The sequence below is a fragment of the Diabrotica virgifera genome, chromosome 1 (assembly GCF_917563875.1).
Source record: "Diabrotica virgifera virgifera chromosome 1, PGI_DIABVI_V3a".
NCBI classification, from domain to species: Eukaryota; Metazoa; Arthropoda; class Insecta; order Coleoptera; family Chrysomelidae; genus Diabrotica; species Diabrotica virgifera.
Window position 1 is genome coordinate 277,665,633 of NC_065443.1, and position 237,963 is coordinate 277,903,595.

The 237,963-nt window shown below is 32.6% G+C and overlaps 2 protein-coding genes across 5 annotated transcripts; one reads left to right on the forward strand and one right to left on the reverse strand.

Annotated features, from left to right (window-relative positions):
- Window positions 1-30,520: 30,520 nt before the first annotated feature.
- On the reverse strand, window positions 30,521-162,489 carry LOC114327605 (ATP-dependent Clp protease ATP-binding subunit clpX-like, mitochondrial). Of its 3 annotated transcripts, none has more exons than XM_028276277.2 (10): window positions 162,035-162,489; window positions 87,296-87,524; window positions 75,042-75,216; window positions 62,783-62,903; window positions 57,032-57,172; window positions 51,400-51,636; window positions 49,901-50,085; window positions 47,397-47,564; window positions 47,118-47,339; window positions 30,521-33,854 (listed from the first exon to the last, which is right to left on the reverse strand). In XM_028276277.2, exons 1-10 carry the CDS (start codon window positions 162,108-162,110, stop codon window positions 33,690-33,692), a joined length of 1,719 nt encoding a protein of 572 aa, XP_028132078.1. In that variant the 5' UTR covers window positions 162,111-162,489; the 3' UTR covers window positions 30,521-33,689. The 3 variants fall into 3 exon arrangements, with proteins under 3 accessions (XP_028132078.1, XP_050497980.1, XP_028132077.1); XM_050642023.1 differs by having other exon boundaries at window positions 57,032-57,187; XM_028276276.2 differs by having other exon boundaries at window positions 57,032-57,211.
- Window positions 162,490-171,418: 8,929 nt separating this feature from the next.
- Window positions 171,419-199,357, forward strand: LOC114327604 (probable isocitrate dehydrogenase [NAD] subunit alpha, mitochondrial). Of its 2 annotated transcripts, none has more exons than XM_028276275.2 (6): window positions 171,419-171,582; window positions 171,900-172,067; window positions 187,637-187,815; window positions 188,750-188,965; window positions 193,064-193,313; window positions 198,773-199,357. In XM_028276275.2, the coding sequence occupies exons 1-6, from the start codon at window positions 171,559-171,561 to the stop codon at window positions 198,998-199,000; spliced, it is 1,065 nt and encodes a 354-aa protein (XP_028132076.1). In that variant the 5' UTR covers window positions 171,419-171,558; the 3' UTR covers window positions 199,001-199,357. The 2 variants fall into 2 exon arrangements, with proteins under 2 accessions (XP_028132076.1, XP_028132075.1); XM_028276274.2 differs by having other exon boundaries at window positions 171,503-171,815.
- The last annotated feature ends 38,606 nt before the right edge of the window (window positions 199,358-237,963 follow it).

Sequence of the window (237,963 nt, forward strand, 5' to 3'; positions counted from 1 at the left end):
TGAATAACCATTTTCAGTTTCGTTGCATAACGAAACTACAGCCGCATCATTATTCCAGTTCAATCAAAGAGTGCAGCAAGCACCTCTACCGGTTTCGAAACTTATTAGTCTATCATCAGGAGGCACATATGCTGCTCTCTCTGACCCAACTAGGCCAAACCCCGGCGTACAGTCACGGATTGCAACGAACTAAATGGCAGGGATGCCCTAGCGGCAACTGCTAGCAAAAGACTAAGTTTTCAATCTACTAGCACATAAAACAACATCAAAAAATGTTACTCTAGATCCTACCAGATTGAAAACAATGGGAACCATTCTCGTTGGAACTTTACCGCGCTGAGCAGATGGGACGTGAATTGTAAATTGTAAAATTCCCTCATCTTCCTTAGTCTCAGCATCCGTTATGGCTTGCAAATTGTAGAAGCCTCGGAGGTGTTACCAGAGAAGGTTCCCATTGTTTTCAATAATTGGATGTAGAGTAACATTTTTTGATGTTGTTTTATGTGCTTTTAGATTGAAAACTTAGTCTTTAGGCTCTTTAAATTTCAGGAAATGAGTACAATTATAATGATAATTTCGAAATATTACATATCAAAATAAAATCCTTAAGCTTACCATTACTGTACGAGGTTTTTTCAATTAAAACCGATCTTAGGCACTAAAATGAAGGCATTTATTATGTTATATATCCCATTGTTTCATTAATCGATGTATATAATCTGCTTAAAAACATATTATGGCTGTTGCTCTCAGAATTGTACTTCTGCGCTTAACTAAAAACAATTACCTTTTAGCGCCTCTTTCAGAGGCCCAAAGATGTGAAAATCGCAAGGTGACAAATCGGGGATGATCTAATATCCTCCATTTCTTTCGTTGTAGATTTTCTTTCACTATTTTGGCAACATGACTAACATGACGCTGAACATTGTCATACAGAATGACACCACGTGACAGCTTATATGGACGTTTTCGTCTGATTGCTTGATTGCAAGATAGTAAAGATAATAATGACACCTAAATTCGTCGCTAGCAATTATTAACGAAAGAAAATCGTTTTGCCTCTATTCTGTGAGATACGCAACGCAAATGGAAAGATAAACCCATGCGCAAACGTTTTTGGTCCTCTGATAAAAGGCGAGTTTGTGTACGATACCACGATACTATCGACAGATCCTATACTCACACTAACAGTTTCTGAAATTGCTCTGATATTGAAATTGGACGATTTCTGTAAGAGGAAATTGAAATTAGACGTTGGGTGAGACAGGGATGTATAATGTATATGTCACCAATTCTTCTTAATGCCCACTCGGAAGAGATCCTAAAAATCCTTGAGGGTGAAGCAGCTGGAATAAAGGTAAATGGAGTTCCCATTAATGCTGATGGGACATCATAACATTGCGGATGACATGCATTAGCATGTCATTAACATTAGATGCGGATGACACTGTCATCTTAGCCGAAAATATTGAAGATCTTCAGAGACTCTTGACCAGAATAGCGATATATGGACAATAATACGGTCTAACAATGAATGTCAAGAAGAGAAAATTTATGAGAATATCTAAAACTCAAACAAATAACGAGAGTCTTCTCATAACCGGAACCAATGTCGACTCCACAAATGAGTACTTCCAGGAAATTAAGAACGGAATAGAAAAGAATAGAGCAAATTTTAACAAAATGAGAAAAGTGCACTAAATATTTGGAGTCAGAGTGGTACGTTTTCTCGACTTTGTTTTTAGTGCAGTCACTGAAGGTGGATATGAGCTATTACCTCCGATTTCGTTAAACCTCCATCGATCTGCATGAAAATTGGTGAGTGGTTAGAGGATATCTCAAGGAACAAAGGTGACATGGTGCCAACCTGCGCTTTTACCCTGGGGTGGATACCACCCCTCCTCGGGGGTGAAAATTATTTTATTAGAAATAACCCCACAATTCGATAGAGGGACAAATTATAAGCTAAATTTGTTATATAAAGTTATTAAAATAAATCAAAACTTTTTGAGTTATTAAAGATCAAAAATTTTAATTTTTCCTGAGAAAAATGCATGTTTTTAACCAATTTTTCATAAATAACTCAAAAACTATAAGTTTTTACAAAAAAGTTATTATTATCAAAATTGAGGTCAATAAAAAATCAAATAAACTCCTTACTAGAAAAACCTTTCAATGTTAACTAAAAGTGAGTTATAGGTAATTGAATGTATATTTCTTTCGTCGAGTATCCAAATCTAAGTATTCAAGCTTAAATACCGGGAAAATGAAGCATTTTATAACATAAACTTATTAAACATTTGTCAAAGTTCTTAGAAATATCTATCAAATAAGCTCTCGAACAAGTTGACAGCATTAAAATTTATGCACTAAAAATTTTTCAAAATTTATCTTTTAAAAACTTTTCCAAAAAATGTAATTGTTTTTTTGTAAATAACTCCGTTAATTTTTAATATATCAGGTTCACCTAAAATCTAATTAAAAGTTGATTCCAAGAGCTATTAAAAAACGTCGAATTTAGTATTTTAAACCTCTTACTTTTTTAAAAATAAAAGGTTAAATGGCCCCGGTTACATGGTTCTCGCAGCAAAATTGAAATTTTAAACGTTTCTATCTCGGTTATTTTTTACTCTACGGAAATAGTAAAATGGATAAAGTATTTGGAGCAGAAAAACTAAAATTTAGTTATATTATGTCATTTTTTACGTATCTTGAGTATTTTTGGAGTTATTATCAAAAGAAAATGAAAAGTACGATAATTTTAAAAACTCTGATTTTTTTAAATTATATCTTTTTTTCAAAAATATGCATTCTAAACCGGTCAAAATTGTTGAAATCATTAACTATGTTAACCTAAAGAAATTCTTGTGAGGATTATTACTATTACAAATTTTAATTTTTGTGGAAGTGGCGTATGTTTTATTTTTCACTTTTTCTTAAAAAAAATCGAAAGGGTTCTCTTATTTTCATCATAACTTGCTTAATTTTGGTGCTCTTAACTTATACTGGAGCTCATTTGATAGGTATTCTGAAGTACTTTGACAATTGTTTAACAAGTATATTCTATAAAATGCATCGTTTTCCCGTTATGTAAGCTTGAATACTTAGATTTGAGCACTCGTCGAAAAAAATATACATTCAATTACCCATAACTCACTTTGAAATAACATTAGATTAGTTCTTTAAGTGCGGAGTGTATTAAATTTTTTATTATCTTTAATTTTGGTAATAATAACTTTTTTACAAAAGCTTATAGTTTTTGAGTAATACGTGAAAAACTGCTTTAAAACATGCATTTTTTTAAGAAAAAATAAAATCTTTGATATTTAATAACTCAAAAAGTATTGATTTATGTTAATAACTTTATATAACAAATTTTGCTTAGAAGTTGCCCCTCTATCGATTTCTGGTATGATTTTTAATAAAAAAATTTCGCCCCCGAGAAGGGCTGGCATCTACCGCCAGGGTAAAAGCGCAAGTTGGCATCATGTCACCTTTGTTTCTTGAAGTATCTTCTAACTACTCATCAATTTTCATGAAAATCGATGAAGGTTTAACGAAATCGGAGGTGAAAACCTTCAGTGACTCCACTATTTATGGAATGGAAACTTACACCTTGAATGTGGCATCAATAAAAAAACTGGAATCATTCGAGTTATGTGTGTATAGAAGAATTCTGAAAATATCATGGAGAGGTCACGTCGCAAAGAGGTTTTACGGAAATCTTAAATAGAATCAAAACAAAAAAAATGGAATATTCTCGGACATATTACACGTAGAAAGAGATTCAACTTGCTCCAACTGATCATGTTGAGGAAGATTTAAGGAAAAAAGAAGCCTAGGAAGAAGTAGAATATCATGGCTGCGGAACCTGAGAGAATGGTGTGGATGTACATCAAGTGAACTTTTCAGAGCAGCCGTCTCAAAAGTCCGAATAGCTATGATGATTGCCGACCTCCTTTGCGGGGATAGCACTTGAAGAAGAAGAATATGTTATTCTTCTATGTTGAATTAGATGTCAACTTTTCGTTGTAAGTTGTTCCTAAGATCTTTATCCAAGAGTGTATAATATGAATTTTTTTAAACGTTATCAGAAAGCTACAAGGTTTTGTACATATCACACTAGTACATATTTATCTAAATAAACAACTCTTACGCACACTGATCATACAACCCAAATCTAAATTTTTGGTGTTGATGAGTATAAATGTTTTGTATAGCAGTACAAATCTAAAACCACATGCAAAATATAAATATCTATACTTCTAAAAAAACTTGTTGAAAGAACCATATATTCCGCTAAAAATGATTCCATCTAGAACTCGACGTGTACATGTTGTCACATTTGAACATTTTCCGGATTTAAATAAAGATACCACCGCTTTTTTAATGTAAATCGAACAGTTAGGTCTTGTTCAAGCTTGGCAATATCTACAAATGTTTCTTTAGACGTTGCTTCATCAAAGTAGAACTTATAAGCATAATATTATTTTTATTTTTCGACGACTATTACATAGTATAGATTTTGTTTATAATGGGATAATTATCCAAGCCAGACACTTATTGAAGATCTACAAAATCTACAGATCTATTGAAGATTGTCATCTACAAAAACAACACTAGCAACTATACATAGATATTGTAAAATTAACCAAATGAAATTGTCTAAATGATAGTAACAAATTGGACCTATTATATTGATCTCTATTGTTACATTCTGACAGATAATAACTGAACAATTCGCTTTGAATAAAATGAATAATAATGAATAAATCTAACCGCCAGAAATTTTAACATGTTAATTTCTCCAAAAAGACCAAATGCATGGTTATAACAGCAAATCTACTAATAGTCCAGAGTCCAGGGCGCATCTGTTTTGAGATGGACTTTGAGAGGTGACTCATATTTTTTTGCAGAAATTGCTTGGAATTAACTCATTTAATAATAATTGAGTCATCCTCCCACTCAAAAAGGTCCGGACCATTGTTTAAATAATCAAAATGTCAAAAAATTAAGGAAAAATTCGATTTTTTTCTTCGTTTTTTGATTATAACTTTAAAAGTGTTCGCTTCTGAGAAAAGTTGCATTGACAAAATAGTTGTGCAATTAAATTTACTACAATATAGGATTGGTTAAAAATTTTAAAAATTGTCACCCTTGTTGCAAAATAGCAATAATTGCGAAAAAAACATAAAAAACAAGTATTCGCATTTTACGTTTTTCAGCCATTTATCCTACACTTAGGACCTTCATATTTTATTCAGAAAAACTTTATGATACAATAAAACAATACTGTAAATTTCATTTAGATCGGTTCAAAAGATTTTGCAAAATAAATTTTGCAATCCAGCTGTCGCAAAAGAAATACATTTTTTCAAAATGTTGCAGAACTGAAAATTAAGCAGGTAGCAAGTTGAATTTTTTTACATATAGAAGAATACTGTACCATTCATTTGCAATTTGCAAAATTAAAATCGGTTAACTACCACGGCGTCAGGAATTTTTTTAAATAAACATTAATTTTTGGTGCTACGCGCAGGACTGCGGTGTTCGATTCACACAAGTTGAATTCCACCAAAATTTACTCCAATCTTTATTTAATATATTATTTTCTTACTCTATATTTTGTTGTATTTTAATATTTTAATTCCACAAAAATCAAAGTAATTTGATTATTGCTTGTGAAATATTGTTTAAACAATTTCATATGTTTAAAAATAATAAATTTTCATTTTTTAAGTTAAAATATATGAACAAAAAAGTTTTTGCTAAAAAAGTGTTATTTCAAAGGACAGAGTATGTTTTTTTTATTTTGCAATAAACAAATTTATTTATTTATATCGAAATGTACTAAAAATTAAAATTTATCAATAATTATCAAAGGTCATTGGAATGCCCAATCAGAGCAAACGTATCCGCTGTCCTGCGCGTAGCACCAAAAATTAATGTTTATTTAAAAAAATTCCTACCGCCGTGGTAGTTAACCCATTTTAATTTTGCAACTTGCAAATGAAAGGTACAGTATTCTTATATACGTAAGAAAAATTCAACTTGCTGTCCGCTTTATTTTCAGTTAGGGGCGTCATTTGGGCGTCCAGGGGGGCATTTGCCCCCCTCTTTTGAAATGAAGAAATGAACTGAAGAAATGAACTGAAATGAATTTGAAGAAATGACTGAAATTTACAAAAAATACATCAATATTCATCATAACATCATATATAATGTATTGTATATATAGTGCTTGCCCCCCCCCCTCCCAAACAAAATTTCAAATGACGCTCCTGTTTTCAGTCCTGCAACATTTTGAAAAAATGAATTTTATTTGCGAAAGCTGGATTGCAAAATTTATTGACAAAATCTATTAAACCGATCTTAATGAAATTTACAATATTGAATTATAACATAAAGTTTTTCAGAATAAAATATGAAGGTCCTAAGTGTAGCATAAATGGTTGAAAAACGTAAAATGCAAATATGTACTTGTTTTCTTGTGGTTTTTTCGGGAGGATAAATTAAATATTATTATATGAGTTATTTTCAAGCAATTTCTGCAAAAAATATGAGTCACCTCTCAACATCCAAATGTACTAATATTTTTACAGGTGCGCCCTGGTCTATACATGTTAATTAGAGCTGGAGGGTCAGATAATAGAGCAAGTCATGGAATTTAAATATCTAGGCATCGCGCTATCCAGCTATGGAAAGCTCGAAGCAAAAGTGGAAGATCAAATGAACGGTTTCCCAATAGAAAGACGTTAAGTGGAACAAAAAAATACCAAAAGACCACGAAGACGATGGAACGACAACTTACTAGAGGCACATTGAAAAAAAAACACAGTTATGTATACTCAAAAAGAAGAAGCAGGATAAAATTGTGTTATAGCAGGTATATTAATAGACGGTTAAAGTGTAAAGATGGCTTTTTGTATGCTTCTTCACAAGAATATCAGTCTACTCAGATGTAACTTTCAAAATATTCTTAGATATGTATTAAATGGAAACTCATCTGTACACATAGGGCTAAAAGTACAACAAATCTTGTTAACAAGATCTTCAAAAGGTGGTTACACGTAGGCCAGAATGATCGGAGTTAAAAAATAAATAAAGTAGGTTAGAAGATAACAGCTTTTATACCACACGGCTCTGTTAATCTGGCGTTGGTCTTGGATAATTATTATATTATAGTGAACACAGATTAAAAATGAGTCTACATCATCTTTTCTGTATTTCGATCATATTGCAAATTAGTATTTCTACTAAAGGGAGAACTAATTTAAATTTTATTGTCTTGCTGCTTGTTGGTAATTGGTTGAACCGTGACCATATTTACATTGTAGTTATTTTGACAACTGACAGCTTAATGGTTCCCTTAATCAGGAGCTTAATTCTTTTGGAACCAACAAAATGGCAAATCATTTTCCAAAGTCATTATATTTAGATCTAATTTTTAATACAATGTCTCAATTGCAAATTCTAGAAAATTTTAATTTTGTTACAGGCTTTAAAACCATATTATTAATTGTTATTACTTAATATCCCACATAACAATGATGTTCGCATCATGTTCAAAGCATCTAAACCATCATTCGACAGAGTGTATTCTTATTAGTACATGCGTAGTACAAAGCATAGCATGTATTACCATAAAAACATTCTAAATTTCATGTTCTTTGCATATACTTTAAAGAATATTCTTGTACAGAATATACTGAGCACATTCGTGTACGTAGTATCTCAGAATATTCGTAAAAGTAGGTACATTCTTTAATATACCTTCATCGAATATATTTTAAAAGTACGTGATTAACACATACTTGTACGTATATACTTTTAAAATATCTTAAAAAAATATGTATGTATTCGCAAACTCAATCGACTATAGGTGGCAGTGCAGTTGCATGAAAATGACCGATGTAATTGGGATAACGTATTTTGATATAATTAATACTTTTCTATTATTGTAATTAATTAATATAAATAAATCATTCATGAAATGAACACACCGGACAAGCATTCAGTCGACGTTGATACATAGGTTAATGGATGCTTTGTTTAAATTTTCATCCCAATTCCTCTAGTTCCAAATAAGCGGCAGCACCCTCGCTTGAGTTCGCGAATAGGAAGAATAATGTTAGCCTTATAGATTATCAACTTATTATTTTTATAATAATTAACAAAATTTATGTACGTACATAGGTATCCCAGACGAATTAATTTCTCAAAATTGGTTTAATTGTAGGTATGGTAAAAAAGTTTAAAAATCAATTTGTATTAAAGAAAAAAAAAATTCGTTTTCATTTTGATTTTACCATGAGTATTTTTACATCGTTGGAATTTAAAGTTTGGAAAGAATACACACCATAACCAGATCGTAAAAGATCGGAATAATGCAAACGGAATAACGGAAATGACCCTTCTCATTCTACCTGCGTAGGAATTAACAAAGGTTTTATGAAAATGAAAACACAAACATTAAACAGGCACAGTGCACAGGCATTATTTGTATTTGTATCCAATCTATGTTTGATGCTGTTAGGAGGAAGACGAACTATACCCTATTCCACGAATATACGACTGTGTTGGATTATCTCGACAACGAATATTTTATTGTGCAAAATATGACGAACGCAAGTAAATTGCAAATTATACTGTTGTTTATTCGAATAATTATTAGAGCCATTTAATTCCGTACTTCTTATGTAGCATAGTAAAATATTCGTCGTATATTCGTGGAATCAACCATACAAAGTATACTAGGAACTAGGACTAGGAACATACATAATATCTTTATTTTGTTTGTGGTGCTTGAAAATATTAAATTCATTTTGGTAGCTCAATATTACTTAAATAGTAGGTAAGTACAAAGTATATAAATTTTATTTATAGTTTAGTTTCACTAAATATTATATAATATTTATATTTAGGTATTATATTTATAAATTCAGCATGTTAATTTTGATATGCACATAATACCTAAATATAATTTAAATAAGTATATATTATATACTCGCCTATATAATATTTATATAAATAAATAAAATTTGTATGTACCTACTTACTTTTTAAGTAATATTGTAAAATGTACTAATTACATTCTCGTATGCAATTTGAATATGTAAATATGATAGTTGGTAGAACCTAGGATGAGATTAGGTGATGCTGAAAACATACTTCTGAACAATATAGCATTTGCTTGGAATAATCTTAAAAGTATATTCTTCCTACATACTAAAAAGATGTGCAGTAGTATATTCTAAGTATATAAATAGAAGGTTTATAGCACTTCCTTTGAATATTCTAAAAAGTATATTCTTGGTAGTTACTGAAAAGAAGTGCGGTAGTACATTCTAAGTATATAAATAGAACGTTTAAGTACTGTAATGTAGTTTATACTCAGCATCTTTTCTGCACATTCTTAATGGTAATTACGCATATTCTAGCATATACTTTTTCTGAAAAGTATGTTCTATGAATCTATTAAGAACATGAAATTGTTATGTGGGATGTATGTCATATTATTATTGCCATTTTATTATTGTCAATTAATATGTATCCCAGGGAACCAAACGACGTTTTTGTAACGTAGATAACACGTCATAAAAATGACCAATTGACGTGTTTCTGTGACGTAGTACTGACGTTGAAAATCACGTGTATTTGTCTCATCGATTTGACGTCATAATTGTAACGATTTTAAAACGTAATCGTATCTACGTGTTTTTCACGTCGAGATTGTGACGATTTTTAAACGTCAAAAAGATGACGACCTTTATACGTCGGTAAAATCACGTCTTTAATAATTTCAAAAAGTGACCTCTTTCAGATGTTTCAAAAATAGTATAAAAAATAGGTAACATGAAACCTATAATAGGCCTACGTCCCATGTGTCGAAGATATACTGCAACTTGTTTAAGATCGCTTGTGCGCTAGAAGCAACATTGATTCTGCATGATTGCACCAGCCCTCACATTATAGAATTTTCACTACAGTAGAACGTCAATAATCCGGATTAATTGGGACCGGACCCCATCCGGATTATAAAATTATCCGGATTATCGAAATTACATCAAAAAAGGCCAGTATACACATTAAAGTACAACAAACGTTTTCAACTTTTATGTTTTCTCTTGTACAGTAAAGGGTCTAGAGGTGAAATTAATCAAAACATTTTTTTTATGTTTAAACACTGTATTGTAATTAATTTATAATAGCACCATGTGTACAGTAAAAACATCAGACATTATTTGGGCTTTTAAAAAAATGTGTAAAATATTTTTGAACTGCGGTAGAGGTTCGTTTTTTGCAGCGAAGTTCTTAATTTATTTAAAATAATCAGATATTTTAGATAGATGCAAATCCGGATTATTGACGGTCCGGATTTTTGACGTCCGGATTATCGACGTTCTACTGTAGTTATATATACCTACTTACTGTGTCAAAACTGAAACAACATATATATGAAACTAATAAATAATTTATTAACAAATTATCCAGCATACTTAATATCTTAATTTAACGCTGTCTTAATATCTTTATTTAACGACTAATTTAAAACAAATAAACATAACCTCAAATAGTTGTCAAGAAGAATTACTGCATTAAACTAACTCACTGAGCAAAAACGCATAAAAATCTCTAAATCAACACGTTTCTTCAACTAAATATCTAAATGAAAAGTCTTATTTTATCACACAAGTCACAAACCGCGTAAACAATAAACGAGAAATTTCTTATGAACATTTAGCGTTATACCTAAACCAAATTGTTTGGAGTCAATGCCAACAAGCAAGCTTCTCCCAATTTTGTGACGTCTGACTTAGGCTGTCTGAAATTAAAACGTTTTTTAAACGTAATTTTAACGTCATTAATCTTACGTATTTAAAATCACCTACAAAAGACGTCTATATGACGTAATGTTCAAACACGTGTTATATTCAAATAAAAACTGACGTTTCCTCAACGTTATATGACGTCACTTGGTTGCCTGGGATGTCATCAAAACTATGACTTTTTTTCATTAACCGCATCAACCCCTGAGGGTTATTAGCGGGAGCAACTATGACATTGCATCAGATATTTAGCTGTATTCACTATATGTAGTCGAAAAATATCAAAATAATTTCACACAGCGATATTAATATAATTATATTGAACCCTATAATATATTTTTTTGTTAGTTTAATGTTGAAACAAGCATCAGTGTTGTGAACATTTGTACATATAACAGATATTACATATCTCTAATGATATTCTTGTTGCATGAAAATTTAGATATAGAGTATTTTTGCACTGAGAACCACTAAAAAATATCTATATATGAAAAATATATAGAACAACAAAAATACTCTTTCAAAAAGGTTGTATTTACCTTTATCCTTATTTATTGTATCTAATGTTGTTTCAATACCACTTATGAGTGCCATATTTATTTCCCCACGTCCCACTTTTTCTCAAATTATATCTGTAGGGATCTTAACTTTACATATCTTTCACTTAACCACTTTATTGTTTTCTATAAGTTATTTTAAATAATTATACAATAGTGTCAGTAGTCCTATATGTATGTGAATATTGTACTTAGTTAAGTCATTAAAGTGTTACTTTTTGACAAAACTTTATAGAAACTGAATTTTTAAGATCATTTTTATGTTTAGACCTTGTGACTGCTCAATAATTTGTGGAAACTAATATCTTTTGGTGACAGTTATACTAGATCCTGCACCTTAATCAAGGCAAATATGAACAAACTAGCCATAATAGAAACAACAATGGAAAGAGCAATGTAAGGTTTACGACTGACTATCAGATAAAAAAAGGAACGACTGGCTAAGATCAAAAACGAAGTCGAGGATATCACGACAAAAAATGCCACACTCAAATGGTGCTTTGTAGGCAATACTGCTAGATTTTTTCTCCGAGTAGAAGGGGATTGTAACGGTTCACACGTTACGAAATTATTTTTGAACATTTTAATTATTCTTATAATTATTTTCTTTTGATTTCTTAATTAAATTTCTCTAATTTTCTCGTCGTATTTTTTTCCTATCACTTATCATGAAGTAAAGAGAATGTTATACTCCAACAGAAGTAGAAAAGAGAACAGAGCTAATAAGCTAATGAAACAAAAAATGTGCCAAAAGAAAAATAATTATAAGAATAATTAAAAGGTTCAAAAATAATTTCGTAATGTGTGAACCGTTACACAACGTTAAAACGTACAATACAACACTGGAGACCTTACGGAAGTAAACGATCAAGAGAAAGGTTACAGATGAGACGGGTAGGTGATATAAAGTTGATAGCCGGAATAAGTTCGAAGTATGTTGCTCAGGATAGAGATCATTGATTACTGATTCATTGCTTAAAAGGATTGGCTTGCTGACTGATGAAAATCCGCCTTAATGACTTACACTATTTAACTATTAACACTAAAGAATGTACCAAGACTCGCCATTTTAATATTTGATTTTACAAAATTACTTTTTAATTAACACGTATTAGTAATACGAACATAAAATAAGTTTTGGGAAGATAATAGGAAGATATTTGTCTTCGTAGTTTCTTTTCTATCTCCTCACGAATTATTGTGTATTATCGGTTCTTCGTACTATTTATCGAACGTTCAAGGCCGTATAGTGATGTAACTCAAATACTTTTGCGACATGGTTTTATGGATCCTGATGAAAATCCATATATCAACTTTCCGGTTAACTGGATCTCAAGATTCAAGATGGATTGCAGAATCTAACTTAAATCAACAGTTTGATTATATTAGATCCCATGGCACAAAACTTCATAACGCACTTCATTCAAAAGAGACAAAGATATGGTTCTTTTGATTCTCTTGTTATCGATAGAATTTCAATTTTGATGAATTATGATTGATAGGCATTGTAACGAATCAAGAAATCAGCCGCCATTTAGCAAACTAAATCCAAATAGCTCCATCGCACTTGACAATCTCTGTAGTGGCTGCGATGACTGCGTAACTTTGTCAATTCTGCTAAAAATAGAATAATTGAATCTTGACTACCCAATACGTCACCTGACAAGAGATTGAACGGCAGATGCCTGCGCAGAAATGTATTGCTTTGGCAATTCGCAGTGTGCAAGTACTTGGAGGGGATACGAGAAACGATCGTGCGCGAATAGCGGAGAACTCTTGCAACTTTCTTAAATAATTCATATTGAATTGAAATTGTCAAATTGACGTATATTTCATACCTACTGTCATTGAAGAAGAAAAATTATATGTTACTACACAATATTGAGATGATATGCAATTAGTATGTAAAAGTAAATTTAATTAATTGTATTTTGCTTGCAGTACTGCATTTTAATAATTAATTTTATTTACTACATACAATTGTTTACCTTTTAATAACATAACCTCATTCTCACTTTTTCTTCTTATAATTTTTTTGGGCTATGGCCTTGACAATTATCCAGCAACCAGGACTAATATAATTGACCAACATAATTAAATGTGCTAAAAATGTTGCTGAGCTATGAAACCAGGTGTCGCTTTTCCGAACTTGCACGGTTCCAATACAGTACAATTTAAAGTCTATATAGAACTATAGAACTGGAAAAAGCTGTAGCTGCAAAAGAAACGTCAGGAAAAGGATACCGTTTTCTCAAAATTTAACTCACCAAAACGGATCTTTGATCTGCTCATTGCTAGATTTGATTTTTAGTTTTGCCGTATTATTTTCATTTTTTTAAATCGTGCATTTTCGCTGAAGAGGGATATTTACTGAAACGTTTTTGAAATAAAATAATGTTAAAAAACATTGCATTTATTGAATATTAAGAAATATTATGACTTATTCGATTGGAATTATACAGTACAGGTCTAAAGTCTTTCACCAACTATTTTTTCTGAAAATTGGTAAGTTAATAAATTTTAGGGTCTAAACTAAAAGGTCTGTTCAGAGTTTTTATAATGTTTTAATAACGAAACTTGCCATATACTCGTAATCCTATTTAAACAAATTTTACAAAATGGCGCTTTTCCGCCATTTTTAATTAAGTACTAACGTCACTAAAACATCTTCTTCTTCTTTTTTTGTTTTTGGTTTCGCTGCAAGGCGATTACCAGCACGATTTATAAGCGATCTTGACGTAGTCTGGCTCTAAGCCATACCAAAATCGCTGACTATGTTCTTGTAAGGAAGCTTTTGATGAGGTGTGATGATTATAATTAAATGAGATTAATTGGGTCAGGTTAAGTATGATTAAAAATTAAAACATAAATTAAATGACAAATAGCAACATAATATAACACGGATACATATAAACAGTTGAGCCTTGCAATTTGTAAGCTTATTTTGTTAATTGCTAGAAAACGCATTGCAGTTTATAAGCTTATTTGGTTAATTGCAAGAAAACGCATAATTACATTGACTGATTCTTCCGTTAAGGAACTTAGAATATTGTATATAGAGAGCGGTGTTTTGAAGTTCATGGAAATAAATTTTGTGTATATATCAAAATTAGGAATCACATTAATCGGGCATTCAAAAAAGATGTGGTTTAGATCCTCGAGACGACCACATTCACAAAAAGGATTATCTTTTATATTCATTTTATACAGATGTTGTTTTGTTAAACAATGGCCTGTGCGCATTCTAATGATGGTGGTAGTGTGTCTTCTATTTCTATATGGAAAATTTGAATACCAAGGTTTTGTAGGAAAGAAGTCTTGAATTGTTTTGTATTGCGAAGTCTTCTTATGGACTAAAGATTTCCATTTTTCTTGGTACTCTTTTGTAATTTTTCCTCTGATGACTGATAGGGCATCCTGGGAATTCAGTTGTACTTCCATGGGTACATTCAGGTCTCTTCCTATTTTTGCCAGTATGTCAGCCTGGGTGTTACCAAATATATTAGAGTGTCCAGGTATCCAGGAAAGGAGAATTTTGGTACCATTCTCATTGGCTGAAGATATAAGTTTCTTTGTTTTTAGGGCCCTTATATCTGCTGAAGCAGATATGTTACATGTTTTAATATTGGTTATTGCATTGAGCGAATCAGAAAATATTATAGCTTTCTTTAGATGTTTTGTAGTTGCGACTTCCACCGCTTGATGTATTGCTATACTCTCTGCTTTGCTTATGCTTAGAGCTCCAGGAAGTCTTGAGGAGAAATTATATTCAATACTCGGGATGCATATCCCAAAACCTACCCTTTCTTTGTTTTTTGAGGCATCAGTATATATAAAGGTATGGTCTTTCCCATATTGTTCAGTAGTCATAAGGAATTTTTCTTTAATCATCGGGTCATATTTTTTGATATTACAATTTAGAATTGGAAGTGGATTCATTAGTGTATCATAGTCTAATTCATAGCATGGAAAATTTGGGCTTTTGTATATTTTTTTAAAATATGGAAAAAAATATTCTAATGCCGAAACCAAGTATGGTACATTATTCCTTGTATAAAAATTAGGTTTGTTTATAAGTCTTTTACGTATTTCAATTAGGAGTAATATTATGGGATGATTCTCAATAATGATGATTTTACTTAAAAATTTAGAGGCTAACAATAATCTTCTATGTTCTAGGTCCATTTGGGCAGACTCTGCCAAGATTGCCAAATTTGGTGTAGACTTCATGCACCCCAAACATATCTTAAGTCCCTCAAAAAATACTGCATTGAGTTTGTTGTTGCATTTTTGTGATATTGGGTTGAATAGGAAGGAACCATAATCGAGGTGAGATCTGATCAAGGCATTAAAAACCATTAGGAGTGTTCGTGGGTCAGCTCCCCACCAGACTCTACATATTGCACGTAGGATGTTAATATTTTTCTTTGCCTTGAGTATAATATTGTCAACATGTAAGTCCCATGATAGATGCTTATGAAAAATTATGCCTAGAAATTTCACTTCATTTTTTAGAGGAATGGCTGTGTTGTTGATTTTGATTTCTGTTAGATTATCTCTTCGCCTACCCTTTGTGAACCATACAGCTTCACATTTGTCTTTGGATAAGGACAAGTCATGTTCTGCAAGCCAGTGTAATGTGTTTTCCAATTCTTTGTTTATTTTACTTACCATGCTTTGGATATCATATCCCTTAATATACAAAACCAAGTCGTCTGCATATCCACATATTTTAACTTCATTATTGCTAATACAAAACAATTCTGCTATATAAATATTAAACAAAATGGTACTTAAGGGAGAACCTTGAGGTAGCCCCTTAGTTGCCATGAAAGGTCCCAAAAAGTCACCATCATTAGATCTTGAATATAAAAGTCTGTTCTGTAAAATTTTGAACACAATATTATTTATTGCAGATGGAATATTTCGAAGTTTTAGTTTGCTATAAAGTTTGTATATATTGACATTATCATATGCTGCTTTGATATCAAGAAAGATGGCCAAAACCGATTGGGAGGATTCAAAGGCTTCCACAATTGTGGAATGAAGGATGGTCAAGTTGTCAGCAGTGCCTCTTCCTTTTCTAAAACCTGTCTGATGGTTGGTGAATGAACAGTTATGTTCTAAGGACCAATCTAGGCGATTCTTGATTAATATTTCTAATGTTTTAAGCACACATGAGGATAAAACTATTGGTCTGAAACTACTGGTCAAGAGTGGATTTTTGTGTGGCTTTAAGATATTTATAACATTATGGTTTTTCCAATCTTCAGGCAGGTTGTCACCATTTAGACAATTATTGTAGATATTCAACAGAAAATGTTTAGCTTGTAGTGGTAGATGTTTTATCATAAGGTAAGGAATGTCGTCCATACCTGGTGCCGAATTTTTTTTATTATTTACAGCATTGTTAAGTTCCCAGATTGTAAAAGGGGAAACTTGCTCGTTTATATCGTCAAGCTCAAAATTTGGATCAATAAAAACTGCAGACATGTTCTGTAGAATTTCTGTTTTAATGTTATCTGCTGGGTTATGAAATGTCTGGCCGTAATTTTTGTTATTTGAGAATTTTTTAACTTTATTCCAGACATAGGTAGTGTTAGATTCCTTATTTAATGATTCACAGAAGTTTATGAATTTATTTCTTTTTTTAATTCTGAGGTTTCGTTTAGTTTGGGCGATTATACGTTTAGCGTGTATATAGTTCTCTAAGGAAACAGATTGTTTAAAGTTTTGAATTGCCTGTTTGCGGCTTTTAATCCAAAGTGAACATTCTTCATCCCACCACGGATTTGAAGGTTTACCCTGTGTTCTACAGTTTTTATAGGGAATTGAGTTATCTGCTACTTGATTAACTACCTCCAAAAACTCATTGTAATTAGAGTTTACCGGTAAATCAAGCATTCCTGTTATCATCCCAGTGTGGAATGTATACCAGTCTGCTCTTTTAATATTTCTCATTTTGTATGTTTGTGTATAGATGCTATCATTTTTGTTAAACTCACAGTTGTTTATTATGACAAAGGTGGGGAAATGGTTGCTATTTCCACAATCTTGTATGACACCCCAAGTAGAACATAGAGCCATATTATTACTTGCTATGGCTAGATCTACAGCGCTAAGATTATTATTAGGAGGTTGAAACAATGTTGCTGACCCATCATTTAGGATAATTAATTCTTTATCAAAAATAAAATCATAAATATTTTTTCCTCCCTTATTGGTAGGACATTTATCCCATAGGGGATGGTGAGAGTTCAGATCACCTAGTATAATTAAGTTTTCTGTAGGTATGTTTTCTATTGTTGAGCTCAAGAAAGGAAGAGTTATGGCATTATTTGTATTGGAGTAAATGTTTATTATGTATAAGTTACCAATTTTTGTTGTTATGTATTGGATTTGGTCTGAGTTGTACTTCTGAATTGTAGAAAAAATAATAGATTTCTTGATACAAGTAGCTACTCCACCATATCCGTCATCTCTGTCCTGTCTGACAACATTATAATACTTCAAAGAAAAATTAAAATCTTGTTTAAGCCAAGTTTCATTAATAGCAATTATGTCAGGGTCTTCTTTGAAAATTAAGTTCGTTATGTTTTCCCTGTTTGATTTAATACTTCTAATATTCCACTGAATAATTTTTAACTTCTTTTTTGAATTCATGATTATGTGATTTGATATATGTTTAATTAATTAAAATCAGAATCAGATTTATCCTCTTGGTCCATATAGGACTCTACGTTTAATCGGGAAAATAAATGGTTTTTAAGTAAATTTAAGTTTTCTGATGATGTATTACTAATAAAATTTAGGCATGAGTTTAAAAAGTCATTTGAAGAAAAGGTATCAATATTTTGAAAGTTTTGCGATGCACTGGATTGCCAGGCTTGATTGGAGTTTTGTGATAAATTAGCTGAGGTTCTTGATTTGAAAGGTTCTGAACGAGAAAATGAGCTAGTGGGGGAAGAGGTTGGCTTTTCTGGTCTTAATTGCTGTGTATAAGTACTCTTTTCATTTGGTTGCTTATCTTGACGTTTTTGCACGACTCTCCGTTTGTTGTCGGAGTTCAGAACCACCTGTTGAAAGGAACGTTTTACTGTAGATGATCTAAAATTGTTTGTTCTTCGTTGCGATGGTTCTATGGTGTTAGAATTATTTGTACTGGTACTTGGAGTATTTTCTAATGGCCTGCTGTTATTTTTAAAATTTGGAAAATCTCTCGGGTTATAAATAAATTTATTATTTGAGATGTACGATTTTGGAATGGCTTCACTTGCCTCAAAAAATGTCAAATTTTCATACGCCATCAGTTCTTTAATATTCTTTTGCCTTGTATATTCTGGGCAGCTCTTGTCAATAGATTTGTGAGAGTCCTTGCAGTAAAAACATTTTGTCATGCATACGTCTTCATGTTTGTTTTCCCCGCAATTAAAACATCTTTCTTTCCCTTTACAGTTTGTTTTTGTGTGGCCAAATCTAAGACAGTTATAGCATTGTGTCACTGGGGCAATATATGTGTCCACTAGTCTTGGTATGCCATAAAAAAACACAGTTTTGGGCATAAGAACGCCTCGAAATGTAAATAGTGTCGTACCTGTGGGTTCATAAGAAGTTACTCCATCTTTAATTACTCTTCTATTTAATCTTTTTATATGTAAAATTTCAATGTCATTTCCTGTATCGCAACACCGAAGAAGTTCTTTTTCATCAATATCTATATCAATCTGTCTGACGATACCTTTGCAGGTTACGAAGTTAAAAGGTATATATATCTTGTATCCCTGATTTAGAAGTTGAGTGTTCTTAAGTAGCATGTTAGCCGAGTGAAAATTGGCAAATTCAACTGAAACTCTATTGAGCCCTTTACTATCTATTTTTTTAACGTCATTAAGTTTGAGGTTGAATATATCTCGAGCTATTTTAATTGTATTGAATGTGCCAATTTTTATATTCGGTATATTTGTAGATTCAAGATATACTACAAAAGGTCCATGATCTTTTTCGGAGTATGTATTAACCTTTTTTTCTTCCTGAGAATTATTGTCGGAAGTCTGATTTTGATTTTTTTCGGAATTATTAGTCATTGCAATTTTAGCCGGAGAAGAAGTATCAGGATAAGGGGGGACTGAGCCCCCCTTCTCCTCACTCATTGTAAGAAAAAACCAGTCAATGAAGTATTAATAACTAGAAAGCAAAAAGAAATAAAAAGAGCAAGCAAAATAGCATAAAAGAAAGCCGCTTGAAAAAAAAATATAAGCAAAAATGCTCAACTTACCTATATGCAAACACTTAAGCAACAACACCGGCGGTTGTTAGCTAGGTTAAGACCCTAAACTAGTGGCAAACTTTAACTGCTGCAAAACAGAAACTGTTCACACCTCGAAAGCGTAATGTCTAGTTTAGAAATATTAAATTTTTGGAAAATATTTCTTAAATTTAAAATACGCGGACATAAACTTTCCAAAATTCCAAACTCTCGTGCACTAAAACATCGTGGAAACTATGAATAGGTGCGTTAGTGTAGTTACCCAAAAATTCATTAATTTAGGTTTTATGGTTCAGAAAATTGAGAGACTTTAGACGGGTTCTTTATTTTTAATGTTAAAATGGCGTATTTGTATGATAGTTCAGGCAATGACTGTTGATATGTTTGTCAAAGTCTATCGATGTTGAAGCTTTGCAACGTAAATACAAAATAAAAAGCATTAATATCATTCAGTGATCAAAATAACTTATTTGAGCTATATGATATCAGTGCACTTTATTTTGAACTTACTTTAAATTTTTATGAGGTGCTGCAATCTATTTGTGCTATACCTAGTCTAACACTTTCTTTTATTAAGAGATCTTACTTTCTTCAAAAATAGCTGATAAGTAGAGTAGTCTGACCACAGTAATGAAATAAATTAGGTACATAATAAGAACTTTTTTGTATCTCACTTACCTACTATAATTTCGGCTTGCAGCTCTCTTGGTCGATTGGTGGAAATAAGCGATGAAGTTTTAGATATATAAATGATTATTATCTATCGAATTGTTTAAGAATAACTAGGTGTAAAAGGTAACTTTTAGTATTCTTGTTCTCATGATCATTTTTCAGTGCGTCATTAATTATGACGTCATATACTGTATTGGGTGTGTCGAGACTTATTTCATGTAATTATTGACGAATCTGACAGATGCCACAATCGTACTTAGCCATAGGTGAAAAGAATTAAACTAATTAGTAATTTAGTAGATTTTATTTTTACACAATATGTTAACATGTAGGTATTTTTTATAAAGGGGAATAAAATTAAAAAGTAAACAATATTGTTAATTAAATTTATAAATATGGAAACATTAAAAAATGACACAAAACTGTCCATAAACTGTGTTTTTATCTTCTTCTCTAGGTGCTGTCTCCGCTTCAAAAGTCCGCAATCATCAGAGAGATCTTTATTTCTGAAACAGCGGCTCTAAATAATTTATTGTTATTACATCCAAACCAGTTCCTAAGGTTCTTCAGCCATGAGTTACGTCTCCTTACTATGGATCTTTTTCTTGCATAATGACCTGGAGTATTAGATATACATCTCTCATCACATGTCCCATATATCTCAGTTTTCTTCTTATTTGTTAGGCTCGTTCCTTATGCGTAAGTCTCATTACCTCCACGTTGGCTATTCTATCTACTCATGAGGTATTTAGCACTCTTCGATACAAATCGAATGTCTATAGTCTCCTCACGCCAATGACTAACTTTTAACGAACTAAATTCTAAACCAAAACACAAAATAATGCACAAAGACGTTGTGAAACACAACTGAAGTCGAATTCGAAATTTCAAAATGACAGGTACCCAAAATACTGACCTGAATAATAACCGTCACTTGACTCTTTGACACTTCTAAAAAATGGCCAAAATGGACGAAGTTTTTGTCAAATGTTCGTAATACGTGTATTTGATTGGCTAGAAAAAACGCGCATTCTAAATATCAATGAATCGAAGGTAGGTTAGGAATAGACATCTTATGTATATAACCATTGTAATGCTGCATTATTTTTGTGTTTAATCACGGAGCTACCGCTTTTTCCGTCTCATCTAACTTAATGCATTAGAGAGAAATCGAAAAACTGTGACGCACTGAAAAATGATCATGAGAACAAGAATATTAATAGTATTAACATAATACATATATATTTTTTTAAATAATTGATAGATAATAACTTTTATTGAATCTGTTTTGTATTTGCTTCTAAACTAAAGTCTTTATATAAAAATAATTGAAATGAAGTTTTTTAGAATGGTTTTATAGAATTCCTAATATATTGTTTAAAATTGTAAATATTTTACACTTTATTCCTAGTCTATAATCATATTTATATTTATTTTAATTATTGTATTACAGCTTTTGTTTAAAAAAGTGATATTACATAATTTAAGGGTACTTAAAACAATATCTATTTAAATAATATATCACAGGGGATGATTTTTAGTGAGTTGTCAAAACTTTTTTATAGAAACCTGTAGTAGAAGTTTCTATAGTAGAAGGGCTAAAACAGAGAGATGGGCTGGCTCCGACTCTGTTTAAATATGTATGGAATTTATTATGTTATAAGGAAAATGTCCGTAAACCCACAAAATTTATTGTTTAATAAATCTAAGCAGATTGTAATGTACGCAGATGATGTAAACTGGATAGGAAGAACCGCAAGAGACATCACGTAACGTTATAGCTTGAAGAAAATGCGAAAGAAATAGGGCTGGCCGGCAACGTAGATAAAACTAAAGTTCCAATACAAGCGAGGAAACAACGAAACTTGCATAATCTCACAATAGACGACACTAATATTGAAACAGTAAAACAGCTCACACACCTGGGTGTACAGATAACTGATGAGGGTAGCGAGGAGGAAGAAATACGGAAACGGATAATGCTTGCTAACATAGGCATACTTCTCTCTGTCGCAGGTGTTTAGATCCAAAGACATCCGTAGGGAAGTAAAGTTTAAAATACATATACAGGGTGAGTCACCTCTAACGGGACGGAAGATTACAGCGAAATGGTAAAAGATTTGAAAAAATTTTTAAATCAGTAGTTTGTAAGTTGATAAAATCTACATTTTAAAATTATTTTGAAATATACAGGGTGTCCCAATAAATGGCGGCGTATCAAAGTTATATTTTTTCTTATGGAACACCCTGTATTTTATTGCATTTTTAAATTGTCCCCAAAAAATAAGGTTTCATAAGACTTCCCTATACCTATGTACAGAGTGTTCTGAGTTATGGTGCCTTTTCTTAAAATGTAAAGTTTTAAAAGAAGGCTTATTCTAAAGGTATTTAAGAAATTATGAAAAAAATACTTTTACAGCTAAATAGTTGGATATTGGTTGAATGGATTCCATGATTAATTATTACACAATTATTTACAGGGTGTTCAAATTTATAGTTTCATTATTGGATTATTCAATGTGTCATATGATGCTTATTTTAAATGGAACACCATGTATATTAATACACCATTATACTAAACGGAGTCACCTCTTTCGAATGGTATATGGATATCCTATACCTAGGTCTAATAGTTTTTGCGTAATTTACAATTATTTAAATTCTTAATCTGTAAATCGAGTTTAAAAAAAAGATGTATCTCGTTGTATGACATCGTCATTTTATGACAGTACGGTCTGGTAATTATCAAAAATATAAACATCCGTGTATGATATTCAAATTTAATTGTTCCTAAAAATGAACAATCACGTTATCTACGAAAGAGTAGACATGGTACTTTGCATTGGGGAGTGTTTGCAAAATTGTGTCTTACCTTCTTAAGTTAACGCTCAAAAGTATCCTGATAGAAGACATCCAAAAAAGGACGTTTTTGAGAGATTTCAATAGATTCCGTGCTACTGGTAATGTTGCATACGGAAAGTTAAATAAAAATAAACTAGTTATTTGTGATGACGTCAAGGAGCTTGATGTCCTGCTTTCTGTTACGGAAAACCCAAATACTAGTAAAGAAAAAATTTCGGGTAAATTGTAAATCAGTCAAACGACTGTTAGAATCCTTAAGAGAAACCACTATTATCCGTATAAAACTCAACTACACCAATATTAGACCAAACAGAATTATGATAAATATTTAACTTATCGTTTATGGACTTAAGACTTTATAGAAGATCCTGATTTTTTTTAATGTATTGTATACAGACCAATATACCTACTTTTCATAATAATGGTCTAGTAAATAGACATAATTTTAATTTCATTATGATACAGTAAACAAACATTTATTTCGTACTGTTTAAAAATCGAGAGGGACTATAAATATTATTTTTAAAATCAATTTACCGTTTAAGAAAATTGTAAATTACGCAAAAACTATGACTCCTAGTTATAGAACATCCCTATACCATTCGAAAGAGGAACCTGTGTTTAGTATAATAATTTATTAATATACATGGTGTTCTATTTAAAATAAGTATCATATGACACATTAAATAATCCAATAATGAAACTGTAAATTTTGAACATCCTGTAAATAAATGTGTAATAATCAATCATGGAATACATTAATTATAAAATAATTACCAGACCGTACTGTCATAACGTGACAATGTCATACAATGTCCTTAATTAACTACATCTTTTGTTTTAAAATCGATTTACAGATTAAGAATTTAATTAATTGTAAATTACGCAAAAACTGTGAGACCTAGGTATAGGACATCCATATACCATTCGAAAGAGGTGTCTCCGTTTAGTATAATGGTGTATTAATATACATGGTGTTCCATTTAAAATAAGCATCATATGACACATTGAATAATCCAATAATTAAACTATAAATTTGAACACCCTGTAAATAATTGTGTAATAATTAATCATGGAATACATTCAACCAATATCCAACTATTTAGATGTAAAAGTATTTTTTTCATAATTTCTTAAATAACTTGAAAATAAGCCTTCTTTTAAAACTTTACATTTTAAGAAAAGTCACCATAACTCAGAACACTCTGTACATAGGTATAGGGAAGTATTATGAAACTATACCTTCTTTTTTGCGAACAATTAAAAAATGCAATAAAATACAGGGTATTCCATAAGAAAAAATATAACTTTGATACGCCGCCATTTACTGGGACACCCTGTATATTTCAAAATAATTTTAAAATGTAGATTTTATTTTAACTTACAAACTACTAATTTAAAATTTTTTTCAAATCTTTTACCATTTCGCTGTAATCTTCCGTCCCGTTAGTGGTGACTCACCCTGTATAAAACCATCATACGACCAATAGAAGCATATGGCGTAAAAACATGAATCATGACAGAAAAAAACATAGACCTTAAAGAAGGATATTGGGACCCATTTGCGAAAATGGTGTATGGAGAATATGGTTCAACTACGAGTTATAACAATATTACAAAGAACCCTCTATAGCAAATTACGTAAAAATACAAAGATTGCGCTGGCAGGTCACCTTATAAAAATGGATAATGACGGAATTATGGTGGGACGTCGGCCAGTAGGAAGACCAAGGAAGAGGTGTGAGGTGCATAGACGAAGTGAGAGCTGGTGCTAAAGAGATATGGAGGGTGGATAACTGGAGGAGAGCAGCCAGGGATATAAATACTTGGAGATGGATGCTGGGGGAGGCCAGGGTCCGAATTGGGCTGTAGCGCCGTAGGGTAGGAGAGAGAGAGAGAGAGAGAGAGAGAAAGCGTAGTAGAAGTATGGCTGTTTCAAGATCAATAATTTATCATTAACTGGAATTCATTGCAAAATAGTGGATCGTGGAGCTAAAAATGCTGCTTGCAATAGCAATTTTAGCTGGAAAATACAAGGAAACATAAAAATTGTTAGTTTCCTAAAATAAATAACAGTTGGAATACTTTTTATAAAGGATTTAACCCTCCGTTAGTCGCTATCGGTGCCACACACCGACGACAAAATTATTCATTCGGGATTTACAAAATAACTGGTTTTTTCTATCGCCACTTTCTGTACCTCTTCCTATCAACTAACCTCGTGTTAGTATACATTCTTACCTACTTGGGTACAGTTGTGCGAGTTTTATAGCTATTTTCGGTGCAAGACTCCGTAGCGACTAACGGTGTGGTTATTACTTTATTGGCATAACTTGCAGTTCAGGTAAAGATTTAGCATCTTATTATTGCATTTTATTGGTCAGTTTTGGTCAAATCTTATTTACAGATGTCCTTTGAAGCCGAACAAAAACGTTTGTTGGAATTATGGGAAATGGTTCCTAGCGAATATTTTTATATTACAAATAACAATATGTATATTGTTATACTAGGGTTTTTCATTTTATATCTGTTCTTTTTCAATAAAACATTTTCAAAAATATTTTTCAGTCATTCCTATACACAATATAAAATATTTGTATGAATTTTATAGCAATAACTATTTTTTTAGATTGTCGGTCTCTGACACCGTAGCGACTCTTGATGCTCCGTTTATCCTAGCGACTAACGGAGGGTTAAGAGACATATACTCAACCTTTATTTCAACATATACTCTGTGTACCTTCTAAAAAATGTCTATTTTCGGCAAGGTCACACTTCCTTTTTTTGGTTGAAATTCTCCTGTCGATGTTAAATATTATAGTCTCTATTTTGTTTTTCCTTAGAACTCTGTTGATTTTGTCCGTTGTGCCCTTTAATGTGGTACTATAGAGCTAGTGATAAAAATAGACAAAAAAAAATTTAATTAGTTTCTCAGTAAATAAATATAACATATCGTAAAGGGGACCAGAAGTGTAAAGAATGTGGTACTGATTATCTTATATTTATGGAATATATAACTGTGGGTGCCGGGACCCTTGATAACCGGACGAGTCGTAGAGTACCTAAAGAAAATAGTTAACATAATTATTTTTATGAAATTGAATGACATGTATTGTGGTTCTCGTTGAGATCCAAAATATAGGGCTTTTCAATGATTGTCATTTGTTCCGAGCTTCTGTCATGTTGTATAATCTGTGTATACTAGTAATATAGACGGATTATACGACATATGATAGAAGCTCGAAACAAATGAGAAGCGTTGAAAAGCCCTATTGACAAACGATACAAATGGCATGTGATTCTATATCAATAAACTACTTGTCATGTGATCTTTTGGTGAACCCGTGTGCTTTCTGCTATATTCTAATAAATTGATATGACACTAACTAAAAATCATCCTTTTTATTAATTGTAGCAATATTTTATTATTATATTTGCAAGGCACTTGAACCAAAAATGTATTGATAAGTTTGTTGTATATTTAGTCGCCAAACGCTAGCGTGGACAAATGTCGTTAGTTTTTTCATAAGATTCGTTGGCCTTTTTGGCAATAACCACAGTAAAATATGCCAACGTTTGGCTGTTGTTATACATTATGTTGTCACATTAGTGATGACGTCGCGTTTTTTGGCGATCTTGATTCTAAACCTATCATATCTAAATATGGTATTTCTACGAGATCTAAAGTTCATTTTTACTCTCTTTGTGAATAGGTATATCTGGGATATTATATAGACAATAAACATCTTTTTTGCTCTGTAATAAACTCGTTTGGAAAGGTGTACACCACATCTCAATTTGTTTTATATTATCATAAGGAGTAATAACAATCCTGATAAGTTTAAAATGAACTACTGTAGAAATAGCATATGTCTGTGTTTATTTAAAATAATGATAGGGAGCGTATTCTTAAAAACAACTATTTCTCCTTCATTCTAGTTCTTTTCTTAAAAGTTGATTGATATAATGAAGTTTGAAATGGTGTATGATTAATTTTAACCGACATATAAATGTCCAATATTTATTTATTACTTCAGACCATGACATTATTTGTATGTTTGTAGATCTCGGAATGTGTTTAGATATATTTTGGTGTTTTCTATGTATCATTGTTTACAAATATGTTATTAAAAGTTCAAGAATTACTTCTTGAGTATTATTTTTGACATACATCTCAACATATTGTTAAATCAATTAAATAATATTGAAAAATGGTAAACATAAAGTGAGATGTTGGATCTTGCACAAGACAGAGACAGATGTAAAATGGCTGAGGGAGACCTATGTCCAGCAGTGGACGTGTACAAGTTGATGATGATTACTAAAAATATACAAATCACCAGTATCTTTCTTTACATATGTTATAGGAGGAAATAAAAGGCAACTAATCATTTAAAACTTTTAGACTATTAAAATAAATAAAATAAAATAGTAATTGATGAACTAAGCTTACTAGTGGAAACACGGTGTAAATATTATTGTTGGTGAATAACAGATAAAAATTATATACAGGGTGATTGATTAGTAGGGTAAAGCTCAATAGCTCCTCTATAGTAATAGATAGCAATAAAAGTTAATAACAAAAATTTTAGCCACCTTTGAGCTTCACATTACAAAATTAGTTAGAATGTTACAGGGTGTTCGATAACACAGTGGCAGACCTAACTTATGTTTTTTGAAATGGAACACCCTATATTTTGTTTTATATTCGAAATCCTGTTAACTTCTCCATCACAAAAATATAAAGGTTTGTAATGTTATATAGGGTATTTACAAAGTTATAACCAATTTTGAATGAAAATCGTAACAAGTGCCCTGTATAAATAAAAATAAGCACAACAGCAATGGTTTATTAATGCCATATTTTTTTATTTATTGTCAAAATTTTTAAGAATTATTGATATTGCTAATTTTCTTTATATCAAATACAGGGTGAGTCAAAACGCAAGTACATTATTTTCTCAGTAATGTTAAATGGAACACCCTGTATTTTATATCATTATTGAAAAGTAACATTAACGTACTTTAATCTTTATATAACATTCCCTATGCCCAAATTTATTAGTTTTCGAGATATTTTCAGTTTTTAGAACAAATTATTTTAGGTGTTTAAATTTATCTAAATTTCAAGTAAGCCATGACTGAATTGACAATTGAAGATTACCGATTATCAATCCGGTAATCAATGTAACACTGTAGCAAATAAAGAAATAAAAATAATTTATTAGTAATACATTTTACAAACAAAAACACAACCACTACATGCAACATTTTTGAAACAATTAAAAATTATCTTTTTATGTAAATGCAACAAATAAACAAAGAAAATTAGTAATAAATTTTACAAAAAAACACACAAACACAAAATACAATATTTTGTGAAGACAATCAAACACTACTTTTGTATGTAAATGTAACAAATAAAGAACGAAACATAATTTATCAGTAATACGTTTTGCAAAAAAACATGTTTGAAAAAATTAGAAGCTACTTTTAAAATATTTTTAATATTTAATTACATAAGGTGTTCAAAATTATCTCCTAACACATTTATGTACGCCTAAAAACGATCATTGAATGAGCTACTTACTCTACGGAGCATTTGTAAATTAACACATCGAAATACACTTTGTATTCTATTTTTCATCTCATCCCTTGTTGTTGAAGGTATTTTACAAACTTCATTATTAACGTAATCCCAAAAAAATCAGTCCAGTTTATTAAATTCTGGTGATTTGGGTGGCCACGCTACTGGTCCATTGAAAAATGAAAATATCTCGAAAACTAACAAATTTAGACAGGGAATGTTATCTAAAAATTAAAGTACGGTAATGGTACTTTTCAATAGTGATATAAAATACAGAGTGTTCCATTTAAAATTACTGAGAAAATAATGTACTTGCGTTTTGACTCACCCTGTATTTGATATAAAGAAAATTAGCAATATCGACCATTCTTGAAAATTTTGACAATACGTTAAAAAATATGGCATTAATAAACCATTGTTGTTTTGCTTATTTTTATTTATACAGGGAGTTGAACTTGAACGATTTTCATATAAAATTGGTTATAACTTTGTAAATACCCTGTATAACATAACAAACCTTTATATTTTTGTGATGGAGAAGTTAACAGGATTTCGAATTTAAAATAAAATATAGGGTGTTCCATTTAAAAAAACATAAGTTTGGTCTGCCACTGTGTTATCGAACACCTTGTAACATTCTAACTAATTTTGTAATGTGAAGCTCAAAGGTGGCTAAAATTTTTGTTATTAACTTTTATTGCTATCAATTACTATAGCGGAGCTATTGAGCTTTACCCTACTAATCAATACCCGTATTATGTTTAAATTGACGTTTCAATTCCCACTTCGGAAGAAGACACTCAATGACATAGCTACAGCACCAAGTCATGTTCTCGGATGATATGCAGATGTATTTTATGCTGATTTGGTTGTACCTTACTTAAGACCTGTCTTGTAGCTTTATATCCCAATATGATGTTAACTATTACCTATTGGGACATGTCATATCGCGTATGGGAAATAATCCAACCAGTCGGTCCTGTGTTGACTAGAAGCTAAGTTAAACTCACAGTTTCAGTCAGGCACGGTTATTTTATTTTACAGCTTTTAATTATTATTTTAAGTATTAGGCTAAAGAGTACCTTGAACAGTGAATTCTCATGCCTCAATCATCGTTTGACTTCAAATCCTCTCTTCTTACGCCCTTACGGTGCCTATCCGTTTCAGATGTTGGCTATCCTTTAATTTTACTTGCAGCATTCGGAATAGTCCGGTTCCAGACGTATTGAACCTCTTTCTCAGGTTTTGTAGCCAATATATTCTTCTTCTTCCTGTTGCTCTCTTTCCAAATACCTTGCCCGGTAGAATGAGTTGCAACAAGCCATATCACTGTTAATTTCTCATAACATGACAAATATATTTTAATTTGCGCTCTTTCGTTGTATTAATAATCTCGCACTCCTTGCCCATTGCGCTCTTTGTGTTTAATCTCGCATTACACTTCAAATCCATTCAAGCATAATGATTTTCATCCGATTTTCATTTTTTGTTGTTTGTACGTTTTCTGATATTACCAGTTTTTGCAACGTATGGATCATTTGCTTTATTTTTATGTTAATATCCTAGGCGTGTTTAAAACCTATGAAAATTGCATAAGTTGTTCCTTTTTGTACAAAAAAAAACCGTTTGTACTTCTTTAAAGTATAACTTTCCAAGTATAAAAAATACAAGATCATAAAGCATGTTGTATTTGAGAGTCTTGTAGTAATTTGACAGCGTAATATATTCTAAAAATAAAAATCAAAAGTCCCACAAAGTTTCAATTTTTTATTAACATTTTTTATCAATAAATATACAAGGTTTGTCTATTTACATCGAACCGGCATATTATTTATTTTACATCAAATCGTCAAAACAGGAACTAGTCTATAAAATCACAAATTTCAATGATAGTCTGTACTGCAAAGTGAATCAATGGATTTTCCATAATCAATAACTCTGTATAAACTTGTATAACCAATATAGCCCTGCTAAATTATCAACAGTATTGAGGACAACAAGACCCCTGACATATTTATTAAAGAGCTAATGTCTATCGCAGTTTGTTTAGAATGTAGAAAGAATAAATATGGAAAATAAATGAATAATATACTTTTTAATTTAGACGTAATGAAACATTATCATAGGTCGTGTTAATTTTTGGTAAAATGTGGTAACTGGAAATAACTTTAAAACTTCTATAACAAATGACACTGGGCATCAATAAACAACTTAAACCAAAATCATCAAGTCAGACTTGAAAAAATAAACTCTGCACAACACATAAATGCTAAGGCCATGAAATTAGTTCATACCGTGTCCGAAAGATGACCTGAGAGATGTGTAGAAAGGATGAAAAGTGTCAAGTATCAAGTGTCAATATTAAGTATGTTCGCGGTAACAATCAGGAACTAGTCCACGACAAAATCGCATGCGCACTTTAATTCCATAAATGTATTTAATGTATTACCCTTGATTGATAAATATACCAGTATATTAATAGTTAATAATTAATTAATAGTAAATATACCTTGTATATGCTCCACTTGTCGTGGACTCCCTGACAGTCTCCTCGAACATACATAATGTTAGATTATTGTTGTAGAGATGTTGAAAAGTAACTATTCGTTACAAAGTACTCGTTACTTACGAATACCGAAAGTAACGATTACTATACAGAGAGGCAAATCGTTACTTTGATTACTCTGATAACTTCGTACCAATCGTATCAGAGCGAGTAACGACTATTGTATCTACTTTGAATAATTCGTACCAATCGTATCAGAGCGAGTAACGACTATTGTATCTACAACCAGTAGAGGGACAGGTATTTTACGAGTGTTAGCGAATATCGTTATTGGTATGAAGCGTTTTAAGGGTGTGAGGGTGAGGAGAAGGTAGAAGATGAAACAGAGGGAGGTATAATGGTATACGTAAATTATGTAATGTATGTCATTAACAAAGATCTAAGATTTTATCTAGATCTAAGCGATTTGCCGATGGAGATTAGATAGTAGATAATTCACAAATTCACAGAATGAAAAGAAATAAATTCACAGAAAGAATACTCGAAAGTAACTATAATCAACATCACTATATTGTTGACTGCAACCCAGATACCCAGAATACTCCCATTGATATTATATCATCTCGCCAAAACTAAATATTTTCGAATTTGGTTGGATAATAGTTTTGGACAACATTTTGAGTGTTCAATTCAGTTTTTAATAAATTAAAAGCGCAGAGTAGCTGTAAAACGGCTATCACTATAATGTATGTACTGCAAAGAAATAGTCCTCCTAAACAATGACATGTGAACATCACCTGATTTCGAATTACAAACGCGAATAAACAGTGGTACTACTCACCTCTCACTTTCTGTACCATTATTACAATCCTACAAAAAATGAATAGGTCATAGGAAAAATCAGGCGGTATTCGTGCATTTCGCATGCTTTTTTTGATTAAATACATTATATAAGAATCAAGGACTTGGTTTCACCGTTGGTTAAGGTACTAGTGCACTTTAGAAGACCAAAAATAAGCAATTTTTCAAGATTTTCTTTCTCAGAACCTTTATTAAAAATGAACATAAAACTTTTTACATACATATTAATATCTAACTCTTAAAGAATACAAAAAATATATCTTTTTTCATTTATGCACGTCCACTAATATTGTAGAGGGAGCCAAAGTTGAGGCCTCGAAAAAAGTAGTTCCGATGGCGGACAGTTAATCTCAGGATTGGGATCTCTGAAACAAAAAAATCGTACGGCATTTGAAAAAGAAGGGTTTCTTACGTGACAAGTTACCCCAGTTAGTGATTTTTGTGAAAAAATCATCCGTTTTTCTTCAGTTTTTCATTGTTAAAAATACTTATTTTTTATTGTTTGGTCAAATTGTGGTAAATTGTCATGTAAGAAACCTTCCTTTTTCAAATGCAGTACGATTATTTTGTTTCAGATATCCCAATCCTGAGATTAACTGTCCGCCATCATTTTTCGAGACCTCGACTTTTGCGCCCTATACAATATTAGGGTACGTGCATAAATAAAAAAAGATATATTTTTTGTACTCTCTAAGAGTTAGATATTAATATGTAAAAAATTTATGTTCATTTTTAATAAAGGATCTGAGAAAAAAATTCTTGAAAAAAATTACTATTTTTGGTCTTCTAAAGTGTACTAGTACCTTAAATTACCGTTACTTTAATGTTGGTTAAATAAAAAAAAACTTTACTAGCGACTTGGTTGTAAAAATAAAAGAGTTTCATAGTAATAAAAAATGATACTTATGTTCTCATATAAAGGGATCAAGGACAAGAAAAAAGCATTATAAGACGACACAGTGTGATTGAGGAAAGTATCAAACCGATATATTGATACCAAAGTGGTACCAAGGGTACCAAACGAGGTCGGAAACCTTCCAAACCTTGAATATTGCCGCCCAATATCAGTTAAGAAGTCTTCGATTTTGGAAAAAAATAATTCAAAAATTAAAAGACTAATTTAAAAATTTTTAATCAAAAGTTAATTTTCGATAAAAAATTTTTCAACCGATTTTGAATCGGTTTTAAATAGAATCTAAATTGACTAAACTATGCAAATTAAAAATTTGCATATTTAGGCATTTAAACATTTTAGACCCACTTTGCTTTTAAAAATATATTCTATTGTTTATTGAATAACAATTCTTCTAATCTTAAAAACAAACATTACTAGCTAATCTACGAAAGATACAGGAGGAAACTATAGTTGCCGATGTCGTCAAAAATTATTTTCCTCGGCTGTTAATCTATAATTTTTTCATAATTCAACTAAAGATACGGTCAAAACCATTGAATATACAAATAAAACAAGATACTATAAATACCGAACTTTCGTAGACCATTTCTAGTGCGACAATTACCCAATCAGTTAATTACAGCAAAGTCAATCTCATTGTTTTACTCTGATAGACGTATTGAACTCGCCTTCTTCGGTTTGTACTTGATTTTTAATGTAGGACGGTTTGCCCTTTCCCTTCACGTAGTCTTCTGTGATGTGGACTTCTGAGATGTTAGAACCAGGTATTTCGAACATCGGCTCCAAAAGAAGAGATTCCTAAAAGAAAGAAATTGTTTCATATTATTCATATCCACTGATCTAAAATTATTGTCATCATAGTGGGCTTTGAAGGATAAATAATGTATACTGCCGTGCTTAGCTTAAAAGTGGTATCTCCAATTTTGTGCCAAATGTAGTTATGATGTTATACATATAAACCTTTACTTCCACATCATTTTTCTTAACTTAAAAGTTGTAAAAGATTATAAAAATAAAAATATATTGTTAAAAAAATTGTGGTATGTACAACAAAACAGCGCAGTAATAGTCTTAAACGTGGTATCTACTATTTCTTAGCTAGTAAGTGGTATGTTCTCAAAATTCTGTACATACCACTTTTAAGACAAGTAATTCACCGGCTTATGAATGCGCGCCTAAAAATGCAATGTTTGTTTTCATTTGATTTAAATCAAAGCAACAAATGTGTTAGTGTTTCATTCTACCTAGTAAATTTGCTTATTATAATTTTGTTTTTACCTAGAAGTGGGCACAGTTTAGGTAAGTGTAGTTCTGGGGAAAAAGTACAAGTTTGCAAACAATTTTTTATATCGACATTGGGATACAGTAAAAATAATGATCGAATACTACAAGACTGCTTTTCTAGAAACTCAGAAAAAAATATCTGTCACAGTATTAGTAAACAAGGTAAGCATACCAAGACTCCCAAAATTGATAGAAATGTGATAAGAGCTCATGTTGAAAAGTTTAATCCTGCTGTATCTCATTATCGCCGCGAACACGCCCCAAATAAACGATACCTACCGAGTGATTTAACTATCCAGCTTTTGTATTCAGATTTCAAAGTAAAACACTCCAATTTTCTTTGTTCTTACGAAATATATCGAACGGTAGTAAGTAAAGAAATGAATATTTAATTTGCAAAACTCGGCCATAAAGAGTGTGAAGCCTGTGAAACGTTTTTGCTACATAATCCGGAACATGCAAAAGAAAATCCTTGTGTAGACTACGAAGTTTGTTTATTGTGGCAAAACCATATCTTCAAGGCAAATAAAGCTCGCTCAGCCTACCAGCTAGACAAAGAGTATTTAAATGACAAAACTGTGTACCTATTTTTCGGGAGATCTTCAAAAGGCTATCATGCTCCCCAGATTGGATATGTTTAAAAAGGCGATATTTTGTCCAAGAATCATAGTATTCAATCAGAGTTTTGTTCCGATTGGCACAAAACAGAAAAAAGTTATACTAATTGCACTACTTTGGCATGAACGCCTCGCAGGAAGGCAAAAAGGAGACTTGGTGACCATGTATTACAATTTCTATTTAGAAATGAGAGATTATGAACATGTTGTGTTATGGGTAGCCAACTGTTCGTCACAAAATAAAAATTGGAGGTTATTTACTTTCTTAACTTACATTGTTAACTCACCAGAGGTATCTATTAACGAGATTGTTATTAAATACTTTGAACCTGGGCATACGTTTATGTCTGCGGACAATTTTCATCATCAAGTAGAAGCTTCTATGAAAAAAAATCCAAAGATATATGATTTTAAAGATTTTGTTGATGTTGTCCAAAAAGCTAATTCCAGCAAAGTAAAAGTTATTACACCTGAAAATTTTTATGAGTGGGATGAACATTCTTCAATTTATAAATTAAATAAACAACAACCGCGCATTTATCTAAAGGATATTCTGTAAATTCGAGCAATAAGAGGAAAAAACTCAACTTGAAGAACTTGAGCTAATTTTTTTTGAAAAATGAGAACTTGAAAAATGGAGGGCTTTTTACCAAAAAGAATAAACCAATAAGAGGTATCACTGAAGAAAGAAAGGCCAATATTATTTTGGGCTTACATTTTGGGAACATTTGCAAGTTAACAACAAAGCCACTGATTTGCTAAGCAACGTAGAAGATTAAAAAATATCCGTTGTGGTTATTTGCAAAATAATTATTCAATTTTATTTTCAAATTTATTTCTTTAGTATACTAACGTTACCTACATGTTTTTTTCTTTAATGAACATGAATAAACAATTTATATGTACTCGTTTACATTTTTTTCTCCTCCTGCTTTATATCTATAAATATAACAATTATGATATTTCTTAACTTAAAAGTGGTATCTTCACTGGCAGTACGTTACCACTGTTAATAATATAAATAATTCTTGACTTGAAAGTGGTATCTACCATTTTTTAAATAAAAACCAAAGATAACTACTTTTTTTTATTCAGTAAGTTTAAATCTACCTATTACTAAATAAAATGCATCATAGTATCACACAATATAAATTTACATGGGGTCGGAATGTGCTTACAACTTTAAACCCCTTTTTCTCAGTTTCATAATTTTGGCAGATACATATCACTTTTAAGCAAAGCACGGCAGTATATCAATAATAGGAAACTTGCACATTTTTTTATTACATAATATTGTTGAGTTTTGTTTAAAAATGAGATTTCCAAAATTTCACGCTTCAAAAACTCATAATAACTTAGAAGTACAAGTTTAAAGTCTTCTGTATTTTAAAATAGTTCAAACGACCCGTGACGTCACATAGTTTAACTTTACGGTCATATTTATATTTATGGTTATATTTAGGCTTAGACAAGGAAAAAAGAGAGGACGGGTAACACTCATTTAACACACACGTTCCAAAAGTGAAGCCAGTTTTTGGTTTGTTTGTCACCAAAAACATGGCGGTCACGTCAAAAATAACAATGGGTTGCCAAATTCTTCATTTTAAATACATTTCATGTTTTTATTTTAAATACTCAATGCATAACAATACTCCAAAGATACGTCGATGATCAAAATCTCTGGTGTCGGTTTGGCTTCACTTTTGGTCATAGGATTACTCGTCCTCTCTCTTTCCTTGTCTAAGTATTTAGGTATATTCTTTTCTTCTTCTTTAGTTTATTGGCCTCCACCTACTTGGGTATTTGGCCAGCTCATCGTCGCGGAATAAGGGAAAAATATTTATATTCTAATGACATCTATCGTATGTCATTGTAATAATGTGTACCAGTTTGTTGAGATTGGAGTTTGTGAAGCAAACATTGTGAAGGACTCTTGTAAGTACTGGTGAACAGGGATCTCGTGAAATGGGCGGGGCTTGTACTGCGCAGACAAAGAAAGCCTTCGATCAGAAAAAGATGAAATTTACCCGAATATTACCGCTTTGTTCGTACCGCAATGTTGTCAATATGTGAATGACCACAGTAATATTGGGCATTTTTAGTATGATATCTAAGAAATGAGTTTTAAATAATTGACACTCTGCATGACGTGTAGATTCATAATCAGGTAAGAAATTTTTAAAATATTGTATAGAATAAAAGGAAAGCACTTTAATTTTAAAAGATCCTAATTGGAAAACTGTATTACTGATAAATATTTAACGTTTCAAATATTTAACGTTTCAAATTAAATATTTAAATAACGCAATAATTATATGATTTTTACTATCATTTTAATATTTTAAATTCATTTTAATATAACAGTAAAAAATTCGGCAAAATTATTTTATTTCATTTAAAAGGTATGTATAACATTATCTATTGTAAAATATTAGGTACTGAAAATTCTGAAACAATAATAGCATTAATGAGTAACGTTGTTTGTGTTGAGTGAATGTATGTTTCATCCATATACACTACAGGGCGACCTTCTTCCCTGTACCAAAGAATACATATCTCCCAAGAACCGACACAAACGGATTATCTATGAACTAAATTTTTATGCGCATGTGCCAGATCGGCCATTTCTCAATTTGTATGAATGGCAAATAATTTTGGTGACATTTGTCTTATACAGGATCGGCGTTTGTTGTCACAGTTGTTTGTTTGGCTTGGCTTGGCTTGGTGTTAGTATTTTGTTTTTATATCAGTTTGTAGCTCATAATATTTTGTATAGACTTATTTTCTAGGTTTTAAGTTTAGTTTTTACTTTATCTGTTTTATTTAATAAAAAAATCAGGAGGATACTGTAATGCTACATGAATCATTTTTGTGGGGTTGTAAGTTTTATATATTAACAAAGAATTCATATCTAAAGATTCACACTGTGTCCGGTAATTTTGACAACTGTCACAGTTACTATTTACTATGCCCATTAAGTGATTTTTAAGATATCCACAAACATAAGTAAAAGCATTTTCTGTGGGAATATTTTCTCTCCTGTAGCTGGTGTCTGAAATGGGTTTTGGTTGATTTTGTCTATCAAATATTGTTATTTAACATCCAGTAAAACTTGATTTAAGTCATTCATGCAATTCATACTTCCTGAATGTAAATATGTTTACCAGTACAAAGCCCTTGAAAATTTAATGGTGTTGGGTTACACAATCACCAACCTGTTGCCTGATACTGCCAAAAAGTTTTCTAAACAGTATTTATTTATGCATCTAGTTTTTAAATAAATAAAGACCAGTTTTGCCAACATGTCCCACAACTATTAATTGTTAATAGCCTACAACTATTAATTGTTATTTTCCAACATTTATGCAATTTAATTCTTTTTGAGATATCTTGATTATGTGCAAACCTAAATTAAATTTAATAAACTATGTTTCATTAAATTGTTTCTGTAGTTTGTATAAAACAATAACTAGGTCAAATATATAAAACAATTTATGACTGACTACTTGAAATTCAGGATTTTCAGGAGTAACATTATATTATAATTTAGCTAATTCAAAAAGTTTGATCCAATATCACTTGAAATTGTTTCAACATTCAAGTTAATGCTTGATAATTGACAATACACTCTTCATAATAGGTTTACATTCTCTTGATTATACTTGCGTTCCAACAAAAAAAAGCTAAAGACTGCTTTCATATGGAATATAAGCTTCTGACCATAATGATCAAAACGTTTCCATATATTCATAAAATACGTTAAGACCGCGTCCCACCATCAAATAATTTGATCAAACTGGTTTGAGCAAACTGAAAGTGACAGTTAGTGACGTCACATCCTGAGTGTTCATTGTGGATAATAATGAAAAATTTTAATTTTAAATAAAGTACAAACAAGTTAGACAACTCAATACAAAAAATTTGATCAAACTAGACTGATAGTGAGAGCACAGATTTTTAGAATTTCAAAAAAACTGCAATTGTGACGTCACTTTGACGTACTTCCTCAAGTGCGTCAAGTTTGCTCAAACTGTTTGATCAAATTATTTGATGGTGAGACGCGGCCTTTAGACTTTAGGGACATTTCATCGATACATAAAATGCAGGCTTGTCTTGTTCTAACATTGTCCGTGATGATATTTTCCAAATCGTACGTTCGCTATCTTTGTCATACAACGCACTCTGTCGAACAGAATGTAGTGACAAGAAGTGACAAACAACGCTATGAAATATTTGACACGGCTTCAGGAATATTTGCTTTGAATGGGGTTTGTATGTTGATTGTCTAGTCACAGATTGAGTTGTTTATTAAATAATATTGATTGTGTATTTGATACATAATTGATTTAAGGCGTGAAATTAATAAAAAGTTATTTATTGTTTATTATTTATGGAAGATCCAAGCAGAGAACGAATATAATGAATTAGGAAATACCTCGACAAACAAGTAATTGGTCCTAGGTTTTCACCCAAAGTAATCGAAAGTAGAACTGGAAGCGATATTGGAACTCTTCGTGTAACTTTGCGTCGATTGATCTACGATTTTACTAATTTTGTCATCTTGTTTTACATTTATATCATATTTTGAGTGACTTTAAAGCAGTACCCACGGTTGTAACTCTAAAACCGAAGTCCGATGTCAAATTTCTCATCTTTAATACCATCCATGGGTTATAAGCTTTCATTCGACACCTCATTTGTCATTCTATCTGTATAGTAACTGAGAAGTTGTATTCGCGGTCGGACGGATATCACTTGTGCTATTGCGGTGACTTTAAAAGAGTACTTCCGGTCGCATTTCTAAAACCGGAAGTCCTAGGTCAAATTTCCCACCTTTAGTACCATCCATGGATTATGAGCTTTCATTCGACACCTCATTTGTGATTCTACCTGGTATAGTGACGGAGGAGTTACATTTCCGGTCGGACGGACAGATAGTCTAGGTCAAATGTCTCACCTTGAGTACCATCCATGGATTATAAGCTTTCATTTGACACGTCATTTGTCATTCTACCTGGTATAGTGACTGAAGGAGTTATATTCGCGGTCGGACGGACAGACAGCCTATTAGGTCACACCAAGTCGTTCAAATTATCACCAACTTGTTCACACTTTTTCAAAATTGGTGAAAACAACAAATTATATTTTGTATCGTTGTATAAGCCAAAAAGAATAATTAGTGAATGTCACGCCACTATAATATATTTTATTATTGGTCTTTCAATGCTAAAATCAGGATAAAAAAGGTATTTTATCCATGGTTTTAATCAATATTATTCTCACCATTACTTTGTGTTGTATTTGCAACCTTTTGTAAATCAAAAATAATTCCACCTTATTAAGAATGTCAACAAAAGCCGGCCCTGCATGCAACCTTTTTCTCAGTGCAACTAAAATTTTATTGATACACGCCAGAAATGTGCGAGACTTTTCTCAGTGTACTCGCGTGTACACTTGCCAACTCGATGCTAAAATTAAGTACATGCTAACAACAAAAGAATCGCCGTCCGTGTCGGTTCTTGTGAGAGATATGTATTCTTTGCCTGTACTTATTAACAGCTCTTAAGTAGTGTATAGGTACGAAGCTTATGGATGTCATATCTTTCCATTAGAAGTCTTCGATTTGTTTTTGATTTCCTCCAACGGAAACCAGTGTCTCTTATAATTAATCTTTTAAAATTTCTTAAAAACTACCTTGATCGCCTCAACCATCTCTGAATTTTGACAGAATATTTTTTAACTGAGGTACTTATTCATCGCTCGTATGCAAATATGAATAATACGCTTTAACACCTCTTTGTCAATGTCTTCAAAAGTTTGCTTCGTTTTTCTGTTACAATGTTTTCTTGGAGAGGAAAACGAGGAGCATTGTCCTGCAATTACATATATTCCATTAGTGCCAGCATAAAGAAGCTGCTATGGATACCATATAAAATATGGTATAGGTATTTGTTTACTACTTTCTATAAGACATAACTTGGTCAATTTTAGTTTAACTGAGACTCTACAGATTACTGTACTTTTGGAAACACCTGTCGCGTCTACCACACGCTCTTTTATGCTATGATTAGGTATTGTGACACCTTCTTCAGCTTCCTTTTTCATGAAGGCTAACATATTAGCATTTATTTCTCGACTTTGACTATTAACAGGTCGTCCGGATAATTTAATTTTAATCTCCATGCTACAATTAAGGCCACAAGAGCCAGAGTGGCCTAACTGATTTTAACATTAATTTACATAATCAAAGAAAATGATCAGAAGCTATCAATGTCCGATTGTTTTAGTAATTGTATGTTGACCAAGAATCATTACTGGTCAACATACAATTACTAAAACAATCGGACATTTTGATAGCTTTTGATCATTTTCTTTGATTATGTAAAGTAATGTTAAAAGCAACTAGGCCACTCTGGCTCTCATGGCCTCAATTAAATAACACTAATTTAGGTATATCTACTTTTTATATTACAATTATTATTATTTACTTACCTTTACAGTTTTTAATTTTAGAGTTCCAAAAAGAACTTTTGCATAAAATGATAGAGATAGAGATGATAGAGAGAGGAAACTCATATGGGAAAAATACATCAAAAATCTCTTTGCAGACGAGAGGCCTGAGATAGAAGTCGTTCAGGAACAAGTGATAGATATTAACAACCTATCTGGTCCCGAGAGCACAATTGAAGAAATTCCTAGAGCAATAAATACCTCGAAAGACGGGAAAGCAGTTGGACCTGATAAAATTCCTGTTGAGTTACTCAGATTGTTAGATGAAGAGGGAATTACGATACTCCAAAGATTTTTCAACCAAATCTATAAAAAAGGAAAATTCCCTGTCCAATGGCTTGTATCTACCTTTATCCCTTTGCCAAAAAAGAACAACGCAACAAAGTGTCAAGAGCACCGACTGATAAGTCTGATGAGCCATTCTTTAAAAATATTCCTCAAAGTTCTTCACTACAGAATCTCCACAAAATGCGATAAGGTTATTGGTTGCTCACAATTTGGATTTCGAAAAGGCCTGGGTACCAGGGAAGCACTAGTTGCAACCCAAGTGCTAGCTCAGAACTGCTACGATCAAAGGAAAGATGTAATGATGTGCTTTATAGATTATGAAAAAGCCTTCGATCGAGTACAACATCATAAACTCGTACATATACTGAAACAACTCGACATAGATCAAAAAGACATTCGTTGCATAGAGGCTCTTTACTGCAATCAACCAGCTGTCGTCAAGGTGGACAATGAAACAACGCAAGCTCAAAAAATTCTCAGAGGTGTAAGACAGGGATGCATTCTCTCCCCACTACTGTTCAATCTATATTCAGAAAGTATCTTCCAGGAAGCTCTTGAGGAATGCGAAAGCGGCATCAAAGTGAATGGTACCTGGGTCAATAATATACGATATCCGGATGATTCGGTCTTAATAGCAGACAATATAGAAGACCTCCAAAACCTTCTTAATAAAATTGGAGAGCATAGTGAGAACATGGGACTTAGCATCAACATAAAAAAGACAAAGTTCCTTATAATCAGCCGTCAATTATGTCAACATCAAAATGCAAGACTAGCATATAACAACCAAGATGTAGAGCGCGTAAGAAAGTTTAAGTACCTGGGAACCTGGCTATGTGAAGACTGGATGTCGGATATGGAAATTAAATGTCGGATAGAAAGAGCCAGAAGTGCATTCATGAAATTCAGAAACGTCTTTACGAACTCTGACTTTGACCTAAACCTAAGATTAAGATTCACAAAATGCTATATATGGTCGGTGCTCCTATATGGCATGGAAGGATGGACTTTAAAAATAAACACAATGAATAAGCTAGAGGCATTTGAGATGTGGATCTATCGACGAATCCTTAAAGTTCCCTGGACCGCAAGAATAACAAATGAAGAAATCCTGAGAAGAATTGGTACAGAACGACAACTGATGTGCACAATTAAACAGAGAAAAACGGCATACCTGGGACACATAATTAGAAATGAAAGATATCAGTTTCTGCAAACCTTAATTGAAGGAAAGATCGAAGGAAGAAGGGGAGTGGGCAGGAAGAAAATGTCATGGCTCCGTAATGTCAAACAATGGACAGGACTAAAAAACATAGGAGACCTAATACATACTGCAAGGGATAGAGAAAAATGGTCAAACGTGATCGCGAACATCCATTAGTGGATTGCATAAGAAGAAGAAGCATAAAATGAATAAAATTAAAATAATTAAAACAAAATATACAAATGTAAAACGTAGAATAACAACAATAAAAAAAAAACGAAAAAAAAAATCAAATTTAAATACAGCGAGTAAAAGAAACAATGCAACGCTGGAAAAATTCTGAGGAGATCGTTCTGTAACGTCTACTCACGAATGGTTTTGCTCCAGCCCCATTTTCAAATTTGTGTCGGCGCAGTGACAACTTTGTTTCACGGGATATCTGTTGGCCTGTACTTTGTAGTTAGTAGTTTTCTTTGTTTTCTTTTTTCTCTTGATCAACATTAATGTTGCATCAATTTTTGTTTTATAGATGTTTGTTTTCTCTATCTCTCTCTCTCTCTCTCTCTCTCTTTCATAGTTTTTTTATGTCCTTTTCACTTCATTTGTTAGTTTGTTATGCTCCTTTTTGTATCTTTCAATAAATAGTTAGCACCCCTTTGTAAAAGCTCTTTTTGAACCTTGGTGTTTAAAATCCCTCTCCCACCCCCTTTATTACAGGTACAGGTAGATAACCTCACATATTGTATTTAGAACCAGCACCTATAGTAGTACAGTCTCTCTCTCTTTGTTAGGACGATCTTTATGACGTCCTATTGTCATGTTGGAATAGCTCTTATCTCAACAAAAACGACGACCGCAGAGGAAATCGGAACGTCAAATCTTTTTAGGTAAAATGTAATTGTCAATAGCTGTATTCGCGCTGCACGCCCCGAATGTATCCTGAACTTACCCAGAGGGAGATCTCCTGCGCATTAGGTGTTCATAGAGAAAAATTCGACCTTATTGAATGTCCAATTTTGTAATGCGCAGGCATTCTCCCTCTGGGTAAGTTCGAAGCTATTATAATCAACTGTAGCTAATCCCATATACACTTGAGTCCACAAGTCTTGACCCGTGCGTCATCATTTAAAACATACGAAATAAGTCGGAAATTTACTAAACGCAACAGCAAGTGACAGAAAGTGGGTATTACTCCAATCACGGGTTATAGTATAAAAATTGACGTTATCAAATAAATAGAATGTCAAATTTAAGTTTTGCTTTAAAATTTTGGTGCATAATTACAGCTACATTTGAAGTAGCTTAATAAATTATTTTATTATCATTGATTAATAAATAAATAAACGATTTATAAAAAAAATCAATAACATATTTTCTTTTTGTTATTTTATTCACTTTGGCGAAACATTAAACATAAGCATTCCTTAACTATGTCAATGAGGCTAGCTTTGCACGTTGTCAAAATTAATCGTAAAATAACATAAACTTACCATAAAATTTCAAACTCCAATATAAAATTAGTTGTAAAAACAACTGTTTGTATACTATAAAAAACTTCAAAATGCAAAAATTCGATAAATTAACAGCAAAAAATTCAACAAACTGACAGTCACAAAAGTAAACAAACCAAAACGTCAGAAATTGTACTTAAAATAAGTGAAAACATCCCCAATCGTCTTTTTTTGTACCTATCTCTTTTCAATGTACTGAGTCTAGATCGTTCATAAAAATAACATGTTTTTGCTTAATAACAGGCGGTAGCTGGTTTGTCATTAGTTTCATGCGTGGAAGAGAATGATGCTAGATAAAAAGTATGTGTTTTATCTCGCCAGGTATTAATGACGCACGGGTAAAGACTCATGGACTCAAGTGTAAACACAATATTTAACATAGTAGGAATAAGTTCGAATGATAAAATTAGTTTGAAAAGTAATAGTTATTAGTGAATTTCGCACTAATGATAAACACAGATGCGTAAATATGTAAAGATTGTAAGAGATATGTATGAGAGCGTGGGAGAGACTGATAAATTTCATGTGAAAGCAGGATTTCACCAAGGCTCGGTGCTTAGTTCTTATTTATTCTCATTAGTTTTGGATCAGATAACAGCGAAACTACAGGGTAACATTCCCTGGTGCGTAATGCATGCTGATGACGTGGTGTTGGTGGGAAATAGTGAAGGCGACTTGGATCAAAAACTGGAGCAGTGGAGCTCTTGAGGTAAAAGGTTAAAAAAAAATCCGTAGGACAAAGACATAGTATTTGGAATGTTCGTTCAATTACAATATCTTTGGATGGTGAAATGATTGTGAAAGTGGGTTTTAAATACCCAGGATCGGTATTACAGAGTAATGGGGAAATAGATGGAGACGCATGCAATAAAATTAGGGTTGGATGGATGCAATGGAAGGAAGCGAGTGGTGTTGTGTTGTGTGATTTAAAAATTCCAATGAAGTTGAAGGGAAGATCCTATAAAATAGTCGTAAGACCGGCTATGATGTACGGAACTGAACGCTGGGCAGTTAAAAACAAAGAGGAACAGCAATGCATGTGGCGAGGAAGAGAATGCTTAGATCCCAGCAAACAGACTTGAGCCCAATTACGTGATAATTACGTTAAATTTACGGCAAATTTCAACGAATACGTAACTCGGTGATTTATGACGGGAAAAAAACGTATTTCAGTGCCAAATCATTCACCTATATATTAGTGCTTTCTTTATACATGTTTGACATTAGAATAATATAAAATCATAATGACGAATATAGTACATGTTTTTTATAATATTTGTGAATTTTGGTTACATCGCAAAGGTACGTTTATTTCACGTAATAATCACGAAACAGAAATAACTTCCTTTGGTTAAATTTTGAGAAATATTTTGGAAACAAAATTTTACAACGGTGTTAGTTAAATACGTATCGCTTGAATTTTACTCATTGTATTTTATGGACGTCGAAAAATTAGATATATTTCACGCAAAAGTAATGTAAATAATACCAATATTTAAACAAAAAGTTTATGATTTCGCTTTTAAGATCATTTAGCATAACTATTTCAATCCAACCTTGATTTGAAGCTATTTTTTTCTTTAAAAATATCACAGGAGCTAAAATGATATTGAGTCTTATTTTCAAATCGCGCGCGGTGATGAAGTACTACCAAGCCTTTCTCCTCCTTTAAATACCATCACGTGACTAACATAGTTGGTTCGAAAACTAAATTAATCGATTTATCGAATAATAGATACGTTTCGATAGGATTATTTTTTTTATATTATTCTGGTATTGAAATATATTTTTAGTAAGACCAATTAGTTAATAGTAGAAGAAATTTAAAAACAAAAAGACAATTCGTAATACTAATTTAAAGTAAGTAGAATAGTTTAACTGTAATTTAAAAATAATCGATTTTTATAATCGATGATCATTACCTCTAATATCAGCTTCTCTGGCTCTGGCTTCTCACATTTCTCACAACAAAACAAAAAGTGAAACGTGAAGAGCTTTCCCTCGTTTTATTTTAGGCGGGTTTATTTATAGTAATGTCTTTCGTATTAACGTTTACCTCACTGCTCGAGGGTTGAAGTGCCATGATGCAATTAGAAAAAACAAGAAAGTGTCCAAGTGTCCTCCTCGAAATTAAAAGTGACCTGTGTTGTGTTTTGTGTTGGTAAATTTTTTAATGTGTCTTTAGGTCGGTACCATTTTTGGTTCATTATCTTGTATAATAATTATACAGGACAAATGTTTTAAAGTCTCTAAATTCTACTAAATAAATACATTGTTAATACTTTATATGCTTGTTTTATTTATATCATATTATGAGGATAATAATTACGTGATTCATAAGTTAATTAAGGTCGAATTATTTACGTGAACCGAGGACGTATCTTTCACGTGAATACTAATATATACATTTCCTAAAAGATACGTTAATCAACACGTATTTGCAACGTGAATTTCCCGAAAGATTTTATTGCTATTTAAGGTAAATAATACGTCTATTGAAGACGAGTTATTCACGTAATTTAAAGACGTATTTTCAATGTGACATTCCAACCAAATTTTCACGTGAAAAATGCAATTAGGGAAGCCGACCCCGCATAGGGATAATGGCAAAGAGGATGATGATGATGATGATGTTCTATAAACTTACCATTATTGCCCTCAATCCCCTAGCTCCCGTTTTTCTTTCCATAGCCAAATGGGCGATGGCGTTCAAAGCTTCTGGTGTAAATATCAAATCGCAATTGTCCATCCCTAGCAATCGTTTGTACTGTAGAAGCAGAGCATTCTTTGGCTCAGTCAATATCCTTACCAATAGAGTCTGGTCTAAGGAGTGGAAAGGAACTAAGACAGGAAATCTTCCTACAAATTCCTAAAAAAAGATACAATATAGTAAGTCTAAAAAAATGGTTAATGGCTAATAACTTACAGGTATCATTCCAAAGTCCATGAGATCTCTTGCTTGTACTTGTCTTAAGGCTACATCTTTTTCGTTATTTTCTTCTGCAGCTGACTGCGAAGATTGATGCATTGTCGCTTCTTGAGCTACAGCTCTCCTACCTTTACTGGAAGAAATTGGTGCTCCAAATCCTAAGTACTAAAAAAAAGAGTTACATATTTCAATTTATTTTTCATATTTTAAAATTCATATGTGGTTTAAGCATATTGAAACAATTAGTGTGTTTTAAGAGCGTAGGCGCAAATATTTTACGGCTATCCCTACTTTTTCTTTCTTTACACGGCAAATTACGTGTAGTAATCTTCTCACTGGTATGGAAGCTGCAGGAGATGTAAACATTAGTTGACAATGATATTGTCATCATCAACATAAAGTTCAGTTTTTGAATGTTCTTGGATAACCGTTACTTGTATAATCGCTTAAATTATTAATTCATTAAATTAATTGAATTCTTTTTTCACTAACAATGTATTAAGTGATTAAAATAATTTATATACTATGCAATAAACACTAATAACCGGGAAAAGAGAAAAAGTGATAAAGTGATTTTAATAATATACTATTACTATGGAACGCTTAGATAAATTTTGAACATCTTTAACAACAAAATACTTGGATCAAAGAATATACCCTGGTGTATTCTGTGCTTGGATCTTCCATAAATAATAAACAATAAATAACTTTTTTTTATTAATTTCGCGTCTTAAATCAATCATTTATCAAATATAATATCATATCCAAGATTGGATCGAATGGAACAGAACAACTTAGAACGGGATCCTACAACATTCACAAGAAATAATACGAGGAAAATATCAATACCATATATAAAAGGACTATCCGAGAAACTCAAAACAATAGGAAATAAATTCAACATTTCAACAACATTCAAAACAACCAACACATTGAGATCTATTCTATCTAAAACTAAACCTAACAATGAACAAGAAAGAACAAAGAATTGCATTTATAAAATACCTTGTGAATGCGAACAATTTTATTTAGGTGAAACATCAAGACCACTAAACGTTAGAATAAGTGAACATCAGTCTTATATTAAAAATAGAGAATTTGATAGATCTCAAATATGTCAACACGCATGGGATAATGAACATAGAGTTCAGTAGAGAGATTCAAGTATAGTCCTGAAAGAATCAGATAGTAAAAAGAGAAAAATCAAAGAAGCGGCTCTAATTATGCTAAATGATACCAATTGTGTCGCAAATTTCTCGGTAGAATGCAGTAGGATGTGGTTACCCATACTGAAAGAGGAAGTCAAGAGAAAGAAAATACCACGATTAGTAAGTCAATAACATATCGAGTTAGTACAAATTTTATATTTTAGAATTACTTATTGTAGATCTATGTATTATTAATATTATTTATAATTTAAACATATTAAAGTCAGAATTTGGTATTAGTTTTTTTTTGAAAGTAAATTAAATGTAAGACCAAATACTTACGATGTCGGGATAGTATCACGAGGTTTTTTCCTGGTTTTCCCTCGTGATTTACTATGGAATCTCTAACGCGAGAATTTTACTGTCATCGTTGCATGTGCTTGTCTTTTTAAAGACAGATCACATGCTATGATTTTTTGTGACGGATATTCTTGAGTTGGGATTGATTTCATGTAATCAAATGAACTATCTTTTAGTAAAGTCGTCCCAGGAACGCAACTCATAAATATTGGCGATATCATTTTAAAGTCTTCCACTTTAAAATGTATAATATACGTCTGAATTGCCAATATAAATGAGTCAGATTAAATAAATTATTAGAAGAATTTTTTTACTTAGCAACAACATTTTTGTTTATTTTAATAGTATTTTGTATTTTGACAACGAAACCCGATTTGGTCTTCGAAACGTTAATAAAATTATTTTTTCAATTTAATTGTGGCTTATTTCCCACTAAATAGTTAATCATGCATATCTTTAATATAAACAACTCAAAATATTCCTGAAGCCTTGTAAAATATTTAGTAGCCTTGTTTGTCACTGTCGTGTCACCACGTTCTATTCGACTGAGAGCGTTGTATGAAAAAAGCTAGCGAATGTTCGATTTGGAAAATATCACCACGTCCATTTTTTCGAATCCTGAAAAAACTAATAATTATTTTTGAAAAATTTAAACGTAGAATGAAACATTACGTCATTACCGAGGGTAGAAAGTCCCGTAGAATAAACAAAATGTTTCTTTTGAATGAGATATTTGAAATTAAAAATCACACTCAATTTTCTCTTCTTTTTCACCCCTGTAACTTATTAAAATAAACATTACAGAAGTTTTCAGGGACTTTCTACCCTCGGTAATGATGTAATCTTTCATTGTGCGTTTAAATTTTTCAAAAATACTTATTAGTTTTCTCAGGATTCGAAAAAAATGGATGCGTTTAAAAGGAATTACAACGAAATTTTGCGCCTACGCTCTTAATAATTCTGTGAAAATTTTGAGGCATATAATTTACTTACATTCTCATTATTTCTCCTTTGGATTACTCTTTCCAAACCGTTGTAGGCACCACTGGCTACAAATAGTATATTGGTTGTGTCAACTTGAATAGTTTCTCCTCTTAATTTCCTGGGTGAATTACGTTCGGGAACATTAACTATGGTACCTTCGAGCATTTTCAGCATACCTTGTTGAACTCCTTCACCTAAAACCAATTTTAATAACTTAATACAATCCAATCATGCCCAACTTATGGAATTTAAGATGATGGGATCAGAGATGGGGGGATACTTGATTTAAATTGATGTAAAATGGAAAAAATTCACAAACATAATAAATAAAACAAGTATTTTAAAACAAGTGAGACAGAGTAGTGTGCTTTCACCGTTGTTATTAAATGTGAACACCAAATTTATTTTTCAGTTTATTCGTGGAGGACTTAACAAATAAATATGTATAGTTGCAATGGATTTTTCTTCTTCATCAACCATTTTCCATCCACTTCTGAATATAAATCTTTCACAATGAAGGGTACAGGGAAAAAGGGGGAATGTCAGAAATTTTTATTTTTTGTTTTAATAATTCATTAGATAGGTTATATTCTGCACTTTACTATACGTAAATAACACTTGTTAAAAATGGGTTGTGTCATGAGATAACACTAATAATAAAATACCTATATAGGCGAAGAAGGGGGGAATGTCACGGGGTTACCGGTTAATTAGGGGGATTGTCAGTTGTGAAATACGCAGAAATAAGTGAAAACACATTGTTCTCGTGTGTTCCCACAGAGTAAATTTTCCAAACATATGATTTTGAAAAAAAAAATACCCTCAAAACATATCCATAATATTAGTCTTATAACTTTGAAAATGCTCTGCTGAAAAATTCAACAAAATTGACATTCCTCCTTTTTTCCCTGTACCCTTTAATTGCTTCCATCTTTCTTTCTATCTTGCTCCAATCTAATACACTGTCTACCACTGCTATTATGTCATCTACCCATCTCTTTTGAGGTCTTAGTTTAGTTTACCAAACTCTGCCCAGGTTAATCACATGTATGGTTATCTCTGCCCAACCGAAGCAAAACTATAACTGGAGAATAATACTATCATTTTTCTAAAGTAACTGGTAGCAAGCATTCATAACAAATGTCTTGGCAATGGGAAAATCGAAAGAACTGCACTGCAAAGTGCTAGAACATCCATACTATTTTCCAGATTTGGCTCCCCCTGACGTCCCTCTATTCTGAAATCTTTAAGACCTATCTATCTGGTCAGAGTTTATCTTCCAATTAGGAAGTCATTGCAATGTAGATGATCACTTTGCAGTATTATTTCCAGAGGAACACTAGGGAGACGTGATAAGACTAAAATACCGTTGGATGAAAAATAATATTGGAGATTAAGTTGAAAAATAAAACTGAAAACGTAAATTGTTGTTTCAGGGTAATCAGACCACCCTTGTAATAATAGTAGTACTTTCAGTTCAGTAAGTAATAAATGCAAGTTGATCTTACCTCCTACATCCCTCAGTTGGTGAATGCCAGGTACTGCTCCGATCTTATCAACTTCGTCTAGGAACACAATGCCGACTTGTGCCCTTTCGACGCTGTATCCGGCATCTTGCAGCAACTTCCCGATGACGCTTTCGATGTCTTCGCCTACGTATCCGGCTTGTGTTAAGGTAGTACAATCACATATGGCAAAAGGCACATCTAGGCACTGAGCTATGGTTTGAGCAAGAAGTGTTTTACCTAGAGAAACCATATATTTATATTAGTGTACTGTTTTTTTTTTCTGAACAAATTATTGCACAAAATTATTGCAGGAGAATAGACCACAGTATATCTCACAAAAGAATATGAGAACATGAGGCTTCAAACAGAAAAAGAGCTGTTAACCACAATAAAAGCCGCCAAAATCGAATACCTCGGTCATATCATGAGAAACAGCGAGAGGTATGGACTGCTGCAACTAATCATTCAATGAAAAGTAGAAGGAAAACATGGACCAGGAAGGCGAAGGATTTCCTGGCTGAAAAATCTACGTACGTGGTTCAACACCCACAAATATTTTCAGAGCAGCAGTGTGCCAAGTACAGATTGCCATGATAATCGCCAACATCCGAAACGGATAGCAATTACCAGAAGAAGATATCTCACAAGATCCTGTGACAATAGCTCTGTTCCAACCAACAGTCAATCTAGACGGAGAGGCGGCGCCGAAAAATCACTCTGAATTTACTAAAGTTGATTACCGTGATTGTGTAGAGAAACATATTGCGGTCGGTCAACCGAAACGTAGAACAGGTGGTACTGACAGCTTGTCAAAGTTGCTTACCTGCGGAGGTAATTAAATCCATTAACTAAGGCTGAAAATCAGTACACACATTCTAAATTGAATATAAATAACAATTATTATAGTCGGTCAGCTGTATGACGGGACAGAGCCGGTCGGTCGGCCCCAATGAATGTACAGGGTTATTCACTATATTTTGACCCCCCCTCTAAACTGCTTTATTTACAGAATTAGAAAAAAATGTAAAATACAAAAGTTATTCGATTTTTTAATTATGATTTTTTAACATATATATCGTACTAGTGACGTCATCCATCTGGGCATGATGACGTAATCGACTATTTTTTTAAATGAGAATAGGGGTCGTGTGCTAACTCATTTGAAAGGTTATTTAATTCTCTATGCAGTAATATAACCATTAAGATCATTATTTATACAGGGTGTCCAAATTTTTTTTTGAATTAATTAAACAATTAATTTAATTTAAAAAAAGTTTTTTTTGACACCCTGTATAAACAATCATGGTAATGTTTAGATTACTGAATAGGGAATTGAATAACCTTTCAAATGAGATAGCACACGACCCCTATTCTAATTTAAAAAAATAGTCGATTACGTCATCATGTCCAGATGGATGACGTCACTAGTACGATATATATGTCAAAAAATCATAATTTAAAAATTGAATAAGTTTTGTATTTTACATTTTTTTCTAATTCTGTAAATAAAGCAGTTTAGAGGGTGGTCAAAATATAGTGAATAACCCTGTACATTCATTGGGGCCGACCGACCGGCTCTGTCCCGTCATACAGCTGACCAACTATAATAACTTTTATTTGTATTCAATTTAGAATGTGTGTACTGATTTTCAGCCTTAGTAAATGGATTTAATTACCTTCGTAGGAAAGCAACTCTAAGATACCCTCTCAGTAACCCCTGTTCTACGTTTCGCTTGACCGACCGCAGTATGTTTCTCTACACTCTCACAGTAATCAACTGTGAAATAACTAGCTTTAGTAAATTCAGAGAAATTTTTCAGCGCTGCCTCTTGGACTAATCTAGTCAGAAATCGTCAGCAAACCGTTGGCCAGTGCGAGAGCATAATAGGCCTTAATACGGTCATCAGTGCTATTCCCTCTACTCGCGCTGGTCGAGTAATCGCTGACAGTTTCTGACTGGTTTGACCGCTATCTGGAACAAACCTAATAATGACGAAGGAAGCTGAAATTACATAGGAAAATTAAGCAGAAAAGAAAGCCGAAAATAACAAAGCACCAGGAACAGGGAACATAAAAATGGAACTGCTGAAATATTGAGGCTCAAGGATCGTATCCTTACGAGTGTTGTTCAATAAAATTGAAGCAGGGAAGGAGATTCTAGATAAGTGGAATCTATCATGCATGCCCTCCATTTTCAAAAAAGGAGACAAACGGTCAATGATAAGCCGAGGTGGTACTTGTATGAAAGATATAGAAATGAAAATATCACGGGGAAAGCAAGTCACGAAAGCACCCCATGAAGTGATATGGAACAACACTAACCAATGAAAACAAAAAAAAAGTAGCTGAATATTACCCTATTGGCACCGTGCAAGTTCGGAAAAACGACACCTGGTTTTATAGCTCAGCAACATTTTTCGCAATTTTATTATATTGGCCCATTATACTAGTCCTGGTTGCTGGATAATTGTCAAGGCCATAGCCCAAAAGAATATAAGAAGAAAAAGTGAGAATGAGGTTACGTTATTAAAAGGTAAACAATTGTATGTAGTAAATAAAATTAATTATTAAAATGCAGTACTGCAAGCAAAATACAATTAATTAAATTTACCTTTATATAATAGTTGCAGATCACATCAATATTGTGAAGCAACATATAATTTTTCTTCTTCAATGACAGTAGGTATGAAATATACGTCAATTTGACAATTTCAATTGACAATATGAATTATTTAAGAAAGTTGCAAGATTTCTCCGCTATTCGCGCACGATCGTTTCTCGTATCCCCTCCAGGTACTTGCACACAACGACTATGGAACGAAAGTATGGCCAATGACAAGAACAATATGAAATAAAATACGAACAGTTTAATTGGACTTAATGAGATGTCTACAATCCGCCAGAGGATGGACTAAACCCAGAGGAAATATGGAACAGAATGGAAGTGGAATAATCAATTATACAGGGTGAGTCACCACTAACGGGACGGAAGATTACAGCGAAATGGTAAAAGATTTGAAAAAAATTTTAAATTAGTAGTTTGTAAATTGATAAAATCTACATTTTAAAATTATTTTGAAATATACAAGGTGTCCCAATAAATGGCGGCGTATCAAAGTTATATTTTTTCTTATGGAACACCCTATATTTTATGGCATTTTTTAATTGTCCGCAAAAAATAAGGTATAGTTTTATAAGGCTTCCCTATACCTATGTACAGAGTGTTCTGAGTTATGTTGACTTTTCTTAAAATGTAAAGTTTTAAAAGAAGGCTTATTCTCAAGTTATTTAAGAAATTATAAAAAAATTACTTTTACATTTAAATATTTGGATATTGGTTGAATGTATTTCATGATTAATTATTACACATTTATTTACAGGGTGTTCAAAATTTACAGTTTCATTATTGGATTATTCAATGTGCCATATGATTCTTATTTTAAATGGAACACCATGTATATTAATAAATAATTATACTAAACAATTTTACCTCTTTCGAATGGTATATGGACGTCCTATACCTAGGTCATATAGTTTTTGCGTAATATACAATTATTTAAATTATTAATCTGTAAATCGATTTTAAAACAAAAGATGTAGTTAATTAATGGCATTGTATAACATTGTCACCTTATGAAGTACGGTCTGGTTTTTATTTTATAATTAATGCATTCCATGATTGACTATTACACATTTATTTACAAGGTGTTCAAAATTTACCGTTTCATTATTGGATTATTTAATGTGTCATATGATGCTTATTTGAAATAAAACACCATGTATATTAATAAACTATTGTACTAAGCACAGGTTCCTCTTTTGAATGGTATAGGGATGTTCTATAACTAGGAGTCATAGTTTTTGCGTTTTTTCTTAAACGGTAAATTGATTTTAAAAATAATATTTATAGTCACTCTCGATTTTTAAACTGTACGAAATAAATGTTTGTTTACTGTATCATAATGAAATGAAAATTATGTCTATTTACTAGACCATTATTATGAAAAGTAGGTATATTGGTCTGTATACAATACATTAAAAAAATCAGGATCTTCTATAAAGTCTAAAGTCCATAAACGATAAGTTAAATATTTATCATAATCCTGTTTGGTCTAATACTGGTGTAGTTGAGTTTTATAATATGGATAATAGTGGTTTCTCTTAAGTATTCTAACAGTCGTTTGACTGATTTACAATTCACCCGAAATTTTTTCTCTACTAGTATTTGGGTTTTCCGTAACAGAAAGCAGGACATAAAGCGCATAAAGCGTCATCACAAATAACTGGTATATTTTTATTTAACTTTCCGTATGCAACATTAGCAGTAGCACGGAATCTATTGAAATCTCTCAAAAACGTCCTTTTTTGGGTGTCTTCTATCAGGATACTTTTGAGCGTAAACTTAAGAAGGTAAGATACAATTTTGCAAACACTCCCCAATGCAAAGTACCATGTCTACTCTTTCGTGGATACCGTGATTATTCATTTTTAGGAACAATTAAATTTGAATATCATACACGGATGTTTATATTTTTGATAATTACCAGTCCGTACTGTCATAAAATGACAATGTCATACAATGAGATACATCTTTTGTTTTAAACTCGATTTACAGATTAAGATTTTAAATAATTGTAAATTACGCAATAACTATTAGAGCTAGGTATAGGACATCCAAATACCATTCTAAAGAGGTGACTCCGTTTAGTATAATGGTGTATTAATATACATGGTGTTCTATTTAAAATAAGCATCATATGACACATTGAATAATCCAATAATGAAACTGTAAATGTTGAACACCCTGTAAATAATTGTGTAATAATTAATCATGGAATACATTCAACCAATATCCCACTATTTAGATGTAAAAGTATTTTTTTCATAATTTCTTAAATAACTTGACAATAAGCCTTCTTTTAAAACTTTACATTTTAAGAAAAGTCACCATAACTAAGAACACTCTGTACATAGGTATAGGGAAGCCTTATGAAACTATACCTTATTTTTTGCGGACAATAAAAAATGCAATAAAATACAGGGTGTTCCATAAGAAAAAATATAACTTTGATACGCCGCCATTTATTGGGACACCCTGTATATTTCGAAATAATTTTAAAATGTAGATTTTATCAACTTACTAACTACTAATTTAAAATTTTTTTCAAATCTTTTACCATTTCGCTGTAATATTCCGTCCCGTTAGAGGTGACTCACCCTGTATATAGGTTGGAAAACAAAGCCCTGCAATGGTAGGGCATGTACAAAGAAAGCCAGAGCACAGGTGGCCGAAAAGAATATTGGACTGGGATCCGTGGTGCAGAAGACGAAAAGGAAGACCTGCTATGAGATTGAAAACTTGCATAAGTAATGCTATGATAGATAGAGATATCAAAGAAGGTGGCTGGGAGAATAAAGTGCTGTGAAGGACGAAAACGGCCAACTCATATGGGAAAAAACCAAAGAAAAAGAAAAATTGTGACTAAGTTGCCGATTGTCGACTTCTCGAAAAAATTTCGAAGGAAGACTTAATGGGAGATTCCCATGGTTTATATAATTTAAAACAGAAAAATCTGAGAAGAGACACTGAAAAGCAATACAAAATGAGGTATAAGTAATAACATCGACTTACCTGATCCTGTTGGTCCCAACAAGAGTATATTGCTTTTCTCTAACTTCAGTTCATGTGTCGTCCTTTCCAGAATATCCGAGCCCTGTCCCGTTTTAGTTCCTGCCGGTGGAGTTGATTCAAAGGTTCCTCCCAAGTTCAGACCTAGTGAAGCATTACCTAAACCTGTTATGTGGGGTTGATCTGCAATATTTTACTTTTTGACAAATAGACGACCAAACAAAAAGGACTGTTTTTTAATATTTAAGGTGAATTTTTGGGGTAAGCAGTCAAATAATATTAGGTAAAACGTCCCAATTTGCTCTCTTCAAATTATACAAAAATCATTATTTAACATATTAAATAAATATTTATGAAAAACTGTTGAATGTTGAGAAATAACATAATTTAGAGGTCATTTTAATTATGTTGTTCTGAAGCTATTTCCTTGTGGCATTTTTATAATTAACTATTTTGATTGGGAAATAACCCACAATTAAATTGAAAAACTAATTTTATTAACGTTTCGACGCCCAAATCGGATGTCGTTGTCAAAATACAAAGTATTACTAAATTAAACAAAAATGTTGTTGCTTAGTAAAAAATTCTTCTAATAATTTATTTAATCCGACTCATTTATATCGGCAATTCAGACATATATTATACATTTTAAAGTAGAAGACTTTAAAATGATAGTGCCTGTTACAACTCTGTAACATATCGTTAAATTCACGGCTGTCTTATTCACTTCAGATTTTGACAATTCTCACTTGACATATAATTAAAAAATAATTTTTGATGCATAGCAAATTAGTCAATTAAATTTAGTTATTTTAGTATTTCAAAGTATTTGTGATACGAAATAAAATAATTTTAGTTATCCAAGTTAATCATCCATTCATTTCAACGCCGAATAAAACCTTGTTTTCGACTCGACAAAATTCATCAGAGTCTTTGGAATCAACCTAGAAAGAATTAGGTTCTCGTCTTATGTGAGGAACAAGATATTCATCAATTCAAAGAATAATTTTGGTGGAGCGTTCCTGCATAGTGCCAATATTTACGAGTTGCGTTCCTGGGACGACTTTACTGAAAGATAGTTTATTCGATTACATGAAATCAACCCAACTCAAGAATATCCGCCACAAAAAAATCATAGCATGTGATCTGTCTTTAAAAAAACCAAATGCAACGGTGACAGGAAAATTTTCGTGTTAGAACGGGATCCTATAACATTCACAAGAAATAATACGAGGAAAATATCAATACCATATATAAAAGGATTATCCGAGAAACTTAAAACAATAGGAAATAAATTCAACATTTCAACAACATTCAAAACAACAAACATATTGAGATCTATTCTATCTAAAAGTAAACCTAACAATGAACAAGAAAGAACAAAGAATTGCATTTATAAAATACCTTGTGAATGCGAACAATTTTATTTAGGTGAAACATCAAGACCATTAAACGTTAGAATAAGTGAACATCAGTCTTATATTAAAAATAGAGAATTTGATAGATCTCGAATATGTCAACACGCATGGGATAATGAACATAGAGTTCAGTGGAGAGATTCAAGTATAGTCCTGAAAAAAAAACACAGTAAAAACAGAAAAATCAAAGAAGCGGCTCTAATTATGCTAAATGAAACAAATTGTGTCGCAAATTCCTCGGTAGAATGGAATTATTTATATATCTATGTATTAATAATATTATTTTTATAATTTAAAATAACATAGGTATATATATATTAAAGTCGGAATTTTTATTAGTTTTGAGAGTAAACTAAATGTAAGACCAAATACTTACGATGTCGGGATAGTATCACGAGGTTTTTTCCTGGTTTTCCCTCGTGATTTACTATGGAATCTCTAACACGAGGATTTTACTTTCACCGTTGCATTTGATTGTCTTTTTAAAGACAGATCACATGCTATGATTTTTTGTGACGGATATTCTTGAGTTGGGGTTGATTTCATGTAATCGAATGAACTATCTTTCAGTAAAGTCGTCCCAGGAACGCAACTCATAAATATTGGCAATATCATTTTAAAGTCTTCTACTTTAAAATGTATAATATATGTCTGAATTGCCAGACATATTGTCTGAATAACGAGTCAGATTAAATAAATTACTAGAAGAATTTTTTACTAAGCAACAATATTTTTGTTTAATTTAGTAATATTTTGTATTTTGACAACGACATCCGATTTGAGCGTCGAAACGTTAAGAAAATTAGTTTTTCAATTTAATTGTGGCTTATTTCCCAATCAAAATAGTTAATTTTAATTATAAAATAGTAAAACGTTGCTATCGTTCTCCCTCATACTTTCTATATTTGCTGGTGACTCACTGCATTTCTTGTTTAATGACATATATATGTGTTAAGTTATCTGTGTAGAATTGGATATACTGCTATGGTGTGAGCACCTCCGATTAAAATCAATTCAAGTATATTTAAAATGGCAGGTTTCCCACATTTCCATAAATTAACTCCATAGGACCGAATAAGTTTAAGAATCGTTTTGTACAGAAGTAATTACGATCTATCAATATTTGACTATAGTTGTGTTCAGTGACCAGAATAAAATTCTACAAACTAACTTTTTCTTTTTGAAGTTATACTTCTTTAGGCGCGTTGGGAGTAAATTTTATGTGCGCGAATTCATCAAAATCTTGGTCCTGGGCGCAGCTCAAACGTTATACGGGCTCTGATTGGGTAATTACAATGACCTGTTAACAATTGTTCAATATGTCGGTTATGGGTAAACAAATGTTGTGTATATTAGTTTTTATTGTTATGAGGACGGAGAAAAAAGCAAGTTTATAATTGTAGTGACTTTTTAAATAGTTTTTAAAAGCAACAGGTACGTATATAATCGTAAATGTTTCAGAATTGTAATAAAAAATTACATAGGTACTTACTTATTTGGAAAATGTATGTAACCTATCTAGTAGGTAATGCTTTGATTTACATAATTTGATTACCAACAAAATTTCTACCAATCTTCATCTAATTATATTGTTTTCTTACTCCATGTTTTGTTGTATTTTAATATTTTAAATCCACAAAAATCAAACTAATTTGATTAATTTCAGAACTGTCAAACAGTAAAACGTTCAGTTGGCCTATCTTCGCACATGACAGGTACGTGTAAGTGGTTAAATGAGTAGAGGCTTCGCATTCAAGTCATAGCCCAAAAGCACGCTAATAAACGAGGGTTCGAATCCCAATGCAAGTTTTTATTTTTTTTTGCATTTTAGGATTGTAAGTATATTTATTATATAATTTTTTTTTAGAAAATGCGTATTTAGTTAAAATTTTTGCCAACAATTACACAGGTTTACAAAAAAAAATAAACTGTGGACTATTTGACGAAACCATATGACAAGGGGGTTTTTGGGGTCGCTGATCACGAATCCGGGATCCACTGATCTCTATCACATCAGGTAAAGGTCAGTTCAAGGTCAAATCAAGATAAATCGATAATCGCTCTGAAAAAGTATATTAGGGGGTTTTTAGGGTCGCTGATCACGAATCCGGGGTCCGCTACCTTCCCTCACGTCTAGCTCAAGGTCATTTCAAGGTCAAATCAAAATAAATCGACACAATCGCTTTGGAAAAATATATTAGGGGGTTTTCTGGTCGCTGATCACAAAACTGGGGTCCATTGAGCTCTACCGCGTCAGTAAAGGTCATTTCAAGGTCAAATCAGTTTTGTGATCAGCGACCCCAAAAAACCCCTAATATACATTTTTAGAGCGATTGTGTCCATTCACCTTGATTCGACCTTGAAATGACCTTGAGCTAGACGTGAGAGGTCAGCGGACCGCGGATTCGTGATCAGCGACCCCAAAAACCCCCTAATATACTTTTTCAGAGCGACTGCAGATTTATCTTGATTTGACCTTGAAATGACCTTAACCTGATGTGATAGAGATCAACGGACCCCGGATTCGTGATCAGCGACCCCAAAAACCCCCTTGTCATATGGTTTCGTCAAATAGTCCACAATTTATTTTTTTTTGTAAACCTGTGTTATTGTTCAGAAATCATTTCTTTGTGGCATTTTTCAATGTGTTTGTGTGTGTTTTATTCTTTTATTTTTTTAATTTTTGGTATTGTTTTAATAAAAATTTTTGGAAAGTAGTAAGTATTAAAATTAGTTTAATATTTAAATAAAATATAAATAAACTGTTTAAAGCACATATTAATTTCGTTGGAATCATATAATAGAAGTATAACTTCTTACGTGCGTACACAGTACACACACATTCTTTTTTTATCATTTTATTAGGTGCAAATTTACAATCTACTCTAATTACAACACAAAGTATTTAGCAAATAGTAGCAAACAGTAAGTGCACAGTAGAATCGTACCATGCTTTGGGCACCGTCCATCGATGGTTCTCCAATACACCAAATCAGTTAGGTCTTCTGGACATGTCCATTTCGTCTTCTTCCCACAAGTGGCGGCTGGTAGTTGTTGAATAGTTTGATTTTCATGGGCGAAATTTCTTTCTTGGGCTTTGTTTGCGTGTAGTTTAATAACATCTTCAATGAATGGTATCCCAAGGTCATTATGGATAGTTATATTGGAAACATACCAAGGTGCATTTGCTATCATACGCAGCGTCTTTGATTGGAAGGTTTGCAGTATTTTAGTGTTGCTCGGTTTGCTGCAGCCCCATAACTCTATATCGGCTTTAGCATAATTTTGTATATTAATACTTTGTTTTCTAATGATAACTGGGATCTTTTACTTAGCAGCCAGTACATTTGTCTGACTTTTAAGTTTAGTTGTGCCTTCTCTTGTTTTTGACAAACTAACTTCAAAAGAGAAAAAAAAGATATAGTGATATTATTAGGTACTTTACTTCAGTTTTTTGTTATTACGTACTTTCAAAACCTAATACAGAATACTTAAATAAATAAAATCTTTAAAAATTAGTTTAAGAGTTTTATCAAATTAGTTCGCAATGACCACTTTCCCCAATAATTTAACCTTATTTATGATCTATTTAGTTACTAAAGATCTGATATATTATACACAGAGTTAGAAGTTGAAGAAATGAACATTCAGAAGATACGTTACACAAGGATTCATAGCATAGCCATCCCATCCTTTGAGGTTTGATCACTTTTGCAATGCTCTAAATATCAGAAAAGAGAAAGTTTACAGTTGTTTATATATCTAGTATGTCTCAGGTGTTATTGTGAACTAAGAAGTAAAATTTTAGATCGGTTCAATTTACCAAATATTTCTTTCTTTACTTTTTTTTTTTAAGTTTTAATCGTCTTTCTAGCTAAACAAATATTTCAAAGAAATTATTTTCAATCTACACTCTTCAAAATAATGAGCACTTTTAGGAAGGTGGCGATAAATTTTGATGTCGAATGATTGATGCATTTCAACAGTGATATAAATGGCAATATCCATTGGTTTTTGATAATAAATACTGCCTGCTTCATCTTAAGCTAGGATAGATACATTTTGCTTTTTTTAACTGAAAGACAAAATTCAGCCAAAAAAAAACTGGATCCTCTCAATCGATGTATTGTGTGACATCCCTCATCTAGCCTAACGAGATAACATAGCGGTGTTGCCGATACAAAATATCTTTTCCACTATTCCATTTGAAAGCAGAGCATTCAATATCAGGTTAAATCTTCGCTTATCTATGTTCATTTCTTCGCGTTCTCAAAGTGTATAATAAAATAACTTACAAATACAAATATAATAATATTTTTAACATATTTGAACAAACCTCTATGAGTAACGCTGTGGGGTCCTTGTTCCATTACAGCCATGTCTTGTCTAATATTTGATTGTGTAGGACTATTATTGTATATTCTTTTATAGTGGTTGTACACTGCTACGGATAATATCTGAAATATTAAAAAAGTCTATAATCGTTTATTCATAACACAATTAAATCAAAACAGGAATAAAAAATAACTACTGTTTTGAAGATATATTAGGCGTCAGTGAAAAAACACATTTGAAATAATAGGTTGTTTACATGATATACAAGTTTCCTTTAAGGGATTGTTTTGGAAACTTGATCAACTAATACAATGCTCCGAAGAGTTTTAAACGCATTAGCACAAAGTGAATTATATCTGGATAACAATCCAGTCTAGAAATAAAAAAAAATGTGTGTGTACTTTGTACGCATGTAAGAAGTTATACTTCTATTATAATATTATAATCTAACTTCATATTATGATTTCAACGAAATCAATATACCTATCTACTTTAAACAGTTTTTTTGTACTGTATTTAAATATTAAACTAATTTTAGAAGGAACAAAAAGAATACAAAAAAAAAAGGATATGACTTTGTCAGGATTCGAACAGGGGACCTCTCGATCCCTAGGCGAATGCCCTACCGATCAGCTACCACCGCTTTTGTATTCAGTCGATCATTTCTCGGATATAATTACAATCACGGTGACAGATACAATAATTGAAAATAAAAATTTTCAATAATACATACTTATAATAAGGAGGAAGACAAATCCACAGACATAAAAATTATAATAAATATATTTACTAAAAACACTAATAATATATTCTTTTCACGCACACCTTATTTGCGCTACATAACTTAAAATATGTAGCGACTAATACCATACTGTCGGTGTGCGCATGCGCCAGGGAATGTAAAAATTCACCCTCGTTTCTAAAGAAGTATAACTTCAAAAATTATCGATTTCACAGGAAAATTGATTACAAAGTCAAAAGGAGATATAGTTAATGAAAAATACGTATCGAAGTACTGTCAGATCGGTCCTATTTTTTTTATAAACAAAGGCCAAAGTACAAAGATGTGGTTGTTTCTTTGATTTTTTGATAAACTATGGTTTTATGAAGAGACGGTTGACATCAATTTTTACAAATTAATATTCATCAATACTTTTCATAATTATAATAAAAAAACATTTTTGCACTATTTGCGGTGCATTTACTATTTGAGGGTGTTAAAGCCAAAGTGGTGTAAGTCATATTTTTGAAATGATGTAAGTCTTGCTTTATAATCTTTATTATAGACCTCTTGTCATCAGGAAAAGTGGTTTAAATTTTTACAGTAATACAGTAAACACCACTTTTGCTTTTAGGAGGTCTATTTATATATGAAAATTATAAAGCAAGACTTACATCATTTCAAAAGTATGGCTTACACCACTTTGGCTTTAACACCCTCAGTCATACACAGACATTTTGAACGTAGAATACATGAGAAGATTAAAAAAATCGAAGACTTTTAACATAGACCAAAATGACTGACTTTTTTCAAAAGCATAGCATCTTAAATATATAAGCGCTTTATGTAAATGCAACTTAATCTATGTACTTATGTAATTTTTATTTTTCTTATATTAGTGCAAAAGTTTATGTATTCGCCGTGTGCAAGTACTTGGGAGGGGATACGAGAAACGATCATGCGCGAATAGCGGAGAAATCTTGCAACTTTTTTAAATAATGCATTGTCAATTGAAATTATCAAGTTGACGTATATTTCATATCTACCGTCAATGAAGAAGAAAAATTATATGTTGCTCCACAATATTGATATGATATGCAATTATTATATAAAAGTAAATTTAATTAATTGTATTTTGCTTGCAGTAGTGCATTTTAATAATTAATTTTATTTACTACATACAAGTGTTTACCTTTTAATAACATAACCTTAATATTACTTTTCTTCTTAAAATTTTTTTGGGCTATGGCCTTGACAATTATTGTTCAGCAACCAGGACTAATATAATTGGCCAACATAATTAAAAGTGCTAAAAATATTGCTGAGCTATGAAACCAGGTGTCACTTTTCCGAACTTGCACGGTCGCAATAAAGGACACACATCTTATGGAAAATAAAATGTCCCTCAAATTCAATAAAATTTACATGAATAGATTCGTCTCCAAATTACGACCATTTCATATTACTGCGCCAACTCTGAATTTTGCTTAATAACGGCGTAAATTGATATAAATAAATCTGAAATCAAATAGGTTAGTACGTGACAGAGAAAAACTATTTTATAATTCATTACTCCATTTATATCTTCTGAAGGTTCTTCTTCTTATAGATAATAAATGACAACGGCTTAAGCTCTAGTCGGCTTAGCTCACGCTGGGTTTAAGATGTTTTGAATAGCATCTAGATAATAGTATTTAGGAATGACATCTTTATGTACTTCAAAAATGTGATTTCGATAAACTTTAATTACAATTTGCGCCGTTATTAATCAAAATTCAGAGTTGGCGCACTGATATGAAATGGTCGTAATTTGGAGAAGAATCTATTTATGTAAATTTTATTAAATTTGAGCGATATTATATTTTCCACAAGATGTGTGCGGTGTCCTTTGTTTTTTTTTTTTCTTTTTATACATTTTAAAATTAAGTTTGACCTTATGAGATTTATTTTTTGTTATCTTTTTATGGTAGGTCTAAATGTATGCATGTATGTACAATTATACATAAATAAGAAATAAATTTTCGCATTATCCATGTTTTTCAATTATCCGTAACACGTCCGGACTCATGGAGCACGGATAATCGGGGTAATGTAATGATAAATACGATGTTTAAACAATTACTTGCATCATTAGTATGCGAAAATTTATATAAATACATTGTTTACGACAAATTTATCGCAGAGATAAGAATTTATTAAAATAGTTAAATATGTATTTATGTTACCCAAAAATTGAAATAATATATATAAATTGTCAATTTTTTGATTTATCAGGAAAATAAAAATTATCCAGTTGTTAAAAAATTCCGTCGATTTACAACGCTTTAAAAGAAATAATGAAAGGTTCTACGGTTTTTAAAACCGGAGATATCGTACATTCTTTAAAGCGCTTAAATTTAAACTTCCAAAATAGTGGTATAACTAGACCCAAACCCAGACATCCAAAGTGAAAGTTATCTTCCAACACCAAATTATTCTATATGGTCCACATAATGTTCAGAAAAAAGTCACACCATTTTGAGCGTCGGGTTTTGGGGGGCAGAGGGGGAAGAAATCGGTAAATTCGTAGTTTTTTACGTGTTTCGCAAAATATTTCTAAAACTATGCGGTTAAGCATGAACAACCGTCTATATAAAAATGTTCTACATTAAATTCGAAATAAAAAAGACCCTATACATAATCCTTCTATAAGGCCAAGAATATAATATTCTTAATTGCATGTCAAAAAATGCGCAATAACTATCTCTTAAAACCTACCAAATTTCATTTGCATATCTCAACCGGTTTTAGGGCAATAAATAACTCGTCAGTTTGTAAGAAAAAATTCAACATCCTGTATCTCGGAAACGAAGCATTTGCGAACATATGTTTATAAAGCAAACGGTCATTATTTTTTCATGCAGAATTACCCCTTCAAGTTTGTCGCACTTATTTAGAAACACCCTGTACTGATGAAGATCATGGATAGTTGTTAAAGTACCTAACTTTTGTATTATCCAACATAAGCGAATGAATCAAAAAACAGAATGTTAATAAAACCTAATAGTGCAGCCGATATGTGAAACAATTGTGCATTTAATGGTAGAAGCATATAATTTGGACCTCATATACTACACATATAAAGGTTCAAATTTAGATACGAGGCCATCTCAGTTTTTGTTCCTTTTACAAAAATGACGAGCATTCAAAATGGCGACTAAACATATGTGACTAATAGCACCATAACTTTTGAACGAAACGTCAGATTTCAATCAAATTTGGTATAAAGGTTCTTTTTTTGATGATTAATATCGAGGTCTTGAACCGGAAGAATCGGTTTACCAGAATTTGTGTTTTTATTGTTTTTTTATGTAATAATATGTTGTTTTTTTTTTCAATTCTTTCACCCTGTATATATAAATTTTTCAAAAAGGTAATACCGCCATTGAAAAGAGTGTAAATATATTTTTAGGAAATATTTTGAACTTTTCAGTTGTGTTAATTACCATTTAATAAATGCATAACGTATGTTCACATGTACCTATCTGCGGCAGATTCATTTTGAATGCCCGCCATTTTTGTAAAAGACTAAATCTGAGATGGCCTCATATCTAAATTTGAATCTTTGTATGTGTAGTATGTGTGGTCCAAATTATATGCTTCTACCATTAAATGCACAATAATTCTTATATTATTATTTGCACGAATCTGCCGCACATAGGTGCCTACATGTGAAGATACGTTATGCATGTATTAAATGGTAATTAATATAACTAAAGAGTTCAAAATATTTCCTAAAAAATATTTTTACGCTCTTTTCAACGCCGGTATTACCTTTTTGAAAAATTAATATATACAGGGTGAAAGAAATGAAAAAGAAACAACATATTTTCACATAAAAAAAAAACAGTAAAAACACAAATTCTGGTAAAACGATTCTTCCGGTTCAAGACCTTGATATTATTCATCAAAAAAGAACATATACCAAATTTGGTTGAAATCTGACATCTCGTTCAAAAGTTATCGTGCTATTAGTCACATATGTGTAGTTTCCATTTTGAATGCCCGCCATTTTTGTAAAAGAAACAAAAACTGAGATGGCCTCGTATCTAAATTTGAACCTCTATATATGTAGTATATGTGGTCCAAATTATATGCTTCTAATATTTGCACGAATCTGCCGCATATAGGTACATGTGAAGATACGTTTTGCACATAATAAATGACCCGTGTTGAGCTGCCCCCCCCCCCCCCCCACTTGCAAAAATTAAAAACAAATAGCGCTGATTTATGAGCTTTCATATTCCGCAAATTAAAAAATTTGAGCTCGTTACACTGAGCAGGAATATAATATTTTAGTGGGGGGAGGGGGGCTGACTCAGCCCCCCCCCACTACTTAAAAATAAGGATATTGAATCGATCTTTGCGGCAGAATTACGAGCTATTTATGAGCTCTTGAAATGATATAGTTTCGATTTTTGAGCTCACCCCCTTCACTCCCAAACAACCCTTTAATTGATTTAAATTCTAACTATTAAGAGAAACATGCTGAAAACAATTAAAGTATATGGTATCGCGGATATAATTCCTATATATTCTAAGAATAAACTCTTAAATCTGGGAAGAATTTGGAAATAAAATGGAAAGTGATAGTAACGGTAATGCCTAATTGCTCTATAGGACCCTAAAAAATCTAAGACAAAAGAAATCAAACGGAGTAACAGGTTTAGAGGACAAAGATGGTAACATATTATTAAAAAATGAAAAGATCACCGAAAGATGGCGGGAACATTTTATGAAAGTATTAATGGGAGACAACAACGAAATAGAGAATGACAGGGAGGAGTACAATTTAAATGAACAACAAGATGATGATGACATAACATACGAAGAATACAGGGAAGTGATTCTAAAATTAAAAAATGGCAAGGCTACAGGACACAATAATATTAAGGCTGAGCTGATTAAATATATGGAAGGAGAAGGATTACAATTGCTATGGAAGATCATAAGGAGCTGTTGGCGTACCGGATGCATACCTAGAGATTGGACTCTTGCAACTATTCTACCATTACACAAAAAGGAGATAAACATAAGTGTTCTAACTACAGGGGAATATCATTGTTGGTAGTTGCTAGTAAAATCTACGAAATAATACTAGAGAAAAAGCTTCGAGATAATATCGAGGCCACACTGGATGACAGCCAATGCGGCTTTAGGCCAGGGTGAGGTACAACCGATCTCATATTCACGGTGAGACAGTTATCAGAAAAAGCCCTAGAGCATAACAGTAAGTTGTTTCTCTGTTTTGTGGACTTGGAAAAAGCATTTAATCGCGCGCCACGGAACAAGATCTGGGAAATATTAAACCGTAGAAATGTGAAACCGAAGTTAATCCAAGCAATAAAGAGTATATATAAATGTACACGTAATAATGTAAGAACGAACAATCGCTCATCTCTAGAATTCTACACAAGGACAGGTGTAAGACAAGGCGGTGTTCTCAGTCCTTTGTTATTTATCACTCTAATGGACGAAATTGCAAAAGAATGAAGGGGTAAGGTAAAAAGAACTAGGGTTGGGGTGTATAAACTTCAACAAGTTTACGTGTCACGAGTTGATATATGCCGATGACCTGGTAATTGTGGCAAAATCAGAAAAAGACTTGCAAGTGAATGTGAATGTTTGGAATGAAGCCTTTAAGAAATTTGGGATGAAAATAAATATTGAAAAAACAGAAGCTTTAGTAATATCGAAAACTCAAGAAAATATAAATGTAAATCTGAATAATGAGACCATTACACAAGTAGAGGACTTCAAGTATTTAGGATCAACAATGAATGGGCAAGGAAATATAGAACCAGAACTAAACAGCAGGGTAATGAGTGCAACAAAATTATACTATGCATTAAATAAAAGTTTTATTAGGAAGAAAGAAGTACAGTAAAACCTCGATATAACGGACCTCTATTTAACGGACTTCGGATATAACGAACCAAAAATCCGGTCAAATGTAAAAAAAATTAAAAACGTCCTGTTAATATTATACATACTTAACCCTGCCCATACCAAGATACACTGAATAACAACGGGGTCCCTGTAGATCCCAAACGCTATATTTTACAAAGAATTTCAACAAAATTTTTATTATAGCATAATGAGGACAAATTTCTAAATAGTCTGATTTATTTTAAACCTATTTTTATATAACGGACTTTCGGCTTTAACGGACACCCCGTTCCCCCAATTAGTCCGTTATATCGAAGTTTTACTGTAGGTAAGCCTGAAAACAAAAATAAAAGTATTTCAAACTGTATACGAGCCGGTGTTACTCTACGGTAGTGAAACTTATATATTCTAAGAATAAACTCTTTAATCACGCGCATTTCGATTATTGAGCTACAACCCCTTCGCAAGAAAACCACCCTATCTTCCCAGCTTAAGAGAAAGTTGTACATAAAATGCATTAAATTAATTAGTTGGCGACTACATATCATTTAATAATTTATGAGCTCCCAAAATACGCGTATTTAGATCATTAAATTGCAATTCCTTTTGTATAGTGCAGCCACTGAAGGTAAAAGTCAACTATTACCTTCAATTTCGGTGAACATTCATCGATTTTCACAAAAATTTGTGAGTGGTTAGACGATAGCTCAAGAAACAAAGGTGACATGGTGACACCTTGCGCCTTTACCCTGAGGGTGGATACCGCCCCTTCTTGGGGGTGAAAATTATTTTTTATTAAAAATAACTCCAAAAATCGATAGAAGGGCAAATTATAAGCAGAATTTGTTATATAAAGTTACTAAAATAAATCAATACTTTTTGAGTTATTAAAGATCAAAGATTTTAATTTTTCGTGAAAAAAATGTGTTTTAAAGCGGTTTCTCGTAAATCACTTAAAAATTGTAAGTTTTTACAAAAAAGTTATCATTACCAAACTTAAAGCTTTGAAAAGCCTTTTATTATTAATTCAAAGTGTAACTAATAAGTAGATAACTAAATGTATTTTTTTTTTCGGTGAGTACTTAAATCTAATAGTTCAAGCCTAATTAACAGGAAAATGATGCATTTTATAAAATATACTTAATATACATTTGTCAAAGTACTCGGAAATACCTATTAAATGAGCACCGAGAGAAGTTGATATCATCAAAATTAAGCAAATGAACATGAAAATAATAGAACCCTTTCGATTTTTTTAGTAAAAAGTGAAAAATAAAACGAACGCCATTTCCACAAAAATTAAAATTTTTAACAATCCCTATAAAACTTTCTTTACTTTAGATAAGTAATGACCTTAAACATTTTGACTGATTTAGAATGCATATCTAACCTATTATCCTAAAAAATAAAGTATTTGAAAGATTAAATCTAATACAGTTTTATAGCTCTTGAAATTACCGTTCAAATAGTTGGACGTGCCTGATATCATAAAAATTAACAGTTATTAAAGAAAAACAAAATTTTTTTTGGAAAAATTTTTGGAGTATAAAATTTGATGCTATCAACTTCTTCTGGAGCTCATTCGATAGGTATTTCTAAGTTCTTTGACAAGTATTTATTAAGTGTTATAAAATGCATCGTGTTCCGGTTATTTAACCTTGGATCCTTAGATTTGAATACTCGCAGAAAAAAATATACATTCAATTACCTATAAGTAACTTACTTTAAATTAACATTAAATGGTTTTACAAGTAAGGAATTTAATATAGTTTTTATAAGCTTCAATTTTAGTGATGAAAACTTTTTTGTAAAAAACAGTTTTCAGTTTAGCTTTCAAAATAGTATTTTTACAGTTTTTTTGTTATTTATGAAAAATCGCTTTAAAGCATGCATTTTTTTAACAAAAATTAAAATATTTGATCTTTAATAACTCAAAAAGTGTTTATTTATTTTAATAACATTATATAACAAATTTTGCTTAGAATTTGCCTCTATCGATTTTTGGGGTTATTTTTCAAAAAGTAATTTTCACCCCCGAGAAGGGGCGATATCTAGCCCAGACTAAAAATGCAAGTTGGTACCATGGTATTTTTGTTTCTTGAGGTATCCTCTATCCACTAACCAATTGTTGTGAAAATGAATGGGGGTTCACCGAAATCGAAGGTCATAGTTGATTTTTACCTTTAGTGACTGCACTATAGAAAGAAAATTGCAATTCAATAATTGAAATGCGTGTATTTTGCGAGCTCATAATTAAACGATATGTAGTCGCCAAATAATTAATTTAATTCATTTTAAGTACAACTCTATCTTAAGCCGGGAAGCCTTAGAATATAAGCTATACTAATTCAGCTACTATTAACTCTTTTGTAAAAACTTACAGTTTTTCAGTGATTTACGAAAAACCGCTTTAAAACATGCATTTTTTTCACGAATAATTAAAATCTTTGATCTTTAATAACTCAAAAAGTATTGACTTATTTTAATAACTTTATAGATTTTGCTTATAATTTGTCCTTCTATCGATTTGTGGAGTTACTTTTAATAAAATAATTTTCACCCCCGAGAAAGGGCGGTATACACCCTCAGGGTAAAGGCGCAAGGTGACACCATGTCACCTTTGTTTCATAAGGTATCGTCTAACCACTCACCAATTTTCGGGTATAATATCACAAGAGAGTGAGAATAAATTGAAAATAATGCGACAGTTTTTCGAAAATTTGTTGTCTGGCAATAGACACGAGTGCCCGCAGGGCTCGAGTGGCTATTGCCCAATGACAACAAATTTGAGTAAAAATGAAGCATTATTTTCTTATTTATTCTTACTGTCGTGTGATATTCGTAAGATCATTTTTTAATACGTATATTATGGATATTTTCTTAAATGTGACAGTTGTCAAAACTAGGAAACTGGTTGCCATTAAACAGAAACAATCTACTAAAAAAAATTCTATCGGTAATTTTCTACACTAGATAATTCTCAGTATAATTTTAATCTGATTGGACAGAATTAAACACGTGATCAAATATCTTACTATACGATTGGAAGTTAAAAAAAGTGAAAATCGATGAAGGTTCACCGAAATTGAAGGTAATAGTTGATTTTTACCTACAGTGACTGCACTATACATAAGGAATTGCAATTTAATAATCTAAATGCGCGTATTTTGGGAGCTCATAAATTATTAAATGATATGCAGTCGCCAAATAATTAATTTAATGCATTTTATGTACAACTCTCTCTCTCTTAAGCCGGGAAGATAGGGTGGTTTTCTTGCGAAGGGGTTGTAGCTCAATAATTGAAATGCGCGTGATTTAAGAGTTTATTCTTAGAATATAAGCTATAGGAATTATATCCGCGATACGATATATTTTAATTTTTTCAGCATGTTTCTCTTAAGTTAAATCAATTAAAGGGTTGTTTGGGGGGTGAAGGGGGTGAGCTCAAAAATCGAAACTATATCATTTCAAGAGCTCATAAATAGCTCGTAATTCTGCCGCAAAGATCGATTCAATATCCTTATTTTTAAGTATCCCCCACTAAAATATTAAAATACTGCTCAGTGTAACGAGATCAAAATTTTTAATTTGCGGAATATGAAAATTCATAAATAGCTCATAAATCAGCGCTATTTGTTTTTTAATTTTTGCAAATGGGGCAGCTCAACACGGGTTAATAAATGGCAATTAACATAACTAAGAAGTTAAAAATATTTAAAAAAAAAATATTTTTACGCTCTCTTTAATGGCCGTATTAACTAAGTATCTGAAAAATTAATACATACAGGGTAAAATAATTGAAAAAAAAACAACATATTTTTTCATAAAAACCAGGAAAAACACAACTTTTGGTAAACCGATTCTTCCGGTTCAAGACCTCGATCTTATACAGGGTGTCCCGAAAAGAATGGTCATAAATTATACCACAGATTCTGGGGTCAAAAATATGTTGATTGAACCTCACTTACCTATATACAATAGTGCACACAAAAAAAGTTACAGCCCTTTGAAGTTACAAAATGAAAATCGATTTTTTTTCATATATCGAAAACCCTTCGAGATTTTTCATTGAAAATGGACGTGTGGCATTCTTATGGCAGCAACATATTAAAAAAAAAATTAAAGTGAAATTTGTGCACCCCTTAAAAATTTTAAGGGGGTTTTGTTCCTTTAAACCCCCCCAAACTTTTGTGTACCTTCCAATTATATTATTATTGTGACACCATTAGTTAAACAAAATGTTTTTGAAACTTTTTTGCCTCTTAGTACTTTTTTGATAAGCCAGTGTTTATCGAGCTATTTTGAATATTTGTCGAATCCACCACATATTTGTATATGGATGGTTAAGTACGATTATAGAGACCTGTTAATCTGAAAATGTATTTATAATTTACATTTTTAGGTATATTTTGAAAAAGAAGTCATATCTCGATAAAAGGTGATTTGTCAAAAAAAGAGTAAGAGGCAAAAAAGTTTTAAAAACACTGTTTTTAACTAATGGTATCACAATAATAGTGTAATTGGAACGTACACAAATATTTGGGGGGTTTAAAGGGACAAAACCCCCATAAAATTTTTATGTAAATATATTAAAAAAGAAGCCGAATCTCGATAAAAACTTGCTTATTGAAAAAATACTAAGAGGCAAAAAAGTTTTAAAAACGTTGTGTTTAACTAATGATACCACAATAATGAATTAATTGGAACGTATACAAAAGTATGGGGGGGTTTAAGGGAACAAAACCCCCATAAAATTTTTATGGGGTGGACAAACTTCACTATAATTTTGTTTTAAGATGTTACTGCCATAAGAATGATACATGTCAATTTTCAATAAAAAATCTCTAATAGTTTTCGATATATTGAAAAAATTCGATTTTCATTTTGTAACTTCAAAGGGCTGTAACTTTTTTTATGAGCACATTTGTACTAAGGTAAGTTAGGTTCAATCGAACTATTTTTGACCGTAGAATGTGTGGTATAATTTATGACCATTCTTTTCGGGACACCCTGTATATCAAAAAAGAACCTATATACCAAATTTGGTTGAAATCTGAAGTCTCGTTCAAAAGTTATCGTGCTATTAGTCGCATATGTATAGTTGCCATTTTGAATCCCCGCCATTTTTGTAAAAGGCAAAATCTGAGATGGCGTCCTATCTAATTTTAAAACTTTATATGTGTAGTATAAATACGTGGTCCAAATTATATGCTTCTATCATTTTAAATGCACAATTCTTATAATATTTGCACGAATCTGCCGAACTATAAGGCTATAATTGGGTTTTAATTTCAGTATTTTATAAATGCTAGAATATTCCACAGGGTGTTGCGAACTTTGAGAAAAAAACACAGTTTGATTCGGACACCTGGTATAAGTGGTATACAATGAAAATTTACCCATTTAGCAACAATATTATTACAGCGATATTGTTAAAGAATAAGGCTATAGAATATTAAAAAAATCACTAAAATCGGACAACAGGTTTAGGAGATAGGAGACATAAAAAATGGCCCATTTTTGGGGTGTCCGTTTTCTCTGACGCGCAGTGTATAAAGATCTTTTAATCCAAATAATATCAAAAACCTATGTTTTCTAGAAAACTACATACCTTTTTAGCATGTTCTTGTCCGACCACGTGCTTGTTTAAGTAATCGTATATCTTCTTTGGATGAGGCGGAGGTTTCTTGTACTGACCACTTTTGGCGTCGACACCTTCCTTCTTTTTGCTATCTACTTCGCTTAAAACGACGAAGAAATGATGACATTTCTCGCATTTAACGAACCTGCAACAAGAATTTCCGATTATTAAAAATACATACAAAAATATACAGCTGACATGTGGGGAAACCCCGAAATTAAAAAAAATATATTTTGTTGTACTATTATATTATATTAAATACCTATTATTTAATTTAAAATATATAAGTTGAGAATTAGTTTTTTATAAAAATCAGTACTAAAATTAATACTATTACTAATTTTTAAAGTTAAGTGAAAAATGTAAAGTAGAAATTATTGCTTACATGGTGTTGCTATTGTTGAAAAAGCTTTTGACATTTGCCTACTGCCTAGAATGTCTAATAATAAGTGCGTTCGCGGGTACAGTTGACAACATAGATATAAAATAATACTCTAGATTGCGCTCTGCGATCTTAAAATGGGTGACGGTTGCGACAGAGATAAATGAGCCTATTTGGTCGGTAGTCTCTTTTTAATTTAAGGGGAATATCGACGACGTGAATATCCGTGAATATCCACTTTATCGAGTAATATGTGTTGACAGTTGGAGCGGGTGGTGACGGGAAATGGTCTTTGGTCTTCGGACGTGGATAATCGTGGTTCGAATCCCATACTTTACTTTTTTTATTTTTATTTAATCAATATTGCGTTTATTAGATATTTTTACATCTGAAAAATGGACCTAAGTAAATCTAGCAGATAATAAATGTATGTATAGTAAGTTAATATTGGAATACATAATTTGTGAACTGCATAGTAAAATAAAAGACATTCGTTATTAATATAAATTCGTCCTTATTCGAATGATGTGAATGTTTTGCTTCTACTTTTTTAAAAAATTGTAACAATAGTTTCATAAATAAAAATAATGTCTAATTACTTATAATTGAATCGGTCATTTCAAAAACAGCAAAGTCCACAATTTTCAGAAACTAACTTTTTGAGAGGAATAGACTCCTTTAAGATAAACGTTGTGTGCAAAAACGACACCAGTCTAGTAAAAATATTAGGAACAAAACTACAATATAACTCTGAATTTTGATGTCATCCATCTTTCGACTAATAGTTAGTTTTCTTTGCTCTTCTGTAAAATTAGGAATATGTGACTCGTGTTGTTTTTGAAATGACCGATTCAATTAATAAATCGATGGTACATTATGTTGATATTAATTATTGGTAATTTTTTACGAATATTTTTAACAATTACTTTATACTATTCTACAATTAACTTATTAAAAAAATAATATTGGCTTTTATATTTTTAAAAATCTATAGGTACCTACACAGTTTTTCTTATTTGTTATATATTTCTTTGCATAGATTTACTTTAGAGATGTAATAATATCTAATAAACGCAATATTGATTAAATAAAAAATAAAAAAAGTAAAGATTGGTATGGGATTCGAACCAGGATTATCCACGTCCGAAGACAAACGACCAGTTCTCGTCGCCATCCGCTCGAACTGTCAAACCATCTAAAATACTCGACGACAGAGTAGGATAGTGACGTCGTCGATACTCCCCTTGGAATTAGAAAGAGACTACCGACCAAATAGGCTCATTTATCTCTGTCGCAACCGTCACCCATTTTAAGATCGTAAGGCGCAATCTAGAGTATTATATATCTATGGTTGACAAATTGTCGCCGACAATTTCTAACCTCACTTTTTCAGGTACCCGCGAACGCAACTAATATACAACTAGATTTTGGTGTCCAAATCTGGTATAGAGTCCTTTTCATGAGCATTTTTCAGTGCGTCACAAATGATAGAAAAAAAGGTAAGTCCGTGATAAAACACATTTATGACATCTATTCTAACATGACATTTTAGTTCAATCTGACAGTTGTCACATTTTATTTGCAATTTGGCATAGAAACAAATCAATTGTGTTTATTGCATTTATAAAATGGTATTTTCTTTGATTTGCATAGTCTTATAAATTGTACAGATTATATTCGTAGATATATTATATAATTCGTAAATAGTTTTTTCTTCGATTATAGCGCCATCTATCGACAACTCGAATAACTAGAATAAATGTTATAAATGTCTGTAATCACAGACTACAATTTAATGCGTTAGAAAGAAATCGAAAAACTGTGACGCACTGAAAAATGCTCATGAAAAGGACTTTACCATGTTGTCAGCAATACGAAAACTTTCAGATTAACGAATACTAAATATTTTGTATGTAAACTACCAAAACAATGTAGTCTGGATTTATTAATATAGGGTAAGGGTACACTTAAAACATTACACAAAAAAGTAATTTGACTAGTTATTTTAAAATACAAGGATAGCTTATGTTTAAATTTATTCTTTATCTCTCTTCAAATTGTCTTCTTCTTTTTTATTTTCCTATGGCCTTTTAACTTACAGTATACATCCAAGTTTACTAACTTTCCTTTCATTTTGTGAAATGCACACTTGATTATGGCTATACCTTGTTTTTAAACTCGGAGAAGTAAACTCAAAAGACAGATTCACACCGAATAATGTCACTAGAAAAATCACCAGATTCATCTTCTTTTTTGGTTGAGCATGTCGGCCTTCCACGGTGTAGGTAATCCATAATAGTCTAAGAGCTGGGAGCGGATTTTGTGCGTGATAAGTAATATGGAAAAACTATACGTGGATATATTGAATTAGTTGTGTACATGACTTTCCCCAACGTCCGGAAACCAGAGTGGGGGACGAGGGTAGTAATAAGGGGTCAAAGTCGCGGTTTTTATTATTTTTTTGTGACGCTCATGATCGAGATAGTGCACCAAAATTTGGGAATAAGTAGGTCATGACGTAACTAAGTTAAATCTCTAGGGGCGGAACGCTGCGTGTCCGACAAAGGGATGGGGCACGGGTGAATATAAAAAATATAAGGGGTTTTTGCGATGTTCGTGATTGGAAAGGAACTACAACGTTAACAGGGTTTTATTGTTTCATGTAGTCAATGGACCTTTATATTTGAAAAAACCGCGGAGTGCTACCATTTAAATGGGTGCGTTTTTGAGAAAGGGGTGAATTAGTCCCTAGGCACAGGGCGAACTAGGGTGAGTTCTATGCACATTTAGTGCAAACACGTCTATAGGAATATTGTTCCAGGTTAAATTTACTATCGAAATATCACATTTTAAAGTCAAAAACATGTTTTTTACAAAAATATATTCAAAAGAAAAAAACATGAAAGATAGCAATTTTGATTTTTGCCCCATAACTATTTTCCACGGGGATATAGGTATAGGCATTGCTTCACATAAAAAGAACTTCCGTCCTTCCTCTTTAAAATGGCGTTTGGTAGAAGTCCCTGTGATTTACAATTTCCAAAATATGATTTTTCAAATTTCGCCACTCACAGCTATTTTGGGATATTTTCCTTGTTACTTCGCAAACATTGTTCTGTAACATTTTTCTACGCATTTCTAGGTATACGCAATGGTACATTTAGTAGAAAGAGAAGTCAATTACCTTTAAAATGTTCTATCGTAGAAGGCCGTATAGCTAGCTATATTTAAGCAAGATATGGTTTTTCAAAATTTTATACTTTTAATGATTTTTGATATATTTTAAGATTATTTTTAAATTTCTCATTATAACTTTTTTTATTGTATATTTGGGTATATACATTGTGTAATAAAAAGGAAAGCTCATATTCTTTACTTTAAAATGGTGTACTGTAAAAAATTCTAGGACTATTTTTAAACAAGATATGATTTTTCAAAGTGTGGCATATACACACGCAATAGTTGAAAAACTTTGTTGGTATTAATTTTATGAAAAAAAGTTATTCTTTATAACATGCTCTGCCTAGTGTGAAACCTAAAATGCAATCATCAGATATAAAATTTTATTAATAGTCTACGAGGTATGTTAAAAAATATGAATTTGCTCAGGAGTAAAGTACCTTTATATTTCACAATATCGAAAAGTGTTATTAAGAAAAATTATTTGGAATTAAAAAGATTATATTATAATATGCACTTATATTCTTCTAATTGAAAAAAAAAAATAAAAAACTTTAAAAATTGTTTCAAATTACGGATACTCTTGGATATCCTACGGATATCTTTTTTAAAAGTAGTCCTAGATTTTTTTGGAACACACCATTTTAAAGTAAAGAAAATATGATGTTTTCTATTATCCACATAGTTTCAAAAGTTATGCATCACTCATCGTATTCACGATGTTAACGCTTTTATAAAGCCGTATCTTTATCACATATTTAATGGGCCTTTTTTATAAAAAATATACCATTTTTGGTTTTTTATTTTATTGGATTACCCATTTAATTGACCTGGTTTTGCCAAGGTGTAAACATTTAAAAAATTTATTCTGGTGAAATTTTTGAAAACGTGAATAAAAATGAATCGTATTTTAATTTCTGAGTTGGACCGTATAAGAATTATCAATTTAGTTGAAGAAGGCCATCACAGCGGTCCGTGGAGGAAAGAGTGGGTGTTTCGCAGAGTGATGTCTCACGGATATGAAATAGGTTCCTGGTGACAAACTCGATACGGAATAGAGCGCGGTCTGGTAGACCCGAGTTACCAATGATCGACAGAATAGATAAATCTGAATTTCCATCCGTAGAAATTCTTCGATGTCTGTACCAGCCCTCCAAATAGAATTCAGGCATGCTACAGCTGTCAGAGTATCGTTGTCTACAATAAGAAGAATTTTAGACTCAGGTTTGAGGAGTCGTCGACCAATAAGGGTTCCTCAGCTACAACCTGTTTTGGACTGCCTCCAGTGGGCTCAAGGACACATAGAGCTCCCCCAAGTGTTTTGGAATTTTGCTCTTTTTTTCAGACGAGACCAGAATCTGTTTAAATAGTAATAACCGGCGAATTTGTATGTGGCGAGAGCCAACAAGAGCTGCACAACTAGCCACACACGAATTAGCCGGTTATCACTATTTAAACAGATTCTGGTCTCGTCTAAAAAAGCGCAAAATTCCAAAATTGTTGGGGGAGCTGTATGTGTTCTTGAGACCACTGGAGGCGGTCCAAAACATATCTAGGTTGTAGCTAAGGAATTCTTATTGGTCGACGACTCCTCAAACATGAGTCTAAAATTCTTCTTCCTATTGTAGCCAACGATACTCTGACTCCTGTAGAATGCCTGAATTCTCTTTGGAGGGCTGGTACAGACACAGAAGAATTTCTACAGATTTAAATTCTGATATATCTATTCTGTCGATCATTGGTAACTCGGGGTCTACCAGACCGAGCTCTACTCCGTATCGAGTTTGTTTCCAGGAACCTATTCCATATCCGTGAGACATCACTCTGAGAAACACACAATTTTTCCGCCACGAACCGCTGTGAATGGCCTTCTTCAACTAAATCGATAATTCTTATACGGTTTAACTCAGAAATTAAAGTACGATTCATTTTTAATCACGTTTTCGAAAATTTCACCAGAATAAATTTTTCAAATGGTTACACCTTGGCAAAACCAGGTCAATTAAATGGGTAATCAAATAAAATAAAAAACCAAAAATGGCCTATTTTTTATAAAAAAGGTCCATTAAAGATGTGATAAAGATACGGATTTATAAAAGCGTAAACATCGTGAATGCGAGGGGTGATGCATAACTTTTGAAACTATGTGTATAATGTATATCCCTAAATGTACAAGAAAAAAAGTCATAATGAGAAATTTAAAAAATAATGATAAAAAATATCAAAAATCATTAAAAGTATAATACCTTGAAAAAGCAGAACTTGCTTCAAAATAGTCAAGCAACCTTATTCAACAGACCATTTTAAAGGTAATTGACTCGTCTTTATAATAAATGTACTACTGCATATACCTAGAAATGCGTAAAAAAAAACTTACAGAACAATGTTTGCGAAATAATGGGGAAAATGGCCCAAATGCTGTGAGCGGCGAATTTTGAAAAATCCTATTTCGGAAAATATAAATCCTAGAGACTTCTACTAAACGTCATTTTAAAGAGAAAGAATGTAAGTTATTTTTTGCTGAAGCAATGTCTATACCTATATCCCCGTGGAAAAAAGTTATGGGGCAAAGAACAAAATTGTTTTCTTTCGTGTTGTTTTTTTGTTTTTCTTTTGAATATATTTTTGTAAATAAAAATATTTTCTTTAAATTGACTTTAAAATATAATATTTCGATAGTAAATTTAATCTGGAACCATTTTTCTGTAGACGTCTTTGTACCAAAAGTGCATAGCACTCACCCTAATTCACCCTGTGCCTAGGGACTAATTCACCCAATTCTCAAAAACGCACCCATTTAAATGGTAGCACTCCCCGGTTTTTTTAAATTTAGAGGTCCATTGACTATATCGAGACAATAAAATCCCGTTAACGTTGTAGTTTCTTTTCGCTCTCTTATTTTGAATATAATCAATAGCCTACCATGTGGTTATTACATTTTTTTTTCTATTTAGTGTAAATTTGTTTATACACAGTACGTTACATTTTCTTCTGTCTTCAGTCCCTTTTCGAACTTTCAGTGTATTTCCTGTAATTTTTTCCAATACTCTCATCTTTGCAGTGTCCAATAGCCTTTGTGTTGTGGTTGTATCGTATGGACCGCATATGGAGATCTATCAGACATCTTCAAGAGCAACATCCAAATTACTTGAAAAAGAAGACAATCGGCAATGTGCGTTTCCAGTCATGACTTACTGCGTAGAAGTACTTTCGTTAACCCAGCCACAGCAAAGCGGCTCGAAGAAGTATGATGGGGCGGTCGTTTCTTAGACCGACTCTCAGAAACACGGTGATAAACTAGGAAATAAGAAGAAGGACAGTCATAGAGCTCATAGCCATAGAGCCCATAGTATAGCTGAAGTGGAACTGGGCGAGCCATGTGGCCAGAATGAATGACGGTACAGGGACCTAGTGATGTAAGAAGAGAATATTCTCGGCCAGAATATTCTCGTTCTTGAGAATATTCTCTTGAGAGTTGCTGCGTCCTTAATCGTGCTAAGACGATACATAAAAAAGAAAAATGAAAAAAGGAAAATGTGGATACAACTTTTCTAAGTAAACGCGAAACAAGGAGGAATTTAACTATGGAAATAATGCTAGACAATTATTTGTTTAAGAATTTTACAAGAATGTCAAAAAGTGATTTCTAACTGTTAATAAATATGATAGGGCCAAGAATAGAGAAGAAAGATCAAACATGAGAAACGCAATACCAATCTCAAGCTCTTCAGTTTTTGGCGACTGGTGACTCCTATACTCATAGAATGTCAAAAAGTGATTTCTAACTATTAATAAATATGATAGGGCCAAGAATAGAGAAGAAAGATAAAACATGAGAAACGCAATACCAATATCAAGTTCTTCAGTTTTTGGCGATTGGTGGCTCCTATATCGAGTTTAATGTATTTATTCAGGGTGCACTACTCTTCCATTTGTCTCATAGTTCCAGAAGTATGCCAGGTTCCACAACTCTGGACGTAAATGTACTACATTAATAAACCTTATTGTGATTTCATTTGACCACGTATTCATCTTTTCTTTGTATGTTTTGACAAAACCAAATTAAATTTCAACAGAGTACGGGAAATAAAGAGGAAATATAGAGCAACATGTAAAATTTTCCACAACAGTTCGACTTTATCGGCAACGCATCAGCAACTAACTGCAATAGTGTTCAAATACCAGCAAGATTTCGGTCACATGGCTCGGTCATATGGCGATATTTTAATTAGATGGCTGTAATGTTGCCAGCAACATACCAAATATATATTTTCAACAACATATTGCTTCAGAAACTAGCCCGTCTAAATGCCACTTTAGACGTAGACCAATCCATGACTGAGCTGGCGACTCGTGGAAAACAAAATCCCACAACTTCTCATCAGTACAATGAAATGCAGAATGTAGATGACCAGGATCAGCTAATGATAGAAATAAATTCTGAATCTGATGCCACATCTTTTTCTGATTAGATCATCACATCCATTACTTGCATTATTTGCTGTTAAGAAACTTTAATTTTTTTCATCAAATAAATTTTGTGTTCTCTGTTGTTTTTGTATTTTGTATAAAATTTCATGATTTTAATACCCTATTTCATCATTAACAATATCCCTAAGCGCGTCATAGGGTTCATTCTCAGAAAATTCTCCATATCGGGAATATTCTCCGATTTTTCATTCTCGAGAAATTTCCAACACTAAAGCCGATACCGCACTGCAGGATGCTAGATGGTGGCTTGGATGGTGGATTTTAAAGGTGGATGGTGGAGGGTCGCTGCATCCTGGACGCAGTGAAAAGAGTGAAATAAAGTCAGTATCCAACTGACTCCTGAGGAGACATCATGCCTCTCTCTAAAGTTGCGAAAAAAATGTTACTATCTTCGGCAATTATAATGGCATATAATGTAAATAATGTAATGGCATATAATTTAAGTAATGTTGTATCAAAAAAATGATGCAGTCTGTTATTAACTTTACACCAGTGTCTGATAGAGTAATATTCCTTCAACTTCATACAAAAACTGTAAATCTTAATATCATACAGGTCTATGCTCCTACTGCAGAAAAATCAGATGAAGAGGTTGAGGAATTCTATGAACAAATTAACCATGTTCTAAAATCTATAAAGCCAAGAGACGTCACAATTATCCTTGGTGATTTTAATTCCAAAATTGGGGAAGGAAAAAGCGGCAAATATGTAGGAAATTATGGTCTCGGGTTAAGGAACGAGAGAGGAGACCGAATGTTACAGTTCTGCCAAGAAAACGATATGATTATTTCAAACACATTTTTTAAACTCCCCAAAAGAAGGCTTTATACGTGGACATCACCTCAACATAACGCACAGAAAATAGTTAGGAATCAAATAGACTTTGTGTTGATAAATGAAAGATACAAAAACGGTATAAAATCGGTTAAGGCGTACCCAGGCGCAGATGTTTCCTCGGACCACAATCCCTTGATAGCGCGTGTAAGCATTAAACTTAAGAAACCTTCACAAAGGGTAAAACCAGATTACATAGATACCAGCCGCTTACAGAACTCAAAAATCAAAGAAGAATTAAAGCAACAGATAAATGGTAACCTAAGAATGTTGTCTACAAAGGAACCAAACACGCACGTGGAAAACAAGTGGCAAGACTTAAAAGAAGCCCTAATAAAACCCGCTCAGAATATCCTTAGCAGAGGAAATACGACAAAAAGACAAGAATGGATGACAGAAAATTTTAAGTCTCATGGAGGAACGAAGACAGTTTAAGGGAAAATGCAAACAAAAATACAACGAGATACACAAGCAAATTAGAGATGAAATAAGGTCAGCGAAAGAAAACTTTTACAAAAGAAAATGTGAAGAAATTGAAGAACTGCAATTAAAACATGATGCGTTTAACCTACATAAAAAGGTAAAAGAATTGGCAGGTATACAAAAAAGGAAGCATCCCAATACAACGCAAATGGACAAATAATAACTGACCTACAAGAAAAGCTTACGACCTGGAAGAATTATATAGAAGAACTCTTTGCCGATGAAAGAGAGGATCATGATATTGGTAACATACAAGGTGAGGAAGGACCAAAAATCTCTAAAGAAGAAATACTATATGCTATAAAAACAATGAAAAATGGCAAATCACCGGGTCCAGATGGACTTCCATCGGAACTTCTTAAGCTTGTGGAAGATGAAACAGTAAATGTTTTGGTTGACCTCTTTAACTGCATTTATAAAACGGGAGAAATACCTAAGGAATGGCTTCTGTCAACTTTTGTGACTATTCCAAAGAAAACAAACGCAAAACTGTGCACCGACCATCGCACAATAAGCTTAATGGGACACACACTAAAAGTATTTCTTAAAGTGATACATACAAGAATTCACAAAAAACTAGACGCTGACATCAGTGATACTCAGTTCGGGTTTCGAAACGGGCTTGGAACAAGGGAAGCACTATTTGCACTTAATATCATGTGCCAAAGATGCCTGGATGTTAACCAGGATATATATATGTGCTTTATTGACTACAACAAGGCGTTCGATAAAGTTCGCCACGAACACCTGATCAGACTGTTGGTAGAGAAAAACTTGGATAAAAGGGACCTCAGAATTATTTTCAATATTTACTATAACCAGAAGGCGAATATTAGAGTAGAACGGGAAACAACCGAGGAACTCGAGATCAAAAAAGGCGTAAGGCAGGGATGCATACTTTCACCAACCTTGTTTAACTTATATTCAGAAGATATTATAAACAGAGCCCTTGCTGACCAAGATATAGGAGTTAAAATAAATGGCACTTTAATAAACAATTTGAGATACGCTGATGACACAGTATTAATAGCAGAAACCCCGGAAGATCTCCAAACACTGATAAACAGAATAGTAGAGTGCAGCGAAAAGTTCGGTTTATCACTTAACATCAAAAAAACAAAAATAATGATGGTGTCGAAATCTCCACAAAATTTTTCTGACATAACCGTACATGATCAAAGAATTGAGCGTGTTAGAAAATATAATTACCTGGGAACTGTGATTAATGAAAACAACGACAACTCTGAAGAAATCAAGATCAGAATAGAAAAAGCTAGAGCTACTTTTACCAAAATGAAAACAGTTTTATGCGGAAGAGAGCTAAGTTTAAATCTTAAAATTCGCCTGATGAGATGTTACGTGCTGTCAGTTCTTTTCTATGGAATGGAAGCTTGGACACTGAAAAAGGTCGATACAAGGAAAATAGAAGCATTCGAGATGTGGATGTACCGCAGGATACTGAGAATATCGTGGACAGAGAGAGTGACAAACATGGAAGTGTTGCGAAGGATGCAGAAAGAAAAAGAACTTGCGCTTACTATTAAAAAGCGCAAACTGCAATACTTGGGACATATAATGAGGGGACAAAAGTACCAGCTACTACAATTAATTATTCAGGGAAAAATAATAGGTAAAAGATCCATTGGCAGAAGAAAACATTCATGGTTGAAGAATTTAAGAGATTGGTACAAGTGCAGCAGCTGCCAATTATTTAGATCTACGGTATCAAAAATACGCATAGCCTTGATGATAGCCAAACTTCGGAACGAGGACGGCACCTGAAGAAGAAGATAATGTAAAAAAAAAATGTTTGTCAATATTTTATTACTAAGCTGTTATTTTTAAGTAATAATAATGACCGCCAGCACGTATTAGGCGGCCGTCTATGGTGAGTGCGAGAGAGATGCCATTCCGGCAGTCCAATGGGGCATCTTACTCGCACTTAGCCGCGTCAATACGATCTTACGGCTTATTGTTAATACTTAAAAATAACAGCTTATTAATACGTTAATGACACATATTTCTTCAGGATCATGTAGGGGGGCTTTAAACTTTGATTTAGTCACTTTCTGACTTTCATAATAATAATTTTTAACCGAGTTATTAAGTCTTAAAAATGGCCATTTTCGCGTTTTTCAAATTTTAAATTGCTTATAACTCGAAAACCATCGCTTTAGAGAAAAATTACAAGAGACCTTTTTTGTCCAGAATGGTCTAAAAAAGTTAAAAAAGATTTGTCCCGACCAAAAATAATAATTTTTGCAATTTGATTAAAAAAAATTGTTAAAAAAATTTGAACCACTTTTCTCGTGGGCGACTTCTTGAACCTTATTCTGGGGTGTATTACAAATGTGATTATGCAAAAAATTATTGCTCTTCTTTTATAAACAGCCCTTATTACGCTTTCCTCCATACATGTAATATATTTATAGCGACGCTACCCGGATGGATTATCAAACACGACTAATATGGGTGGATAGACGCCTGGCGTACCACCCGATGGGTAGATGGTAGTGGGAGGCCACTGCGGCTACCGTCGTTGTATTATTCGTGGTATAAGTAGCTGGATGGTCGCCAGGCGGGTATCTACCATCCACCATCCTACCAAACTTCCTGCACTGCGGCATCGGCCTAAGGGACCCAAATAATTACAGTGTAGAGTCCTCGAGCAGATAGAGGAAACAGAGGTACGCAACTTACATACATGATGGATAAAGAATCGTTGAAATTATCGTCCATAACTGGAAGAAATTCGGGGAGGCCTATGTTCAACTTTGGACGCAGAAATCTAGATGATGATGATGCTATATAAATATGTATGTATGTATAAATAATAATAATAATAATAACAAACCTCGTAGAACTGACGAAAGTCTCCACATGAGTACATGGATCCCCGCATTTAGGACATGACAAGGTGTTTTTATTTTTGCCGCTACCACTGCTGCCATCTTTGGACGGAGGAGGAGGTGGGTTGTAGCCAGATGGTGGTTCTCCGGTACCAGCGGTTTTTAAAACTATAATACTAGTGGATATTCCTTTACTATGTGGCACGCCAGGGGTGTAGATCGTAGACAGTACTCCTAAAACATACAAAAATTTATACATAATTGAATCAAAAATGTAATTTGTTGTAATGTATAGCAATTACAATGAAACACATTTAAGTTCCACGAATATTGATATAAGCACTAAAAGCACTCTACAAGAATAACAAAGTAGCTATCAAAACGGGCAATAGACTATGCAGTCCATTTAAGACGACAAAGGGACTGCTTGACATCCCCTATCCTGTTCCAAAATATTCCTGAAAAAAAAACCCCCGAAACCATGGAAAAGCAAGTGCGAAGATACGGGCATACCAGTAAGAAACGCATACCTATATTTCCTAAGTTTTGCTGACGACCAAATAGTGATCGCGCAAGATGAAGATGAACACCTTTATGATGAGAAAACTGGAACAGGAATAACAAAGAATGGACTGGAAATAAACCTAAAAAAAAGGGATACCTAACAACGGAGAATACAGAAATAAAACAACTGGATATAGACAAAGATAAACAAATCAAAGCAACAGACAAGTACAAGTATTTAGATTTCATAATATCAAATAAAGGAACAACTGAAGAAGATACAAAAAAATAGACTAAAAAAGGCATGCTCCATTTAAAATTTCTGAGAGAAGAATGTATTTACGTTTTGACTCACCCTGTGTTCGATATAAGGAAAATTAGCAATATTAACAATTCTTAAAAATTTTCACAATCAACAAAAAAATATGGCACCAATAAACCATTGCTGTTGTGCTTATTACATATTATACAGGGTGATTCATTAAGAATGTCCAATCTCTGAGTTGTCGACTCTAGACCTCAAAATATTAAGATTTAACCCAAACCACTTAAATAAAATATGGCTCCTTACTGAGTTACAGGGTGTTTTATTTAAAAATTTAATAAATATTTTTACCCAGTGCTTTAAAACCATTTGACATATTCTTGTCATACTTGGCAAAATATGTAGGTACTGTCCGTCCTACTAAATTATGATAAATAAACATTTCTGGCTACTACCAGAGGCGTACGACAGGGGTCAGTGAATGGTTGACCCTTCCCACATTCCACGCCACTGGATGAATTGGTATTTTAGCGCAATATTTCGATTCTCCAATCCTTTCTATGTAAATAATACATTCTCCATTCGTAACGTTAAAGTCGTTAGTTTTCGAGATATTTGAAGTTGAAAATGAGACGGCACAGCTATTTTGATTAATGTATTGTGCCCTTTCATTTTTAACTTCAAATATCTCGAGAACTAATGATGTCATCCGTACGAATGAAGAGTATATTATTTACGAAGGAAGTATTGGAAAATCGAAAAATTGAACTAAGATAGTGATTCCGCCAGTGGCGTAGAATGTGGGAAGGGTCAATCATTCACTTTCCCCTGTCGTACGCCTCTGGTAGTACCCAAAAAAGTTTTTTTAACATAATTTGGTAGATTGTACAGTATCTACACTTTCTGCCAAATATGATAAGGATACGTCAAATACTTTTAAAGCACTGGATACAAATTGTTAATATTTATGTAACAGGGATTTTTGATTTAAAAATAAAAAAAAAAATTATACCCATTCCTTTAAAAGTATTTGAAATATCCTTATCACACTTTGTCAAAAAGTGTAGGTACTGTATACACTCTACTAATTTATGTTAAATAAACGTTTCTGGCTACTACCAGAGGCGTACAGGGGAAAGTGAATGGTTGACCCCTCTCAAATGCTACGCCACTGATAGAATTGCTATTTTAGCATAATTTTTACATTCTCCAATACTATATATGTAAATAATATACTCTTCATTCGTAACGCTAAAATCATTATTAGTTTTCGAGATATTTGAAATTAAAAATGAAATAGCGCAATACACTAATCAAAATAGCTGTGCCCTTTCATTTTCAACTTCAAATATCTCGAAAACTAATGACTCTAATAGCCACTTTACACGATGCAAGTAATTGCGAAATTTATTGCACAATTTCTTGCAGCAATAGAAATTGCATCGTGTCATACGCGAATTGCACAGAAAAGCTGCAACTTCTTGCAGCAATTTCTTGCTGCAAGTAGTTGCAGCTAAATAGAACATGTCCTATTTTTCATGCAATTTTTTTTGCAATTTGGTTATATTTTTAGTAACTTTTAAGGCTACACTGTTTGTTTTGACATTCTGTCATTGTAAATTTCAAACTAAACAATTTTTGACAAAACTAGAGGAACTTTCTTTTTACCAATTTCACGCTTCACAGATAACATTATTCTGGTGGATAACTTTAATTATGCAACATAGGGATTAAAGAAACTATTTTCTATTTCTTTTGTATTTAACAACTTGTTTCCTTTTGTAAATGAATGTCGTATTATAGGTATACTTGCATTAGGTATTAATTGATTTTGTTATACATAATACATATTATAATTTTCTCAAATTATAATCTAACATTTTTAATTTAATATATCTGATAACTATACTCAAAAAATTCCATTTTTAATTTATAAAAACAACATAACCTAAAATTTATGGTATGTCAAAGTTTCTGTCCATTTCATGTCAGTTTATGCAATTACTTGCACCGTGTAATCACTTTATTGCAGAAAGCTAGTTGCAACTTATTGCAGAAGTACTTGCTGCAAGAACTTGTGCAATAAATTTCGCAATTACTTGCATCGTGTAAAGTGGCTACTACGTTACAAATGGAGAATGTATTATTTACATAGAAAGGATTGGAGAATCGAAATATTGCGCTAAAATAACAATTATGCCAGTGGCGTAGAATTTGGGAATGGTAAACCTTTCACTGTCCCTTGTCGTACGCCTCTGGTAGTAGCAAAAGACGTTTGTTTATAATCATTTAGTAGGGTGTACGGTAACTGCACGTTTTGCAAAGTATGATAAGGATATGTCAAATAGTTTTAAAGTACTGGGTAAAAATAGTTATTAAATTTTTAAATAAAACACCCCGTAACTCAGTAACAAGTCACATTTTATCTAAGTGATTTGGGTTAAATCTTAATATTTTGGCGTCTAGAAGCTACAACTCGGAGATTAAACATCCTTAGTGAATCACCCTGTATATACCAATAAACCATTACTTTATACAGGGAGCTGAACTTGTTACGATTTTCATAAAAAATTGGATATAACTTTGTAAAAGCCCTATATAACATAACAAACCTTTATATTTTTGTGATGGGGGAGTTAAGAGGATTTCAAATATAAAATAAAATATAGGGTATTCCATTTAAAAAAATATAAGTTTGGTCTGTCACTATGTTATCGAACACCCTGTAACATTCTAACTAATTTCGTAATGTGAAACTGAAAGTTGACTACAATTTTTGTTATTAACTTTTATTGCTATCTATTACTATAGCGGATCTACTGAGCTGTATCACACTCATCAATCACCCTGTATATTGAATTTTAATTATTTTAGGACGAAAAATGTTTTATGTCTGGCAATTATGGTTCATATTTCTAATAATGTTTAAAAAGTAATGACAAACAATTTTTTCGTCTTACAATCATTTTAAATTCGATATATTTACCTGTACAAGTGTGCTGCGCAGTAATGAACGCAACCTGTATCAGTAGCCAGATGGCCGGTACGGTGTTAGAGAAAGCATAGGGAATAATATATTCAAGAACCAGTTGTCTTAAAATACTTTTTTTTCCGACGTTGCTAGCTCTTGGTCCATGTGGGATAAGACCATCAGTATAAAAACAAAAAACAAAAGAATTTACCTACATAACACCATCACAAGAAGTATTACCAAGATTTATGGTTGTGTAAATTAGATGATGAATAAGAAAATTAAAAACAAAATAAGAGCAACAGAATACGGAGAAGCTGTAGAGTAACAAAAAGAGACAGAATAAATAACATAGAGGTTAAGAAAAGAATGGGAATGAACTCAGATATAATAAGATTACAAAGAACAAAAGATATTAACTTGGTACGGACATGTCAGAAGAGAACAAAAAAACGTTGGATAAGTAGAATAATATCTCGATAATCTTGGATAAGTAGAATAATATCTCGATAATCTTGGATAAGTAGAATAATAGCTCGATCGAAATAAGGAAGAGGGGCAGACCCCGAAGATCTTTCAAAGATGAACTGGACGAAGAAATCGGAAGAAGAAATCTACAGGAAGAGGACTAGCAAAAGAGAAAAAAACTGGAGGAAACAGTTGAGTGAAGAAATAAGTGAAAACTGTGGAAATCCTGAGTATAACTGTAATTTTATTATTACAAAAAGTTAAAACCATAAATTTGAAATATTCCTTGTATACCATTCAAAATATGAAGACAAGGTCATGGTATGCCACTCACCTTGGGCTTAATGTCTACAAGAGAAGAGTTATGTAAATATTAGATTATTTTTTATTGCTTCATTATGTTATTTTAATAAAAAAACCCGCAGGCAAGGTTTTGGTTTCCGTATTTTTTGATGAGGAAACTGTTTTTTTTTTCCGGAAACTGAAGATATGAACAAATGAATATGAATAAAAGCAACAAATGAATGAATTTTATAAAGCAATATGAATTTTTGATGTTTATTATAATTTTTGATTAGAAAGGTATAAATAAGGATTAGAAAAGTAATAAAACGTTCGAAATTTCACAAATGTGGGAAACATTTTTGTTTTAAGGCCATGGGTACATAATTCGCAAATATTTTACGGCTATCCCCACCTTTTCTGTCTTTACATGGCAAATTACGTGTAGTAAAATTCACACTGGTATGGATATGTAAATAATTATGAATTACTAGAATGTCATTCTACTTGACAATGTCATAATTAACTTAAAGAGATGGCTTTTGAATGTTCTTGGATAACTGTTATTTGTATAATTGCAAATTATTAATTCAGTTAATAAATGTGATTATTTCATTCATAGGAGATTCTGACCAATAGAAAGCTACATAAATCTAAATTAAATCGATAATTTTTGATAATTTCCCGTCGTCAAGTATATTACGTCAGATGCCCTTCGTTGCTACGAAAAAATACATTCAGTGACATTAATGACAATTAATGTTTTAAAAATTATAAAAGTGATGACTTTCAACTGTAAAATATTCATAACAACTGTGTGTTTAGTTGTACTAATTTGTACTTACATAAAATAAATTACAATAAAATTTTGGTGTTGAACAATTTTATTCATGAAATAATCGCAACAAATTGCACTCAATCTCTAAAACTAATATAGAATTTTAGAGCTCTTGTGCAATTACTACTGATAATTTTTTCACTATGTATTCAGTGATTGTAATAATTTATAGATATGTACAACAAAAACTAATACTCAATCGAGAAAAGAGGAAAAGTGTTAAAGTAATTTTTTAATAATATATTGTTACTATGGAACGCTTACAATTTTGAACATCTTTAACAACAAAATACTTGGATCACAGAATATATCTTGATGTATTCTCTGCTTGGATCTTCCATAAATAATAAAAAATAAATAACTTTTTATAAAGTTCACGTCTTAAATCAATTATTTATCAAATACACTATATATCAATATTATTTAATCAACAATTAAAAATATTCCCGATTCATGTCAAATATTTCAAATTGTCACTGATTGTCACTGTCTGACTGACAATATGCTGACAATTTTCTATTCGACTGAGTGCGTTATATGACAAAGATAGATTTGGAAAATATTACCACGGACATTGTGATCATTTTTTTCGAATCCTGAAAAAACCAATACATATTTTTGAAAAATTTAAACGCAGAATGAAAGACTAAATTATTACAGAGGGCCGAAAGTCCCTTAGAATAAATAAAAAGTTTTGAAATTAAAAATCACACTAAATTTTCTCTTAGTTTTTCACCCCTGTAACTTATTAAAATAAACATTATAGAAGTTCCCAGGGACTTTCGGCCCTCGCTAATAACGTAATCTTTCATTCTGCGTTTAAATTTTTCAAAAATACTTATTAGTTTTCTCAGGATTCGAAATAAATGAATCCCCATTTGAATAGCATTGCAGCCGAAAATAAGTACCCATCCTCTTAATGGTTATGCAATTTATTCAGCAGATCTGTATCATTGTTAAGATACTTTTAAAGAGATTGAATTTTAAAAAATCTGAAATTTTTTGGATGTGTAATAATTTGAGCAGGATTTTTTTGTAATGTTTTAATGTTTTCTTTAGGTGCATGGTACAGCTCCAGACATAGCTGGTCAAGACAAAGCCAACCCCACCGCTTTGCTCCTTTCAGCCGTCATGATGCTGAGGTATATGGGCCTTAACAACCACGCGACCAAAATCGAAAACGCCTGCTTCGAAACCATCAAGGAAGCCAAATACCTAACAGGCGATTTGGGAGGCAAAGCCAAATGTTCAGAGTTCACGAACAGCATCTGCGAGAAAATAGCATAAGTCCCTAAAGGAAAAACGTCGCAGTGACCCTCGTTAAAGAAAACAGACGTTAGTGTGTTGATTTTAATAATATTTTTTGTACATAATAAGTGATAGTTTTCTCAGGATTCGAAAAAAATTAATCCCCATTTGAATAGCATTGCAGCCGAAAATACGTACCCATCCCCTTAATGTTTTACTTTTATCTTAACAATCTGCAACTAGAATAAATTAATTTTTCTTCTTTTTTGTAAACACGTAATTTTATAAATGATTAATAGTTGTAGGTAAATAATATTACATTGACATATTATGAACAATTTTAATGTTATCAATTGTATAACAATTTATTGTGAATTCAAGTGTAAGTGATCTTTTCCTATGTTTCCCAATAAAAATTGTTCTAATAATATCGTTCTAAAAAATTTTTGTCAAAAATTGTTTAAAAATTTTAAACGGCTAATTTAACATTAAATTTGTTAACAAAACGCACATTCTCAATGTACGAATGGAGTTTAGATACATAAATTAAAAAAAAAACAAAATTCATCAACAAGAACCGAAGATATAGATTATAGCGCGAATTTTAAAGTATCCCCTCTACTAATCTAAGCTGAACGAATTAGAGCTCTACATTTTGAAGCTTTGTAAACGACTTTGTTCAAACACAATATTTTTCAATGTTTGTAAACTAAAACTTCTGTCCTTGATATTTTAAATGCCACTAATTAGGTTTCTTAATTGTTTTAAAAAGATATGAATTAAAAAAAAACTAATTTTGTTCCTAATTGCCATAAGACAATTATAGGTCTGGATCCCGCGTATGAAAAAAAAGTTGATTAATAGCAAGCTGAAAATTTGTTAATAGCTTAAGGGTGTCTAGTCGGATAAACTTTGATATATGGGAACACTGGAACAGGGGTAGTTTTAATTGTGGAACAGGTTAAAAATTTGGAACGGTCACACCACCTAAACGGCACATTTATTTTGTCCGACAGAACAGACTTAAACTCTTCGAACAGAGATTAAACCCTCATGCAAAAATCAGACTGCTATTTATCACCAAATGGGCGTTTTAATGAGTGGAACATGTAGAATATGTCAAATGACAGGAATTATGACAGGTGATAAATAACAGTCTGATTTTTGCATGAGAGTTTAATTTCTGTTCGGAGAGTTTAAGTCTGTTCTGTCGGACAAAATAAATGTGCCGTTTTCGTGGTGTGACCGTTCCAAATTTTTAACCTGTTCCAGAATTAAAACTGCCCCTGTTTCAGTGTTCCCATATATCAAAGTTTATCCGACTAGACTCCCTTAAGCTATTAACAAATTTTCAGCTTGCTATTAATCAACTTTTTTTTTCATACGCGGGATCCAGACCTATTAGGGCCTTTTTTTAATTTGTGAAAAATTGACAGCTTTGCAACTATGAAAAATATTAGTTCTCGAGTAATAGCAAAAAAGTTATTCTAATTGTTTATAAAAAAAAATAAATAGGTTTCTTAATTGATATAAACAAACGAGTTATGAATTAAAATAACTAATTTCGTTCCCACTTACCGTAAGAAAATTGGGGACATTTTTTTAATTTGTGAAAAATTACTAGCTTTGAATATGAATTAATATTTCTTTTGTCGAGTATTTAAAAGTATAAAAAAGTTATTCTAATCGTGTATAAGAAAAAATTACAATATTTTTGCACTGTTGGAAATGGATTTTTCTAGTTTTTTTTTAATCCTTTTTTAATCATTCTGAAATCTTAACAACAATTTTAAACACTATAAGACCCAACTTTCCACGAAATATTTAGGTTATACATAGGTTCATTTTTTACATTTATAGTGCAGTCACTGAAGGTTTTCACCTCCGATTTCGTTGAACCTCCATCGATTTTCATGAAACTTGGTGAGTAATTAGAGGATACCTCAAGGAACAAAGGTGACATGATGCCAACTTGCACTTTTACCCTGGGTAAAAGTGCAAAAAATAATACCATAAGTCGATAGAGGGACAAATTATAAGCAAAATTTATTATATAAAGTTATTAAAATAAATTAACACTTTTTGAGTTATTAAAGACCAAAGATTTTATCTTTTCGTAAAAAAATGCATGTTTTAAATCGGTTTTTAACGTATAAATCAAAAACTATAAGCTTTTACAAAAAAGTTATTATTACTGAAATTGAAGACAATAAAAAACTGAATACATTCCTTACATAAATAACTAAACTAATGTTAGTTCAAAGTGAGTTATTGGCAATTGAATGTGTATTTTTTTCGACGAGTACTCAAATCTAAGTATTCAAGCTTAAATAACGGGAAAACGATGCAATGTATAAAATATTCCTGCTAAACATTTGTCAAAGTACTTCGGAATACCTATCAAATGAGCTTCAGAACAAGGTAATAGCGTCAAAATTAAGCAAGTTATAATGAAAATAAAAGAACCGTTTCGAATTTTTTAGGAAAAAGTGAAAAATAAAACATACGCCATTTCCACAAAAATTAAAATATATTGTAATCCTTACAGGAACTTCTTAATATTAGCATAAGTAATGTTTTCAATAATTTTAACCGGTTTAGAATGCATATTTTTGAAAAAAAGATATAATTTAAAAATATAATTTTTAAAATTATTGTAATTCTCATATTCTTTTGATAATAACTCCAAAAATACTCAATATACCTAAAAAATTATATACAACCAAATTTTAGTTTTTTCTGTGCCAAATATTTTACCTGTTTTACTATTTCTATAGAGTAAAAAATAACGAGATAGAAACGTTTAAATATTAAATTTTGATGTGGAACCATGCAACCGGGGTCATTTAACCTTTTATTTTTAAAAAAGTGAGGGGTTTAAAAGATAATGTTCAACGTGCTTATATAGCACGTGGAATTAACTTTTAAACAGTTTTTAGATGAACCTGATATCGTAAACACGAACGGAGTTATTAAAAAAAAAACAATAACATTTTTTGGAAAAACTTTTAAAAGATAAATTTTGAAAAAAATTTGGAGCATAAATTTTAACGCTATCAACATGTTCGGGACTCATTTGATAGATATTTTTAAGTACTTTGACAAATGTTAATAAGTTTATGTTATAAAATGCATCAATTTCTCGTTATTTCAGCTTGAAAACTTACGAGTCTTTTACTCGCCGAAAAAAATATACATTCAATTACCTATAACTCACTTTTAGTTAACATTAAAGGTTTCTCTAGTACGGGGTTTATTTAATTTTTTATTAGCTTCAATTTTGATAACAAAATAACTTTTTTGTAAAAACTTACACTTTTTGAGTTATTGATGAAAAATTGGTTAAAAACATGCATTTTTCTGAAGAAAAATTCAAATCTTTGATCTTTAATAACTCAAATAGTTTTGATTTATTTTAATAACTTTATATAACAAATTTTGCTTGAAATTTGTCCCTCTATCGAATTATGGGGTTATTTTTAATTAAATAATTTTCACCCCGAGAGGGGGTGGCATCCACCCCCAGGGTAAAAGCGCAAGTTGGCACCATGTCACCTTTGTTTCTTGAGATATCCTCTAACCACTCACCAATTTTCATGCAAATCGATGGAGGTTCAACGAAATCGGAGGTAATAACTCATATCCACCTTCAGTGACTCCACTATTATTGAAAATTAAGAAAGCGTATGTTTTTTTACACTTTTCTAAGCAACAAATTAGTAAATCAATATTCAAAAATAACTTTAAACGTATTTATCAAAAAATAATTACCTTCAATTCAAAATACTTGCCTTTTTATTATGGTCTGTTTTTAAACCAGGAGGAGTAATTCAAATTTACCGCGCCATAATGCTTGTTTTTAATTGGTCCAACCGCAGGCAAGTTTACTCCATTGTTATGAAATTTTGTCAATGATGACATTTATGAAATTTTGACAATACTGGCATCTTATAGGTTAATTAAGTTATATCGGCGATGTTTTGTGTTTTCTGCGTTATTCCTTTAATTTTTAGATTTTTAGGATACTTTTATATAAAAAGCAGTTGTTTTTAGAACTCTTTAGCGACGTATTAGTATAATATAATATGTATGGATTACCGTCGAAGGCCGATATGATCAACCAAAAAAGAAGATGTATTTGGTGATTTTTCTAGTGACTTTCTTGGATGTGTATCCCTCTAGTCTAGTTTACCCCTCTTGGTTTAAAAACAAACCATAGCAGATGAAAGTTTGAAAATGGTAAATTTTTGGCTTTAAATGATGTAATGTATTCAAAAAGGTTTGAACCTGAATATAGGCACTTAATGATTTAAAAAATATTTTTTTTTTATTAATTGTGAGTTTTATACTTGAAAATCGTCATCTTTCGTTCTTTTTTCAATTTTAAATTTTTTAGAAGTCGAAAACGATCAACTTTAGAGAAAAATGACAGATCTTTTTTTTTTTCGACACAATCTAAAAAAACAAAAAAATGTCTTAACCGTAAAAGTTAATTTTTACAGTTTGTTTTAAAAGATTGTTTAAGTAAATTGCGACCACTTTTCGCATGCAAGATTGAAGTTGTTTTATTAATAATTACGTCAGGGACTTACCGAGTAAGTGTAATTGGTAATTCCAAAACAGAAACCGGTCAAATCAGCACCGATGAACATAAACGATAAAATTGACTTTTTCTTCAAATACGGATTAACGATAATAATTATTGTAAAATGATGTTATGCACTATTAAATAATGCAGAATATAAAAATGTCTACTAAGATAACTTTTTTTGATTACTCTAAACAATTTTGGAGCAAAATATATTGTTTTGGAAAGTATCTGTTTTACCACTCTTCTGAAGTAAAAAAACACATTTTTATTAGAATGAACATTTACAAAAGTTTAGAATGTTATACACTATACACGATTAGTCCCGGGCCTAACCATGAGATGGCTACTCTAATGAATTTTCCATATGGCATTTCGGTAGTCCTAAGGTGCAAAACACACACTTTCTACTTGATGCCATTCGGAATATTATTTACCGATTTACAGTGCTTGCAGTGACTCTACTTTTGTGATTCTTATGAACAATGGATTCAAAGCAGTTTTGCGTGTTGATTTATCACTGTTGACGTAAAATACCGTCCAAACTTAGCAATGGCTCAAAAAGTGTTGTAACCGGGACTCTGTTCCATCAAATTACAACCATTAAACGATGGTTTGCTAAAATCTAACGCGGTCAAACCGACACCAATGATGCTGACCGCTCTGGAAGGCCAAATGATTCAGTTTATCCCGAAAACAACGAAAAAAACACTGAAAATTATTATGGAAAACGGCAAAGTAAAGTTGCACGAGATATTTGATACTCTAAAGTTAACAAACGGTAGCGTTTTGACTATTGTACATGAAAATTTGGATATGAGAATGTTTTCCAAATGGGTGTTGAGTTTTCCCACATCAGAGCAAAAACAACAACAAATTGATTAATCTTAACGTTGTTTGGACATGTTTAATAGGAGTAAGAGGAGAAAGAGGTAGCGGATACTGGATACTGCAGTTAATACTCATAGGCCTGGGTCCAGCGTACCAAAAAAAGTGCAACCTGAAAATTTGTTAGTAGCTTAACCCTTTTCTTGGCAAACCGAGAAAAAAATGTGATAACTGTGTTTTCTTTCTATTAATGCCCTTCTAGAATTATTTAAAAACTTATGACATAGATATTTCACCATTAATTTATTCCTAGGTACCAACTTTGAATTTAAAAAAAAAATTGGAAAAAATCATTTGTAAAAGGTATAAAATTTTATTAAAATCCCTTTAAAGGGCTACATCACAACAAAACGTTTTCGATTTTATAAGAAAAATCATCATCAGTGTTAGATAGACTGGATGCTAGCTGAGCCACCAAAGAAAAATATTCGGGTAAAAACCCTTTAAATATAACATGGATGCATTAAAAGTGCATACTTTAATAAAATGCCTTATGATGGTCACATGGCAACTAGGATAATGCCCTAAGGTAATGTATTGAATTTCTTAACACGTGGGATGCAAATTGAGTTGTTTACATTCCAATGACTTAATGGCAACTCTGAATTTGTTACAAATTTGTTACATTGCCAAGAATACCATACACCTTATTATTACTGTTGATCCATGCATTTTCCAAGATTTGAACTGATTTCCCAGAACAAAGTTCAAATATCATATATCTGAGTTCATGAGAGTGCTATCGCGTCACAATACCCTGCTCCTCCATTAAATTTTAGGAAAATTATTTTTTCTAAAAATAGAAAAAGTTTGTAATTTTAAAATAGAATTATTTATTTATAAAATATAATTATTATATTCTAAATAAAATCCTTCTAATCTAGGTAATTCCTTATTTGTGATTATATGCGTAAAAACAGACAAAGTCGCCTACCCCTTCACATTTCATGCACTGAAAGGAAGTAGTGTCCGACTTACAAAACATAGAAATAATTTTTGTCTACCCTATTTTTAAACATATTTATCTGCAAAACAAATAAAATTGCATAAAAATATTGCAGAGATAAAAAATAAAAAATCCACATTGTAGAAAAAAAAAACTGGCAATGTAACAAATTTGTTACAAATGTTTGACGGCGTTTTTTGATAATTCAATAAAAAAAACAACTAAAACGTTCACTCTCCATTTATAGGATAATTGCACAATATAAAACAATCACCAAAATAATAAAAAAACACACTATTTGTTATAAAGAATTAAAAGTTTGTAAAAACAGTGGAGAACTTGGTTGGAACCAGGTGACAGATGGCATCACTTAGAAGTTATCAGAAATCGATAATAATAAAAATATAAGTTATAACTATTTTGCCTTCTAAGGACAGTTTTATGTCAAAATGTGAGTAACAGAATGGGCCTCAAGGCACCTAGATCTCACCTATGACCGAAAATGAAAATGTTACAAATTTGTTACATTGTCAAGAGAAGGGTTAACGGTGTCTAGTCGGAAAAACTTTGATGTATGGGAACACGGGAACAGGAGAAGTTTTAATTGTGGAACGTGATTTTAATTATGGAACATGTCATCCTGACAAGCTTATTACTGTGAAAACTAGCAGGTTGTTTTTAAGTTTATTCTATAGCAAACTTTATATAATATGTGAAAAAAATGTTTGTTAGACAAAAAATATGTCGGGCTTTTTAATAAGTCCAACACGTAGAATATGTCAAATATATTCTAAATGACAGGAATTATATTGGTGGTAAATAGCAGTCTGATTTTTGCATGAGAAATTAATGTTAATGAAAGGGTAACAAATTAATTATAAGTTCTGTCCGACAAAATACATGGGACGTTTTCGTAGTCTGACATTCGAAACTTTTAACCTCTTCCACAATTAAAACTTCCCCTGTTCCAGTGTTCCCGTACATCAAAGTTTGTCCGACTAGACACCGTTAAGCTATTAACAAATTTTCAGCTTGCTATTAATCAACTTTTTTTTCATACGCGGGATCCAGACCTATCACGGAAAGATCGACAGAAAAAGTAGAATTGGTAGGCAGATAATTCATGGCTTCGAAACCTTCGTTAATAGACTGAAGCTACCGACGCCTAAAATTTGGGCACGGTACTTAAAAAAGAAAAGAGCAGAAATAAGGTTTTGCGTTGGTAATTGCAAGCAGCATTTTTAATCCAGCTGGATTTTTGCAAGATTGGCCTGAATCCAGCTGGATCCAGCGCGGATCCAGCAATATGTCGAATGAAAATAAAAACACGATTTTAATGTTTTTTGTCTGTATTCTAAATTCCTAAACAACAGAAACATGAATTATTTAGTTTTTTGGAAGTGAGACCTTAAAAAACATATTTTATCTATCGTCTAACCTACTTCGCACAGAACTGCACATATAGCCGGTTGCGGAGAAAGCCCTTTCAGCCTCTATGCTGGTTGGTTTTAAGGTCATCAAATAGTCATAGACCATGGACAAATGATCGCCTTTCACTCCTTGTCTCATAAACGGCCATTTCCTTTTCCAAAATCTTTTCGTAAACTTTTAGAGAACCAGTTTTTTTTTGGTTATAAAATTTTCCTCTTTCTCGTTTCAATTAAATCTCAAGTTCTTGTTCCAAATTAAAATTCACGGGCTCCGGATTAGTTTGTTTAGTCCTCCGTCATATTTTTTTTGAAGTTATACTTCTTTACCGGCGATATGAGGGTGAATTTTTATATGTTAAAACCTATGATCCCGGCGCATGCGCATTATAACTTTGTTCTGATTGGATCTTCAAATGACATGTCAAAAATTATTCAATATGGCGGCTGTGGCACAGCTGTAGTTAGATTATTTATGGTTGTTGCGTTTTAAAATTTGTGTGAAAAGAAACAACAAACAAAAGTTTGGACAAGGAAAACTCATTCTAATTTGGTAAGTAGTTTTTATTATAATCATATTCTAATTATACATTTGGATTAGGTTGAAATACAGTAGAGCGTCGATTATCCGAACTAATTGGGGGACATAGGTGTTCGGAAAACCGAGTTGTTCGGATAATCGAACTACAATATATTCATACATATTTATAGTCATACATATTTATCCACAAGTGAATAGAAGCCATATTTATATACCTACATATTTATTTATATCTTGATAATGACAACTAGCAACTAAACAAAAAAGTGCAGTCTTTGCAACAACATAATTATTTTTGGATACAATATTGAAGAAAATTGAAGATATTTTAAGCGTCAATTACTAACGCTTGCTCGGTATTCGAGTGCGGGACGCGGGAGTCGATAGTTCGAATAAGCGGTCGTTCGGTTGATCGACGTTCGGATAATCGACGCTCTACTGTACATTTATTTTCTCAAGAATGGGGATTTTAGAGAGAAATCCCAAATTAGGTCCAATTTTTATTTTTAAATTATGATTTTTTGGCGTAGATTTATTTATCTAGTAGGTATGTAATGCTTTGATTTACATATTAATTTGATTACCAACAAAAGTTCTACCAATCTTCATTTAATATATTGTTTTCTTACTGTTTTGTTATATTTTAATATTTTCTTCCACAAAATTTAAACTACATAATTTAATTATATTCAAAACAACTGTCAAACAGTAAAACGTTCAGTTACCCTATTTTTCCACATGACAAATAATGTGGAATTGGACGCGTGAGTCTAGGCTTCGATTACGAATCAAAGCGCCCCGAAATTCACGGGTTCGATTCCCGATGCAAGTTTTTATTTTTTTATGCATTTTATGATTGTAAGTATATTTTGTTATATAATTTTTTTTTCAGAAAATGCGTATTTAAAATTTTTGTTGACAATTATTATCGTTCAGAAATCATTTTTTCTTTGTGGCATTTTTCAATGTGTTTGTGTGCGTTTTATTCTTTTATTTTTTTAAATTTTTGGTATTGTCTTAAAAATCACATAATATGTAATAGAAGTATAACTTCTTACGTGCGTACAAAGTACACACACATTCTTTTTTTTATTTTGTAAGAACACTAATGTATTACCTGTATTCCGCGATTCTGTTGCGTAGTGCTTTCGATAGATCGGCATTAAGGCTAGAGTTCTGGCTATTTAGTTTGTCTAAGACAAATTTCATGGTTGTGTCGGCCGTTATCAAAGTGGACTCTCTTCTCCAAAGAGTTTCTACAACCAGTTTCACCGGTTAAAGAGTGGCGATCAAGTCATTGATTATTGACCACTCGCCAGCAGAGAATATTATCGCCGAATCAATGTCTACCAACGCTTTATATATGCAAACTTTTAGGCTCTAGAAACTTTCCAGCATACTAAACTACTGCTAGCGCGATAGAATGGCAAGTTACTGACTAACGGCTTTGCATGAAGAGGCTAATGTAGACATTAAGTAACTTTTTTTACAACCACTATTCAAAGTGCACTTTTCTGCACGGTTTTATGTTAGCAAACTTGATATTTTCTCACAGTATAAGATACTTGACATTAGTGTGCAGAAAAGTGACGTTTCTGTGCCGCAAAGTGACGTTTCTGTGCCGCAAAGTTCTTTTCTGCACAGTTGACTACCTCATTCTGAGTAACGTTATATTCTGTTTACATCCGTGGACTACCGCATTCTGAGTAACGTTATATTCTGTTTACATCCGTGGTTAAACTTTAGACAAATATATAACCTATAAGACAATTGTTATATTTAACTATAGCATAGAAACTAAATTGTGGATGTTACAACTGTTTTATTTTACAATTTTATTCTTATTAAACATTTTATAATTATCAAATAACCAATAAGGATTTAGCAACCTGTGCAAGAGACGTCGAATGAAGTAGGTTTTGTGTAAATCCGTGACTGCATAAATATAATGTCAATAATGTGTAATAATTGTTTAAATTTAAACAAATTAAGGCAGTGCATTAATTTTTTAACTGATTTCTGTGCAATTTATTTAGGTATAAGGAATTTAAATTGATTAGTAGGTATTAATTAAATACAGTTTAAAATTTATCACATAGGTACCTATTATAATTAATCGTCGTTTGGAAATTGTGATTTTTATTTTTAGGAAAAACTGTGCTTGTAGAAAAAGTATAGTGTGAAACACGTGCAGAAAGATAATTTCTCACTCGTTTGAATTGCGGCACTCGCTTGCGCTCGTACCGCAACTTTTCAAATTCGTGAGAAATTAGTATCTTTCTGCACTTGTTGCACAATATACTATTTTCGAATTTGACAACTTTGCGGATCCACGTTGCTGGATGCAGCACGGTTTGGTGGATCCAGCATGTCAAAACAGCGCTGGATCCAGCTGGATTGCTGGATGCTGGATCCAGCAATTGCAATCTCTAGTTGGTATGTTAAGAAGCATGAAACATGGATCCATCAATAATTCATTCCGGAATTAAATCGGCAATCATCTGAGTGGACAGTAACAGCTGGAAAGGTTATCGCCTCTGTATTTTGGAATTATTCCGCGAGGAATTATTTTCATTGCCTATTTTAAACATGGTGAAACAATCAACAGCGACTAACTGTTATGGTTTATTGGAGCGTTTGGAGCTTCAACGATGAATTACTCCACATATGGGTAACATATACACGTCATTTCGTTTTCCGAGAACAGGATATTGAAAATCGCATGTTGTCTATGAACGACAGATGTAGAGCCGTAATAAACCAGGGTGGACGCCATACTTTGAATTAATTTTGTTTTTTTTTATTATGGCCATATACCGCCAGTCAATGAGAGCAAGAATAGGATATTACCTCCGAATTCTATCCTACTGCATGGATTTTAATGAAATTTTGGGCCTAGCCTAGAAAAGTCAATACTTTTCGAGTTATTTGCCAGTGAATATGTTCATTTTTTCAACAAAATAACCACGCTTTTAGACGGTTTTTCGCAAATAACTCAAATAGTAAGTATTTTGTCGAAAAAACATTCTTGGCAAAAATATAGCCTGTAAAAAATATAAAAAAATGGTGTGTATATCACGTCTCTATGTTTAGTAGAAGCAGAGTTATAGCTAATTAAAAATAGGTTCATATTCGTCAAATTCCAAATGGAATATTTTAACGTGAAATATCCAAATAACGTGAAATATCCACTTTTTTTCTTTGAAATGTATGCTATGCGTACGCCAAATTTCATGCCAATCCAAGCGGTTCTTTAAAATTTAGAGCAAAAACTGTGAAAGATGTACTATCTACTTATCTCCTAATTCAAAGTCTACCTATGCCAATGTGTGCTTTTATCTGGGGGGCGGTTCCCACCCCTTCTTAGGGATGTAAAATTTTTTGGTTAAAATTACCACGGAATTCGCTAGTCAACCTAATTCTTAGCAAAAACTGTTCTATAATTTTTTTTTGAAAACAATACTTTTTGAGATATTCGTGGTTGAAAATTGGCCATTTTCATTGAAACATAATACCTTTTCGAACGGTTTTTTGCGAATACCTTAAAAACTATGCATCTAACTAAAAAAACTACAATAAACATTTTTGTAGGTTATAAAAAACAAAGAGACACTTGCCTTCATAAATCTTATAATACAAAACGAGATATGGTAGGTGAAAATAGTTTGTTTCTTGGTACATTCTCAAATTGTTGTATTCAACTTGAAATAACAGAGAAACGGTCGATTTTAGGTGTATAATGCTACTAATACCTTTTGTAGTGCTTGAAAAGACCTTTAAAATGAGCTATATTAAAGGTCCATTACATTAAAACTAAGCGAGATATGCTGCAAACAAAATTGATAACTAATGTATTTTAAGAAAAAATGAGAAGTAATTTTAACCCCCATCCACCAAAATGTAAATGCATGGTTTTCCTTCTACAATAACTTTTATTATAGTGTTATTTCTATGTTCAAAAAGTTGGACGGGTTTAAAATGAATGGTTTTTGAAAAAAGAAAGATCAAATTATAGAGCGCATTTTTAAATTTTCTTAAAAATCTTCCTTTTTCTCCATGTAACTTGAAAATGGTAAGAGATATAGTACTGAAAAATAAAAGGAAATCCTTTTTGTTAGATGCATAGTTTTTAAGGTATTCTCAAAAATCCGTCCGAAAAGGTGTCATTTTTCAATGAAAATGGCCAATTTTCAACCACGAATAAGTATTGAGTTTTTAAAAAATCATCATAGAGCAGCTTTTGCTTAAAATTAATTTCTCTAGCCTTTTCCGTGGATATTTTAACCAAAACCTTTTTCACCCCCGAGAAGGTGTGGGAACCACCCCAAAGATAAAAGCGCACATCGGCATAGGGTAGACTTTGTTTCTTGAGCTATTCCCTACTTACTGTGATAATATCAAGTAAATCGATGTAGTAGGATGGAATTCGGAGCCAAATACCCTCATTGACTGCCCTAATATTTTGTGATGACCTAATTTTGTTTTAAATATTTTAGAGCAGCTTTTGCTTAAAATTAGGTTCTCTAGCCTTTTCCGTGGCTATTTTAACCAAAACATTTTTCAGCCCCGAGAAGGTATGGGAACCACCCCCAAGATAAAAAGCACCATAGCATATAGGGTAGACTTTGTTTCTTGAGCTACTCCCTACTTACTGTGAAAATATCATGTAAATCGATATAGTAGGATGGAATTCGGAGCCTAATATTTTGTGATGACCTAATTTTGTTTTAAAGTATATATACTTCTCGATATTTTTAACATTTCAGAAAAGCATTCTCGGTATTTTATGATATTTCAACAATTTTTTTTGTATATGAAATTTAATACTCTACAAATCGATATATCGCCGCCGCCTACGAAAAGTATAACTCCGAAAAAATGCCGTTAAGAATAGAACTTTCATAGAATGCCGCGAAAAATATTATTTTCGATTATATGACTGTGAAAATTATAGTCCCTAATAAAGTGTTAGCGAAAAAAATTATTTTTCGAAGAGTATCAGCAAAAAACATCATTTCTGTTTGTGGGTCCACGAAAATTATAATTAGTAAAAAGTTCTCAGAAATAATTGTTTTCCTCGGCAGAAACAGAAACAGAAAGGGAAATAATTGTTTTCGTCGGCATCTATTATGAACTAAATCTTTTCGTTATAAATATTTTGGGAGTTATAATCTTCGCGGACACGCATATACAAAAAAATTGTATCGCCAACACTTATCAAAGAGTTATTATTTTCACTGGAAATGTAATAGGAATCACATTAATCGGACGGGGTCGAGTTCGCTCCCAATGGTAAGAATTTTACCTGAACTAAAAAAGGTAGAGTCCGAATTGGCTTCCATAGACAAAATTTATTTTACCTAAACATGTCGAAAATATCACCCAGCGTTGTCACTTCTTTCAAATTTTCTGTTTTTGTTAGAAACAGGTACCTTCCTAGAAATATCTATGGGAAAGGAGGAAGACCTAACCCTTCGGTCCTAACTTAACTTTCGGGTATTAGAGTGTAGAGCGCAAACCGGCCGATTTCAGGTAAGAGCGCAAAACGGTCGAGCGCATACCGGCCGACACCGATAATTTGTGTTAAAATTGCCACATATGCCAATGTTGAACTAAAACAAACTCTAAAAGTATTTGTCTAAAAGTATAATTTTCCTATAAAAAGTCTATATCACTATGTAAATTTCCTAAGCAGTATAAATATTACACGATTTGGCAACAATGTCTAATGTTTCCGCGATTATAAGAGAGCCTACCCGCATTCATGCGGGAGCCAATTCGTACCCTTCTAAAATATACCTGAACGAAGTGGAGCGAACTCGACTTCACCCCATTAATCATAGGTAACAGCGATATATTCAAAACAATAATTAAAGAAGAAATTACATCTCTTTTTAAAAAATATCCTAGACTTTCCGATGTGTGTACATTGTACATTGATTGAAAAACGAATGTAAAATTTGACAATGGAAAAACTAGTACACTTACGCATATAATTATAAACAATTAAAATTCCATCAGCATCTAACACGTTCGTGTTTAGTAAAAGATTTTAGAATAATCAATGTCGAATCTAAAACCATAATAAACAAATTTAAATATTCATTATTGAACTAATAGCTTTAGTTGAACGACCTTTGAATTTATGATAAGAACGCAGTATGAGTTTGCTGAATACTTTAAAAACCTGGCTGCATGATCTACCTACACAATAACAATATTAGTCCAGAGAAATAAGATTTTTCCCGTGACACATCCCCCTCCAGGCCGAAACCAAAATTTTTGAGCAGTATGGACATCTATATTAATAAAATATATGTTTCCTGCAGCCGATTTTAATGATATACATAAGTAGTTAAGTAGTTATAAACAAAAATGAAGATCAAAAAACGGTAAATTTTGGCTTTTTTCGTCTATTATTAAAAGTGAAGCATTCTAAACAAATTGTTTAAGAATACGAAACTCATAAACCATATAAAAAAACTTCGATATGGCGTTCGCTGAATATGTCTATCCTTATTTTTTTTTTTATTTAAAACACAAAACCACATCAACCGCGCAGGGTTATTAGTGGATATGACAATACAAAGTATTACATTAAATATATAATACAATTTAATTTAATATTATACAATTTGATGTCTTTTAAATATGTTAACACTGATGAAACTTTTTTGGTGAGGATTGTCTTGAGGTCATCGTCTGTGATTCTATGGGATCTTCTTTCTTTTTGAAATTGAGGACACTCTTAATGTGATTGGCTTAGCTTCTAGGTCTGTTCTTACAAGGATGGCTACTCCTCCACTTGCCTGTTGTGCTATTCTATTTTTTGGAAAACATTGGTAGTTTTGAAGATTAATATTGTATTGCTTAAAATGGGTTTCTTGAAGACATAAGATCTTAGGGCATGTTTCGTTTATTAGAAGTTTTAATTGTTCTAAATGGGTGTAGAACCCATTGATATTCCACTGGAATATATAGGGGTTAGATTAGACATTTTCGAGTTCTGACTGAGAATGTGTTTCATCGGTCTCTTCTGTGGAAGAGAAATTATTGGGGCTTAGTTTCTTTCTTAATCGAGTTATATTATTTTTTTTAGTTTTGAATTGTGGGTATAAGCGTGAACAAAATTAAGGATCTGAATTAATTCGGCTGTTTCGTTCGAATAGTTTTTTGAGGTTATTTCGGGATGTTTTGCGTTTAATGTGTTTTCGAGAAAGTCACATATTTCGTCGAAGTTAAGGACAAATGGTGGTGATCTGTTTGCGATTTTGTCTTTAATTGTCTCTAGGGAAAGTAAAAGTTCATCTCGAGAATTTCTTTTAGACGTTTTTGTTTTTTTCTTTGATTTCCTTGTTACTGGAGAAGTGAAGATATGAGAATCGGTCTGTGTGGTATTTTCGTTGATTTCTGGAGACGATGAGATGAGCCTTTTTGGATGTTTTGTGACGTTTGGAATAATTTTAGGTTGTGTTATTTCTAATGGAGTAAGATTGCTGATCTTGTTGGAAGTTGATGATGTTGTTATTTTTAAAGTGTTTGTTTCATTTGTATTATTTGTAGGTCTTGACATGTCGTCAGTTTCTATGGTAGATTCTAATTGGTTATTAGAGACCTGTACGTCTGGGATCTGATCTAATATGTTTTGGGAAGATGCTGGGTGATCGTTAGAGGTGGATATTAAGGCTTTGTCAGAAGGTTTTTGTTCTGTTTGGTTATAAGGTAGATTTGTTATATATTGTGTGTTTTGGGAGGTTTCTGGAAGAGCTTTAGAAGTGGTTGGATTAGAATTGGTTGGGTCAGGATTTGTTGTATTAGAAGTGGGTGGATTAGAATTGGTTGAGTCAAGATTGGTTGTATTAGAAGTGGTTGCATTAGAAGTGATTGTATTAGCATTGTCAGGACATTCTGTTTCCTGGTGACCAATAGTCTTGCATTTTGAACAGTTGAATCCTTCTATAGAAAGGTATAGTCTGTAAGTGGTATTATCATGAGAGATCATGAAAGAATCGGGAATGGACATATTTTCTAAAGGTGTGATAAATGTTTGCCTTCTAAAACTCAAGACATGGCTGTATTCGCTTTCAGGTATTCCTACCCTAAGAAAAGTCATTTTAGAGACGGCGCTTATACCCATTTTACGTAGTTCTTGTTCAATTAGCGTGGTTGGAACAGAAGGACCAGCGTTTGATATTATCAGTCTTTGAGCTGGAGTGATAAGTCTGCTTATTTCTACTTGAGTTTCTTTTATATTGACGTATTTGTGGGAATGCAGCAATGAATCAACCATATTTTTAGAAGAGAGATATATACATATTGTATTATTGGCTATTCTGGAAGCGAAAGATACGTTACGTGGACCAACTATTGAACCGACGGCTATGATGTACTCTTGAACTTTGAACCTTCAATACTAGAAAGAACTATGGCTTCGTCTTTTGTTGGTTGTTTAAACGTGTTAACAACACTGGAATATGAGATGTGAGATGTAGTTTGTGTAGTGTTCATGGTGTTATTCGAAGTCATGTTTGATTAATTTTGGAGACGTTGCAAGGCCGGCCCTGTCGCCGGTTCAAAAACCGGTGTGGATCTTGGCCCAAAACTGGTCCTATTTATATTTCTTGGATATTTTATAGGTTATATTATTATTAATATAAATATAATAGATGTGGTTTTTGGTACTCACGTCAGGTTTGCGGGGTTTACATGGTGTTTCCACTATAACAATGTGGAGGAACTAACAAAATAATTTTAAACTGTGTTTTTATCATTTAAAAACTGATAAATATCGCAGCGGTTTACAACGTGATGTATATTATCATTGTCAGGACCGTACTCCTCTATCCTTATTTGTTGCTTAGAAAATTGCAAGATGTCATAAATTTTGAGATTTTATAAATGTTCATAACGTATGTAAAAATTAAGTTAGAACCTTCTTATTACACGAAATGCTGAGAATTCTTGTGCTTAAATTATATTTTATATTTTAAAGTAATTGGTCAAATAGTTTAAAAATTATTTAATTTGTTTATCCCAAATTCATTTTTTTTGCAACACTATAAGTCAGAAAATTATGAGGTTACAGTAATACTTCGGACAGTTTATGAAATAAGAACATTTATACTATTAACTTAATTAAAAGAAAATGAAAAAAAGTAATTTTAAACAGTGTAAAATTATTTTGCAAAAACATGTCGATTTTTTTCTTACTTATAAACAATTAGAATATCTTTTTAACCGTCACCCGTAGAAACATAATTTTATCAAATTTAGTAAGACTGAATTTTTATACACATTTAGAAAGAAAAACAATTGTCCTAGAACAATTAGGGACGAAGTTAGCCCCCCTTTTTTTAATTCACATGTTCTTGCAAAATAATTTTGTAATATTTAGAACTATTTTCTGTCTTTTTTTTAATTAAATTAATTGTGTAAATCTTCTTCTTTCATAAACTATCCAAAGTATTACTGTAACTTCATCATTTTCTGACTTGAATGTTACAAAAAAAATTAATTTGGGATACCTATACAAATTAAATAACTTTTAAACTATTTGACTAATTGCTTTGAAATTTAAAATACAATTTAAGCACAAGAAGTCTCAGCATTCCGTGAAATAAAAAGGTTCTAAGTTAATTTTTACGTAAGTTATGAATATTTATAAAAACTCAAAATTTATGATTTATTTTACAATTTTCTAAACAACCAATAAGGATAGATATATTCAGCGAACGCCATATTGAAGTTTTTTATACGATTTATGAGTTTCTTACTCTAAAATTTGTTAAAATACTTAACTTTTTGGTAATAGACGAAAAAAGCGAAAATTTATCGTCTTTTGATCTTCATTTGTTTTTAACTTCATATGCATATCATCAAGTTCGGCTGCAGGAAACATAGGTATAGGTTATTATAGATGTCCATACTACTCAAAAAATTTGGTTTCGGCCTGGAGGGGGATGTCACGAGAAAAATGTCACTGCGTTTAAATTTTTCAAAAATACTTATTAGTTTTCTCAGGATTCGAAAAAAATTAATACAATTTAAAACACATTGAACATTTTAACAGGCGACATTTTGTGCCTATTCCCTTAAACAAAAAATAAATATTGGTAGTAGTTGTCTTATTCCAATAGGGAACTTGCACTAAAAATTTTTTTTGCATAAAATTGTTAATTTATGTTTTAAAATGTTACATTCAAAATATTACGTCTTAACAATGAATAGTGTACGTACAACATCTAATCAAATTTCCGCGCCTAGAATTTCCGTTTTAAACAACTTCAAAAGCGAGACCTGAGGTCTGACGTCACAGGCCACTCGTATCGTTTTGGGTGGGCCATTGCATTTAATGCAGTTTGCCCATAGATAAATAATATTTTTTTTTTTTTGAAACGTTTATTCAGCAATCTGTTAGTTATAAAAATTCTAACAATAAGCGTCTTTGGGGTTTGAAATAAAAAAGAATTGACGTTAGAGAGGTCAGTCCAATGACTGGACCTCTAGTATGGAACAAACATGACATTCCGATAATATGCTACATACAAACATACATTTTACATTTACAAACAATACATATATCTAAAATATAAACACAATTACGGTGAGGTATAAAACTTATTTATAAATAAGGTCCAGTGGATTTTTACGTTTTAGTCTGTGAGTTTGTTGACTATTATCAAGCAAGTTTATTGCCAGGGCATTTGGGTGGCTTTCTAGGCGTTTTATGTACCGAACACTGCACTGAACTATCACTTCACTGATCGTAGGTACTTCTAGATCACAATAAATGTCTTTGACACGAACCATGGGGCGTCTGTTATAGAGCGTAACACTTTGGATTGCAATCTTTCCATTATGGATATGTTGGATTTTGCTGCTGTACCCCATAGCTGGATCCCGTAGGTCCAGACCGGTTTGAGTATTGTATTGTATACCAACAGTTTGTTACGTATAGACAACTTCGATGTTCTGCCCAGTATCCAATAATGTTTACGAAATTTTAAATTTAACTGTTGGCGCTTTTTCCATATATGTGTTCTCCATGTCAAAGTTTTGTCCAGGTGCATACCAAGGTATTTAACGCTTTCGGCTTGTGGAATTGCTTTGTTATTTATTTCTATATTAGGCGATATTTTACGACATTTTGTAAATATGATATGTTGTGATTTTGATTCATTGATCTTTATTCGTCATTTCTTTGTCCACTTTTCAATGTTCCTAATATGCCTTTGAAGAGATTCGGTAGCTGTTGCGGGATTTTCATCTGTGACTAACATGTTATATATGTTATATGTTAGATAAATAATATAGTTGAAATATCTTGTTTTACTCTGTGGCAAAAATGATTTTTTCTGTGACAGGCAAAATATTAACATTTTATCTCTGTTGACATGTATCAAAAAGTTCTTTTTTATGAAATTACTTTGTTCGTTTCTTGTGTTAAAGAACAAAGGAGAAACAAGTAACTTAAAAATAAACAAAACTTTTAGTAATAAAAGTAAGAGTAACTAAAAAGTATTGGTGCTACTATAGTATGCGGTCTACAGTCGGGTTTCTACTATAGCTTGCGGTCTACCGAGGGATACGGTGTAAGTATAAGCTGAGATGATAAAGATATTAACTTGTAAAATTACAATAATGATTCTTCTTATTTATGCGTATTATTAACTTTGTAAAGAAGGATTTTGTTGCTGCTAATTACCATAATCTTTTCTCAGAAGGCTTTGAACACAATAATGAAAGGCTCCAGTAGGTACTAATAAACATTACAATAAAATATAATCTTTATTATAATGCAAATTACACCGTAATCTTTTCCAGGATATACGAAATCCTTCGATTAGAGGTAGGTAGATCAAACCCACGGGGTAAACCGCATACTATAATATAATGGTGCCAAACTATTGTTATAAACGGTTTAAACATGCTTATTAATAACTCTTACTTATTTCCCTTGACACCTCGCATTTCTCCAATAGAATAGCTTTTACTACTTTGTATAAAAGTTGCCACGATGAAGACATCAACGGTAGGTAAGTTAGTCAGATTGACCTTTTGAAAAACCCTCGTCCGTCATATTATGCGTTTTAAACTCTTTACAAGGTAGCACTCAACTTTTCAATTTCAGTTTAAAACTAAGCTGATTGGGGAACTACTTATTACAATATATAAGATGAACATAAATAATACCTAGGAATTTTTCATCAAAGACGATTAAAATGTAATATACCCGTGATACCTACCTTAATCGCGTTGTTTCCGCCGATTCACCGTGGCCGGTGACGTCGAACCAATAGAAGGACGTTCAAGAGCCTCCTAAGATATTTGAATTTTATAGCATTTTCAAAACGTCGTAATTAGCGTACGGGTTAAAAATATTTGTTTTTTTCGCATGCAAGCGTTTTAAGATCATCTTACCTTATGTTTTTTAATATCATTTTAATATTTAAAAATTTTTGCAAGTTCCCTATTGTTTATACCTTTCTAAGAACTTCCACTGTGCTCCATTTTTTCTCTTTTGTTTCTTATAGCTTATTCTACTTTTACTTCTAATTCTCAATGACCCATTTTATTGTCTATAAACTGGTCCTAACGTCCGTCATCTTAATCATATAATATACTCTTTTCATTTTTCTTACAAATCAATCTTTAATTTTTACAATTGAATAATCCAATTTAATTTAAATTCAAAATCAAGTTGATGAAATTGTATACTGGGCCCAGAGCACGCAAAATAGAATTCTATTTTGCTGACGTCACAAAACAGAATTTCATAATGGGAGAATCGACGGTTGCTATGCAACGTGACGTCACTAAAATAGAATTCTATTTTGCGTGCTCCCACTACTGGAACATCATATTATCTTGTTGATTATAGTGATTATAGGATTATAGTATTATGGAAATCTGCACGATCTCCGAAAGAATTAGTCCATTCATTCTAAGCAAAAAATGTTCTATACATTTTTTGATAAAATTAATAGTTTTCGATTTATTCGCTATTGAAAGTGGTAGTTTTATATCGAAAAAATCAATGTTTTTCAATATTCTCATTTACGATTCACTCAATTTTTGCCGTAGAAAAAATTTTTTCAAACCAAGTTCTTGGGAATGAAATAATGAAATAACCTACAATTTCGTATTTAAACATTTTTTCGTATCTCTGATGCTAATCTTTCTATTCTGAAGAAAATGGCATTTTTTACCAAACTATAAAAATTCGTTATAGACTACAGGCCCATGTCAAAAATGGATGGGTCATATGAACCACCAGGTGACGTATATAGGACGATATAAGAGCATAAAATAATAAGATTCAGCACTATGCCGTCACTTTTAAGCAGTCGAACTGAGTGCTGGTGAGAATTCAAAAGTGTAGGTAGAGTGGGTACATTTTGATCATATATTTTTGTACGGCATTTTTACCATCGATAGATCCATGAAAAATATTAAGAAAGCGCCCAGTGCCGTTAAAAAAAAAGGTGAGCCACAAAGTTGGTAAATTTTTTTCATTTTCTGACAATTTCCAGGGTAAATTTGGTCATTTCATTCTGTACGGCATCAATTTCATACTGTTTCAATACAACTTCTAATCCATTATTCCGCAACGCCGTACAAAAATCATGCGACAAGGGGAAAAATCGAGGGTTGCAATCCCCCCTCTTTCCGTGGTCCGGGGGTGATTTGAAAAAGTACGGCTTCGGTTCCAAAACATTATCTAGCACTCAAAAGTACTATTAAAAATAATGCCGTCAAAAAAGTATTGTTCATTTGAATGTATATTAATAATTATGTTAATTTCATGGTATACTTGACTTATAAGGCTAAAAAAATCATTTGACTTTGTACGGCAACATTTTTAACATGATATTGTAAAATAAAATTGTTATAATAGTATTGCGGTTTAAAAGAAACCGTTCTAAAAAAATTATAGAGAAATACGAAAACAGAAATTTTTTAAATTATTGCAAAACTATAAATATTCATAGATTAACAAAATATAGCAATTTTCTACATTTACCCTTTGTTTTAAATAGTATTAAGATAAATAAATTAGGAAAAAATGATGCCGTACATTTTAATGCAGACCATATCTTTTAGGCTGATGAAAATGACGCTACCATTTTAAAGGTGTAGTAAATACTTTATGGTCATTTGATACTGTACGGTATTAACATATTTTTGAAGAGAACAATTATTGATAATATGATAAAATCATTATGACGTCTAACTGAAGTTAAAGGGTGTGTAGGTATATAATATCCAAGAATTGAAACTTTAAATCCCAGTATCAACAGATTTGTATACTTTTTGGTTTAATAATAATATATACTTCAAACATTATTGATACATAGTGTGACCAACTCCAATTCAGTCGAATCCGGGACAATGCTGAAAAAAATACCTAAAATCCGGGACTTTTGAATTAAAATCGGGCCATTTGTTATTTTTTTAAATAAAGGACCCTAATATCATCATTTTATTGGTTAATTAACATTTTTATGTTGACAATGATATTTTTGATGGGCTTAATCAAATGATACGCCCAAACACCTTCCCGAGCTGCTGTCTCTAAATCAATGCTCGATGAAGCTGTTGGCTTGAAAAATTGAGTCAATTTTTTTGCTGCTGGACGCGGAGCAGATACCTCTTCGGTGTTTTTCACTTTTGATGTGACTTAGTATATCCGCTCTACCACTGTGGGCGATCGAAAATTCCGATCCACAAGTATCACACTTCATGTCATTGTTAGAGTTACATTTTTTTTCAAAAATAGAAATTCTTCTTCCAATATTTTATTAAAAGTGCAATATCGTTTTCTGTTTTTACTTTCTTGTGTTGGTTCCATATTCATATTAACAATAGTGGATATGTGAATATATTGAATGTGAATATGAATATATTGGAATGAAAAAGTCAGGTAAAAACAATAATTCCGAGATGGTCACTAATCGATTTTCGGATTCAAACTGATTACTGTACTGACAATAAAATAAATGTTTAGATAAAAAAATCATATTGCAACGCAGCAGATTTGAATTTGGCTCAAAGCATGCAACGGTTTGGAAATTAATCATATTTCGTGAACGAACTCAAGAGGTTTATCTAGAGTGGTTGACAAAACCGAAAAAAAAGATGCATCAGCAATCATTACATTACATCGTTCGATGCGGCATGCGTGCCTAGGCATGATTCATTGTGACATGAATTATTATTGTTTTTGAATGGTCTTTTCGGAAGACGATAATTAAAACAAACAAATAAAAAAAATTCCACAGTTTTCGTTTTCTTTCATAGAACTATTAAAATTTATACCACGATTTTTTTTTCGTCTCAACAATTTAATTTGATGTAAATTCTTAGAATAAAAACGAAAATATAGATTTTTACCAAAAAGTTGAAAATTCGGATGGCCCGGAAGCCTTGTCCGGGACGCCGGGACACAACTTCGTAATTCGGGCCATGTCCCGGATTTTTCGGGCTAGTTGGTCACACTATTGATACATGTATATAATTGATTTGTTTCATTGTAATGATGCGAATAAATAAAACAACTATTTTTTAGAAAAATTGCTACTAGAAAACGACTACTTAGCACACAGTACAGTATTATATGCACGTGTTATTATGTAATTATTATGCCTACAAATGCTGAACGTCGGTCGTAACAGAACGTTGCTCGTTAAGCGATATATAATGTAAATTATATTTATTTAATATTTTTATTACTTTTTATCAATATGAATTTTCAGATTTGTACGGCGTTAACTTTTTATAAATTATTGCATTAAGTACAAATGAACTATCTAAATGTTGTATAAAAAAATATCGTCATAAATTTCACCTTACATTTCGTTATACATACTGTTATATTTCTATTTGATATGAAAATTAAATTTTGATAATTATAGACAAAATTCAATTTAATATAAAATATTTTCAATTTTCTCAACCACGGGCATATAAATTTAGAACAACCTGTATACAACAAATTGTTATATTTAATTTTAAGAAGTGATTAAACTAAACTCGGGAAAATGCGCTTAGAATAAACAAAGTGAATGGCGCGTACCATTATCGTTGTTCGCGGAAGGTTCGATCATTAGCCTATGCTAAATAAGACTCAGTTGGAATCGATAATAGGTCATTACCGTTGTTCGCGGAAGGTTCGATCATTAGCCGATGCTAAATAAGACTCAGTTGAAGTAGATAATAGGTCATTAAATTTTGTAAATAGGAGAAAGTAATTTTAGAATGGGAATTAACTATTTTTTTTTGAAATCCATTAAGCATATTTAGAAAGATTAAAAATTGGTTTTGAGGAATACTGCGAATGAGAGTTGGTGGTGGAAGGTTGATTTGTGAATCTGGAAGGGATATTTAGAAAGTAGGTGAATGAATGGAAAAGATAGATCAGAATGTTTGGAGCGGTCGAGAAGTGAAGTCCAGTAGTAGACGGTAGTGTACGGAGAGTGAGAAAGCCGGTATAGTTCCGTGAGTGTGGAGTATCTATCGTGGAACGAGAGGTAGGCCAGGTCGAGAGTAAAGAACCTCCTTGAGCCAAGAGTGTCCCGGTAGCTGATTGAAGTTTCGAAAAAGGTAGAAACACGGCATCACGACAGAAGCAGGAACGGGAGCTATACGAGCTAGTTTTCAAAGGAGAACATTACTGGAAGCCAGGACGAGGTTTTGATCGCAGCCAAGGATAGCAGGAAACGGGTCTTGTGTGAAGACATTCTCAGTTCACCAGAAAAAGGTCAGTCTCATTTGTTTGGACATGAATGTATGGGTTTTTCGTATTAAATACCACATTTAAAATTGAAGAACATAATCAATAATATCAGAAAAGCTTCATCAAACTTAAATAGAATTGTTGCTAATAAATCCTAATAGTTAAATGTTAATAAAAACTTTCAATTGGAAACCAAAAGGAAATATGATTCCCATGTGTAAATGTTATGTTTAAGAATAATAAGATATAGCAAATATTAAGCAGTGATTGCCATTTAAATAAAATAAACCATATTTTGATTATAATTGTAACCCATATGTGTGTATTATTTTACTCTTTTCTTTCCTATCCCGATTAGGAACCATTGAGAAATACTTAGAAGCCACGTAAGTAAGTAATTAATTTTATAAAAAGCCCTGAGATTGAAAACATATTGATATGTGATCTGGTAAATTAATTAGATTATTATAAATGAATTGATTAAATTAAATGACATATAAGAATATTATCTCATATCAATAATCAAGATCACATCAATACATATGGATTTCTCTTACATTTCATTCAGTGGATTTTTCCTTGAGCTTTTTTATCCCTACAAACCTTTTGGACCAACAAAAATGTACGGCATGTAAAATAATGTTACCTATGCATAAAATATTTTCAAAATAAATTAATTTTATGTTGTTTCAAATCACCCCCCGGACCACGGAAAGAGGGGGGATTGCAACCCTCGATTTTTCCCCTTGTCGCATGATTTTTGTACGGCGTTGCGGAATAATTGATTAGAAGTTGTATTGAAACAGTATGAAACTGATGCCGTACAGAATGAAATGACCAAATTTGCCCTGAAAATTGTCAGAAAATCAAAAAAATTTACCAACTTTATGGCTCACCATTTTTTACGGCACTGCGCGCTTTCTTATTATTTTTCATGGATCTATCGATGGTAAAAATGCCGTACAAAAATATATGACCAAAATGTACCCACTCTACCTGCACTTTTGAATTCTCACCAGCACTCAGTTGGACTGCTTACAAGTGACGGCATAGTGCCGAATCTTATTATTTTATGCTCTTATATCGTCCTATATACGTCACCTGGTGGTTCATATGACCCATCCATTTTTGACATGGGCCTGTAGTCTATTATTCGCTTTTAACTCCAGTTTTGTAAAAACTAATCATTCTAAGCCAATCAAACTTCTAGAATCTATTAATAATACATAAATAAAGAAGAATGAATAAGGCCAATGACTAAAAACACCGCTAACTTACATTATTATGCTTCCTCCTTTTTTCTCCTTTTTTTTTCAAAAATTATTAAATCCTTTGAAAATCCTCAGTCGCAAAAAGAGGTGACTTTGAATGGGTTGGTAAAGGTGGTTTTTGCATGTTATTTAGTTTTAATTGTCAATAGCTCACTCAATTTTGGCCGTAGAAAAATTTTTTGCAAACCAGGTTGTTGGGAATTAAATAAGCTATAATTTCATATTTAAATATTGTGATGCTAATCTCTCTATTCTGAAGAAAATGGCATTTTTTACGAACCTACAAAAATTCGTTATTCGCTTTTAACTCCATTTTTTTAAAAACTAATCATTCTAAGCCGGTCAAACTTCTAGACTAGAACCTCTTAATAATACATAAATAAAGAAGACCAAATAAGGTCAATGACTGATTTTAATTAGGGTGGTGATTAGAGGGTTGTTTCTAATCACTTTTTCTCTGAAAAAATAGGGACTGACATTCTTTTCATTATGTCACTTACTTTTTGAGCTAGACTTTTTTTTATTTTTGGAGATAGATATTTTTAAATACTTTAAATTAGTTTAAACAAGTTATCCTCTAAAAATGCATAGTTTTCCCGTCTTTTGACTTTGAAACTACAATATTTAGCATTTGACGAAGAAGAGCTAACATATAATAAAGTATAGCTCGATTACTATTGGTCTTAAAGAAAATAAAAAAAAAACGGTTTTGTTTATTTTTTCAAAAGGTACTTTTTTGTTAAGCAAAGTTGTTTTGATAAAACGAAAACTTTTTGAGGTATTAGCAGACTATTAACTGATTAAAAACATTGATTTTTTCGATATAAAACCAACACTTTCGATAGCGAATAAATCGAAAACTATTAATTTTATCAAAAAAATGTATAGAACATTGTTTGCTTAGAATGAATGTTTTTACCCAATTTTGTGGTCAAAGTATAATAAAAAATTTCCACCCCCAACATGGGGTGGCAATCACCTCCATGGTATGGTAAAAGCGCCTTTCGGCATAAAATAGATTTTGATCGTTGGACTATTCACTACTTATTCTCAATCAAATCGATCCATTCTGTAAAAATTGCGAGGTTTTCTCCTATTTTAAGCTTCATTACTTAGACTAAAAAATGTCACATAAAGGAGAAAAGATAATTATGTATGATAATAAACAAACAGTTTTTAAAACATACCTGTAGCTTTCGAAGCCATACTTTGCAATAGCTATTTCTTACTGACAATCCCGGAAGACACTTCGAATATCCCAAGAAAACACGAATTTCACTTTACTTGTCTTCTGATTTCTGATTACGACTGAAATATTACCAGCGAGCATGAACTATGAACTACTGTCTCTAACTGCTTGAATGGTAAAATTTGAGAAGGTACTACCTGAATTTAAAGAGAAATAAATACTGTGAATTACAAACAACAGGTTCCCTCTAGGAATCAGGTAACCTACCTATCCTTGTAATTCAAATCATCAGTAGTTGTTTATTTAATTAATTTAATACAAAAAGATCATTGAAGATATTGGACAATTCAAATAGAAAAGAGAAAGTGGCACCCCGGCACCCCAATGATGACGTATTTTTTTTTGTTTCCTCCAGTAATAAAACAAGTTTTATTACTTTGACAAATATTTTCTAGATTCCCAGAATAATATATAATAACAGTTTTTGGCATAGAAATAGAAATAAGAAACTTTTCCAAAAACAAACAAAACCGGGAAATAGTGGACATTACATAGTATATTATACAGTGCATTCATAAAGTGTGGAAACGGTATGTTATCTCATGACTTAATTATTTTCAGAATTAAAGCTCTGACAGGTCGATTTTTATTTTTAAATTATGATTTTTTTGACGTATAGTACATAATAGTGACGTCATCGATTTGGGCGTGATGACGTCATGGATGATTTTTTTTAAATGGGAATAGGGGTCATGTGGTAGCTCATTTGAAAGGTCATTCAATTCTCTATTCAGTAATATAAACATTAACATCATTATTTCTACAGGGTGGCCAAAAAATAATTTTTGAATTAAAATAATTGACGCAAAAAGAAGAATGTATGTAATTTATTTAACTCAAAATACATTTTACTTGGTACTTGAAGAATCAGAATGAAACATTGGCGTAGCTGAAGATTGCGGGGCCCCCTCGCGACAATTTTTGTGGGGAACACAACTAATAACAGTATAATTACTAAAATATGTGTAAATGACAATATTTCTATAACCCTTAAACGCCCAAGGGTGGGTAAAAAATGTGACATATTTATTACGTGTTTAAAATTTTTTAAAAAATTATTTATTGTTAAAAAGACAGCCCTTTGTCGAATGTTAATTTGGTTCTACCGATATTTTTGACAATAAAAGTAGCATCTTGAGTTAAATATGGGTGGGCATAAAAAGTACACCCTTGGTAAAACTTGTTACTAAAGTTTTTTATATAATTTCTCGTTGGTAGGTAGATAATCCCTATCATTATCGACGTATAATTACATAATCTACATAATTATCCGCCAATGAGGAGGTTGAAAGGAAGAATGTGGAGAAAATCGACAAATCTGAATTACTGGCGTTTACTAGTATGTTAATTTTGATGTACATTGTAATTTTGTTGTAAGGTTTGTAAATTGTTTATATTAATATTTTAGAAGATGCTGTGTTTATTAAGCATAAGATTCTTAAGTTTAATCCATTTTCAACAACTCTCAATAAATATATTAGCTATGTTCGAGGTGGACATTTTTTACCCACCCTTGGGCGTACATGGAACCTAAAAAAGGTTGGGCGTTAAAGGGTTAATAAGTCTTCATTAGTTTGTGAATACACATGAAAACCTATTATACATGTATCTTAATGCGACAAACCTATTAGTAGGTTGTTACAATATTATATGAAAAATTTTTATACGTTTTATCCGTTTATTTTTTAATTCCGGTGTAATACCCCACTATTCTGCTATTCCAGCTGCTTTTGCTAAAGTTTCGGCAAACGAATTTCTCATTTCTAGAAGATTATCACGAGTTTTTTCAAAAAGTTGAAGGGCGACTGTTAACTCTGCCGTTTCAGATTGCAAAAGTGTTGATGTTAGATTAATAAAGTTAAGTATTTTAGATTGAATAGTAATGTTAACGACAAATTCAAAATTATTCATATGCTCTAATAATGCATTAACTTATAATTTTTCATCGTTTTTAGATAGCAATAAAATTTTCGTTAAAGATTTCATTACTTGTCGGAAAGCTCGACACAAAGCCATAACAGCATCATGTCTGGATGACCATTGGGTTTCACAAAACCTTTTAAGTGTTGGCAAACGCGATGGATCCAAAGTCATAATAGTACATAGTACATCCTATATTTTAATACTTGCACTAAAAAACCATAATCTTTTTAATTATATCCGAAAAAAACAACTCCTGTATAGCAACAACGGCATCATTCAACACTAGGTTCAGATTATGGGATGCACAATGAACATAGGAAGCTGTTTTTTCAATGTCAGTTATACGCCTTTGTACTCCTGAATATACACCACTCATAACCCTTGCCCAATCATACCCCTTCCCCTGCAGTTTTGTACGGAAAGGTGCTTTGATTGTATAAATTTTAAAATTTCATTTACAAGACCTTCTGAACTTTGGTCTAACATGCGAATAAATCCCAAAAAACTTTCAAAAACTTCTGCTTTAGAAGATAAATTATTTTCATCGCAAGTTACATACCGGAAAATAATCGTGTTTCGAAATATCTTGAGTGGTATCAAGAATTATTGAATAAAAACAATTGTTTTAATTAAACTAATCAATTTGTTTTCAGTTTATTGAGCCAGCAAATTTATAACTTCGTTTTGTATTTGGGGGCACAAGTAATTTGTATTTTTTTAAGTTATTGTTTTTTATAAATTAATTTAGCTAAAACAGGATCATGTATATCCAGTAATAGAACCACCGACAAAAAATTACTTTTTGGGATTCACTTTCATCTAAACTACCAACATGTCCACGAAAGTACGAAACGCTAAATTGCACCCGAAAAGAGTAAGAGTTACGTCAATTACCCGCTTCATTATTTCCTTCCAAATTCCCTATTTTGATGCTTATTGGAAAAATATGTTTTGGTCCCCAATTTAAAGAAAGTAGAAGTATTAACACATTAAACGCCACGTGAGTTGTATTTAACTCACGCCTTGTTTGGCCCAGGCGCTCAGTCAGTTAAATATTATTCACATTAACATTGAGATTATGAACGTGGAGCCTGAAGGCCCAAACAAAAAATTTTAATGTGGCGGTTAATGTGTTAAGCTTGAAGACTTTAAGGGACCCCTCCTAACGTCGGGGCCTCCCGCCTTGCGGGCCTGTCAGCTACGCCACTGATGAAACACCCTGTATATGTCTGTGACATTTTATTTCCTATGAACTAATTATTACCTACCAAGGGCGGATCCAGGACCGATTTTCGGGAGGGGCCATAAACTTTTTTTGGGGAGGAGTACCAGATGTATGGGGGGTAATTTTTAAAAATTAGGGTTACATTGGTGAGTTTTAAGTCACTTTTCACACACTTTTAGAAGTGCCTTAAAACTGACCATTCCTGCCATAGTACCGATTCCTACACATTTATTCGGATCCAAGTGCAGTTCTTTCAACAAGTTTAATACTATTTTTTCCAATGCTTCTCCTGCCAGGCCTTGTTCCTTCCCTCTTTCTTGATTTTTACTAATTATTTTTAGGTTCTCATAAGCATCAATGAATTTGACAAAGTCTTCACAAAGTTGTTATTGTGTATGTATCCCAAATTTAGAGAAAGCTGTTCCACGTGGGATACGTCAGTCGTTTCGTCAAATATTATTTGTTCAATTATTTCTTCACCACAACATGTTATTAATTGATTTTGACTGCTGCTACTAATGCATGTTACTCAGGAAGATGCTGTGGATAGGTGTTATTTAAGGGTCTTATTTCCTGATGTGATTTTAAACCTTAACACTGTGGTGCTAAGGCAAAACCCGATATGTCAAAAAACGTGATTTTGCAGCAGATGAGTTAAAAAGTTCGCGTTGTTGTTGTAATAGTGGACATATCGTAAACCAATTTTATTATCTACTGGTTACATGGATGCGTTTACCCATGTAGGGTTTTGTCATCACATTCTTCATCGCTCAAATCATATATGCTTCATTCATATTGGCACTAAAAACGAAAAAACGATAATTTTTGACATATCGGCTTTTGCCTTAGTACCACAGCAATTTCCCTCATTCCTAGGTCCAGCATCTTCGTCCAGAAGCATAAGGCCATCATCACGATGGTCTGTTAGAGGAATATTTTGTCGACCTAAGAACACTATAGACCCTACTATTGGTCGTAGGCTTTCTTTATTTTTTGTTTCTGTTTAGACCTCTGAGAGTTTATCTGGTTAATGACTGACTTTTGAGGGTTGCGATAACCTTTTAGAAAATCCAGCTCAACCTGAACGCACTCCTTGTGGTATGATGTTTTTTTAATGGGTTTATATGACTCCGTCTTTGCTCATGAGTTTGGCGAAAGATGTTAAAGGTTTCGTCACAAGGCTTTGGGCTGTCATCCCGTTATTATTGTGACCATATTTTTCATTAGAAAAATGAAACGCAATATTTGTAAAACAATTCTTTTTGACTGTGCGAAAATACCAACCAACTCCTTTGTTCTAAGTGCTAGTGATCCAACTAACGCTTAACTTCTTTTTTATTCTTTGTGTGTATAGAATAAGGAAATTTATACGATTTTGATGGCTGTCAAGATCGTTCTAATAATTGGCACTCTGTAATATTATCAACATTTTGATTTATAAAAAAACCCAAAAGTCATTCTTGAAGCTTCTCCGTTACTTTTTTTCAATTCTAGTCCAGAAAACGTATTTATCCCGTTTTGTAGATATATATGTGTTTGAAATTAAAAACATTTGAACTGCAAATATTTAAATTTATATTATCCTAAATTCTCGGAGGGGACCATGGCCCCCTCCCTGGATCCGCCCTTGTTACCTACTACATATCTTAAAATCTTTGCTTAATTTTTAATAAAAAAAAATAACAAAAAATGTTTCACAAATTAAATAAAAATAATACTTTTATAGCAAATGCAACCTTCGCGCCGATACACACGCGAGAGCCAGACCAATTGGTTTTCCAGCTTAATTGACATGACTTAAGGTCAAATTTAAATCATTGTTAATAACCTCTAGTTTGTTAACATCCTTGACCACGTTCATATATACCTTTTGGCAATGATTTCAATATCTACAACTCGTTTAATTTTCAATAAAAACTAAATAAAACAATGTGTAATGAGTTCTTTACTGTAATAAGGAGCTTGACAACATTGATACAATGTGTGGCATTTTTTAAATGTCGTCTTGGAAAAATATCGCATAAATTGAAAACGATATAAACAGTTTTATGTTATCATTTACGTGTTGTTTTTCTCAACAGTTTTTTTCTTGTAATTAAAAAAATCGTGTGGATGTATTGTATGCATACTCGATTTCATATAAATTGCATATACTTAAGTGTTTTGACGCCGATTTTGAATTTTTAAGTAAGTTGTGTAACATACAACCTCAACCTTGCACAATAAACGGGCACATTTTTGAACAGGTCATAGATTTAAACAGTGGCGTAACAAACTCCGTCGCCCCCTCCCCCCTGCAGAATTGGAAATGGGGCCCCTTTAAAAAATTACTAAATGCGAGATGTGTAACAAATACCTATATGTATTACAGGCCAATAAATCAACGTAAAATATGGCGATACCGTGTAATTTTCAGTGTCACCACCGAAGTGGTCAACTCAAGACTTTTCGAGTTATTTATGAGTAAAAATGTTTATTATTCACCAAAAAAACCACGTTTTTAGGCGATTTTTCGCAAATAGTTCAAAGAGTAAGTATTCGATCGAAAAGAATATTGTTAGTAAAAATCGAAGTATCGACTCAGTAAAAGAAAACTTGTAGCTCATGAAAAGTTTTTCTTATTCGTAAAATTCCAAATCGAATATTTCAACGTGAAATAACCAAAAAATGAAATACTGTCCGGGGAAACTCATTAGAACTTTTTTAAAGTGTTTAAATAAAGCTTTATTTTTTACACAAATTTCTAGCATCAAAACTAAGCCAGTTACGCTTAAAATACAGTTAATCCCATTTTTTGGTAAAAAATTGTGAAAATCTCCCCCTATTTAGCACTCCAAATGAAACTAATCATTATCACCTTACAAATTGCCTAACTTTTTTATACAACCTGTAAGTTTCACCGGTTCAAAGTGCTTATTTTTAAAAGGGTTCTAGTTGAAGGGCTTGAACGAGTCATTAATCACGAGTATATGCAAATTTTAAACAGCCATGTCTTAACCAATTTTTGTCTTACAGAAAAACAAAATAAAGCCAAAATATTTATAAAAGCAAGACCTACCTACATTTCTTTACTCTTTGAGATTTTTCGTATTACTAATACTTTTTAAGTTATTTTGAAAAAAAAGGCATTTTACTTATAATTTTTTTCAAAAATAAGAACTTCGAACCACCGGTCAAACTTACAGATCATATAAACAATAAATATTTCAAATAAATGGTAAAGCGCTAATGATAAATTTTATTTGGAGTGCGAAATAGGGGCAGATTTTCACGATTTTTTTTACTAAAAAAAGGTGCCAACTTTATTTTGAGCGTAACTCGTATAGTTTTGGTGCTAGAAACTTTTATAAAAAATAAAAATAAAGCTTTTTTTGAAACATTTAAAAAAAGTTTTAAGTTTTTCCCGAAAATTGCTTCATTTTTTGATTATTTCAGGTTGAAATATTCGATTTGGAATTGGACAAATAAGAATAATTTTTCATGAGCTTTTCATGAACTGTGCTTTTACTGTGTCGATAGACTTCATGAATAAGTACATCGTTTTCTGTATCTTATAAGCTACATTTTTGCTACAAATATTTTTTCGATATCTAATATTTAATTCGATAAATACTTATTTTTGAAAAAGACTAAGTTTTCACTCTAATGGCATACAACATATCCCACCAGAATGAAAACAATGGGAACCTTCTCTGGTTACACCTCCGAGGCTTCTACAATTTGCAAGCCATACGGATGCTGAGACTAAGGAAGATGAGGGAATTCTACAATTTACAATTCACGTCACATCTGCTCAGCGCGGTAAAGTTCCAACGAGACTGGTTCCCTTCATACTCCACAAAGAGTAAATGTAAATCAAAAATGAATAACCATTTTCAATTTCGTTGCAAAACGAAAATACAGCCGAACATGGTTCATAGAATATGGTTCGGCTGTATTTTCGTTTTGCAACGAAATTGAAAATGGTTATTCATTTTTGACTTATTTTTGAGTTATTTGGGAAAAACCCGTCTGAAAACGTTGTTTTTTTTTGAAAAATAAACATTTTCACTCGCAAATGACTTGAACAGTATTAGCATAGATTAGATAAAGAAACTCTATAGAAGAACAAAAGTTGCTTATAATAAGTCAATTTATACATTTCCGGACTTATTTTAAACGTATGTTTTTCACCCCAAGGAGGGGTGTCACCCCCCGAAGTAAAAGCAACCAACGGAATATATCCAACTTTGAAGTGGAGTGTAACTAGAACCTAAATCCAAATTGTCAAGCAAATACGTCCGTCGTGACGCTGATAATTTCACTCCCAAAACTTTCATTTACTGAGCTATTGGTGTATTCATGCATTGTTTATGACGACTTACATTTTTCATCTTTATTGGTATAGAATAAAATAGAACAAAAATTACTATACCCTATTCCACGAACATACGCCTTTTTTGGATTACTTTGACAACGAATATTTTACTGTGCAAAATAAGAAGAATGAAAGTAAATTGCAAATTACATTGTTGTTTGTAGCGCCATTTACTTTCGTACTTCTTATGTTGCACAGTAAAATATTCGTTGTCGAAGTAATCCAAAACAGGCGTATATTCGTGGAATTGCCCATAAATGATTAGATTAGTATTCTTCTATGACAGCGTTTCCCAACCGGTGGGTCGCGACCCACTAGTGGGTCGCGGGCGGATTTCAGGTGGGTCGCAGCGTAGCTCTTACAGTAGATGAATATGAATATCGTACATATATTAAAAAAAAGACTGGAGGCTAAGTTAGACTTCTACCAGCCTAGAGAACAAGCTGGATTTAGATCCGGATATAGCACTAACGACGACTTACTGGTAATAAAAAAACTTGATAGAAAAGTCGGCGGAATAGAACAAACCATTGGCACTGATATTTCTGGGCTACGAGAAAGCGTTAGATATCATAAACACAACAGAAAATGCTAAAAGCATTGACAGAATGCCGAATAGACCATCGCTAGACTAACATGATAAAATATATCTACCACAATGCAACGGCTAGCGTAAGACTCTCTGATCAACAAACTAATAAATTCTGTATACAGCGAGGAGTACGGCAAGGAGACACCATCTCACCAAAGCTGTTCACAACCCTTTCAGAACACACTTTTAAGAAGGCAGATCTGAACGAATATGGTATCAATATAAATGGAGAGAAGCTCAGTCATTTGAGATTCGCAGATGACCTCGTCCTTATAGCCGATCGTATGGATGATGATGCAATAATAATGTTGAACAAGTTATATCACGCTTCCTTAGAGGTCGGACTAAAGATTAACATCAACAAGACGCAAATAATGACTAATCTGGTGCTAAATCGTAATATTGTTGTTGATGGAATGGATATTGAGCAGACTGCATCTTCTAAGTACTTGGGACATGAAATTCGGTTGGGAAGAGATAACCAGACGTGCGAGCTCCCACGTCGCATAGGATTAGCCTGGGTAGCGTTTGGTAAACTGAGCTATGTATTTAAATCGGACTTACCCGTTTGCCTGAAAAGGAAAATCTTTGACCAGTGTGTATAGCCTGTACTCACTTATGGAGCGGAAACATTAACACTCACAAAAAAGGTAGTGAACAAGATTCGCATAACTCAGAGAGCTATGGAACGCCAGACGTTGGGTGTCTCCCTGAGGCACCGAATCCCAAACGAAGAAATACGTCGTAGAACAAAATCAACGAACGCCGTCGAAAGAATCGCGTCGCTCAAGTGGAATTGGGCAGGACACGTCGCCAGATTGTCAGACAACCGATGGACAAAACGTATTGTCGAGTGGAGGCCACGAGAAGAAGCACTACGGAGCAGAGGACGGCCACCAACCAGATGGGCTGACGATCTGAAGCGTATTGTCAGCAACTATATGCAAGCCGCACAAAACAGAGAAAGATGGAAAGAGCTGAGGAAGACCTATGTCTAGCAGTGGACGAGTACGGGTTGATGATGATAACATATATATCATCATGGGTTAGGGATGGGTCGCGAATATGAAAAAACATCAGAAGGTGGGTCGCCAGATATAAAAGGTTGGGAACCACTGTTCTATGAGATGAACAACTTTCTTCGTGCACTATCTACTATCAGCGAATATATCTACAATTTTATTAATTCGGATGGACAACTTCATTTTCAATACTGCACTGCTTAAAAAACGTATGTTTGCAAATCATATAACAACACATTTTTACATATATTAGACAAAAAGATGGGGCCCTCGACATATTGGGGCCCCCGTAAGCTTTATGCTGCGGGGCCTCTGTTACGTCTCTGGATAAATTGTATCGAAATACTAAACGTAGGTAAAGATTAAAGAGAAACCCATATCTAGATTTAGAAATATTGTTCTAAAATTCGGCAAATTTCAATTCTCAAATCTTTCAGGAGTCACGTACAAAGCATTATAGTTTATTATCGTTACCATAAAATTTCGGTAGGCCGGAAGGGATTAAGTTTCTAGATACTATGAGATGATTCACTTGGCAAATACGTCTATTTAGAAATTTACGTTTTTAATTTTAAACACACAACGTAAAATAATATAACAATAACAGATAATATCAGATCAGATGGGGCCCCTAAGCGATTGAAGCCCTCCCGCAAGCTTCACGCTGCAGGGGCCTCTGTTACGCCCCTGGATTTAAATACCTGGAATGTTGTATCGATAGCAGCCTAAATCCTGATCTAGAAATAAGATCGAGGATAGAACAGGCCAAAAAATCTTTCGAAATTCGACCACGTTTATCAAAATGCTACGCCTGACCAACTCTTCTCCATGCAGTTGAGACGTGGACTCTTTAAACATTACTACTACTCCGTGGCGTTACAACCCTTCGTGGGTTTTAGCCGACTTGACAACATGCCTCCACTGTTCTTTGTCTTGAGCAACCTCTAACCAATTGTCCACGCCTATAGCTTTCAGGTCTCCTGCTATATTATCTCGCCACCGAAGTCGAGACTTATAACATGGTGCTAAACCCACAATTACATATGCATCAGTGGTATGGTGGCCAAAAGTGCAGCAAAAAAGTGCCATCATCAAATTAAGCAAGGTGCAAAGACTTGCTTGTCTCGGGATCACGGGGGCTATAAGGGGCACACCTACGGTAGCTATGGAGAATTAATGGATCTCCCTCCTTTACATATAACAATAAGAGGTGAGGCGAGAATGGGATATAGACTGCGAGAAAACCTGAACAACCTACCACTTAAATCAGGACATAGTAGAATAGCGAATAAAACTAATGATGCCAAATGGATGATGATTTCTGACCATATGACATCAAGATACAAGCCTGAAGTACCTTTTCAAGTGGACATGTGCCCACGAAACGAATGGAACAGAGGAAACTCTCGACCCAGACTGCAGGGTTACACCTGGTATACGGACGGGTCTAAAACTGCAGACGGTTCGGGCGCAGGAATATTCAACCTGAGAAGGAATATTTCAAGAGAAAACAACCTGAGGGTATTCGAACTGCAGCAGGTTAACATATGCATAGATAGCCAAGCAGCCATTGGGGCTCTTATAAGCCCTAAGGTGAACTCTAGGCTGGTGTGGGAATGACAAGAACTTGACAGACTGGCACAACATAACAGTGTTATACTGGTATGGGTTCCAGGTCATCGGGGCATATACGGCAATGAAAGAACTGATGCACTTGCCAAGAGAGCATCAGCTACAAAATACCTAGGTCCAGAGCCGGACGTGGGAATGCCAAAAAGCACCGTCCGCGAACGAAAAAAGACTTGAGCTGCAGACTCTGTAACAGAGAACCTGAAACAGTCAACCATATTTTGCATGACTGTGAGGCATTGGATCGGAGACGGCAAACACTTTTCGGAGACATCGAAGTGACTCCAAATATATATGGCACCCACCCACTAGACCTGTAGAAGCTGGTGCAGGGTTCCAGAATTCTGGAAAGGGTTTCATAAACGAATGGAAGATGTACAATAAGCCAAGTGGCTGCAGTACAACCGGTTCACAACAGACGAAGAAAAAAAAACAATAAACGGGCACATTTTAGAACAGGTCATAGATTTAAATACCTGGGATGTTGGATCGATAGCAGCCGAAATCCTGATCTAGAAATAAGATCGAGGATAGAACAGGCCAAAAAATCTTTAGAAATTCGACTACGTTTATCAAAAAGCTACGTCTGGCCAACTCTTCTCCAGTCAGTTGAGACGTGGACCCTTAAAACATTACTACTACTCCGTGGCGTTACAACCCTTCGTAGGTTACAGACGACTTGACAACATGCCTCCACTGTTCTCTGTCTTGAGCAACCTCTAACCAATTTTCCACGCCCATAGCCTTCAGGTCTCCTGCTATATTATCTCGCCACCGAAGTCGAGGGCGTCCGCGTGGTCTTCTTCCAGTTGGGACTTCCTCCCACACCGGTCTTACTGTTCTTTGGTCAGATGTCTTCTGAGTTGTCTTCAGTAAAGTCTACTGACTTTATTTCTTTCATGATGTTGGCGTCTGGGTAAAGTTCTTCGAGCTCTTTGTTAGTTCTTATCCTATATTGTCCTGATGCTTCATCCAGCACAGGCCCAAAGATCTTCTTTAGGATTTTTCTTTGCCAAACACGTAGTCTCTCTTCGTTTGCCTTTGTTATCGTCCACGTTTCGCTTCCATACATCACAACGGGGCGTATGATTATTTTATACACTTATATCTTCGTACGTCTTGTTTCGATTTTATAAGGTTTTGAAGGGCATAAAGACATATTATGTTGCTGTCCTGTATCCTATTGTTTATTTCTTGTGATCCGTAAGATACTTAAATTCTCTAACGCGCTCAAAGTTAAAGTCATCGATGGTGATGTTCTGACAAATTCATTCTCTGCTTTGGTTATTGCGGCTCATATACATATATTTCGTCTTATTTAAATAATAAAAACTGTGTTTAAATAATAAAAAACTTCATAAAATATTTTTTCTGAGATATTTCATTTCTGAGATATTAAGTGTTGCCTTAAAGCAACGCTAGGCACTTACACTACCTAGTTTTTGTTGAAAATAATAAACCAAAAAATTAAAGCATTTGGGATACAGTAAAGTAAGCAATAAAACAAAAATAGATATTTATTCATAAAAAAATGTAATTCGATGTGATTAATTATAAAAATTTACACTATCGAGAGGGAAACGGTATAAAACAAGAAGTACCTACATAGTCCAATATCACATTTTAAACACATTGTTCTAACGATAGATTTACATGTTTTAGACGCACATCTTCTCTTTTTCCCATCTGGAATGTACTGTATCAAATGATTGATGGTATGGTGTCCAAAATAATGTCATCCGATACTTGGCTGTCGACAGATGCTGTCAAGGAAGCCGACGGTTTTCCACTTCCTTTACTAAGTACGCTATACTTCGCTAAATATGTGCTTACAATCTCTCTTATATAATCTAATTGCGATACCTTTTCTCTGCCAGTTTTATTATACAATATCCAACTATTTTGTAATGCAACATCGAGCATCCACGTAAAAATTGGCCATTACCATTTTTTGCCACGAATACTGATCCGGTAGCAACTTACATTCTGATCCATATGGTCAGTTCTTCCCATAAATGTATTATACTTGGCGATCAATTTCGGTCTAGAAACAAGTATGTTTCCGTTGAGTTTATGAGAAAATCTTCTTACTTGACCTACTTCTTGAGTGCCGCAGGATGATGAAATCATTGTTACTGCTGCATTATCCATCCACCGGACATATAATAATTGTCCATCATTTCGTTCAATAGCTGTGTCAAAATAACCTCGATCTTTTTTCAGAAACTCATTTTTAGGAGTTAACGGACATCCTCTGGGAACTCGGTTTTCGCGAATGGTTCATATTAATTCTCGTCAGTGTCTACATTATTTGTATCTGGAGGTTCTACAAAAATATCGCCACCTAGTTCATCATTATAAATTATATCAAGGGCTTGAGCAAACGAAAATCCTCGTCTAGAACAAAAATGATAAAATTTAAAATATAGGTAGTACAAGCGCCTAGCGTTGTTTTAAGGCAACGACTGGGTTACAACAGGCACTGACAAGTAGTTATTGATCAATTCATATAAATTATTTAAAATATGTTTTGTTAGAAGTATAATCAACACAAATTTAACATATATAAATAATAAGTTTCATTTATATCGAAATTATACTCAATTTATACTCAATATTATCTCAACTTCAAATGCACCAAACTAACAAACAGTCCTTAACACCGCAAATAGATACGCATAACCGAGTGTGAGCGATTATGGTTGATGGAATTTGCAAGGTCACACCTCTTTTATGACTGTCTTATGACTTCAAGCTCCTCCCAAATACAGGCATGTCTGAACGCACGGCGCTAATGGGTTAAATCGATACCGTCTGCGATTGACAATAGTAAGTTTGGTCCTCCTACATGAAATACTGTAGTCGATTTGTCGATTCTTACACTTCTGATTATGCGTTACAGAGCTAAGATGAAGAGTTGTGATGAAAACATTAACCGTAATCAAATCGGAGGCCTTTGAAATGTGGATCTACCGGAAAATCCTCAAAATTTCATGGACATTGTACACCTCAAACAAAGAAGTGTTGCATAGAATAGGCAAGGAACGAGAACTTTTCAACACAGTGAAAGTTAGAAAAACATAATACCTAGACCAAATACTGAGAAATAATAAGTAGCAATGTGCTCAACTAATAGTGAAGGGAAAGATCGAGAGGAAGAGAGGACTAGGAAGAAAAAAACTATCGTAGCTAAGAAATATCCTACAAAGGACAGGGCTAAATTTTAAACAGCTGAAGACAGAGAAGATTTTGCAATTGTAGCAGCCAACCTCCATTGAGGAGAGGGGACTTTAAGAAGAAGGTGTGAAATAGCACTTTTACGCCCGGTTTCCGAAAGGATGATCATCTCAAAAGTTATGTAATCGACGATTAACAATAGATTAAATGCGTCAGAAACGTCAACCAAACTAGTTTTAACAACAGTCGATCACCTGACAAAAGATTAATCGTTAGTTAACAGCCGATCATGAGTGTTTTGAGTTTCCGAAAGTCGATTAACCAGTTTCGCTTGTCAAACGGCGGTAAAAATGGACTGTTACCTAATCTGCGACTATCCGTCGATTAACGGGCTGTTAGAGTTTTTTTTTAGTTTTTTAATTACTGTAATTAACAAATACCGGGAAAAAATTGTCAAATAACACATATATAAATGATATAAATCATATTATTCAATAAAAATAAGATTTTTTTATGGAAGAAATAATTTAAAATATTTATTTAACTTGCAGAACATGCATATCTCGGACATTTTTTATATTTGATTATATAATTTATATTTTTTTTCTTTTAAAAATGTAAGATAACAAGGATGCTAGACTCATAGACTATTTTTTGAGAGGCCAGAGCTCTAAAAAGCAGAACATAATGATTATAGCGATGTAAATAAGAGGGAAAACGTGTGAGAAATTATAGCAGCTAACTTTGAAGACAATAAAACAGCCGGTAAATAAATTAAAAATAAATATAAAAAGTAAATATATAGACCAACAATAAAAATACGATTATAAAATATTATAGATCATAAATAAACTGTTTTATATCTCCAACTCTCGTCACATTACCTAGCCTCATTTTTAAAATGCTCTCGTTCAATTCTTGCTCCAAACAAAAGTGACAGTACGTAAGAGAGAATGCACCTTTAGAATCTAAAGATACAAGTTTGGATTTATAGGTTAATATAATTGAAATTTTGAAGGAAAACAGCCAATTGTGACAGTATCGCTACCAAATTTTATGTCAGATCATCGATTACATGATCTATGATCATGCAATTTTACAATAATTGGCGTTTGAGAAACCCATCACAGGTTAACAGTTGATCAAATCTAACAGCCGATTAGATGATCGGAGATTTGAATAACGTTTCGGAAACCGGCTGTAAGACTTTGTTTGGTAATATGGAGAAATATTGTGGAGGTTTGGAAGACTTTAACAAAGGAAAGTGTTATTCGTCTAACCCGACTGGACTATCCCTGTTATCTTTGTTATCTACCACAGCGTTTCCCAACCGGTGGGTCGCGACCCACTAGTGGGTCGCAGGAGGATTTCAGGTGGGTCGCGGCGTAGCTCTTACAGTAGCTGAGTAGCGTACAGAACGGTTTTCTCCCAGGCGCTCTCTTCCTCGGACCCAAACACTCGGTTTTTGTTCTCAGTCTGAGTCTGGCTCTAGTATTTGCCCGAGTAATAACATACGACAGTTAGTATGATAGAATTGATCCAAAAGATGTCATAACCCAGACATCCAAAGTGGAAGTTATGCTCCAACACCAAATTGTTCTATATGGTCCACATAATGTTCAGAAAAAAGTCACACCATTTTGAGCGTCGGGTTTGGGGGAGAGGGGGGAGAAATCGGTAAATTCGTAGTTTTTTACGTTTTTCGTCAATATTTCTAAAACTGTGCGGTTTAGCATGAACAACCCTCTATACAAAAATGTTCTACATTAAATTTGAAATAAAAAAGGTCCTATGCATAATCCTTCTAAAATGAACGGTTCCAAAGTTACGGAGGTAGTATAGTATAATTGGTCCAAAAAAGGCCTAACCCAGACATCCAAAATAAGTTTTCCTCCTACACCAAATTGTTCTATATGGTCCACATATGGTTCAGTAAAAAGTTACACCATTTTGAGCGTCCGGTTTGGGGGGGAGATTGGGGAGAAGTCGGTAAATTAGTAGTTTTTTTACGTTTTTCGTTAACATTTCTAAAACTATACTTTAGCGTAAACAATGTTCTATACAAAAATGTTCTACATAAAATTTGGGTGCTTCATTTTTTATTAAACAAATGAACTACGAAGTTTGATGTTTTTTTAAATAACTCAGAAAATATAAATTTTAGAACAAAACTAACTTGATCATTGAAATATCCAGAAAATTTTACAAAAAAAAACCTTACATTATAAAGAATTTTCTAAAATTAAATTTGTATCTTCTATAATTTTTTATTTATAACGCTAAAGTCACCCTTCTCACAAACATTGGCGCACTGTAAACTAGCGTACGGCAAAGTGCACGGTTGAGTTATTTTAATGTAATTCTTTAACTAATGGATCAAATAAAATTTTACAAATTGAACCTGAAAGAAGAATAATTAAGCTATCTTATAGTTATAATAAAAAGAAATAAAATGTATGGGCAGAAGTACGGTGGGGGCGGAAAATGAGCCTTACATGAATTTTGTTTAAAAATGATTTAAAAATGTGTAACTAATACAATTTTTCTTATAAAACCCTCAATTTTGCACAACTTACCTTTCAAACATCGTACTAAATGATGTTTTATTCAAAAAAATCTCAAAAATTTAATTCAAATAATATGACGTCTTAAAAAATGGAATTTTTGAAATCTTCGTAGTTTTATAGAATTACCACCACTTTAAGACGGTATTACTCAAGTTTGAACAGACCTATTACACTTTTATAAGTGCTTTTTTAAAGCTTAGGATGTAATCTTTAAAATGCACTAAATTATTTTACTTTAGAAATGAAATAGACTATTTGTTTTTGAGAAAATTAAGAAAGATAACAAAAATGTAATACAAAAACCGAAAATTGCCAGCTAAAAAAATGTTTATATAAAGTGATCAAAACTTTTATCTGTAAAACTTACCCAAAATACATTTAATAATAAACTTGAACAATAATAAATGTTCAGCAAAAAAAATTTTTTTAGCTCTTATACAGTATGTCTGCGTAACTTGGAACCTATTGATAACTTTTTTATTATCAGTTTTACGAAAAAAAAGTTATTCTTTATAAAATACTCTGCATCGCATATAATCTAAGATGCAATCATCAAATATCAAATTTAATGAATTAGATACGAGGTAGGTCAAAAAATATGAATTTCTCTCAAGAGTAAAGTATCGTTAAATTTCACAATATCGAAAATTGTTATTAAGAAAAGTTGTTTGGAATTAAAAAATTTGTTTTAGTGTTTAATTATATCCTTCTAATTAAAATATTGTGAATAATAAAGGCACTTAACTCTTAAGAAAAATTCATATTTTTTACATACCTCGTATAAAATTAAAAAAGTCTGATATATGATGATTGTATCTTAGATTTTAGACCAGGGAGAGCATTTTATGAAGAATAACTTTTTTCGTAAAAGTGATAATAAAATAGTTATCATAATTGTAATAAAATGATGATGAGTAATAAAATAATTTGAGAAAAAATTGAAAAAAATTTTTTCGATTAGAATAATGTAATTGTATATTTAAACATAGTTTTTAATTTCAATCAACTTTTCATAATAGCATTTTTTGATATTCTGGAATTTAAAGGTAATTTACTTCTTTAACGAAATTCATATTTTTGACATAACTCGTATAAAATTGATAAAATTTTATATCTGATGGTTGAGTTTTAGATTTTTGACTATCCAGAGCATTTTATGAAGAATAACTTTTTTTCGTAAAATTGATAATAAAAAAGTTTTCCATGTGGTTCCTAGCTACGCAGACATACTGTATAAGAGCTTATGTATAAGAATTTTCAAATTGCAATGCCATATTCGGATTCAGAATAATCAAAAACAAGATAGAAACATATTTGATTAAAGTAAAATGATGAATTTAACGATATTTTTAAAATTATTAATACAAAACAATTGTTATTGTTTAAACAATTAATAAACAATTAGCGGCCAAATCCGCGAGTGAAACTTTTTACTTTAACATGTATATAAACTAACAAAAAAAGTTTTAGAAAAATATCAGCTTGTTTGAATTTTTCCGAAACAATGCATGTTTTCGTTCTATATGAGTAATTTCAGCACGAGCACAGAAATTAAGCAAATAATAAACATAACCTATCTTTTAGTCTAAATTTCAACATTGACCGATTAGCAACGGGCATTGTTGACATTGACAGAACAATGATGGAAATGTTATCAAGAATTTAAAATTATCACCAATGTCCAGTTTCTATGGATAATAACGTTAATATCCGGCCATTGTAGACAATGACTAGTTCAACGGGCCATTGTCGATATTGACCGGTTATTAACGTTATTGGCCGGATTTACATTATTGCCCGTAACATATACATTGTAAATTATGATTTAGGAGTGCTCCTTGTAACATTTAACGTGTCTTGATTTGTTTATTTCTAGTGCATCTTTATCTTTATTGTGATTGTAGTAGGTATAGCTGTAACTTCCTCTTATTTAGTCAGTCTTTCGTCTGTTGCTCGTTCTATTCTTAATTTTATCTACCTCTGTATGGTATGTTTAACAGTAAATGGTTGAGTTCAATTAGTTACCACTATAAACATCCTGAATTAACCGATAATAGTATAAAAGGCCCGGTTTCAGGTAAAATTTATTTCAGGCTTTATTATGGGAGTACCGTCTAGTCAGTGTTAATTGCAAAAGACCAACTCTGTCTACCTCGTTCGGTTATCGCTCCGGGTGGGTCTTAACAATGGGACAGGTCAGATAAATTTAATAATATTTACGACCGCACTAATTGGACTCAACCATTTACTGTTGAACAAACCATAATAATATCTAGTCTAATAATAATAAAATATTTCTATTTTTATGTTTTTTAAATCATTTTCTATTTTTAATTACACAAACAAGATAATATAACAAACTCGTTTTTGTTTTGTTATTTGCTGATATCTAAATCGATTTTTTATCATATTTTTATAAGTTGGTCAGTACCCCTTACAATATTTTTTTACATCAACTATTTATTGCCAATTGCCATCTGTTGCAATATAAAAATAAGTAATATGTATAGGTACGATAAAAAAAGTAAAAAAAATCTTATTTATTCCTTTTTAAATGTCTCATGACTATATTATGGTATAGTCGAAACGAAAATCGATCAGAATGCGAAACAAAGTGACGGTATCAATGTTTGTTATACTTAAGTAAATGTATAAGAGATTCGAGAAGCCGCAGCCGCTTTAAAGATAAGATATTTTAACATCCCATTAATCATTGTAAACCAGTCATTTTAGAACTTACAGTACCTACACACTTGGATATTAGTACAGTTAAAATAATTAGACGATAAATATTACGCAAGAGAAAATTAAAAGTTTTTTCTACTTTTAAGGACAAAAACGCAATTTCATTACTTAGGGTCGATTTCTCATACCTGCGGTAATTTATGGTTCAGTTGAACCAGCTTCACCGGTGAACTTCGGTTTTGTTTGGAATGCATTTCTCATTGCACGTTCATGTCAGTGCACGTTCTACAGCTTTCGAGAAATGCCAATAGATGGCAAAAGGTAAAAAACTGTCGCCATTTTGAACTACCTTTTTTATGCTGTTTTTGAATAAAGTTAAATTTAAGTATTTATAGTCAAATAGTCATTTTAATAATTATAGATAAGTGTTATAAAAACAAAAATAATGTTATCTTTTATCGTTAGGCTTAATATAATAAAATAGGTTATATTTATATTATGACAGCGTTTCGTGTTAATTCAACGCATGCGTAATCCATGAAATCATCTGAACTGGGTTATCTTTGAACGGCCGAATTCCAGCGTTCAAGCATCGTTCAAGTTTAAACTGCCATCGGTTGAACGTAAATTGAGAAAGACGATTTTGACTTTAAACTGACGTTCACTAAAAGTTCAGGTTAAACTGGAGTTGAACTCGATATCAGAAATTGACCCTTAGTGGAACCGAATTCAAAACTCTTTTACAGCATATCATATTTGAAACATTATTTGGTTAAAATCTCCCATTTTTGTTGGTAAAAAATATACCTATTATTTGTCTGGACTAAATTACGGTTCTGCTAATATTCTAGAAGACCTGATATTCACTGTTGCCAAAATGAATTTGGTTATATTCGGGTTAAATTTTCTAGCCGATTTCCGAGCGTACTATAATGTCCTTCCCTATACATCTTGTACTATACCAGTAATAGTAATCAGTAAAGATTCTTGGTAAGCTTTTCGTGTTAACTGTCTAGTATAATTTCTCGTTTGATTGCAAATGTCTTTAGCTTGTGTCATTTTCAGTAGTAATTGCACAAGAGCTCTAAAATTCTATACTAATTTTAGAGATCGAGTGCAATTTGTTGCGATTATTTCATGAATAAAACTGTTCAAAACCAAAATTTTATTGCAATTTATTTATGTAAGTACAAATTAGTACAATTAAACACACAGTTGTTATAAATATTTGACGGTTGAAAGTCATCACTTTTATAATTTTTAAAACATTAATTGTCATTAAAGTCACTAAATGTATTTTTTCATAGCAACGAAGGGCATCTGACGTAATATACTTGACGACGGGAAATTATCAAAAATTATCAGTTTAATTTTTATTTCTGTAGCTTTCTATTGGTCAGAATCTCCTATGAATGAAATAATCTGTAGGATTTCTAAGTAAGTATTCCGTCTCCATTTCTCAATCTCCATGTTTTATTTTGAAATATATTACATTTATAAGTATTATCCAAGAGTTAGATTGCAATTGCAGATATGTTGCATTATTGCAACACGAGATCGCTATATTAACTTAATTCTAAAACCGACCTGATCTCTATCTTCACTTTTCTTGCATAAACATTTTCTATATAAAATACACACAACGCAAAAGTCTAGGGATATTTTTATAAATAGACGTATTTTGTTTATCTGTAATCAACTTAAAAAAAGTAATACAAAATTTGTAGTTTAAATTGTCGTTTAATATGTCAAAAGCCATAAATTGCAAAAAAAACAGAAAATTGGAGCAAAAAAATATATTACAAATCACCCATGTTTCACATACCATCATAAAATGTCAAAAATACGAAATATAAACTTAAAATAAAGTATGGCCCCCACGTTGGTTTATCACAGCTCTACATCTACTGTTCATGCTCCGAATCACATTGTTAATGTCTGCTTGAGGTAGTTGTGTCCATTGTTCTCTCAGAAGCTCTTTTAATTGAAATTCATTGTAGATATTGCCCATATGTGGAGTAATTCTTCGTTGGAGCATGTCCCATAAATGCTCAATGGGATTCAAGTCCGGTGATTGTGATGGCCACGGCAATACATCAATACCCTCGTTATCCAACCAGTTTGTTACAATATGCGCAACATGTGGGCGAGAGTTATCATGCATAAAGTAAAAATTTTCTCTAACAGCAGCAGCAAACGGGCGCACAACAGGTTCAAGAATAGTGTCCAAATATTGCTGACTTCTGAGAAAGCCACGTGGGAAAATGAGGTCAGTTCTTCCGTCAATCATGATTCCGCCCCATACCATTAATGTACTACCTCTGTATGCGTACACTTCTTGAAGATGTCGTAATCGTTCTCCATTTCCGGGTCGTCTCCAAACTCTTGTCCGACGACAATCTGGATGAAATCCATATCTAGACTCGTCACTAAACAAAACTGGCCCAGTCATTGTCAGTCCAATTCTGAAACTCTTGACACCAGGTTAATCTTGCAGCGCGATTGCCTCGAGATAGAGGTGGACATCTCAGTGGTCGCTGACTACGAAGATTGGCTTCATGGAGACGATTCCTCACAGTGCTGCGGCTAATTGTTACATTATGTGCAAGCTGTAATTCATTAACCAGCTCGGGTACTGTGATTGTTGGCTGCCTTCCGGCATTTAAAATTAAATATCGGTCTTGAGCGACGGTTGTAGAGCGACCACGTCCTGGATGTTGCTCGGCTGGACTCCCAGTGTCTCTAAACCGACGCCACAAACGACTTACGACGCTTTGGGAGACACCCAGCTGGTCAGCAACTTGAGTTTGTGGCATACGAGCTTGAAGGAGGCCCACGGCTCTATTCATCTCGTCCAACGTTAAATGTTGCCATTGCATGGTAAAAAGACAATATCTTTAACTCACCTATTAAGCAAGAATGGTATAAAGTGACTAAATTTAAAAATAAACAAAACATAAAAATGTCGATTTTTTTGTCCCTTATAAAAACATTCTAAAACACGTATTGCTATCAGTTTTACAATTTATTTTTGATAAGAAGTGAGTGTCTGTATCAACAATTATAGTACAAGCAAATTTATATGGTCATGAAATTTCTGTCATTGGTATTGTCAAATCATTAAAATATCCTTAGACTTTTGCACTGTGTGTATATACCTACCTTCTACGATCAGATCTAACTTTATGATATGAGTGAAAAATTATGAATGGACAATTATAAATTATTAGCTCAAATTACAGGTTTATATATTTACAAAATGTTTTCATTGCCTAATTGCTAAAAATCTTACCAAAAATGGAAATATTATATCAGTTATTTGATGAGTGAAAATGTATATGTATATAAGTGTTATTTTATTTGTTATCACCAAATCCATTAAAAGATCAATTAAATAAATATTTGGAAACTTGTGGCTAATTTCCCAAAAAGGGGAATGTTACAAAAAATATCATAACAATTTTACCAGCCTGTTATTAAGTTTATCTTTAGAAATCAAAATATGTCTGCAACTGATTAGATAACTAAATAAACATTGATATATTTTTAAACTGCACAGGTCTGAAAAATATGAAATTTAATCCATATGCGTGATGTTGATTTAGACATAGCCTTTGACAATATTGACAATACTTAGTGTAAAATTAAACAACTTAAAAATATTGTTGTGAAGCTATCTTCTTTTAGCATCTTAATACACATTACTATTTTTACTGGAAATAAAGTTAAAAATAGAATAAAAAATAAAATTAATAACTCACAAAAATAGGATAAGGAATGAGTGTTACCTAAGCCATAAAGTATAATTTGATAATAAATTGAAAAATGTACAGATTTGTAATTCAAAATTGATTTCCATGAAACCAAATTTGGATTTATGAAAAAGTCTTGATAGGGTAAGCTGTAACGAACTTATCTATCTCTGTCAGCTTCATTCACCAAATATTGGATAAGCCTTACCGCCTTCTCTGCTTCTTGTTATAGTTACTTGCATTTACTTTGAGTTCGCAAATTTTTTGAGGTCATCTGCCCATCACATTTGAGGTCTTCCTTGTTCTATTCTGTTTTCCCAAGCTTTAGATTGGATCATATTTTACATCTCATCAAATATGTCGTTAAGTAATGTAGAAATGTTCTTTTGTTCAAATAAGTAAAAAATCATTCTAGTGACAAACCAGCAAATATTTTTTAACTTAACGTTCCACTGAGTCATATATAGGGTGTCCCAAAAATAGCAGAATGATCGAATATTTCGTGAAATGAACATCGGATCGAAAAACTGAAAAATACGTTTTCAATAATTTTCAAAAATCTATCGAATGACAACAAACACTACCCCCCATTCCACACCCTGGAGGTGGGGTGGGGGCTAACTTTGAATAAAATCTTTAATGGAAACCCCTATTTTTTATTGCAGATTTGGATTCCTTACATAAAAGTAAAAAACTTTTATTTAAAATATTTTTTTCTGATTGTGAATTGATGGCGGTATAATCGGAAAACACGATTTATCGTGATACCACACACAGGTAAATTATAGAAACAGTCTAGTATCTCGAAAAATACACTACCAAATGAAAAACCAAATTTTAAAGTTACCCCCCACCCCACCTCCAGGGGGTGGGGGTAGAAATTCATGTTTGGTGTTATTCGATAGGTTTTTGAAAAATATTAAACACATATTTTTTGGTTTTTGTATGTAATAAAACAATAGAACAGAATAGCTACATAAATTCAAATGACATCACAAAGAAATATGAATATTAAAATATTTATAAGTTAGGAATAACTGTTTTATCAAGGTGTCTAGACCTTCGCAATTAGAGGTTTATAATGGTAAATAATTTTCTAGGTTTATAAGTGGTGGTCTGATATTGTTCCTTTCAGATATTTTATTAGAGACATGATCAAAGGTTGTAACTTTCAATAAGTCACTCATGATCTTCCTTGATAGCCCGGGAGGTGGTGTCAAATTTAACCGGAGCATTTTAGCATGGCTGTTTTCTTTTTATTTCGTTAGGTGTTCCAAAGCTTATTAACAAATGATGTGTCAGCTGGCCCAAAACCGGGGATTTTAGGCAAGAAAAGGTAAAATGTGAAACTTGATGGAAAACGCTACGAGTTATATGTCAAATATTTATCTCCGTGACTTACGTGTATAATAGCCAAGAATACCTAGCTACTGGCTTTCACCCAGACGACTCGGGTTCAAATCCTGGCCCTGAAAATCTTTTTTGTTTTTAAAATTGACATTTTGATTTGAAAAATAATTATTTTTTGATAATACCACGTTTTTATTATTTATGGGAACCAATATAATAAAAAAGTCTGTATGTCTTTTATAGAATCGTAAACTTTGCATTTTTGATCATATTATTCAGCTGACGCTTTTTTCTTACAATCTAAAATTCATAAATTAATGATTTATACTTTTTAGTCTTTGCCAAACTACATAGTTCAAGAATATTTTTTTATTATTAACTAGGTAGATACCTGACCCGGCAAACTTCGTACCGCCTTAGAACTAAAGAATAATGTTTAAGAGTTAAATACCTAAAAATTACCAGAAAGCCAAAAAATACTCAAAAATATTGCGTATACTTTTTTCTAATAAACAATATTGTTTTTGTGGTGTCTGCGTAAATAATGATTACTTTCATTGCTCGTGTTAACTCAGAAACCTTCCCGGTTTCATGTACAACAACTCTGCTTGAGGTCATCATAATTATTTATTTATTTATTTATTTATTTACGGGCGAACGAATTTTACAAATTAAGTACAATTTTAAAACAAGTACGATAATTTAAAAAAAAATACAATTAACATGTTAAAGGTTTAAAACAAAATAAAACATTTATAAGCTAAAAATTACAAGACAATTAAACATGAAAGTACACAGACATAATATAAATAATAAACATAAAAAGTAGGTACCTACATCTGATAATAACTGATAATAACTGTCGTCAAGTGATATTTAACAATACGGCCTTGAATCTGTTCAAGCTGTGAAAAGTCGAGTTCCTGAAATTGATTTGCAATTTGGCTTCGAGATAAGAACGAATAATGAGCATAATTTGTTCTATTTATTGGTACAGAAAATGAAACTAATTGTCTTGTCTGGCGGTTGGGAACTGCGAAATCAATTTTGGCTAACATATCTGGGCAGTCGATTTGTGAGTTAACCAGCTTAAATAATAGAATTAAGTCGTGATGTAATCGACGGCTTTTTAATGTAGTAATATTTAGCATCTGTAGAATATCGTTATAATGCATATACTGGCCAAGTTTAAATGAAACATGTCTAAGGAATTTATGTTGCACATTCTCAATTTTATCACTATACAACTGATAATAGGGAGACCACACCGAAGAGCATATTCCAGATGAGGTCTAACCAACGAACAATATAGAATCTTTAATGGTTGGATGGACGTAAAATCAGAAGTAACTCGTTTGATATATGCAAGAAGCCTCAAAGATTTGTTAATGATGGTTTTAAAGTGCTCATGAAAAGTTAGTGAGGTATCTTAGCCCGATCAAAGAACAATCTGACCTCAAAAAAAAATAAAGGAAAGATGAAAATTTGGGAACAGGTAGTTGAAATTGTCTATTATTTTATAAAAAAAAGTTTACAATTCTACACCCCCTCCATTTTACAAAAATAGGGAAATAAGGGTTGGTTTTTCATTAAAAGTGCTGTATTTCGGAAAATAAGGCAATAATAACAAAAAATTTTATTTAAAAATCATCAAGGTACTTTTATCCTAACATTTTGACTAAAAATTTTGTTTGCATCTTGATTCGTTTCTAACCTATAGCCCTTTTTAAAGTACTTAACAGGTGCGCTTATTTGAATTGCGCGCTCAACAAAAATGTCACATTTTAAAATTAACTAACTTTTAAATCGATAATTTGGAGCATTTATGAAACATTAAAATGTACGAAAAAAACACAATACCTTTAGAAAAATATCAATTTTAACGTTAATATATTTTCATTGTGAATTACAAATTATTTAATTTAGAAAAATATGTTTTAAAATATACTAATACAAGTTTTGAGAGCAACACATATTTTTTGTCACAAAAATTTACATAATCATTTAAATTAAAATTCCTTTTAGATTTACGTTTTAAGATGGCTAATTAACATTTAGATTTAAAATTGCACAACGTTACTTTAAAGGATAAAAATTTGTATGGCGAATAAAAATGGATATTTTTTTGATTTTTATTTTAAGTCTATTTTCAAGATTTCAATCAATAATATCTTTGTTGAAAATTCATAAAAAACTATAAAAATATGCTTGTAGGTACTTGCAAATGTACTCTTTCGAAAGCGGTATCTAGTTTTCTTATGCATAGAATACTTTTTAAATAAGGCTCACTTATTATAAACAACTACAAAAAAATGTCATGTTTTAATAAAATCGATGCCATTCTTTTCTGAAAGCCTTATTTTTAATGAAAATATGGGAACATATTAAAAAAGGCTTGAATAACATATTACATATATATACAGCAGGCCTATTGCAAAGGTAAAAATATATGGGGCACGTAAACACAGGTGAAAAAGCTGCTTAAAAGAGAAAACGGCGCGCTTCCTAAACACAGTAGACGAACATAACCTAAAAAATTGGAGCAATGTTCACGCATGGTTCACGCTGCAATGTTTTGTTATCGTTTTCGGCTGTCAAAGTTTTTGAATTTATAACTTATTATCAATAAAAGTGATCTGTTAAAATAATTGTGTAAATATTTACAATGAGTGCGAACAGTGAAACAAATAATAATAATTCTTGTTTTATTTGTGAAAAACATTTAGAATGTGATAACGAAAAAATTGCAATTGTCAAACGTGGAATTGAAACATTAAAAAGTGTAAGTTTAGAAAGAAAAGTTGATAGACACAAAATGCTTTTGGACTGTGATGAAATTAGAATGTAGACAAAAATATGTATTAAAAAGAGGTGAAACGTTTTCATGCTGCATGCGGAAGTTGTCAAACTGGTAATTGTACAAATCATAAAAAGGAAGACATTATAGTTTCTGATGATTAAGATAATAGTTTAGATGGTAGCTGCCAAGAGACTGAAGAGACCCAAAATTATGATTTTACAGTTGATTCTAGTATAAATGAAGTTGATTCAGACACAAATTTTACATCAAACGAAGATGAAAATGAACTTTGAATAATTTAGATTAATTAATTAAATGTAAACAGTGATGATCCAGTTCTATATACAAACGATTTTTCATTGCACATTTTATCATTTTAGTACTTCATAGTCATTTGATCCTTTATAACTTAGGAGGCAACATCAGCGAGCGAAAAACGCAACTTTAAACTTGCAACTTTAATTTTGTCGAGATATCTGGCACACATATTCGCAATATAGTAAAGAATTGTGGTACAGAGCCCAATTTAAGAAACATGTTAGTATGTAGAAATTACTCTAAAATTAACTTAAATATAAAAAACGAGTCTGTGTCGCTTTAAGAAGGACAAAAAAATACAGTTTCTTCAAATAAACTTTTTTATCTTATGTCTAGATTTTGTGTCACAATGGAATTACTAAAAAACGATTATCTATAACAAGAAATCGAACTTGACTGACATGGCAACATTTAGCGCGCCTATGAGTATAATAATTATTGTTATCACATTACTGTGCCTTTATTTCTGATAGTATAGTGTATAGTGTATAGTGTCACTGACACTGTAGTACTGCCGACACACTGTTGCCGCACTGTTGAAAGTTCGGAGAACTATCGAAAAAAAATATTGATGACGCGCTGATGTAGCGTCTTAATAGAGTACATTTATTTTTAATTAAGTTAATTTAATTTTTAAATGAACTTTAGAAAAGCTAATAAATATTTAGTAAAAGAAATATTTTTTTGAGAAATTTTGATATATTTTCATTTTATATGTTTATATTGAAATAATTAACTTAAAAATACAAGTATGTACATGTATGTAGTTTTTCGAATTATTAACTTAATTCAAAAAGAAAATAATATAGGATACGTGCACGCGCATGTAATTCTTTCAGGTAAGTACATACTTACAAGAAAAACCAAAGTTTTCAGTTCTTTTTCCGACAATTCAAAAAAAAAAATTCCAAAATTTTTCCACTGGCCGTAAATTTTTTTGAAAATTTTTGGAAAATCTTAACCTCAAACCCTTAATAGATCTGTAAAGAGTGTGTTCACCAATTTTCAGATTAATTGATACAAAACTAACCGAATAAGACCGTTTTAAAAGTTTTGGTTTTCAACCCTTATTAAAAATAGGCTATATCTCATAAAATAATCGAGATCTAAAAAAAATTTTAAGACCAATCTTTAAGGTTAAATCACTCTGATGACTATTTTATTTTTCACTGTTACATTTTTTTTATTATTTCATTATTTTTAGAATACAGCACTTTTAATGAAAAACCAACCCTTATTACCCTATTTTTGTAAAATGGAGACGGTTTAGAATTGTAAACTTTTTCTTATATAATAATAGAAAATTTGAACTACCTATTTCCAAATTTTCATCCTTCCTTTAATTTTTTTGAGGTTTTTGTAAAGTTTTGTGTTCCTTGATCGGGCTATCTAGCCATATTCCAAGATCTTTGATAACAGTTTGTGATGAAAGAACAGATGTATTAATACTGTAATCAATTATGATCAAATGCATAGTTTAGGATTCGATAAGGGGCATACAGACAAACATTAATTTTTATACATTATAGAGAACAAGGAAATACCGGGTGTCCACTTATATTTTCCCGCATTTTAACTGCCTATAACTTCTAAACGGTTCAAGATAGAAATATGCTGTTTTCGCTGAAATGTTTTATTTTAGTAAAAGTTTTGTCTGAATGGATTGAATTTTTTATATCGCTTTTAAATACGAAATAAAAAATGGCGGATTTTTGAAAAAAACTTTGTTGACTTTTTTTTAATGGAACACCCAGTATATTTTTTTGTAAATTGAAAGAAAGATCATTCATCTATCCAGCGATATACAGTTTTTCAAAATCGGTTGTCAAATCACTGAGTAATTCATTTTTAAAATGAGAGATGCAATGTGGAAATCACATAACTTGCTTGGTTATGTTATTTAGGTATGTGATATCCAGGTTGCACCTCTCATTTTAAAAATTAATTACTCAGTGATTTGACAACCGATTTTGAAAAACTTTATATCGCTAGATAGGTGAATGACTTTTCTTTCAATTTACAAAAGAATATACTGGGTGTCCCATTAAAAAAAAGTCAACGAAGTTTTTTTCAAAAATCCGCCATTTTTTATTTCGTATTTGAAAGCGATATAAAAAATTCCATCCATTCAGACAAAACTTTTACTAAAATAAAACATTTCAGTGAATACCGCATATCTCTATCTTAAGCTGTTTAGAAGTTATAGGCAGTTAAAATGGGGGAAAATATAAGTGGACACCCGGTATTTAGAGTAATAAGGGGTTGGTGACAGAAAAGTGAAAAATTAGGGTCCAAAAAAATAAAAAAAGAACGTGGGGGGGGGTCAACCCCTTTTTCATTTAGATTGGTCGTACTAACTAAGGAAGCTTTAGGGGATTATGTACAACAACTTTGTTTATTAAGGAGGTCAATCATAATAATATTCATCATCATCAACCCGTACGCGTCCACTGCTGGACATAGGTCTCCCTCAGCTCTTTCCATTTATCTCTATTTTGTGCGGCTTGCATCCAGTTACCGATAACATGTTTCAAATCATCGGCCCATCTGGTTAGTGGGCGTCCTCTGCTCCGTAGTGCTTCTTCTCGCGGCCTCCACTCGACAATACGTTTTGTCCATCGGTTGTCTGGCAATCTGGCGACGTGTCCTGCCCAATTCCACTTAAGCGACGCGATTTTTTCGACAGCGTCTGTTGTTTTTGTTCTACGGCGTATTTCTTCGTTTGGGATTCGGTCTCTCAGGGAGACACCCAACATCTGGCGCTCCATAGCCCTCTGAGTTACGCGAATCTTGTTCACTACCTTTTTTGTTAGTGTTAATGTTTCGGCTCCATAAGTGAGTACAGGCAACACACATTGGTCAAAGATTTTCCTTTTGAGGCATATGGGCAAGTCCGATTTAAATACATAGTTAAGTTTACCAAATGCTGCCCAGGCTAATCCTATGCGACGTGGGAGTTCGCACGTCTGGTTATCTCGTCCCAACCGAATTTCATGTCCCAAGTACTTATAAGATGCAGTCTGCTCAATATTCATTCCATCAACAACAATATTACGATTTAGCACCAGATTAGTCATTATTTGCGTCTTGTTGATGTTAATCTTTAGTCCGACCTCTAAAGAAGCGTAATATAATTTGTTCAACATTATTATTGCATCATCCATACGATCGGCTATAAGGACGATGTCATCTGCGAATCTCAAATGACTGAGCTTCTCTCCATTTATATTGATACCATATTCGTTTAGATCTGCCTTCTTAAATGTTTGTTCTAAAAGGGTTGTGAACAGCTTTGGTGAGATGGTGTCTCCCTGCCGTACTCCTCGCTGTATACAGAATGTATTTGTTTGTTGTTCAGACAGTCTTACGCTAGCCGTTGCCGTTTGGTAGATATATTTGATCATGTTAATGTAGCGATGGTCTATTCGGCATTCTGTCAATGCTTTTAACATTTTCTGCTGGCTTATGGTATCGAATGCTTTCTCGTAGTCCACGAATATCAGTGCCAATGGTTTGTTGTATTCCGCAGACTTCTCTATTAGGTTTTTTATTACCAGTAAGTGGTCGTTAGTGCTATATCCAGATCTAAATCCAGCTTGTTCTCTAAGTTGATAGAAGTCTAACTTAGCCTCCAGTCTTTTTTTGATAATTTTTGTGAAAAGTTTATATATGTGTGATAGCAAACTGATAGGACGGTAGTTTTCAGATCTGTTATGTCACCCTTTTTGTGTAATAAAACAATGACTGCATTGTTCCATTGAGAAGGAGTTTTTCCTTGGTAAATGCATTGGGTGAAAAGTTTGGCCAAAGCCTGGATAATTTTATTTCTACCTTGTTTGATTGCTTCGATTACTATTCCGTCATCGCCAGGGGATTTATTATTTTTCATTTCTGAAAGTGCCTTTTTAACTTCATGTGGTGTTACTTCTGGCATTAATTCTGATCCCTGGTTTGTGATTTTGGGCAGGGGCTGATCTTGCCTTTCGTTGGTGGTCTCATACATTTCGCGATAAAACGATTCGACAACCTTGAGGATTTCGGCTTTTTCCGTGGCCATGTTGCCATCTTTGTTTCTGATTTTGTACATATTTTTGTTACAGATGTTATTCGGATTACGCCTCAAAACTTTTAAACCTTTGTTTTCTTGAATTATGTGAGTTATTTCTCTTGTGTTGTTTTCTCTTATGTCTTTTCGGATTGATCGGTGGATATCTTTATTTAATTTCTTCAGTGTTGTGTAGTTGGAGTCGTATTTTTCCGTCAACTGTTTTCTTTTACTTATTAACTCTTTGGTATTTTGGCTTAATTTTTCTTTATGGGTCACGACAGTCGGGCAGCACTCCCTTTCTGTTTCTTTGAGTGCTTTCGTTATGACATTATTTGCTTGTTCAATGTCTTCTATGTCGTTTTCAAGGTCTTGTATACGTCTGGTTAGTACATCTTCATAGAGGTTGTTGTTTCCTGGGGGAATCCATTTCGTCTTTTGTGTTTTGAAGATCATCTTGGTTCTTTCGAAATTGACATTTAATCGTATCTTTGCTCGGATTAATCTGTGGTCGCTTCCTACCGAAAATTTGTTAAGTATTTCAATGTCTTTAATTATTTCTTTTCTGTTTGTTATGATAAAATCTATCTCATTTTTGACACTGTCATCTGGGCTTATCCATGTCCATTTACGCTGAGGCTTTTTATCGAAAAAAGAGTTCATCATGGATAAATTTTCCTGGTGTAAGAAATTAAGCAGTCTTTGTCCTCGTTCATTTCTGTCGCCATACCCATACTTGCCCATTGCTACTTCTGCATCATCTTGTTTGAAGCCAATTTTCGCATTAAAGTCGCCTATAATTATTGTATTGATTGATATTGTATTGATAATAATATTATCATAGATCAAATGCATAGTTTACGATTATATAAAAGACATACAGACTTTTTTATATTGTATCGTATAAATAAGAAAAACGTGGTATTATCAAAAAATAATTATTTTTCAAATCAAAATGTCAATTTTAAAAACAAAAAAGATTTTCAGGGCTAGGAATTGAACCCGAGTCGTCTGGGTGAAATTCAGTAGCTAGGTATTCTTGGCTATTATACACGTAAGTGACGGATATAAATATTTGACATATAAGTTGTAGCGTTTTTCCATCAAGTTTCACATTTTACCTTTTCTTGCCTAAAATCTCCTGTTTTGGGCCAGCTGACACATCATTTGTTAATAAGCTTTGGAACACCTAACTAAATAAAAAGAAAACAGCCATGCTAAAATGCTTCGATTAAATTTGACCCTACCTCCCGGGCTATGAATATTTATAGCTTTCATGTGATTTCTGGATGTCTCAGTTGGTGTGAATCGATATTGTAATTTTTAATGTGTCTGGGGAGAGGTCTGGTGTATTTAGTAGCACTGATATTAATATCATGTTTAAATAAGGAAACACAATGCTCCTTATTTTCTACTATTAAAAGGTGGGTTGGTCCAGTACAGTGGGATATTTGGTTAAGAAGTCAACCTTTCTGTCCTCTCCTGCCTAACACTTCTGCTCTACTATTCAACTTTTAGACAGAAAGGACAGATCATTCATCCCTTCTAGTGGGTAATATATCATCTTCTTTAAATATCAATATATTGAAAATATCTTAAGTATAATAACTGTCTTTTTTGTGTCTTCAGTAAGTAATCAGTACATTTATAATGGTGAAAGATCATCATCATCATCGGTGACCGCTGACAGCCCATGGAGGGCCATGGTCGCCCGTTGGGGTTTCTAGGCTCTAAAGTTTTACATGGTGTGGAGGCCAGCCACACACACCACTGATTTTCATCAGATAAGACATACATTTTTTCAGTTTAACTGAGTTTTTTAGCAAGAAATGAACAATACCGTATATAACTGTAGGTACATAATTTAGATGTACTGTGCATATACAGAGTTGGGATAAAGTATGGAACCAAGCAAATATCTTTGAAACGAAAAGAACAATATTTATGAAACTTTGCATACAAGTACAGTGACGCAAAAGGCATCTGATGCCATATTTTTTGTTACTACTCCACTTCCGGTTTCACCGGAAATACCCTTAACTTATTTACTTTAAATGGGACACCCTGTATATTTTTGCAGATTTTAAAAGAACTTGTTATTTTTAATTCATACATACCAAGTTTGAAAGAAAAAACTATTAAAACAAGAAATAAATCTCTTTACAGTTAAAAAATAGGTTAATTTATTTACGTTAGACCAATGATATTAAAAATAAAAAAAAAATAATTTCAAATGTTGAAAATGTTTGCTGTTCACCTCCTGACAACGTACAAGCCTATAAATAAATTCGTGAATCACTTTTTGCAAGATTTCTCCACGTATTAGTTCACATTCATCAATTATTATTCTTTGTCTCAAATCCTGCAAGCATGTTGGTCGCCTAACGTAAACACGTAATTTTAGATAACCCAAAGAAAAAAATCTAACGTGTTGAGGTCCGGAGAACGAGCGGGCCACTCTATGAATCCTTTACGTCCAATCCATGGATTTGGAAAATTCACTTCCAAAAAATGAAAATTCACCATAACCTATTATCATTAATATTTCAATACGATCTTTTCCACTTAAATGAACCATTTTTAATACAACTTATTTCTGTCAATTAGTTCAGTAACAGTTTTACCTACTATACTAAATTTAAATAAGTCATGCAGTGCATGTAAACAACAATTTTAGTCTACAGTATAGATGGTACTCGTTTATTTCCTATTACGTTGTATTAATACAAAAAATTATCTACAGGCACTGTTTAATAAATGTTCTCTACCAAATTTGGTATTTATGAATTAAAAATAACAAGTTCTTTTAAAATCCGCAAAAATATATAGGGTGTCCCATTTAAATTAAATAAGTTAGAGGTATTTCCGGTGAAACCGGAAGTAGAATAGTAACAAAAAATATGGCAACAGATGCCTTTTGCGTCACTGTACTTGCATGCAAAGTTTCATAAATATTGTTCTTTTCGTTTCAAAGATATTTGCTTGGTTCCATACTTTATCCCAACCCAGTATGTATTTCATGTGTTTATTCTTCGGCTAACCCAGATTTTCGATAACGCGGTGAGGCTGTGGTCCCGATTAATCCGACTTATCAAGGTTCTACTGTACTAAGGAAAATATTTGGAGGAAAAATAGAGAACGGGATGATCAGAAGGACAAATGAAGATCTAAGAGAGTTATATGGGGTACCCAGGAGTAATAAGAGCCCAATGACTATGATGGATAGGACACATACAGAGGATGGCAGAGGGTAGATTACCGAAAATTCTACTATCAAGTACAATTAGGGGTCTTAGGGACACACAAACGTTACTACATTTTGTTTTATTTTCATTATTTTTGTGTACTTAGACATATCGGGGGATAAACTTTATACATAGATATGCATGTGCAAATCACAACTTAAAGCAGGTGGACATACGTTCATGTGAATCTAAAATAGGTTAAAGTTTGATATGTCTGTACACAAAAATACCGAAAATATAAAAAATTTAGTTACGTTTGTGATCAAAGTCACAAATTGATGGAAGAAGGCAATGAACAAGAATGGTCCATCGAAAAAATAAAAGAAAATGTTATATGTAATAGCGTGAAAAAGTTGCTAGTGTTAGTTTTTTAGCATACTAGTAAAACGAGTAGTTCGTTTTCTAAACGAATCTTCTGCCCCTCTCCCCCCCCCCCCCGACCTTGAATTTTATTAAATATCTGATTTTTACGGAAATTTAAATTTATTTTATTTGGAATAAAATATGTGCTAACTCGATCTATAGGCTATTGATTATGTACTATAGAAAGGAACTACAACGTTAACGGGGTTTTATTATTTCATATGGTCAATGAATCTCTATATATGAAAAAACCGCGGAGTGCTACTATTTAAAGGGGTGCGTTTTTGAGGAATGGGTGAATTAGTCCCTGGGCACAGGTTACATAAGGGTGAGTTCTATGCACTTTTGGTACAAACACGTCTACATAAAAATTATTCCGGGTTAAATTTGCTATCTAAATATAACTTTTTAAAATCAAAGATACTTTTTTTTACAAAAATATATTCAAAAGAAAAAGCACAAAGAAACCCAAAAGAAAGAAATTTTGTTTTTTGTCTCATAACTTTTGTCCACGGGGATATAGGTATAGGCATTGCTTCACAGAAAAAAAATTATACATTTTCTCTTTAAAATGATGTTTACTAGAGGTCATTAGGATTTACAGTTTTTGAAATATGATTTTTCAAAGTTCGCCACTCACAGCAATTTTGGGCAATTTTCCTTGTTATTTCGCAAATATTGTTCTGTAACTTTTTTCTACGTAACTTTACGTATATGCAATGGTACATGTAAGAGGAATAGAAATCAATTACCTTTAAAATGGTCTACAGTATAATGTTGTACGACTTCTTTTAAAGAGGTTATCTTTTTCAAGACTTTATACTTTTAACGAGTTTTATATTTTTTACGATTATTTTTTAAATTTCCCACTATAACTTTTTTTTCTATATGGTATAGGGTAGGTGGGGGCAAAGGTACGCATTTTCTAAATTTTCATCTCTAGTGAATCTCCTAATGCTTGAATTGGCACAGAGTATAAATGAAAGTGAAATTGATACATTTTGTAAACATATTAGGCAAATGGAAATTCTTTAATATCATTTTTGTAGTGTTGATAACATTTTGAAAAAAAAATGTAAATGCGTACCTTTGCCCCACCCAATGGGGCAAAAGTACGCACGTGCGTACTTTTGCGGATTTGAGACATTTTGCAATTGAGACAAAATTAGCTGATAGAATATCAAGCTCAACTTCATATTCACTTTGAAGATTGACTTGAAACATGCATTTGCAAAGTCTACGTCACTGGGGGCAAAGGTACGCACTGTGAACGTTTGCCCCATTTCAACGTTCGCAGTGCGTACCTTTGCCCCATTTGTGTGAGTACTTTTGCCCCATCCGGCAACCAATAATATATCTAACCCTAATATGAAACTATGCACATATGAACTTCAAACTGTTATGTAGAAGAAGACTTCTAACAATAAACTTTCAACATGCCTAACCAATAATAATCTGAGTTTGAAAGATTAAGAATTAGAATCAATCAATTTTTAAGAAAAATTAGATCAAAAGGTACAAAAATAATTTTTACCTCATTTTTGTTGTTGTGTTCGCCTTGATTGCGCCAAAGTTTCTCATCCAATGCTACTGAGTAGTACAAACATATGCCACAAGATGTTGTCGCCAACATATAAGAAGTTACTGAAAAATGTAAGTGCGTACTTTTGCCCCGTGTGTACTTTTACCCCCACCTACCCTATATTATATTATATGATAAAAAAGAAAGCTTATTCTGTTAACTTTAAAATGGTGTATTATAAAAAATTCTAGGGTTTTTTGAATAGGATATGCTTTTTCAAATTGTAATAAGTACTTGCAATGATTTTTGATTTTAGGATTATTTTTTAAATTTCTCATTATAACTTTTTTATGTGATTGTGTGTTATGATTGAATCTTATTTTTTATAGGTAATACTTTGGATCCACTTGACTCGGCGGGGCAAACTACAAAATATGGATTAATTCCAATATTTACTGTCAAAGCTCCTGCACCACAAGCTTTGCTTGAAAAAATAGCATGTAAATGTACCAAAGGATGTACAAAAAACTGCGGTTGTAGGAAGTTAGGAATAAGTTGTTCAATATTCTGCAAAGGGTGCATGTGCATGGGTACTAATTGTGGGAACTCTAAGATAACTGAGGTGTCAGAGGAAGATATTGAAGCTAATGCTAACGAAGAGATGGACTTTGATTTTGAAAATTTCTTAAATGTCAACGTTTAAATAATTTTAACTAAAGTGATGTTTTTTAAAACTAATGTTTATGAAATTTTGGGAAAAGAAATAATTTTAAATAATACCGGGAAGAAAATATCAAAGAATGACTCGGTTTCCATTATGTATTTAAATATAGATGATACACCATTTTAAAGAACAGAAAGTAAGCCCTCTTTGTTGCGCAATATATAGATAGATAGTATATTCATGTACAAAAAAAATTTATAATGAGGAATTTCAAAAACAATCGTAAAAAAATGTAAAAAATAATATTTTTTTATATTAGGTATTATATAATATATAATATATTATATAATAATTTTATTTTATTTTTATATTATATTATAAAAAAATCGTTAAAAGTATAAAATCTTGAAAAACCATAATCTCTTTAAAAAAAAGTCGTACAACGTTATACAGTAGACCATTTTAAAGGTAATTGATTTCTATTCCTATTACGTGTACCATTGCATATACCTAAAGTTATGTAGAAAAAAGTTACAGAACAATATTTGCGAAATAACAAGGAAAATTGCCCAAAATTGCTGTGAGTGGCGAATTTAAAACAAATCATATTTCGAAAACTGTAAATCCAAATGATCTCTACAAAACATCATTTTAAAGAAAAAATATGTAAATTCTTTTTCTGTGAAGCAATGTCTATACCTATATCCCCGTGGACAAAAGTTATGGGACAAAAAACAAAATTTCTTTCTTTTGGGTTTCTTTGTGCTTTTTCTTTTGAATATATTTTTGTAAAAAAAAGTATCTTTGACTTTAAAAAGTTATGTTTAGATAGAAAATTTAACGAGGAACAATTTTTATGTAGACGTATTTGTACCAAAAGTGCATAGAACTCACCCTAATGTAATCTGTGCCCAGGAACTAATTCACCCATTTCTCAAAAACGCACCCCTTTAAATGGTAGCACTCCGCGGTTTTTTCATATATAGATGTCCATTGACCATATCAAATAATAAAACCCCATTAACGTTGTAGTTCCTTTTGACTATGTCTTTGTAGCAAATCTCAAAAAGTGCCTCTGGATGACCGCGAATTTCTATTAAATCAAAGAGGTCCCAGAAAAATGGTGATAAGCTCGATTGATAGGGAAAACAAAAACAAATATAATCAGAGAGAACAACGGTAAAAGAAGAAAGTTACCGACGCAAAGACAAAACTTTAGCTCAAGTAAAAAACAATACCAAATTTTATAGTCAATCGATAGTGGAAGAACACATAACACTTGTGCACGAGCCAGGGTGCAAATATTTCGGATATGGGTATCCGCTGTCTGGTATATCAGAAAGTATCAAATCCAGCTGTTGCATGTGACGAAACAGTCATAAATACTGGCATTAATGGTGATGTAATGGAGCATTAAGCTGTTAGAAGAACATCTTAAAAAACCGCTTTAGTGGTTTGTATGCCTGCGACATTCAAATGATCTACCCCTTGACATCAAAAGAAGTTTGCCAGTGACCAAATCAAAAAACGTTTGGGTCTTCAAGCTTTCTCCTATAAAAATTTTGATTCAAACGACTACTTTGAGTAAATAACTAACAAGAATATCACCTTACAGAACCACCTATATTTCCTAGATTTTCGAGTGACAATCTGCGAGATTTTATTAAGAATCCTAACTTAGTCTCGTTTAACATTGAGATTGAGAAATATCACTGCCACAAACAATGTGTAGAACGATGTGTCAAGCTTGTGACACAAGCTTCTCTAGCAGGTTGTGGAGCTTATTCGAGGGATGGATTTATAAAAACTCGCATTGATTCCAGAAAAACTATGCCTCACTTTAATACTAAATCGGAAGACATCTTCGAATAGAATGCCTTTACCATATTTCTTTTGTAATATTTTTTATATACCTAATTTTGTACTTTGCTTTATATTTATTTTAGTATTAAAAAACTTGGGTAACCTCAGGGAGACGGATAAGCTAGGCTATTTTGTTATAAAAAGAATATTTTAGTATACTTTTCTTAGTAAAAATTTTAATTGCCTTGTGAAACCAGAAAATATTTTCCAATTTAAACCGAATTTATTTATTCAAGTTCTATGAGGTGTTACATTTCCCTTACAAAAGAAATTTGCATATTAATGTATTTTTTCTAATTTTTAGTTGCCGTGGGGGGCAGAAAATATTTTTTTATTTCAATCCAATTTTACTAAAATACTAAATAGTGTGTTAGGCAACTTTTGTGAACTACTTATTACATTTTCGTTTCGAAATAAAAATTTTTTTCGTCTGTTAACATTTTTTCAAAATTTTTAATTGTCTTGGGGGGCAGAAGATATTTTCTAATTTCAAAAAAATTTTACCAAAATACTTAGCAGTTGATTGGGCAACTTTTGTATGGTATTACTTTTCCATCGCAAAAAAAAAATTTTTTCGCCTTTTTCGATGCACCCTAATGGTAAATCAAGCCACAGGCCTACTAGTCTCGACATGCTAATTATTATTACTATACTATGCTTTATCCAAACTCGTTTTTTTAAATAACATTATTTTAACATTTTGATTAACAAATGCTTATAAACTTTCTGGGAAGGTTGGGTTTGGGTTTGGTGAGGACGACCAAATTACTTATGTATCTGGGCAACAAATAACTTAGGAACGGCCCTAGAGTTACTGAACACTTGTTAATCATATACCAACATATCCCATACAAATGGTTTGATATCATTCATCAATTATAATAAGGTAAAAAGAATGGCATCCAAGAAAATCACTTATGCAGTAAAATTTTCAAATGCCATATATACAAGAACCTCAATAAACGCATCTCTTGTTAAGTTATAGACAAGACACAACAGGGAATAGAGAAACTAATATCAAGTTTATAGCAAGTGGGAAACAAAAGCATTGGAGAACAATGGATGTATCTAATTATGCAGGTGGTAGTCAAAGCTGAGCAATGACAAAACAATAAAATGAGTACAGATAAAAAACAGGTTACCATAAATAGCAATTAAGAGAAAAATTCCAGCAAAATCTAGAAAATTATGGAAAATAGATGGAAATGTCTCCTAAGCTGTTTATATTTAAATTATAGCATTAGTTGACTCAAGTTTTTTGTTTCTGAAAATGTACTAAGAAGCAAAAACTTGCAGTATGAATACAAAACAGCAGATTCAAATGTACATTATTATAATAAGTTTATCTGAAAACACTTATATAAAACAATATGTTTACATTTTTATGGTGTGATAAATTGAAATAAAGTTCAGAGATAACTCACCATGTTGTAACTTTGAAATCCTAGCAGCTACAGCATATCTTCCAGCTGTGACAAGGCTGCGTCTAACACTGCCCATTTCTAAGCTTTTCAAAGTTTTTCTTTCGGTTCACTTCCTTTTTGTTAATAGTAACACGAAATCATCAAAATATTTTGGATGAGCATTTATAAAAATACCACTAAGTCAACTTGAATGACAGCACGTAATTTGTAGATAAAAGACGAATTTTACGGAAATTTCAAAGTATTCTTAATCACTAACGAGTGTAGAGTTTTAATTAAAAACGTAAATGAAATGATTTAAAATTTAAACTGGAAAAAAGTCACTGAAATTCTGATGACTGTCAAACAAGTCAATCAGCCATAACAACCCAAAATCAAAACCACTTTCCTCCGACAGCACCACGCACGGGCCACGGACTATCTGCTGCTGTGCTGCTGACGTCTAACCTTGGCAACCTTGTTGGATATTTTATTAATTTGTTTTTATTTGCGCAAATGCCAAAAATATGCAAGTCTGGTTAAGACAATAAAAAAGTGGAATTTACAAACAAATAATATTTTTGAGCTTTTTTTTTTAAAGCTTTAACACGTTTTTTAGCAACTCATTTGTTCATCCACTATTTCAAAAATTGGAAAATGTTAAAATCGATCGGCATAGTTGTCCATCTTGCAATTTGTTTTTATATTAAATAAATATACTTTAAATAAATAAAATATAAAAAAATGTACTTGACAAATAAAGTAAAAAAACAGTTTATTTTTACAGTTGGTACAGTATAAATCCCGGTATACGTCATTATCTACGTCAGAGATCCAAGTTGAAGCTGAGGCTGTTGCCAAATTCCAAAAAAATCTTGAATTCGTTTGAAATCAAATATCTCATACAATATATTATGTAATTATTGCAGAAGTGAATTATACAACAAAACAAATTAGTATTCAAGGTAAATAAATAAAAATTTAGAAATATAAAACAAGAATTCAGTATAATAATCTTACGTAAAAGTAAATAACAATTAATAAGATAATAATAAGATAAGTGTCAATACCGCAACTGCCTGTTACCAATTTAGACCAGTTTATGCCAAAATGTCACCTTCGTCACAGCAAAGGGAACCAGTGGCGGCTGGTAAAGGCCGCGTTCCACCATCAAATAATTTGATCAAACTGGTTTGAGCAAACTGAAAGTGACAGTTAGTGACGTCACATTCTGAATGTTCATTGTGGATAATAATGAAAATTTTTAATTTTCAATAAAGTACAAACAAGTTAGACAACTCAATACAAAAAATTTGATCAAACTAGACTATAGTGAGAGCACAGATTTTTAGAATTTCAAAAAAACTGCAATTGTGACGTCACTTTGACGTACTTCCGGAGTTTGCTCAAACTGTTTGATCAAATTATTTCATGGTGAGACGCGGCCATAGGAGGAGGCAAGGGAGGCTTAAGGCCGCGTCTCACCATCAAATAATTTGATCAAACAGTTTGAGTAAACTCCGGAAGTACGTGAAAGTGACGTCACAATTGCAGTTTTTTTGAAATTCTAAAAATCTGTGCTCTCACTATCAGTCTAGTTTGATCAAATTTTTTGTATTGAGTTGTCTAACTTGTTTGTACTTTATTTAAAATTAAAATTTTTCAATATTATCCACAATGAACACTTAGGATGTGACGTCACTAACTGTCACTTTCAGTTTGCTCAAACCAGTTTGATCAACCAGTTTGAGCAAACTCCGGAAGTACGTCAAAGTGATGTCACAATTGCAGTTTTTTTGAAATTCTAAAAATCTGTGCTCTCACTATCAGTCTAGTTTGATCAAATTTTTTGTATTGAGTTGTCTAACTTGTTTGTACTTTATTAAAAATTAAAATTTTTCATTATTATCCACAATGAACAGTCAGGATGTGACGTCACTAACTGTCACTTTCAGTTTGCTCAAACCAGTTTGATCAAATTATTTGATGGTGGGACGCGGCCTTTAGCCTCCCCATAAATTTTTTACACATGCTACGCACTGTTTTGTTTACTTTGCTATTTTGCTTCGCGTTAGAGATATCGGAAAAAGTTATTTGAACAAGTTGTTCCAAATAATCTTCTAACCCCTCATACCAAATTTTATTACAAAATTCGCACTTTTAGTTTTTTCATTATTTGTAGTCAGGATCCTAAAACTGGACCGGAGGCTGCTGGCCGGAAAGTCTCAACTTGCTAATGCTCCGCGCAGCCCAGCCGCGGTTAAGGAGACCCGGTCGCCTTAGCGCTGCATTATCGCTTAACGCACACGCTGCCCGGAGATTTAGCAAGAGGGCAGCTAATTGGCCAGCAGCCTCCGCTCCAATTTTTGGGTTCCTGACTACAAATAATGAAAAAACTAAAAGGGCGAATTTTGTGATGATATTTGGTATGTGGGGTAGAATAATATTTGGAACAACTTGTTCAAATAACTTTTTTCGATATCTGTAATGTAAAGCAAAATATCGGTAATTTACCGTGTTTTTGGATTCGCAGTAGGTCGCTTTTGGAATTAAAACACTTCAGTTGAGTATCTTACAAAATGTGAACCTTCAACCTGTATGGACTGCAAAACTTCAAATCTGTATTTATTTTGATATGCATATATCGACTTACAGAAATATAATTGTTAACAAATAAACGACACAAACTTTGGTAACACACATTTAAAATTAGACTAACTATTTTTAAAATGATATGATATTATGAAATTAACAATTATGATGATATTGTAAAATGTAAATAAAAAATGGTCAAAAAAATGGGGCCTTAAATTAGATTTTTTGGCGGATTTATTTTAGTGCAAATTTGTCTAGATATGTTTTACAGTAGGTATCGTATAGCCTCCCCTATTGTAAAAAATCACGAGCCGCCACTGTAGGGAACAAATTTGTGTCTATTCTGTGCCTTCGTTCAAACCAATTCAAACGCAGTTAGAGTGTGATTCGGACAATTTTGATTCCTAAAACCACTTTAAAATCTACTACAAATTATTTAACCAAGTTATTGTATCACACATCGCAAGGAAAATATAATGTCACTCACATGAACTAAAATTTACAGCAATACATTGGTCTCGAAATTATAATCATTTCATATCATTGCGCAAACTCTGAATTTTGATTAAAAACGGCGTAAATTGTAATTAAAGTTGATCGAAATCACATTTTTGAACGCCATAAAACTGACAATCGTAAATACTATTAGTGCAGTGGGTATTGACAAGAGCTTACCCAGCGTGAGCTAAGCGGATCAAGAGGAACTATATATTTTTGTACGCCTGGCCAAATTATACCTACCTACTTTATTATCTATAAGCATCTGCTTTAAATATTTATGAAGATACGATTCCGAAAAACTTTTCTCTCTCTTTGACTCATTTAAATTCTCATTTGATTTTAGATTTATTTATATCAACTTACGCCGGTACTATTCAAAATTCAGCATTGTTGCCACCATAGTATGAAATAATTGTAATTTCAAGACTAATCGTATCTGACCTCTGGTGGAATAAATTTAAACCACTATAAGTGGTATAAACAAATAAACAAACCAGAAAATTGTTGATTTGAATGGAATTTGGTCACTATTAAGAAATTATTAGTAAATTTCAGATTCTACGTTCGACGCTTGGCAAGGAGAGTCACTGTTTTCACACTCTTCTTCAAAAAAAGCCAGTAGAAAAGCATTTATGCTTGAAAACTCGTTAAAAGTTAGTATACGAGTATAAAATCAAGATTATCCTAAAAATCAACAACCAACCAAGTAAAAAAGCAGCAATAATAATAAAAAATAAAAATACCACAGGGAGTGGCTGTTATAGCGTGCTGTAACGGTCACTGTTCAAAGTAAGTGAGGCATCGAAAACACAAACTAGGTGAGTTGGGTGTAAGTCGAAACGTCTTCTTGGGTAGTGGTTTAGGGGCAGCTCGCTGCTTCTGGACATCCCTTGGGGGCGTTTTAGATAGGTCGCGTGGTTCGAGGCGCTTGGCGAGCGCTACCCCTCTTCCTCCGAAGGACAATACATTCTTCGAGCCTAACGAGGTTCTCTCGTTGCCGGTTTTTTTGGTGAGTCTGCCACTGGCTAGGAGGAAAAGGGTAATAAAATATCCGCTCTTTCAATAAATCAGTCCCACAAAAATCATACCACGAGACAATCCAGGCCCCTGAGATGGAGAACACATCGTCTCAGGGGACTTACCCTCTCAATCTCAATACCATTGCTAATCTCTGTGACTTAGAGTCACTAAGCCAAACAAGCGAAGATGCTCGCTATATTTCTGACCTCCAGGCAAAGCTGGTAGAAGCGGCCGAGAGGTACCCAGGAGTTGTCCCTCGACTTCTAAAAAATATAAGCGCAGCTCTTCCAACGCCATCCGGAGCCTCCGACGACTCAATGACTCAGTCGGAGTATAACTTGGCATTCCCGGGGTTGTCACCTGTCAGAGAGTCCGTAGGCTCGGAGGGTGATGCTTCGGATGTCGAGTCTAATACTCTCGACCAAAGTCTTCCCAAAAGACCAACCACTCGCTCTATGTCGGTTGAGTCCGTTCTCTCCTCTGGCTTGCCCTTTCAGGTGCAGAGTAAGAGGAAGAGGAAGAACCGTAAGAGAGCTAATAGAGCAAAAAAAAAAAAATAGACACGCAGGCAGTTGCCAATGTAGAGTTTGCCACTGCCTCCATTCCTGCATCTGACTCAGCATCCACTGTCGCTCGGGTTCCTTCGACCCCAGCTACTCATCTCGCTCAGGTTCCTTCGACCTCAGCGTCCACACTCCCTACCAGTTCTCCTGATAAGCAGCCTTCTAGCTACCACTACAAAATTTTAAATATTCCGCAGGTCTATGATACCCAGAGGAAGTTCAGCCAACTGGTTAACACCAGGGAGCTTCTTGCTGGTGTCTTGATTAATGCCAAATTGGTCCTCAAGGACCACCTCGCTTTCATCGAGACCAATCGACAGATTGATCTCAGATCTACCACCAAAAGGCTCCAGGAGAGAACTGGGGAGCCCACAATAGTCATCGAGCCCAAAGGCTCTCGTCCTCCCCGTTCTGCCCAACCACAAAATATTCATAAACTGTCAGAGTTCCAAGTAGTCATGACTGACATAGATCCAGAATTAACCAAAGAGGAAATCAGCCAAAGCCTCAAAGAAGTGGATTTTCCCTTCAACAAAATCCACCGCATAATATCCAGAAGGACAAATCAACCTACGAGGCTAGTCCGGCTGTACCTCGACTCCGAGGCGCATTTCAAAACGGCCCTTGCTAAAGGCATCTGCATAGATAGCCTGATAAGGACCTGCGAGGCGCCTAGGACCTTTGCCATCGCCCGACCGACCTCCAAATATTGTAGCCGATGCTGCAAAAGCGGTCATGACATCTCCGAATGTGAGCAACGCCGTGTGGTCTGCCCTAACTGCGGGGGCGGAGACCACAAGGCAGCCGAGTGTCCAAGCCTAAATAACCCAACCTGCCCTAATTGCAAGGGTAAACACCCAGCGTGGCACCCTAGCTGTCCTAAGAGGCAGGAGGAGCCACGCACCGTAAAAGAATATAAACCTCTTGCTGTCGAGAGGAGGTCACCATCTGCGACATTGAGCGAAGAGCTCAAAATCATCCTTCAATTTACCACCATGTTACTTCTAAACGTGCTCCCTGATCGTAGGGATATCATTGGTAAATACTCCTCTGAGCTCTCCTCTGCCCTCTTCGGCAACTCAATGGTGCCACACAATAGGAACAACAGGTTAGAAATAACCTTTGTTCCTAACAACTAAATTTCCAGTCACATTCAACTGTGTAATAGGTACAATCAACTGTCAGGGTATTGGTAGGAAAAGAGCCCTAATTAAACACCTACTTCTAGATAACAACATCCAAATTCTCTCCCTAACCGATACCCGATGCAAATCTACACCAAATTTTTCAGGATACACATCCTACCATATTTCTAAAAGCCAGGTCAGTCACGGAAATGGCTTACTCATCCACAATAGCATACCTACCTCCCCTCATATCCTTCCCCCACATATCCAATTTCCTGACATCGATTTCCTGGCAGTTGATATACATGTACAAAATAATAACATCATTACGATAATCTCGTACTACAAACATCCAGATCAGCCCCTTTCCAACCTGCTGGTGGAGTACTTTTCATCTCTAAATGCAGCAGTGTTAATGGGCGATTTCAATAGCAGACATACCCAATTCGGTGACACTTCCACTAATGCTTCAGGCAGAGAACTATCCAACATGCTTCTCGATCTGCCCATTTTCCGAGTCACAAATGAAGATGTCACGTTCTTCAGTCACGTGGGGATGTCCATCATTGACCATATCTTGTGTACCAATACACTATTTGATCTGGTTGATGATGAATGTACCACAGCTGACTCAATAACCTCTGACCACCTTCCATTGCTAGTCAAAACTAGCTTCACAGAACCTCCTCAACCAAGAGCTGCAATATATAAACGAGATTATCGTAAAGCTAACTGGGATCTTTTCCAAGATTACGTCAGTCACAATATTCCTCAGTTAGGTGAAATGTCGACTATTAACGATGTTGACACAGGGATCTCACAAATTGAAAGTCTTCTACAAGAAGCTTCCTCCCTAGCCATTCCAATCACAAGATACAATCCATATACTCCAACTCTACCTCCGAGAATAATCGCAAAAATCAAAATAAAGCGACGATTAATCAGAGAGTATAAAAGATTCAGAGACCCCCTTATCAAAACAGAATACAACCGACTCTCGGCTTCCATAAGACTGGAGGTTAACAGGCTGAAACAACTACAGTGGATGCGTGTCACCTCTAGTCTGGATTACCGAGACGGTGGTAAATTCTGGAACAACTTCAAAATCCTAACAAGGCAAAAATCTAAACCACATTCACATCTCATTGTTAACGACATCATACTAAATAATCCACAAGATAAGCCTGAGGCTTTTAAAAGCTCACTTCAGTCAGTCTTTATCACTCCCAACAACCCCAACTTCGACGAGCGACACAGACGTACTGTCGAACTGAGAGTGGAAGATATACTCGAAACCCCCATCCAGCACATGGCAGCTTACCCTCATCCGATGGTAGCTCCTGTGCAGGATGAAACCGTCAGGCAGATGTGTAATTTTGGCAAAAACACATCTCCTGGCCCTGATGGTATCCACAGAAGATGCCTCAAAAAACTTCCTGAGAGTATTATCCCGCTGCTTACACAAACAATCAATGCCTGCCTCAAGCTGTGCTACTTTTCAGCCTCATGAAAGGTAGCCAGTACTGTTATGATTCCTAAACCGGGAAAACCCCCCACCAGCACTGAATCCTATAGACCAATTTCTCTACTCAACACTCTAGGTAAAGTCTATGAGAGGATCCTTAAGGAGAGACTCGTAGAATTCCTAGATGCCAACCATCTTCTTCCCACTTTCCAATTTGAATTCAGAGCTGAACATTCCACGCGAAATGCATTGATTGAAGCAGCCACCTTCATCTCCCAAGCAATTAACGAGCGTCAAAGACACGCAATAGGCATATTCCTAGATGTCCAAAAGGCCTTCGATCAAGTCTGGCATGCCGGACTGATTGAAAAATTACGCCGTTTTGGACTGCCAATAACTTTTATCAAAATCATACACTCCTATCTCTCAGATCGAACAGTTCGCGTCAAAGTCGCAGAAGTATTATCCACCTCTTTCACTCCACAAGCGGGAGTGCCACAAGGCTCAGTACTAGCACCAATATTATACACAGTCTACAATAGTGACGTTCCCAAACCAGCTAGACAATCCGAGTCAGTCCTACTATTTGCAGATGATACTGCCCTTCTCACCGCAGGCTCTTCAAGGGGCACCCGTGTAGAGCCCTCTGTATTCGAAAAAGCACAAACATTGCTGGACAAAATGGTCAGATGGTGTAACAGGTGGAGAGTAACGCTCAACGCCACGAAAACCCAGATGATCGCCTTCAGACATCCTAGTAGCCGATCCTCCTTCGAGGAGGCTAGGATCGTTCTCCAGGGAGAGAGACTCGAATATTGTCCTTCGGTGGTCTATTTGGGAGTTCACTTCGACTGGACTCTCAACTGGAACACTGACGTTACAAACACCTTAAACAAGGTAAGGAAGAGAGCTCGTCTCCTGGGAGCACTTTCTGGACGGTTTGGAGGTACGTCCAGCAAAACACTTGTACACACGTACAAAACATTCATAAGACCGATAATCGATTACAGATCGTGCCTCTATACGCTGCTAAAACCACGAGCCAACAACAGAATAGCTGCCACAGAACGCAGGGTTCTGAGGAAGTGCCTGAGGAAGGGAAGGATGTATCCATCTGTACTAGTACATCCACTCGCTAAAGTCCCCAAAATTGTCGACAGAATCAGTTCTCTCGGCAGCAAGTATACAATGCGCGTCATCAACGGCTCTAACATTAGAGCCAAAAACATCCTAAAAACACCTTGCAATAGGCGCGGTTTTTAACTCACCGGGATTCCCAAAAATAAAGTTCCGTTCCCTCCGGCTAAACTTCTACAATTAGCTAGAAACGAACTTCCCGATGAGTTCCACGAAATACTAGAAAATACTCCCCTACTATATCGCAGCGTAACCAAACTGCATCCCAAACGCTGAATCCAAGAGCCGTTCCACTAGTGACAGCTACCTTCGCTGCTTGGCAGGTACCTAATGCAGAGATTAGCAATACATAGCATAGCATTACTTCTTCTCGCTCGCTCCAGCTAACCCAGCACTAGCAAAAACCACCGTCTAACCCCACACTTCTCTACAACACGTTACTCTTTTCGAAAACAACCATGTTCCACACACTCCCGCAAAAAAAAGGGGGAGTTCCAGTACCCTGAAGAGGCTTAAGCCTAAACGGGGATATAAATAACATGTCTTGATTGAGTAAATTTCAGCATTATGAGTATATTAAAATATTTTAAATCAAATCGGTATTGTTCTGTTCCTCAAATGAATGTTTGTTTATACCATTTATATCGGCCATTTTCCTGCATTCGACCTGCCCTCTATATTCCGTTTCAATCGCGAATTGATGTAAATTTTAATTCATTTTAGTGACATTTTATTTTCCATAAGATTCCAATAGAACAGAACGAACAAAATAGAACAGAATAGAATAGAATAGAATAGAATAGAATAGAATAGAATAGAATAGAATAGAATAGAATAGAATAGAATAGAATAGAATAGAATAGAATAGAATAGAATAGAATAGAATAGAATAGAATAGAATAGAATAGAATAGAATAGAATAGAATAGAATAGAATAGAATAGAATAGAATAGAATAGAATAGAATAGAATAGAATAGAATAGAATAAAATAATAAAGAACTGTAAACCTTAGGCGATAGTTTAAAAAAAGAAGACGTTTTTCTTGACACTAACGTTACTAACTTCGCGTTTCTTCACTTGTCAAGGGGGACACGGGACGGGCCTAAAATTCTGATAATATTTAAAAATAATTTAAAATGGCAAATATTTTAAGGAAAATTGTGAGTATTTAATAATATACATGAACGTTTTTGTTTTTTTTTGGTAATAATAGCAGTAAATTAAGTTTGCCTGTTTTAAAAAATCCTATCTGCATGTGATTTTTTGGTACCCCTTCACCATGAGACTTTTTACAAATTTATCTAACATTAAAACCGAAACCTCGATATGGACAAAACTCATAAACTATTTTAATCGAACCCCTTCAAACAGGCAGCCAAATGAAATTGATTTAGTAAGTGATTATATAACCAAATTGGTAGAAAAAATATTTCAAGAAGCCCTAATGTATCTGTAAACTGACACTTTTTTATTTTAGTCTACATCACAAGCTTTGGGTAGCAGATTATTTAGTAGTGAAGTTAAAAAATGTACACTTATTCCTGGTGATGGGATTGGTCCTGAAATTTCAGCGGCTGTGCAGAAAATCTTCCAAACTGCCAGCGTGCCTATTGAATGGGAAAGTGTAGATGTGACACCCGTTAGGGTAAGTAAATTTGTCAGTAAAAAATGTTTCATAATATGCTAATTTTTTTTTAAACCTTCATATCCTCTTCATACCCGTTCGAGTTAACTTGAACGCATTAAACTTGCCAAACTGTGCACAGTCGAGATAGTTCGAGTGGTGTAGCACTTCATAAAAATGTTTGATATGTTAAATTTTTTTTAATCTTCATATACATCATTACATATTTACAGTCAGTCCTCTGAGAATTCTCCAATATATGCCTGAGGCCTGACACCCCTTACCCGCCTGCTGGAGGATAAAGTGAATTTAAAATCAATATAATCCAAACGTTTTCCAATTCAAAGAAAATAATAAGATCATTTCAAAAGTTTATAGGAAGTAGGGTCAATCGGGGCTAATGTGAAACACACAAAACATTGGGGCTAATCTGAAACATGTAAATAACTAAAGTTTTAGTAGATGAAGATGTGGAGTATATGTCATTTTGTAGCTAGTACATTAATTAATTAAACCCCATAAACATAGTCAAAATCCACCTAACTGTGTATAGAAAAATATAAAAATCATAGACTTGCAATTTTAAGGAAAAAAACTTTTAATCGGAATGCCAAAACTTTTTCTCCGGCATTAAAAAATACATTTAAAAACACAATCATTTAATTACAATGCATTCTATTAGAGTGAATGAGCATTTTTAGCTATAAATGTTTGTCCTAACTCTGACCAAACCTAAAATATTATCCACCAAAGTCGAGGGGCTAATATGAAACAGTGTTTGGGGCTAATGTGAAACACTCTCCAGTATTATTTCAAAACACACTCTAAGCAAAAATATTCTACATTATAAAATTTGTATCCGCCTACCACATTTAAAAACAAAATAGTTATGTCTTTTTGTTTTTCTTTTTGTTTTATTCATGCAGCTTCTTCCTTTTTTACTCTGTGTCAAAGGTAGGCATTTTTTCAGCTGGAAGTTTTCAGTCAGCTGTATGACGGAATTTGTATATAAGGAAGGTGACATCTTCAATATAGATTTCATGGAAATAATTGCGGTTCTACCTTATCCAGTAACCACTTTTAAGTCCAGAAAAATTACATATGTATTCCCTGGAAGTGTCAATGTGTATGAACAATGACTGAAGTTAGCAAAGGCTTAGGCCTATACACAAATTTGTTCATATTTCAGCTATTCATTTTTCCAGTTCTGTATTGTAGCTTATGTTGCTTATTTTGAATTATAAAAACCTTCCAAATGTAAACTGTTATTGTTATTACTAATTTCCATGGAGATTAATCCTACCTAAATCCATATTTAACTATCTTATTGTTGTTGTTTTAATGTATCAGTTAATTGGCCAATATAGTTGCAAAGTGATAAAATGCAAAAAAAATGTAGGTATAAAAATTAAGTTATAAGGTAGTAGGTTAGTAGGTACTGAAAGTTTACATACACAGCTAAATGCTGATATGTTTTTTGATTAATTTAATGGTTGTAATAAGGCAATTAAGTATATGTTTCACAATAGCCCCATTGCTGTTTCATAATAGCCCCTTTTCATGGGGCTAAAGTGAAATGCAGTTTTATTTTTTTTGTGCTTTTATTTTATGACAAAAAACATTTTTGAAACCACCAACTTGTAAAGGACACAAAGATACATACTAATGAATTTTTGTTTGTGTCTTGGGGCAAATAGATCATAAGTTATATTGCAAAGTTTACATTTTTGTTTCATATTAGCCCCGATTGACCCTACTTGTATAAATAAAACAAAGTGTGTGTGAGATATTGAAATTGTTTATTTATTTAACAGACCTCTCTATGCCATTATGTATAGAATATAACAAATCAAACATTTTCCATGGCATAACTGAGGCGCACACTAACTGATTGGAATGTGCACATTCGTTAAATTGGTTTTGAGGGCTATCGCTGTGGTTTACGCCTTACTCACAAAGCCCAGCAACTTATGAAAATCCCATAAGAGAAGGTCTAACAGGATCAAATCACACAGTGACAGGGGACTGTTCACATCACTTCCATGTGAGATAAACATACCTTAAATCGCCCATGCAGAGCATGTATCATGTAGAGCCACATATTGTTGGTGTCCATATAATCAATTCAGGCCAAAAGAAATTGGTAATCATCAACCTATAGCATTTGCCATGAATGGTGATGTCCTGATCAATGTTGTTGACAACAAAATATCGACTAATGACATCTCCAGCATAAAAACTACACCAAAAAATTACTTTTTTGGGAGGTATTGGATGCCCTTGGATCTCATCTGGATAGGTATTACACAAAATCTAACACATTTGTCAAAGAAAAGCTTGGCGCGTCTTCATCGGATAAACGGTTTTCGCCCCACGCTTTTCTTTAACGAACGTGTTAGATTTTTTCAATTTTTTTTTTATTTTTTGCTTTTCAGTTGATTTTTTATATAATATTTTTAATTTTAGTCAGGTACTAAAGAAAGGCGTTTCTTAAAAAATTTTTTTTCATATTTTTTTATTTTTTACTTATTACTCTTACACTTTTCAAGCATTAAAATATATTGTCATGTTTCTTAAAATATGTATAAAACATAATATATGATGTACTAACATGAAAAGTAGTCGGAATCGGCAAAAAATTTGAAACTTTATTGTTTATTTATGAAGCATAACGTAAACAGTTAACGTAAAAAGTGAAATTGTGTATAGTTCATATCATTAGCTACAATCCGTAAAAGTTTCAAGTTTTTACATTGTAAAAAACAAGAGAATTTAAGCATTTTCCATTAAAATCGTTTTTTTTATTTAAACAATTAATAAACATAAAAAAAATTTTTATTGATTATTCGTGTATTGTTCCCGCGAATGCATATGTCTGCACATTTTCATTCATTTGCATTGGAGAAAAGGCACTCAAATTAACGCCTAAAGATTTGACGCAAACTATTAAAATAAATAAAAGCGTTTAAAAATGGGTCTCATCACTGAAGACGATTTTTGTATGAAAATTAGGGTCCATTTTTAACTACTCCAGAGCCCATTCAGCAAACACATGTCATTGCCTAAGGTCATATACCTTCGGCTCCTGGGTCAGTTCAATTTTGTAGGAGTACAAGCCCAAGTGATATTGACAGATATGTTGTTGTGGTCTGTGAAAGGCTGAGCTCTTGGGAGCTACTTGCAATTGACTGGCTCAGATTCTCCTGCACACTCACAGATAGCAGCCGTATTTTTGGTAAAATGTTGTTATTATGTTTCATCCTTATATTTCTTCAATAGGGCTTTTCATCGACTGTCATTTGTTTCGAGCTTCTGTCATGTGTCACATAATATTGATATATCTACACCATACGTCTTTGGTTTGTATTGTTTATATACCAATAACGTATGACGTACATAAATTAATATTATGTGACACATGACAGAAGCTCGAAACAAATGACTGTGAATGAAAAGCCGTATGGATATTGGTTGATTGTTTACTGAACCATTTGATTCAAATTTATCTGCCACACTATTAATAGTACTCTTGGTAAGCACAGTATGGTGACTAAAATGGGCAAAGTGTGCTGAATGTGTTGAACGGAACACCCATATTGATAAAACAATTTTATCATTTGCATAAGTTTTTATGCTATATCCATCCTTGGTGATTTGGCAAAAATAAACTGAATAAATGAAAGTCAATTCGACAGATGTGAATATTATTTGCCATATTGTCTGCTACCCTGTTATATTGTCTGTTGACTACCAACTATCTAAGTTCAGAAGATCCTGTAAATATGTAATTATTGATTAGAAATAAGTTTATGGTGTATGAGAAAATTTGTGACATATGAAACAATTTACAGTAGGAAAAAGAAAAATGAAAGAATATCCATGAAGGAACATATAAAACACACTGTATTTTCCTGTCACCGTGTCACACAAAAAATTGGCCAGCGTAAGTACATGTAATAATTATTATTACATGTACTTGCGCTGAGCAATTTTCTTTGTGACACGGTGACAGGAAAATACAGCGTGTTTTATATGTTCGTTCATGGGTATTCTTTCATTTTTCTTACTGTATGTAAAATAAATATTTTTATTTTTGTATTTCTTAACCGTCTTTTTGGGTGTGTTTGGATTCAAGTTGTGCTATTCTAATTGTCATGCTTTGTCTGCTTTACTGTTTTTTCCTTACTTAACTTTTTTTTTGTCCATGTTCATACTAGCTCAAAGAAATAGACTTTTCCTAGGACTTCGGCACAGTATGTTTTAAAATTATAGGGAATGTAAAAAAATAATTCACTAGTTTGTTTATAACAATAATTAGGAAGCCTAATTATGAGAGTCATTTGATAGATAAGTGATTAACATAAAGATATCCTAGGGGTAATTTGGGTCAACGTTAGTTTTTTTTCGTTCACAACTAATTTGTTTATAACAATTAAGAAAACTAATTAGAGTCATTTGAATGATAAGACATTTACATTTTTATGTGCAGAGTTTGAAAAATATAAATAAGATTTTCGTTAGCAAACTTTCAAATATGATACTCAAATGAGGATGACTAAGGGCCGGTACTTTATGTCCCGATTAAACCCCGGTTAGCTAACCGAGGTTTAATTGGCACAGAAAATACCGGCCCTAAGAATATCAGAATTCATAAATGCAATCAAGTATTACCTATAATTATAATAATAATATAATTGCACATATTTAGTCTGTTTTCTTAGGGCCGGTATTTTCTGTCCCGATTAAACCCCGGTTAGCTAACCAGCTATAATAGGGACATAATGTACTGGCCCTAAGTAGCAGTGAGTGGAAGCATCTTTCAAATCCTTGTGATAAAAAATTCAAGGTAACTTCAAAACTTTCATTACAAACCAAACCATATCACAGGAATTGGTTGATGGATTTTGATGTTTCTTTTTTAATTTGCGATTTTTGTACATACTTTTAGCTTAAATTAAGAGCATGTTTATTAATTCATTTATTCATAAAAAAATTAAATGGTTAAATCATCCATTTAATTTTTTTTCAAAAGATCAATATTTTTGGTGCTGTTCTTTTTGTCCAATAAAGGAATAAGTCATATAACATCAAATTAATAAATAATGAATCAATACCTATTATTCTCTCTACTACTGAAGTGATTCCTAAGAACCTCCTAAAAAACATAAAATAGCTGGGTCTGAATGAACATCTTTATAAAACCATGCAGAAAGCTGTTCTATTCTTGATGGCCAGATGTGTACGAAAATTTTTGGGAGATATTCCTGCATACTAAGTCACCTAGGGCTCGATAACTCGGAAAGAGTCCCACCAGAGCTCAATCCTTTTGATACCGTAGGTATCGATGAGTGAATTTTCCCCTTAGAGGGAGTGAGGTCCGTATGGCTAAATCTGGGATAGTATTATAATAATAATATAAATAATGAAGGCAAGCCTCCTTAAATGACGCGACCAAGAAAATGAAAGTCAATTATATCTGCTGCCAAAGAAGTAGCATAGAAAAATATTTCGAACAAAAGACAAAAATTAAATGAAGAAACGAAAAATCTAATTGAAAAAAAAAAACGAAACTGGCGAGACCAAGAAAGGGAAACACAGTGGAATATGTAGAAAAATAAATAACCTCAGAAAGTTATTTAGAAGAGAAAAGCCTGACAGTCGTAAAAGAAATCTGAATTACAATAAACATAACTGAAAAATGAAGATGGTGAGATGATAATCAATAGTAGTGAAATAATAGAAATAAGGGCAAATATTACGAGGAACTATTCAGATCCAGAAATAGAAGACCATCAACAACAGGGAAGGGAAAAATCCAGAATGTCAATCGAAAAAAAACGAGACCAACCAATGACCAGATGGTTCGATGATATCAGAAAAACCAGAGTCCATACAATGAGGAGGTATATGTCCTAAGATGGACTAGGGAAAACACTAGATAAAGAAGAATAATAAGCAGAAAAACCATAATATGGTTTGTGAGTGAAGCAGATTTTGCTATTGGTTTTTTCCAACAAATGAAAGTTTTTTTGCATTGTTTTAAGTTGTTTCTTTGTATTCTCTCAGTTTTGCAATCTGCTAACCGGATCATACCACAAAAATAAAGAAAATAAAAATAATAACCTCCTTCAAAAGCATTATTATTACTAACATTCACTAATATAACAATTACTAGAAAAAATATTAAATGATCAACGACATTTGTTGAAAGAAACCTTGAAATCGGCCTTTAATATTACAAATTAAAAAATTCTTATCAATTTCACATGTTTATATTTTAAAAGGTTTATGATCAACGTTTATGTCTATGCAACTGCTATTAAATGAAAACAGTAATAATTTCTACGCATCTGACAATATTTTATTCTTGCATACATTCGTATGATGGCTGCATAGTGGTTCATTAATGCACATATCTTTATTAGTTAATAGATATAGAATAAAGATATTATTTATTTATAAAAACAATCTTTGTTGACATAAAATGTTTAGTTATGTCTAGAAATGTATTTCGTTTTTGGATAAGTTTAATAGTATTATTAAAAAATTCAGTAAATATTAATCTCGTTGAATACATATTGAATACATGATTGAGAATGTTATCTACTACTTGACTAGATTTTCCAGGATGTTTCTTCTTCTTCAAATGCAAATGCACTCTTCTAAACATGTTTATATAATATAATCCTGGTTAAACAAACTGGAACATGAAGTAAAAACCACTTCTATGTAAAAGGTATATTTACTAAAAATTTTTAGAATCCCAATGGATTCAATAAAATGAGTTCATCAGAACGTTTTCAAACCTATCGGTCCATCATCAGTGAATTTGAATACTTGCAAAATAGCCCCAGAACCAAACAATGGTTGTGATTATAAATAAATCTACATTATGTTGAAATAAATTTAAAATGGCTAAACGCCGATGTTCAGGGATTAAACCTCTGGGAACATGGTGAAACTCTACCCGAGGACCCAATCAACCATCTTCGGTCAACGATGACTACTAAGTCTTAGTAGTCTAGTCTAGACTTAGTAGTCATCGTTGACCGAAGATGGTTGATTGGGTCCTCGGGTAGAGTTTCACCATGTTCCCAGAGGTTTAATCCCTGAACATCGGCGTTTAGCCATTTTAAATTTATTTCAACATAATGTAGATTTATTTATAATCACAACCATTGTTTGGTTCTGGGGCTATTTTGCAAGTATTCAAATTCACTGATGATGGACCGATAGGTTTGAAAACGTTCTGATGAACTCATTTTATTGAATCCATTGGGATTCTAAAAATTTTTAGTAAATATACCTTTTACATAGAAGTGGTTTTTACTTCATGTTCCAGTTTGTTTAACTATAAGGTATAGAGCCAATCCAGGGAACTACCCCTTTTTAGTTTATAATCCTGGTTCTTTTTATTTTATCTACTGCTGCTCTTAATAGTTCTATTGAACGGCATTGGAATCACTACTCCAAATTAAGCATATGTAATACATATAACAGAGAGAAATTTGCCATATTGATCACCAACCTCAATAGAGAAGGCACTTAAGAGGAGGAGGATCAGATCAAAGGCTATAGCGGGATAAGATGGTCAAAATTGCACCAGCCTCAATTCAGTTTTGGGTTTATCCATTTGAAAAGATATAATCGAAAACTCACTCAGCCAAATTTTCTCGTCCCTAGGTGCTTCTGGGGGTCCGCTATGGAAAAAAACGTGTTTTTTTGAAAAACATTTTTTCCAGACGCTGTATTGCTGCAAAAAATCTGAAAAAATTAATGAATGCGTATTTTAACAATACAAAGCTAGCTGATTTTTTTTCAGATTTTTAGCTTCAAAATTGAACACAGGAAAAATTTTTGAAATTAAAAAAAAATGTTTAGGTTATGTTGGAAATGTTTCGCCAACTTTAAAATATTGTTTTTTTTGTGAATTTTTGTCCATTATTTCGAATGGCATAGGCATCATTTCAATCACAGAGTTATATATTAGCATAGAGAGAGTGTCATTCAGAGCGAAGTGACGACACCATCTTTTTTATTTGGATTAGTGCTGTTTCACTCTTACGCATAGTAAAGCTGCTACAGTTGTCCTCCTCTTCCGTGCCTATATTCACACTGAATGTCATCATAGATTTTCGATACAATGTGTTAGAAAAAGATGCAGCAAACCAGTCCATGAGATCTTGTCGTCAGGAAGCGCGGAAGGTAGGCTCCCTCTATGTTAATATATACCTCTATGATTTCAATGCATATTTTTTTTAATTCTCGTATCAAAGTTACGAGTGAAGTTAGTCGTAATGATGACAGTTGGGGAAACGTCCGCGATCCGAATTTTATACCATGATAAAAAACCGAAGTTTTTTTATTTCTGTGTAAGTTTTTTAACTATGGTATACAGCCAATCACTGGGACTTTACTGTAATTTGGTTATTCGAAATGTTATTCAATCCTCTATTCAGTAGTATAAACATTACCATTATTAGAAAAGACTAAGTTTTCAATCTAATAAATACCACATAAAATAACATCAAAAATATTACTCTACATCCCACCAGATTGAAAATAATGGAAACATTACCATTATTACCTATTTATACAGAGTGACCAAAAAAAATTTTTTTAAATAAATTAATTTACAAAAAAATAATGTATGTAATTTATTTAATTCAAAATATATTTTACTTTCAGAAAACGGAAAAAAATGTTTATTCGAAAAATAAACATTGCTTTTCGCTTAAATTAAATGTTCAAACTTCCAAGAGACAGGTGGCTGGCAGGAGCTGGCTTGAACATTGAATTTAAGTGAAAAGCAATGTTTATATCTCAACCATTTTCTTGTTTTCTAACAGCAGTAAAATATAATTTGAAGTAAATAAATTACTTAAATTCTTCTTTTTATGTCAATTAATTTAATTCAAATTTTTTTTGGTCACCCTGTAATTATGTTAGTGTTTATATTACTGAATAGAGAACTGAATATCCTTTCAAATAAGTTGCCACACGACCCATATTCTCATTTAAAAAAATCATCGATTACGTCATCACGCCCAGATGGATGACGTCACTAGTATCACACTCGACCCGTGTCGGGATTTTTCCTAAAGTCGCCAGTTTACTAAATAACGAATTTATTCCTTTCTTTGCACCATGCTGTATATTAATTTGAATTTTGTAATTTCATGATTGTGTAGTAACTTTTTAATAATTAATTTATTAATCCCTTTAAAAACTCTGCACTCTTTACGTTGCACCATTTAATCAATTAAATAATTCAAATAATTTAATAATTATTTATTTAAATAATAATTCCTCATTAACGTTTAATAAAAATATTTTTATTATGTAAGTAGTTAGTGGCTTCGACGGCAGGTACTTGGGGATTGGTTTTCCCAAAAGGAGTTTTTTTCAAAAACGTGGCTAGAAGCGCTTCGTTTCGTACGGCACCAAAGTGTCGTGCTTTTTTTAATCTAAGCACGCTTTGAAAATCACAACCACAACGAGCATTTTTATAAGGGGACAACATTTTCTATCGAATACTACAAAAATTTTATTTTTTAAACGTTAAAAAAATTAATTTTGATTTTTTTTATAAGCCTTTGGCAGGGTACCCTTAATGGTACGATATTATTATACAGGGTGAGTCATGAGGAACTGTACATACTCCTACCTCGTATAGAGGCCCCTATGGGGAATAACAAATGACCATTAAAAAGTGTCTGCCCATTGTTTAATAATATACAGGGCGAGTTTCGCATTTTGACAGAAATTTGTATTCGTCATAATTTTTGAACCGTCAGATCGATGTGTCTCTTATTTTGGCCAATCGTTACACTATTACCACCTAATCAACTGATTTATTCAAACTAGAAAAAAATCAGGTCCGGCTTCAAAAAAATTAGTTCGTTTGGGTCTTAGAAAAAATTTCACCCTGTATACGCTTTTTGAAAACTATAATATGAATTTTACAAATTAGACAAATAGGCAATTAAAATGACATATTTATTTTTTTCCGCACACGATTACTTAATTTTTTATAAAATAATCAAATTTGAGTATGAATTAAAAGTTTGGTAAAGTGAACCATAAATTAAAAAAAAATAACTTGTATTACAAAAATTATTTTTTTTTTGAACAAATATTTAACTTATGTTACCACCCAATCAACTGATTTATACAAACTAGAAAAAAATCAGGCCCGGATTTAAAAAATTAGTTCGTTTTGGTCTTAAAAAAAATTTCACCCTGTATACGCTTTTTGAAAACTCTAATATAAATTTTACAAATTAGACAAATAGGCAATTAAAATGGCATATTTATTTTTTTCCCCACACGATTACTTAATTTTTTATAAAAAAATCAAATTTGACTATGAATAATTAACAGTTTGATAAAGTGAACAATATTTACTAGAAACCAGATTTAAAAAAAATTCACTTTTATTACAAAAATTAATTTTTTTTAACAAATATTTAATTTATGTTACCACCCAATCAACTGATTTATTCAAACTAGAAAAAAATCAGGCCCGGATTTGAAAAATTAGTTCGTTTTGGTCTTAGAAAAAATTTCACCCTGTATACGCTTTTTGAAAACTAGTATGAATTTTACAAATTAGATAAATAGACAATTAAAGTGGCGTACTTTATTTTTTCTCCACACGATTACTTAATTTTTTATTAAAAAATCAAATTTGTCAAAATCGGAATTTTACCATAAAAAAAGTTAAACAACGTTTTTCTCAAAATTAAAAGCTGCACAATTTTTTTTCTATACCACGTCTAGATCTAAAACCCATAACACTTCTCTTTGGACTCTATAGTTTAACATAGACGTGATCAAATAGATAAATCTTAAATTTTTTCACTTAATTTTTGCGATTTAACTTTGCAATTCACGAATCTGCAACTTTTATTTTTAAAAATTCATAACTTTTATAAGAAGACGGAAATTCTACAACAATTTTCATATTCAAAATGGTAAGAGATAATTATGTGCTGTAAAATTTCCGAAAAACAATATTAAAATGGAACAGAGTTGTAGCGAGTTAAACCGTGATTTCATTTTTTTTTCAATATTAGGTTAAAATTCCGATTTTGACAAACTTGATTTTTTAATAAAAAATTAAGTAATCGTGTGGAGAAAAAAATAAATATGCCATTTTAATTGCCTATTTGTCTAATTTGTAAAATTCATATTAGCGTTTTCAGAAAGAGTATACAGGGTGAAATTTTTTCTAAGACCAAAACGAACTAATTTTTTAAATCCAGGCCTGATTTTTTTCTAATTTATATAAATCAGTTGATTGGATGGTAACATAAGTTGAATATTTGTTCAAAAAAAATTTATTTTCGTAATAAAAGTTAATTTTTTAAAATCTATGGTTCACTTTACCAAACTTTTAATTATTCAGTGTCAAATTTGATTTTTTTATAAAAAATTAAGTAATCGTGTGGGGAAAAAAATAAATATGCCATTTTAATTGCCTATTTGTGTAATTTGTAAAATTCATATTATAGTTTTCAAAAAGCGTATACAGGGTGAAATTTTTTCTAAGACCAAAACGAACTAATTTTTTAAATCCGGGCGTGATTTTTTTTTTCAGTTGATCGGGTGGTAACATAAATTAAATATTTGTTCAAAAAAAAATTAATTTTTGTAATAAAAGTTATTTTTTTTTAAATCTATGGTTCACTTTACCAAACTTTTAATTCATACTCAAATTTGATTTTTTTATAAAAAATTAAGTAATCGTGCGCGGAAAAGAATAAATATGTCATTTTAATTGCCTATTTGTCTAATTTGTAAAATTCATATTATAGTTTTCAAAAAGCGTATACAGGGTGAAATTTTTTCTAAGACCCAAACGAACTATTTTTTTTAAGTCGGACCTGATTTTTTTCTAGTTTGAATAAATCAGTTGATTAGGCGGTAATAGTGTAACGATTGACCAAAATAAGAGACACATCGATCTGACCGTTCAAAAATTATGACGAATACAAATTTCTGTCAAAATGCGAAACTTGCCCTGTATATTATTAAACAATGGGAGCAGATACTTTTTAATGGTCATTTGTTATTCCCCATAGGGGCCTCTACACGAGGTAGGAGTATGTACAGTTCCTCATGACTCACCCTGTATTATACGAAATTCAAATAATCGTGCAAAACCAAAAAAATCATTTATTTAAGTATTAATTGTATTACATTCTATCGATAGCAACAAAATTTTAATTTTTTAAACGTTAAAAGAATTATTTTTTTACTTATTTCTGAGGCTATTTAGTAAAAACGCCAAAAAACGGGGTTTTTGTGTTTTTGTGCATGCTGTAGGAAAAAAAAGTTCTATCTAGCTGATTTTGATTGTAAAGGTAAGAATACATATAAAAATGGAAATGATCATTAATTTAGCTGTATGTTTTTGAGGTTATGAGTCAAAAACCAGAAAATGTCAAAAAAACAGTTTTTTCGATTCTTAGGTATTTTCCACGTCGAAAATGATAATAATGCCTATGCCATTCGAAAGATTGGAAAAAATACACAAAAAAACAATATTTTAAAGTTGGCGAAAAGTTTCCAACATAACCTAATTTTTTTTTGAAAATTTCAAAAATTTTTCCTGCGCTCAATTTTGAAGCTAAAAATCTGAAAAAAATCAGGTAGCTTTGTATTGTTAAGATACGCCTTCATTCATTTTTTCAGATTTTTTGCAGCAATACAGCGCATGAAAATTTTTTTTTTCAAAAAAACACGTTTTTTTCCATAGCGAACCCCCAGAAGCACCTAGGGACTTGAAAATTTGACTAAATGAGTTTTCAATGATACATTTTCGAATGGCTAAACCCAAAACTGAATCGAGCCTGGTGCAATTTTGACCATCTTATCCCGCTATAGCCTTTGTGCTATTGAGTATCTGTTTCATACAGATAAATAACAGTATCTTCGTTGCTCATTTTTTAAATTTATCTTTACATCGTCTCCTCCAACAATTTATTTCTTTTTTCTTCCACAATTTGTCGTTGTTATCTTTGACGAAGTTTCTGTTAAGGTCTTCTAAAAGCTTATAAAGGAGATATCTTATTTTGAAAGTAAAATGAATGCAAAAGTAGTACGCACATTATTGGTTTATTAAAATTGCTTAACATTACCGCATTACTATAACATTTGAGAACATAAAATTAAAAAAAAATCTTGAAATTGTTTGTTACTGGTTTATGATATTACGATATAATAATAATATTTATAGAAACTTTTTCAAATGACATCAGTATGCACTTTGGACTAGACAAGTGCTGCATTTTAAATAGAGTCAGGGGAAAGGTTCAGCCAGGAGGTTTCGATATGCAAGATGGCCAAAACATCGAGGCCCTGGGTGAAAATGACATATCTCTGAGTAAAGCAAACACGGAAAATTGATCATAAACAAATGAAAACCGAACTAACTTCCGAGTTCGTACGAAGAGTGAGAAAGCTAAATCGGTCATATCTTAATAGTAAAAATTTGTTTAAGGCCTTTTCCGTGCTTAGCTACTCATTTGGTATTGTAAAGTGGTCAAAAACGGATATTGAGAGCCTTCAGTGAAAGGCAATAACACTTCTAACAAAGGCACAAAAACATCATCCACGCAGTGCAGTAGAGATAACAACATTACCGTGATATCTAGAGGGAAGAGGACTCATGGACATAGGCGAGCAACTGGATAAACAAGTTACTAATCTAAGAACTTATTTTCAGGCGCAGGCTGAGACATCTACTTTACATCACGCAATATGCACAGTAGATGACACAACACCGCTTAAACTGAGGGAACAAACAAGAAATGCGCATAAACCACCAATCTAAGCAAAAAAAAATGCGCACCTGGATGGGTAAGCCTCTGCATGGGCGGCATCTGAATGAGGTTAACCAAGTACATGTCGACAATTCAGTGTCAAACTATTGGTTGACGTCAGGAAAGGTGTTTCCCGAGACGGAGGGTTTCATACTTGCCATTCAGGATTAAGTTATTTTCACTAGAAATTACCTGAAGTATATTGCCAAAGATCCTCAGGTCCAAAACGACAAATGCCGATATGGATCCATTGATGCCTCAAGAATCCATCCAACATCTTACCGGGGGTGCCAGGCGTTTGTCGGAACTGAGTATAAAGAACGCCATGACTCAGTAGGAAAGATTCTTCACTATGAACTAGCTAGCAAACTTGGACTTCTTCAGACCGACCATCTCCCTTATTATCAATACGTCCCTGCCAGAATGCTTGAAAACGACAACTACAAGCTGGGATCGGACTGTGCTCACGAGTGGCACATAATAGGCCAGATCTCATACTAGTTTATAAACTTCTAGGCAAACAACATTGTTGAGTCCGCGAGTCTTTACCCGTGCGTCATTAATACCTGGCGAGATAAAACACAAACTTTTTATCTAGCATCATTCTCTTTCACGCATAAAACTCATGACAAACCAGCTGCCGTTTGTTATTAAGTAAAAACACATGTTATTTTTATGAACCATCTAGACTCAATGCATTGAAAAGAGATAGGTACAAAAAAAGACGATTCGGTATGTTTTCATATTTTAAGCACAATTTGTTTGACGTTTCTGCTTTGTTTATTTTTGTGGCTGTCAGTCAGTTGAATTTTTTGCGGTTTTTGTCTAATTTTTGCGTTTTGAAGTTTCTTTATATTACACAAACAGTTGTTTTCACAACTAATTTTATATTGAGCTCTGAAATTTTAAGGTAAATAATTATATTTTGGCAATTATTATTTAAAACATACAAAGCTAACGTCACTCACACAGTAAAGAAATGATTGTGTTTAGATTTCGGTCAAAGTGAATAAAATAACAAAAATAAAATATGTTATTGAATTTTTTTATAAATTGTTTATTTATTTATTAATCAATAATAATAAAATAATTTATTAAGCTACTTCAAATGTAGCTGTAATTCTGCACAAAAATTTTGAAGCAAAACTTACATTTGACATTCTATATATTTGATAACGTCAAATTTTAAAATAAAACCCGTAATCGGAACAGTAGCCACTTTCTGTCAGTTGTTGTTACGTGAAATAAATTTCCGACTTATTTCGTATGCTTTAAATGATGACGCACGGGTAAAGACTCGCGGACTCAACTGTAATAGATTTGGCGATACCTGAGAACAATAATCTGCTTGGTAAGCACAACGAAAAAATCGTTAAGTATAGAGATCTCGAAATACAAATAAGGAGACAATGGAGAATGGAAAGTACTCAGACAATACCTATTGTTCTTTCTACTACTGGAGTCATACCGAAGAACCTCATGGAAAACATCAAAAAGCTGGGTCTAAATGGACATATTTACAAGAATATGCAGAAGGTTGTGCTACTCTCGACGTCTAGATGCGTACGCAACTTTTTGGGAGATACTCCGGCGTATCAAGTCACCTAGGGCTCGATAACAAGGAAAGAGTCCCACCAGAGCTCAATAGGTATCTGGGATGAGTCAATTTTCCCCTTAGAGGGAGTGTGAGTCGTATGGCTAAATCTGGTTATAAAAACTGTATACCTAATTAGTGAATATTAACTGTTTTTATTGTTGTAGGGCCCAGATGGAAAGTTTGGTATTCCTCAAGCTGCTATTGACTCAGTCAACAAAAACAAAATCGGTCTGAAAGGTCCTCTCATGACCCCCGTTGGAAAAGGACACAGATCTTTAAATCTTGCTCTCAGGAAAGAATTCAATCTTTATGCCAACGTTAGGCCCTGCAGAAGTTTAGAGGGGTATGGATATTTTAACCACAGAACAATAATTTAAATATTATACCAGGTGTCCACTTATATTTTCCCCCATTTTAACTGCCTATAACTTCTAAACGGCTCAAGATAGAAATATGCGGTTTTCGCTGAAATGTTTTATTTTAGTAGAAATATTGTTTGAAAAGATCGAATTTTTTATATTACTTTAAAAAATGGCGGATTTTTGAAAAAAACGTTGACTTTTTTTAATGAAATACCCAGTATATATTTTTTTGTAAATTGAAAGAACGGTCATTCACTTATCCAGCGATATAAAGTTTTTTAAAATCGGTTGTCAAATGACTGAGTAATTAATTTTTAAAATGAGAGATGCAGTGTGGAAATCACATAACAGAGTATCAATTTGCTTAGTTATTTTAACTGTTATGTAGTTATGTGATTTCTACGTTGCATCTCTGATTTTAAAAATTAATTACTCAGTTATTTGACAACGGATTTCAGCATGTCGCTGGATGGGCAGATTGCAATTGCGCGCAGCGGTCAGAAAGGAGGAAGACCTAACCCTTCGGTCCAAACCTAACTTGCGGGTATTAGAGTGAGAGAACCGCAGGAGGTATTTGACCGCTGCGCGCAATCACAACCTACCCCGCTGGATAGGTGAATGACCGTTCTTTCAATTTATAAAAAAATATACAGGGTGTTCCATTAAAAAAAGTCAACAACGTTTTTTTTCAAAAATTCGCCATTTTTTTCGTAATTGAAAGCGATATAAAAAATTCAATCCATTCAAACAAAACTTTTACTAAAATAAAACATATCAGCGAAAACCGCATATTTCTATCTTGAGCCGTTTAGGTAGATGTTATAGGCACTTAAAATGGGATGAAAATATAACTGGACACATGGTATATTAATTTGTGATTTTTTCGAAATTTTCATATTTTGACTTTAATTTTAGATATAAAACTTTGTACGATCATGTAGATGTTGTGACCATTCGTGAAAACACTGAAGGTGAATATTCTGGTATTGAACACGAAATTGTTGACGGAGTTGTACAGAGTATTAAATTGATAACAGAGGACGCATCCAGGAGGGTAGCTGAATTCGCTTTTCAATATGCCAAAGAGAACAATAGAAAGAAAGTTACTGCAGTACACAAAGCTAACATTATGTAAGTCTCACGAGTCTATTACTATACTTAACATATTCAAATGCTTGTTCATTATCAATAAAACTTCTAATATGCGCAGTAGATGTGATATTAAGTGCAATACTCATCAGTATTTTGTAATCAACGTTTAAAAGTAACAACAAAAAATTTAGACGCTGAAAGTTTATTAAGGGTGCTCAGTAAAAGAAGTATAAGTCAATTTAATCAACTTTTCAGGAGAAGCAAAAAACGATAATTAATTGCCAAATCTAATACTAATTTTATCTACGGCCAAATAATTTTATTATTTTATATTACCATATTGACTTGTTCTCTTGATACCAAGGTAAAGATATAGTCCTTTATAGTAGTCCTTTAGTTTCTATTCGCCGCGTGCAAGTACTTGGAGGGGATACGAGAAACGATCGTGCGCGAATAGCGGAGAAATCTTGCAACTTTCTTAAATAATTCATTGTCAATTGAAATTGTCAAATTGACGTATATTTCATACCTACTGTCATTGAAGAAAATGGGATTTCGCAAATGATGTGTTCTAAATTGTAAAAATTATATGTCGCTCCACGATATTGATATGATATATGCAATTATTATATAAAAGTAAATTTAATTAATTGTATTTTGCTTGTAGTAGTGCATTTTAATAATTAATTTTATTTACTACATACAATTGTTTACCTACCATTTAATAACATAACCTTAATATTACCTTTTCTTCTTATAATTTTTTGGGCTGTGGCCTTGAAAATTGTCCAGTAACCAGGACCAATATGATTGGCCAATATAATTAAAAGTGCGAAAAATGTTGCCGAGCTATGAAACCAGGTGTCGCTTTTCAGAACTTGCACGGTCCCAATAGTCCTTTATAGTATCCTTTTTCGGCAAAAATAATATTTTGACCATTTTTGATTTATACTCTTTTTCCCGAGCACCCTAGATATATTCGTTGGTAACAAACTGCGATTTATCGAGAGTACCTACTTCATTTTTGGCAAGAATAGGAAACGAGAGTTAACTTTTTATTTAGAATATCTGTTATAACTGTATTAAAGCTCAATTTATCTTACGACGGGACGGCGCACGTCCCCAATGTCGCCCCGTTCCGTTGTACGATAAACTAGCCAATGCTTTTCATATCAGACGAGTCTCCAACGTGCCCCGTAAGACAGCCGTGTGTCGTCCACGTCCCTGTCCCCGTCGTAAGATAAATTGGGCCTGAAGCGTCTCATTAAAGAAGAATTAACAACGGAAATTAAAGTTATGTTTCTTTTCATGAGCATTTTTCAGTGCGTCACAAATGATAGAAAAAAAGGTAAGTCCGTGATAATATGCATTTATAACATTTATTCTAACATGACATTTTAGTTAAATCTGACAGTTGTCACATTTTATTTGCGATTTGGCATAAAAACAAATCAATTGTGTTTATTGCATTTATAAAATAGTATTTTCTTTGATTTGTATAGTCTTATAAATTGTACGGATTATATTCGTAGATATATTATATAATTCGTAAATAATTTTTTTTCGATTACAGCGCCATCTATTGACAACTAGAATAAATGTTATAAATGTCACCGACGAAATGTAATCACCGACGTGCGTTTTTCTTAGAATATAAAATAAACCAGGAAGGAGTACAATGCGAAATGACTTCGAGCCAGGAAGGAGGTTGCAAATGGCGATCAGCTGTCAGATTTGCTTTCTATCTCCAGTGACGTACCTTTGAAAGAGGAAAGAAAAGAAATTCTTAACGATTTTATTACATATTTGATGTTAAACAAACAGCTATAGATCAAGAGAAAATACGTATTAATATAATATTTTGTTGAAAAGTCAGTTAAATAATAGTCTAAGAGCTAGTGAACCCTCCGACTAACGGTCATCCTGTAAGGCTAGAAATTTGTCTAGTGATAATTCATAGCACACCAAGGCTAAAAACCATGACCTGGCAGGCCTCAGTGGTGCACGTGTATCTACCAGGTGAATCGAAAAATGCAAATTTAGGGGGTAAAATAAACTTTCTCCTGTAAGGTTTAAATTTAAGTATGTGTTTGAGTAAGTCATTTAGAAGAAATGTGTACAATGACAGGCGATTCTGAATAGCATAAGACCTTGCCAGGCGAGGGGAAAGATTAGGGGTTTTTCCTAAAATTATTCTATTTGCATCGAACAATGCATTTTTTTAGGTTTTTTGAATCATTCCAAACAGAAAAGGTCCTTAGTGATTTTTCTCTTAAGTTAATAGTTTTTGTTATATAAGCGATTGAAAATTTTGAAACTTGCGAAATCGGCCATTTTTAACCCTAAATCGGACATTTATCTAAAAATTTCAATATTGGCAAGGTACGTAGATATTCCTTAAACATTGATTGATAAAATCCCAAAGAGTTTTTTGCAATAAAATATCGAAAACCCCTTTGTTTTTTTAATTGCTAATCAAGCGGGCACTACACTGTAGTATAAGTGAGGACGTTTGAGTTTGCATAAATTCATTATCTCGAGAATGGGCAAATTTCAAAAGAATCCTCAGACAGGTCGATTTTTATTTTTGAATTACGACTTTTTGGTATATATATAATACTAGTGACGTCATCCATCTGGGCGTGATGACGTAATCGATCCTTTTTTTAAATAAGAGTAGGGGTTGTGTGATAGCTCATTTGAAAGGTTATTGAATTCTCTATTCAGTAATATAAACATTAACATAATTATTTATACAGGGTGTACAAAAAAAATTTTCTTCTATTTGTCAAATTTAATCAAAGTTAATTTATTAAAAAAAAATTATTTTGTACACCCTGTATAAATAATTATGTTAATGTTTATATTAGTGAATAGAGAATTAAATAACCTTTCAAATGAGCTATCACACAACCCCTACTCTTATTTAAAAAAATCATCGATTACGTCATCACGCTCAGATGGATGACGTCACTAGTATTATATATATGCCAAAAAGTCCTAATTTAAAAATAAAAATCGACCTGTCTGAGGATTGCTCTTGAAATTTGCCCATTCTCTAGATAATGAATTTATGCCAACTCAAACGTCCCCACTTATACTACAGTGTCGCGTCCGCTTGATTAGCAATTAAAAAACAAAGGGGTTTCCGATATTGTATTGCAAAAAACTCTTTGGGATTTCATCAATCAATGTTTAAAGAATATCTACCTACCTTGGCAACTTTGAAGTTTTCAGATAAATGTCCGATTTAGGGTTAAAAATGGTCGATTTCGCAATTTTCAAAATTTTCAATCGCTTATATAACAAAGACTATTAACTTAAGAGAAAAATTACTAAAGACCTTTTCTGTTTGGAATGATTCAAAAAACTTTAAAAAAATTTGTTCGGTGCAAAAAAAATAAATTTAGGAAAAACCCCTAATCTTTCCCCTCGCCTGGCAAGGTCTTATGCTCTTCAGAATCGCCTGTCATTGTACACATTTCTTTTAAATGACTTACTCAAACACATACTTAAGTTTAAACCTTACAGGAGAAAGTTTATTTTACCCCCTAAATTTGCACTTTTCGATTCACCTGGTAGATACACGTGCACCGCTGAGGCCTGCCAGGTCATGGTTTTTAGCCTTGGTGTGCTATGAATTATCACTAGAAAAATTTCTAGCCTTACAGGACGACCGTTAGTCAAAGGGTTCACTAGCTCTTAGACTATAACATTTTATTATACTAATAACTTTAGTTAATTGATTGCATATACAGGAGCTTTACCAGATGATACGCCTATGCACACAGCTGATCCAATACACAAACACCTTCTACCTCGTTGACAAAAACTTATGAGTCATCCACAGACGTTCAAGATGGCCCATTCCGCTAGAAATTTAAGGTGTTATTGATATATGACAGACTCCTTCCTGTTTATTTTATATTCTAAGGCGTTTTTTCTGTCACATACACTTTAATGCGTTAGAAAGAAATCGAAAAACTGTGACTCACTGAAAGATGCTCATGAGAAAAAGAATACTTCTGTTTATCTTTTCTACTTTACAGGTTTAACCTTGCATACATTAATATCTATCATTATTATAATATATCTTCTAAATTTGAATTGTGTTATTATATTTTGATTACTTTTTAGGCGCATGTCCGACGGTCTTTTCTTGAGATGCTGTAGGGAAATGGCAAAAAAACATCCAGAAGTCAAGTTCGAAGAGAAATATTTGGACACAGTATGTCTGAACATGGTACAAGATCCCACCCAATATGATGTATTGGTAATGCCTAATCTGTATGGTGATATCTTGTCTGATATGTGCGCAGGTCTTGTTGGAGGATTAGGTCTTACTCCTTCTGGTAACATCGGCCTTAACGGTGCTCTATTTGAGTCGGTAAGATTTTGATTGTTTCGTAAAAATAATGTAATCATAGATCATCTGTCATTTTTATTATACATTTACCATACACAATCTCCACAAATACAGATATCCAAATTACTTTCTTGTATAACCGCTTTAAGTACAATACCTGCTCATATTATTAGACTTTCTAGCAAATCCTTGTTTAATCAAATATAGTTATTATAATTATGTTATATATTATGTGCTATATATTAATAAGAGATTACATAAATGATACTATTAACCTTTTTGTATTATCACCAACCACTCTCATAGGCCTGCTATTTTTGCATCTTGTTGCTGTTTCTTTTAAATGATCGTTATGGTTCCAATGAAAAATGATTCTCTCAATCAACTGAAGTTTCTTTATGTTGTTCTGAAGCTATTTTCTTGTGGCATTTTTGTAATTAACTATTTATTCAAAGAAGCGGCTCTAATTATGCTAAATGAATCCAATTGTATCGCAAATTCCTCGGTAGAATGCAGTGGGATGTGGTTACCCATACTAAAAGAGGAAGTCAATAGAAAGAAAATACCACGATTAGTAAGTCAATAACATATCGAGTTAGTACATATTTTATATTTTAGTATTATTTATATATCTATGTATTATTAATTTTATTTTTAATTTAAAACAACATATGTATATTAAGGTCAGAATTTGGTATTAGTTTTGAGAGTAAACTAAAGTAAGACCTAATACATACTTACGATGTCGGGATAGTATCACGAGGATTTTTTCCTGGTTTTCCCTCGTGATTTACTATGGAATCTTTAACGCGAGAATTTTACGGCCACCGTTGCATGTGGTTGTCTTTTTAAAGACAGATCACATGTTATGATTTTTTTGTGACGGAGATTCTTGAGTTGGGGTTGATTTCATGTCATCGAATGAACTATCTTTCAGAAAAGTCGTCCCAGGAACGCAACTCATAAATATTGGCAATATCATTAGGTCTTCTGCTTTAAAATGTATAATATATGTTTGAATTGCCTATATAAATTAGTCAGGTTAAATAAACTATTAGAAGAATTTTTTACTAAGCAACAACATTTTTGTTTAATTTATTAATATTTTTTCTATTTTGACAACGGCATCCGATTTGGACGTCGAAACATTAATAAAATAATTTTTTTAGTAAAATTGTGGCTTATTTGCCGTTAAAAATAGTTAATGAACTTTCTTTGTTATTACTTCCTCTACCAAGATTTTTTTTAGGCACTCACAGTCATTATCGATGGGGTTCATGTCTGGTAAGTTGCTGGTCAAGGTAATACAGGAATTTCTGGTCCTATCAAACAACTTTTAGTGCTTTTAGCCGTATGACAAGGTGCTCCATCCTGCATAAAGACCTTGTGAGCATTAACAAACCATTCATTCACTTGTTTAACCAATCTTGTCTTAAAGACTCCTTAGGTTCTGTTGCATGGAACCGACGTAACAGGACGTTTGTCTGATAGTTTCTGATTCAATCTTTGAACTGACAATTGAGGGACACCAAATTTTCTTACTATTTCTCTTAGCTATAAATGTGGTATTTTCAAATGGAGCAGTAATAGAAGAGATTTTCTCAACACATATCTTTTTTATCCATCTGAAAAAAATTCCAATCGAAGACTAATGGTCTTGTTTCATGATTTGAAGTTAATTGCTAATCACTCTTCTTCTTCAGCCTGTTTGCATCCCCTCCTGGACAAATGCCTCTGCATGAGTTCTCCATTCTTCTCTGTTTTGTGCTGTTTGGTGCCAGTTTCTTCCCATTTTTTTTTATGTCCCCTAACAATGCGTGGTCTAATGTACAATGTTTCTCGTTCACCTTTCGTTGTTTTGCTGTGCCATGTGACCTACTTAGTTCCATTTCATTTACCAATTACTTATTTAAGTAAAAATTAGCGTTGGAAAAAGTTGAGGTACTGCACATTCTAATCACATTTTATTGCGATCTGTCAAGTTAAGTTGTGACAATTTAATAGGTTTGTTCTATGGAGACCTACACAGAGGAGAGGAATCGAAATAGGACGACCTTTAAATTTGTGTACAGGATTTTGCCTGTTTGCTTGGTTTGTCACTAGGGCGACGTTGGCGTAGAGATAGGTGCTAGTTTTGCATTGGAGTAAATGTGAAAATTTCAAAAATAATTAATTATTCGTAGTTAATTAAGATTACTGGTTTTGGTGGTTAATATTAATTAAATATGAGTGCCAAGAAAGCTTACACTAAAAGAACTTGCTTCGTACCAGTATTTATATCGAGTTATAGCTCCGATAACAAATTTAAAAGGAAACTTAACAAAGTTAATACAAGACTTTTTATAAAGATTTGTCTTTGTTATTTAAAGTTTGTATTATATTCGTTTGTATGTTATTTCCTTCGGTGTAAATAAAATTTGTGTTTATGCTATTATTGATTTTTAGCTCAACCTGAAAATTATAATGATAATAGTAAGAGGATCTTGAAAGTTTTTCTGTCGAAACAATGCATTTTTTGAGACAAAATATTTCACAAAAATTAACATTAATTTTATAAAAGTCAGACTGTCGTCTGTAGTTAATTTACATATATTTTTACTAACTGAATTTAAAGATGTGTATATAAGCTTTCAGAATATAAATGAAGTGTTTAAAAGAAAAAGCATTTTAAATTTTAAAAAAGCATTTTAAAAATACCAGGTAAATTAATACAGTTAATAAAAATGACTATTAAAGAGGCACAAGCAGTAATAGATTTAGGTCAAAAGACAACAGAGAAGATTAGGGTCCAAAACGAAGTCAGACAAGGGGATGCCCTGTCAACTGAGTTATTCATTACAGCTCTAGATTGTGCAATAAAAGAAGCAACAAATAACGGAATAATTAATAAAAATGCAGTACAAATAGTAGGTTATGCAGATGATATCGTTATAATAGCCCGGGACAAAAGATTATTAATTAAGGCATTCTCTGAAATAGAAAAAGGGGCAAAAAGAAGAGGACTAGACATAAATATGGAAAAAACAAAGTACATGAGCGCAATCGTCAAGAAAACAAGACTAACACAAATGATAATAGATAATTACAGATTTGAGGAAGTAGATACATTCAAATACTTGGGAACGTTGATTAGTAGATGTAATGAAAGAATAGACCTGAAACAGAAACTACAAGCAGGAAATGAGCTTACCACAAAAATAAAAAAATAATAAAAGAAACAGAAATACAACGATGCAAATATATAAGACTACCATAAGGCCAGTGGTAATGTATGCCATAGAAACCAACACCCTAACGTTAAAAGAAGAAGAACAGCTGAAAGTATTTGAAAGAAAAATAATGCGCAACATTCTGGGACCAAAAGTAATAAATGAAAACGAAAGAAGACCCTGGATGAACCACGAAATAGAACAATGGATGGAAGGAGAAAACATAGTGAAAGAAGCAAAAGAACGAAGAATAAAGTGGTATGGTCATATAAGTAGAAAAAGTGAAGATGATCCCATTAAAGTTATTACCAACTGGATACCCCCTGAGACAAGAGCACGAGGCAGACCAAAAGCAAGATGGAAACAGCAAGTCGAAAACGACTTAAGAGTTATGGGAATTCGAAACTGGAAAAAAAAGACTGAGAACGGAAATGAGTGGAGAAAAGTAGTGACGGAAACGAAGACACACCAGAAGCTTTGAGGAGACAGATTAGAAGAAAAGTGGACTGATCCCCCATGTCTTAACGGATCATTAAAGTGAAAAACAGCTATAACTTCCACGGGAGTGTACAGCTTATATACAAAAAGAATATTTAAACAACATTGATCAATAAACTTCAAATAATTTAAATAACTTTTTAAAAACAATTAGGTACAGTTAAATTTTTTCAACTAACAAACTTTTTGATATCAATTCATTTGCAGTTGAAATACCATTGGTATATAAATGTGGCAGTTAGATAATAATGTGACAAAATATTTCCGCTTCAAAATAAGCTGTCCCACATTAAAGTAATGACAAATTTAAATTTGATGTCACATCTCCATCTACAATGGTATAGAGAAAGAATACACTTTTTACCACACGTCGATATGTTATAAAGTTAAAATAATTTATTTTTGGCATAAAACATAATTCAGCACTAATCAACCAATAAATTAATGTCTAATTACGCTGAAAACATGAACAAAATGAGTTAAATAATAAATAAGTCCATAAGAACTAATGTATTTGTAGCATCTATTCGAACACTTGCGCCTCTAGCGGCGATTGCTGGAAGCTGAATTAGATGTTGAAAAGTTGACCCACAAACGATGCATTGCGTTTCCACTCCTTCTTACAGGTCTTCATAGTTTGTTCGTAATACGATCAGCAACCATTGCCAACCATCAGACGCATGCGCGTTCGTAGTCTATTTAACTGCGAACGCTATTTAACTGCGCATGCGCCTGATGGTTGGCAACGATTGCTGATCGTACTACGAACAAACCTAAATAAAAAGTTCCACCATATGTATATAATAATATGATTATTCATCAATTGCTATGCAACCCATTCAGCAACCTGTATTATTGTGAATTATTGACACTTATAAGGAGCTTGAATTAAAAAATGAAATTTCTAGGATAAGCAGGGTTGGCAAAAAAGGTTTTTTTCTAAAATACCAAGAAAAAACAAGTTTTTTGGTTTAAATCAGCTTTATTCAGTTTAAACCAGTTTTATTTGATACGCAGTATTATAAGTCTAATTACAGTTGTCCCTTGATACTCCGACGCTTTGCAATCCAACATGCTCGGTAGTCCGACGCACCTCTCGCCAAGGTCGCTGCCGTGTCTGCTTGTACTGAAATGTGTCGCGATATGAATCTCATTCTTACTGGGTGCTTCATTTCGTGTGTTTTCCGTGAGAAGTTCAGTTCGATAGGGTTTTATATACCTACAGTAATACGTAGTGCCAAACTTTTATTTAATTCGTTTAGAACAATGCCAAATATGTAGGCACTTTCGATAATCCGGACACTTTCGGTAATCCGACACCCCTTTGGTCCCATATCTGTCAGATTATCAAGGGATAACTGTACTTTAAAAATGACTAAATTATTTTATAAAATTAATAATAATATACAATGAAAAAAATGATTGAAACAACTTTTATATTTATTTACACACACAAAAAATTAATATAGCAAAAAACTTGTTCAAACGTAATAATATTCAAAATAACTAAATTTGAAAATACAAAATTAAAATTTATTTATCTTCATTTTCTTCATTTACGGCAGATGTATTCAAAACTTTAAATAAAAACACCAGTTCGGTGGCTTTTGCTGTACCACTTCGGTGGTACTTTTGCGGTGGCTTTTGCTTTGAGTTGGTTTAAACCAAGGTTTCAAGCGTGTTGATTTAAACCTGCCAACCCTGAGGATAAGTCTAATAATTTGAGCAGAGACTGTAGTTGCGTTTTTTTTTAATTTATCTCTCTTTCTTTAGGTGCATGGTACAGCTCCCGACATAGCTGGTCAAGACAAAGCCAACCCCACCGCCTTGCTCCTTTCAGCCGTCATGATGCTGAGGTATATGGGCCTTAACAACCACGCGACCAAAATCGAAAACGCCTGCTTCGAGACCATCAAGGAAGCCAAATACCTAACAGGCGATCTTGGAGGCAAAGCCAAATGTTCAGAGTTCACGAACAGCATCTGCGAGAAAATAGCATAAGTCCCTAAAGGAAAAAACGTCGCAGTGACCCTCGTTAAAGAAGATAGACGTTAGTGTGTTGATTTTAATAATATTTGTACATAATAAGCAAAACATTTTTTTGTAGTAGGCTAGCGAGCGAGGGTGTCTTTTTTGTAACATGCTCAGTATTTATCAATGAAATAAAGTTTCTCATTACGTTTAGGTCCAACCTAGTATTTCTTTATTACTGTGAAACTTGAAACTTGAAGTTACCCCCTGGATATTTTTTATATTCAATAGGATTGTATTTTTATTTATTTTTGCGTCCGTTGTAAACATATTTATATAATATTTATTTAAAACGTGTCGTTGCTGAATTAAAAATTTACCTGTTCATTGAATAGTTTCTTTAACCTCCCGAACATTCCTTAAAAATTTAAGTAACCATTAAAACATAGGTACGTATAATTCATACTTACAGGCGGGTTTTAGGAAAAACTTTGGCACTGACGACCACCTACACTGCATAAAATGAATTATAGAAAAATCTATCGAATACAACCGACTATTGGTCCGGGCTTTCGTAGACTTTCGCCAAGCATTTGATACGATAGAAATTAACAGCATAATGAGAGCTTTTGGATGAAAGTCTTATAGATATCGGTACTCCAAACTGATAACGAACATATACAATAATGCAACCATGATCGTCCGACTACACAAAGATACCAAATCTATAAAAATCAAAAGAGGAATTAGACAGGGAGACACGTTATCTCCCAAACTCTACGGCAGTACTTGAACATGCTTTCAAACAATGGTAGCTAATCTGGAAAGCTCAACGTAGGTGGCGCTTGTGTTGTTGGAGGTCACGTCAACTATTCAAATCAATCTATTTCTAAGTAAATATTGCATATTTGTGTGAATTTAATTTGAGAAAATAAAATGCCTAAATGTTGTACTGTGCCTTTGTGCTTATTGAGAACATCAGGATACAAGTTTCCCAAAGATATTCTGATGAGAAAAAAGTGGATTGTAGCAATAAGAAGGGATAAATATGTGCCGACAATAAATGCACGTATCTGCAATGAATATTTTGTTGAAACAGATTACGTATAGCCCCTGGATTCGTCTGTAAAAAATCGAATACTTAACTATAAAACTCAGATCAACATAAATATTTTTATTTTGGTCCGAGCTATAGAAATAAAATATTAAGACGATGATTAGTATAGCTTACCCTTCGATAAGGGCTTCCCTTTTCCAGTAACTCACATTCCAGCAAAAAGAAAATTTAAGAACTGAAACTTATTAATGAAAAGGCGCTTCAAGATATTAATCAATTACGAAATGAATTAAAGATTTCCCAACGAAAGAGTACAAAAATTAGAAAGAGAGGAAAGAAGGAAAAATATTGTGATTCAAGGACTGCAGATTGACACCGATCAACCACTCTTGCTAGGGAATGAGGTAAAAAATTCATAGAAAAGGAAATTCAAGTAAAAGTAAACGTTAACGAAGCAAGAAAGCTGGAAAACAAAATATATTTGGTAGAGATGGATAGCAAGATAGAAAACCATAATAATGCAAAATAAGATGAAGCAACTGAGAGAAAAAATATACATAAATGATGATCTGTCGAAGGACGGGGAAAATAATGGCCAAAATAAGAAGAATTGCTAAGGAAGAGAAAATTGAAGGAAATAGCACAAAAACAGGATACCAAAGACTGACAATAAACAATGAATTATGGAAATGGAATAAAGAAAAGGAGCAGCTGGAAAGAGAGGAAGACATTGCAAAAAAACTAGAACTTAATGCAGTATTAGGAGACCCAGCAAAGAAAACGGAAAAAAGAATCGAAAAATAATAAACGAGATAATAGCAATAAAGAAGAACTAGTTAAAATAGCTCGTGGAATATAAGAGGATCATTCCATGAAGGAAAACTGAAGCATCTAGTAAACGAAGTCAAAAAATATAAATTTGATCTTGTGGCAACAACAGACTAAGAAACTGGGACAGGGTAGTTAGGAAATAAATGGCTATATAAACAGTGGAGGCTGTTAAAGGGCTTCCTTTTTTCCAGTAACTCTCGCATTCTTCTCAATTCGTTTTTCAACGTACAAACAGTCCAAGATCCGTGTATTTCTGCCATAATTTATTATTTATTAAATCGTAAACAAAAACACGATATACAAATTTCACGAATGGTCAAAACGTTGACGCCAACTATAATAGAGCAGCCAAGCGGGAGCAACGGCGTACACAGCTGCCATTTGAGTGGGACGCCAAAGGAATAAATCTGTGGTACTAAGAGAAGACCCGATATATCAAAAACTATCGATTTTTCGTTTTTAATGCCAATATGTACATTGAGCGATAAATAATATGATGACAAAACCCTACATGGCTAAACGCAACCATGTAACCAGTATAATAAAATTAGTTTCCGATATGTCCAATATTACAACGACGCACGCCGCGAACTTTTAAACTCATCTGCTGCAAAATCATGTTTTTTGACATATCGGGTTTTGCCGTAGCACCACAGAAATGTTGACGATGAAAGGCTCCCACCTACGATTCGCAGACGACATAGTTCTTATCACAGACAACTTAAAAGATATTAGAACTATGCTTACTGAGTTAGATGCCGCCTTTAAAAAAGTTGGTTTAAACATAAATTTTGGAAAGACCCAATACATGACAAACCTGGTACCAAGCGAAAATCCAAAAGTCAACGTCAACGAAATAGCATTGGTCCATAAATATAAATACTTAGGGCATGAAATCCAAATTGCCAGGGACAATCAAACTGCCGAATTACAGAGAAGGATCACCTTAGCATGGTCCGCATATGGAGCCCTATCAGACATCTTCAAGAGCAACTTGCCAAATTATTTGAAAAGGAAGACGTTCAACCAATATGTGCTTCCAGTCATGACTTACGGCGCCGAAACATTATCGTTAACCCAGGCTACAGCAACGAAACTTGGAGTGGCCCAAAGAAGAATGGAACGGTCACTACTTGGACTGACTCTCAGAGATAGGGTCAGAAACGAAGAAATCAGTAGGACAGGCGTCACAGATGTCATAGAGCGAGTAGCATGGCTGAAGTATAATTGGGCTACCCATGTAGTCAGAATGAAGGACGGGAGGTGGACCCAAAAAATTACAGTGTGGAGACCAAGAGAAGACAGAAGAAGTAGAGGTAGACCACCTACACGATGGGCAGACGACGTCAAAAGGATTGCTGGGAATTGGTTGCAGAAAGCCCAAGATCGACAAAACTGGAAGAAATTAGGGGAGGCCTATGTTCAACTTTGGATGCAGAAGGCTGGATGATGATGACGTATAATTCATACAGTTTCCATTCTCTGTTTGCCGAGTAACAAAAGATGTTGATAAGCTTGAAATAAAGGGACTAATAGAACATACCAGGTCCAGCCTTAACTGTTTACCTACTCTATGGAACAAGTAATATCACTGTGTAATATAGTTCTTCCACTCTAACTTTTCCCATGCGTCACGATTCATTTTCAAACAAATTAAGTCAAAACATAAAGTGAAACGAACGTCGATGTGTATATACATTTGTATACTATATACTATACACATCGGCGTACGTTTCACTTTATGTTTTGATTTAATTTTTTTGAAAATGAATCGTGCCACATGGGCAAACATAAAATGGAACTACTATATGCAATCAGGTAATTAACACCATGAGATGATTGTTTTAGAATGTTTAAACTACATATAACAAGTCTGCAAAATATTCTCCAAAAAGTCTATATAGCTACGTGAAAGAACTGATTTGCGAACTTAAGGATCTGTACTATAAGAGCTCTACAAAATCACTCTAAATGTAAGAGCGTCATTCACTAGCATGAAGCAAATTTTTACCCCTAACAGCCTCACCCTACCTCTCAAAATCCGACTTTTCCGATTTTATGTATTTTCGGTTTTGTTATATAGAATGGAGACGTGGAAAATTACCGCAACATTAATGAAGAAAGTAGAGGCCTTTGAAATGTGGGCCTACCGACCTATATTACGTGTATCCTAAACCGAGCACGTGACCAACGAGGTCACGGCCTGATAGGTAAGGAGAGAAAGGTAGGAATAACTAAAGAAAAAAAAGTTGGAATACTCGTGTCACGTTATGAGGCACAGTAAATATAAAGTTGTAGCGTGCAAACCCACTACTTTGTAGAATTTATTTTAATAAGACCCACTCTGCATTTAGCGGTCCTCTCAGAGAGCTGTTGATCTTCATTTTTAGCAAATATTTATTAGTCGGTCCATTTATATTCTTTTTGTGCACCCTGTACGCATAAATTTTCAATTCTATAATGAAATTAGTGATGCCTGATTTAAATTACAAAAGTTATTTCCATTATTTTTTTTGTAATTTTAAATCGTTCAACTTTGCCAATTTCAATAGGAGTATCTCTTTCGTTATCAGTTGATACTGACCTTCAGTTAATTTCTGTTACTTTCATATAAATACCAGACTGGTCCCTTTTTGGTTATTTTCTATAATATCCGCCAAGTAGGTAGCATCAAGTAACTACAGACCTAATTATGGCACCCAGGAGAAGGGCGTGGCCCTAGCCTTAACTCGTCTGTTTTGGCCCAGAGAATAGAATGTTTCCCAGAAAGTAACCACCTCGTGAATAGTAGAGTACCAGTTCCTCAAGATAGTCAACCATGGGTTCGACGAACACTTAAATAGCTGGAGGCAACCACCATACATCAAACTTACACCTGACGCCTCCCGAAGAAGATCTGGAGCTTTGGATAACCTAGGACAGCACCGGAAGAAACCTTCACACCACAAGCTAAGTCTTTAATAGAATCTTGTACTTGTCTGTCAGCAGAGACAGTTTTTGAAGTTATACTTCTTTAGGCGCGATTGAGAGTAAAATTTCATAATACTGCGCTCATGCGCACACAGACAGTATGGAGTTTAGTTGCTAAATCTTTCAAGTTATGTATAAATATATCAGTGCAAGAAAAGGTGTGAAAATAATATATTAGTGTTTTTAGTAAATATATTTATTATAATTTTTGTAAAATAAAAATGTATACCATTTTTATTCGGTTGCGATGCGAAGGCAAACCAATCTTACTTTTTAATTAGAATACGGAGTGCAGTCCAGTTCCTTTAACCGCAATTTTCTGCTCTTATTGGAGCTTCATCAGAAGAAACGTAGGCACTGTTCTCCATACTCCAACTAAATTGTATCGAGAGGTTTTCCCACACATCGCAACCAAATGGATGATAATAGGTGGCTAGCGCCATCTGGCAATTGAAAGACGAAGCAAGTTTTCAATCCTAATAGTAAATTAATAATATTGAAAAATATTAAAAATCACTAAAAGATTTTTAAATTGAAAACTTATTGGTACATTTTCATGGTAACACCTCCAAGACTTCTATAATTTGCAAGTCATATGGATGCTGCAGTGAAGACGAGAGGGAAGGAATTCTACACTTTGCAATTCACATCCCCCGTCTGCAGCCCGCAAAGTTCCAACTGAAAGATGCACCTGCTTACTCTACGGAGTAATACGAAAATAAAATAAAAATGTGTACCATTTTTATTCGGTTGCGATGCGAAGGCAAACCAATCTTACTTTTTAATTAGAATACGGAGTGCAGTCCAGTTCCTTTAACCGCGATTTTCTGCTCTTATTGGAGCTTCATCAGAAGAAACGTAGGCACTGTTCTCCATACTCCAACTAAATTGCATCGAGAGGTTTTCCCACACATCGCAACCAAATGGATGATAATAGGTGGCTAGCGCCATCTGGCAATTGAAAGACGAAGCAAGTTTTCAATCCTAATAGTAAATTAATAATATTGAAAAATATTAAAAATCACTAAAAGATTTTTAAATTGAAAACTTATTGGTACATTTTCATGGTAACACCTCCAAGACTTCTATAATTTGCAAGTCATATGGATGCTGCAGTGAAGACGAGAGGGAAGGAATTCTACACTTTGCAATTCACATCCCCCGTCTGCAGCCGGCAAAGTTCCAACTGAAAGATGCACCTGGTTACTCTACGGAGTAATACGAAAATAAAATAAAAATGTGTACCATTTTTATTCGGTTGCGATGCGAAGGCAAACCAATCTTACTTTTTAATTAGAATACGGAGTGCAGTCCAGTTCCTTTAACCGCGATTTTCTGCTCTTATTGGAGCTTCATCAGAAGAAACGTAGGCACTGTTCTCCATACTCCAACTAAATTGCAAATTGTGTGGGAAAACCTCTCGATGCAATTTAGTTGGAGTATGGAGAACAGTGCCTACGTTTCTTCTGATGAAGCTCCAATAAGAGCAGAAAATCGCGGTTAAAGGAACTGGACTGCACTCCGTATTCTAATTAAAAAGTAAGATTGGTTTGCCTTCGCATCGCAACCGAATAAAAATGGTACACATTTTTATTTTATTTTCGTATTACTCCGTAGAGTAACCAGGTGCATCTTTCAGTTGGAACTTTGTCGGCTGCAGACGGGGGATGTGAATTGCAAAGTGTAGAATTCCTTCCCTCTCGTCTTCACTGCAGCATCCATATGACTTGCAAATTATAGAAGTCTTGGAGGTGTTACCATGAAAATGTACCAATAAGTTTTCAATTTAAAAATTTTTAGTGATTTTTAATATTTTTCAATATTATTAATTTACTATTAGGATTGAAAACTTGCTTCGTTCTTCGTCTTATAAGTTTTGTGTCTTTGGATTTGTCTTCCTCAGGAGTAAGATGAGTATTATTAAAACATTTTATTGTATATTTATTATATACTTCACCTTGTCTGTTTGTTACCGTGAATTGTCATTAGGTACGTCCGAACCGATACAGATACAGTCCTCGTAGCGTATTTGGTATAGCATTCGGCCAGAGATCGAGAGGTTTTGAGTTCGAATCCGGAGCAATCCTATACTTTTTTTTAATTTTTTTTGAAAGGGGTAAGCACAAAATTAGTTTGGTGTTTAAAAAAAAATAAAACAAACTGTTTAAAGTATATTTATTTTTAAGAAATCATATAATAGAAGTATAACTTCTTACGTGCGTACAAAGTACACACACATTTTTTTTATATAGTTAAAGTAACTTCACAATGATTAGAATGTAGATCCTGAATTATAACCAAAGAAATGAGAAAATAAAGCATTTATACCGAAATTCATTCCTTTTTACTGATAGTGTACCGTATGCCTGGGGAATGCAGAGGAGTAGAATACAAGGACCCACATAAACTCTCATGCTCGCCGTGTTGGTGTTGGTGATGTTATATTTATATCGAATTTGTTTCTTGGTCCAATAATGTTGACAGTTGGAGATGCGTTCGATATATCATTGCCAATATGGACACGACAAAGTACTTCAGCTAATTATCCAAGGGAAAATAGACAGCAGAAGTGGTCCAGGAAAGAGGAGACACTCGTGGCTGCAAAACTTGCGACCCGAACTATTCCGATCTGCCATAAACAAAGTCAGAATAGCCATGTTAATTGCCAATGTACGGAACGGACAAGGCACGTGAAGAAGAAGTATATGTTATTAGATATACAATAGACCTATTATTATAAAACATGCTACCTCATAATACAGGGTGTCCCGGAAAATAGTGCGTTCCTTTAAGGTATGAAGAGAATACACAATTTGGAACAAAAAAGTCCTATACCATTTTTTTCTAAAGTTAACCGTTTCCAAAAAAAAGTTAACATTGTTTTCCATATACCTGTATTTTAATGTTTTTAAATTTTAATAAACTGGCAACATCGTACGCACTACGGCATAATAACATAAAACATAATAAGAACTCGTTTGTGATTGTGATTAACAGTATTTAAAATAATCCAACCTAATAGTAGGTAATACTTATGTATTTACTATTTGTTTACTAAAATTATTTTCTTTTGAAATGTATTGAAATACCTATTGCATAATTTTAAACGAATTACACATCTTTTAACATAAAAACACATCTTTTAACTGAACTAGTATTATGTATTTAGTAAGGTTTAAATGGGTTGAATGCTGAGTATTGCTGAGGGCTTTAACTGAATTACATAGTTTTAATAGTTTACAGTGGAACTTAAATACACCAGATAATGTCTTAGTAATTTGTTTACTTGTGAACTGAAATAACTAAGTTGTACTTACTTGAAAATAATTAATATACCGAATAGATGTTTCAAGTAACCTTTCACAAACACCATTCATAGGTAATAACATAATAGGTAATACACTCACTATTCGAAAACATTTTCGGCATTGACACTAAACAGGATTCTTTAAAACTATCTGTTTACTATCTATCTTCTATCTATTTACATGGGACTGTCTATGCTTAAATTTGCGTACCGCACATAGTTGTCAGATTTAAATTTGGATACCAAAATACATTTTAATTTTTTGGTCAAACGGTTGCATTTAGAAAAAAATGTTATAAGAGTTTTTTGTTCTACATGGTGCCTTCTACCTATACCTTTAAGGACCGCACTATTTTCCGGGACACCCTGTATACAGTATCTCCCTGTAAGTTGTATCCATATGGAAAACTTTTTAATTATTAATTTTACGAAAAAAAGTTATTCTTTATAAAAAGTTCTGCATAGTCCAAAACCCAAGATTCAACCATCAGATATCAAATTTTATAAATGTTATACGAGGTATGTCAAAAAGTTTGAATTTCACTCAAGAGTAAAGTAGCTTTATTTTTCACAATATTGAAAATTGCTCTTATGAAAAGTTATTTGGAATTAAAAACTATATTCTAATATGCAATTACATCCTTCTAATTCAAATTTTTTTTTGAAAAATTATGGATAACTAACATTATTTTCAGTTATTTCAATTCTGATAACTCTTTTATTATTAATTTGTGATTCTTAAAAAAAAGTTCTGGATGGTCTAAAACCTAAAATACAACCATCTTATATCAAACTTTATCAATTTTATGCGGGGTATGTCAAAAAAGATAAATTTAGATCAAAGTAAAGTACCTTTATAGTTCAGAATATTTCAATTAGAAGGATGTAATTACAAACTGAAACATAGTTTTTAATTCTAAATAACCTTTCATAATAACAATTTTCGATATTGTGAAAAATAAACGTACCTACTTATTTTACTCTTGAGCGAAATTTATATTTTTTGACATACCTCGTATAAAATTGATAAAATTTGACATAAGATGGTTGTATTTTAGGTTTTAAACCAAGCAGAACTTTTTATCTGGAATCACTTTTTTTCGTAAAATTAATAATAAAAGAGTTATCTGAATTGAAATACCTAAAAATAATGTTAGTTATCCATAATTTTTCAAATTTTTTTTTCAATTAGAAGGATTTAATTGCATACTAGAATATAGTTTTAAATTCCAAACAACTTTTCATAATAGCAATTTTCAATATTGTGAAAAATAAAGCTACTTTACTCTTGAGTGAAATTCAAACTTTTTGACATACCTCGTACCTATAATATTCAAAAAATTTGATATTTGATCGTTAAATCTTAGGTTTTGAACCATGCAGAGCTTTTTATGAAGAATAACTTTTTTCGTAAAATTAATAATAAAAAAGTTTTCCATATGGATACAACTTACAGGGACATTATTGTATTAGAACAAAAACCAACGAATTCACTCGATGAAGGTCGAGTGGGTAATATGAAACAAGCAAAGGAACCTTCTAGGTTTTCTGGAATGGATCGAAAATACAAAAAATAAACAAAACCGCATACAAAACCGCTTTATAAGAATGAAAATTGTACGATGTAGGTACTCGCGATATCAGTACACATATACCTATATTCAATAGTCAATAAGAAAATGACCATCATAGTAGATTGTCTAAAATAATAGATACAAACTATATTAACGTATAAATATTTTCAATAAACATTTACAAATACAAGTAAAGTGAAGAAATGGCGGAAAATGAAAGCGAAAATATGACGGATAAAAAATTAATTATGCGAAATAAAGATACATTAAAAGATCTACACAAAGAAAACATCATCATCATCAATAACGATTTAACCAAACAAAAGCAGGAACCACAAGAATTTAAGAAGAATAGCAAAAGAGGAAACAGAAGAAATCAAAATAGAGTTCAGGAAAACTAAAATAGACGGAAAAATATGGAAATGGAACAACAGTAGGTAAATAAACGCTAAAAGCCATGTACCTAAGCTGAAACGGGAAAACTTGATGTCATAAGGAATTTGACTAGGCAATGGACAAGGTAATAAACAACTATAAACAAAGAAATCTTAAAGATGTGAGCTTGTAATGAAGAAGAGCTAAAATAATTGTCAAAAGAATTAAGTAAATATGAGGTTCACACATCGATTGGCATTACAGGAACTAAGCAGAAAAGGAAGTCTCACAATTGAAGTAGACGATTATATCTTAATAACGGGAGAAGTAAGTATTCTGAACATGCACGCACTTAATGAAGATGGAGGAAAAGAAGTGTTTCCTGAAAAAGTAGAAAAGTAGGTAGGTATTTACATTTAATTGTCAAAACGAGATAACAAGTTGATAATCTTACTTAATAATGTAAAAATCTGAAGAAGGGATAATATAAAGACCAATAATTAATAGGTAATTCCCGTAAATATGAAAATAATACCTAATGATAACACAGTGGTAGAATTATACATAGGTACCTATGTACTCACGAACCGGAACGCATATTTTTAATGCGGATGAGTAGGTATTTTGTCTAATCGGAACGAGATAGGTCTGTACCGGAACGATATAAAGAAAATAAATCATCATCATCATCCAGCCCTTTGCGTCCGCTGCTGGACATAGGCCTCCCTCATTTTTGTCCATTGTGCTCTATTTTGAGCACTTTGCATCCAATTTTTTGACATTTTCTTGAGATCGTCAGTCCAACGTAGTAGGTGGTCTTCCTCTACTTCTTTTGTCTAATCTCGGCCTTCACTCAAGTAATCACTTCGTCCACCTATCCCATCACTGATTCGTGAGTTCCATTTTAGGGTGGCAATTCGGGAAATTACATCGGTAACCCCTGTTCTTCGTAAAGAAAAGAAAACCAATGGTAAAAAGAAAAAAATCAAAAAATTGGCTACAACTATGTTAACTGAAACCAGTTGTGTCGCAAATTCCTTTTTGATAACGGTTTCCGAACTCAACCCAAAATTGTTTTAAGTTCCGATTTCAAATTAAAATTGCGGCTTATTGCCAAAGAAAATAGTAAATTGCATTTATTCAGGCTCAATGTTCTACATTCTACACAATTAAATAAGTTTTCGAAATAAAAGGCCTCTTTACACAGTGGTTTATATTTTTTTGTTAGCATATTATGTTCAGCATTGTTAAATCACTGGCCGATAGGAGCTTGTTCTTTTGATTGATATCCATGATTCATACGATTCCAATATTTAAAGGAATGGATGCAAATAAAAACCTAATAATTTGAATAAAGTCTACAAACGATAAGGAAAAGTATAATACCATTTATACTCAATATGTTTCAATAAAAAGGCACAAGAGACAGACAATTTAATTTCAAAATTCAGAATTTACGTTAGTATCTAAATTGTCCAATTTCCACAAAGCACACTAAATGTCTTGTATACAGATATATTTGGTTCTAAAGAACTCAAATCACATAAAACAAAACAAGAAATAACCGATTAAGTTATCAGTTCACCCTAACGCATTTTCGTAATATGAAAAATGCATCTCGACAGCATCATCTAATTTTTCATCACATAATACACCACATTATTCCTTCGGGACGATTGGTAAGGAAATTCAAATGGATCGTTGTCCCAGCGGGATTTGGCTGGCCCCGCAATGGGTCGCCAATTCGGTCATTTAGGGGTGAAATTCCAGTTAATTTTTATTACCATATGTGGTTGTTTCAATCATTCTCTCGATTTATAATACACACATGTCAAAAATTTGTTAGATTAGTAAGTAATTCCTGTACACCATTAGAAAATATGTGAAATGAAGATAATTAACTATAGTATTAATATTTTCAAACAGTTTAACACTACGCCAGTCAATGAGAGCAAGGACAGGATATTACCTCCGAATTCTATCGTACTGCATGGTTTTTAATGAAATTTTGGGAATAGCCTCCACTTATCTCCTAATTCAAAGTCTACCCTATATACCATGGCGCTTGTATCTTGGGGGCGGTTCCCACCCCTTCTTGGGGGTGGAAAATTTTTTGGTTAAAATAACCACGGAAGTGGCTAGAGAACCTAATTCTTAGCAAAAACTGTTCTATGAGTTTTTTTGAAAACTTAATACTTTTTGTGTTATTCGTGGTTGAAAATTGGCCATTTTCATTGAAAAATGACACCTTTTCTGACGGTTTTTTACGAATACCTTAAAAACTATGCATCTAACTAAACATACTATACAAAACATTTTTATAGCTTAGATATATAATAACAAAGAGATTCGTTTTTTACAAATCTTCAGTTATAATACAAAAAGGGATATGTTAGGTGAAAGAGTTTGTTGGTGACTGCTCAAATCGGTGTATTCAACTTGAAATAACAGAGAAACGGTCGATTTTAGATGTATAATGCTAATACCTTTTGTAGTGCTTGAAAAGACCTTTAAAACGAGCATTATTAAATGTCGATTACTATTCCCCGTTAGAGGGCGTTCTAACCATACTGCGATATAAATAGTTTATTTTATACCGAGAAACTACGGACGTGTTGGTGTGAATTATTTGTCTTCTACAGAGCCTCCTTGACAACTGGTAGACCTAGAAATAGTACTATCGGGGAATGACAGGAGACAAATTTAGATCAAAACGAAACCGTAGATTTTCTATTTTAAAAAAGTATTGAGTTTTCAAAAAAACTTACAGAGCATTTTTTGCTTAAAATTAGGCTCTCTAGGCACTTCCGTGGTTATTCTAACCAATAAATTTGCCACCCCCCGAGATACCACCGCACCGCCCCCCAAGATAAAAGTGCCATAATATATAGAGTAGACTTTGTTTCTTGAGCTATTCCCTACATCTACATACTGTGAAAATATCAAGTAAATCGATGTAGTAGGATGGAATGGACCGTGATAGTCGTGACGTCAAATCAATGTTGGCTACTCTGGAAAGTTTGCAAACAAAGCAAAAATTCACACGTGGTGTTTGTTTTGGTTTTTATAATTGGAATATATTGCTTGTAAGATGTTTAATTTTTACAAAATGGTAATGTGTTGGGTACTCGTGATTGTAATCAATGCTCATAGTATATTTCCCACCATATTTCCATTTAGGACTGGTTAAGAACCTGAAGAAATACAGTAAGTAGGTAAAATGTAGTGTGTAAATCCTTGATTTTGTGTAAGGACATTTATAAAATTAAAAGCAATATGGTTGATATGACTAACAAGGATTGTGTCTTTAGAAAACATGTGCATATGATTGTTAAAACAAAATAAAATTAAAAATGATTACACAAATCACGTGTATAAACAATTCACAGACGTCAAACTTTTGCTTTGTTTGGAAACTTTTTTGGCGTTTTGACGTCACACTATCCCGGTCCATTCGGAGCCAAATACCATCATTGACTGCCCTACACGTTAAAAGTACATAAGAAAAAGTACATAAGAAAAAAAAGTTAAGCAGACCAAAATTTTTCGCGTTTATAGTATTAATTTATACACTTTACAGTCGGAAAAATGAAAGATTACCCATGAACGATCACATCAATCACAGGGCTTTTCATCGATTGTCATTTGTTTAAAGCTTCTGTCATGTGTCACATAATATTAATATATCTACGTCATACGTTATTGGTATATACCAATGATACAAACCAAAGACGTATGATGTACCTAGATATATTATTTTATTATGTGACACATGACAGAAGCTCGAAACAAATGACAATCGATGAAAAGCCCTATTTGCTGTCTTTTTCAACAAATAACAAACGTTTGTTATATAAAAGACAGAAAATACAAAATACGTGATTGATGTGATCGTTCATGGCTATACGCCCTGAGCTTCGTTAGCGGATTACTAGTAAAACTTTCGCTGCAAATTTCGCTGGAAAGATAAATGTGTTGCCTATCCTCTGTGAGTTTCGCTGGTATGGCTGGTATCGCCATCTAGCGGATATCTTACTGTTTCGGCCTGAAATTTAAAGAGGAAAGGAGAAAAGCAAATAATAATTGTTTCAAACTTATTATTTAATTCTTATTGTGTAATATTTACAACGTACAGAAGTAATTGGATTGTAATCGATAGTTAATATCAATCAGTAAGTACAGAATTTATTATTCATTATGATTATTTTTAAGATTTTGCTTATCGTTTTGAAGTTTGTTGACAGATAATATTAGACACAATTTATTCTACAAAAAAGTATAATATAATTTAATATAATTATAGTATAATACTTCTTAAATACTAAATTATGCATTTATTTCATAAATAACTAATTAAGAACGTAAACGTAAAATTTCGCACCAACTCTGTTTAAATGCCTTACTTTTTTCGAATCCTGAGAGAACCAATAAATATATTTGAAAAATTTAAACGCAGAATGAAAGACCGCCCGGTTTCCGAAAGGATGATCATCTCAAAAATTATGTAATCGACGATTAACAATGGATTAAATGCGTCAGAAACGTCAAACAAACTAGTTTTAACAACAGTAGATCACCTGACAAAAGATTAATCGCTTGTTAACAGCCGATCATAAGTGTTTTGAGTCTCTGAAAGGTCGATTAACCAGTTTCGCTTGTCAAACGGCGGTAAAAATGTACTGTTACCTAATATGAGATTATCCGTCGATTAACGGGCTGTTAAGAGTTTTTTTAGTTTTTTAATTACTGTAATTAACAAATACCGGGAAAAAATTGTCAAATAACACATATATAAATGAGATAAATCATTTTATTCAATAAACATAAGTTTTTTTTATGGAAGAAATAATTTAAAAAAATTATTTAGCTTGCAGAACATGGATATCTCGGACATTTTTGTATATTTGATTATATAATTTATATTTTTTCGTTTAAAAATGTAAGATAACAACGATGCTAGACTCATAGAGCTATTTTTGAGAGGCCAGAGCTCTAAAAAGCAGAACATAATGATAATAGCGATGTAAATAAGAGGGAAAACGTGTGTGAAATTATAGCAGCTAACTTTGAAGACAATAAAACAGCCGGTAAATAAATTAAAAATAAATACAAAAAGTAATTATATAGACCAAAAATAAAAATATGAGTATAAAATATTATAGATCATAAATAAACTGTTTTATATCTCCAAATCTCATCACATAAATTTAATGCGTTTTATTCTTTTTGAAATTATCTAGCCTCATTTTTAAAATGCTATCATTCAATTAGGGATTCCAATGAACTGTCAGTGGTGGCCGGTGAATGGCTAAACTGACATGACCATAGACATAGTTAAGGGGGGTGGTCATGGCGTATCTAATGTTTACATTGAATATTGACAAATTTGTAAAGAATATCCTGTTTTGTTTTGTTTTTTGTTAATTTTGTAGCGAAATTTGTGAAATTGTGATAGCAAATTAAATATGAAGTGGTTTAAACATTGGACACGCCTATGGATGACAGTTTCGCCATCCAGCAGCCATATTATATCACGTGATTTGGAATGCCTAATTCTTGCTCCAAACAAAAGTGACAGTACATACGTAAGAGAGAATGCACCTTTAGAGATACAAAGATACAAGTTTGGATTTAGAGGTTAATATAATTGAAATTTTGAAGGATAACAGTCAATTGTGACAGTATCGATAACAAATAGTATGTCAGATCATCGATTACATGATCTATGATCGTGTAATTTTACAATAATTGGCGTTTGAGAAACCCATCACTGGTTAACAGTTGATCAAATCTGACAGCCGATTAGATGATCGGAGATTTGAATAACGTTTCGGAAACCGGCTGTACACATTATTATCGAGGGTCAAAAGTTCCTGAAAATTTCTGTTTATTTTAATCAGTTACAGGGGTGAAAAAAAGAGAAAATTTAGTGTGGTTTTTAATTTTAAATATCTCGTTCAAAAGAAACTTTTTGTTTATTCTAAGGAACTTTCGGCCTTTTAAATGAGACATTTAGTAAAAATTATATGCAACTCTTTTGCAGAACGTCAAATTTCCAGTTAAAGTTTACTGACTTGTCACTACTGGCGCTCGCGAATTTTTAATTATCCCCTCTACCTACAAGCTCAGAGCGGTTCATCCTTGGTTCATCGATTGTCATTTGTTTCGAGCTTCTGTCATGTCACATAATATTAATAATATATCTACGTCATACGTCTTTGGTTTGTGTCATTGGCAATACCAATAACGTATGACGTAGATATATTAATATTAGATGACACATGACAGAAGCTCGAAACAAATGACTGTGAATGAAAAGCCCTATTCCTTCATTTTTTCGATTGTAGTTATTTTTCAGTTTGAATACAAGATCGTACATTGTTATTGTTTTTTCGAATTATTTAAATTAAGAAGCACGTACCTATTCATCTGGTGGCCGCACACAACATTTGGATTCAGAGAGCCATATGTGATTTACACTTACACTTGCTTCTAGTATGAGACAGGCATGAACGTGTGATATACTGTGTCTAATCAGTCATAAATATGTCGTATGAACAGGAGCAGAAGCGTTTGCAAGAGGTTTTAGAAGATATTTTCAGGCGAAGACAACGATGGCAGTATTGTAAAATCGTCGAGTTAGTAGAAGCCCTAGGTATCTCATTATGCAGTGTAAGCAATATTCTGAAGTTAGTGTAGGGCTTCAGAAAGGTGCGTTTACAATGAGTAGGTACCACATTCTCTAACAATGGAACAAAAACACATTAGAATTCGACTTTTTCAGTAACATTTAGAGCGTTTTCGAAAGGATAAAGTGAATTTTGTGTGTCGATTTATCACTATGGATGAGACTTGAGTCTATAAGCATTATCCTGAATCAAAAAAGAGGCTAAATAGTTCTTGTCCAGAAATCGGCAAAGAAGGTGTAAGTATGAGTTTTCAGGATGCTAAAGGAATTTTGTTTGTAAATTACTTGCAAAATGATAAAAATAATTTCTGAACATTATTGTAACATTCGTGGAAAATGACCCGATTTGTAGAAGAAGAAAAATTCTTTTTCATCAGGACAATGCACCGTTTCATATGAGCATTTGAGAAGTAAAATATATGAATTAAAGTTCTAATTTTTGGAACATCTAAAAAATGTATGCGTGGAAAGCATTTTTTATCAACTGATGAGGTCATAAGAGCTGTGGAAGCATATTTTGCAGTCCTTCCAGATTCTCACTTCAGGGATGGAATTCTTCTTCTTCTTTCTCATAATCCTTAGTGCCCTTAAGGGCGTCGGATAGGGATCGGATAGGGCGTCATAAATTGGAATTTCGTTGCGATAAGTATATTGACGTTTAGGGAGATTATACCTATTGAATAGTAAAGTGTATTTCAAACCATAAAATTGTGTTTTTTATCCAACCGCAAAACTTATTGAATAGCCTTAGTATATACAGATACTTTTGATACTATCGTGACAAGCATAAAATTTCCTAAAAAACAATTCAAATTTGGTGGGAACTTAATCAAATAATTTTTTTTTATTTAATGTTAATTTTTGTAATAAATCTGAAAACATAATGCATTTTCCAAACAGTCCAAGATAGGTATAAGATATTGATAGAAAATTGGATTGAACAAAAATTATGTTATTTTTAATAAGTATCTTCAACTAAGTATAATAAGGATTAGTCTTTTACCTTATTTTTTTACCCCGTGATCTATTGCAATGCGTTTATGTCACCTTCAAAGTGAAAATGCTAGAACAAAAAATGCTTTACCATAAATCTTATTGTCATTATCCATCCAAGTACATTTTGTACGTACTATTGCCAACTGGTGCTAATCTTTACGGCTGAAAAGTTAAACGCAATAAATAATGCCACCCTCTCACGCTTTAAGTTGTGAATAGATTTTAATAATCTTCCAACTTCTGAAAATAAAACCGTCTTTGTAAAGTCTCATTTAATTAAATTCATTTAGAGCACCTGTCACTAGAATCTAACTGGTCCTTTTCAGTGTTCCAGATACCTGGAGTTATCTTTTGAGTAGTGGAAGAGGAAATGCATATTGTCGATTATAATTTTCAAAAACTTTTAATAACTTAAACGGGATAGTAAAGTTTTAAATTCAGATCATAAAGTTGAAGGGACACAACGGCTTCTAGGTATTTTTAACGAAGATTCTTCTTTAATTGTTTTTATTGCTAGATTCATGTGCTAGAAAAATGAATTTCATTAATTTATTAATTCACCTATACTTGCATTATTCATCCTTTTTTGACAATACCTTTCTTTTAGTCGAAAGAAAAACTGTGTAAGAGGAAGGTCCTTTAGAAGAAAGACGAGCTTCACTCGCCTTTCTTCTTTTCTCTGTCTCTTCCTCTTTCTGCTATTTTCTTTGCAATTCAGTTTGAGTTTATTCTGAAAATTGTATCCAGGGGTGTAACAGAGGCCCCCGCAGCTTGAAGCTTGCGGGGGGCCTCATCGATCAGGGGTCTTGTCGTCTGATATTGTGTAAAAATATTTTAGTGTTATATTCTTTTACGTTATGTGTTTAAATTTAAGAATGTAAATTTCAAAATAGGCAAATTTTTCGGCAAGTGAATCATCTTATCTCTAGAAACTTAATTCCTTCCGGTCTCCCGAACTTCCGATAAACTATAATGCTTTGTAGGTACGTGACTATTGAAAGATTTGAAAATTGCATTTTTGGAAATTTTAGAACAATATTTCTACATCTACTTGTAATTACGGTTGTAGTTGCATCAGTTTGGTACGAATTCATTTATCAATTTATTGAAGATTTTTCTTGTGTAATCATTGGACAATCTCTCAATAGATAAACAATATGATAAGGAAATTATAGAACTCCCCTTTATTGGAGTCAAAATTGTTTCGGAAAAAATCAAACAAGCTTATATTTTCCTAAAACATTTTGTGATAGTTTATATATTTTATGTAAAAGTAAAAAGCTCTACTTACATATTTAGCCTCTAATTGTTTATTAATTGTTTAAACAATAAAACTGTTTTGTATAAATAAGTTTAAAAATATCGGTTAATTAATCATTTTACTTTGATCCAAAATGTTTCTATATTATTTTGATTATGCTGAATCCGAATATGACATAATTTGAAAATTTCAAAAAATTTGTTTAGTATGTCTGCGTGACTTAGAATCATATGGAAAACTTTTTTATTATCAATTTTACGAAAAAAAGTTATTCTTCATGAAATGCTCTGAATGGACTTAAATCTAAGATATAAGATACAACCATCAGAAAAAAATTTGAATCTAACTCAAGATTAAAGTACCTTTCTATTTCACAATAATACGATTTTAATTTTAATATGCAATTACATTCTAATTAAAAAATTAATTTTTGCAAATTTTTCTCAAATTACGGATACCCAACATCATTTTATCACAAATTATGATTCTTAACTATTTTATTATTAATTTTACGAAAAAACGTTATTCTTTATAAAAAAACTCTGCATTGTTTCAAAACTAAGATTCAATCGTAATATATCACATTTTATCAACTTTATACAAGGTATGTCGAAAAACATGAATTTCGCTCAAGAGTAAAATACCTTGATATTTTACAATATTTCAACTAGAATAATATACATAATTGCATATTTAAACATAGTTTTTAATTGCGAACAACTTTTTATAATAAAATTTTTCAATCTTGTAAAATATAAAGGTACTTTACTATTGAGCAAAATTAATATTTTTTGACATAGGTACCTCGTACAAAATCCATAAAAGATAATATCTGATGATTGCAACTTAGATTTGATACCATGCACAGCATTTTATGAAGAATATATTTTTTTCGTAAAATTGATAATAAAAAAGTTTCCCATGGGTTCCAAGTTACGCAAACACACTGTTACACCAAAAACGTTATCGGGGACTAGCTAGGTGGTCATCTAGATTTCAAACGGTGCTTGGTATAAAGCAGAAGCATAACTACATGACAATTTTAAAAACACTGTCTAAAATAATATTAACTTCCACAGATCGTGAGGAGAGAATGACAGCTAATAATTTAAAAAGTAAAATGGAACAGTTTGAATTTTTCTTCTTTTCACAAAATAAAGTTTTGGAATCTATAAATCTAGCTGTCACTCTTTTGCAGTCGAAAAATATTGAACTCTCAACTCTCACGCTCAACAGTACTTTTACATGTTGTTCTGAAGCTATTTTCTTGTGGCATTTTTACAATTTTAACTATTTATAATGGGAAATAAGCCAAAGTATTATTAAAAAATGATTTTTATTAACGTTTCGACGCCCAATAATTAATAGTATTTTGTATTTTGACAACGGCACCCGATTTGGGCGTCGAAACGTTAATAAAAATCATTTTTTAATAATATTGTGGCTTATTTCCCATTATAAATAGTTAAAATAGTACTTTTACATAACTGTAAAGACTTTTTATCAAATCTTAGGGAAAACTATACGTCACGACCGCTAGTTCAGAGGGATCTTTCTCTAAACTTAAATTAATAAAATCACATCTTCCTAGCACAATGTCAGAAGCATTGAAAATGAAGTTGCCCTTCAGATAGATATTAATAAAATTGTAGATAAATTTGCTGATAGTAGTGCACGAAGAAAGTTGTTCATCTTATAGAATAATACCTACTATGTAATAATGTAATATTTTATTAATGTTTGTTCTATTTTATTCTATAAATTATATACCAATAAAGATAGAAATGTACACAAGTCGTATTTAGTAATTATTTAAACGGGGTCCCATTTCCAATTCTGCAGGGGGGGGGGCACGACGGAGTTTGTTACGCCACTGATTGTATCTATGCAATATTTTGCATTGTTTATTGTTTATTAGTCTTTGTTCTGCTCTACGTCTTGATCTAGTTAGTCCGTTAAATATGTATTTTTGCGAACTCTCTCAACTTGGACTCCATTGAATAATTAAAATTCTGGATGTGGATGTGGGTTACGGCTAGATTAAAAATTTGGTTTTGTTTGAGTTTATTTTAATGCTCATTGTTTCTCCTCCTTCGTGAATACGATCACGCAGAATTTGGGTAAACATCGAAAAATGTTGGGAAGAAAACGCAACCTTGTCTAAGTCCTAGTTGTACCTATGGAGCTTTCGTCGGTGTAACTATCTCCAATTTTTACGCTGTCAGTTTGATTATAGCACAGATTCTTAATTACACCAATATATTTATCATCTATTCCAATCTTTTTAACATCTGCGTTAATTTGCATGCTCACTTTATCGAATGCTCTTTCGAAATCCACGAAGCATGCAAAGATATCTCTTTGATCGTGGCATTTTTGTAATAGGATATTTAACACAAAAGTTAGAAATTCTCCCATAGCATTTCTAAATCCAAATTGGGCTACTTTGAGATACTCCGAGCATTTCCTAGCATTGTGTTTTTTAACTATTGCCATAGGCGTAACCAGGGGGGGTTTTGGGGGTTGTAACCCCCCCCATTGGGATGTACTTTCAGCTCTATACGCTTAACATCATATCCCTCAGATATTTCCAGTAGTTGTAACCCCCCCCTTAGGATCATCCTGGTTACGCCTATGACTATTGCAACAATGATAGTTATACCAGACTGTTGGAATCACTCCAGTTTTATAACATATTGTATTACAAAGTTTTACTACTACTTTTATATTATTTTCATCTATTAGTTTCAGCAACTCAAGTGATGTATCATCTGAACCACAAGCTTTCCCAATTTTAACATACCTATGTTATAGCGTATTCTACCTTTTATTTTTAGTCGAAGCAATAAAGCACTAAACCTCCGAAAAAAAAAACGACAAGACGGATCTTAATAATTCTTTTTTGCATTCGATCCGTGAATGCGCCAGGAAACTTTGTGACCTCGAGCCATGATATAATATTGAAAAACTGCATACAAAAAATATATTTTAAAGTGCATCTCAAACAGACAATAAAAAAAATTCAGAACTCGTCAATTATTGGCGGAAATGAGTTCAATTTTGTTACTCTGAGGTTTTTGGGGTCGCTGAAAACGAATATGACGTCATAAGTGATCTCCGGAGTACCTGGTGCCCAGGGTACCTACTGTTTACCTCTTCATTAAAATTCATTAAAAAATTACTCAAAAATCATTACTCTAGGGGTTTTTAGGGTCACTAACGATGAATATGGCATCGGAAGTGATCTACGGACACTACGGAGTACCTGGTGCCCAGGGTACCTACTATTTACCTCGTCTTCGGGAGTTTTCGGCAAATTCATTAAAAAATTAGTCAAAAATCATTGCTCGGGGGGTTTTTGGGGTCGCTGACGACAAATATGACATCAAAAGTGATCTCCGGAGTACCTGGTGCCCAGGGAACCTACTGTTTATCTCGTGACTAATGATTTTTGATTAATTTTTTAATGAATTTGCCGAAAACTCCGGAAGACGAGGTAAACGGTAGGTACCCTGGGCATCAGGTATTCCGTAGATCACTTCTGATGTCATATTCGTCGTCAGAGACCCCAAAAACCCCCGAGTAATGAATTTTGACTAATTTTTATATGAATTTGCTGTAAACTCCAGAAAACGAGGTAAACAGTAGGTACCCTGGGTACCAGGTATTCCGTAGATCACTTCCGATGTCATATTCGTCGTCAGCGACCCAAAACCCCCGAGTAATGATTTTTGACTAATTTTTTAATAAATTTGCCGAAAACTCCAGAAGACGAGGTACCCTGGGCACCAGATATTCCGGAGATCACTTCCGATGTCATATTCGTCGTTAGGGACCCCAAAAACCCTCCAAATAATGATTTTTGACTAATTTTTTAATACATTTTTTGCCGAAAACTCCACAAGACGAGGTAAACAGTAGGTGCCCTGGGCATCAGGTACTCCGTAGATCACTTCCGATGTCATATTCGTCGTTAGTGACCCTGAAAACCCCCTGAGTAATGATTTTTGACTAGTTGTTTAATGAATTTTAATGACGAGTTAAACGGTAGGTACCCTGGGCACCAAGTACTCCAGGGATCACTTACGATGTCATATTCGTTTTCAGCGACCCCAAAAACCTCAAAATAACAAAATTGAACTTATTTCCGACGATAATTCACGAGTTCTGAATTTTTTTTATTGTCTGTTTGAAAAGCACTTTAAGAATGCATTTTTAGTATGCAGTTTTTCAATATTATATCCTGGTTCGGGGTCACAAAGTTTCCTGGCGCATTCACGAATCGAATGCAAAAAGAATTATTAAGATCCGTCTTGTCGTTTTTTTTTTTCGGAGGTAAGGCCAATTTTATAAAGACCATTAATCGGCTGAGAGCAAATCATGCTCTTACTCCATCTTACATGCATAGAATCGGCTTGGCAGATACTCCCAATTGTACTTGTGGCAAAATCGGAGATCTAACACATGTCATATTAGAATCTCATTTACAGATTAATAACATAAACGACCTTTATAAGAAATTAACAAAATTAAAATGTTGTTTCCCAATAAACCTTAATACTTTAATATTTACAAATGATATGCAAATTCTTTATCTCATTTATAAACATGTTAAATTATGTAAACACAAGTTGTAAACTAGGAATAATTTGTTAATTTGGTTTGAAAGAATTAAAAAGAAAAAAAAATAAGATATAAAAAAGAACACATAATAAAATAATAATAACAAAAAAAATAAAAAAAAATTAGAAAAACATAAGAAAAAAATATAAAAAAAATTAAAAAAAAGAAACAAAAAAAAGAAAATAAAAATAAAAAAAAACAAGTAAAAAAATAAAAAAAATAGAAGTAAAAAAAGTGATTACCACAAATTAAAATATATAATAAAAACAATTTCAATCACAAACAAGTCTGGCTAATTGGCTCGGCCAAAGCTATTTTTCAAGCAAAAAAAATAAGGCCGATTTTACTGCTTTATTGCTTCGCCTATTTATAATTTCTAGACCGACATGACAGTATAACTTTGGTGGAATTCAGTATTCTTATTTCTGTCATCGTTAAACAACTCGATGTAAGTATACAGTTGCATTCTCTTCATATTTTCATTCTCATTAACTGATTTTGTTATTGTCAACTACTCAGTACAAAAAGAACTCGTTTTTTAAGATACTTATTTCTTTAACTTTTGCACAGTAAATGTCGTGATTAGATGTCACATCCTCTATCTGGTCGTACTTTGTTGTTTTTTTCTCATCCATTTTTCTTTGGCTAATTTTATCTCTATTTTTATTCTGTTCATTTGATTTAATAAGTCGATGTTCTTCCATCAATTTTATTGATGAAAAGAAACTAATGTCAAGAAATAAAAAAAATAAATATATAAAAGATTGTCCAAAATTGGCATTTTAAAGTGTATGGTATGAGGAGAAGATGATAATGAAGATATATGGCGAAGAAAACACGCTTAGCCAAAGTGTACAGAGGTAGCTAAACAGTAAAAATACACTGCATAAAACGTTCCTGTTTCATGCAGATGCAATGCTGCAAACCTAACCCATCGAATTCTCTTCAGGCCTCATACATTTTTAATACATTATGGTCAAAAAGTGTAATGGCTTTGGTTGATTACATTTTCATTATATTGGTCTTTTTCGTGTACTTTCAATTATAAGAAAATCGATTTAGATTATATAATATTGCGTTAGAAACGCGATTGATGAGGTTAAAAACTTTTGGAAACTCTATTTTAGAGCAAGGGTCGGAACGATGACCTTACACAGTTCGAGGATAGAACTCGTGATGAACAATAAATAGGTTTGTAAAAAATAAACAAAAGGGAGAAGAAATAGCTTGTATTATAATAATTATAAAATAAATTACTACATATAATAATAAGCAGAAGCAGTTTTTGTTACACAATATGACCTTGCATATATGTAACAAAATAGCAAAAAACTGATTCAAGGCTTCTTAGGCTTGAAGAGACATAGTCATGGGCGGACCCACGGCCGCTTTCCGGGGGGCCCTGAATATTTTTTGGGGAGGTGCCGGGGTCTGTGAGAAATTTTTAAAAATTATGGTTAAAATGGTGACTTTTAAGGCACTTTTCACACACTTTTGAGTGCCATAGACATTCAAAATTTATTTATTTGTCTAGCAACAAAAAATCAACAAATTTAAATTCATGGGGGAGGGGTCGTCTCAGGATCCGCCCTTGGACTAAGTGCCTAAGTGAGGATTCATAACATGATTGAGTGCATGCAAAAACTTGTGAATAAATGAAAAAATATATAATTAAGCTACGATCAGACAAGCGACAATTTACGGCGCTGTAAGAGCAGGAAAAAGGTGTTGCTATGTTGCTGCGCGATATTTTACAGCTCAGTCTGGCCATCCACTACTTTCACCGTGGGACCCATTTTAGCGCTTCATTTTACTGCTCTTACAGCGCCGTAAATTGTCGCTTGTCTGGCCAAAGCGTTAATGGAACCCTATACCAGCTTGTTTCAGACCTATTGGATGGGTACCGTAAATTTTTGGAAGACTCACTTAGAAGTAGCCTCAAAAACGTAATTGCCTCCTGCGAATGATTGTGACGCAGTCATGCGTATGGATAACATTTTCAGGTTTTCTGCTATAGAGTCTGTAGCGTAAGTAATGACTGGCTGATTTCTGCTTGTTTTTTGCAGTACTTCAGCCCTATTACTACCTGTCAGTCTAATATATACATTTTTGCGTGTGTTTGACAGGGTATATTTTCATTACTTTCCGAGTAAGAGTTATGTTGCGTTTAGATCCAGGCTTTTTTCTGGTAACGGAAGATGCCCAAAATACCTATTATGGGTCGATTATTATGAAAAGATCGCTCTTTGTCGAAGAACACCAAAGTGAAATTGGTATGTGCCTTAATTTTTCCTATATTCAGTTATGGATCAGAAACTTGGACAAGGAAATCGCACGATAGGAAAAGAATTGACTCATTCGAGATGTGGTGCTGGAGGAGAATGCTTCGTCTTCGGATCTCATGGACAGAGCACGTAACAAATCACTGAATCCTCCAAGTGGTTAACATTCAGACTCGATTCTTCTCTATTTGCCTCATCATCATCCATGACGTTACAACTCTTCGTGAGTCTTTGCCTCGTTTACTATTGCCGTCCATATTTGTCGGCCCTGTGCCACTATTTGCCATTGTCTCACTTTGATTTCCTCCAAATCTTCTCTGACTGCCTCTTTCCACCTTTTTCTAGGTCGTCCTATATACCTTCTCCTAACTGATTTTTCCCAAAGTATCCCTACTTTTTCTGTCTTTACACGGCAAATTACGTGTAGTAAAATTCTCACTGGTATGATATGTAAACATTACTTGACAATGTCATGACTAACTTTAAGGAGGTGGCTTTTGAATGTTCTTGGATAACTGTTACTTGCTTAAATTATTAATTCAGTTAACTGATATAATTTTTTCACTAAATATGTATTCAGTGATTGTAATAATTTATATACTGTACAACAAAAACTAATACTCAATCGAGAAAAGAATATAAGTGATAAAGTGATTTTTTTAATAATATATTGTTACTATGGACCGCTTACAATTTTGAACACATCTAACAACAAAATACTTGGATCACAGAATATATCTCGGTGTATTATGTGCTTGGATCTTCCATAAATAATAAACAATAAATAACTTTTTATTAAGAGGCTACAGTAGCGATCAACAGGTGACAACACACGCAGTGCAAGATTGCGGCTGTAATTTTGAATATTTTGTAGAGATATTTGGCACACATATTCGTAATATAATAGATAATGGCGGTACAGAGCCCAATTTGAGAAATATATTAGTATGTGAAAATTACTCTGTAATTACAATCTTAAAAAAATGAGCCTGTACCGCCATTAAGAAGAACAAAAAATACACTTTCTTTAAATAAACTTTTTTATCCCATGCCTAGATTTTGTGTCATTTTGGACATACTAAAATTTTCAAGAAATCAAACATATTATAACTAATAACTAATTAGACAACATATAGAAATTGTCACTGTCATTTTGACAAACCTCCGTCAGATTTTCTCTTATCTGTTCTGTTATCTTTATCGATATCTGTTCAGTGCAGTAGTGTATTATTTTAAGAATTTGTTATTGTTGTTTCATAGGAAAGTAGTGTTTATTTAAGTATATCAAAAAAATAAGTAGTGTTTATTATAGTTAATTTATTATATTTTTGTGTAATAGAACTAAGTTGTTGGCCTGTTTGAAAAAAACAGATTAGGAGGCGTTCAAGTATTACGTAACGCAATTTTTGAAGATTTTTGACCCCGCTCCCCCCTACGTAACGCACCTTAATGGGGCGTTCACGTTTTACTTAACGCAATTTTTGAAAAATTTTAAGAAAATACATTTTCTTAAATTGTTCACTTATATTATTCAGATATTTGAATATTTCAATGAGTCTTGCATACATTGCACTTTGTTCATTGTTCCATGCTTGTTTATATAGATATCTAATATCTATAAAATTAATTGTTTTTAATGTATGTTAAATATTTCTTATCTATTAACTTTAATTAACATTTCATGTTAAAATTGTTTGTATGTCACCAAATGAATTACCTACCTATCTTTTATAATTAAGTACTGTAAATTTTGAAACACACATAAAAATTTTTATTTCTTGTTTAAAATGTTGCTACTTATAATAAAATCAGAATTGAACAAACAAGAAACAAATTAAAAGTTAATTAAAAACGTTTAATTTATCAGAAATAAAAATAGAGTGTGTACTTTGTACGCACGTAAGAAGGTATAGGTACTTCTATTCAGTGGCGGCCCGTGAGGTAGTGCCATAGAGCCATGGCACTACCTTGCTAACTATGCAGAAACATATTTTTTATCTTAAAAACATTTTAATGCCTGTTTATTTTTTTTGTGAATATTTCTCTTTATTTTTATAAATTATATCAAATCTGGCAACTGTGTAGCGCAATGCAAATCTACCGACTCTGGCCACCCACAGCTGACCGGATAAAGGATGAAAATCATAAAAATCCCAGTGCCGAACGGCATAGTGGCTCGTGAGAAAAGAGAAAGATTGTATGAGCATCCTGTGTAAGTGACAGAGAGAGAGAGCGGTATTGCACTTTTAACATACGTTTAAATTGGAGTCTCCGTGCCAGGCTCGAAATCTCGAAAAGGAAGTTAGTGGATCTTAAGATACAATGTTTTAGATCTACATATTTCTAGTTTCTTTACGCGTTCGCTTGACGCTATTGTGTTTATTGTCTACTACTGTATTGTATATTTGTGTTTATACTCTACTATATTTTTTAATTTGTAATTATTAGTTAGTGCGTTGTGATCCTGGGTGTCGTAGGTATAAAAATAATATTTTGATTATTTTCTACGTTTAATTTATTTATTGACAATGAATCAAATTAGTATATTAAAAAACTCTTTTGGTGGTTTTTCGTTAGAAAAAAAACTACAAATTAAAGAACTCGGTCGGCCTTTACCCGATTTAAAAATTGAAAAACAAAGTGGAAATGGACAAAAACTTCGCTGTCGTAAGTTTAATAAAATTATTTATGATAAAAATAGCTGGTTGTGTGGTTGCGAACAAACTAATAAACTCTTCTGTTTTGTATGCGTTTTGTTTGGAGGTGACGAGACTTGGTCAAACAAAGGCACCGATGATCTTGTACATATATGGGAGAAATTGAAATCCCATGAAAAATCTAAAGTGCACATGAATAACGTTTTTAGCTTTTCAATGCTTGGTAAGTTAAATATAAAAACCCAATTAAATTCAGCTTATCGTGATACTCTATTTATATTTTATATCCTTTTTGACCATATCGTAAAACCGCCACAAAAAATTTAGGCAGCTGCCCGGATTCTGGCACTACCTTCCTAAAGTTATACGAGCCGCCACTGCTTCTATTATTATGATGTCAACGAAATATATTTTAAACAGTTTAATTGTATTTTTATTTAAATATTAAACTGATTTTAATACTTTTTAAATAATACCAAAATTTAAAAATAACGTTAATACGTATTTTTTTATGAACTGCAACCTCCCCGCAATTACTTTTAGACCGGGCAGTATCGTCGCCCCCGCAAGCGAAATTATTCCGATTTGATTTTTTTGCACGAACTTACTCAAAAAGAGGTCCTTATAACATATCCACAGGGTGCCGGGCGGTGCCGTGATCGAAAAATTGTTTAAACAACTTTTTTTAAACAAATTTACAAAAATATTTTTATCATTTCGAACAATTTTTTTTAGATAATTTGGGTCATTCTGGGCAAAAAAGCGCTCTTGTCATTTTTCCCTAAAATTGATGGTTGTCGAGTTATATGCGATTAAAAATTTGAAAATTGCGAAAATGACCATTTTCATGGCTTAATAACTCGATTAAACATTATTATTATGAAATTCAAAACGTCACCAAATCAAGTTTCAAATCCCTTCTTCAAGGTCCTGAAGAGATTTTTGTCATTATTTTATTAAAAAGCTGTTATTTTTAATTATTAACAATTAGCGCTATAGTCCAGGATTTACCGTCGTCCCCGTTAGTGAATTTATTCCGATTCCATTTTTTTGCAGAAACTTACTCAAAACGAGGTCCTTATAACATATCCACAGGGTGCCGGGCGGTGCCGTGGTCGAAAAATTGTTTAAACAATTTTTATTAAACAAATTCACAAAAATAATTTTTTCAGTTCGAACAATTTTTTTTAGATAATTTGGGACATTCTGAGCAAAAAATGTCTCTTGTGATTTTTTTCTAAAATTGATTGTTGTCGAATTATACGCGATTTATAATTTGAAAAATGCGAAAATGGCCATATAACTCGACAACAATCAATTTTAGAGAAAAATCACAAGAGACCTTTTTTGCTCAGAATAACCCAAATTATCTAAAAAAAAAATCGTTCGCAATAAAAAAAAATGTTTGTGAATTTGTTTAAAAAAATTGTTTAAACAATTTTTCGACCACGGCACCGCCCGGCACCCTGTGGATATGTTATAAGGCCCTCGTTTTGAGTAAGTTTCTGCAAAAAATGGAATCGAAATAATTTTACTAACGGGGGCGACGGATACTCCTGGACTATAGCGCTAATTGTTAATAATTAAAAATAACAGCTTTGTAATAAAATAATGACAAAGATCTCTTCAGGACCTTGAAGAAGGGGTTTGAAACTTGATTTGGTCACTTTTTGAATTTCATAATAATAATGTTTACTCGAGTTATTAAGCCTTGAAAATGGCTATTTTCGCATTTTTCAAATTTTTAATCGCATATAACTCGACAACAATCAATTTTAGAAACAAATGACAAGAGACCTTTTTTGCTCAGAATAAGCCAATTTATCTAAAAAAATTTTGTTCAAAATGAAAAAATTATTTTTGTGAATTTGTTTAAAAAAAATTGTTTAAACAATTTTTCGACCACGGCACCGACTGGTACCCTGTGGATATGTTATAAGAACCTCTTTTTAGGTAAGTTTCTGCAAAAAAATCTAATCGGAATAATTTCGCTAGCGGGGGCGACGATACTGCCCGGTCTATTTTCCCTCGATGAATCGTAGAAAACCTAAAAAACGTCAGATTTTCTACACAAATTTTTAATTTTCTTATACTAATTATCCTATTCCCAACGAAGACAAATCCAAGGACACAAAAAATATACCTAATAAATAATATAATTACTAAGAACACCAATATATTTTTTTCACACTTTATTTGCATTGATACATACGTAACTTGAATCTTGAAAGATTTAGCAACTAACTTCATACTTCATACTGTCAGTATGCGCGTACTGCATACTGTAGCTTTTATAAAAATTCACTCTTTAACGTTTTTCACAATAAGTTCTGTAACTTATGACGGTATGTCATATTTGCAAATGATTCATCTTCTTCATTTAAAATCCCAATTAATATCACACATATTATATGAGTTCAACCGCAAAAGCCACCTGAAGTGCAATGGCTTTATATCACCCAGTCATTACTTGTCTGATTATACTCACTTCACACCATTGATGTGCAAGAACCATAAAAGCCGATAGATATAATTTGCTACCCCCATACAATATCATTTCTGCTCATAGTGCTCATTGTAATCTTTGACACCCTCATGTCGTAAACCCATAATATCTCCTCGGCAGTTCACCTGTGAAACTCTCCACCCCCCACGTGTATCGACGCCCCTCCCCCTTTATTATTATCGCATTTGCCAACCCTCGAAAGTTGCTAGAGGTGGGATAAGCTTTCAGCCCTTCGCGATGTTACTGTCGCTGTTTCGTTATAATATATTCAGAATCTAAATACGGAGTTGGAATATGGACTTATAGAAGTAAATACAGTGGAACCTCTTTAACTCGGATAAATCGGGACCGCGGCCGATCCTGGTTATCGAAGATCCGGGTTAGCCGGAGAAAATGGTAAAAATTAATAAAATACGGTATACTTACAGATAAACTCCGTTATAATTGAAATAACATGAAATATATATGCACAGTGCACATCTAAATTACGTATCAATTACGCCTTTATCAATTCTACCTAATGCTTCTAGTTTCTTTTCCAGTCACTACAACATTTTTACGTTTTTTTGCCATTACGTAGATAAAAAAATACGCAAACACAAAATCTGAATATATTTACGAACGATTACAGAACGGAAGCCACAATACGACTGTGTACTACACACAATACGGTCTCAATCAATCTCAACGATGTTATGTTATTTAATAACAGTGAAGACTAAGCCCATTGTTTAAAGAATTTTTTAATAGTGTTTTAGTCTTTTTTAAACAATGCTAAGACAGTTTAAAATAAATCAAGGATACTACAAGTGCCTGTTGTTTCCGATAACACGACAATGAACGTCGTGTGCCATGAGTCATTTTTACTATCGTATATGTAGTTCAAATTACACAAATACCCATTATCTCTCAAATATTATATTACATACATTTTTATTGTTGAAATGTTTGTCTGATAAAAATCGATCCGGGTTAGCCGGACTTCCGGGATATCAGGGGCCGACTTATCGGGGTTCCACTGTAGTATGAAACAACTGGAAGCTTTCGAAATGTTACATTCCAAAGAATTTCAAAAATCTCCAGAACAAAACAAAAAACGAATGAAAATGTTTCACAAATATGGGAATTGATATAGAAATTCTAAGAATTATTAAAATTAGTTAAAACGTTGAGCTAGGACATACTTATGAAGAGGGAGATTCAGTTGTTTGCGTTGAATCAGGGCCTATTTTACCGCTAGGCCCGTGAGGCACCTGCCTCGGGCCCGCAGTTTAATGGGGGCCCGGAAAGATGACCAAAATTTCTTTTTATTACAATAACAAAATAAATTTTTAAAATTATTTCATTTTACGAACAGGAAATGGTAAATGATGATTTACTGTTGATTTTCAAGTGACTTTACCTGTCACAAGTACATTTACGTCATCTCCTATACGTTCTGAGCTTCGCTGGTGTCGCTCCTAGCAAATTAGTAATGCAACTTTCACCGGTAATTTTTAAATTTATTATTTAATTGTTATCGCTTAATATTTACAACGCAAAAAAGTAATTAAATTGTAATCGATTTTTTTAAGATTTTGCTAATCATTTTGACGTTCTATTGATGAAATATTAATTTCTTACTTCGGATACTTTCACAATTATCGGGAAAATGGCGCTAAGATTAATAGATTAATTTATAATTACAGTGAAACCTGTCAATAACGGTCACTAAAAATGACAGAACTATTGGTCGATATAAAAAGGTGGCCGCTAATACCAGGTTTTGTAGTCCACAAATTTTGGTTTTGGGAACTTTGAAACTGGCCGGCTAGTGCAGGTGGCCGGTTTTGACAGGTGGCCGTTAACACAGGTTTTACTGTACATATTACGGAACATTAAAAAAACTTAAATTCAGTATTTAAAACGTAAGTATATTTAAAGGCCCCGTCTCACCATCAAATAATTGACAGTTATTTGATCAAACTTGACAGTCAAACTTGACTAGTGACACAAACTATACATACTAACTGTCACTTTGTGTCACTAACTGTCACGTTTGATCAAATAACTGTCAATTATTTGATGGTGAGACGGGGCCTTAAGGTAAAAATATATACCACAGCTTTGACCAACTAATATTTTTTATAATTAATGTCTTTATTTCTAATTTTAAATTAATCACTTTGACATTTATGTCAAATTTCCAGTAAACGTTTACAGACTTGTCACTACTGGCGCTCGCGAATTTTTAAATATCCCCTTTACGTACGAGCTCACAGCGTATAGAAAACGACACTGTCAATAACTCCTTTCCTAGTAATATAGGGGATTGGCCAAAACATGTAAACCTGGAATTTCAACAATATTTTATAAATAATCGACTGAATCAATATATTGATAAAATTAGTGAATGTGTTACACAACTGGATAATAATAACACGAGAAATTTGCAAAGTGCGATTTTTTATAAAATGAAAGCTAATGGGGAAAAAAATCTTCGCGAGTGGTTAGTGTACAGTCTTAACTGTCCAAATGATATTTTTCCAGTCATTATACCCATCGATAGTTACAAGAAGAAGTTACTAGAAGAAGTGAGCGGCCGTGGGTAACGGCATAAACGCTGGCCTCATACGCCAGTAGACGTGGGTTCGATCCCTGCCAAAGACAAACCATTTTCATTTCCAATAATGACACGAGCCGTCTCACCGTGCCTCGGAGAGTACGTTAAGCCGTCGGTCCCCCTGGGCTAGTGTACATCGACACTAGTTACTTGAAACAGGGTTAAAGATGTAATTGGCGCTGGAACTATCCGAAAGGATCTCCCCGGCAAAAATGCCATACGATATTATTATTATTATTATAGTTACAAGAACAATAATATTCGTGGGAATTTACAAACCTAACAATAAGCACGGCTACATAGTTATTCAACAGGAGCGGTTTCCTGAACATATTTCATCAATAATTGGTACGTTAGTCAAGAGAAGTAGTACAGCAGGACAAATTGTAACAAATTTACTGTCTCTTTGGAAAATAAAGTCACAGTCTTAGTTTGAAATTAATTTATTGACGTTTCGACTTCAACGTCGGAAGCCGTTATCGAAAAATGAAATTATTTTAAATTGTCCCAAAGAAAACAGTAAATTACATAATTCTGCCACAATGAAATAAATAGATTCAGAACATTGTAAATTTATTGGAAAAAAGTTTTGCACAGTCATACAGATTGAATGTTCACATTTTTTAAGATACTCAGCTAAAATTTAAATTTTAATCGCAGCCTACTGTGACTCCACAAACAGGCTAAATTTTAGATATTTTGCTTCGTGTTAGACATATCGGAAAAAGTTATTTGAAAAAGTTCGTTTCAAATATTATTCTAACCACACATAACAAACTTCATAACAAAATTCGCACTTTAGTTTTTTCATTATTTGTAGTTAGGGTCAGGGCCCTAAAACTTAAAATTGGCTCGGGTGCATTAAATGCTTAAAGATGCATCTCAGGACAGCTGAGATGAATGTTAGGGTCATCCCTACAAATACTGAAAAACCTAGCGAATTTTGTTATGCAATTTGGTATGTGGGGTTATAATAAGATTTGGAAGTACTTTTTCAAATAACTGTTTCCGATATCTCTAACGCGAAGCAAAATCTAGAAAATTTACTCTGTTCGGGGATTGGCAACAGGCCGTGATCAAAATTTAAATTTCAGTTGAGTATCTTAAAAGAATGTGAACCTTCAACCTTTATGACTGTGCAAAACTTCAAATCTGTATTTATTTTGATAGCTGGAATATAGAGCTGTCTTCATCTTGAATGCGACACACTGTATTTAAACATTGTTTAAATATACATAAATTTTATTTATTGGTAAATATATCTATTAAATAATTAATTCGTTTAAAAAAGTTATTATTATTATTAAATCATATTTAGGGGCCCGAAAATTGTGTAGTGCCTCGGGCCTGATTTAAAGTAAAATAGGCTCTGCGTTGAATCATATTGGAGTGAAAAATTTGTGGAAGACTGGCTAGGAATAAGCAAAATCTTTATATCTCCATAATATAAGATGTTGGACAACACATAATAATAATCACATGCTCAGCTTTATAGCTAAGATCTTTACATTTATTCTCAATAAGTGACTTCAATTGTTAAAGATAATATTATCGACGAATATCAAAGCGACTTTTGACAACGGAGGTCCACTAGATTAGCTCTTCACTGTAGAACAAATTTTAAACAAATCTTTGGAAGACAGTATTAATGTTCACAATATATTTGTTGATTTCAAACACCTTTGAGTCAATAAAGACAAGCCAATCATCTTGGCCAAACATCTCATTCTCAAATATTTTCAACAACATTGGCTGAGTGTTGAAAAAACCTAGAGATGCATCAAGTCAAACTAGTTTGATTTTATTCAACAAACTTGACTTGCCTTGAAAACCAAACTTTTTTTGTAAAAAAGTTTGACTTGACTTGATTTCAATATCTTTAGGTTTGACTTGAAATCAAACTTTTTCAAACAGTTTGAAGTTTGAATATCATATTGTGCAACGTATTTATTTCCAATTCTAATTGAGAGCGTACCGACTTTTGTTTTGACTTATTTGGATACGTCTGAATCTGCTACTCCGCAAATTAGTTTGTAGTTCATATTATTAAGAAGTATAAATATGCTTGGCTTGTTTATTACGTTCGTTTTGAAGTGTGTGCTTTGTGAAATATTATCTGAACCTGAATATTTTTTGGCTCAGAATACGTACCAGATCAAATTGAGTCTGATTTTGAAGGTATTCCCAGTGCAAAAATTAAGAGAAAAAATCTGCATACTTGTATTATGTAAAAATAAAGAACATCATTATAAAATGACAAATAGTGAACTAATTTTTTAAGACGACATTGCAAAGTCGCCAAAAATTCATTAAACCTAATCTATTAAAAATATAATTTAAGAGGAAATCGAAAAGCCCTAGATACAAAGTTTACTAAGTACCTTTTAAACAATTAGAATTATTTGTTTAAATCCAAGACTTTTCGTTAATAAACTGCTTTCTGGCTGCATCCCGTATCTCCGGATTTTACAATATATAATCACAGAGACGACGAAAATAGGAGAAAGCAAAAAGGACACTTAGGCCACGCATTTACCTTCTCTTCGTCTAGGAAAAGGACCGAAAGACAGTTTCTAAATACTCAAAACTGAGTAAAAATGGAAAAGATAAATGCAGATCTGCGAGAGATGTCACTAGAATGCGTCTTAAGAGGTGGAACCATTGTTTTCGCGATGGTTTCCCTTAAATTAGTCAGATTGTTTGTATTCCTTCAGATTTGTGACTGCATAGCTTCACTGATGAGGCATGAGGATGCTGAAATGGCTATATGGAAATGGTGGTCCAAATCTGAATCGAATATAAACAAAAATCTGCATTTATCTTTAAAAATATAATATTTTGTTGTTCCTTCATAAATTTTTGTTCAAATATTACGAAACGCAATTTTTGAAGGTCTTACAACCTCTTTATCCCATCTGTATCTTTTCATCTTTTGTTGTGAAGAAAGGTCCAGCTATTGATTGCAAACATGAGTTACTGTGCTGATCTGGTTAATAAAAATTTTAAGATTTTTTCACTTGAATACTGTTGTCCTATTGTAACATGAGCGGAGCGTGAGGGGACAATATAATACAATCCAGGGGTTATATGTAAAATATAAACGAAAGTTGAAAAGTTGGGAGATTGTGATTCCGTAGTTTTTTTTTATTTAAGTTAAAAAAAATGTTACGTAACGCGCTGTTAGAACCCCCCTCCCCCCCGTATAACGCGCCGTAACGTTTTATATGCCCCCTCCCCCCAACTTGCGTTACGTAATACTTGAAGGCTTCCAAAGTAGATTAAATTACACTTGGTATGATAAAAAAACTATCCAACGAATTCTTTGTTTTAATCTAGTAACACTAAGATATAAAAAAGTTATATCGATAAAACGAAACTTGCCAGCAAGCAATTCTAAGCATACAGGAATCATTTTCAAAAAATTTACCCTATTTTGATTATAATCGCTTCCTGTATCAAGATACTTTTATGTGGCACTCATTGTATTATTCATTTTCTTATCTTAATTGGCAACTAACATGCCAATCTCGACAAAAAAGTATATCTACTAAATAAATTATTTTTCAAACTCTTTCAAACTAGTTTGACAAACAGTTTGAATTTTCAAACTTGTACGATTGACCAGTTTGACTTGACTTGAATTATTTGTCAGAAGGATTGACTTGAGTTTGACTTGAAATTAAGTCAAACTCAAGTCAAGTTCAAACATTCAAGTCAAACTTGTGCAACTCTAAAAGAACCAGTCTCCTAATAAAGAAATCAATACAACTTGTCTACACTGATGATATTTTCATAACTTCCCATAGAGCGAAGAAGGCGATAGCAACGTACCTACATAACGATTTTGTTTTAGTAAATTGCTGATATACAAAGTGCTATTAAGAAAAGAAGGAAAATTTGAGGAAGTTGGATTTGCCTCTCCATCCTTTTATTGTTGTGTAGAAGCCAGTGGTTTTAAGAGTGGACAAAATATTTGTATGTAATAATAACGTTTTATATCTTGTTTTATTAATAAATAATGATTTTACCTTAACACAATGATTTATTTCGCCGTATGTAATATCACTTTATTTTCAAGAAATATTAACTTAACTCTAAATATACGTTTATCTCTGCGAAATATATTTCTTAACATTAAATACATTAATTATTAATAGTAAAATAATAATATTCCTTACTAAGAAATATTATTGCTCAGAAAGAATAGTTTTGTAATGTGTAGAAAATATATTTTTATGACTAATAAAATTAATTAACATCAAGTGTAATTTCTTTCTGATAAATGGGTTTGAAGTTTGCCAGAAAGTGATAGTTCAATCATGTTTAAGATATATTTCTTTGGCTATAGTGGAATTTATTTGAAATATTTTAGAAAATTATATCTTACATACAAAGATATATTTCTTAGGCAATATGCCAAGTCGATCTTTCTTAAATATTAATAAAGTTTCTTTATGTCAAGAATTTTTTTCTCTCGGTGTATTCACAAATAAAAGATTGGGATATTGGACTATGTTTATTTTTACAAAAGACAAAAATACAAACATGGACCAGAGCAAATCCAACTAGAAATCAAATAATAAGAGTAGCGTTCAATGTTAAAGCTGTCAAAAGCCTGATATTATAAGAGTAAAATTAAATACAGGAGAACCAGAAATAAAAAGAAAAGAATAGTGAAGTGCAACAAAGCCTATTTCTCGCTGACTGACACATTCTGTTTTAAAATCGGAAATAGAAGATTAATCGCTATAAGACTATCATTAGATCAATAGTATATTATGTATGTAATACACGGGTTATTACAGAAAACACAAAAAAACTAAAAGTAACAGAATAAAATTCTAAGGAAAACCTTTGGACCGATCACCGAAAATGTGATAAGGGATTCTAGGTTTAATTATGAACTGTTATGAACATGAACAACTGTAACTGTAAGAAATAATTATCTCAAAATGCTCTACATTGTAAAGACTTCGGTGGGTGTGGGTAGCTCATGCAGTAAGGATGGACGATAACAAATTGCCAAGAAGAACCTTATATGGCAAAATTCGGAGCAGAAGACAAAAGTGGGTACTACTTGAGCTACAGCACTGTTGGAACAAAAAGACCAAGAAGAGGTTGAACATTTATTCACTATTAAAAACCACGCAAGAAAGGTATTAATTTCCATAATAATGACCAACCTTCAGCAATAAAGATATTTTCTAAAAAAGAACAAGATTTGGTGATCGACTAAAAACAAAATTAGCGATTGTGACGAGTTC

What these genes read in the sequence shown, in the direction of transcription:
- LOC114327604 (XM_028276274.2), top strand. Translation starts at nt 171,702, where the DNA reads ATGAGACTTTTTACAAATTTATCTAACATTAAAACCGAAACCTCGATA. An exon ending in AGCCAAATGAAATTGATTTA is followed by an intron (nt 171,816 to 171,899) that starts GTAAGTGATTAT and finishes TTTTTATTTTAG; the next exon opens with TCTACATCACAAGCTTTGGG. An exon ending in TAGATGTGACACCCGTTAGG is followed by an intron (nt 172,068 to 187,636) that starts GTAAGTAAATTT and finishes TTATTGTTGTAG; the next exon opens with GGCCCAGATGGAAAGTTTGG.
- LOC114327605 (XM_028276276.2), bottom strand. Translation starts at nt 162,110, where the DNA reads ATGGGCAGTGTTAGACGCAGCCTTGTCACAGCTGGAAGATATGCTGTA. An exon ending in GTTGGGACCAACAGGATCAG is followed by an intron (nt 51,637 to 57,031) that starts GTAAGTCGATGT and finishes TGGTTTCTCTAG; the next exon opens with GTAAAACACTTCTTGCTCAA. An exon ending in TGGACTTTGGAATGATACCT is followed by an intron (nt 47,340 to 47,396) that starts GTAAGTTATTAG and finishes ATCTTTTTTTAG; the next exon opens with GAATTTGTAGGAAGATTTCC.